This window comes from Oncorhynchus masou, chromosome 18 (assembly GCF_036934945.1).
Source record: "Oncorhynchus masou masou isolate Uvic2021 chromosome 18, UVic_Omas_1.1, whole genome shotgun sequence".
Classification (NCBI taxonomy): Eukaryota; Metazoa; Chordata; class Actinopteri; order Salmoniformes; family Salmonidae; genus Oncorhynchus; species Oncorhynchus masou.
The window spans coordinates 37,977,279-38,263,581 of NC_088229.1; the positions used below are offsets into that span (position 1 = coordinate 37,977,279).

General features: G+C 41.8%; 10 protein-coding genes and 1 long non-coding RNA gene across 17 annotated transcripts in view; 3 read left to right on the top strand and 8 right to left on the bottom strand.

The window, feature by feature from the left end:
- LOC135504530 (voltage-gated potassium channel subunit beta-2-like) overlaps positions 1-1,408 on the top strand; it is a 118,560-nt gene extending 117,152 nt beyond the window's left edge. For all 4 annotated transcript variants that reach the window (XM_064923208.1, XM_064923209.1, XM_064923211.1 and 1 more), the window contains one exon: positions 1-1,408. This exon is cut by the window's left edge and continues 2,531 nt beyond it. The gene's annotated coding sequence lies outside the window, so the exon portion shown is untranslated.
- Positions 1,409-13,737: 12,329 nt separating this feature from the next.
- On the bottom strand, positions 13,738-40,254 carry LOC135504531 (TBC1 domain family member 25-like). The gene is made up of 7 exons (XM_064923212.1): positions 40,089-40,254; positions 34,788-34,897; positions 25,630-25,784; positions 24,100-24,224; positions 23,742-23,933; positions 22,989-23,264; positions 13,738-19,890 (listed from the first exon to the last, which is right to left on the bottom strand). Exons 1-7 carry the CDS (start codon positions 40,131-40,133, stop codon positions 18,217-18,219), a joined length of 2,577 nt encoding a protein of 858 aa, XP_064779284.1. The 5' UTR covers positions 40,134-40,254; the 3' UTR covers positions 13,738-18,216.
- An 8,932-nt stretch (positions 40,255-49,186) lies between these two features.
- LOC135504533 (5'-nucleotidase domain-containing protein 2-like) lies at positions 49,187-68,310 on the bottom strand. The gene is made up of 14 exons (XM_064923214.1): positions 67,610-68,310; positions 66,913-67,097; positions 66,730-66,804; positions 66,536-66,591; positions 66,309-66,402; positions 65,663-65,791; positions 58,859-58,919; positions 58,066-58,168; positions 55,400-55,501; positions 55,170-55,251; positions 51,454-51,540; positions 51,113-51,253; positions 50,768-50,832; positions 49,187-50,615 (listed from the first exon to the last, which is right to left on the bottom strand). The coding sequence occupies exons 1-14, from the start codon at positions 67,962-67,964 to the stop codon at positions 50,354-50,356; spliced, it is 1,797 nt and encodes a 598-aa protein (XP_064779286.1). The 5' UTR covers positions 67,965-68,310; the 3' UTR covers positions 49,187-50,353.
- Positions 68,311-68,880: 570 nt separating this feature from the next.
- Positions 68,881-77,521, bottom strand: LOC135504532 (coiled-coil domain-containing protein 22-like). Its single transcript, XM_064923213.1, has 15 exons — positions 77,119-77,521; positions 76,430-76,607; positions 75,606-75,738; positions 75,298-75,404; positions 74,898-74,982; positions 73,084-73,253; positions 72,764-72,976; positions 72,435-72,626; positions 72,061-72,297; positions 71,815-71,916; positions 71,589-71,696; positions 71,363-71,458; positions 71,162-71,221; positions 70,945-71,019; positions 68,881-70,799 (listed from the first exon to the last, which is right to left on the bottom strand). Exons 1-15 carry the CDS (start codon positions 77,166-77,168, stop codon positions 70,686-70,688), a joined length of 1,920 nt encoding a protein of 639 aa, XP_064779285.1. The 5' UTR covers positions 77,169-77,521; the 3' UTR covers positions 68,881-70,685.
- A 3,567-nt stretch (positions 77,522-81,088) lies between these two features.
- On the top strand, positions 81,089-105,436 carry LOC135504535 (sodium-coupled neutral amino acid transporter 3-like). Its single transcript, XM_064923215.1, has 16 exons — positions 81,089-81,274; positions 85,165-85,287; positions 86,407-86,482; positions 86,613-86,728; positions 91,577-91,650; positions 92,038-92,130; positions 92,645-92,726; positions 97,536-97,618; positions 97,866-97,924; positions 99,716-99,841; positions 101,602-101,681; positions 101,908-102,008; positions 102,176-102,300; positions 103,047-103,191; positions 103,428-103,531; positions 103,776-105,436. Exons 2-16 carry the CDS (start codon positions 85,229-85,231, stop codon positions 103,878-103,880), a joined length of 1,428 nt encoding a protein of 475 aa, XP_064779287.1. The 5' UTR covers positions 81,089-81,274; positions 85,165-85,228; the 3' UTR covers positions 103,881-105,436.
- A 7,017-nt stretch (positions 105,437-112,453) lies between these two features.
- LOC135504536 (semaphorin-3F-like) lies at positions 112,454-224,573 on the bottom strand. The gene is made up of 18 exons (XM_064923216.1): positions 224,251-224,573; positions 169,480-169,613; positions 130,150-130,310; positions 129,725-129,787; positions 129,466-129,585; positions 127,216-127,309; positions 126,982-127,101; positions 126,489-126,634; positions 125,997-126,111; positions 125,771-125,840; positions 124,250-124,394; positions 123,639-123,861; positions 119,120-119,208; positions 118,942-118,983; positions 118,678-118,835; positions 114,292-114,359; positions 113,918-114,048; positions 112,454-113,800 (listed from the first exon to the last, which is right to left on the bottom strand). Exons 2-18 carry the CDS (start codon positions 169,580-169,582, stop codon positions 113,390-113,392), a joined length of 2,259 nt encoding a protein of 752 aa, XP_064779288.1. The 5' UTR covers positions 169,583-169,613; positions 224,251-224,573; the 3' UTR covers positions 112,454-113,389.
- Positions 224,574-229,719: 5,146 nt separating this feature from the next.
- LOC135503685 (forkhead box protein P1-like) lies at positions 229,720-241,341 on the bottom strand. The gene is made up of 14 exons (XM_064921834.1): positions 241,148-241,341; positions 240,482-240,541; positions 234,692-234,864; positions 234,025-234,102; positions 233,710-233,830; positions 232,462-232,648; positions 232,230-232,334; positions 232,043-232,130; positions 231,825-231,899; positions 231,527-231,677; positions 231,257-231,333; positions 230,860-230,961; positions 230,624-230,745; positions 229,720-230,443 (listed from the first exon to the last, which is right to left on the bottom strand). Exons 3-14 carry the CDS (start codon positions 234,854-234,856, stop codon positions 230,386-230,388), a joined length of 1,329 nt encoding a protein of 442 aa, XP_064777906.1. The 5' UTR covers positions 234,857-234,864; positions 240,482-240,541; positions 241,148-241,341; the 3' UTR covers positions 229,720-230,385.
- Positions 241,342-247,349: 6,008 nt separating this feature from the next.
- LOC135504537 (probable G-protein coupled receptor 173) lies at positions 247,350-261,225 on the top strand. Of its 2 annotated transcripts, XM_064923217.1 has the most exons (3): positions 247,350-248,519; positions 253,951-254,016; positions 256,243-261,225. In XM_064923217.1, the coding sequence occupies exon 3, from the start codon at positions 256,480-256,482 to the stop codon at positions 257,641-257,643; it is 1,164 nt and encodes a 387-aa protein (XP_064779289.1). In that variant the 5' UTR covers positions 247,350-248,519; positions 253,951-254,016; positions 256,243-256,479; the 3' UTR covers positions 257,644-261,225. The 2 variants fall into 2 exon arrangements, with proteins under 2 accessions (XP_064779289.1, XP_064779291.1); XM_064923219.1 differs by lacking the exon at positions 247,350-248,519 and having other exon boundaries at positions 253,779-254,016.
- Positions 261,226-263,525: 2,300 nt separating this feature from the next.
- Positions 263,526-275,717, bottom strand: LOC135504538 (histone-lysine N-methyltransferase SUV39H1-like). 2 transcript variants are annotated; one of them, XM_064923221.1, is made up of 6 exons: positions 275,666-275,717; positions 274,654-274,799; positions 267,983-268,645; positions 267,305-267,451; positions 266,342-266,471; positions 263,526-265,299 (listed from the first exon to the last, which is right to left on the bottom strand). In XM_064923221.1, exons 1-6 carry the CDS (start codon positions 275,682-275,684, stop codon positions 265,166-265,168), a joined length of 1,239 nt encoding a protein of 412 aa, XP_064779293.1. In that variant the 5' UTR covers positions 275,685-275,717; the 3' UTR covers positions 263,526-265,165. The 2 variants fall into 2 exon arrangements, with proteins under 2 accessions (XP_064779293.1, XP_064779292.1); XM_064923220.1 differs by having other exon boundaries at positions 274,654-274,828; positions 275,666-275,709.
- A 3,280-nt stretch (positions 275,718-278,997) lies between these two features.
- LOC135504539 (organic solute transporter subunit alpha-like) lies at positions 278,998-282,526 on the bottom strand. 2 transcript variants are annotated; one of them, XM_064923223.1, is made up of 8 exons: positions 282,245-282,526; positions 282,039-282,122; positions 281,163-281,314; positions 280,994-281,067; positions 280,695-280,850; positions 280,357-280,468; positions 279,946-280,198; positions 278,998-279,806 (listed from the first exon to the last, which is right to left on the bottom strand). In XM_064923223.1, the coding sequence occupies exons 2-8, from the start codon at positions 282,100-282,102 to the stop codon at positions 279,382-279,384; spliced, it is 1,236 nt and encodes a 411-aa protein (XP_064779295.1). In that variant the 5' UTR covers positions 282,103-282,122; positions 282,245-282,526; the 3' UTR covers positions 278,998-279,381. The 2 variants fall into 2 exon arrangements, with proteins under 2 accessions (XP_064779295.1, XP_064779294.1); XM_064923222.1 differs by having other exon boundaries at positions 282,039-282,125; positions 282,245-282,525.
- Positions 282,527-283,111: 585 nt separating this feature from the next.
- Positions 283,112-284,126, bottom strand: LOC135503686 (uncharacterized). The gene is made up of 2 exons (XR_010449984.1): positions 283,891-284,126; positions 283,112-283,750 (listed from the first exon to the last, which is right to left on the bottom strand). It is a non-coding gene; the product is annotated as an uncharacterized LOC135503686 (long non-coding RNA).
- Positions 284,127-286,303: the final 2,177 nt, after the last annotated feature.

Below are 286,303 nucleotides of genomic sequence, written 5' to 3' on the forward strand. Positions count from 1 at the left end.
ATCTATACCCATTGGAGTTGTGACACTGAGATAGTTGGCCCACATCAACTCTGCTGTCCAACCAGTTACTGAAATAAATAACTGGGTCTGAAATGACTGGAACTTGAGCGTTAGGTCTGATGATAGTTTAAGGTAGGCTGATGGATGTGTTTCCAGGATAACTTAGCCCGTAGTTCAGCACAACATAGGCCTGCAAGATTTATGGGGTGTCCAGATTTGCAGGACACCAGACAAAAAAAGTGACTGTTTATATATTGCATGGTCACCCACTATAACACTACTCTTTAGCTAATGTTGATACAAATACAGCATATTGTCTGAGTGTAAACCTTCAGCTTTTTTAAAGTTGTATACCTATGTTTTACATGTAACATACCTATGTTTCGTATGCTTAAATTATGTATCTAAGGATTACAACTGGCCTCGCCTGTAAGGCTTTTGGGCTTTCACCAAAGCTCACGACTGAGCAACATATAGGAAACATCTTATTTTAAAGACAGGTTATATACTGTAACCGCTCAAATTGTACAGTTGCATATGTGTGTGAGTGGGTGCATGTGTTCATGAGTGCGATCCTGTGTATGTGTGTATACTAGTAACCAACACTGCTCTCTTATGTTTCGTACTGTGTGTTCTGATGTTGACTTTGTGCATTTCTCTGAGCTTGTGGTCACCAAGCCTGGTTCTACCTAGTCCCAGTGAGCTACTGCACAAGGCATCTCTACATCAGACTGTCACTTAGAAACATTAAGTAAAGGAGTGTGTTGGGAGCTAGCCTGGGTGCCAGGAGAAAGAGATGGGCACCCAAGCTATGCGTGAGCCTCATCCAATGAAAAGTGATTATTTAGCCACAGATCACTCTCTTTGGGTGTGTTTTAAAGTAAATTTACATTATATAACATTTCTATCCTTTCCAGATTGATGGAATGCTGGTCAGACACAAGTAAATGCAGCCCGAGCATCTAGTTAAGGCACGCTATAAAGACACACACTATGTTGTAGATAAGAGCAAACATAATCAACTAAGTAGAGTACGCTACTGTGCATTTCATGTAAAGGGACTAATTCACAAGCTATTTTAATGGTCTTATTTTTACACACACAAATACTGTGCAGCATAGGAATCTGTAATGTAGTCAACTGCAAGCTATTGTACATTTGCAATGTCAAAATACATTATGGATTCACAGATTCTTTCTGTACTGTATATAATCTAAATTCTGTATATACTGTATGGCTGTTAGCTATCACTTTCTGCCTTTGTTTTATCTTCTGTTCATTTTGCAAGCATTGCTTACTGAATTGTGATTGAAGCAGACTTTAGGTGAATTGTGTTTACAGCTTGAGAACGTATAAATATTAAAATAAATGCTATAAATAAAAATAAACGTATTGACTTCATACAGAACATGACTTGACTGTGTGCAAATTTGTTCCCATTGAAGATGAGCAAGTTTGTAAAGCAAAGACACTTAAAGCGGTTTGAATTGTTTATATTTAGTACATATCCAATCTGGAGAAAAAAAAGTGATGATGAAACAAGGGACAAAATTATCAGATTGTAAATTAGTTTGTTCATTTTCAATTTCAATTCATATCAAAATACAATGCTAATGTTGTCTCTTGACCAAGGTGCCCTTGTAAATTACATTTAGATTATTATTATTATGTAACATTTTGATCGCAACACAACACAGGCTGCCAAGATTGATGGAGTGTCCAGATTTTCAGTACACCAAACAGAAAAGTGACTGTTTATATATCGCATGGGCACCCACTATGACACTACTCTTTAGCTAAAGTTGATACAAATACAGCATATTGTCCAAATGTAAACATCCAGCTTTTTTATGTTGTATGGTTAAGAGTGTTTACATTAGTGAGTGGTTACATTGGCTAAATGAGATAATTTCATCTTTAAACACAAAGCATTCCAATACAGGACTCAAAAGTCTTCTCTGAAGGCCAAGATGGATAATGGTTATAAAGGTAATGAATCTGCCTTTAGAATATCGAGTATGAGACGCAGTTTGGGTCTTTGAATGTCAAAAAAGATACACGTCAAATTACAAAATGCTAATTATATGCAAATGCACACGTGGCAAATAAACTTTGATTGGAATCTCGCACGCAAAGCGAGAATCAAATCAAATCAAAGTTTATTTGTCACGTGTGCCGAATACAACAGGTGTGTGTGTGTGCGTGTGTGATGGTAAGTAAAGAAATAAAATAACCGTAAAAAGACATTTGAAAATAAGAGTAGCAAGGCCGTAAACAGACACTGGTTAGTCAGGCTTATTGAGGTAGTATGTACATGTAGGTATGGTTAAAGTGACTGTGCATATAAGATGAACAGAGAGTAGCAGTAGCGTAAAAAGAGGGGTTGGCGGGTGGTGGGACACAATACAAATAATCCGGGTAACCATTTGGTTACCTGTTCAGGAGTCTTATGGCTTGGGGGTAAAAACTGTTGAGAAGCCTTTTTGTCATAGACTTGGCACTCCGGTGACCATTTTTAGGGCCTTCCTCTGACGCCGACTGGTGTAGAGGTCCTGGATGGCAGGCAGCTTTGCCCCAGTGATGTACTGGGCCGTACGCACTACCCTCTGAAGTGCCTTGCAGTCTGAGGTTGAGCAATTGCAGTACCAGGCAGTGATGCAACCGGTCAGAATGCTCTCGATGTTGCAGCTGTAGAACCTTTTGAGGATCTCAGGACCCATGCCAAATCTTTTTAGTTTCCTGAGGGGGAATAGGCTTTGTAGTGCCCTCTCCACGGCTGTCTTGGTGTGTTTGGACCATTCTAGTTTGTTGTTGATGTGGACACCAAGGAATTTGAAGCCCTCAACCTACTCCACTACAGCCCCGTCGATGAGAATGGGGACGTGCTCGGTGCTCCTTTTCATGTGGTCCACAATCATCTCCTTAGTCTTGGTTACATTGAGGGATAGGTTGTATTCTGGAACCACCCGGCCAGGTCTCCTCCTCCCCATAGGCTGTCTCGTCGTTGTTGGTGATCAGACCTACCACTGTTGTGTTGTCTGTCTGCAAACTTAATGATGTGTTGGAGTCGTGCCTGGCCATGCAGTCGTTGGTGAACAGGGACTACAGGAGGGGACTGAGCACACACCCCTCGGGAGCTCCAGTGTTGTGGATCAGTGTGGCAGATGTGTTGGTACCAACCCTCACCACATTGGGGCGGCCGGCAGGAAGTCCAGGATCCAGTTACAGAGTGATGTGTTTAGTCCCAGGTTCTGAGCTTTGTGATGAGCTTTGAGGGTACTATGGTGTTGAACGCTGAGCTATAGTCAATGAATAACATTCCCACATAGGTGTTCCTTTTGTCCAGGTGGGAAAGGGCAGGGGAGTGCATTAGAGATTGCATCATCTGTGGATCTGTTTGGGTGGTATGCAAATCGGAGTGGGTCTAGGGTTTCTGGGATAATGGTGTTGATGGGAGCCATTACCAGCCTTTCAAAGCACTTCATGGCTACGGACGTGAGTGCTACGGGTCTGTAGTCATTTAGGCAGGTTGCCTTTGTGTTCTTGGGCACAGGGACTATGGTGGACTGCTTGAAATATGTTGGTATTACAGACTCAATCAGGGACATGTCGAAAATGTCGGTGAAGACACCTGCCAGTTGGTCAGCACATGTCCAGAGCACGCGTCCTGGTAATCCGTCTGGCCCCGCAGCCTTGTGTATGTTGACCTGTTTAACCTGTAGTGACGCCCAGCCCGTGAACGGGACCGTTATCATCATCTGACACTAATTAGCATAACGCAACGGACATAAATCTTCCTAGAAAATCTTCCTATTCATGAAAATCACAAGTGAAATATATTGGAACACAGTTTAGCCTTTTGTTAATCACCCTGTCATCTCAGATTTTCAAAATATGCTTTACAGCCAACGCTAGACAAGCATTTGTGTAAGTTTATCATAGCCTAGCATAGCATTATGCCTTGCTAGCAGCAGGCAAACTTGTCACGGAAATCAGAAAAGCAATCAAATTAAATCGTTTACCTTTGATGAACTTCGGATGTTCTCACTCACAAGACTCCCAGGTAGACAGCCAACGTAAAAAAATTTGTAGGCGAAATAGCTCCGTTTGTTCTTCATGTTTGGCTGAGAAATCGCCCGGAAATTGCGGTCACCACAACTCCGAAAAATATTCCAAATTAGCTCCATAATATTGACAGAAACACGGCAAACGTTGTTTAGAATCCATCCTCAAGGTGTTTTTCTAATATCTATTCGATAATATATCAGTCGGGACAATTCATTTTTCACTCTGACCGATTGGAGTAATGGCTACCTCTGTATTTTACGTGAGAATCTCTCTCGGAGCCACCATGTGACCACTTACGCAATGTGTCTGCCTACGGCTATTCTTCAACAGAAATGCGTAAAACTACGTCACAATGCTGTAGACACCCTGGGGAATACGTAGAAAGCATAAGCTCGTTGATGGTACATTCACAGCTGAATAGGGAGTCATTGGAATGCAGCGCTTTCAAAACCTGGGGCACTTCCGGATTGTATTTTTCTCAGGCTTTCGCCTGCAACATCAGTTCTGTTATACTCACAGACAATATCTTTACAGTTTTGGAAACGTTAGAGTGTTTTCTGTCCAAAGCTGTCAATTATATGCATATTCTAGCATCTTTTCCTGACAAAATATCCTGTTGAAAACGGGAACGTTTTTTTTTCAAAAATGAAAATACTGCCCCCTAACACCAAGAGGTTTTAAAGGTGTTACTCACGTCGGCTACGGAGAGTGTAATCACACAGTCATCCTGGACAGCTGATGCTCTCATGCATGCCTCAGTGGAGCTTGCCTCAAAGCGAGCATAGAAGTTGTTTAGCTCGTCTGGTAGGCTCGTGTCACTGGGCAGCTCGCGGCTGGGCTTCCCTTTGTAGTCTGTAATAGTTTGCAAGCCATGGCACATCCGACGAGCGTCGGAGCCGGTGTAGTATGATTCAATCTTAGCCCTGTATTGACGCTTTGCCTGTTTGATGGTTCGTCGCAGGGCATAGCGGGATTTCTTGTAAGCTTCCGGGTTAGAGTCCCACACCTTGAAAGCGGCAGCTCTACCCTTTAGCTCAATGCGAATGTTGCCTGTAATCCATGGCTTCTGGTTGGGGTATGTACGTACAGTCAATGTGGGGATGACGTCCCCAATGCACATATTGATAAAGCCAGTGACTGATGTGGTGTATTCCTCAATGTCAACGGAAGAATTCCGGAACATGTTCCAGTCTGTGATAGCAAAACAGTCCTGTAGTTTAGCATCTGCTTCATCTGACCATTTTTTATAGACCGAGTCACTGGTGCTTCCTGCTTAAATTTTTGCTTGTAAGCAGGAATCAGGAGGATAGAGTTGTGGTCGGATTGACCAAATGGAGTGTAAGGGAGAGCTTTGTACGCGTCTCTGTGTGTGGAGTACAGGTGATCTAGATGTTTTTGCCCTCTGGTTGCACATTTAACATGTTGATAGAGATTTGGTAGAACTGATTTAAGTTTCCCTGCATTAATGTCTCCGGCCACTAGGAGTGCCACCTCTGGGTGAGTGGTTTCCTGTTTGCTTATTTCCTTATACAGCTGGCTGAGTGCTGTCTTAGTGCCAGTATCCATCTGTGGTGGTAAATAAACAGCCCAGAAAAGTATAGATGAGAACTCTCTAGGCAAGTGGTGTGGCCTGCAATTTATCACAATATACTCTACCTCAGGTGAGCAAAATCTAGAGACATCCTTAGATTTCGTGCACCAGCTGTTGTTTACAAATATGCACAGACCGCCCCCCTCGTCTTACTGTTCTGTTCTATCCTGCCGGTGCAGCGTGTATCCCGCTAGCTGAATATCCATGTCGTCATTCAGCCACGATTCCGTGAAACATAGGATATTACAGTTTTTGATGTCCCGTTGGTAGGATATTCGTGATCATACCTCGTCTAGTTTATTGTCCAATGATTGCACTTTGGCGAGTTGTATTGACGGTAACGGCAGCTTTCCCACTCGCCTTCTGCGGGCCCGGACGAGGCATCCGGCTCTTCGTCCTCTGCGTCACTTCCTTTTGCGAGTAATTGGGAGATCTGCCATGCGGGGTGTTTGGAGAATATTGTGTGAGTCCTGCTTGTTGTTGTTGTTGTTGAAACAATCTTTGTCTAAACCGAGGTGAGTGATCGCTGTCCTGATATCCAGAACCTCTTTCTCCCGTAAGATACGGTTGAAGAAACATTATGTACAAAATAATTTACAAATATCGCGGAAATAAACACATAACAGCACAATTGGTTAGGACACTGTAAAACGGCGGCCACCTCCTCCGGTGTCATCTTCCAGGGAATCACACCGCTCGACCAACGAGCCACTTTCTAGCGTATATAAGATGAAGAAGACATTATTAACATTCCTGACCTTGGGAAAAGTTACTTCATCCAAGATTAATCTCAGACACCAATCACAATCTAAGCAAGAATCATACACAGAGATAAAGGAGCCCATTTCAGCTGATTCTCTTAAATCCAGCATTGGCTGTGTTTCAGTAAAGACACATTCAGAGAATGGTGGTGAAGGTTTTCACTTAGACTTTACCTTTTTAAAGGGGTCGCAGGACCACTCTCACCCAAAGCGAGAATCATGCGCCTAGACCAACGAGCCACTTTCTAGCGTATAAAAGGCATTACTGATAAATGCGACAGGAAACAGCCAATCTGTCTCTTCAGGAAACTTATTTTTACGGATGAGAAGACTTTATTTACATTTCTAACCTTTGTAATATCGGGTTCATCCAAGATTTGTAGCAGACACCAATCGCACTCTAAGCGAGAATCATACACAGAGTAAAAGGAGCCCATTTCAGCTGCTTCTCTTAAATACTGCTTAAATCTGGTGTTGGCTGTGTGTGTTTCAGGAAAGACATATTCTGAGAATTGATGTAAAGGTTTTCACTTTGACTGGTCCTTTTAAAAAATCTTGTCCCGGGATTTAAACCCGGGACCTCTCGCACCCAAAGAAAGAATCATACCCCTTTACTGATAAAAAAACGGTAACAGCCAATCTGTCTCCACAGGATACTTTTTTTAATGGATGATGAAGACTTTATTTACGTTCCTGACCTTTGTAATTGCGGACTCATCCGAGATTTGAAGCAGAGGCCTAAGCGAGAATCATATGCAGAGAAAAAGGAGCCCATTTCAGCTGTTTCTCATAAAATATTGCTTAAATCTTGCGTTGGCTGTGTGTGTTTCAGTAAAGACATATTCAGATATTTGATGTAAAGGTTTTTACTTAGATTGTTTTTAAAGGACTCGGCCTACGCAACCAACACAAGCTTTAACCCATATTTTCAGAGAAACAGATAAAATGACCTCATTAATCTTCGTGGATGATTCTTGTTTAGAGTGCAATTGGTCTCTGGTTCAAATCTCACATGAGCTAACTATTACAAAGGTGAGAAATGTAAATAAAGTCTTCATCAATCATACATTTTTATATTCAATCTGGAAAAATATTGTCTGTTAATCGTCGTCTTTCATCAGTGATGCCTTGTGTATACTAGAAAGTAGCTTGTTGGTCTTGGGGTTTGATTCTTGCTTCGGGTGTGAGATGTCCTGGGTTTAAATCCTGGATGAGCCCTTTATAACGTGGCAATCTAATTGAAAACCTGTACATCAATTTTTTATATTTAATTTTTGCATTTTCCAATTAAGAATGTTCAAAACAAAAAATGAATAGGTTTTAGGCAACAATATAACAAAGTGACAATAACCTTACAAGACAACAGACAAGCGTCAAATATATATATATACAAAAATACAATAAATAAAAGTCATAATAAGAAAGGAATGAGATATTGGATCATATGGTCACCCTCCGTAGGCTACATATTATACATGAAGTGTTAAACATTACGTGAGAATTATAACGAGATTCAGTCAATGTGATGTGAGAGGAGATTCTCCATATAGTCAATAAAAGGTTGCCAAATACTGTAAAATGTCTCTAACTTATTCCTCAAGCAGTAAGTGATATTCTCCCGTGGGATACAACTATTAACTGATAGCCACATTGCAACTGGCAGGGGGAATCTGATTTCCATGTCAAGGCAATACATTTCTTGGCAATCGCTAGCAATATTTCTGTTAGCTTTATAGTATAGCTTTGCCTAAGATTGGTGTTAGTAAAGTTACCCAGTAGACAGACCTCCGGGTCTAAAGGGAATGCAACCCCGTGAATTGAGGATATGGTATCGCATACCCCCTGCCAGAAACCGTGTAGTTTTGACCACTGCCAAGTGGAATGGAGGAATGTTCCTTCATCTGAGCCACATCTATAACATAGGGAGGAGATATCAGGGTTGAACTTGTGCAGTCTAGATGGGGTGATATGGAGTTGATGGAGGAAATTAAACTGGATCAGTCTGTATCTGGAGTTCAATGTGGATGTAACACCATCCCTACATAGGTCACTCCATAGACCCTCATCAAGATCAATACCCAGATCTTTTCCCCATCTAAGTCGGGGTTTATCTAGCTCAGGCAGTGTTAGTCCTGACATAAGAGCATCGTAAACACGGGAAATGGTCTTGAATAGTGGTTGGTCTACATAGCAGAGTTGTTCAATAGGTTACATCTTGGGTAGGTTCCATTGTCCCTTGAGAGTCACCCTAATTAAATGTCGTAGTTGTAGGTAACTAAAGAAGTCCCTGTTAGACAAGTGTTATTTATGTTGCAGCTGTTCAAAAGACATAAGAATTCCCTCCTCATAACAATGTTCCAGAAGAGTGATATCCTTATCAGACCATGGTCTAAAGTTACTATTCTGGAAAAACATAGGGATCAATATATTGTTCCATAAAGGGGTTTTAGGGGAAAGAAATTCCTCTCGTCTGAACAGCTCATGCAGTTTGCACCATGCCAGGACAGAATGTATGATTAAAGGATTGTCTGTGATGGTTTTTATAGATTTCCTGTCCCATTTGTAAAACAATTCTGCCCAAGTGTCATTATTTACCTCAAACTTTTCAATGTTCAACCATGAGGGAGAAGAACCATTGTCAAACCTCTGAGCTAGAAATCTAGACTGCACAGCCCAATAGTTCCAGAGGAAAAGAATTCTGCGGGCACATGGATAGGGAGAGATTGAAACAAATATAGAAATCTGGGCAGGACATTAATTTTAATTACATTAATTCTACCCAGTAGAGTGAGAGGCAAGTCCATCCACTACAAAGGTCACCCTCCACCTTTTGCAGCAAGCTGGCCAGATTGAGTTTATATAAGTTGTTCAGGTTACCATCTACCATTATGTCCAAATATGTGAAGCCCATAGGCGACCAGCTAAAAGGAAACGTATGCTTGTTGGTATGATGGTCTTGGTGACTAGTTTACAATCTGTGTTAAGGAGAGAGATTGGTCTATAGGAGGTGCACTTTATTAAGGCTTTCCATTTCTTGTGAATTACTGTAATCACTGCTTGAGAGAAAGACTCTGGAAAGCAGTTGTCCTCCCTTGGTTTTTTAAGTATCTCCACAAGGTAGGCGACCAACAGCTCCTTAAATTCTTTATTGAACTCTGGAAGGAAGCCATCCTCCCCAGGAGATTTATCTACTAGTGGAAAGTGTGCAAATCAATTGAGGCGACCAGAGCGCGGTAAACGGATCCAAATTCCAAGAAGATATCAGCAGTTCAGTCCAAGGACAGCACGGATAAGAAAAAACAAACAATAAACTGCGTCTTATCCCAGAGAAAGACCATTGTGAATAAAACGTGTTTCAGTTCTTTGAGAAAAGTGAACACGTCTGCCGGTATGTCGAAAAGATGGCTTCGGCCATTGTACTGAACTTTCATCCGTGCAGGATGAATGAGGTAGCCGGCGATGTTCTTCTCCTTCAGTGCTTTGGCGGCAGGTCTGAACTGCTTGCGAAGTCAGGCGAGATCCGTGCTCATATCCGGGAAAAGGCTGACCCTCTTGCCATCGATGTTGATGTCCCCTTTGGCTCTTGCGAGTTGCAGTATCTTCTCTTTGTTCTGGAAACGGAGGAACCAGATCAGGACTGCCCGTGGGGGCTCATCTGACCGCGATTTCGGTGCTGATGTTCTGTGGGCGCGTTCGATTTCCAGCGGCTTGGTGAAGTTGACTATGCCTAGGACATCAGGGATCCATTGAGTGAAGAAACGGACCGGGTCACGGCCCTCGCTGTCTTCTCTCAATCCCACCACCTTGTTTTTGAGATAGGCATTGTCCTTCTGCAGCTGTATCAGAACCTTTTCATGTTGAGTGACGGTATCTTCAACTGTGCTAATGCGCAACTCAGCCTCAGTTGTTCTCAAAAGGAGATCATTCAGGGAGGATTTTCAGGTCGTCAATGGAAGAATGGAGTTCAGCCAATTTCTTGTAAATTTTCAGAGAAAGACCTCTTAAATTTGCCGGAGGAGAGTAGCAAGTATGCCGGCAGGCTTGTAAGAGGCTGCTGAGAGCAACAGTCTGGAACTGTCATCTGAGTTATTCGGGCTAATGGTAATCTTGCTAGCTGTGGCGTTATTATCTTGGGATTCAAGTAACTTTTGGTCATCCTTCTTGCCTCTCGGTCAGAGGTCCATGGCTCTTTGGGAAGGTAAGTACTTGACAGTTTATCAGCCGATGTTAGAATATTGTTTCAACGTTGTTATTTAGGTAATAATAGGATAACTTTGAAGAGCTCGGTTTGTCAACTTCTGCTCAGCTTCGTGGCATCACGTGCTCGCCAACGCTAGTTGTAACCAATATTTTCAGAGAAACAGATAAAATGGGTTCCTTTATCGCTGTGTATGATTCTCGCTTAGAGTGCGATTGGTCTCTGGTTCAAATCTCGAATAAGCCCGCTTTTACAAAGGTGAGAAATGTAAATTAAGTCTTCATCATAAATACAGTGGGGCAAAAAAGTATTTAGTCAGCCACCAATTGTGCAAGTTCTCCCACTTAAAAAGATGAGAGAGGCCTGTAATTTCCATCATAGGTACACTTCAACCATGACAGACAAAATGAGAAACACATGGGCTGTTAACGGTCGTCTTTCATCAGTAATGTTCTATATGACATAAAGTGGCTCGTTGGTCTAGCGGTATGATTCACGCTTTGGTGCGAGAGGTCCTTGCTTCAAATCCTGGACGAGCCCTTTATATAGCTTTAACCCATATTTTCAGAGAAAAAGATGAAATGGAACCCCCTTCTGGAATATACAAGGCATTACTGGTGAAAAACGAAGGTTAACAGACAATACTTTTCCATAGAAATCATATAACTTCTTAGGTATGATGCAGACTTTGATGACATTTTTCACATTCTTAATAGCTGGCTCGTCCGGGATTTGAGCCTCTCACAACCTAAGCAATAATCATACCCAGAGAAACACTGCTCTAATGAGCCACTTTCTAAAATACACAAGGCATTACTAGTAAAAGACGACGGCTAACCACCAATGCATTTCCATAGAAAACATACCATTTTGGAATTTGATAGAGGCACGCATGCATGTACCGATAGCAGGCATGGGGAGTGAGTAACTCCGGCAAAACTGTGGTTACATGTAGAAGCCAGTCAAAAATGTTAAATTAACCCTCTAAAATCATTAGATCAATTTATCCCCAAATAATTGAGAGATAATGAGTGGCCAGTTATCAGTGCATTCGGAAAGTATTCAGGCCCCTTGACTTTTCCATATTTTGTTACCCCCACCCCCCCTCAATCTACACAAAATACCCAATAAAGACAAAGAAAAAACAGGTTTTACATTTTTTTTTACATCACATTTACAGTTGAAGTCAGAAGTTTACATACACTTAGGTTGGAGTCATTAAAACTCGTTTTTCAACCACTCCACAAATTTCTTGCTAACAAACTATAGTTTTGGCTAGTCCACTTTGTGCATGACACAAGTAATTTTTACAACAATTGTTTTACAGACAGATTATTTAACTTATAATTCACTGTATCACAATTCCAGTGGGTCAGAAGTTTACATGCACTAAGTTGTGCCTTTAAACAGCTTTGGAAAATTCCAGAAAATGATGTCATGGCTTTAGAAGCTTCTGATAGGCTAATTGACATAATTTGAGTCAACTGGAGGTGTACCTGTGGATGTATTTCAATGCCTACCTTCAAACTCAGTACCTCTTTGCTTGACATCATGGGACAATCAAAAGAAATTAGCAAAGACCTCAGAAAATAAATTGTAGACCTCCACAAGTCTGGTTCATCCATGGGAGCAAACGCCTGAAGGTACCACGTTCATCTGTATAAACAATAGTAACCAAGTATAAACACCATGGGACCATGCAGCCATCATACCGCTCAGGAAGGAGACGCGTTCTCTCCTATAGATGAACGTACTTTGGTGGAAAAGTGCAAATCAAATCTGGTCAAGAACTACAGGAAACATATGATCTCTGTAATTGCAAACAAAGGTTTTTGTACCAAATATTAAGTTCTGCTTTTCTGATGTATCAAATACTTATGTCATGCAATAAAATGCAAATTAATTACTTAAAAATCATACAATGTGATTTTCTGGATTTTTGTTTTAGATTCCGTCTCTCACAGTTGAAGTATACCTATGATAAAAAATTACAGATCTCTACATGCTTTGTAAGTAGAAAAACCTGCAAAATCGGCAGTGTATCAAATACTTGTTCTCCCCACTGTATATAGAGCCCTTATTGCATGGAACTTCCATCTCATATTGCTCAAATAAACAGAAAACCTGGTTTCAAAAAACAGATAAAGCAACACCTCACGGCACAAAGCCTCTCCCCTATTTGACCTCGACAGTTTGTGTGTGTGCATTGATATGTAGGCTACGTGTGTCTTTAAAAAAAATTGTATGTAGTTGTTCTTGAGCTGTTCTTGTCTATTGATGTTCTGTATTATGTCATTCTGTAATGTTTCATGTTTTGTGTTGGACCCCATGAAGAGTAGCTGCTGCTTTTCCAAATAAAATCCCCAAATACCTAACTGTTGTTGGGCACTGTTTGTCACCGTTATAGTGCAATTAATGTATTGTTTAGTGTTGTGGCTTTGCTGGCATGCATCCCACTTATTATTGTTTTGCCCCACCAAGATTTACATGCTAAATTTGCCACTGAATAAGACCTATGTATTTACTATGAAATATGTTAACTTCTTTATACAGTAGTATCTGGTAAAATCTTCATACAAATATTTGAAATCTGTGCCTAAATGCAATATTTTCCTACTTCACCATTTCAAAAAATATATAGAATGAGTAAATTACATACTCTTACAGTTTAAAAAAAAATCAAATGTAATGCAAAACTTGTGTGTAGTGAGGTTTATTTTGTTTAATGTTCATAGATTGAAAAATGTATATTTTTTGTTTTTCATTATATTGTCCACTGATAAATACTCCGAGTCACACCCCTGTACATGGATGGAAACTCAATGACAGATACACACCTCTGCTGGTAAAATGTACATGTCATTTTGAGCGAATATTAGATAATTCACTTGAAATTCGATATACAAGTGGATGAAAATCTAGCTATTGCCTTCATATAGTGGAAGAAAATATAGGCCTATGGTTCTGGAAAAAAATAATCTGACCCTTTCTCTCTGTTAGTATGTGTAATCTAGTGCAAGCTTGTTGAAAGTATAATATTTTCTGGGGTCAATTATGCATTAGTCAGTCATAATGACTGTTTACTGTTGTGTGTATATATCAAGAAAGAAATAAACAAGTCAAATACTGCGTTTGTTTATTGTACAAATACGCATATTGCTAGCATTTCAGTCCAGCAAGGGGTAAATGTTTAAACAGGCTTTATAACACTATCATACAAAAACCAAGAAAACAAATAATCATATCAATTGAAATAATACGGACACCAAATCCAGGACAACATCTTTTGATCCTTGTTTAAAAAGGCCTGGTCCAGTTTTTTTTTTAAATCCCAAAACAATCCTGATTTTCATATCATCTTTCTACAACCTCAGATGAAATTAACATTACCAAAGTGTTAGAAATATGGTCAATGTTGTTGGGGGGGGGGGGGGGTATATTGCACTCTGAAGGGAGAATCAAAAGGCAGGAAAATAGAACACTTGAGAGAAAAGAGGAAAGCAATCACATTTATCCTAAAAGATGCTTTCTCCCACATAGGACTAATGCAGATGGGCATCATGATTATGTTTTCTGGTTCATTAAAATATTCATTCAGTTTGGGCATTATTATCCATGACACCATCTACACCTGGTATATGAATAAGATTTCAAATCCAAATGACAGACAATACGATCACTTAGTGTCCACGAAAATGTGTCCATGTCTTCTTTCAACATGTGGTGTATTACGAGATTATGATCCATTTCAAAATGTGTCCAGCATGCCAGCAACAAGTCCACTCCAACATTGGATTTCACACTTAAATAGACATTATAAACTGGGTAGTTTGGGTCCTGGATGCTGTTTAGCTGAAACAGCATTTCAGCCCGGTGTACATCCGACAATATACCACAGTATGATGCAAAAATACTTGTTTACTGTTCTATTTATGAAGGTAACCAGTTTATAATAGCAATAAGGCAACTCAGGGGTTTGTGGAATATGGCTAATATACCACACATCCTGTGGCCTTATTGCTTAAATATACTTCGAGACACCAACTCAACCCATTTTCTGCCTGTCTTCCACATGTCTTCTCTACACCGACAGGTTGTACTACTTCACCTGATGAAGGCATTTTGTGCTGGGTATTGGCATTTAAACTGATATCAACCCCCCTTGTCTGATACATAGCACTTAAACCTGGTAAAATAAGGGTTAAATAAAAAGTACTCGTACAAAATGTTTCAAAAAGGACCCTGTGGTTTTGGTAGGACGCACAAAGGCATACATTTGCCTTGTGAAAACCAACCTTAACGGCTATGCACAAGCTGTTCAATATGAAGATTATTTACTCCGTCAAAAAGACTAAATTAAGATTAGTATCAAGCTCACACAAAAACAAACTAAATCAATGCTACTAAAACAACTTTGAGATAGATGCACTTCCACCTCATTTCCATTGGTACTGCACATGATACCAGGGTAATATTCAATGGGCAAACATTGTGGAACATTGCAGATAGAAATGTAATGAAAGGAGCTGATGTTACTCCCAAGACTTTGAAAGAGCTCTAAATATATATATATTTTTAAAAATCTATTCCTGAAGTGTACTTTTTGAAGGGGAGGCTTTTCCATGAATCCAACATTGTTCTACATGTCAGAGGATTTTTGTTCTACATAATATATTTATATCTGAACGTGCCACAATGTTGTGCCCTGCTGAAAGTGGGCAATATCATTCACAGCAAAATGTTTCACTTCAAGTGTACAGCTCGACCAATTAATAAATTCTAGACTAACATAATCCTTACTTTTTATGTTTCCATATATTTATAACCATTCTCCTACACCCATGATAAATCCTACTCTAATCAAATATTTTAGCACCATATAGTAGCTATGTACAATGTATCCATCCCCTATGATCATAGGGCCATTCATGATCAGGACAAATGCATAATTTGTGCAATGTGATATATTAAACAGTTTGATCGACTGAATGATCCATTGATTCATTAAACCCCTGAATAGTAAAACATTCCCCTTAATATAAAGTTCAGTTCATAGCAGTTATATGCGATCTAAAAGTAAACAAAGGCAACAGAGAGAAAATGCAGAAACTGGCCATGAAACTACAGTACTGAAAACCATTCATTTCAGAAAAGGCCTCTCCCAATATAACTTGTCTTTGCCGTTCAGATTCCTATACAGCACACCATACTTCATAGTTTATTTGGAAAGAATTTAATCTCACCTTGATACTGCAAATGTGACCTTGCAACGCAAAATCATATACAGTACTGAAATGATTTTGATAGAAAAGGTAATGATACTAGAGGTGATCAACAGTATGCAATTATAACATTTACAAAACTCAGTTATGTCCTCATAATCACAATGATGGGATGTGTACGGTCAAATACAGGCATATTTGACATTCTCAAGAAGAGGGCATTTAAGGGAATCACATGACTCATTCACATTTTTCTATAGTTCCAATGGCAATTTCCAACTGCCCCCTCCAACGGCAGCCAAGTCAGGGAATAGAGGGGCTTAAAACCAGTAACCACACACACTGCCGTTAATGAAGTCAAGACTAGCAAAGTGGCCGTGTTGGTTCTTAGCAGTGTGATCACACAACTACAGCTCTTTGGTCAAGAAGACACAATTCTGGCTTATCCAATATAAGGTTCTAAACAAAGTTACCTTTTGGCAACATGTGATAAATGTGTCTAGCCCTTGGCCCTCATTAGAAGTAAAAAAAAATAAAAAAAATAAAAAATGTGTTTGAAACGTCTAATTATCCCTGTAACTAAAAGAGACGGCAAAAATAGAACATTGTGAAACAGTAAAAACTTGATGGAAGCATGAGGACTTGTTGATTAGAGGAAATGGAGAGAAGAGCAATACTGACAGCAGGGAAAACTATCAGCATTAACTTTCAAGTCTGGTATGGGTGGAGAACTAAATGAGATGAGCAACGATAATGGGACAAATGGCTAGAGTACGCTAGTGCTATCTGGCCAATTCTTCAAACATTGATTTGACGATCTGGTCAATTCATTCATAATTCTACTTCTCAGAGAGAGTTCAGTGTGTCGGAGGGCCTGTTGTCTGGACATCTGGCAGTCTATGGGGGTGCCACAGGGTTCAATTCTCGGGGCGACTTTTCTTTGTATACATCAATGATGTCGCTCTTGCTACTGGTGATTCTCTGATCCACCTCCATGCAGATGACACCATTCTGTATACTTCTGGCCTTTCTTTGGACATTGTGTTAACTAACCTCCAGACAAGCTTCAATGCCATATAACTCTCCTTCTGTGGCCTCCAACTGCTCTTAAATGCAAGTAAAACTAAATGCATGCTCTTCAACTACTCTGGACGGTTCTGACTTAGAATTTTTATTTGACCTTTATTTAACTAGGCAAGTCAGTTAAGAACAAATTCTAATTTTCAATGACGGCCTAGGTCCCAGTGGGTTAACTGCCTGCTCAGGGGCAGAACGACAGATTTGTACCTTGTCAGCTCGTGGATTTGCACTTGCAACCTTACGGTTACTAGTCCAACGCTCTAACCACATCTACAAATACCTAGGTGTCTGGTTAGATTGTAAACTCTCCTTCCAGACTCACATTAAGCATTTCCAATCCAAAATTAAATCTAGAAATCGGCTTCCTATTTCACAACAAAGCATCCTTCGCTCATGCTCCCAAACATACCTCGTAAAACTGACTATCCTACCGATCCTTGACTTCGGCGATGTCATCTACAAAATAGCCTACAACACTCCACTCAACAAATTGGATGCAGTCTATCACAGTGCCATCCGTTTTGTCACCAAAGCCCCATATACTACCCAACACTGCGACCTGTATGCTCTCATTGGCTGGCCCTCGCTTCATATTGGTCACCAAACCCACTGGCTCCAGGTCATCTGCTAGGTTAAGCTCCGCCAGCTCACTGGTCACCATAATAACTCGCCTGTAGCACACGCTCCAGCAGCTATATCTCACTGGTCATCCCAAAGCCAACACCACCTTTGGCCGGCTTTCCTTCCAGTTCTCTGCTGCCAATGACTGGAACGAATTGCAAAAATCACTGAAGCTGGAGTCTTATATCTCCCTTCCTAACTTTAAGCGTCAGCTGTCAGAGCAGCTTACAGATCATTGCACCTATACGCAGCCCATCTGTAAATAGCCCACCCAACTACCTAATCTCCATATTGTTAATTCTTGTTGTTGCTCCTTTGCACCCCAGTATCTCTACTTGCACATTCATTTTCTGCACTATCACTCCAGTGTTTAATTGCTGAATTGTAATTATTTCACCACTATGGCCTATTTATTGTCATACCTCCCTAATCTTACTTCATTTGCACACTATATATAGACTTTTCTATTGTGTTATTGACTGTACGTTTGTTTATTCCATGTGTAACTCTGTGTTCTTGTTTGTGTCACACTGCTTTGCTTGATCTTGGCCAGGTTGCAAGTGTAAATGAGAACTTGTTCTCAACTGGTCTACCTGGTTAAATAAAGGTGAAATAAAAAAAGACAACATTTTAAATCTGTGTAATGCAAGTGTGTTGAGGAAATAGTGACAGAAGTCAAGAGGATGGCGAGAGGGAGACAGGTGACGGGGAAGGTATGGTGTCAGCCAGGTTATAGGTGGAGTTTGGGGAGGATGGTTGTGGAGATGACAAAGGGGTAAAAAGAAGCCTGGTGGCAGAGGGGGGCGGGGAATACAGAGCAGCAGTGACTGTGGTGGGTGAATCCGAGCTGACCTCATCCCCTTCCTCTGAGTCCCATACCTCACTCTGCAGGTAGTCTGCAAACAAGGCCTTGGCGCGCTGCAGCACCCTGCCCAGATTGTGTCGCCGAACAAGGCGGTCAAAGTGCATAGCCAGCTCGTTGTAATCAAAGCCGTTCTTTATAATGTGGTCCCGATGCTCCAGCAGGATCGACAGGCACAGGAACAACATGAAAGGATTTCCTTTGCCAAACTCTTGAGGAGGTGGCAGGGAACAAGGTTTGGTGGTATTCTCTGGTTTGGTTGAATTTGGAGTGTGAGGCGCAGTGCTAAAAGCTCTGCTGCAAGGAGATTGAAGGTTACTAGAAAAGGACTTGTTCACCGGTCCAACGGGCAGCGAAGGAAGAGCTCTTCCAAAGGACAAAATTGGAGAGGAGAGCAACGCTCGAGACAACAGCGGAGAGGAAACTAAGGACCTCCCTGTGTGTGTAGCGGGTGAGTTGGCTCCGGTTCCATTCGGCACCGCCATCCTTCCGTTGGGTAAAATGGGAGAGGTGAACTTTGGTGACGGGGTATCCGGGGAGGCACCTCTCCAACTTGAGGGGGAGGGAGTGGAGCCTGGAGACAGAGAGGAAACGTTTTTCCAGTTTGGCAGACCAGGAGGAAACGAGGAGACCGGAGGGGCTATTTGTCCATTTGGGGAGCTCCTCACCTCTGTATCTGGGCTGGAAGACTTGTTAATGTCCTTTATAAGAGGCGCCCTCTCCCATGGGTGTGAGGCGGCTTCCATCTCAACAGGACCCACTGGTGGGTCTGTCTGCTCGAAATCAAAGCTGTCTTTGTTCCGTGCACTGTAGTATTTGAACTCGCCAAAGCTGGTCTGCTTCTCGAAGGAAGGAACAGGCACGTTGTTGTGAGCCTTCTCCTTTCCCACGTCAGGCATGTCAAAGTTCCCCTCACCCTCGCTTCTGGCTCCTCTGTCCTCCCTCTCTCTATCCTCCATTTTGATCTTTCTCCCCCCATCTGCCTCCTCTCTTGAGGGCCTCAACATGTGTCGTCTCCGCTGCTTCTCTTTCAGCTCCCCTTCATTTCCATCATCCCCTGTAATGGCAGGCCTCTTTTCAACACCACTCTCACATGTCACTATGGTTTGGTCTGTTTCTAGCGGCGGCCCAAGAAGCTCCACTTCTGTTTCGGGAGGGTCAGGGGGCAGGGAGCTCCAGGTGACCTCCAGCATCCTCAGGGCATCGTCGAAGGCAAACTCCCGTTTGAGTTCCAAGAGCAGCCAGCGGTAACAGAAGAAGAGGTCATCAGCTCCGCGGGACACCAAATAACAGTAGAACTCGGGGTCTGAGTACTGCAGTAGCAGCTTCAGATGCTGGAACTTGACAGACATGAAATGGCCATCCGGACGGAAGTTGCCCTCTAGGCGTTTCATGATGCCACAGAAACAGATGAATGCATGTGCCTCATTGTCCATGACGGCAAGTATCGGAGAAGCAATATCACTCATGCCTTGGCAGTACGACACCTATGAAACAAAGAAGTTAAGATAAATTAAACGCAGCAAAAATATACAGGGCTACAGACAAACAATTCTCCCTGGTGCCACTAACTTTTAGTTGATGGCACCAGCCCAGCTTTAATAAAGCACTGTGAATGATTACGAGGTGTAAGTAGACTACTGAGATTATATTCAAGAAATAAGTGGTTTCATCAAACATGTCCATGCAGGAATGCATGATTATCTTTATATGCATGATTATATTTTGATGTGCAACCTAACCCAGTGATTGTCATAAATTGTGTTGACAATTAGGATATTGTTCTTGTATTTTACTGTTAAAATAGGTCTCCAGAATTGTATTTTGTTCAATAGAGATTAATTTGCCAACATCTTTATGTGCATTAATATCATATGCTAATTTATTTGTGGCTATTTCACCACCTGAGTAAGTGGAAACTCAAAACACATTAGCTAGATCGCCAAAGCTAAACATAATACCCAGATGACATTAGTGGTAGGTGGATTGTTTGCCCAGATCTGTAAATCGGCTAACCAGTAACCATACCACACCAAATCATTCAAAGCCGCACCAATTTTCAATATAAATCCACAAGAACAAAGAGGAATAGCTGATAGGCAGTGGAGAGGCCAGGTGCGTCAATGTGCATGAAAGAACATGATACACGCTGCTCAAAAAGCTCCCCTATTGAACTTGTTAAGGGACAATACAATTATCCTACAACAGCAAAATGCATTGAATAATTGCATTATTGTTTAAAAATAAGTACAAAATTCTACTCTATGCTGTAAAGCGCAGTGAATGGCATTTGAATAACAGTGCTAAAGCCCTGTGATTTGAATGTTTCATTCCGAATTAACTGCATCTTTCCAAGGCAACCATTTGGATCAGCGGTGGGTCTACTCGACAGGTTATAGGACTGAAACATTTAAATACATTTGGAGGAGCGCGTCTTTGGTAACCCAGATGAGAGGCACTCTTTGGAAATGAGGATGGACACTTGAAGAAAAATTAAGTATGCAGGTAGGCATGTTTTAGAATGTGCAGTACATTTTCAATTCAAGGCACTCTCAGGAATGGACCATTTAAACACCTTTTGTGGATAGGCTACTTGGCTGCAATGCCGGGATAAAAAAGACACACCCCGAGACATATTGCTGTTGAACCAGACTCCGTTATAGTAGGGTAAGGTTAGCCTACTGAGGGCTTGACTTTTAATCAAGTGAAACGGAAAACAAGCAGCTATTACATTAAAGTAAATGAAATGTTTAAAAAAATTAAATAAAAAAATAAATCACTGCACGCACTGGCATCATCTAATTTCTCGTTTCATGATGGGCATATATGGAGGGGGATTTAAGCACGTCCAAAATAGTAATAATGAGCTGGCTAAAATAATGCACAATGCACAGATCAAAAGAGGGATGTCTGCTCACTGTTTTGCTGCTGCCAAACGTGATAATTTAATAACGCTTTGGTGATTAAGTTTTATTTCAAAAGGAGTCTCACGAGCCAAAGCCTTATAGGACAAGAAAGGCACAGTAGCAGGCCAGTCTGGCTGTATTCTTTCTTCTGATAACGAGACGTGCAGTCTGTTGCGGTTCATCATTCTCCCAAGTCGTCCTATAATAATGTGGCCACATATGCTTCCAGCAAGCCCAGTTATTCAGGAAAGCTTAATGCACGCTCTGCTTCCTCCATGATCCGAGAAGCTATTCCTCGTGCACTTAGAACCTGACGTTTTAACTTAGAAAATGCATGGTCTTTTATATGCAACATAAACACAACCAGTTAGTGTTTTTATCTGATCAGAATTCTAAAGTCTCCCGTAGCATACTTGCGCACGTTCGTCCACTCTTAGTAGAATTCCAGCATCCAAACAGAGCCACGGGCAACACCCATTTGATGAATGGGAAAAAATATCAAAAAGTTCTGACATTAGGAGATTGTCAAGCTAAGCCTTCGATACAAGGTCAGGAGGGATGTATTTACTCTTTGTCGAGCACGACAGTGTATAATTGTGGTGTTAAAAACGCAAAACATGATGTTGAAGCGCCCTATTCTTTGCTTATTGGTTGCGTGGTGCATAGACACAGACACCGGTTGGTGATTTGTTGAATATATTTTATACCATTAATATATCAAGTAAATGTGAAAAGTCTGATGCACCCCTAGATGATTATTGTCTGCAGCCGGCTCTGACCGTAGTATAATGAAACGGGCAGGGATAGTGAACTCATCTGTGGTGGCCGGAGAACACTCAACCTTCTGGCCCATAGCCCTGCATGGCATCGACTGTGCCACAAAAGCATGCGGAATTCCACCCCCCCCCCCGAACGATCCCTAATCTAATAGTATATGCAATGTCCTGAAAAAAAACATTAAAATTAGGCCTCCACTCACAATGGCCAATGCTCATTTAGTATCATAAAGCCATTTCAAATATATTGGCAGTAAAATAGTTGCTATATAGCTCAATATTAAGAGTCAAGAATTACAAATTGTACCTACAGAAAGCTGATAATCTCTTATTTTCAACAGTGACAAGAGTAATTGAAATGTTATAGCCTACAATCAGAACAAATGTTTTTCTCCCAGAGTGAGGGGGAGAGGGAGTGCCTGGCTCGCTAAACACAGCAGAAGGCCCCAGCGAAACAGGCACAGGGCAGAGTCTTTCATTACAGGAATCATGAGGATCATGCACATTACTGTTTGACCAAATCATGATTTTAGTAGCTTAAATAAAATAGGATGTTTAGAGTGAGGTGAGCATGTAGAATATACAGATCGCATCAATGCGACCAATTACAAATATAACTCGCACAGCCAAATCAAAGGGTTGCAAGATGCGACTAAATGTTCGCAGTCTGGAGCCCTGACATATGAACACCAACAACTGGACTTACATATCACTCACTGCAAGCAGACTGAGGTTACTAATCATAACTCACTCAATAGAAAATACACAGAATCTAAGATGCCAAACACCAGTGTTGAGCATATCATTTGTTCACTGAACTTAACATCACACCCCTTTGCATGTCTGTATGTCAAGGAATTTAAAAAGAAAGCAAAATACATTTTAAAAAATAGATCCTCACACCTGTGGATGTGTAATGGCAAAGGTGGTGAGCAGGTCGGTGAGAGCAGTGAGGTGGGGGCTGTCCTCGGAGCCGGCGTAATAGGGATGGGCCCGGTCGGTCCTCAGGACGTCCTTCAGTACGTTGCCCCTGATGAACTCCAGGTCCTCTGGACTGGCCCTCGCTGACCACTCCCCCTTCAGGTGGTCATACTCCCTAGTCTTGCCCTTCATGTAGTCCATTCTCTCCTGACCAGTCAGCCCATCGGGGTACACGTTCAGGAGGTATCGCCAGACAACCTGGGCACAGAGGTAATGGTTTTTGACATACAGGATATCTCTATAAAGTCTCTGCGTTCATACAACACAGTAATCTAAAACTATAGCTCTCCTACCACCAAATGGCATTTCTTTGTGCCATTTGTTCTTGTTCCATATTGAATGACCTACATAGATAGTCTGTTTAGATTCCAAAGTACAACAAGGATACACCCAAATGCTCTATTCCCACATCTAATCCACATTTTGGAAAATAATTAACATCCAAAGAGCATAAGTAAACACTTTCCGCCAATGTTTTGGAGACCATAAGTCCTTCTCAATCGCAACTCAAATGTTGGCGCAAATCTCCCATTCCCCTATCCTTGCAATGATGTCAAAGTTTAAGATACACACACTCAAGTTAGGATTCAGCCCCATGTGATTTGATATTTAAGCAATTTCAATTATATTTGTAGCAGACTTGCTGTTGAAATCTCTCAGTGAATGTACAATTACCTTGCGTAGAGAGGGCTCCACCCCACCATGATAGATACGTAGCCTCAGTTCCTCTGGCCGGGACAGCTGGCCCTGGCCGTTAAGGTAACTGTGGAACTCGGCATCGCTCAGAGGGGGCTTGAAAGGCTTCACCTCCTCCCCATACGACCAGCTCAAGGCCTGCTGTACTCTAGACAGCGTTCGACCCATCATCTGAACACAGAGACAGACAGTGAGAGATTGAATCCCAAGTGGGTCATTGTAAGCAACACAAACCTAGTGGACATATTTAGCATTAGCAGAAGGACCTGACTCAAGGCAGCACTGGCTGGTAAAAAATGTGTCTGACAGGTTGAAGAGTGAGAGCATCATCAGTAACCTGTGAGAGCAGGGACTGTGTGAAAGGAAGGGCGGCAGCAGCCAAAGACCTCCTATCCCCAGGAAGCTGGTCAGAACCAATCACATCTTTGGGGCTTATTATGTCCCAGTCTTCCATAACGGGACCTTAAGGGAATAAGAAAGTGGGGGGAAAAAGGTGATCAATCAATGGAACTGTATGATGGAGAGGCCCACAATTCAATTACAAAAAAAGTTAACAGGGAACAGATGCTCTGTACAAACGACAAATGCAAAGATTTTAGATAGTTCATATATATAAAAAATAAAAAAAATAAAAAATAAAAAAAGGTCAATTTAAATAAATTAGGCCCCAATCTATGGATGTCACATGACTAGGTAAACAGATATGTATTTGTTGGTCACAAATACCTTAAAAAAACAAACAAAAAAAACAACATTTTTTAAAGAGGTGTGGATCAGAAAACAAGTCAGTATCTGGTGTGACCATTTTCCTCAGGCAGCGCGACATCTCCTTCACATAGAGTTATTCAGGCTGTTGATTGTGGCCGGTTGTCCGACTCCTCTTCAATGGCTGTGCGAAGTTGCTGGATATTGGAGTGAACTGGAACACGCTGCTGTACACGGTGATCCAGAGCATCCCAAACATGCTCAATGTGTGATATGTCTGGTGAGCATGCAGGACATGGAAGAAGTGGGACATGTTCAACTTCCAGGAATTATGTACAGTTCCTTGCGGCATGGGATCGTGCATTATCATGCTGAAACACGAGGTGATGGTAGTGGATGAATGCCACCAAAATGGGCCTCAGAGGATCTTGTCACGGTATCTGTGCATTAAAACTGCCATCGATAAAAATGCAAGAGTTCATTGTCCGTAGCTTATGCCAACGCATAACATTACCCAACATTCACATCAGCAAACCGCTCTCCAACACAACATCGTCCTCACCAGGGTCTTGACCGGACTGCAATTCGGCGTTGTAACTGACTTGTGGGCAATTGCTCTCCTTCGATGGCCACAGGCTTGCTGGAGAAGTGTGATCTTCACTGATGAATCCTGGTTTCAACTGTACCAGGCAGATGGCAGAGAGACGGATGAGCTTCCCCGCGACAGTTTGACAGTTGTGCAGAAATTCTTTGTTTGTGCAAACCCTCAGTTTCATTAGCTGTCCAGGTGGCTGGTTTCAGACGATCCCACAGGTGAAGAGAGATCCCACAGGTGAATGCTCACTAATAGGGATGTAAACAAATCTGTGCCCAAAATTTGAGAGTAATAAGCTTTTTGTGCATATGGAAGATTTATGGAATCTTATTTCAGCTCATGAAACCATGTTTTGTTTAGATTTTTGTTCAGCATAATTTAACACATATCCCCCAAAAATATACAGAGCAATAAGGCGAATACTGAAATCACACACACACACCAAATCAACGACTGAACTAGTTCTTAAAGTGGAGACCCAAAGGAACACAAACAGAGATAAAAATAAACAGAGATTAGCTTTCACTAAATGACCTAAAATGGTTATACAAGTGAACGTCTGCTTACTGTCTTCGGAGAGATTAATGTCCATCTTGAGCTGTAGATAAGGTTTAGCTGCACTGACAAAAGCAGCTTCTAAATCCCAGTCAGAAAGGAGAGAGAGATACACTTCCACACCTCCACGGTCCTGGGACAGGTAACTTATCCCAAAGTTGCGTTTGCTAAGTAGGAAACAAGAAAAAAAAGTCATATCTATTCTGGAAAGCATGCCAATCCAAGGCACCCCATATACAGCGAATTCAGACCCCTTGACATTCCACATTTTGTTATATTCAAGCCTTATTCTAAAACAGAATACTCCATAATGACAAAGCAAAACAAGTTGACATTTTTGCAAATGTATTAAAAATAAACTGAAATATCACATTTAAGTACTCAGACCCTTGACTCAGTACTTTGTTGAAGCACCTTTGGCAGCGATTACAGCCTCAAGTCTTCTTGGGTATAATGCTACAAGCTTGGTACACCTGTATTTGGGGACCTTCTCCCATTCTTCTTTGCAGATCCTCTCAAGTTCTGTCAGGTTGGATGGGGAGCGTAAGGGCACAGCTATTTTTAGGTCTTTCCAGAGATGTTCGATCGGGTTCAAGTCCGGGCTCTGGCTGGGCCACTCATGGACGTCTTTTCTGTGTGCTAAGGATTGCTGTCCTGTTGGAAAGTGAACAGTCCCCCAGTTTGAGGTCCTGAGCGCTCTGGAGCAGGTTTTCATCAAGGATCTCGCTGTACTTTGCTCCGTTCATCTTACCCTCAATCCTGATTAGTCTCCCAGTCTCTACCGTTGAAAAACATCCCCACAGCATGATGCTGCCACTACCATGATTCACCGTAGGGATGGTGCCAGGTTTCCTTTAGACGTGACGCTAGGCATTCAGGTCAAAGAGTTCAACCTTGGTTTCCTCAACCCAGAGAATCTTGTACTGAGGAGTGTCTACCGTCTGGCCACTACCATAAAGGCCTGATTGTTGGGGTGATGCAGAGCTGGTTGTCCTTCTGGAAGGTTCTTCCATCTCCACAGAGGAACTATGGAGCTCTGTCAGAGTGACCATTGGGTTCTTGGTCACCTCACTTACCAAGGCCCCTTTCCCCCCCGACGGCTCAGTTTGGCCGGGTGGCCAGCTCTAGGAAGAGTCTTGATGGTTCCAACTTTCTTCCATTTATGAATGATGGAGGCCACTGGTGGACTCCAATCAAGTTGTAGAAACATCTCAAGGATGATCGATGGAATCAGAATGCACCAGAGCTCAATTCAGAGTCTCATAGCCAAGGATCTAAATACTTATGTAAAATAAGGAATGTTTATTTTTAATACATTTGCAAAAATAAATACAAACCTGTTTTCTCTTTGTCATTATGGGGTATTGTCTGTAGAATGATGAGGGAAAATGTGTATTTAATCCATTTTAGAATAAGGCTGTAACGTAACAAAATGTGGCAAAAGGGAACGGGTCTGAACACTTTCCAAATGCTATGCATGTCCCTCTTTGTCATTTCTTTTTTAACTTTACTGTAGGCAAAACTTTCTCCCACAATAATACTTTCTAATATTTTCGGAAGAATGGTCGAAGTTGCATGAAGATGGTGGAATTCAGATATGCTGTCATCGTTTTAGCATTATCCATGAAGTGTTTAAACTACGGCACGCAACATGGTTCAACGCACCAATAAAATCAGCACAATCTACTATTACGGCTTTTCAAAAAGCCGGCATCTTGGAGCTAAAATTGGGATCATGTATACGGTGCTAATGCTAGGGCTGGCATAATTACCCTTTAACCAAAGGTTATGGATGAAGACCATAAAATAAAACAAAAAACGCCCAGAATTTGCGCAGTTGAGTCCATTTCTACAATTACATGGTTTAACTTGAAACTCTGTTGCTCCTTGCTGAAACAAGCAAGGTGTTGAGGCAAACAATGAATAGAATGGGCTTGGTACCTCAAACCCTGGTAATTTGACTGGTAAACTCATGGGTACACTCGCAATGGCTGCCTGGTATTGTGATGCAATCATTTCTATGGTATTGAGTTCTGAAAATATTAAATATACTTCTTCATGTCACTGAGGGAGAGAGGGGAATGTATAAGGTTAACATTGTGTCCGGATATGTTATCGTTAGCCATTAGGGATCCTATGGGAGGAAAAGAGTCTGGTACGAGTCAACATGACAGCCGTGAGTTGGGGAGGAGTGAACACTTTGGGGCAGAGGTCAGATCAGATGAAGTGACAAAGAACAGATATCACTAAGGTTCTGTCAAGCAACAGAGATGCATTGACTATTCAGATGTGTGGGAGACTTAGAATAGGAGAAAGGGTTAAATAGCTGTGCTTGTGTGAATAGGTCTCGTCTTATGCAGCTGTATTGACCCAATGGGTGAATAAACTTGGTCTAAGCTAATCGTCCGTGAAATTTTATAAAGGTTAATTTTAGTGATGCACGATATCGATATCCAATATTTTCCGTTCCATCGATATTTAACATTTTAGAGGCCTTAAGCATTATAGTACAGTTAAATAGTTCACACACACACAGCAGTCTAAGGCACTGCAGCTGAGTGCAAGAGGCATTACTACAGTCCCTGGTTCGAATCCAGGCTGTTTAACATCGGCCTTGATTGGGAGTTCCATCGGGCGGCGCACAATTGGCCCAGCGTCGTCCGGGTTTTGCCGGGGTAGGCAGTGATTGTAAATAAGAATTTGTTCTTACTTGACTTGAAAAGTTAGTTACACACACCAAATTATTTTGTTTGCATTTACATTCAGTACTGTGTACACGTTTTAGGCAGGTGTGAAAAAAATGCTGGAAATTAAAAAAATAGACACGTTAATAGATTATATTTATCAATTTACTAAATGTAAAGTGAGTGAACAGAAGAAAAATCTATATCAAATCAATATTTGGTGTGACCACCCTATGCCTTCAAAACAGCATCAAATTCTTCTTGGTACACTTGCACACAGTTTTTGGAAGGAACTCGGCAGGTAGGTTCGCCCACATCTTGGAGAACTAACCACAGTTTTTCCTGTGGATTTAGACAGCATCAGGTGCTTCGCTCTCTTCGTGTAATCCCAGACAGACTCGATGAGGTTGAGATCAGGGCTCCGTGGGGGCCACACCATCACTTCCAGGACTCCTTGTTCTTCTTTACGCTGAAGATAGCAAAAAAGCATTAAGAACTGTATGTTTGGGGTCGTTATCATGCTACAGAATAAATTTGGGGCCAATCAGATGCCTCCCTGATGGTATTGCATGATGGATAAGTATCTGCCTGTATTTCTTTCTCAGCATTGAGACCATTCATTATGACCAAATCCCCAACTCCATTTGCAGAAATGCAGCCCCAAGGAACCTCCACCATGCTTCACTGTTACCCGCAGACACTCATTTGTGTACCGCTCTCCAGCCCTTCGGTGAACAAACTGCCTTCTGCTACAGCCAAATATTTCACATTCTGACTCATCAGTCCAGAGCACCTGCTGAAATGTTTCTTCACCCCAGTTCCTGTGTTTCTGTATATAGTTGAGTCGCTTGGCCTCGTTTCCACGTCGGAGGTATTGCTTTTTGGCTGCAAGTCTTCCATGACGGCCACTTATGACCAGACTTCTCCAGACAGTAGATGGGTGTACCAGGGTCCCACTATTTTCTGCCAATTCTGAGATGCTGGACAGCTTCCGATTGTGATGGGAAGTAAGCATGATGTGTCTTTCATCTGCAGCCGTAAGTTTCCATGGCCGACCACTGCCTCTACGGTCCTCAACGTTGCCCGTTTCTTTGTGCTTCTTCAGGAGCGTGGACAGCACATCGGGAAACCCCTGTCTGCATTGACATTTCTGCCTGGGAGAGACCTTACTAATGCTGTATAACTACCTTGTGTCTTGTTGCTGTGCTCAGTCTTGCCATGGTATATGACTTGCCAGTAAACTGTCTTCAGCAACCTCACCTTGTTAGTCGAGTTTGGCTGTTCCTCACCCAGTTTTATTCCTCCTAAACAGCTGTTTCGGTTTCAGTTAATGATTGTGTTACAAAATCCTTATTGATGATCGTTAGCACGTGTTTGGTATAACTGTTCAATCATACACCTGACTATATGCCTACATAATCTCAGACTTTGGCAAGTGTACCTACAAGAATTGAATTGACAACGACCCCAAAACATACAGCGAAAGTCATTAAGAACTATCTTTAGCATAGAGAAGAAGAAAAAGTCCTGGAAGTGAAGATATGGCCCCCACAGAACCCTGATCTCAACAGCAAGTCTGTCTGGGATTACATGGAGAGAGAAGCACCTGAGGCTGCTTAAATCCACAGAAGAAATGTGGTTAGTTCTCCAAGATGTTTGGGCCAACCTATCTGCAGAGTTCCTTCAAAAACTGTGTGCAAGTGTACCTAGAAGACTTTGATGCTGTTTTGAAGGTAAAGAGTGGTCACACCAAATATTAATTTATTGTTTTTTCTTCAATTCACTCACTTTGCATATAGTTAATTGATAAATATAATCTATTAACATGTCTATTTTTGAAAGCATTCTTTCTTTACAGCATTTTTTCACACCTGCCTAAAACTCCTGCATAGTACTATATGTCCCCATTACCAGTAAAACCTTTTAAAAACAATTTAACTTACTTGCTGTGCTGTTTCGTTGTTCAGTCGTTTAATTCTCAACCAGGACTTCTGATACTATGGAACGCTGTTAGGGTCTTTGCGTGTCAAATAATACAGGACCTGAATATGACTGCACGTCACATAATAATTTAATGCCTTCATTTTCTACATAGTCATTACACTACCACTCATTTTTCATATGTCACGATTCATCGATACGTATGCTATGCTGCTGGTAAAGTTGTCTTGCGCACCTACAGTGCTGGTCATAAAAAAAAGCTGAATGCAAACAATGTTCTTCCAAAAAACATAGTAAAATGACAATGTTTCAGTAGCGAACTACATATCTAGTTTTAACCTTAAAATAACCCTAATTTATGAGACAGTTCTTATTTGATTAATAGTGGTCGGACCGATCTATGTTAAGATAACCACTATAAGGATTAGCCACAAGTGGAGTTTGCTGTTAGCCTTGTTGGGGAATAATCAGAATTAGGTTGGTAACATAGGTAAGATGTTTTATATTCATCATATGTTTGTAAGTTACTTCTCATCAGGATGTTATTTTTGTATCATAGGTGGCGGGGTTGCAGTATCTGTTCTATGTCAAGACTAAGTTGCTTGGGCCGGAGAGAGGTCAAGTGTGTATCTCTTGGCTCCACAATGTCTGTGTGCCAGTCAGTGTGTCTCTGTGATCTTGTCAAGATAGGATGGATTTGATATATGCCTGTTGATATGGAGGATTGGTTTATGGTTCTGAGTTTGAGAAAGGAGACAAAGCTGAATGATGCCGATGCTGTCTTATCCTGTGTGTCTTTGCTATAAATGTTCTCAGTTGCAATGTGGAAGGGACTCTCAGAGAATTCAATGATAGACACTGAATTGATCTGAGAGTCACAGGGTTTGTGATAGAGCTCATAATTAAAGATGGACTTTGATAACTAACTCTGACGTTTGTGTGTGGTTTGCTCCCATGATTTGGTAAATAGAGGAAATTTCCACGACAGCCTTCAAAATAAAAGTGTCATTGACAGTGATGCAAATTAATACAAATAGTAGAATTATGCCATAATTGAATAGATCATGCTAAACGGGGTTGGAATGTTATATAAAAAAATAAAAAAAATACAATAATTTGTTAATTTGACAAATCTGTTGAAATCACACTGGATGTATACTATACTTTAGAATTGCATTGGGGGCATACTTATTTCACTGTACAGCCTTACCTATGGATTGTGGATCAATGACATGGGGTATCAAGTCTACTCAGTGACACGCAGAGAACATTAGCGTAGTAGCTCTTATTGCGGAACTCTGAAACAACTCAATTGAGCCACATTTATTATCAACCTGTGTGTATTGAACACTATTCCTGAGGAAAAACAATACTGCATGGATGATTAAGTCTGATAACTCAAAGGAGGATGTTGGGGAAAAAAATCTCTTGGGTATTGAGTAGACTGATACCCCATTTCATTGATCTCCAATCCTTACATGCTGACCAGACCGGACACTTCACCTGCATCGCAAAATACATTTAGAAATCCATGTTATTCAATTATTGCACCCACACTGCTCGCGAGCGTCTGCGTTGCCAAGGGCTAAAATAGAAGTCATTCCTATTTCTGACACAGATTGCACTGCAAGTCCTGCCTCTCCCATATCCTCATTGGTTTATAGAAACAGGTACCCACGTGCTATCTCCATTGGTTATACCCACGTGGGTGATTGAAAGCCTAAATGTTTTGCTGGTTGTCGTGGTAATACTATGAAAGTGTAGATGACAATCACCATATAGGTTTAAAGATTAAAAAGCCTGGAAGGAGGAGAGATGACGAGACACGATTCGGTTGGCCGTTTTGTGTGTGGATTAATTGTTGGAGTAGAGGACCTTGTGCATTTCAGGTAAAATAACAACTCAATGTTTATATCCCAGGACAAATTAGCTAGCAAGTGCAAGCTAACTAGCTAAATTGCCATACATGTTTAATGCTTTACGACCTGTCCCCAAAACAATGTCATTGGTTCAGAGTTTGTTTTGATATTTTAACCTGCGTGTCGTGATCGCCTTTGGTGTGGGGGGACAAAATAAATTTATGCGCGATGGCGCACGCACGCAGCTGGTTTGGGTTCCGTGTTAGGTAAAGCTGTACAGTGCAATATGAATGTTAACACACACAATAGGCTGACTGGGGAGGTGATTTCACACAGTCACGAGATAAGAGCTACAATGCTAATATTTGTGTAAACTCTTCACAGTTGGGTTCTGTGGGTGTCACCGAGAAGACTGATACACCATTTCATTGCTTCACATTTCAACCTTGTTTAACATTATCTAGTCTGAATATGGCATGATTCCACCAATTGAAATCTTCTGCATCACTTTCAAAAGAGGAACTTATATTTTGAAGGCAAACCGTATATTCCAGTATTGTGTCTAATCCTTATTGTGGCTAGCTTCACAACACATAGCCCAGTCCGGTCGAGCTTCACTAGCCAGATGAAGCTAGCTGACTGCTTATGACGTTAGCTTTGGGCAACAGGGTTAAGTAGCTGTCTAGCCATTTATTCTCATGAACTAAAGCTCAATTTCAATAGGCGGACAACAATACGTACTCACAAGGATTCCTAAATCATTGCTAAGAATAATAAAAATGACTGCAGTTTCTACTGGTCATTGTTTTCAGGCTGGTTGTATTGGTGCAATATATGTACCGGTGTTCGACCAGTCGGCTAAAGCCAACATCACCCACGACAGAGAACGGTTGATTGTCAAGGGCAATGAATTCCATTATCTTGGCGTTAATGGATTTTGCCTTTGAGTTGTCTCGCTGAAAATGTCTTTCAAATGACTGCTTGACTTGTTGACTGTTCGGTCCACACAGCAGACATTGTAGGCTAGGTTAGGATGGCTGTGTTGCATATGTAGTGCTTGTCAGCTTTGACATCGGTTTTGCACATGGGCGTTAAACTAGACATCGGGCCGATACCGATGTTGGCATTTTTAGCTAATATCGGCCGAGTCTAATATGTTCACCGAAATATCGTGCATCCCTCGTTCATTTAGAACCTGACAGCGGTATTGTAGAATATTAATTCAAATGAGGACTTAGAATACTGTAAGTTAAGAGAACCTCTGACTCTTTGTAATAACAGTTGAGTTGAATCAACAAATCACAGCACATATTGATGGTTTTTACTTCCTGCTTTTATTTGTAGCCAAGGGTCCCCTAGGAAACACTTAACTCCTCCCTGGAATTTTAATTAGTTGTCATCTCAAACACTGTAATCAAAGTGCCCACTATTATATTCTAACTATAGAATAGTCATTCTATTTCTATGATTCCAACAGTTTTGCTCTGATTCTCAAGTCAAATCGTAATTACAACATTTGGTTAAAAATAAGTCTTGGATTATTTGCCCATATCATGCAGCCCTACGTGGCAGTGTGGAAATTCTCAATTGAGCAGTGGTGTAAAGTACTTAAGTAGAAATACTTTCAAGTACAACTTCATTTGTTGTTGGTATCTGTACTTTATTTTTGACAGCTTTACTTCACTACATTCCTAAAGAAAATAATTTTTACTCCATACATTTTCCCTGACAACTAAAAGTACTCGTTACATTTTGAATGATTAGCAGACCAGGCAAATGGTCAAATGCACTTGTCAAAAGAACATCCCTGGTCATCTACTGCCTCTGATCTGGAGGACTCACTAAACACAAATGCTTCATATGTAAATTATGTCTGAGTGTTGGAGTGTGCCCCTGGCTATCTGTAAATTTAAAATATATCTACATTTACATTTTATGTATTTATTTTTTAATGGTGCCATCTGGTTTGCTTAATATAAGGAGTTTGATATGATTTACACTTGATACTTGATAATTAAGTACATCAATTACATTTACTTTTGATACTTAAATATATTTAAAACCAAATACTTTTACTAAAGTAGTATTTTACTGGGTGACTTTCACTTGAGTCATTTTCTATTATGGTATCTTCACTTTTACTCAAGTATAACAAATTGGGTACTTTTTCCACCACTGCAATTGAGTGCAGGAAATACTGAAATGATAAGTGCTGAAAATTGTTTGGTTGAAGTTGAATTGAACAGTATAAAACAAACAGAATGGAGAAAGACTTATTGAAATCACTTAGAATGCATGTGTTGCCACCCTACGATCACTCACTACTCATAAAGCAAATGAATAACTTTTATTATTCAAAAACAAAAAATACCGTCAAATACCATCATACCGTACAATTTTTATAATACTGTGATATAATATTTTGGCCATAACGCCCAGCCCTAGGGACAACGACATCACGGCCGGCCAAACCCTCCCCTAACCCGAACGGCGCTGGAGAAATTGTGCGTCGCCTCACGGGTCTCCCGGTCGCGGCTGGCTGCGACACAGCTTGGTACTGAATCAGGATCTGTAGTAACGCAGCAAGCACTGTGATGCCTGGGGCTGCCCACTTCTGCACCTCCGATATTCTGCTTTCCATGTCAAACAACAACACTGTAGACATTATGATGTTGATGCTCCTCACCCATTTAACTCAAAGGCTCGGATGAGGATGTGCTGTAGCACCTCTAGTGATGTTATCTGAGGATCCACAGCAAACGAGCGGAGCTCCACTGGCAGCATCCCCTCCCACTTCTGAGGAAGGTGAGAAACAATCACAAACAATGTAACCATTAAGTGTAGGCACATTTTTTAACATCTGTAAATCAAATTTTATTAGTCACATGGGCCAAATACACCTTACAGTGAAATGCTTACTTATGAGCCCCTAACCAACAACGCAGTTCCCAAAACAATATGGATAAGAATGAGAAAAGTAACAAGTAATTAAAGAGCAGCAGTAAAAAACAAATGGCGAGATTATATAGGGGGGGGGGGGGTACTGATATGGAGTCAATGTGCGGGGGCATCAGTTAGTTGAGGTAGCATGTACACGTAGGTAGAGTTTAGTGACTATGTTGAGGAGCAGTGGTGTAAAGGGGGGGGGGGGCAATGCAAATTGTCTAGGTAGCCATTTGACTAGATGTTCAGGAGTTTTATGGCTTGGAGTAGAAGCTGTTTAGAAGCCTCTTGGAACTAGACTTGGTGCTCCGGTACCGCTTGCCGTGCGGTAGCAGTGAGAACAGTTTATGACTAGGGTGGCTGGAGTCTATACATTTTTAGGGCCTTCCTCTATACCAGGCGGTGTCAGAGGTCCTGGATGGCAGGAAGCTTGGCCCCAGTGATGTACTGGGCTGTCCGCACTTCCCTCTGTAGTGCCTTGTGGTCAGAGGCAGAGCAGTTGACATACCACTGCTCTCAATGGTGCAGCTGTAGAACCTTTTGAGGAATTGAGGACCCATGCCAAAACTTTTCAGTTTTCTGAGGGGAAATAGGTTTTGTCGTGCCATCACGACTGTCTTGGTGTGCTTGGACCATGTTAGTTTGTTGGTGATGTGGACACCAAGGAACTTGAAGCTCTCAAGCTGCTCCAATGCAGCCTGTCAATGAGAATGGGGGTGTGCTCGGTCCTCTTTTTCCTGTAGTCCACAAATCATCTCCAAAATCATGTGACTGAATCAATGTCATTCTTCCTTTCCAATCAAAAGGCTAGCCTGGGTTTCAGACTGATAGTTTAGAAATGTATTGTAACTAAATTCTCAGTTTAGAACCCAGGCTACCAGTCTAAAACCAAAAGGCAACAACAAAATGTGAATGTCATGCATGGCAGACTGACCTTATAAAATCTTTTTATTTTGTACAATGAATGGGTTGTATACCAAATAAGGCGTAGGCTGTGTGTGCCACAAGACAGCAGAAACACCCACTTTTAACTTACTAGCTGATGTGTCACTAGCTTACATCATAAAGTTCTCAATGGAGTCGAAATGCGATGAGTATACCGCCGACTTGGCCTACATCGAGTCGGTAACCTGTTGTCTTTTCTTTGGGTGCTGCAATCCGTAGTTTGATAAAAACGTTATTCTGTGAACTCTGTCAAATTGCACCGGCTAATCCACTGTTTTCCTATAGAGTACAAAGTTAGCGACTTCCAAACCTGCATTACCACTCGATACATTTATAAATAATTATTTATGGCTTACTGTGTACCTGTCCTTGTCATAGAGTTGTCAGTGGGAGTTGGAATGCATAGTTTTTTTATTTAAAGAATTGCATTCTATGCACCCCTTACACTTAGGCTTCTACCTTCAGTTTACACATCTTACAGACACAATCTATTTTACAATAGTAATATTTTGTTTGTTTTTAGTCCTTCCTCTATTTCTGATGTCCATCCAGTTTGATTTCTAACTGTGATATTTCACCATTTCTGAACCTATATACATTTTACAGATCCCATACATTTTACAGATCCCATATGTTTTACATTGGTTATCTCAGTCCCACCTTTCAGCTCCATTCAACCCCTCCAATCTATCTCTAAACATCCATTTAGGATTTCTATTTGCCATATATTTTTCAACTGTGCTGTGATGCGTCTCACAAAAGTACTGAACCTTTTTATTCTCATAGCTTCTACAGATGGTAAATTAAAAATAAACATTTTTGCTAAAATAATGATATTATTGATTGACTATGGCTTTTCAAATCACCCAGTATTGCTATCTGCAGCTTAGTTCTAGGCAAATGTTGCAATTCTTCAGCCATTCCTGTACCTGTGACCTCTCCTCGCTCCTCCCTGGGCTCGAACCAGCAACACAACGACAACAGCCACCATCGAAGCAGCTTTACCCATGCAGAGCAAGGGGAACAACTACTAGAAGGCTCAGAGCGAGTGACATTTGAAACGCTATTAGAGCGCGCTAATTAGCTAGCCATTTCACTTCGGTTACACCAGCCTCATCTCGGGAGTTGATAGACTTGAAGTCATAAACAGCACAATGCTTGACGCACACCAAGGAGCTGCTGACAAAACGCCCAAAAGTGCTGTTTGAATGAATGTTTACACGCCTGCTTCTGCCTACCACGCTCAGTCAAATACTTAGATACTTGTATGCTCAGTCAGATTATATGCAACGCAGGACACGCTAGAAAATATCTAGTAATATCATCAACCATGTGTAGTTAACTAGTGATTATGATTGATTGTTTTTTATAAGATAAGTTTAATGCTAGCTAGCAACTTACCTTGGCTTACTGCATTCGTGTAACAGGCAGGCTCCTTGTGGAGTGAAACGAGAGCGAGGCAGGTCGTTATTGCGTTGGACTAGTTAACTGTAAGGTTGCAAGATTGCATCCCCTGAGCTGACAAGGTGAAAATCTGTCGTTCTGCCCCTGAACAAGGCAGTTAACCAACCGTTCCTAGGCCTTCATTGAAAATAAGAATGTGTTCTTAACTGACTTGCCTTAACTGACTTGCCTTAAATAAAAAGTATTTTAAATTTAAAAAGGCAAATCGGCGCCCAAAAATACCGATTTCCGATCGTTATGAAAACTTGATTAAATCGGTCGACCTCTAGTTACTACACCTAGTGTTGCCAGCACTGCCACCGCCTGGGTGGGGGCGCCCCACCGGCGAGGTACAAGGTCGTCAAGGTTCTCATTAGCAGCTTTGAGAATTTCCTTGTATATTATGCTCTCCCTTTAGGGGGCTTTGGCTTTGCAGGACCAACCCTGCCAAGCAGGCTCCGAATCTTGAGGGGGCAGTGCTGCTCTGGTGGAGTGCTTCAGAGATGTTTAATTTCTCATTACAAGAATAGACTGACGAGTTTCAGAACAAAAGTTTTTTGTTTCTGGACATTTTGATCCTGTCGAACCCACAAATTCTGATGCTCCAAATACTCAACTAGTCTAAAGAAGGCCAATTTTATTGCTTCTTTAAATCAACACAACAGTTTTCAGCTGTGCTAACACAATTGCATAAGGATTTTCTAATGATCAATTAGCCTTTTAAAATTATAAACTTGGATTAGCTAACAACGTGCCATTGGAACACAGGAGTGATGGATGCTGATAATGGGTTGTTTTTTTTTTTAATCAACCCTTTCCCGCTACCATAGTCATTTACAACATTAACAATGTCTACACTGTATTTCTGATCAATTTGATGTTATTTTAATGGACAAAGAAAAAAGCTTTTCTTTCAAAAACAAGGACATTTCTAAGTGACCCCAAACTTTTGAACGGTAGTGTTTAAATGCAAAAAAATGGGAAAAAAAGTTTCGCTTTGTCATTATGGGGTATTGTGTGTAGATTGAAGAGGAATAAAATCAATTTAATACATTTTAGAATAAGGCTGTAACGTAACAAAACTTGAAAAAACTCAAGGTCTGAATACTTTCCCAATACACTGTATTCACCAGTATTTACCCACCAAAGCTTAAATGCTAATTAGCTGCTTATGTGCTGCGAATCATAAAGAACTACACATGCCATGACGATCTGGAGGAGATCTCTCAATGAACTCTCTAATGTTAGCTTTAACGTAGTAATGAATAAATTGGCTACATTTCTTTAAAAATTGACAATTCTGTGAACAGTCTTGTGCACGTTTTAAATTGACAATACCTGTTAACAAAGGTGTCAGCTAGAGATGACGTGCAGGAGCTTTCAGGGATTTTTAGTTTTGCATGATGTCTACTTTGATGCGAATTAGCATTCGAATCTGAGAGTAAATAAAGCCAAACATATTGATAAAAAGTGACCTTGTCCGAGAGACACAAGGGTAAGCCTACACGTAACACAGCCCTTATTTCAAGTGTCTCAAATCTCCTATGCGAAAATGGAGTGCGAAACAAGACACTTGTCTAATGAATCGCACTCCACACTGCCCTTTCCCACCAGGACAAAAGGAACAATTTGTCCCCAAAAAATCGTTGCAAAACGATTACAGTTTAGAGTAAACGGCTTCCGCTGCAAAAACATTTAGCAACGGAAACCGGATAATGAATACATTAAGCCGAACTCTGGTTTGTGTTTTCCGTTTGCGAAAGTTTTGCAACAAACCGTTTTCCAACAGACTAAACTTTTTGAAAACAGAATCGGCGTAATGAATACACCCCTGGAGTGGTGATGTTTACTAAATTACTTGTACCAAAAACCATTTAGCTAAAGTTATATAACCCTGTCACGTTACTGTGGAGTTCTGTCTCTGAATCACTGAATTAATTATTTGGAATAACACAATTAACCTACTAGAGAACTGTCAAGACTTGCTCAACTCGGTTGACTCACAATTCTGCTTTCTATTATTTTCCTAGTGCATGACCACAACGCATCACATCAGCAAGTAAGACCATTGTCAATCACCAAATATTCCTAATCTGTTTAGCTAGCTTTATTTGTCTTAAATCAATGATTTACTTTTTATAGTCAGAAGATCCAAGAGTGTTGATAGATTATGTTAGAATAATGCCGCGTTCAAGACAACTGGGAACTCAGGGGGGAGAACGAGCTCAACAGGAAAAATGTTTTGAACATTCATAAAATTTGGAAGTCTAAATCGGAAACTCGTGCATCGTTCTTGAGCTCAGACTTTCCGACCTGAAGATCACTGACGTCAAGATTTGACCCCCCCCTCCTTGTCTTCAAAACACCATACTGTACACTTTGCTCATTACTATAGACGTTAGCAACTGTAGGCTCAATGCTAAAAACAACAAAGCACTGGTCTGGACTAGGCAGATGATGTGGATAGCTTAACAGTTCCAACATCAAAGCAGGCTAGCTCCAAGCTACCGCAAATGTCATGTGAAATGGCTCAAATAGATCGGCCACAGTCATGATAATAGCTTGCTTACTATCTGGAAATGTGATACCTGGCAAAATACGCAAGGGTACATCAACTAGCTAGCCGCTGCTATTCCATCATTCACATATTCCTCACCTTGACTTTGACACGCACGACGCCCCTCTCCTCCTCAGTTGTCATGTTTAGGAGTTTACTGAACACACGACAGTTCTATTCAATTTGTTTTTATATTATAGCCATTTGTATAACGAGAACTATCGCGCCGACCCGTATTTTTTCTGTTGCCGCTTTGTCCAGACTTGTAACTCTGCGAGAATAAGAGATCTATTTCCTGTTTGACGGGAATCAGCTTTCAAAATAAAAGCGCTTCTCAAAAATTTGCAGAACTTCACCGAAGCTAATTTGTCAAATTATCAATTCTTATTTCCGTTAACATGTTTTGAGTACCAGAAAACAGATATAATGTACATATTTACTCAAATATTTGTCAAAATAGCTTTCTTGGTCACAAATGGGGACTTTTAATATTGCCAAAAATTATTGAAGTTTAAACTTTTACGAATGGAAATCAGGATATGACGCTCATACATATTACATCTTCAGTGATGCTTCTGAATCTTTTTTTGTGGTTGTTGCATGCAGAGGAATGTTAAATCACCAGTATTTTACTTCGGTATGATAATTAGCTGGAATCTACAATTTATCATTATTATATGGTCACGGTTAGTGTGACATGATTGCGCTCAATTACATTTTAAATTAGATTGGAAAACAATTTTAAAAAATAAATATATATTTTTTTTCTCACCTTTATTTAACCAGGTAAGCTAGTTGAGAACAAGTTCTCATTTGCAACTGCGACCTGGCCAAGATAAAGCATAGCAGTTCGACACATACAACAACACAGAGTTACACATGGAATGAACAAAGCATACAGTTAATAATACAGTAGAAAAAAAAAAAGTCTATATACAGTGAGTGCAAATTAGGTCAAATAAGGCAATAAATAGGCCATGGTGGCGAAGTAATTACAATATGGCAATTAAACACTTGAATGGTAGATGTGCAAAAGATGGATGTGCAAGTAGAGATACTGTGGTGCAAAAGGAGCAAAATAAATAAATACAGTATGGGGATGAGGTAGATAGATGGGCTATGAACAGGTGCAGTGATCTGTGAGCTGCTCTGACAGCTGGTTCTTAAAGCTAGTGAGAGAGATGGGAATCTCCAGCTTCAGTGATTTTTGCAGTTCGTTCCAGTCAGTGGCAGCAGAAAACTGGAAGGAAAGGCGACCAAAGGAAGAATTGGCTTTGGGGGTGACCAGTGAGATATACCTGCTGGAGCGCGTGCTTACCTAGCAGAGACTTGTAGATAACCTGTAGCCAGTGGTTTTGGCGACGAGTATGAATCGAGGGCCAGCCATCGAGAGCGTATTGGTCGCAGTGGTGAGTAATGTATGGGGCTTTGGTGGAAAAACGGATGGCACTGTGAAAGACTACATCCAGTTTGCTGAGTAGAGTGTTGGAGGCTATTTTATAGATGACATCGCCAAAGTCAAGGATCGGTAGGATGGTCAGTTTTGCGAGGGTATGTTTGGCAGCATGAGTGAAGGAAGCTTTGTTGCGAAATAGGGAGCCGATTCTAGATGCTTAATGTGAGTCTGGAAGGAGAGTTTACAGTCTAGCCAGACACCTAGGTATTTGTAGTTATCCACATATTCTAAGTCAGAGCCGTCCAGAGTAGTGATGCAGGATGGGCGGGCAGGTGCGGGCAATGATCGGTTGAATATCATGCATTTAGTTTTATTTGCGTTTAAGAGCAGTTGGAGGCCACGGAAGGAGAGTTGTATGGCATTGAAGCTCGTCTGGAGGCTAGTTAACACAGTGTCCAAAGAAGGGCCAAAAGTATACAGAATGGTGTCGTCTGCGTAGAGGTCGATCGGAGAATCACCAGCAGCAAGAGCGACATCATTGATGTATACAGAGAAGAGAGTCGGCCCGAGAATTGAACCCTGTGGCACCCCCATAGAGACTGCCAGAGGTCCGGACAACAGGCCCTCCGATTTGACACACTGAGCTCTATCAGAGAAGTAGTTGGTGAACCAGGCGATGCAATCATTTGAGAAACCAAGGCTGTTGAGTCTGCCAATAAAAATGTGGTAATTGACAGAGTCGAAAGCCTTGGCCAGGTCGATGAGTACAGCTGCACAGTAATGTCTCTTATCGATGGCGGTTATGATATCGTTAAGGACCTTGAGCGTGGCTGAGGTGCACCCATGACCAGCTCGGAAACCAGATTGCATAGCGGAGAAGGTACGATGTGATTCAAATGGTCAGTAATCTGTTTGTTAACTTGGCTTTCGAAGACCTTAGAGATGCAGGGTAAGATATATATAGGTCTGTAGCAGTTTTGGTCTAGAGTGTCTCCCCCTTTGAAGAGGGGGATGACCGTGGCAGCTTTCCAATCTTTGGGAATCTCAGACGATACGAAAGAGAGGTTGAACAGTCTAGTAATAGGGGTTGCAACAATTTCAGCAGATCACTTTAGAAAGAGAGGGTCCTGATTGTCTTGCCCGGCTGATTTGTAGGGGTCCAGATTTTGCAGCTTTTTCAGAACATCAGCTATCTGGATATGGGTGAAGGAGAAGTGGTGGGGGCTTGGGCGGGTTGCTGTGGAGGGTGCCGGGCAGTTGACCGGGGTAGGGGTTGCCAGGTGGAAAGCATGGCCAGCCGTAGAGAAATGCTTCTCAATTATAGTGGATTTGTCGGTTGTAACAGTGTTTCCTAGCCTCAGAGCAGTGGGTAGCTGGGAGGAGGTGCTCTTATTCTCCATGGACAGTGTCTCAGAACTTTTTTGAGTTTGTACTGCGGGATGCAAATTTCTGTTTAAAAAAAAGCTAGCCTTAGCTTTCCTAACTGCCTGTGTATATTGGTTCCTAACTTCACTGAAAAGTTGCATATCACGGGGGCTATTCGATGCTAATGCAGAACGCCACAGGATGTTTTTATGCTGGTCAAGGGCAGACAGGTCTGGAGTGAACCAAGGGCTACATCTATTCCCGGTTCTACATTTTTTGAATGGGGCATGCCTATTTAAGATGGCGAGGAAGGCACTTTTAAAGAATAACCAGGCATCCTCTACTGTTGGGATGAGGTCAATGTCATTCCAGGATACCCCGGCCAGGTCGATTAGAAAGCCCTGCTCGCAGAAGTGTTTTAGGGAGCGTTTGACAGTGATGAGGGCTGGTCGTTTGCTCGCAGACCCATTACGGATGCAGGCAATGAGGCAGTGATCGTTGAGATCTTGGTTGAAAACAGCAGAGGTGTATTTGGAGGGTGAGTTAGTTAGGATGATATCTATGAGGGTACCCGTGATTACGGATTTGGGGTTATATCTGGTAGGCTCATTGATAAATTGTGTGAGATTGAGGGCATCAAGCTTAGATTGTAGGATGGCCGGGGTGTTAAGCATGTCCCAGTTTAGGTCACCTAGCAGCACAAGCTCAGAAGATAGATGGGGGGCGATCAAATCACATATGGTGTCGAGAGCACAACTGGGGGCAGAGTGTGGTCTATAGCAAGCGACAACGGTGAGAGACTTGTTTCTGGAAAGGTTAATTTTTAGAAGTAGAAGCTCAAATTGTTTGGGTACAGACCTGGATAGTAAGACAGAACTCTGCAGGTTATCTTTGCAATAAATTGCAACACCGCTCCCTTTTGCAGTTCTATCTTGTCAGAAAATATTATAGTTAGGAATGGAAATTAAGATTTTTGGTGGTCTTCCTAAGCCAGGATTCAGACACGGCTAGGACATCCGGATTGGTGGAGTGTGCTAGGGCAGTGAATAAAACAAACTTAGGGAGGAGGCTTCTAATGTTAACATGCATGAATCTAAGGCTTTTACGGTTGCTGAAGTCAACAAATGAGAGAGCCTGGGGGATGGGAGTGGAAGTAGACACTGTAGGGCCTAGATTAACCTCTACATCACCAGAGGAACAGAGGAGGAGTAGGATAAGGGAACGGCTAAAGGCTAACAGAACTGGACGCCTAGTACGTTCAGAACAGAGAGTAAAAGGAGCAGATTTCTGGGCACGGTAGAATATATTCAAGGCACAATGTACAGACAAAGGTATAGTAGGATGTGAATACAGTGGGGGTAAACCTGTGCATATAGTGATAATGAAAGATCGCATTTAAACCAGGTGATGTCACTGTGTATGTGGGAGGTGGAACTAAATTGTTAGCAGAGGCGTGTTGAGCAGTGCTAGAGGCTCTACAGTGAAATAAAACAATAGTTACAAACCAGAACAGCAATCGACACGGCATGGTGACGTTAGGGAAAGGCATGCGTAGCCGGGTGATCATACAAGTCCAGTACGTGGCTTCAGGTAGCTAGCGGCACGGGGCTAGCAGGCTAACAGAAAGGCCTTAGAGGGATGACGCAACGGAGGAAAGTCTGTTGTGGCCGCCTCGTGCAGTTACATCAGCGGACGGATCAGCAGGACTCCGTGTGGTAAACCAGGCCAATTGGCAAAATATGTATGGTGGCCGAAGAACTATGTCCGAAGGGCCTCTTAAGCCAGCAGTCCAATGTGCTTTAGATAGCTAGCAGGCCGCAGATTAGTGGCTGTGCGTTCAGGGGTCGTTAGCTGCTATATCCCCTTGGGTGCGTCCTCAGTCCCCTCCTGTACTCCCTGTTCACTCATGACTGCACGGCCAGGCACGACTCCAACACTATCATTAAGTATGCTGATGACACAACAGTGGTAGGTCTGATCACTGACATCAATAAGACAGCCTATAGGGAAGAGGTCAGAGACCTGACAGTGTGGTGCAAGGACAACAACCTCTCCCTCAACGTGATCAAGACAAAGGTGATGATCGTGGACTATAGGAAAAGGTGGAGCCAAGCCTGTAGCGTCATACACAAGAAGACTCTGCTGTAATTTCTGCCAAAGGTGCTTCAACAAATTAGTGAGTAAAAGGTCTGAATACTTATGTAAATGTAATATATTTTTATTTATTTAATAAATTAGCAAACATTTATTAAAAAAACAAACAAAAAAAGTAGTTTTTCCTTTGTCCTTATGGGGTTTTGTGCATAGATTGATGAGGGGAAAAAATCAGTTTTAGAATAGGACTAACCTAACAAAATGTGGAAAAAGTCTAAATACAATGTCAAAATACTTGTCAAAGGCAGTGGGTGTGTGTGGTGTGTGTTTATATATATTTTTCTCTGTTTCAACATTTCCCTTAAATTCGCGAATGTCACCGGAGAAAGCATCCAAGAGAGCAAAACAGCTCTATTCGTCTCTGTATGTGTTGGCCATCTATTTAATGCTGTCTGGTCCAAATGAGTATTAGATTGTTGCCACCCATAGCATTGAATGCAAGGGAAGCCTGTAAGCATTTGGCCTCCCTTGATAAAAAAACTTTCACAAAATAGTAGCCAATCAGTGTTGAGCTAAACTGAGTTAGCTCAACTTTGAATGGTCCTGGCGCACCCAAAAAAAGTGTCAAGGAAACCAGTTTTGATTTGGCTTCACTCCAATCACAACACCTAGATTGTATACATCATTGATAGAAACTCATTATGCATCTCGTTGTGTTGTTGTCCTCCGGTGGTTAGCTAGCTAAACTTGTCCCTTTCCTAAATAAACCATGAATGGCGATGGGGATTTGGACTTTAAGTTTTACTTAATTCTCCGTACTGGCCAATGATTATAACAGCAATTCTGATCCCACCATGAGTTCATACATTGTGCCCCTGGTCTGAGAGAGGATGGAAGTTCAATATGTAGCTAGATGTAGGCTAGAAGGCTCATGCTAGCTAATGTTTCCCTTGAAAGGAAGTTATGCTAGCGAGCAAGCATTTTGCCAGGTAGTTTAGGACAACAACAAAAAGTTTGTACTGTATGACACGAGTGATATACTCTTTTGTCAACATGAAAGAGGAGGAAGGCATTGACATTTCCCTACAAGTAGCTTGAGTCAACATGTTTTTTCTACTTGCACGCTCACAAATCAGAACCATGGACAGCCACATCATATTTCGCTTTGATTGGAGTAAATTGTTTTTGTTATCTTTTAGTTGTCATTGTATTAGACTAAGCATAGGTGATTTGATGATATTGAAATGTTTAAGTCGAAATGGTGCTGGAATAGTGGAGGCAGCTCCTATTTTCTATGTGACTTGCAGTAACTCTCTGTGGTTCTAAATCAATAGTTTAGTGGTCTGAAAATGTCAGAAACATTAACCTACAACATGGTCAAGCAAGTTATGTAATGGTTTGTTACATGCAATATGCTTTGTGGACTTCACCGGACATAGGTTGCTCTCCGATTTTGTATGAAACAAAGGTGTGGTTGAATTTATTCTGCCACTGTCTTCTTATTGTCTCTGCCTTAAGCCTATAGATCAGGGTCGCAATGCATATGAACTAACTTAGAGCAAACAACTCAATTATCACAACACATACAGTACCAGTCAAAAGTTTGGACACACCTACTTTGAAGGCAGTCATCAATGACCTTGGACCACAGAAGGTATTTGCATTGTCTGGTGACAGACAATGCTGCGAACATGACGGCTGCTTGGTCTAAACTGGAGGAGCCCTACCCTCACATCACACCCATTGGCTGTGCTGCTCATGCATCGAATCTGCTCCTCGAGGACATCATGGCACTGAAAACAAGGAATACACTCTACAAGAGAGACAATGAAATGGCTAGGTATGTGAAGGGTCATCAACTTATAGCAGCAATCTACCTCACCAATCAAAGTGAGAAGAATAAGACCACCACATTGAAGCAGCCCAGCAAGACCCATTTGGGTGGTGTTGTCATCATGTTTGACAGTCTCCTGGAGGGGAAGGAGTCTCTCCAAGAAATGGCCATATCAAGAGGATCCTCCTGGATAATGTATTTTGGGAAAGAGTGGTAAGCAGCCTGAAACCTATAGCAGTAGCCATTGCATGGATTGAGGAAGACAATGCCACCCTGTCTGATGTTCAGACTCTGTTTGTAGATGTAAGAGTAGAAATCCATACTGCCCTGCTCATTTCACTGTTGCTCCAAGCAGAGGGAACTGCAGTGCTGAAATACATCAACAAGTGTGAAGACTTCTGCCTGAAGCCCATAAGGAAGTACACTTCCAAGCAAGGGCTTTGGGATGGAGATGCAATATGGCAGTCATGCCAACATATCTCATCTTGTGGAAGGAACTTTGTGGATCTGAGGCTCTTTCCCCTGTTGCCTCCATCATCCTCCAAATCCCACCAACATCAGCCACCTCAGAGCGCAACTGGTCCTTGGTTAGGGAACACACACACCAAAACACGCAACAGGCTGACCAATACAAGGGTTGAAAAATTGGTGGCCATCTGGGCAAAACATACTTTTTTTTTGAGCCTGACAATGAGCCATCCTTAACAAGGTTGGAGAGTGACAGTGAAGATGAGGCCTCAGAGTCTGATGTTTAAGAGGTGGACATTGAGAAGGTCCAGGGAGAAAACATGGAAGCCTGAGAGGAAGACAACCAAAGCTTTAGTTTCTAGACTATCATTTTACAGATGTATGTTGAAAACGTTTTTGGGAGATACGATGGATCATTGGAGATCATTCAATATTCCCTTTTGTTGTTCAGTGAAATCATCCCATGTGAAGAGTCAACTCATTTTAATTAGTTAAAGTTCAATTCGTACCTAAATTGTTTATTTTATTTCTATTGTTAGGATTTAATCACTTGCAATTATGCCTACTGATGAGGTAAAAGGTTTACGTTTCTGTCTCCATATGATGTGGTAAATATATCCAATGCAAAAAAACATATACATTTAAATAGTATTAATAATAATTTGTATGTATTCCAGTTAAGTCCCATGGAAAGTTTCCACCTCTGAATAATCCCTGAAATGTGCAACCTAGGTGGTACTAAGTCAGAACAGTAGGTACAATTATTAGTGTGAGGCACATGGGCTACTAACAGCTTACTACAGAACATTCACTTAGTATTACTTTCTTAGCTACAGTATGTATACACATCTTATTATTACATAATTATTACAATTTATGCAGCAGCATACAATACATTTCTTTGGACTCACCTTGTTGTGCTGTGCTCATTTGAACAGGAAGGTGGCGCAGCAGTCCTTCGTGGGGAAATTTTGTCATCAAACTTTGTCATCAGTCTGGAATTCTCTGGATTTATGGTGCTTTCAAGACAAAAAAAACAACAAAAATAAACAAGGTCGAATCATGACGTCAGTGATCTTCAGGTCTGAGCTCTAGAAAGAGGCCCAAATTCTCGACTTGCAATTCCGAGTTGGATGACCATTCAAAACTTATTTTCCCAGTCAGAGCTTGAGTTCCCAGTTGTCTTGAACTCACTGAAGTTAGATTTCCCAGTTCCAAGTTTCAAGTTGAGCGCAGCAGAAGTCAGCATGGCCAATGTTGAATGTTTATCCTTTTAAGCTCGGAAAAGAGACCCTTAAACCCAAACTTGTGACCACACACCCACTCCACTGAATAGCAGACTAGTGATTGATTTGCAATGCTTGCAGTTCGCCACTAACTCCTTCCAAACCACTCATTGTTGAATTTGCGATTTCCAACTTGTTGTGCAAAGTTTATGTCCAATGACTGATGAGCACCAATACATTCTATTATTTCTCTTCATATGACAAGAATTAAAAAGCATTTGCCATTAGATTGTTGACTTGATTCATAATGACTGCTAGCTAAGATTTTGAAAGTCTGATGTTGACATGATCAGTCCAATCAAAGTTACTGTAGATATGTGATTTGATGTAATTTTATCTGTGGCCAATGACCTATTTTATTTAACTATGCAAGTCAGTTAAGAAAAAAAATGTATTTACAATGAAGGCCAACTCTTGTGTTACAGCCTGGAATCGAACCAGGGTCTGTAGTGATGCAGTGCCTTAGACCGCTGCGCCACTCGGGAGCCCTTGAGCCTGCTTTGATGGGCACTTCTAATGTGACTATGGCAGCACCTAAGGGGCTTGAATTTAAACTTCACCATTAGATATGGCAGAACACTGAGCCAATCACAGCGCAACTAGAAAACATTACCCAATCACGGCACAACTCAAGAACATTACCAACCCCAACGCTCCGTATTTTCTACTGGCTGCCCCACCACCACAGAAAACACTATGCTAAAACACCTGCATTTGAGCTGCCTTACTCAAGAAAGCAAAAAATAGACCATGTTTGTATGCAGCTTTATTAACTCAATGATTATTATATATATATATTTTTTACAATGTTTGCAAAGTGATAGGTGACATGTAATTACATGCAAAACAGGCTAAAAGAGTGGGGCTTAAACATGTGGGGCTCTCACCTGCCCTGAATGACGGGTCGTCACTGGCTGTCCCACAGAGAAAGACAGACTGAAACCATTACCACACATTTGACAGCTAAATTACACTTTTATATCATATAACTTAACTCTAATTTATGTGAGGGAGATACCCTATTTGTATTGTTGTTTTTGTTGTTTCAGCAGTCATATTTGGTACTCTTAAATCATTTATTACTTTGAAGTGACACAAATGGATAATTAAGCTTTTGAGCAACAAAAAATGTGATATTTAATTTGAGACTTAAAGGTTTTGCAGTATGAATGACTTGCATTAGCCTATATTGTATTATTGACAAACAAAAACATGTATGATGTGTAACTATTTGCCATTTTAAAGTGTTAACTCATGGTTGCAAAAGTGCCACCGATTCAAGATTGACCCAAAATAGATTTCTAGTGACTGCAACAACTTAGCTTGCCCTGAACCATACTACAATGTGAATAGTCGTACTCAAATACAGTAACAGCCAAGACTATACACCAATAAACTTAAGATCCATTACTCATAACTCCAAACTAATGAGGTCATTAAATCAGTCTGTTACAGTGAGGAGGCTACATGGTTAAAATGAGAGAGAGAAAAAAGAGAAGAGTTATCAAGTAACAGATATCCGCACCATGTACAAACAGTTATTGTCCAAATTGTTTTGGTTTTTAATTACAAGTTGCAACCTCAACTTAACTATCCTAAAAAGTAACGAAAGGCTTGACCCATTAAATGTTCTTGCCAACCAAGTGATGTTGGGTAACTTGAATAGCCAGATATTCAGATAGTTTACTATATGCTGGTTCAGAGGGGTTGGGTTAAATACGGAAGACACATTTCGGTTGAATGCATTCAGTTGTGTGACTGACTAGGTATCCCCTTTTCACTTTACCTACTGGCATACAACAACCCAGGAGGTGGCACTTATGATCTGTGCAACATGCCCCAATTCTCCTTACTCCCAGCATAGCTTCAGTTCCTGCCTCTTTATATCAAGTTTGAGGTTTGAGAAACCTCGGAGCGGCCCTCAGCGGATGTGAGCCATCTCCTCCAGAAAGGGAGTCTTCATGCAGCCAGTGCAAAGCTGGTCCATCCACAGGGGCGCCTCGTGCTGCAGGGGGGTGCGACGAGGGTAGAAGGTGTAGGAGAGGTCGTAGTTGAGCAGACAGCTGATGGATGCCATGTAGAGGTCAGAGAAGCGACACAGACGTCGGGAGAAGAAGGTGGGGTTGTGGCAGGTGCGGAAAATGCTGCCAAAGTGAGGGTTGAACAGGTTCTTGGTCACAGCTCTGAGGGGGAAAATGAAAGAAAGGGCCGAAGGAAGCTCATAGGTCTGTACGAAGCTTGCCAAGTCAAAATTACACAGAATCCTTAAGGTCTGACTAGCTGTCCGACGGTTTTGATAAATTAAGTACAATTGATCTACTATAACTAGACTCACCGAAGCTCTTCTCTTTCCTTCAACCAATCCTGTAGAACTTCCTTTGACTTTGGATCTCGATGTACCTGCACAGGTTCAATAAAAAATGTTTCACTTGAATAACTTCATCTCAACATTCAAGAAAAACATGGTGTCAAGTGTCTCCATTCTCAATTGCATGGCTGATGGGTAGAAAAATCATAATATTAGCTTGTTGTAGTCATGTTTTTTGCGTGGGTACAATTATTGGGAATACATCCCATAAAGGCAAGAGACCCGTCATGGTAAATGCAAGCCGTAACTTAACCTATTGCTTTGATCTCACAGTTTGCTGAGTTCTATGTGGTAAAATGCCCAATAGTGTACCTGCATGCGTTCCAGTAGACCGGTGAGTGCCTGCAGCCAGGTGAGGCTTTGTGCATACTGCTCCGTATTCACCACCCTGGTCTCCACCTCCAGCTCTGGTACTATGGCCCCTGTCCGCCAGCCATGACGCAGCATCAGGTCCTGCAGGAGAGCATGAGCAGTCAGCCCAGCACAACGATTAGCCACAGCATGCCACAAGTTATTACATTGTAAGCACAACAATGCGAGGCACAGTCCTTGAAACACAATCAATTCATGTGTGTATTTCTTGTGTTCTGAAATCACATTTACACTGCCTGTATCAGTAACCAAAAATTCTGACATAATATAGTATGACTCACTGCCAAGTCACTGTACAGATGATCTCCAAAGTAGAGCACCTTGGATCCCCTCCATCCTGTGAGCCTGAGAAAGTCAAACAGGTTGCCCTACAACAAGGAGACAGCATAATGAATGTCACTAGGAAAGATGATTAAAAAGGTCCAATGCAGAAATTTTGATCTCAATAATCAAATCAAATTTTATTTGTCACATACACATGGTTAGCAGATGTTAATGCGAGTGTAGCGAAATGCTTGTGCTTCCAGTTCCAACAATGCAGTAATAACCAACAAGTAATCTAACTAACAATATCAAATCATTTATGGGTAACAATTAAGTAACTTTCCCTGATGGTTAAAAAAAATATATATAAAAAGCTTTTTACCAAAGAGCAATTTCTCAAGCAAGAATTTAGATTGACCACTGAGACAGTCCTGAATGGGGAGGGGAAAACGAGAAAAAAATTACGTATTGGCAGAAAGGTTTGGAACACTTTCTAATTGGTCTATGAACAAATTTAATCGCCTGGCCTACCAGGCAGGCCAAAACCACATCCCACCAAAAACAGGCAAAAATTTCAGGTGATCTTTTCAGATAGCTCTTACACTAAAAGGGCATTATCCTAATTTTCATAATTTTATTCCAATCTCCTAGTGTGGACATATACACTGAGTGCAAAAAACATTAAGGTCACCCTCTCTATCGATGACAGACCAGGTGAACCCAGGTGAAAGCTATGATCCCTTGTTAAATCAACTTCTATCAGTGTAGATTAAGGGGGAGAGACAGTTTAAAGAAGGATTGTTAATCCTTGAGACAATTGAGACATGGATTGTGTATGTGTGCCATTCAGTGGGTGAATGGGCAAGACAAAAGATTTAAGTGCCTTTGAACGGGGTATGGTAGATGGTGCCAGGTGCACCGGTTTGTGCTGTGTTATTCATAATTAACAGTTTTGTAGACCAAGAATGGTCTACCACCCAAAAGACATCCAGACAATTTGACACAACTGTGGGAAGCATTGCAGTCAATATGGGCCAGCATCCCTGTGGAACGCTTTCAACACCTTGTAGACTCAATGCCCAGACAAAATGAGGCTGTTCTGAGGGCAAAAGGGTGGAACTCAATATTAGGAAGGTGTCCTTAAAATGTTTTGTACACTCAGTGTATATGAAAACACACATTTTTTTTACTACACTGGGCCTTTAAGTTGTAATGCTTGAAGTAAAAACGGGAGGAAATAAGGCAAAAAAAGGACTGTGGATTGGCAGAACTATAACATGACTAATGAAAATTAATATAAAGATGTGGTCTTCCACCAAATTCTGCTGAGGCCTTAGCAGCAGAAAACTATTGGCCTTGACTGTGGGCCAATCTGCCAATGATGTTGGCAGTGCTCTTAGGGAGAGAGGAAAAGTACTGCATGGTTACCATGTCCTACTGTGGCAATTAGGGTTGCAAAGCTACTGGTAATTTACCAAAGTTAACATAATTAACAGGTAATCTATGTCAGTCTATGGTAACTTCAGTAATTTAAACTTGAATAACAAAAAAATGTATTCATATATTGAATTTTTTTTAAAATCTGTGTCCATGTGTTTCTAGTGGATAGACCATATGGTTCAAGAGGAACTATTTACTTTTTTTACCAACTGCCACCAGTTTGGTGAAAAAACATTTACAATAAAAGACATAGTAAAATAAATGTGTGTAAAAAAGTAAGGATATTTTATGCAGAAACCCTCATTAAAACACCAATGGTATTCACCAAGTTGATAGTTTAGATTTAGGATAATGCTTTACAGTTGTCATTCAAATGTTTAGTTTAAAATCATCTTATTTGATTATTTTATATTTACATGTGACAAGACCACACAGAGGGCCAGAGATAATTACAGTAATCTGAAGTACCCAAAAAGGCCACACAAGATATAATCTGATAAAATACAAATAAAAACTTTAAAGTCACCCAAATTCTGGTAGTTTACAGGCAAACTTTGTTATTGTCCAGTAATATACCCTCCATTTGCAACCCTAGAGGCAATACATGTCACAGCATCAAAATATAATCCACTTTTCACTAAACCTGATCCATTTCCAGCTACAACAGAAACTAACTTCAAGGACAAGACTAACATCTTTGCGTAGACTTCAAAGGCCATCTTTGTAAGACCAGCATTACTCAGACTAGGGACATTTGATTCAGGTTGATTAAATAGTAACTTGGACTAATGTTCCACACATCAATAGTCTTGCAACACCAAGGTTGTGGGTTCAATTCCCATGGGGGACCCGTGCGCAAAAGTACGTAAATGTACTGTAAGTCGCAATGGATAAGACCATCAGCTAAATGACTCAAATGTAAAAATGTCATGCCATTCCAATCATGTCATTAATTTCCCACAGTAAAAGGATCAAATGCGACATTGACATTGTGAATCTCACAAATGACCACTACCTGAAACGCAAGTCCTGGTAAGTCCAGCAACTGAGTTAGTCACTTTGCAATTCAAATGGACAAGTTCATAATTTACAAGCTGGCATAGAACTTTGGCCCACACTCTCACGTATCATTTTGCGTATATATACACAGCGGATTTGAAAGTATTTAGACCCCATTACTTTTTCCACATTTTGTTACATTACAGCCTTATTCTAAAATTAGTTTTTTTCCTCATCAATCTACACACACTACCAAACGACAAAGTGAAAACAGGTTTTTAGAAAATTTAGCAAATGTATTTTAAAAAAGAATACCTTATTTACATGCAGTAATTATTCAGACTCATTGCTATGAGACTTGAAATTGAACTCAGGTGCATCCTGTTTCCATTGATCATCTTTGAGCCGTTTTCTACTTGATTGGAGTCCACCTGTGGTAAGTTCAATTGATTGGACATGATTTGGAAAGGCACACACCTGTCTATATAAGGTCCCAAAAGTGACAAGTGTATGTCCGAGCTAAAACCAAGCCATGGGATCGAAGGAATTGTCTGTAAAGCTCCGGAACAGGATTGTGTTGAGGCACAGATCTGGGGAAGGGTACCAAAATATTTCTGCAGCATTGAAGGTCCCGAAGTAGAGTTGCCTCCATCATTCTTAAATGGAAGGTGTTTGGGACCACCAAGACTCTTCCTAAAGGTGGGCGCCCGGCCAAACTGAGCAATCAGGGGAGAAGGGCCTTGATCGGGGAGGTGACCAAGACACCGATGGTCACTCTGACAGTGTCACATCTGGAGGAAACCTGGCACTATCCCTATGGTGAAGCATGGTGGTGGCAGCATCATGCTGTGGGGAGGTTTTTCAGCGGTGGAGACCAGGAGACTAGTCATGATCGAGGGAAAGATGAACGGAGCAAAGTACAGAGAGATCTTTGCTGAAAACCTGCTACAGAGCGCTCAGGAGCTCAGACTGGGACCAAGGTTCACCTTCCAATAAGACAACGACCCTAAGCACACAGCCAAGACAACGCAGGAGTGGCTTCGGGTCAAGTCTCTGAATGTAGCTTGTAGCTTCAAACCTGATATTTCAGGGGGGTTTTCTTCATATATTTGCTAAAATCAATTTTTGTTGCTTTATCATTATGGGTTGTGTGTAGATTGAGGGGAAAAAATTGATTTAATTCATTTTAGAATAAGGCTGTAACGTAACAAAATGTAGAAAAGGTCAAGAGGTCTGAATACTTTCTGAATGCACTGTATAAAGTAATATTTCTGGGTAATGTCTCCGCTCCTACCTGTTTGTAGATCTGGCCCTTATCCAAGCTCTTGATCTTGTCCCACTGAAGGTCCCCGTTGCCATCCAAACGCCTGAAAGGTCTGCAAGTAGAAAATATGATCAGGTCACACAATGACTTGAACAGTATGTAGAATGCTCTCATTTTCTGTAAATTTATGTAAAGACCAAGGTTATAGAATTTAGACACTTCTTGGTTGGGAGTATAAATATATAGAGTATCAGACTTACTTGCCACAGTTGTTGAAGAAGTGTGGTTTGTCAGCTTGAACAATGACAACATCAAAAAAGTCCCTCCAGTCCTTTCCTACCATGTATTTCATCCCTTTGTCTCTAAATAAAATCGGAAAACAGCTGGTTAGTGAACAACCATGAAATGTACAGTTACTGTTGAGCTGAAAGTGCCCACAGATGGCACATCCATAAGGTTAACAATTTTTACAAATAAAAGCAAAGCTTCCCCCGAAAGTCAATTGAATTAAAATTGCCAAAATTATATAACCTACTCCTGTGTATGCAGAAATAAATAAAATCATTCAAAATAGGCTACTACACCAGAAAGCATGATTTGGCCACGGAGGAACATTAGCGTCTTTAAAATAAAATAAATAAGCTGTGGATTGTTTAAATCACATTGCCTAAAGTCGTAAGGACCCGCAATTTGGGCAGCGTGCGCGGCAAATACCAAATAGATGATTGTTACAACTGTCAGTGAGAGGTAGAGAGCCCCAGCCAGGCATATCGCAATATTTCAAAATACAATCGTGAGAAAACGTACTTTGGAAGGCAAATGGCTATATTGCTGTAAAGATAAGACAATAAAAATCCTCATCTGTCTTTTAGTTATCAAAATTCTCAACTAAATTGAGCGACCAGTATAGCCTATTTTATTGGCACCAGAAGAGAGCACAGGCCATATCCCCAGAGAGTGCGCATATTCACTCTCTATCATTGTTGGGTCAGTGCCACATGAGTTTGTTTTTGGACAATAATTTTCTCCTCCAAGTTAGATGGACATCATATTGTATGTGTCTCCCCGTCTCATAGGCCTATTCTATGGATCAGGCAACGTTGTTTTTATTGATCTGTTTGTCAGCAGAGTCAGCTACACTGTAAGTTGATGTATGAAAACATTCTGCTAATGCCTCTAGTCATATAAAAGTGTAGTAGGATGGCATGAAATATGTTTATAAAAAAAGGCCAAATTCTTCCCGTGCAAAGAAAGGATAATCTACAATAGCATAGATCTCCTCTACAACACGCTCAGCCTCGCATTGAACAGTATTTTCTTGCGAACAGTGATCGAGTTATATCATTAGCCTACATTATGACTATCCAATCTACTCATCACATTACAAATAGTAGGCTCTCTTACATAAGTCTGCAAATGCGAGGATGCATGGAATAATTTATTATAAAAGGTGCATTTTTATGGTGAACATGCGCTTACCCAAATAACTTGAAAGCGCACGCCGCCACCTTTGCCTGAATGTACAGCACCAGTCAAAAGTTTGGACACCTACTCATTCAAGGGTTTTTATTCATTTTTACTATTTTCTATATTGTAGAATAATAGTGGGGACATCAAAAACTAAGAAATAACACATATGGAATCATGTTGTAACCAAAAAAAAAGTATAAAACAAATCAGAATATATTTTATATTTGAGATTCTAAGTAGCCACCCTTTGCCTTGACAGCTTTGCACACTCTTGGTATTCTCTCAACCAGCTTCATTAGGTAGTCACCTGGAATGCATTTCAATTAACAGGTGTGCCTTGTTAAAAGTTCATTTGTGGAATTTCTTTCCTTCTTAATGCTTTTGAGACAATCAGTTGTATTGTGACAAGGTAGGGGTGGTATACAGAAGATATACTGGTATACAGAAGAGCCAGTTTCATCATAGCGCTTGGTGGCTCATGTGGACCACCACAGGAAAGGAAGATCCAGAGTTAAGTGGATAAGTTCATTAGAGATACCAGCATCAGAAATTGCAGCCCAAATAAATGCTTCAGAGTTCAGGTAACAGACATCTCAACATCAACTGTTGAGGGGACTTCGTGAATCAGGCCTTCAGTCTAATTGCGGCAAATAAACCACTGCTAAAGAACACCAATAAGAAGAAGACTTGCTTTGGCCAAGAAACATGAGCAATGGACATTAGACCGGTGGAAATCTGTCCCTTGGTCTGATGAGTCCAAATTTGAGATTTTTGGTTCCAACCACGGTGTCTTTGTGAGATGCAGAGTAGGTGAACGGATGATCTCTGCATGTGTGGTTCCCACCGTGAAGCATGGAGGTGGTGGTAATGGTGCTTTGCTGGTGATACGGTCAGTGATTTATTTAGACCACAATTTATTTAGAATGCCATCCCATCTAGTTTGTGCTTTGTTTTTCAACAGGACAATGACCCAACACACCTCCAGGCTGTGTAAGGGCTATTTGACCAAGAACGAGAGTGATGTGTGCTGCATCAGATGACCTGTCCTCCACAATCACCTGACCACAACCCAATTGAGATGGTTTGGAATGAGTTGGACCGCAGAGTGAAGGAAAAGCAGCCAACAAATGTTCAGGATATGTGGGAACTCCTTCAAGACTGTTGGAAAAGCTTTCCATGTGAAGCTGGTTGAGAGAATGCCAAGAGCAAAGCTGTCATCAATGCAAAGGGTGGCTACTTTGAAAATATAACATTTTTGCTTAACACTTTTTGGTTACTACATGATTTCATATGTGTTATTTCCTAGTTCTAATGTCTTCATTATTTTTGTACAATGTAGAAAATAGTAAAAATAAAGAAACCCTTGAATGAGTATCTGTATCCATACTTTTGACTGGTACTGTATATCTCTGATTTATTTAACTGTCAGTTTGATTTGGTTGAGGGTGACACTTACACAAAGCTAAATGGGCTGTTGGTTATAAGGAAGAGCTTCTTGCCATGGCTGGCCAGACGGTGCAGAACTGCATATGTCTCATCTCCTCTGAGAATATATTTCTCTGTGGGAGGGAGATGAAAGGGTCAATTCAGACAGGAATATCCCCTTCCCTTGAGTATTTCTCAAGTATGTAAATATTCCACTTCCGTCAGAACGTGTTGTCCCTTGGAAGAAACTGATAGCTTTGTCCAGTGGGAAACAGTCATGTAGCATTTAAGCAAAATACAAAGGTATTTAAAGTAATTGTGAGACTGTGGTACCGCAGAGTATAAAGATACATTTTATACTGTCTTCAAATGCCCTCTCCTCTCAATTCCTGACAAACCTGAACTCCGTAAACACATCTTTAAACAAAACATATTAACATTATAAATTGTCAAGGGTACAGTCATTATTTTGCACTCTAAAGTATGTTTGCAATATTTGATCAATTATCTTGACTTACCCTTAGCAATGGTTTTGGAAGAATCAGATTTAAAATACTTGAAAAATATTAGTACTTCTTATCATAACCCCAAAACTATTATCTGCAGGGCAGTTAAATTGCTTTCCTGTTTATGTTTTCAAATACAGAGAAATAAACAGTGGATCAAGACAACACTGCTTTTTATTTAGGGGATTTTAACAATGTTCTGTTTAAAAGAACCTGCAATCTGGGCATGGGTGAGATGGGGAGCATCCAATACAAACAAATGAGATATAATGTCTAAAACCAAAGATGAAAAAAATAAAAATAAATAGTACATCTCACCCAAGTCTTGCATTATCCACTTGTACATGTAGCCTTTGATATGCACCATTCCAATGGCATCCTAAGGAAAATTAAAAGAGTGTGGATAAGCTCAACTTTCACTGAGAATGTTTGTATACAGTTGTCTTGCTCAAGGTCTAAAAGACATTTCTGACCGAACACTTTTGTGGGCTTACTACTCCCACCTAAAAGGACATTTAACCAGCCATGTTTCTCCTCTCTTGGGAGAGATCCATTGAATGTTTGCGGAGCGTGCTGTAAAGATCTAGCATTCCTGGAATCTTGCCACTCACTTCTGTAACTGGAAAGTACAGTTTGTTTAGAATCAATCATAGAATCAATCATAGAATCAGCAACTTAACAAAACAAGGCCTGGTTCGATGTGGGTGTGTTATGTTCGCTATATTAATATATATTTGATGTTTTTTTTGCAGGGGTGGTCTTAGTCACACAATTTTACATATTGGTAAGATGCTTGGCGTAGTACTTTGAAGTAGCTGCACTCGGGACTGATTTCTGAGAACATGTCTATAACTTCATCGGCAAGTTGTAAAACTATCGTAAATAATGCACAAGCTACATGCTGTTTCATCAAATCAAATTTGATTTGTCACATGTGCCGAATTCAACACCTTAGTGAAATGCTTACAAGCCCTTAAATCAACAATGCAGTTAAGAAAAATACCTAATAAAAAAAGTAACAAATAATTAAAGAGCAGCAGTAAAATAACAATAGCGAGGCTATAATCAGGGGGTACCGCTACAGAGTCAATGTGCGGGGGCACCGGCTTCGAGGTAATATATACACATGTGGGTAGAGTTATTAAAGTGATTTATGCATAACAGAGCGTAGCAGCAGTGTAAAAGGGGGGGGCAATGCAAGTAGTCTGGGTAGCCATTGATTACATGTTCAGTAGACTTCTGGCTAGGGGGTAGAAGCTGTTTAGAAGCCTCCTGGACCTAGACATTAGCGCTCCGGTACCGCTTTCCATGCGGTAGCAGAGAGAACAGTCTATGACTGGGGTGGCTGACAAGTCTGACAATTTTACAGCCTTCCTCTGACACCGCCTGGTATAGAGGTCCTGGATGGCAGGAAGCTTGGCCCCAGTGATGTACTGGGCCGTACGCACCCCCCTCTGTAGTGCCTTGCGGTCGGAGGCCGAGCAGTTGCCATACCATGCAGTGATGCAACGAGTCAGGATGCTCTCAGTGGTGCAGCTGTCGAACATTTTGAGGATCTGAGGACCCATGACAAATCTTTTCAGTCTCCTGAGGAGGAATAGGTTCTCTCATGCCCTCTTCACAACTGTCTTGGCGTGCCTGGACCATGTTCATTTTAGATGTGGACACCAAGGAACTTGAAGCTCTCAACCTGCTACACAACAGCCTCATAGATGAGAATGGGGGGGGGGGGCACTTGGTCCTCCTCTTCCTGTAGTCCACAATCAGCTCCTTTGTCTTGATCACGTTGAGGGAGAGGTTGTTGTCATGGCACCACACGACCAGGTCTCTGACCTCCTCCCTATATGCTGTCTCGTTGTTTTTGGTGATCAGGCCTACCACTGTTGTGTCATCTGCAAACTTAATGGTGTTGGAGTCGTGCCTGGCCATGCACAGGGAGTACAGGAGGGGACTGAGCACGCACCCCTGAGGGCCCCCCATGTAAAGGATCGGCATGGCGGATGTGTTGTTACCTACCCTTACCACCTGGGGGCGGCCCATCAGGAAGTCCAGGATCCAGTTGCAGAGGGAGGTGTTTAGACCCAGGGTCCTTAGCTTTGTGATGGGCTTTGAGGGCACTATGGTGTTGAACGCTGAGCTGTAGCCAAAGAATAGCATTCTCACATAGGTGTTCCAGGTGTGAAAGGGCAGTGTGGAGGGCAATAGAGATTGCGTCATCTGTGGATCTGTTGGGGTGGTATGCAAATTGGAGTGGGTCTAGGGTGTCTGGGCTAATGGTGTTGATATGAGCCATGAATGGCTTTTCAAAGCACTTCGTGGCTACAGACGTGAGTGCTACAGGTCGGTAGTAATTTAGGCAGGTTACCTTAGTGTTCTTGGGCAGGGTCTATGGAGGTCTGCTTGAAACATGTTGGTTTATAGACTCAAACAGTGAGAGGTTGAAAATGTCAGTAAAGACAGCAGAGTACACGTCCTGGTAATCGGTCTGGCCCTGAGGCCTTGTGAATGTTGACCTGTTTAAAGGTCTTACATCGGCTGCGGAGAGCATGATCACACAATCATCAGTTGGTGCTCTCATGCATGTTTCAATGTTACTTGCCTCAAAGCGAGCATAGAAGGAATTTAGCTCATCTGGTAGGATTGTGTCACTGGGCAGCTCTCGGCTGTGCTTCCCTTTGTAGTCTGTGATAGTTTGCAAGCCCTGCTACATCCGACACTGTCTGTTTCATGGTTCGTCGGAGGGCATAGTGGGGCTTCTTATAAGCTTCCGGGTTAAAGTCCCGCTCCTTGAAAGCGGCAGCTCTACCCTTTAGCTCAGTGCGGATGTTGCCTGTAATCCATGGCTTCTGGTTGGGTTTGTACAGACAGTCACTGTGGGGACGACGTCGTCGATGCACTTATTTATGATGTCAGTGACTGATGTGGTGTACTCATCAATGCCATCAGAAGACTCCCTGAACATATTCCAGCCTGTGCTAGCAAAACAGTCCTGTAGTTTAGCATCTGCTTCATCTGACCACTTCTTTAAAGACCGAGTCACTGGTGCTTCCTGCTTAAATTTTAGCTTGAAAACAGGAATCAGGAGGATAGAATTATGGTCAAATTTTCCAAATGGTGGGCGAGGGAGAGCTTTGTACGTGTCTCTGTGTGTGGAGTAAAGGTTGTCTAGAGATTCTCTCTCTCTGGTTGCATATTTAACATGTAAAACGGATTTAAGTTTCCCTGCATTTAATTCCCCGGCCACTAGGAGCGCCACCTCTGGATGAGCGTTTTTGCTTATGGCAGTATACAACTCATTGGGTGCGGTTTTAGTGCCAGCATCGGTCTGTGGTGGTATGTAGACCGCTACAAAAAAATACAGATAGAAACTCTCTTCGTTGATAGCGTGGTCTACAGCTTATCATGAGATGCTCTACCTCTGGCGAGCAAAACCTTGAGACTTCTTTAGATATACGTCCTTTTAGTTCATCCAATTTAATTTCCAGGGATTTTATGTTGGCCAGTAGCAGCAACTTTATGTACAAAATAAGTTTTGAAAAAATGAACAAAATATCACGGTTTGTTAAGAGCCCATGAAATGACAGCCATCCTCTCCGGTGCCATCAAACCATTATCATCACCCAAAACCACTAGCTAGCCAAGTTCCATCTGTGTTTGTCAATGAAGCTAGCTAGCAGGCACATTGAGCAGCAGGCCACGTTAACTAAATCAACTTATCAAGTCACTGACGAGTGGCAAAGAGCTTCGGTGACGTTTTGTTTTGAACGTTCTCACTATCTATTACCGGAGTGAGAGGCTGTCTGGCAGTGCTTAATAGTAAATCATGTTACAAAACAGGTTGTGGTGAGACACAAGGGGGCCATACTTGCCAACATTAGAAAAGTTTAGGTTTAACTTTCTCTCAGTCTTAAAATGGGCATCAGTCAATTAAAATCATTGACGTAGTTGCATGTGATTAAATGCTATTCTCATTACATAACCTGGCACATTTAGCCCTATGCTAACTTTAGCAGGTCACAGTGATTATTTTCTTGTAGCAAATCCTGCATCAGCCGATCAAAAATCTTAGACGTTATATCCACCAACCAATGGCATTTCTTAGAATAGGTCAATGTGGCCACCAGAGGGCTATTTTAAACCTTCAAATTCAAGGTTTACTTTTGTTCCGCTTGGTCCTTCTCGTGTGTTTGAGTGCCAATATTGCATGATGCCTCGTTGACCTGACAAAATTCAAAAAGGCACATTTTCATATATGACAAAATCCCACATTGTTGCTCATCTGTTTCACTGTGGTTTTCGAGTCAAAGCGGTTGACTAAAACCAGTGCACATTAACCGTGGGTTCGAGCCCCCTCGCATAAAGCATATTTGTTAAAGAAAACACTGTTCACTGCTGGTACTCGATGCTCGATTCAAATAACATGTGACAACGTGGATGATTACAAAAATGCATATGAAACATTGTACATGTAAACTAGCCTACACATCTATGCAATTTGGTGACCAAGTTTAACTATTTTAAGAAATGGCATTTGTTGGTGGATATAAAGTCTAAGATATTTGATAGGCTGATGCAGATATTGATGATAAAAAAAGATCGTGGGGGCTGTTTTGTTTGACTTCAGTTCAGCTTTTGACATTATTGATCAGTCTGCTGCTGGAAAAACCTGTGTGTAATGGCTTTACATCCCTTACTATATTGTGGATAAGGAGTTACCTGTCTAACAGAACACAGAGGGTGTTCTTTAATGGAAGCCTCTCCAAAATAATCCAGGTAGAATCAGGAATTCCCCAGGGAAGCTGTATAGGCCCCTTACTTTTTTCTATCTTTACTATCTTTACTAACGACTTTTGAGTAAAGCCAGTGTGTATGTATGCGGATGACTCAACACTATACACGTCAGCTACTACAGCGACTGAAATGACTGCTACACTTAAAGAACTGCAGTTAGTTTCAGAATGGGTGGCAAAGAATAAGTTAGTATTAGTAATATTTCAAATTAAAAGCATTGTATTTGGGACAAATCATTCACTAAACCCTAAACTTAAACTAAATATTGTAATAAATAATGTGGAAATTGAGCAAGTTGAGGTGACTAAACTGCTTGGAGTAACTCTGGATTGTGAACTCTCATGGTAAAAACATATTTATACAATTGTAGCTATGCTAGGGAGAAGTCTGTCCATAATAAAGCACTGCTCTACCTTCTTAACAGCACTATCAACAAGGCAGTCCCTACAGGCTCTAGTTGTCGCACCTGGACTACTGTTCAGTTGTGTGGTCAGGTGCCACAAAGAGGGACTTAGGAAAATTGCAATTGGCTCTAAACAGGGCAGCACTTCTGGCTCTTGGATGTACACAGAGAGCAAACAATAATATGCATGTCAATCTCTCCTAGCTCAAAGTGGAGGAGAGATACACTTCATCACTACTTGTATTTGTGAGCGGTGTTGACATGTTTAAAACACTGAGCAGTCTGTTTAAAAGCTTAGCACACAGTTCAGACACCCATACATACCTCACAAGACATGCCACCAGAGGTCTCTTCACTGTCCACAACAGACTATGGGAGGCGCACATTATTACATGGAACACTATTCCACATCAAGTAACCGATGCAAACAGTAGAAATACACTTTATGGAACTGCAGGGACTGTGAAGCAACCCAAACATAGGCACAGACCCATGCATACATACGTACATATGATAACATACACACACACACACAGATTTTGTGTTGTAGATATGTGGTAGTGGAGTAGGGGCCTGAGGGCACACACATAGTGTGTTGTGAAATCTGTTATGAATGTATTGTAATGTTTTTAAAATGGTATAACTGCCTTAATTTTGCCAGACCCCAGGAAGAGTAGCTGCCTTCCTTGGTAGCTGCCTTGCTGCCTTGGCAGCAGCTAATGGGGATCCATAAGAAACAAACACATTCAGTTAGCAGTGCCAATAGCCTGTGAATCAGCCTGCAAGAGGAACTCCAACAAGAAACCCCTAATTAATTGTATTCATAATTTCCAAGGTTTTTGCTGCATTTCAACACACAAACACAATAAATATAATTCTACATTTCAACGGGGAAAACGCATGTAAAATTGGAACCCTTGCTACAATCGGCAAGAAAAAAACAAACATTATCCCATTAGCAAAAATACATGAAACTTTAGAAGCTATTTTGAATACATTTTCTTCCTAGAGACAGCATACATTAAGGGGATACTGCTTTGAATAAATAACCAAATTAAAAAAGGCTAAAATGTTATCAGACAGCGACGATATGTAAACAAGTCTGAGGCACTGCGTCATGTGGGCAGGTCTGTCTCACTGTCTGTTGATTCTGCCACACAGTTGGATAGAGAGCAATCAGCGCAGTTTTTTCTCCATGCATGACAATTGTCCCTAGGTTTTACCATCCCATGATAGATGGCATGATCGAAATCAAAATACAACCCTCAAATATCCAATGAATCTAGGAATGTAACAGCTTCCCTAAATCTCACAAAAGTGTTTTGGAAAATACTGACTATGACCAAATTTGTATTTTTTTAACATTAAAATCAATGTTAATTTCAAATATCGAGTTCAGCAGCTAATTATAGTCAATGAGAAGATAAAATGGTATGCGACTTTTGGGTTCTCAGGACACAGATGGGGAACTTTTCACTATGTCTTGACAGCATTTGAACAGACCACAACACACTGGTAACGTGGCAGGCACCAAAAGCTACCTCACCGACGTAGATTGTCTTTCTTGAGCCCAACCTTTTCCATTTAGACACACTAAGCATTAGTAAGTGGCTCCACTTGAAGGGGAGGGAGGGAGAGGAGGAATAAAATAGCTTTTGGCACACTGACTGACACAGCATGAAAAACAAAGTTAGCCCACATTCTCAACTGCCATGCACAATGGTAGACAACAGGAAAATTCACAGACATTGACTTCGGTGCAACAACTCAGGAGTCAGGGTGCAGCAATTAACTAAGTTTTTAGTTAAAAGCCTTGTATTTTCAGAACCAGCTATTTGCCCACATTTGAAAAACTGGTCCTACTTTGATGTCTGAATTAAAATAAAGTATTATCTTTGGATTCATGTTTAGTTGCTGAATGCACTCACCGAAACATCTTTGTAGAGATGACCAGGGTCATATTCAATGTCATTGGAGATGAAGTAGTCATTGGCAGCTGCCAGGAGAGTCATCTCTGGGATGGAGAAAACATCCATGAACTGCTTCATCACTGGACCCTGTAAGATAACGTTAGCCCAACGGGATAGAAGACACACCAAGTTATACATATTCATGCACACCAGTCAGTTAATAGATTTTTATTCCCGTAGTATAGTATGAGAACACCGACCATTTGGTTTGGAGGGTATTTAATCAAGTGGGCAAATAAACTCAACTTCTCCCAAGGCACTGAGAGAACAGAGCAATAAATGAGTCCGACCATGTCTATTTCTCCAGGAGCTGGCCTAAAGTCTCCATAGGATTCTTTGTGGTTAAAAGAAAGAATGTGGTTTAGAGCAGGTCACGGACATGGTAAGACGTGTCTTATAGTTACTGACATTGCAACTAGAATTAATTGCAATTGTGAACTATTTTACTTTAAAGATCATCACTTTTGCATGCTTTTTCAACATTTAGGCCTGTAGGTCAAATATGTTTATGCACAATCTCCGATCCTTGTCTAGCTCATCATCTAGCTCATCTGTTCAGGAAGATACAGGCAAGTGATGTCAAAGAATGTGGTGAAGTAGTGACCTTTCCATAGAAGCCACTGACTTCCTGAAGAGGGACATGGTGAGTTCCACCATAGAGCTCCAAAACCTCATCATCTGGAACAGGCTTCAGACCCCTGTGGGAATTAACATCTCTTTCACTATGGTCTCTGGACTACAGTATTTAATCCATGACATAGCAATAGCAAAGAGTATTGTTATTAGAAAAAAAAAATTGTTTTCCATATATTCACCGAGCAAGTAACTGACCTGTATACAGTCCCCGGCTGGATGTAATGGAAGGCATCTATTTTCATCAACAGTCCCTGCACAGAAAACTATTTTATTAGTTCAACTACCATTTCACTCTAGTAAAAAAAATTGTAAAACTATTCCAGCTAATTTCAAACTTTTCCTGTTGAATGTTTATACTATTAGCTTTTATACAGGAAAAAAGCACTTACCTTCTGAATGTCATAGTGGAGACCACGTGCAGCGAAGTTGGGAATATAGTCATACTTGCTAATGCCCTCTGGATACTGTTTGGGGAGTTAAAAGAAACAATTTAACAAATTCAAACAAACGTGCATCGTGAACCTTTGTATGAGAATATGAGGCAAACAGCATCGCATTTCCATCAGACACACCTTGTAGTGTTTGACAAGGAAGTCTCGAGCTGTGTTGTAGATCATTGTATCAAGAGTGTTGGAGTACAGAGCGAGTGTGTAGTCATAGTCAAAGCCATAGATGTCCACTTCGTCCAAGTCAACCTCATTGTTGGCATAGATGGTGGAGGGGTTCAGTAAGTTACAGACACCTGGAGGAATCAGATCTGCAGAAAAGGAGGGGGGACATTAAACAAAATACCATGAACAGTCTTCATGAAACGTCTTCAATGCATTGTGTGGGTAAACTGAAGTCTGGACAATTTTGGGCAGTAGGGGCCTTTAGTTAAAAATGGCCAAAGATGTACTTCATTAGGTTATGAACATTTCACTCACAGTTAGCACATCCTTCAGAGTTTATTACAGACATAATAATTTGAATGGGAGGGGGGTGTTAATATAAAAGACTAGGTTTATTGGTCAATCTGATTCTAATCAAGGGGGGAATTTTGTTACTAAAATGACAAATTAGAGGTTGAAAGGTTTCCAGAGTGTAGCAATAATAAGATGATATGGCAGGAGTCTAACATTTGTCAACTGACAACCAACAATCTATCTGGTATGGATGGAAAAACAGTATTGACAAAAGGGAAATGGGTTAGTGATTAAAAAGTTTCAGTTGGCAAAACAAACTAACATATTTTAGGCAAACTTTAACATTTACATAAAAACATCTTACCGTGCACAAGCCGTTTCATTTCATTATATCTTGACCAAAGGTAAGTCTTGGAGTCAATCTGGAGTCCTGTAGTGAATGCCCTTTCAGACAAGGTAGGCGACACCCTCTGGTTGTTGCTCGCTACGTGTCTGTGATTTGCGGGTGATGGAGAAGTTGGGATGGCTGTGGATCGTACAGGCTGGATACCTAAATCTGATCCACAACTTTGTTCATCTTCGCAGCATTTCCCTATTTGTGTGGTCGGACCTGTAGATGCCACGCTACCACAAGAAGCCACATAAACTTTGCAAAGCGACGTTGACTTACTTGTCTGCCATAACGCATGGCTAAACATTCTTATTTTTTGACAGGACATTAGTACTTGGCATTTATCAGAGTATCTTCAGAACGTTATCTCACCCACAAAATATGTAGTGAATAGCCTACAATAGCCACTGAGTCTGATGCACAAGTAAGATCCAGTGCATATTCGACACTCTCATTGCCGGACAGATTTTGGGGCGGAGTCAGCTCTCTCGCTTCGCCTCTTCCTCTGTGGTATCAACATCCTCATCGAATCACGAGCGGTGAGACGATGACTGATTTCACGTTCAGCCTATTATGGTGGGAAAGAATGCAGTCTTCCCAAAACGTGTTTCCCATGCACACACAGTTCGACCTACGCCTGCTACGTGACTGATCTAAGCTTCCAGCTGGCAGAAGCATCTCATGTTTTATTTCATGGATGAAATATTTATAAAACATGGGAACCATAATTTCATTAAATTTGTGTTTTATTCTAATAATCATATTTTAATAAAATTGTTTGTGGTGAAAAAGTTTGGTAAAAATTAGCGTTATTAGACGCCAATTGATTCAGCAAGTGGTTTCCCGCAGTAACAAGTTACACATTGTACGGTTGGTAGCCCATCTAGTGAATATTACGAGATCAACCGTGTCCAGCGTAACTGCATGACTACAGTTTGGAACACATCAATTTATATTCAAATATTGAAAATATATTAATACATGCAACTCAATATTGCAAGTACATTCTTGAAAATAGCAGCATGATGGATCCGAGAGAGGTGCATGTGTGGATATACTAATGATTGATAATGGATATTTGTGCCTGATGCAAATGTTCCAAAAACAAGAAGCCTTGTTTACATGAGTTATGTGAGTTTTGTGATCTGATCCAGGTGATGCATCTACCCAGCCACTGTCCACATTATGAACAGATTAGCTGGAGTCTCCCTGCATGCACATTTTTGACAGATATTCTTTCAAAACAACATGAAGGTATTTATTTTAAGACAATTGCTGATGCCATAAGTCAATGGTGCTCAGTGTCAATGATCTTAGAGGCCAGTATGATGATTTAGTTTGACCATCATGATCTGTTATCACTTGACTGATATCCAGCCACAATGGCGGTGCTTACACAGGCAGCATAATACTTGTTTCCCTAATTGGCATTTTGACCAATCAGATAAGCTCTTTTGTTAATAAATGGGTAAAAGATCAGAATTTGACTGCCTGTGTGAACACAGCCAATGCGTGCCTGACCACCTCCCGAGGTGATCAGGAAGATCTGATCAAAGAGATCACAATGTGTCTTTTAATCATCTACACCCGCCAAACATGTGGCACAATTGGAACGTTGACAAGATCAGGACAAAGGACATATGTTGGCACCAGGTATAAACAGGGCTAAAGAGCCAGTACAACAGGCATTCCCACAGGATCATGGAAAAAACGCCAGAATACGAACGTGATGCAAAAAAAACGTTTCAGCATTTCAACATTAACTAAACCTTAACGTGTGAAAGAAAACATAGCACAGGACATTCATTTAAATGTTAATTTGCTGCTGACTAACATTGTTGTATCATTTTTAGACAAGTTTTGCATGAATCATTGTAAATCAATGTAGTTTATTTGTTATCTAATCTTGGCCATTTCAGGAGATCAATGCCCAAAAGGCAAGGCAATTTACCCTAAGCCAAATAATACTCAGCAAAAGAGACAAAAGCAGCATTTGATTTCAAGGCATGAGCATGACCTAGAAAGGACAAACTTAGTAATCTCCTTATCAATTCCAGTTTGTAAGACAAAATATGGCATGTATTTCTTTCTGCACAAGTCAACGGTATCTTAGGCCATACCTAGCCCTTGCATTTGTCTGTGGAATGGGAGGGAGGGGAAATGAAGAAATTTACCTTATCACATGGAATTGCATTTCAAAGTAGTATCAAGATTACTTGGAAGTATTGTACAGTAAAAAAAAAAGAAGCTTAAAGCTGGTCATTTGTACAGCAACCATTACTCAGGGGGATTGTGATGGTGCATGTTACTTCTGAAACATGGTGCACTTTGAGGGAACATAGACCTGACATTTTCAAAGCACACTAACCTCACCAGATTCAGCAGAATCACTTACAATCACGAGGTTTACTAGTCTAGGACTGGATGACATTCAACAACCTCGTGAGTTCTAAATCAATCATTCATTTCCAATGACTGGTCTAAGAATGTAGGTAATGATTGATGTACTCAAATTCATAGAGCTGTAAATCAGTGCTTGTGTAATTGTACCTCGATCATCAAGACATTCACTTGATGGGTCAATCAGAACTACTGCAATTGAGATAAGATCTACTACACATTTCTAATAGAAAGTATGAGAGCATCATTTGTGCAGAACCTATTTTTTGATTGTGTGGAATCAATATGGAATCAGTATGGGACACCAGGGATGCAAGGCAAGTATAATTAATTCATCACTGTTTTATGCATCACACAACTCTTTTCTATATCCTGCATGGATTTTGATCAGCCAAGGTTTGTACATAAAAAATTAAGTATTTTCAGTACAAAACTCAATCTCCGCTCCCCATATGCTGTCAGTGCTCCCAGAAGGCAAAACCAAAAGTGACGGAGGAAGGAAAGCGTTGAAAGTCTTGAGACGAGAGTGTGCTTTCTTGGTTCCACACACACAGGACAGGCAGTCTCGAGGGCATGCTACATACCGGTCAGTTTGACCAGCAGACGAGTCAGGCGGCCACTACGGTGCATCATGCTGTGGAGGGTCACGTCAGGCCTCTCTGATCTTGGCAGCCAGAGCAGAGTTCTCCTGGCGAATGGCTTTGTAGTCCTCCAGGATCTTCTCCAGGTTGCTTACAGTCTTTTTACCATTCTCTGTGTCAATCTATGGAGAAACGGGAACTTTAAAAGTTTGCTTTACCAAGCCAGACCTATATCGCTATGCCAAATAAAATCACAAACTATGCCTGATGTTGTACAGTAGCAGTGCAAGTTAGTGGTTTGGTATAAAATAAGAGGTCCATATATACCTGTTCCTCCAGGTCTCTGATCTCTCTCATGATTGTGCCAGTGTCCTCAATAGTTTGGATCAACTGAGTGCAGTTCTATACCAGGAAAGAGAATCAAGTCACACAACTAACCAATATAGTTATAAGGCCCTAAAATTACCACAGTGCACCACACCCAAGGATATACACATTGCTCTTCAGTTTCTAAGAAGGATATATTCTGCCAACAAGCTCTTACCTCATGCAAGGCTGCCAGGTACTTGTAGGATTTGCGGACAGATTCGTCTTTTTTCGCATCCTGCACAGTATGAGGAAAAGTAATATTAGGCAATTGAAGAAAACTGTGGTATAGAGAACAATTGAAATAAAATTCAGGTATTCCTTTGACCTCTAATTGAAAAAAAGTAAAATCATGGAGTTCTCTTGCTAGGTGTTCTACCTTGAAGACCAGCTCATCAGTCACAGCGAACGTTCGGTCCAGTTTTCCAGTCAGGCTGTTAATCTCTTTTTGCAGCTCCTTAGTGTCAGACAGAATCTAGAGAAAAAGGGGACACACAAACACCATACTTAAAAATCACTACTCAGATTCAAATTTTGTTTTAATTACTTTGTTTTTAAGGAGATACTCAGGACTGTATTGATGCGAGGTGTCTCAGACAGTGTACCTTTGTAATTTCTTCCTTCTGTTTCCGGATGTTACCAACGATCTCCAGGATCCTGGCAGTGTACGCTGAGCGGGAGATATCTTTGGAGAGATTCTCAAACTCTGTTATCTGAAGGACAAATCCGATTTCCCAAAACTGGTGTTAGACAAAATGCTTGGACAGGAACCAAATTAATACACAATGTGGAAGTAAAATCATCCCAAATACATTTAATTAGTTTTAATACCAGTTGTTTATACAGTCCCTCCTTCTTCTTGGCCTCCTCTGCAGATTGACTGATTTTTTCATGAAGCTCTTTGATTTCAGATAGCTTTCGGGTGGACTCCATCTAGAGAAAAGAATGGAAGTTGAATTAAGAGTTTCTTTCGGTCACACACTTCAAATCAAATCTTATCTGTCACATACACATGGTTAGCAGATGTTAATGCGAGTGTAGCGAAATGCTGGGGATATCTAAGGAGCTGAACACTACCTCTTGGTTGCTGCAGAGCTCCTTGAGCCTGCGGTGCTCATCGATAAGTGGAGCTCTGTGTTTCTCCCACTGGGCGGCCAGGTTGACCACTCGCTCGGCACTTCCCTCCACTAGGGCCTGCAGCTTGGCCAGGTTGTTCTCCCCGTCCGGCAGCAGGTATATGGTCTGCTTCTTTACCCGCACAGAGTCCTCCTCCTCCGTGTTGCTCAGCTCTTTCTGCTTCAGCTCATCTGACACCTGCACACAGATGAGAGACAAGTGTTGCAGGGTGACTATGTCTTACATGTCATAGTTCATTCCACTGTGGTAACTCTGGTCCGAGGTCTACGCAAATACACAGTTTGTCTATTTTGAATAATAGAGGCTCCAATTACCTGATGTATGGACACAGTGAGCTGCCTCATGTCTCCGTCCACCTCCTCTAGGCTGAGGGAGAGCTGCTGTAGCTGCTGCTGCAGGGAGGCCAGCTCCTCCTGCTGTCGGGCCTGCAGATCCTCCTCCGACTGATGTGAGCTGGGGAGGGAGTTGGCCGCTGCTGCCATCTGCTTGGCAGCTTTCTCAGGCTCCTGACAAACACACAGAGAGAGGCATGGACCGGTTAGAGAGAAACAAAGGCTGGATTCAGATTGGAAATCAAAAGGGGGAACATTTGGAGATCTTGCTCAATGTCTTTGGAGCAGGCTTTGTTTAACCCATCATTCACCTCTGTGAAAGTAAATTTTTCAGTGTGGGTGAAGCGGGTGCCCTTGGCGAGGATGTCACCAATGAGGGGAGAGCCCGCGAAGGACTGCAGCAGCTCTGTGAGGTCAGAGCCCGACCCGTGGGCACCGAGGGTGTCCGGGCGGGTCTGGGCCGCAGTCCGCAGCTGCTCTTCGATCCGCTTCTGCAGACGAGCACGCTTCCTGGAGCGATATTCCTGGGTGGACACGAGTTCACAGATGAAAACACTGCATTGAACACAGAAATATTATTATTGTTCTCAAATTCAAGTCAAAAACTTGAACTATCCCTTAAAGAGCATACCTCGGGTGTGAGGCGGGAAAGGAGGCCTTGGCTGTTCCACTCGTTCTCCCACTCCTGGGCGGCACTGAGCTCCCCTGCATGCTGCTCCAGCAGGGAGGCCGGCACTGAGGCATGCTGCGACGGCTGCGCAGTTACAGGGGGAAGGAAGTCCATGTGGTAGTCATTTTCCTCTGAAGAAGGGGAGAAAAGAATGACGTGGTATACTGGTATTGAACTGTCACCATATGCTCTCATTTATTGGCAAAGAAGATCTTGTACCAAGCCTAATGTAACACCTGCTTATGTACAGTACCAGTCAAAGATTTAGACATCTACTCATTCAAGGTTTTTCTTTATTTTTTTATTATTTTCTAGATTGTAGAATAGTGAAGACATCAAAATTATGAAATAACACTTTGCGCACTCTTGGCATTCTCTCAACCAGCTTCTTGAGGTAGTCACCTGGAATGCTTTTCAATTAACAGGTATGCCTTGTTGAAAGTTAATTTGTGGAATTTCTTTCCTTCTTAATGCATTTGAGCCAATCAGTTGTGTTGTGACAAGGTAGGGGTGGTATACAGAAGATGGTATTTTACCATATAGGGCTAAGTCCATATTGCAAGACCAGCTCAATAAGCAAGAAAAATGACAGTCCATCATTACCTTAAAACATGAAGGTCAGTCAGTCCGAAAAATGTCAAGAATTTTGTTATGATGCAACTGGCTCTCATGAGGACCGCCACAGGAAAGGAAGACCCAGAGTTACCTCTGCCGCAGAGGACAAGTTCATTAGTTACCAGCCGCAGAAATTGCAGCGCAAATAAATGCCTTACAGAGTTCAAGTGACACCACCTGACCACCACCCATCAACTTTTCAGAGGAGACTGCGTGAATTAGGCCTTCATGGTCGAATTGCTGCAAAGAAACCACTACTAAAGGACACCAATAAGAAGAGACTTGCTTGGGCCAAGAAACATGAGCAATGAACATTAGACCGATGGAAATTTGTCCTTTGGTCTGATTAGTCCAAATTTGAAATCTTTGGTTCCAACCGCTATGTCTTTGCGAGACGCAGAGTAGGTGAACGGATGATCTCTGCATGAGTGGTTCCCACCATGAAGCAAGGAGGAGGTGGTGTGATGGTGTGGGGGTGCTTTGCTGGAGACACTTAGTGATTTATTTAGAATTCAAGGCACACAACGAGCATGGCTACCACAGTATTCTGCAGCGATACGCCATCCCAACTGGTTTGCGCTTAGAGGGACTATCATTTGTTTTTCAACAGGACAATGACCCAACACATCGCCAGGCTGTGTAAGGGCTATTTGACCAAGAACGAGAGTGATGAGTGTTGCATCAGATGACCTGGCCTCCACAATCACCCAACCTCAACCTAATTGAGATGGTTTGGGATGAGTCGGACCACAGTGTGAAGGAAAAGCAGCCAACAAGTGCTCAGCGTATGTGAGAACTCATTCAAGACTGTTGGAAAAGCAGTCCAGGTGAAGCTGGTTGAGAGAATGCCAAGAGTGTGCAAAGCTGTCATCAAGGCAAAGGGTGGCTACTTCGCAGAATTTAAAATATGTTTAACACTTTTTTGGTTACAACATCATTCCACATGTTATTTTATAGTTTTGATGTCTTCACTATTATTCTAAAATGTAGAAAATAGTAAAAATAAAGAAAAACCCTTGAAGGAGTAGGTGTGTCCAAACTTTTGACAGGTACTGTATATAGGCAACTCATTCAGAATCCTACACAACTGGAAGAATTGGATTACAGAATGATATGCAATGACAGTAAGTTACGAGGGTCCTGTGTATTCTGGGGTTTACCTTTCAATTGCTTTTTCCCAGGCACTTTGAGGCAGTGGGGTAAACTAAGGGTCTGAGAGTGGAAACTGTGGGACGGTCCTGGGTTCTAAAAAGAAACGTGAAGTGAGAACGCATACAACAAGAGGGAACACTGCTGACACAAAGACACATAGATTCAAATAGAAAGTGTGTATAGATTCAAATTGGAAGTTTCTAGTTCTGGGGAATATTGACTTGAGTAAATATCCACGAAGCCATGAAAAACAGGATGAACATGAGTCATTATTGCCTCACTACTTTCACTAGGAAAGCCTTAATCTAGCTTCCTTCATGATCTAGGAAACCCAAAGTTATTTATCAGTGTATATTAAACTTAGCAGGCCACGTCATTGATAATGCTTTGTAGCATAGCAGGACGCACCTGTGTTTTACAGAGGAGGGGTAGTCTGCAGGATGGAGAGAGCCAGGGCAAGGCCAGCTGAGCTTTAATCTGGGCAGCTATGGATTTCTGGAGGAGGGCCGATTTACCTGTTAGGGGATACAATGTATGAGACAAAGAAATACTTTCAGATTGTCATTTTTAGAAGTTCACAAACATTCAATGTCTTTTTATTGATCAGATTACAGTTCAGAAAGCAAAAAATAAAACCAATTTATAAGGGGAGAACTAAAGCTAAGGGATGAATGGTATTTATTAATGACAAGAAGTACAATGGTGGGACATTGTACCTGCTGGTTGGTCCGAGGCCTCAGCACTTTCTCTGGGCAGCTTCTCCACTAGGAACATGAGCAGGGAGCGGATCTCTGGCTCATTGCTGTACAGAAAGGTCTGGTAGCCAATCTCTCCCTTGTAGCCAAGGTCCTGCAAATAAAAACGCATGTCAACCTCGTTATGGAGTCTGTTCATACACAGGTCATTGACCTTAGTATAATGCCTCACCCTCACCATTTAGAACATGAGGGTCATTCCGGGTAAGAAATGGAACGAGAAATGTCTGAGATTTCCATGAACATGTCCAATGATGTAGCCTGTTTCACAAAATGATCAAACCAAATGTATTCACACTTGGCAGATTCTAAATCTTGTAAGTAAACTGTTAATCTCAGGAGATCACTCAACCGAAGTTACGCAAGCAATTGGGCTATTCAATAGTCAATCAAGTGAGGAAACAAAAACAGTTCAAAACAATGCTCAATGAGATGGAATGGCATTTGTCTATATGACATCACTTCACATTGTTGCAGGATGTCAAATTGGTTGCTGAATGACTTCTTTTCAGACATCAGTGGTCCAGACTGCATGCATGTAGTTGGGACCATGAAAAACTGAGCTTGATCTAATGACAGTAAATTAATTTCAGAATACAAAAAAAAAAAACAGGACTGAGTGTCAAGCAAAGGGGGGTATAGGTCATATGGGTACATCAATAAGTCATGCATGGTTATCCATTTATAGCCAACAATATCTTAATCTTCATGTGATCAAAAGAAGGAGTGAGCCCCATACCGCAACAGGAGGGGGAGCACTATAACTATCACTTTCGACCTCTCACCTGACAGGCCTGTGCCAGGCTCATGCCCACACGGAAGCGGGCAGACATGCCTGGGGGTAAGGAGGGGCACAGTCCGCTTCCCAGGGCAGGGTCGATCACTCGCAGACATCTCACCACCGCCTCCACTATCAGCTCACTGGAGAAGTGCTTCACACTCTGCACATCCTTCCCCACGTCCCTGTGCAAACAGACACAGCATGGGTTGCAGGTGCACAGGGTTAACTTCCCACTTGTGTCACACCCACTTCTCACTAGTCATGTGATCAGTTAAACTTTCAAATGACATTTAAAGTTCCGTGGTGTAACTAACATGCTAGATAGAAAGATAGACGAATTCTGCTCATTACACTATCGAACATATTTTATTATTGGCAGAGTGAAAATCAAACAACTAGGTGTTAGAACAAAATAAGCACATGTTAAACGTTTGGATGAATGTACCCATGATTTGCGCTCTACACTTCAACAAACGTTCACAAGGAAAATATTAGCTGATATGAAATGGCTCTGGTGAGTGAGTGAATGTAGATCTGGGTATCAGTGGCAATCAAATCAAAGACAAGAGTTAGCCAAACTCACTACAGTAGACACATAAGCTAGCAAACGTTAGCTAACTAAATTGCAAGCTAGCAACAACAGGTTATTTATTGATAATGTTAGAAAGTAACTTTAGCTAGCTAGATACTTACGTGCCAGTCTGTCTAAGCGAGTGAATTAAAATCTTATCAACTTCATCCATCACTGCAAGAAGTGCCTTGAAATGTCTTTTAGAAAAAAATCTTCCCCTAAATTACATATAATTAGGCTTCTGTTGGCTAGCTAGAAAGCGGTTTAACAGGCTTGTCCATTGGAAAAAGCTAGCTAGCGAGCCTGTGTTAGCTGGCGACCTAGGTAGCTAAACTAACGTTATCACTCCACAGCGCATGAACAAAAGGCACTGGCTATTTCAGCAACCGTTCCATTTAAAAAATGCTGTGTTTCCCTAAATGTCTTGCAAATTGCTTTTCATTTTACGAAAGCCAGCTAGCTAACACATTCGTGTAATATAAAATTGTGCATATCTAAACTAAAGGCAGGAAGTCGTATGGGAGGAGTACATGGTAGCAGTGCTTTATGGGATGCTGAGTTTCAACAATCTTCTGGAGAGCTGGGCAAGTAAAACTCTGATTCCCAGCAAGCCCCCACTAGTCGTTTAGTGACAACCCATGACTGGCAACTGCGATTTGGCACGTGCATTTTGGAAATTGAATTATTTTAGACGTGTGCCTGTTTTCAATGGGATGTGTATTAATAGGACTTGTTCATCACACTTTAAATATTGTACAACTTATTTCAGACTTATTATTATTTGGTACAACATTTTTTGTACACTGTTTAAAGGGGCAATCATTTGCTACATCCATTATTTTTCTTTATAAACTAATGATATGTACCAATTAATACTTGAAGAATATAATTTATAAATGCCTCATGAGCTTAGTTCATCTATCATAAGCCATCATAACCCCAAATATAAGCTTGTTTTACTCCAAACTTTGTAAACAAAGTATATGTAAACAAACACTATACAGCCTCAAAACATGGTTAAAACTACACTGTTGATATCATGGATAGTCAGTCCTTGCATCCATAGCTGTATCTATGAATTTGAGAGTGGTTACATTTCTCCAGCCCCATCCCTCAGCCTTTTACCAAAACTGGGGTGAGGAGCTCACTATGGTTTCAGCTGGAAACATAATTCAAACTTTAAAATGTGTAGACTGGTCAGAACCAGTGTGCTTGTATACAATTTTTTGATAACATTCATACTTTTTGTCCTTCATCCACATTAATGGGATTTCTTTAACATTCTAAAGCTCCCATTGTTGAAAACTCCTGTTCATTCCAACATTCTATTGACTGTAAAGAATGTAACTTTTGACACAAACCTGCTACTTTGACCACTTTCCCAACAACTTATGAAATCTTGGTCTACTTCCTGCTTTTCAAATCTGAAATCAGAACAGTGTACCAATAAAACGATGCAGCTGTTTTTGTAACCACATCAAATAGGGGCGTCGGGTAACATGGCGGTTAGGAGCGTTGGGCTAGTAACTGAAAGGTTGCTGGGTCAAATCCCTGAGCAAGGTAAATAACCGTAATTGCTCCATGGTCGCCATCAATAATGGCTGCTCCCCTGGCTCTCACCCCACAGGGGAAGTGGGATATGCAGAAACACATTTCCATTTCACACCTCACACTTGTACAGGTTACCCATTTGTACATACAGTAAAACAGGACTATATAAGCACCCTCTAATTATATTTACTATAACTACATTTCATCTCAACTTTTACAAACAACTGAACTTTCTCAACAACTTACATAAAAACTTACCTACCTATTCACTATTACACTATTACTGCTACAAGTACTTCTGGGCTACTAACTATTAAACAAGTCAACATTTTTCAACACTAACAAACGTCTAAACTTCCTCCACTAGATGCAACATCATATAGCTCTCCCCAAATAATTTATTTAACTATGACTATATATTCACTGCTTCACTTTAAAGGGGGCAATCTGTGATTGCTACATCCATTTTTTGACTTTTAAATTGGTGATATGTACCCATTGATTCTTGAAGAATATAACGTATTAGTGCTGAGTGATTAGTGTTTTTTGAGGTCGGTTCTGTTTTGGAAAAATAATAATAAAACATTTGATTTCTGTTTGGATAAAAAAATGTAAAAAAAATAATACATTATGAAATATGACATTGAAATCATTTTAGAGCTATTTCATTGAAATTCCAAAGCCAAATATTGAGAACATTAATTTGCCAAAACATTGAAAACGTTCCATTGTCTAAAAACACAGAATAAAACAATTAATAACAGCAGATGGAAGTGACCATTACTGCGTACTTATTAACCATAATTTATTCACATGACCATACTTTCGTAAAATATTTCAGTTGTGTATATAACTTTTTTTTTTTAATTTGATGACTCTATTATTTCATTCAAGTTTCATTCAAGTCATCATCTCATCTCTGCTCAGGGAGTAGCAGCCAGACAGATAACCATGTAACGTTATCTCTGTTTCTCTCAATTGAGTCATCCTATTTAGCTAGCTGGTAGATGACTGTGCTGCAGAGCCGTCTGACAAAATCAGTCTAGTTGTTCTTCAAAGTAGATAAAGCATACTTTCAAGATGTGCTTATTACCAACTACTATTCAGTGTTTAATAGTCACATGTACCGGGTTGCAGGTGTGATTGCAGGGTACAGTGAAAATCTTATGCTTCGAACTCTAACATGCAGGACTAAGTTAAATAAAATAATGAAAATTGTATTAAAAAAACAACAATATACATAGAAATAGCACTCTACACATAATAACAACTGTGGCAGTGATGAAAAAATACATGTCCATTGGGGTGGAGGTAGACTACTACAACTGTCAATCGGGTAGAGCTACCTCACAAACTGTCTCTATCTGAACTGTCTCTGTTGTGTACATTCTTCTCTCATGCTGTCTCATGTGGTCTGTGTCAAAGATTATGGATGTAAGATACAAGATACATGTATCTCTGCCCTAACATTGGGAGACTACAAAGTGACACGGTTGGCTGTTTAGCTCCCACCTATCATTTCTTTGGATTGGTGGATACATGTTGATGTCAACTGCCTGTATTCAATGGAGAGCGATTCTGCGCTACTAGCCTCATGCCATGAATATGCATAGCCATCTCAAGACAAGTCCGATACAAAAATTAATTCTCAAAGTTTCCCGGGATGTCACGTGTCCTACATATATCAGTACACTCGCAACAACTTAAGCGTTACGACATATGTATTCGATCAAATAAACCTTACGCAGCAAATAAACCATACAGAATATGTTATGAATACACCGCTTTATTGCACAGAAAAGGGGGATCAGAGGGTGTTTTATGTGCTGCACTCTGCTGCCATATACTTCCCTTATTTCAGGCACATTTGTTTCCTTCACTCACTCGGAAACTCAGCCTTGGTACAGTATCATATAAATAGCTTAATACTAGATACAGTAACAGAGGGAAGTTGCCACCATTGCAACTGGATGAATCAAAAACGACAGAGCTATCTAGATACATTCACACAAGACATAGTCGACCTATGAATATGTCCCTCGAGGTTTTTAATTTGTACAAAGAGCCCTCTTATTGTTTCTCAGTTTTATAAAGGCAATGTCTATCCACCTTTCCAAACTAGCGTCACATGGTGGCCCGTTTTTGTGGGTCGTCTTTTGGCCGAATGCACTGTTACTCTTATAGTGGTGCCTTGTGGTTTACCTTTCCCTTCCAGTGTATTTCTCATGGGGGGCTGAACTCATTCCACTGAGCCAGACTCTTATGCAACCTGAGATTGATCACCTCACCATATTTATTTCTAATATTGCAATTTTTAGGAGGAGAGGACATGTGAGAATACAGTCTTCTGATAAGAGAAGTCAATGCCTCTTCCAATTGTGATGGAATCCCAATGGAGCAATTCACCAGAGTTGTTGTGAGAATATGCCCCTGCATGCCTGTTTTTGACAGTAGAGATAGGAGTGGCCATGTGTGACATCACAAGAAACTTGAGACCATAATTTTGAACAGCCCTCCCTTTTAGTGCCTTTTCCTATACATGTGCTCCCACCCAAACGGTCTCCCTTTCCCCTAAGCAGACACTCTCTGTTCTTTCTTCTTGTCTCTAAACTCAGGCCAATTACAACTGAGAAAAACAACACCTTGGTCAAGAAAACATATATTTTCCTCAGGACACCCTTCACTATCTTTCTGTCTTCATTGAAACTATATTTTCCGCATTAGAAGGTAAGATAACCCAGTCCTTTTTTCTTCCATATGTATTGCCATGCCACGTGTGTGTCATATGAAGTACATTACAGGAAGGGTTAAGTACTATGGGAATTTCACTGATCCACATCAGTAAGGTTTGTTGTGAGGTAGTGTTTCTGGAATTTGTCATTATCAGTTGAACTACTTGAGTTTCTTGACTTCCACAACATACTGAAGTACTAAAGTCTTTTTTTCACTATTCATGATTGGGAATGTTTTCCTGACCAGTCTCATGTGTGGATTTTTGACTATTTTTGGTTGTCAGCTTTTGCAGCTTTCAAAAGCCCTTTTATTTCTACCAATATGGATTGAATAGGTGGGTGTCAAATGACTTGTTGGAAGACTGGTCTGAATATGTCCATTTGGAAAGGTTACAGACAGACACTGTGTGATAGGTCGAGTGAGCTCACGAGAGTAAGGACACCAACTGACAGTGAATTCAGTGGCCACTGTCTCTTTCTTTGTGTGACTGACACTGTATTCAAGCAATTGCTCAGAATAGCAGTTGACTGTTTTGTAATGTGAATCATACAACCCAACACAACAGTCTTGGATCTTTGTCTGTCAATGCAAAACCCCCTTGACCGAAACGTCACAGTATGTTTTTAACAATGGATCTATAATAAACTATATTGTTATAATTGAGAGAGTGTCTACTGGACACTAGTGTCTAATGGAGTGCCTTGGAATATAGTTGTTTGAGCACAAAACCCCGTTTTCCCCTTTGTCTATAAATACAAGAATCAGTTGATCCTACTGTATCATTGGAGACCTTCATTTATAGCTCTTCCTCAAATAGAATTGACAGAATCTCATACATTGTTTATTTACCTAGTCAATTTTCTTATCCACTAGTCTCGATGTCAAGTGTACAACTACACCTAACTCCAGGACTATTGCTAAAGCATATAAAAACCTCTCAATCGGCCAATGGAAAGCAAGAAAAAAATATTAAGGTTATTACATAATATGTAATGAATACACCGCTTTATTGCACAGAAAAGGGGGATCAGAGGGTGTTTTATGTGCTGCACTCTGCTGCCATATACTTTGCCTATTTACAGGCACATTTGTTTCCTTCACTCACTCGGAAACTCAGCCTTGGTACAGTATCATATAAATAGCTTAATACTAGATACAGTAACAGAGGGAAGTTGCCACCATTGCAATTGGATGAATCAAAAACGACAGAGCTATCTAGATACATTCACACAAAACATAGTCAACATATGAATATGTCCCTCAAGGTTTTTCATTTGTACAAAGAGCCCTCTTATTGTTTCTCAGTTTTATAAAGGCAATGTCTATCCACCTTTCCAAACTAGCGTCACATGGTGGCACTTATTTGTGGGTCGTCTGTTGGCCGAATGCACGATTCAACAGGCTATATAGGACTTTTTCTTCCCATTACAGATTATATGTTTTCTGATAGGTCAGTCAATAATAATAATAATAATACATAAGATCAGAAATCTAGCTAGTTTTCTTTTTTAGCAAAATCTTAAAACAGACATTTTATTGGAAATGATAGATGGTTTCCATACCACTCTAATTATAGACCATTGCATTTTTTCCTGACATCACACATTTGATTTACAATATCGGACATCATTCTTCACTCAGAGGATTTCCTAGCTGTATTGGTTACCGACCACTATGGCTTCCTAAAATATCCAAAATAAACATCAGAAAAAGACTACATTTCCACGAAAGAACCTTGCAATGTAAATAATGCATACAAAAATAGATGGTGTGTCTAGGTTTGTGTGCATGTGTGTGAATGGGTCACCAGTGCATGTATGTGTGTGTTCGTTTGTAGTTGTGGTCGTTGGGTGTTGATTTCAACAGAGACATTTTGTGTTGGTGCGAAGTGAGAACCGAGCAGAAAGGCATATTCTGGAGTTTGATTCCCAAAACACGATGCAAGTATGGGCTTGCCCGACAGTTCCCGTCCACTCACAACAAGGTGCCTGTCATAAGAAAAGCATTTGGGTTACGTAAAAAAAATATTTCCAGGGGCTCTTAAAGTATTGGAATAAATGTAGGGAGAGATTTACCAAAGGAGAAAAATCCCACACGTAACGTAGCAATGTCGAAATATGAAAAGGAAGAGAGACAGAGAAAGGAATGTTGGTGAAATGGTTGTAGGAACAGCAGACCAACACCTCTGTGGCTTTTCTAAATGCTGTTGGGTATTATTGCTATAGAAACTAGAGTTGGCCCAAAGGGTAGAATTTCCTTACAATTTACCCATACCAAAGTACTGTACACTTAGTATGGGTCATCATCAGAAGGCACATTCTGAGGGATCATCCAATGTATTAGGTTATGTAGGGTGCCCGCTACCTGAATCACCTTTGAAAAGTGTGTGATGCATCATATGATGTCAGAGTAAGTCGAACGGTTATCAAAATCGCGTTTGACATAACAAGGCTTAGGTCTCCAGCAACTGGTGGGGAGTTGCAGCTGGTAAAAACCTGGACTTGCTCCAAACTGCAACTTGGGAGCCAGTGAGCCACGTATCCATCTCAGGGGTTAGGAAAAATTCTGGCGTGCATATAAATGTGAATTCCAACGTCCCACATCACTTGTGTTATAAAACACACCTCCCTAGGGTCATTGGACTCAGCAGTGCAACACAGTTTGTAAGAAGCAGTAATGTTTTCTATGGTAAAGGTCAAACAGGAAAGCTTACTTTCAAAAGCACTATCCAAGATATTTAGGTTTCACTTTCATGCCGTAATGAAATAGACAGAAGTGTTGTGTGGGGGTAGCAAAGAACATTAGTTATGAGTTAATCATAGGACTACATTTTGTAAAGTTTTGTTTTCTTTGGCTAGTCAGACCATATGTTTCTGAATGAAAAGACTATTGTCTGTAAATACAGCACACTGAGAACAAAAGTAGCCTAGCTATAAAATGATCAAATACAACATTGCCTCAGCTGTGAGCCAACACAACTCATGAGCCTTGATAAAGGGCCACATGCCTTATCTTCTTGTATAATTATTTTGTCAATGTATCAGAAGGCGATATGTAAGCAGCCTCATATGACACTCTTTGTTCAGCAAATTGCAATATTTATTGTAATTTGACATCAAATCACAGCTGGCAGCTCAGCATAAGGCTGGTATCTTACCCTATGGTAGCCCTGCAGTGGAGAGGGACAAGAGTGAAATCCAAATCGGTTAAAAAAGAGACGAATGGCACTCTGGATAAATAAAATCTAGATAAATAACAGTGGACAACAAAGTCTGTGTTCACAACAGAGTCTGTGTTCACAACAAAGTCTGTGATGACAACACAGTGCTTCCAGGTGTTGGTAATGGATACTTTTATTACGTTTGTTAGCCTCTTCTATTGGAAGGAATTATATTGGAAGGATTTCAAAAGTAGTCAGGCGTCTCATTACTGGCATTGCAACCTGAGCTGTCAAATGAAATGACACATGCAAGGAGAGAGTGGTGCTATAGATTCCACTGGTGGGAAGCAGACATGTGGTCCCACAGTGACAGCAGACACCTTGACAACTCCCACAGTTACCCTCGAGCAGGGCTCTCCAACCCTTTTCCTGGAGAGCTACCGTCCTGTAGGTTTTCGCTCCAACCCCAATTAGTTGGTTGATAAGCTGAATCAGAATAGTTACAACTGGGGTTGAAGTGAAAACCTACTGGAGGGTAGCTCTCCAGGAACAGGGTTGGAGAGCCCAGCCCTAGAGGCTAGGCTTTGCGACGTGCAAATTCCCCAAACCGTTTTCATTGAAGGTCAAACCTGACTGTACATTTTTTTTTGTCTATCATCTTGAATGACATGCAAACGATAACTTGCTCATTTATCTAAGGTCAATCCTATTTGCTTTGTTTCAGATTGGAACTCGAGCCAGTAAAAAAACATCAGTCACCCACCCGTCTTTGTATCAGCTAAAACAATATGGAACTCCAAAAGCTATCAAATGGCCTCCACCATGGCTTTGTCCCTTTCGAAGATGGGTATGTCCTCTTTGACTGCACATATTGCTACCTGGCATGCATGATAATATCTTTCCCCCAGTTGTGTGCATGATAGTCTTTTGTTGTGCATTTGTGTTTGTTTTCTGACAAAGAAGACTATTACCACCCTATAATTACACAGTAGCCAGTTTATTAGGTACACCACCAATTCATGAAAATGGTTCGCTCCTACAGAGAGTGAGTCTCAGGGCCATGGCTTGCTATATAAAGCAGGCAGACATGCATCAAGGCATTCAGTTACTGTTCGATTGAACATTGGAATGGGTAAAACAAGTGACCTAAGTGACATTGAGCGTGGTATGATTGTCGGTACCAGGCGCGCCGGTTCCAGTATCTCAGAAACAGCTGGCCTCCTGGGCTTTTCATGCATGAGAGTGTCTAGGGTTTACCAAGAATGGTGCGACAACCAAAAAACATCCAGTCAGCTGCAGTCCTGTGGGTGGAAACAGCTCGTTGATGAGCGGTTGGGGGAGAATCATGCAAGCTAACAAGTGGGCCACAAACAGGCAAATAACGACGTAGTACAACAGCGTTGTGAGAACGACATCTCGGAACGCACAACTCGTCGGTCCTTGTCACGGATGGACTATTGTAGCAGACGACCACACCAGGTTCCACTCCTTTCAGCTAAAAACAAGAAGACGTGGGTCTAGTTGGCACACGGTCACCAACACTGGACAATTAAAGGAGTGGAAAAACATTGCCTGGTCCTATGAATCCCGTTTCCTGTTGCGTCATGCTGATGACAGAGTCAGGATTTGGCTCAAGCTGCACGAGTCCATGGCTCCACCCTGTCTGGTTTCAACGGTATAGACTGGTGTTGGTGGTGGAATGGTGTGGAGAATGTTTTCTGGCACACGTTAGGTCCCTTGATATCAATTATATCAATTGAGCAAGGTTTCCATGCCCCGAAGGATTCAGATTGTTCAGGAGACAAAGGGGGGTCCGACCCGGTACTAAATGGGTGTACCTAATAAACTGGCCACTGAGTGTATGTTATATATACCTGGAAAATGGACATTGGACATTGATAAAAAGGAGTGTTGTTTAACCTCAGTGATTTCTATTTCTATTTCCTTGGTTTGATTGACATAATAGCATCCCGCAGGCAGAAGAGGAAGAGGAGATGTTACCACATAAGAGTGATGGGACCAAGAAGCCCCAGTTTACCGATGTGAGTATGAAGAACTATGGCCACAGCTCTGGAGCCGACAGTCATTGTTTTTATGCTGAGATGTCATGTCATGAAATGTCATTATGAGGAGTTATAACAACTGATATTCATGTATTTGTATCCTTGGCAGTTTGAGGGAAAAACCTCTTTCGGAATGTCCGTCTTTAACCTCAGTAACGCCATCATGGGGAGTGGAATTCTGGGATTGTCATACGCCATGTCAAACACAGGCATCGTTCTCTTTATGTGAGTACAGCAGCACACTCATGTGTGCCATGTCCCTATGTGATTTCCTGAAGTGACAACAGACAACCCACTGGGCAAAGACGTCAATTCAACGATTATTCAACGTTGGTTCAACGTAATTTGTTGAAATGACGTGGAAACAACGTTGATTCAACCAGTGTGTGCCCAGTGGGAAATTAGCACACACACACTCCAACCAAGTTAAATATTAACTTGCCAGGTCAAAATTTGTGGGGTGGGATTATTTATCTAGTGTGCCTCGATCTGGCTCTGATGCCACAGTGCCAGAACCGGCTGATAACCTAGTACACACTGAAACGGAGACAGGTTAGTGGAGGAGAGGCGGAGGGAGTTTTGGGCCATCTCTGCCCAGGGGATGAAAGCCGACCACTCCCCCGGCCGGTCCTGGCAATAAGACCGCAGAAACCTACCCACATCCCGGTTAACTCTCACCACCTGCCCATTACTTTCGGGGTGAAACCCTGAGACCCTGAGACCTCCAGACTTTCATGAACACCCTCCAGATCCTTGATGTGAACTGGGGACCTCGATCAGACAGTATATACTCAGGCACCCCGTAGTGCCGGAAGATGTGTGTAAACAGGGCCTCCGCAGTCTGTAGGGCCGTAGGGAGACCGGGCAAAGGAATGAGACGGCAGGACTTAGAAAACCGATCCACAACAACAAGAATCGTGGTGTTTCCTTGTGACGGAGGGAGATCCGTCACGGAATCCACCGATAGGTGTGACCATGGTCGTTGTGGAACAGGTAGGGGTTGTAATTTCCCTCTGGGCAGGTGTCTAGGTGCCTTTTACTGGGCGCACACCGAGCAGGAGAAAACAAAGAAGCCGGAAGTATGGGAGTGGGATCCGTGAATCGCTCCTCTGTGTCATACATCCGAGACAGTGCATCTGCCTCAGCGTTCTGGGAACCTGGTCTGTTGGATAGAGCGAACACAAAACGGCTGAAAAACATGGCCCACCTCGCCTGGCGAGGATTCATTCTCCTCGCCGCCCAGATGTACTCCAGATTGTGGTGGTCAATCCAAATGACAAAGGGGTGTTTAGCCCACTCAAGCCAATGCCTCCACGCTTTCAGAGCCCCGACAACAGCCAACAGCTCCCGGTCTCCCACATCATAGTTTCTCTCCGCCGGGCTGAGCTTCTTCGAAAAGAACACACAGGGGCAGAGTTTTGGTAGCGTACCCGAGCGCTGAGACAGCACAGCTCCTATCCCAGCCTCGGACGCGTCCACCTCTACTATGAACGCTAAGGAGGGATCAGGATGAGCCAGCACAGGAGCCAAGGTGAACAGAGCCTTCAGGTGACCAAAAGCCCTGTCCGCCCCAGCTGACCACTGCAGTCGCACCGGTCCCCCCTTCAGCATTGAGGGAGCTGCTGCCTGACCAAAACCCTGGATGAACCTCCGGTAGTAGTTGGTAAACCCTAAGAACCACTGCACCTCCTTTACCGTGGTTGGAGTCGGCCAATTAAGCATGGCTGAAATACGGTCATTGTCCATCTCTACCCCTGACTCGGACAGGCGGTACCCTAGGAAGGAGATGGACTGTTGGAAGAACAGACATTTTTTCAGCCTTAACGTACAGGTCATGCTCCAACAGTCGACCAAGCACCTTGCATACCAGAGACACATGCTCGGCGCATGTAGCGGAGTATATTAGAATGTCATCTATATACACCACTACACCCTGCACGTGCAGGTCCCTGAAAATCTTGTCTACAAAGGATTGGAAGAGGGATGGATCATTCATTAACACGTACGGCATGACGATGTACTCATAGTGCCCAGAGGTGGTACTAAATGCCATCTTCCGTTCATCCCCCTCCCGGATACGCACCCGGTTGTAAGCACACCAGAGATCCAATTTGGTGAAGAAGTGCGCCCCATGCAATGACTAAGTCACACTGGCTATGAGAGGCAGAGGGTAACTATACTTCACTGTGATCTGATTTAAACTATAGTCAATGCATTTAAACTATAGTCAATGCTACAGTCAATGCACGGGCGTAAACCTCCATCCTTCTTCACAAAAAAGAAACGCAAGGAGGCAGGTGAAGTGGAAGGCTGAATGTATCCCTGTCCCAGAGATTCGGTGACATATGTTTCCATTGCCTCCTGTGACAGAGGATACACTTGACTCCTGGGAAGTGCTGCGTCTACCAGGAGATTTATCGCACAATCCCCCCGTCGATGGGGTGGTAGTTAATTCACCTTCCTTTTACAGAAGGCGAGAGCCAAATCGGCATATACAGGGGGAATGTGCATGGTGGAGACCTGGTTTGGACTCTCCACCGTAGTTACACCTATGGAAACACCTATACACCTCCCTGAACACTGACGTGACCATCCCTTGAGAGCCTTCTGTTGCCACGAAATAGTGAGGTCATGATGGGCCAACCAGGGAAACCCCAAAACCACAGGCGAATTGATCAGGAAGAGACCGATTCTCTCCTCATGACCCTCCTGCGTTATCATACATAGTGGAGCTGTGGTCTCCCTAATCAGACCTGACCCTAAAGGACGACTATCTAAGGAATGTACAGGGAAGGGCACATCAACAATAGGGATCCCTAATCTACGAGCACTTTTTAATTTTTAATTTATTTTACTTGGCAAGTCAGTTAAGAACAAATTCTTATTTTCAATGACGGCCTAGGAACAGTGGGTTAACTGCCTGTTCAGGGGCAGAACAACAGATTTGTACCTTGTCAGCTCGGGTATATGAACTTGCAACCTTTTGTTTACTAGTCCAATGCTCTAACCACTAGGCTACCCCTTCTCCCCAAATGAACGGTCAATAAAGTTCCCAGCTGCGCCTGAATCTACTAGCGCCTTATGCGGGGAAAACTCAGGAAATTCTATAGATATACACATGTGCGCATCAGGAAGCTCTGGGTGAGTTGGGTGCATACTCACCTGGGATGAATCACCAGTGCCCTGCTTGCCGCTTCAACTTCCTGGGGAACCTCTCCAGCACCGACCAGCAGTGTGTCCTCTGCGGCCACAGGTAGTGCAGGAAACAGCCCCCCCTCTGGTCACCCTTAGAGCAGCACCTCCGAGCTTCATAGGTGTAGGATCGGAGGGGCTGGGGGATGGAATGGACGGACCCCGATCCGGACGTCCGCGTGTGGCCAACAGGTTATCCAGCCAGATGGATAAATCCACCAGCTGGTCGAGGGTAAGGGTGGTGTCCCTGCAGGCCAGCTCCTGACAAACATCCTCACGTAGACTACATCGGTAATGGTAGATCAGGGCCCTCTCATTTCATTCCGCGCTGGCAGCCAGGGTCCTGAAGTCCATTGCGAATTCCTGTGTGCTCCTCATCCTCTGTCTGAGATGGAACAAGCGTTCCCCTGCCACTCTCCACCCAGGTAGATGATTGAAGACCGCCCGGAAGCGGCGGGTGAAATCCTCATAGCGGACCAACACTGTGTCTATACTTCCCCATTCAGCGTTGACCCACTCAAGCGCCTTCCGACAGACAGGAGATGAGGGCGGGCCCGCTCTCGTATCTCGAGGGAGCCGGATGGACGGTCGCCAGGTAGAGCTCCAATTGGAGCAGGAACGGCAGCCGTCCCATCATATGTGCTCGGGAGCGAGAGCCGAATCCCACTGGGTCCAGGTGATGGAGGGGTGGACAGCGGTGTGGGTTGTGGTGTTGGTGGTGGTGTTGGTTGGAGTGAAGTTGATGGGGTTGTGGGGAAAACCCCTCTTTCCCATCTCTCCATGTTGAGCTGCACGCGATCCATGGCTGTGAAAAGATGTTGGAGCATCGCCGCGTGCTGCTGGACACATTCCTCCACTGGTACCGGAGGACTGGGTGCACCTGCTAACTCCATTAAAATGGTGCGTGATTCTGTCAAGTGTCAGTTGTGCAGAGGTGAGGACGGAGTCAGGCGCAGGACACAGAACTGAGTAAAATAACGTACTTTACTCAGAAAAATAATCAGCCAATAAATCCACGCAGGGATAACAAACAACCAAAAGACTAACACAAAACCAGGAAAAATCATGCACAAAACATAATGAGAACCAGAGGGTTAAATAGGGAAAAAATAATAACGTAATGGGAACCAGGTGTGTACAATCAAGACATAACAAATGGAAAAACTAACGTGGATCGGTGGCAGCTAGAAAGCCAGTGACGACGACCGCCGAACGCCGCACAAACAAGGAGCGGCACCAACTTCGGCGGAAGTCGCCACAGTTTCTTTTTGTCAAAAGGTCACAGATGCAGCTACTCCCAATATGGTTTGATACACACTGTTACGGCATAATGCGTTGCAACAATGTTACCAAAACAGTACAGTGGAAAGCTGACAAAAATGTAATGAAAAATCGTCAATATAATATTTGACATTTATGGTCTTTGAATGGTTAAAAAAACTGTGGAGAAGAGTGGTGTGTGTTGGTGTGTCCATAAGTAATTTTAATGATGAGATTTGAGACACATGCCACTTCTAAATCAAATTTCAGGAGTTAAATATAGCTTAGAGTTGGCAGATGAATCATAGCTTGCGTATGGGCACACCACATATATGGCTTCCAAGCATGCTTTGCTCTTTGGGTTGCTCACATTCATGTCAGGGTCAGGCAAGAGTCAATTTCTTTTTGAATGCTTATGAATAAATAATTTGAGCATTGTCATTATTAAGTTGCTGTTACAGGAGGCCAGTTTCTTCTTCCAGTGTTTACTTCGTAGTAAACGGTTTGATTAATCGGTGAAGAGGTCGGCTACTCATTATTTAACATTGGATGAAACCACATGAAATCAATTATGTTGTTTACCTTTCCAAAATGTCTAAGTCAGTTGTTTGTGCTCCGCAGAATCCTGTTGATATGTATCGCCTGTCTGTCCAGCTACTCGGTTCACCTTCTGCTTAAGAGTGCTGGAGTTGTGGGTGAGTATGTGTCACTAAGGACCAGTCCATGGAATCAAAGACAAATTAATAGCTGAATCATAGAGTGTATCATAACAAGATGAGAAAAGTAAACTTTCTGTGAACAAATTTTCCCTTCACATCTGGACCATTGAAAAACCTGTTGTTTTACCCCTTGACAGAAATACATAGCTTTTTTATAGAGAAAACTATAGTAGGGATCCACTATATGAAACAAGCTGTCTGTAAATTAGTGGTTGTGGGTTTGATTTCCTGCTGGAGTCACATATACTAAAATGTATGCACTATCTGTTGTAAGTTGCTTTAGATAAAAGTGTATCCTTATGACAGATAGATTCTGTTCCATTTCTACTCTTTCACAGACTAATGTCTCTTATGTCTGTTCAGGTATTCGTGCGTATGAACAGCTGGGTTTCCGTGCTTTTGGACACCCAGGAAAAATAGCAGCGGGAGTCATTATAACCTTTCACAACATCGGCGGTAAGTGGCTAGGGGGACCATGGACTTATGCTGCTGAGGCCAAATCCTGACTCTTCCATTAGCATGGCACAACACGAACCGGGATTCCTCGGACCAGGCAGTGGTCCACTCCTTAATTGCCCAGTGTTGGTGATCGTGTGCCCACTGGATCCGCTTCTTCTTGTTTTTGGTATGGTCGTCCAGTGGTGGAAAAAGTAGCCAATTGTCATACTTGAGTAAAAGTAAAGATACCTTAATAGAAAATGTCTGTAGGTGTGAATTGGGTGGTGTACCTAGTACAGTACTTCCACTAACACATAGTATCTGATTTAAAAATAACCACAGTGACACATACAAATGCACTCATGGCTTCGTGACACTCATGGATTTCATGGCTCATAAAAGTTTTAGTGGTTCAGGACAGAACTTTTTCCTCCAATGTTTGTGTTTTAAACACAGGTAAATGGGCTTTGTATGTCTGTTTTCTTTTGAAAATAGAAGTTAACAACTCTGAAATATGTTTAATCCCCTCCAGCAATGTCCAGTTACCTCTTCATTGTGAAGTATGAGTTGCCTCTGGTCATTCAAGCCTTCCTGGGCTTGTCATCGAACACTGGGTAAGTGGAGCAGCACATTTCGTTTTTTGTTCAAAAATAATCTTTATTAAAAATGTTCACATTTTACAATTCAGCAATAAGGCCCGTGTGGTATATGGCCAATATACCACGGCTAAGGGCTGGTCTTAGGCACGACCCGTTGGCCATATACCACAAACCCCCAGGTGCCTTATTGCTATTATAAACGGGTTACCAACGTAATTAGAGCACTAAAATAAATGTTTTGTCATACCTGTGGTATATCAGAATATACCACGGCTGAACCACCCAGTTTATAGTCATAAATAATTCACACAAATACAAATAAACTTTCACATCAATGCATTTGAGTTCATAATTACATAACATGATTTACAGATTTAATAGTATCCATGGAAGTTTTTTGGAGTCCATCGTATTTCTTATTTTTTTATTCAATTTTTATTTGTAAAAAAAGAAATATAAATAGTGTTTGAAACAAAAAGAAATGTATAGACTTATAGGCATCTTGTCTTCCAAATTGTACTTTTCACAATGCATTGTCCACAATTATTGTCCACAATATTTGTTTAGTAATGTCAATGCATAATATTGTCCACCATACTTCTTTAGTAATGTCATCCATGTGAATATCGAAGACGGACTTGGGATTTATACATAGACTTACATCATAATTCACATCAGATTCCATATTTCTTTAGTTTTGTGGTATTTCACTAAAAGGTGTTACATTTTCTTCATCATGACAAAACGATTCCACTTTACTACAGCACGCACTGGTAAACGTCGTACTGAAATCAACCAGGCAGGATCTCTGACATTTTCTGACAGTTGTGCACAGAGGAGATTTTTTAAGACATTATTTTGTATCTGCATGGAAGCCCATTCCCGCCACCCACATTTTTTTTATCTCACTACGAGTTATGAGATAGTAAATCATAATTATGAGATATTAAGTCATAACTATGAGATAGTAAATCATAATTATGAGATAGTAAGTCATAACTATGAGATAGTAAGTCATTATTATGAGATACAGTTGAAGTCAGAAGTTTACATACAGTTTTGGCAAGTCGGTTAGGACATCTACTTTGTGCATGACACAAGTAATTTTTCCAACAATTGTTTACAGACAGATTATTTCACTTATAATTTGCTGTATCACAATTCTAGTGGGTCAGACGTTTACATGCACTAAGTTCACTGTGACTTTAAACAGCTTGGAAAATTCCAGAAAATTATGTCATTGCTTTAGAAGCTTCTGATAGGCTAATTGACATAATTTGAGTCAATTGGAGGTGTACCTGTGGATGTATTTCAAGGCCTACCTTCAAACTCAGTGCCTCTTGATTTTCCTATGATGTCAAGCAAAAAGAAATCAGCCAAGACTGCAGAAAAAAATTTGTAGACCTCCACAACTCTGGTTCATCCTTGGGAGCAATTTCCAAACGCCTGAAGGTACCACGTTCGTCTGTACAAACAATAGTACGCATGTATAAACAACATGGGACCACACAGCCATCATACCGCTCAGGAAGGAGACACGTTCTGTCTCCTAGAGTTGAATGTACTTTGGTGTGAAAAGTGCAAGTCAATCCCAGAACAACAGCAAAGGACCTTGTGAAGATGCTGGAGGAAACAGGTACAAAACTGTATCCACAGTAAAACAAGTCCTATATCGACAGAACCTGACAGGCCGCTCAGCAAGGAACAAGCCTCTGCTCCAAAACCACCATAAAAAAGCCAGACTACAGTTTGCAACTGCACATGGGGACAAAGATTGTACATTTAGGAGCAATGTCCTCTGGTCTGATGAAACAAAAATAGAACTGTTTGGGCATAATGACCATCGTTATGTTTGGAGGAAAAAGGGGGATGCTTGCAAGCTGAAGAACACCATCCCAGCTGTGAAGCATGGGGGTGGCAGCATCATGTTGTGGGGGTGCTTTGCTGCAGGAGGGACTGGTGCACTTCACAAAATAGATGGCATCATGAGGTAGGAAAATTATGTGGATATATTGAAGCGACACCTCAAGACATCAGTCAGAAAGTTAAAGCTTGGTCGCAAATGGGTCTTCCAAATGGACAATGACCCCAAGCATACTTCCAAAGTTGTGGCAAAATGGCTTAAGGACAACATAGTCAAGGTATTGGAGTGGCCATCACAAAGCCCTGACCTCAATCCTATAGAAAATGTGTGGGCAGAACTGAAAAAGTGTGTGCGAGCAAGGAGGCCTAAAAAAACCTGACTCAGTTACACCAGCTCTGTCAGGAGGAATGAGCCAAAACTCACCCAACTTATTGTGGGAAGCTTGTGGAAGGCTACCTGAAACGTTTGACCCAAGTTAAACAATTTAAAGACAATGCTACAAAATACTAATGGAGTGTATGTAAACTTCTGACCTACTGGGAATGTGATGAAAGAAATAAAAGCTGAAATAAATGATTCTCTCTACTATTATTCTGACATTTCACATACTTAAAATAAAGTGGTGATCCTAACTGACCTAAAACAATTTTTACTAGTATTAAATGTCAGGAATTATGAAAAACTGAGTTTAAATGTCTTTGGCTAAGGTGTATGTAAACGTCCAACTTCAACTGTATGTAAGTCATAACAATGAGATAGTAAGTCATTATTATGAGATAGTAAGTCATTATTATGAGATAGTAAGTCATTATTATGGACATCGAATAGTCCTGTAGGTCGACTGCAGGGTTTTTACCTTTATTTTACTAGGGTAATCTGGGATTCAAACATTAAACATTAATGGCATTATCATTAAAGCATTATCCTCACACTTTAAACAGCTGAGGAATGGGGCAGGAGAAATGTAACTACTCTCATATACATAGACGCAAGGACTCATGGACTGACCATCCGTGAGATCCAAATGATATTTGTAACAATGTTTTGAAGCTATACAGTGTTTGTTTACAATTACATGAAATGAAGTAAAACAAGCTTATATTTTGGATTCTGATGGAGTAAGACCATTGCTCGTGAGGCATTTCTAAATTGCATTCTTCAAGAATCAATGTCTATGTATAAGTCCAAAAAATGGATGTACCAGTCCCAAATTGCCCCTTTCATGGATTGAATTGAATGAATGAATGAATTAAATCTGATGTCAACCAGATATCATCAAACAGGCACCAACTCACATCAAAATAATTATTCAATCCATAATATAGAACATTATCACCACAAACTCGCTCTGGCTCTCACACACGCACACGCACACGTGAGTCATGTGATACAGATTGCCTAAACGTGTCTCATAATAATGACTATGTAACTCAATCGTCCTCTTCTCTCTCTTCTCGTCCTCTTCTAATTACCCGGGGGTCGGGTAATTAATGCTGAAGTCTGACTTACTCGCGTCCTCAAAGGACTTCCTCACTCTCTCTGTGGCTGAACTTGGAGGATTGGATACTCTCATCGACACCTTCCTCGGAGATCTGGTCGCCTTCACTCTTGGATTCAACTCCCTCGGCTTCTCTCTCATTCACTGGCACCTGTCTCTCAGCTGCGCTCGGACCTGTCGAGCGATGGAACTCGTTGTCGGGGTCGATGTCTCTGTCTCTTCTTCTGGCTCTTCATCTGGGCTGGATTGTGGACCAACCCTCACTTTGTAGGCATACGATTGGGGACACTTGAAGAAGTCATGGCCCTCTTTTACACACAGGGTGCACTTGCTTGTAGACTCACATACCCTGGATTTGTGTCTAAGATCTCCACATCTCCAACAATTCACCTCTGACCATTCCTTGCCCTGATGGTCTGGCCCCTGGCAGATGTAACAATGAGGGGCCTGTCCAGGGTAGGAGATCATCCTCTTGTATGGGCCTAGGGAGATTGAGTTACGGATTGTTATCAAATGCCCACTTGTTGTTTCGCGCACTTGGTACTTGGGTACTCCATACCATATCCCAATCTATTCCACGGGTTTCAAAGAAGGTTGTAAAACAGGGAAGTACCTGTTTAGTAACATTTTGACGTTGTGATCTGGAACTCTGCCCGTCCGGGACTTTCAAAGACCATCTTGACGTCCAGCTCTTTCCACTTTGCGGCTGCCTCTTGGGCTGACTGGACTTCTAGACAGAAACGTAATGGGGGTTGTTCCTCAAAATGTCTCCTGTTCGTCAGCGCAATGATATAGTAAATATTGAGGTCAAATGTTTCAAATGAGGTGACAGTACAGAATGTCACCTTTTATTTGAGGGTATTTTCATACATATCTGTTTTACTGTTTAGAAATGAAAGCACTTTATGTATCTAGTCTGAAGGTGTCATAAGTATTTGGCCAAGGTCACTTATATGTGTACTGGTATTAAAGTAGTCAAAAGTTTAGCATTTGATCCCATATTCCTAGCACACAATGACTACATCAATCGTGTATTCTTTTGGTTGTGTTTCAGATCATGTTGTGCCCAATATAAATGAATGGTAAATAATGTATTGTGTCATTTTGGAGTCACTTTTATTGTAAATAATGTAATATGTTTCTGAACACTTCTACATTAATGTGGATGCTACCATGATTACGGATAATCTTGAATGAATCGTGAATAAGGATGAGTGAGAAAGTTACAGAGGCATAAAGTTACAGAGGCCCCCCCCCCCATAAAATTGCAAACCTCCCCTGTTATTGGTAATGGTGAGAGGTAGGTTAGTAAAAGCCAATCTATTTCTCCCTTAGACTAAATCAATTGTCCCTAAACAGTATGTTTTCTACATAGTCTACATTGCATGACTTATTGAAACTAGAAGTAACTAACTTTTGTGTCCGGCTGTGTTTTTTATTTTTATTTTATGTTTTAAACTAGAGAGTGGTTCCTGAATGGGAATTACCTCATCCTCATCGTCAGTGTGTGCATCATCCTTCCACTTGCCCTGATGAGACAATTGGGTATGTGACTGATCTCATCATGAACTTCGACCTTTCATAATGGCTGCTAATGACCTCTATGTCTGTCAATCATTCAATCAACACCTCTTGATTCATATATTCATAAAACAAAACATTTGGATGTGTATCTGTTTAGAACATGTTTTAGGTCAGGAGCAGACATGTTCTGGAAACCAAACATTGTCAGCTGGTCTGTGGGATGGTTGTTGTTTTTGTTGTAGTAACAATACTCGACTGCATCTTGCAGGGTATTTGGGTTACACCAGTGGCTTCTCCCTCACCTGCATGGTCTTCTTCCTTTCCTCGGTGAGTGACTTTTTGATGACATCTGACGACAGATGTCTATATTTTATTATTATATTACACTATATATTATACCAACAGTTATACATTTCAATGCTATACTAATACTGCATGTGCTTTTCACCATTTTGGGAAATTAAATTCCTCCTGGTGATTGGCTGTTTTAGTGATTCTTTACCCTTGTTAATGTGCTGGATGTGCTCATAACTTTTGTGTTCACAGCTTATCATAGGACATGACTAGCGATAATTTATGAGGATATATTTTTATCTTGTGCCACTCTACCTCACATGACATTTCATGTGAGCTCCTGTTTCCTATACTCACTGCCAGCCAGGCATTGTTGTTGAAATTTGCTAACAACATGGATAGAGGTGTAGGATCTTAATTTGAGCCAGTTTGCTACTGCAGGAAAATACTGCACCAACAGGAAATGTGAAGTATTATGTGGATTATAAGTGAATGAACATTTTTGGGGGGAGTTGATACATTTTTCATAAGGGAAAAGTGGAAATTACAAATGTCAGAAGCCTTTTTAAACCTCAAGTTTTACATTTCCTGCATTGCAAATTGAGATCCTGCATCTGTACGTTAACCTTCTGAAATAGGTCATTATCTAATTATGTTGACATACAAGGAAAAAGGGGGGCAACATTTTAAATGAAACATATTCGTCGCAATAATTATTTAGATATTGTCAATTGTAAAATCTATAACTCAACAATTTTTGATACTATTCATGTAAGTGTAACGGATGTGAAACAGCTAGCTTAGTTAGCGGTGTGCGCTAAATAGCGTTTCAACCGGTGACGTCACTTGCTCTGAGACCTTGAGGTAGTTGTTCCCCTTGCTCTGCAAGGGCTGCAGCTTTTGTGGAGCGATGGGTAACTACGCTTCGAGGGTGACTGTTGTTGATGTGTGCAGAAGGTCCCTGGTTCGCGCCCGGGTATGGGCGAGGGAACGGTTTAAACTTATACTGTTACATAATGAATAGTCAGGGAGAAAAAGGTGTAGATTCACACGAAGAGGTGTTTATTTCACCTTCGCAGAATACAGGAATCATGGTCATACACAGGCAGGCAATGGTCATACACAGGCAGGTGAATCAAAACTAGGACTGAAGGCTATAACCGGTTCTCACAAACGAGCTAGGAAAAGGCTTAGTAGAGTCAATATGAACAATACCTCACAAAGGCACAAACAGAATGAACTGAACTAAATAAGGAGCTGATCAGACCTGGTGAGTAACTAACACAGGTGAAATCAATGTACAAAAATGAAAGACAGGGCTATGTTGAAGAACACAAAGAAACAGGGCTACGTTCAAGAAAACCACGAAACAGAACACAAGGTTGACTAAGAATATAAATACAGAACCTTACAATTCAAGGTTGCTTGAATAATTGAGCACAATCCTAGATTACACTATTGTGCATGTTGCTGATGCAGTTCTGGGCATTAACAAGATACTTTTTAAAATGCCTTGCTGCAGAAAGGTACATTAATAATGGAACAAATTCTATCGTTGAACTTGATCAATTAGCAGAAGGAGGAATGAGGCTTGGGACAGGATTTCACAAATTAACCAGAGATAGAGTATGTCATCATGGTTGTCAGCGATAGAGGGTCAAGCTGTTCCGCTAACTCTGACAGCTCAGCTTCTTTCTTTCTTTCTTTCTTTCTTTCTTTCTTTCTTTCTTTCTTTCTTTCTTTCTTTCTTTCTTTCTTTCTTTCTTTCTTTCTTTCTTTCTTTCTTTCTTTCTTTCTTTCTTTCTTTCTTTCTCTATCTCAAAGGTCATATACAAGAAGTTCAACATCCCCTGCCCCATGGTGCCATATGGCAGAAATCACACAACAATCATCAACACCACCGTGGAAGAGGGACAGTGCGAAGGCAGAATGTTCACCATCAACCAGGAGGTTAGGAAATGAAGAGTTTATGACACACCTACACAAATATCAGTTCAAATATTATTTTTTGTGCTTATTCCACATCACCTCTGCTCTTAGGTTCTTACTGTGTTAAGACCACATAAGGTTAGGAGCTATTTGCAGTTGGAGCAGAGGTCATTCAATATTATAATGATATGGTGTCATGTTACTACCGGGCAGGGCCGGGTAGGTTACTTTCTAGATGTAATCCATTACAGTTACTTGTTACCTGTCCAAAATTGTAATCAGTAATATAACTTTTGGATTACCCAAACTCGGTTACGTAATTTTATTACATTCAGTTACTTTTAGATTACTTTCCCCTTTAGAAGAAGACAAAAATGTATGTTACCAATTAAATTATATTTATTGCAGGATAAATCAATCTTAAAGTTTACATAGCTGGCCATATATGGATGTTCAATTTTACTTTATGGGTTGATTATGTAGGCTTCTTCTAACCCATCGTTTTCTACTACATATAATACAATAAAATTATATATTTACATTAAAAACCAAAGTCTATCCGAATTCTTGTCATTCCAATAAATGTTATACCCCTTGATCGTCAAGTATAGGACTTGGAAATATAGATTAGCCAAATGGTTTTATCTAAGCATGACCCCAAAACTAAGGACATATTAGCCAGCCCCACTCGGTTGTTTATGATTTTGTTGTTATGTAGGACTGATTGGGCTCATTGATTCGAGTTGAAAAATAAATGCTGGAATGGCATGCTTTGAGCACTACTGAAAAGTGCTAATTACATGTGAAAAATGAACGCCATATGCTGCATTTGCTATAGGCCTATTGTTTACCTTTTTGTTGGTGACAATTTGATATCTTGATCATATGTAGCTATTTAAATGGCAAATCCACAGATGAAACAATAACAAAACGGTCGCCCCGCCTCTGTTTTGGTAAAAAGCTGAGGGATGGGCCTGGAGAAATGTAACCACTCTCAGATTAATAGACAGAGCTATGAATACAAGGACTGACCATCCATGATATCAACATTATTGTTTTGACCATGTTATGAGGCTATACAGTGTTTGTTACATATACAATGTTTTTACAAACATTGGAGTAATACAAGCTTATATTTTGGGTTCTCATGGAGTGTGACAGTTGAACTAAAGCTCATGAGGAATTTATAAGTTATATTCTTCAAGAATCAATGGATATATATACAGTACCAGTCAAAAGTTTGGACACATCTACTCATTTGAAGGGATTTTCTTTATTTTGACTATTTTCTATATTGTAGAATAATAGTGAAGACATCAAAACTATGAAATAACACATTTGGAATCATGTCGTAACCAAAAAGTGTTAAACAAATCAAAATATATTTTATATTTGAGATTCTTTAAAGTAGCCACCCTAGCTGATTTCAGCTTTGCACACTCTTGGCATTCTCTCATTGTGAAAACAGAGAAGTGTCAAAGATTTTTTTTCCGCAAATATCCTTTCTTAATTTAAAAGTAATCCTTGAAGTAATCATCTAGTTTTTCAAAAGTATCTGTAATCGGATTACAATATTCTTGCTGGTAACGTAACGGATTACAGTTACCGTTTTTTGGCAATCCATTTCTCCCCAACCCTACTGTCGGGACAAGTGCTTGTCCATGTGTTTTGAGGCGGAGCAGAACCCAGTGTGGCACAATTATCCACACAGTCTTGTGAGTTTCCTCAAACACTCCTCATGCGACGCCTCTAATTTGAGTTACCCTTTATATGGTTTTCAGACGGCGTATACCATCCCCATCTTAGCGTTCGCCTTTGTTTGTCACCCCGAGGTGCTTCCCATCTACACTGAACTGAAAAAGTAAGTCGATAAAACTCCCAATTAGCTCCCTTCATAAACACCATAACATGTCGGGATGACAGCCTTTATCTTTTTTTACTGATACTCATTTTGCAGTACAATACCTATTATACCTGTTGGCTTTTGATTAAATCAAGGGTCAATTTTTGATGTAATAAATGTAGCATCATTACTGTACCTCATTAATTGAAGAAAAAAAAAAACCCTGCTTTCTTTTCCACCAAAGTGCCACCAAGAGGCGTATGCAGGGTATTGCTAATGTGTCCATCATGGGCATGTTCGTCATGTACCTCCTCACCGCCATTTTTGGTTACCTCACCTTCTATGGTAAGACCAGGGCTTCAAGAGGGCTTTAGTTGTATACAATCTACAGAAGAAAAATAATGATTTTAGTATTTAAAATTATACTCAATTTGTGTGTGTGCATGTGTGCATGCGTGTTTGTGTGCGTGCGTGCGTGTGTGTATGCGTGTTGCGTATATATGTTTATGTAGTGAACACAGAATCTGAGCTCCTGCACACCTACAGCAAAGTGGACCCTCTGGACACACTTATCCTGTGTGTGCGTGTGGCCGTACTGGTGGCAGTCACCCTTACTGTCCCTGTGGTTCTCTTCCCTGTAAGAGCCTCCTCTCATAAACTCTCATTACATACTCAAATGACTGTATTTCTAAGGACACTTCAAGTGGTTTGCATTTCAAACATTGTTTGCATTTTAAAACCGACATAGCCTTGAAATACAGGTAACTGCCAAAATAAAGGAAACACCAACATACATTGTCATAATAGGGTCTTGGGCCACCACGAGCCGCCAGAACAGATTCAATGCGCCTTGGCATAGATTCAACAACTGTGTTTTGTTGATGGTGATGGAAAACGCTATCTCAGGCGCCGCTCCAGAATCTTCCAGAAGTGTTCAGTTGGATTGAGATCTGGTGACTGACACGCACACACGCACGCACGCACGCGCACACGCACGCACACGCACGCACACGCACACACACACACTCTCCCTATGATTACCAAAATAATGGGCAACTAGGCATGAACATGACCCTAAGCATGATAGGATGTTAATATGCTTAATTAACTCAGGAACCACACCTGTGTGAAAGCACCTGCTTTTAATATAATTTGTATCCTTCATTTACTCACTTTCCTTTATTTTGGCAGTTACTTTTATATCCATTTCCCTCTAAATGTTAACTTACTGTGTCACACAGAATAGCTGATGCCGGATTGTACATTGTACATTCTGTTAATTTAGATTGACTTCACACATACATACCTCTTAACTTGACAGCCATACTTCAAGTTTCGCCCTAGGCACTCCTCTGAGTCTTCTCTGTTGTGTGTGGCTTCCAGATTCGCAGAGCCATTCTCCAGCTCCTGTTCCCAGCGAAACCCTTCCACTGGGCACGCCACATCACCATCGCCCTGTGTCTCCTCTTCGTGGTCAACGTGCTCGTCATCCTTGTGCCCAACATCCGAGACATCTTTGGCATCATTGGTGAGACTTATATATTTATGAATATAGACTACTACAGTTATTGCCGTCCAGCCTCCGATGCTCATTCTCCCCACACTCACAAACCAACCAGACACACTGTACCATGTTTCATCATCATCATCATCCTTATTAACACTATGGGAAGGAAGACCTTCATATTTACATTATATATTACAAATGCCTCATACAAGAGTACTTGCCAGTGGAACAACTCATTGTCTCCTTTATCTGTCCAGGGGCCACCACTGCACCTAGCCTGATCTTCATTCTCCCAGGGTTATTCTACATCCGCATTGTTCCCACTGAACAAGAACCAATGAAGTCTAGACCAAAGATCACAGTAGGTGTTCACATCATTCATACATTTTCCTTCCATTGTCTAGACACGTTTGTTAAAACTCTCTACACAATCCCCAGGTTTTGGCACCATATAGCATGACCCTTTCGCTACAGTTTGGAGTGGGTGGGTGGTATCACAATGGGTGCTAGTAAAAACATCCTAAACCCGGGTTTGGGTGGAGATTTTTAACAACATGAATGACTTTAAGGCGAATTCCAACAACTCTTTCTCTGGCTGGTTTCAGGCTGCCTGTTTCACAGCCATGGGCTTCATCTTCATGTCTATGAGCCTGACATTCATCATCATCGACTGGACGACCGGAGAGAAACGAGCTGGAGGTGGCCATTAGAGCACATCCATTGACGATAAGGGTCCAAATGCCACACAGCAGCACGCCCTGTCGCCGTGCCACTTCGCAATCCCGTCTGGATTGTGAGAAGGATAAAACACCATCTAAAGGCTGGACCCACATGATCATGAGTCTTACCATACCACCCCGATGGTAAGACCATTTCCCCATCAATTCAAATCAAATGGACATGCTACACTTCAATGGAGGCTAGTCTTTGAGGAACCCAGTGATGTCACTTGCTTTGTGGTAGGAGTTCTAGGCAGTGTCAGAGGAGCTGACGAGGGTGTTGCCTGTTGAAAGCCCTAAACCACTACTTGCTGCCTGTGTCAAAAGCCATTCAAAAAAGTGACAGAGATAGAGGGGAGGGGTTCATTTTCTCTATGCAAGGGGACTTGATCTCTTGTACAGTCAGTCCTCAGCTACCCAACTGCCAAACAATTCACCCCAGGTTCGTTTCTCGATCAAATATCGGCTGTGGTTTAATCAACCAGGTTTAAGGAGAAGAGAAGAAAATGTTCTTCTAAAAGGGATTTACTTTTATGACATTACCCTGTCTGTGAACCCCTAGATTTGGTTGTTGAACGTCATTTCAGAAATATTTGTTGAGGTAATTGACCGAGATGTGGGACTGGTAGTGTCCAGTGTTTTTTCCTCAGAAGCTGCAGACCATTATAAACCAAATGAGCCAAGAATGATAAATGAAACACTTTTCTGTATGGTTGACCTATTTATATTTTATCATGTTGCTTCATGCCAAATAATGTATTGACTCAAATGTTCCAGTTATCATGGAGCAACCAGTTTTTTTCTGTATCTCTATTAGAATGAGAAAGATATACAGTTCATATTTTTAGCTCATTTCATCCTTCTGTCGAGTCACTCTTCGAGATATTGCAAGTTTGGCCTCGAAATCTGTTGGACACGATGTCTTCAATTTGGTATCCCATCTAGTCTTCACCACAATATTCAGAACAATGAAATGACATGTTTCGAAACGCATGAGCATAGTGAACAAAAACAACTGTGAACCCAAAATACTTTGTACAGTATAATTATCATACGTTCGTTCTCCTTTTGTGAAAAAAGGTTTTATGCTGGTGTTATGCAAATAGGGAATCCGCAATAATGTCTCTGTATATTTGACATCCAACAAAGCAATGAGGCAATTAATGAAGAAGCGAGTGCCATACAAACTGAATGATGACATTCTGCTGTGTCTTATTTGACATGTACAGTCTGTGCAGATTTTCAGTTCATGTCCCTGCTTATAATGATTTGTATAGTGGAGACTGAGGTAAAACTATTGAATAATGTCAAATATTGACATAGAAGCAATAGATAATGTGTAGCAAGAGGATCTTGGAGCCCATTTGGGTGGCTGAATGCTTGTTTAGGAAGGACAAGGCTGAGTGTCTTGGAGACATCGTTCCAAAAAGGTGATAGCTTTTTGTAATGTCACCAGCCTACGGTCTGTTGCTAAGCACATTTTGTGTTTGACATGGCACCATTGTCAATTATATTCTATTTTCAATAAAGACGAGTGGTTGTCAGTATTTATTGAGACGTCTTTACTGTCATCTGCATGCTCTATGTCTTTTGCTTTTCACAACATTCATAAATGATTGACAAATTAAATTGTAATTCTCCTTCAGCATGCAGACAATAATAATTAAAGAGGAACTCCAACCACAATCAAGCTTTTAAAGTTAGATTATTGGTTATAGACGTGTAGATTGGTTTTGGTCCCAAGATTTACTGGTCAGTAAAACAAACGTTTTGAAAGGAAGTGAGGAGCTAAATTAAATTGATTCCTCATAAAGAACATGAGTGATATCATTCACACTAGATAATAGTGGCACATATTTACAGTGCCTTGAGAAAGTATTCACTCCCCTTGACTTTTTTCACATTTTGTTGTGTTACAGCCTGAATTTAAAATGGATTAAATAAAACATTGTTGTTACTGGCCTCCACACAATACTCCATAATGTCGAAGTGGAATTATATTTTTCTGAATTTTTACAAATGAATAAAAAGTGAAAAGCTGAAATGTCTTGAGTCAATAAGTATTCAACCCCTTTTATTATGTCAAGCCTAAATAGGTTCAGGAGTAAACATTTGCTTCACCAGTCACATCATAAGTTGCACGGACTCACTCTGTGTGCATTAATAGTGCTTAACATGATTTTTGAATGACTACCTTTTCTCAGTTATTAGTTCAAATCAATTGTATTTGTCACATGCGCCGAATACAACAGGTGTAGACCTTACAGTGAAAGCCTTTAACCAACAATGCAGTTTTAAGAAAAATACACACAAAAAGTAACAAATAATTAATGAGCAGCAGTAACATAACAATAGCAGGGCTATATACAGGGGGTACCTGTCAATGTCAATGTACCTGTCAATGTGCTGGGGCACCGGTTAGTCGAGGTAATTGAGGTAATATGTACATGTAGGTAGTTATTAAAGTGACTATGCATAGATAACAGAGAGTAGCAGCAGCGTAAAAAAAAGGGGGCAATGCAAATAGTCTGGGGTAGCCATTTGATTAACTGTTCAGGAGACTTATGGCTTGGGGGTAGAAGCTATTTCGAAGCCTCTTGGACCTAGACATGGCGCTCTGGTACCGCCTGCCGTGCGGTAGCAGAGCGAACAGTCTATGACTAGGGTGGCTTGAGTCTTTGACAATTTTATGGCCTTCCTCTGACACTGCCTGGTATAGAGGTCCTGGATGGCAGGAAGCTTGGCCCTGGTGATGTACTGGGCCGTACGCACTACCCTCTGTAGCGCCTTACGGTCAGAGGCCGAGCAGTTCCCATACCAGGCAGTGATGCAACCCGTCAGGATGCTCTCGATGGTGCAGCTGTAGAACCTTTTGAGGATTTGAAGACCCATGCTGAATCTTTTCAGTCTCCTGAGGGGGAATAGGTTTTGTCGTGCCTTCTTCACGACTGTCTTGGTGTGCTTGGACCATGTTAGTTTGTTGATGATGTGGATGCCAAGGAACTTGAAGCTCTCAACCTGCTCCACTACAGGGCGTGCTCGGTTCTCCTTTTCCTGTAGTCCACAATCATCTCCTTTCTCTTGTGGTGTACTCCTCAATGCCATCCCGGAACATATTCCAGTCTGTGCTAGCGAAACAGTCCTGTAGCTTAGCATTTGCTTCATCTGACCACTTTTTTATTGACCGAGTCACTGGTGCTTCCTGCTTACATCTTTGCTTGTCAGCAGGAATCAGGATAGAATTATGGTCAGATTTGCCAAATGGGGGGCGAGGGAGAGCTTTATACGCATCTCTGTGTGTGGAGTAAAGGTGGTCTAATTTTTTATCCCTATGGTTGCACATTTAACATGCTGATAGAAATGACGTAAAACGGATTTCAGTTTCCCTGCATTACAGTCCCTGGCCACTAGGAGCACCACCTCTGGATGAGCATTTTCCTGTTTGCTTATGGCGGCATACAGCTCATTGAGTGCAGTCTTAGTGCCAGCATCGCTCTGTGGTGGAATGTAGACAGCTACGAAAAATACAGACAAAATCTCTTTAGTTAGATGGTTTACAGCTTATCGTGAGATACTCTACCAAAGGCGAGCAAAACCTTGAGACTTCCTTAGATATCGTGCACCAGCTGTTGTTTACAAATATACATACAGTGGGGCAAAAAAGTATTTAATCAGCCACCAATTGTGCAAGTTCTCCCACTTAAAAAGATGAGAGGCCTGCAATTTTCATCATAGGTACACTTCAACTATGACGGACAAAATGAGAAAAAAAATCCATAAAATCACATTGTAGGATTTTGTATGTATTTATTTGCAAATTATGGTGTATATTATAGGATATATGTGCTTTAAGTTCGTCCAATTTATTATCCAGTGATTTCCATCTATACTATTGGTCAATGTACAAAGGCAGATTAACCACTCATCCGTCGCCTGATCCTCACAAGGCACCCCGATCTCCTTCCGAGAAATCCATGTCTTTTTCTCCTGCGAATGACTGGATGAGGGCCTTAACCACTGCGCCACCCGGGAGGCCTCGTCCGAGTCATTAAAGGAAAATTCTTCATCCAATTCAAGGTGAATAATCGCTGTTCTGATGTCCAGAAGCTCTTTTCGGTCATAAGAGATGGTAGCAGCAACATTATGTTCAAAATAAGTTACAAACAAAATAGCATGGATGAATGGTGTATCAAAACACCCAGTCACTACAAAGATACAGTTGTCCTTCCTAACTCAGTTGCCAGAGAGGAGGGAAACTGCTCAGGGATTACACCATGAGGCCAATTATGACTTTAAAACAGTTACGAATTTAATGGCTGTGATAGGAGAACACTGAGGATGGATCAACAACATTGTAGTTACTCCACAATACTAACCTAATTGACAGAGTGAAAAGGACACCTGTACGGAATAAAAAATATTCCAAAACATGCATCCTGTTTGCAACAAGGCATTAAAGTAATACTGCAAACAATGTGGAAAAGCAATTAACTTTTTGTCCTGAATACAAAGTGTTATGTATGTTTGGGGAAAATCCAATACAGCTGATTACTGAGTACCACTTATTTTCAAGTATAGTGGTGGTTGCATCATGTTAATGGTATGCTTGCAATCATTATGGACTGTGGAGTTTTTCAGGATAAAAAAGAAATGGAACTAAGCACAGGCAAAATCCTTGAGGAAAACTTGGTCTGCTTAGTCTGCTTTCACCAGACACTGGGAGATGAATTCACCTTTTATCAGGACAATAACATAAAACAGAAGGCCAAATCTACAATGGAGTTGTTTACCAAGACAGTGAATGTTCCTGAGGGACCAAGTTACAGCTTTGACTTAAATCTACTTCAAAATCTATGGCAAGACCTGAAAATGGTTGTCTAGCAATGATCAAAAACCAATTTTACAGAGCTTGAAGAATTTTGAAAAGAATAATGGGCAAATGTTGCACAATCCAGTTGTGAAAAGCTCTTAGAGACTTACCCAGAAAGACTCACAGCTGTAATCGCTGTCAAAGGTGCTTCCACAATGTATTGACTCAAGGGTGTGAATACTTACGTAGATGAGATATTTCTATATTTCACATTTTCAATAAATGTGCAAACAATTTTAAAAACATGTTTTCACTTTGTCATTATGGGGTATTGTGTGTAGATGGGTGGGAAAATATACAGTTTAAGTCGGAGGTTTACATACACCTTAGCCAAATACATTTAAACTCAGTTTTTCACAATTCATGACATTTAATCAGAGTAAAAATTCCGTCTTAGGTCAGTTAGGATCAACACTTTATTTTAAGAATGTGAAATGTCAGAATAATAGTAGAGAATGGTTTTCATCACATTCCCAGTGGGTCAGAAGTTTACATACACTCAATTAGTATTTGGTAGCGTTGCCTTTAAATTGTTTAACTTGGGTCAAACATTTCGAGTAGCCTTCCACAAGCTTCCCACAATAAGTTAGGTGAATTTTGGCCCATTCCTCCTGACAGTGCTGGTGTAACTGAGTCAGGTTTTCGTAGGCCTAATTGCTCGCACACACTTTTTCAGTTCTGCTCACAACATTTCTATAGGATTGAGGTCAGGGCTTTGTGATGGCCACTCCAATGCCTTGACTTTGTTGTCCTTAAGCCATTTTGCCACAACTTTGGAAATATGCTTGGGATCATTGTCTATCTGGAAGACCCATTTGCAACCAAGCTTTAACTTCCTGTCTGATGTCTTGAGATGTTGCTTCAATATATCCACATAATTTTCCTCCCTCACGATGCCATCTATTTTGTGAAGTGCACCAGTCCCTTCTGCAGCAAAGCACCCCCACAACATGATGCTGCCACTCCCGTGCTTCACAGTTGGGACGGTGCTCTTCGGCTTGCCAGCATCCCCCTTTTTCCTCCAAACATAACGATGGTCATTATGGCCAAACAGTTCTATTTTTGTTTCATCAGAGCAGAGGACGTCTCTAAAAAGTATGATCTTTATCCCCATGTGTAGTTGCAAACCGTAGTCTGGCTTTTTTATGGTGGTTTTAGAGCAGTGGCTTCTTCCTTGCTGAGTGGCCATTCAGGTTATGTCGATATAGGACTCGTTTTAATGTGGATATAGATACTTTTGTACCTATTTCCTCCAGCATCTTCACAAGGTCCTTTGCTGTTGTTCTGGGATTGATTTGCACTTTTCGCACCAAAGTACGTTCATCTCTAGGAGACAGAAAGCTTCTACTTCCTGAGCGGTATGATGGCTGCGTGGTTCCATGGTGTTTATACTTGCGTACTATTGTTTGTACAGATGAACGTGGTATCTTCAGGTGTTTGGAAATTGCTCCCAAGGATGAAGCAGACTTGTAGAGGCCTACAATTTTTTTTTCTGAGGTCTTGGCTGATTTCTTTTGATTTTCTCATGATGTCAAACAAAGAGGCACTGAGTTTGAAGTTAAGCCTTGAAATACATCCACAGGAAAACCTCCAATTGACTCAAATTATGCAATTTGCCTATCAGAAGCTTCTAAAGCAATGACATTTTCTGGAATTTTACAAGCTGTTTAAAGGCACAGTCAACTTAGTGTATGACCCACTGGAATTGTGATACAGTGAAGTATAAGTGAAATAATCTGTCTATAAACAATTGTTGGAAAAATTACTTGTGTCATGCACAAATTAGATGTCCTAACCGACTTGCCAAAACTATACTTTGTTAACAAGAAATTTGTGGAGTGGTTGAAAAATGTGGAATAAGGGGTATGATATGAATGAATAAGGAACTGCATATCTCAATGTGTTTGAATCAGAGTCATGGAATTTGGAATCAGGGGCGTAAGTATAGCTAACCTGTAGAGTGGTTATGTTTGGCCACATGGTGGCGCTGTTGGGTCATTGCTTTACCCTCACCATGGCTGCTAGCAGCTATATTTTAATTGATTAAATTAAAATGTTACCCCCTTTTCTCCCCAATTTCGTGGTATTCAATTGTTAGTAATTACTATCTTGTCTCATCGCTACAACTCCCGTACGGACTCGGGAGAGACAAAGGTCAAAATCCATGCATCTCCCGAAACACAACCCAACCAAGCCGCACTGCATCTTAACACAGCGCGCATCCAACCCGGAAGCCAGCCGCACCAATGTATCGGAGGAAACACCGTGCACCTGGTACCTTGGTTAGCTCGCACTGCAGCCGGCCCGCCACAGGAGTCGCTGGTGCGCGATGAGACAAGGATATCCCTACCGGCCATATCCTCCCTAACCCGGACAACGCTAGGCCAATTGTGCGTCGCCCCTCGGACCTCCCGGTCACGGCCTGCTGCGACAGAGCCTGGGCGCGAACCCAGAGTCTCTGGTGGCACAGCTAGCGCTGCGATGCAGTGCCTTAGACCATGTAACTCTTTACTCATGTCACTCTTGTGGCATCATGAATCAGCTCACATAAACATTTTTACCTGCTCTAGAAGGAATATGGTATCGAGTGTTACTTTGTTTTGTTTGAGTGATTTTTGTTTTGGTACATATTATATTCCAGAAACGAGAGGTAGACATTTCTTGATTCAAACTCTATAGCTAAGAAAAGGCAAAGAAGCCACAAACAATGTGAATATAGTGCAAAATATGTTAAATAGAACACATTTTCATTCAAATAAGAGTATTCTTTGGCTTCAGAGTTGAGTAATCTGTTAGAACGTTCCTGTCCATAACAATGTATTTATACTAATCATTCTACTTTTAGATTCCAAAAAGGTCTACCTCTTTTTCCTCAAATCCTCTTTCTGTTAATACTGGTCCTGTAAACCACATGATAATTATAATATCCCCTTCCCCATCCCAGCCCTCACACCCCCACTACCAAAGTGCAGAACAAGAATATCTACAGTCTCAAAATATGTTTCATGGCATGGGTGAGAGTGAGTGAAATGGATTCATGAAAAGTCCAAACCGAGCATAGATCTCTGTGAGATCTAAAAGTCCATATGAACGCACTGTACACACGTAGTACATGACATAAGGTCGAAAGATGACCACAGCTTATGAATCATGCAAAAGGAGCTCTAAGCAACATTGTTGATAAGAGCCAGGTGAGTGCTAGCGAGTATAATAATCATGTCTCATCTCTAGAGGACAAGAAATACAGTGGGGCCATGTCATATAGTCAAACTTCAAAGAGCCTTCCAGTCCAGCTTCTGTTGTTGGATCAGGTTCATATCAGGTGTCAGGCTGATGTAGCTCCCATAGAAGAGGTCATATGTATTTGTCATTTTGAAGCAATGCAATAGGAAACTCCTGTACTGTCTCCATTTCTTTTCTCACTGCAATAATCAACAGCTAATGAATCTCTTTTTCTGAATGAATCGTTCCAAACCAAACTTGCTCTATTTACATGTACATTTTTTAAATCCCTCTATAGTCTTGGCTGGAGTAATGGAACAGTTTGGTCCAAAATATTGTCTCTGCCTAACACGCTGTTGAAGTGCTGAGCAGAAAGAAGCACAAGGTCGGAGACTTGGATAGCTTTTTAGCTGACGCTAATGGTTTTGTATCCAGTAAATGTTGTATTGGGAATATATATATATATAATATATATATATGCATAAACCCAAAGAGTACAACAAATAAAAACAAGTAGAGACTCATTTGGTCAGTTTCTTCCTGCTAACAAATACGTTTGGTCAAATTAAGCAGGAGTTTCTGATTATCCACATTTTCTGTGATACGTCCTTTTAAAAACACAATCAAAACAATGTAAATTTGCTGAAATAGATCACCTCATTGCTATATCAGAATCTTAATAAAAGGCGGATGAAAAACTGAGCCATATTCTTCCTGATTTGACATTGGCAGGATTCTACTGTTACTATATTTTCAATGGAAACACAATACACATTATGTAATACAAAAATTGCCCATTTTTCATCAATTAGTTCAAATGAATGTTTGAAACACTGATTTTTGAAAATGTTGGATTCAGGGGAACAAATGGATTGTAAAAGTATGGTTTTACAATAAGTCATATGATAGGGTCTCCCTATCGCCTAACTACCATGGTGCTTGCTAGACAACTCTTGTGTACACTAACAATCCTCTGCAGTTTCTAAAACTGCTTATACTGAGTGAGACATACTATAACATAAGTAGCAATCCAATTGATAATACCCAGGTTTATAGGATCAGGGATTATATTCAGGTTACTAGTTACTAATTTGGACTGAATAGGGCAGTTCATTTGCTAAATAAATGAAAGATTTTTAGGACCAAACCCTCTGTGCGTGTAACTCGAATTTGACCTCAACTCTCAATGACATCAATAGAGGATTTACAAGAAAGCACATAGCTATGTGCACTGATCTAAAGTCAGAATTGGGCCCATGGAGACGAACCCTGAATGGGAATGGGATGAACAATACACATAACAACATCAACATCACAACATGAGTGAGTGACTCTGCAGTGTGGAGGGCCACTGTGACCCTCCAGGACCTGGCCCAGGCACCTGTGAAGGAGAGGGGAGAGAAGGAGTCTAGGAGGGGATAGGGCCCCCTGGGGCTGGCTCTGGCTGGCTCTTGACATGCTTCCTGTTGGTGCGTTTTGTGGGAAGGTTGGGGTTGAACTGCTGCCAGTAGGACTGACAGTACTGGTTGATGAGGCGGATCTCCGGCTGGGAGGAGAACTGCAGTGGCAGAGTTTGAGGCAGGGGCGGTGGGTGGTGGGGGTGCGGGTGGTGATGTAGGTTCTGGTCCTCCAGCGGGGCATCCAGGGAGGTGAGGGCCTCCACTATCTCTCGGTCCAGGATGCGGAGGGCCACGCGGACCACCGTGTGCTTGAAGTTGTTCTCAGTGGCCAGGCAGTGGTACAGCCCCCTGTCAGCGTGGCTCAGAGACTTGAGCAAGATGCCATGAGCTGTCTTCAGCACCTCTCCGTCTCGGCTCAGCTGGGGGAAGGGGAGAGAAGGGATAAGGAACATCAGCGTGAGCGAAAAGGAAAAGACAACATTATCTACAGCCATCATACAAAAGTTAACTAAACGGTCCGTTAGGCCTTGTTTTACCACTTTCCTCCTGCCGTCTGGTGTCTGGTAGAGCCATTTGACTGTCGCTTGTGGAGATCTAGGTTGGCACTCCAGGAACGTACTGCTCCCCTTCACCCCAAACTGCACCGTTTCACTGAGACGCTTCTCCACTGGAGGAGACAGAATCAGAGAAATAAAGTGAAGTATAGATTATGGCATAGTCTGAATAAAAGGCCTTTTGACTCATTAACAGTGGTTAACTCCTTCGTGAGAATGTGTTGCGAGACCATTGTATGCAGAAAAAGATTATTCTTGTTTTACAAAAATCTATTTGCCAGACCAGGCTTTCAGATACACACTCTATATAAGATGTAGGGGAGATATTGTTCAGTGCTTTGGCCGGAATCACGTACCTTTTGCATTGAACCCTCTGCACTGCCGCAAGGGGTTTCCATGCTTAATATCCTGTCTTCTGCTTCGCCTGTGAACAAGTAACAATTATCACTACTCTGACTTATGCCTGAAACCCGGTAAGCAGTTTGGATGGAATTACTTCAGCTAAACTAATGTCATGACTGTCCGGTGAGGATCCAAATAGGTCAGATCAGCTTGGCAATAAATAACTTCAGCCAGGCCCCATCTCACCCACAGAGGGGGGAGATGGGAGCTGGTGGAAGGTTGATAGTTCACACCCTGTTAGAAATCAGGGATTCGAATATTCAGTTATCTCCCTCTCTAAACTCACACAGGAATGTGCCTTTGTTTCACAGACATTTTCTAGACGAAACTCTTAACACATTCTAAAGTGAATACTGGAACAACATTTCTAACATAGAACTTGGGGAATGGTAAAAGGCGATCTAAAGAATAATAATGTCATTTTGGTTGTTATTTTGTGATGTCATTAAAAATTATATAAAAGGAAATACTGTAACATGAAAAGTATATACACAACATGTACAAAGTTTCCATCCTCTACATTGTGTATGAAATATGAAAATGTATTAGTGTTTTTGTTAAGAGAGGGATATGATCTTAGAAACTATAAGAGGAAATTGTTCCTATAACTTTGATAAGTAAGTAGTCACCACCCCCTTGAGTGAGGTCAGAGAGCGTGTCAGCCTCACGAACCGTCTCTTTTGAAGAACTGTATAAAATGATGGGTTAAGTATTAACATATCAGACCAGAGAAGCATTTACAGTTGAAGTCGTAAGTTTACATACAGCTTTGCCAAATACATTTAAACTTAGTTTTTCACAATTCCTGACATTTAATCCTAGAAAAATTCCCTGTCTTAGGTCAGTTAGGATCACCACTTTATTTTAAGAATGTGAAATGTCAGAATAATAGTAGAGAGAATTATTTATTTCAGCTTTTATTTCTTTCATCACAGTCCCAGTGGGTCAGAAGTTTACATACACTCAATTAGTATTTGGTAGCATTGCCTTTAAATTGTTTAACTTGGGTCAAACGTTTCGGGTAGCCATCCACAAGCTTCTCACAATAAGTTGGGTGAATGTTGGCCCATTCCTCCAGACAGAGCTGGTGTAACTGAGTCAGGTTTGTAGGCCTCCTTGCTCGCACACACTTTTTCAGTTCTGCCCATACATTTTCTATCGGATTGAGGTCAGGGCTTTGTGATGGCCACTCCAATACCTTGACTTTGTTGCCATTTTACCACAACTTTGGAAGTATGCTTGGAGTCATTGTCCATTTGGAAGACCCATTTGCAACCAAGCTTTAACTGACTGATGTCTTGAGAAGTTGCTTCAATATATCCACATCATTTTCCTACCTCATAATGCCATCTATTTTGTGAAGTCCCCCAGTCCCTCCTGCAGCAAAGCACCCCCACAACATGACGCTGCCACCTCGTGCTTCAAGGTTGGGATGGTGTTCTTTGGCTCGCAAGCCTCCCCCTTTTTCCTCCAAACATAACAATGGTTGTTTGTTTCATCAGACCAGAGGACATGTGCAGTTGCAAACCATAGTCTGGCTTATTTATGGCGGTTTTGGAGCAGTGGCTTCTTCCTTGCGGAGCGGCCTTTCAGGTTCTGTCGATATAGGACTCGTTTTAATGTGGAAATAGATACTTTTGTACACGTTTCCTCCAACATCTTCACAAGGTCCTTTGCTGCTATTCTGGGATTAATTTACACTTTTCACACCGTCTTCTTGAGTGGTATGACGGCTGCGTGGTCCCATGGTGTTTATACTTGCATACTATTGTTTGTACAGATGAATGTGGTACCTTCAGGCATTTGGAAATTGCTCCCAAGGATGAACCAGACTTGTGGAGGTCCACACGTTTTTTCTGAGGTCTTGGCTGATTTCTTTTGATTTTCCAATGATGTCAAGCAAAGAGGCACTGAGTTTGAATGTAGGCCTTGAAATACATCCACAGGTACACCTCCAATTGACTCAAATGATGTCAATTAGCCTATCAGTAGCTTCTAAAGCCATGGCATTTTCTGGAATATTCCAAGCTGTTTAAAGGCACAGTCAACTTAGTGTATGCAATCTTCTGACCCACTGGAATTGTAATACAGTGAATAATAAGTGAAATAATCTGTCTGTAAACAATTGTTGGAAAAATGACTTGTCATGCACAAAGTAGATGTCCTAACCGAGGTCAAGACATTTGTGGAGTGGTTGAAAAATGAGTTTTAATGACTCCAACCTAAGTGTATGTAAACTTCCGAGTTCAACTGTAGCTGCAGCTCATGTCCAAAGTGGTTCGAACTCAATCTCAACACGAGGTAGAGGCAATAATGTCACCTCTCTGACAATCACTGGTATGGCTGATAAGCTGTCCTAAGTAAAGTATCTAGAAAAGTGAACTTAAGTGGGACCATTATCCTACTCTTCTCAAATCACTGTCATGAAATAATACATATGGAATCATGTAGTAATCAAAAACAAATTAAAATATAAATATATTTCATATTTGAGATTCTTCAAAGTAGCCACCCTTTGCACACTGGCATTCTCTCAACCAGCTTCATGAGGTAGTCACCTGGAATGCATTTCAATTAATATCTTTCCTTCTTACTGTGTTTGAGACAGTCAGTTGTGTTGTGACAAGGTAGGGGTGGTATACAGCATATGATGACAAGAACAGTTCAAATAAGCAAAGAGAAATTTCAGTCCTTAGAGACATGAAGATCAGACAATGCGGAAAATGTGCAGTTGCAAAAACCATCAAGCGCTATGATGAAACTGGCTCTCATGAGGACCGCCACAGGAAAGGAAGACCCAGTTACCTCTACTGCTGAGGATAAGTTCATCAGAGTTAAGTGCACCTCAGATTGCAGCCCAAATAAATGCTTCACAGAGTTCAAGTAACAGACACATCTCAACATCAACTGTTCCGAGGAGACTGTGTAAATCAGGCCTTCATGGTCAAGGTGTTGCAAAGAAACCACTACTAAAGGACACCAATAAGAAAAAGAGACTTGCTTGGGACAAGAAACATGAGCAATGGAAATTTGTCCTTTGGTCTGATGAGTCCAAATTTGAGAGTTTTGGTTCCAACCGCTGTGTCTTTGGGAGATGCAGAGTAGGTGAACGGATTAACTCTGCATGTGTGGTTCCCACCGTGAAGCATGGAGTAGGAGGTGTGATGGTGTGGGTGTGCTTTGCTGATGACACTGTTAGTGATTTTTTTTAGAATTCAAGGCACACTTAACCAGCATGGCTACCACAGCATTCTGCAGCAATATGCCATCCCATCTGGTTTGTGCTTAGTGGAACTATCATTTGTTTTTCAACAGGACAATGGCCCAAAACATACCTAACAGGCTGTGTAAGGGCTATTTGACCAAGAAGGAGAGTGATGGATTGCTGCAGCAGATGACCTGGTCTCCACAATCACCCAACCTCAAACCAATTGAGATGGTTTGGAACGAGTTGGACAACGGTCTCTATAGCACTTCACTAATCTGGGCTTTATGGCAGAGCGGACAAACGGGAGCAACTCTCGAGACAAAGGCACATGACAGCATGCCTGGAGTTTGCAAAAAGGCAAGTGAAAGACAGAGCATAAGACAAAAGATTCAGTGGTCTGATGAGACAACATTTGAACTTTTTGGCCTGAATGCAAAGCGATGTCTGGAGAAAGCCCATCACCCATCTAATACCATCCCTACCGTGAAGCATGGTGGTGGCAGCATGATGCCACCAGGATAGAGGGAACAATGAACAGAACCAAATAAAGGCCAATCCTTGATGAGAACCTGCTTCAGAGTGCAAACGACCTTAGACTGGGGCAAAGATTTACTATCCAATAGGACAATGACCCCATGCATACAGCTAAAGCAACCCTGGAATGGCTTCATATTAAGGATGTGAAAGTCCTTGAGCTGCCCAGCCAAAGACCAGACTTGAATTCCATTGAAAATCTATGGAAAGACTTGAAGATTACTGTTCACCGCCGCTCCCAATCTAACTTAACAGAGTTTGAGAAAATCTGCAAGGACGAATGGGAGAAAATCCCCAAATCCATGTGCAAAGCTGATACAGATGACTCAAAGCTGTAACCGCTGCCAAAGGTGCTTCTACAAAGTATTGACTCAGGGCTGTGAAGACTTATGTAAATTGAATATTTCTGTATTTCATTTTCAATAAATTAGCAAAAATGTCTAAAAACATGGTGTTTTCACTGTGTGTAGACGGGTGAGAAAAAACATTATTTAATCAATTTTGAATTCAGGCCGTAACATAACAAAATGTGGAATAAGTCAAGGGGTATGAATACTTTCTGAAGGTACTCTATTATGTTGATGCTAAGGTGCCTCACCTCTTGGTGGAGGGGCTAAAGGTGGCACATGTCTCCCCGTCCCAGGCACAGTAAGGGTCTCTGGCCAGGCAGCAGTCTGAACAGGCCTTCCCATAGACGCTACACCTGTGCAGGGACAACTGGGTAAGCCCCCTCTCTGACGACACATACAGCTGTTGCTGTGGGTCAGAAGGGAAGAGGAAGGACTATCAGAGTCATACAAACAACAGCAACACAACAACAGCAGTAATCATAGATGAACAAGTGATAATTGATGAAACGTACCCTTTTTGATGATAACTTCATAGTCTTAATAGGAGCTGGAGTCTGCAAAAAAGAACAACAAATAGGGATTAGGAGAAGATAATACTGCAGAATTAAGCTTTTGGCTTGTCCCATCTCCCTTCTTGTATTAATTCATACTAGACAGTGATTTACATGAAATAGTAATGATTGTCATTACCCTGAACATTTCCACTTCCTCTAATGTGAGTTCTTCTGTTGTGCTAGTGTCTTTAGGGAGTACTATCACCTTTTGGACTGTCCCACGATCTACAAAAGAGGGGAGAGCAGTTCATAGCGTACATAGTACCACAGATAGCCTAACTATTATAGAAACATATTTAGAGAAGGTATGTGTGAAATGTAAAAATCACAAAAAAATATATGTTTTTTTTATCGTTTAAACGTTAAATAAAATATCATAAAATGGCGTAAATTCATAATCTAGATATGGTTCTGCGTGTGACCGCTAGGGGGCAATGCAGTTCAATCTAGAGCAGCCCTGGCTACACAGGTCGTCACTAGTTATCACAGCCACAAAGTCCGCCTATTTCTACATTTCTCTTTTTAAAATGTGATTTGAACCCTAACCACACTGCTAACCCTATGCCTAACCCGAACCTTAAATCAAGACCAAAAATATATTTATTTTAAAATATAGTCATTTTTTTAAAGATTGTGGCAGAGGTTACTATTGGAAACCCAGCCAGACAGCGTTCACTTTTACTGCCCTCCCCCACCCACTCAGCAACGATGGTATTAATGCCATTTTAGGTTCTCCGTCGTCAGTACGTACTTCATGTCCCACTTATCATCAATGTGATGGCTCGTTGCAGTGATGTATGAGAGCGTGTTCATAAATGTCCAACAATCTGTTGTTAATGCTACGTATGGTGTTCGAGAACTCTCCATCAGGGCCATCACGGTTCTTCGACATGGCATCTGGTAGTCTGGTTCTAGATATGCCATTAAGGTATTGAAGCCGACATCATCTACCATTGACAATGGCTGGACATCAACAGCAATCATTTCTCTAATCAGCGATGTGATTTGCTTACTCCATCCATTGTCACACTCTTTCAGCAATGCACCTGCACTGCCGCTGTAGCTCAATTCCACCTTGCAAAGTTTGTATTTCATCACCTTCTCCTTTTACTTCTCAAAGTATTGTCATACAGGACTTCGCCGCTTTCGCTTCCTCTCCATTTTTCCAAATTGTTAACGAAGATGACATGTGGAAAACTATTTATATCCATGGCAAATAATTTGAAAGACGCGCATCTTCTCCTACATACAGCATTATTGCGGTACGTATTTATAATATATATATATATATATATATATATATATATATATATATATATATATAGCCTTTATGATGAGGACCGGGAGGTTAATGATCCCAAATGTGTTAGTCTTTTTCAATTTACAGTTAGTTAACTTCTCTTGTTTTTCGATCAACAAACAAAACACATTCCATATTCACAGATGTGGCTGACATAAATAATAAAATAAAATATAAAACAAAACAAACCGATTTGCAGCAGCACTATCTGTGATCATCTTAGCTGTTTCCAGCTTTAGCTGAGACAAGGAGAAAATAATGAGTTTTTACAGCACCTTACACAACATGTATATACACTAATTTCCTTAATCACCCCGTTGACTCTGTCCAATTTGAAATATAGTTGAGTAGTGAAGACCAGAGTCTATCAAACCTGGGGTCATAAGTAATGTTGCACATTTTGGGGAATATTTAGAGGTGGAAACTTTCCGTCTGAATTAACCGGAATATATGGGAATTAACGGATATATATGAAAATAAAATATTAATACCATTTAAATATATATATTTTTTTGCATTGGATATATATACCATATATGGAGACATAATTGCAAATGATTAAATCCTTCCAATAGAAATTTTAAAAAACAATTTAGTTAAGAATTCAACTTTAATTAAATGAGTTGACATTTCACATGGGAGGATTTTACTGAACAACAAAAGAAAGGCAATATTGAATGATCCCCAATGATCCATCGCATCTCTCAAAAACGTTTTCAACATACTTCTGTAAAATGATAGTCTACAAACTAAAGCTTTGGTTGTCTTCCTCTCAGGCTTCCATGTTTTCTTCCTGGACCTTCCCAATATCCACCTCTTGAACATCAGACTCTGAGGCCTCATCTTCACTGTCACTTTCCAACCTTGATGAGGACTGCTCGCTGTCAGGCTCAAAAAGCAACAAAAAAATGCCCTGATGGCCACCAATTTTTCAACCCTTTTATTGGTCAGCCTGTTGTGTGTTTTGGTGTGTGTGTTCCCAAACAAGGACCAGTTGCGCTCTGAGGATGTTGGTGGGATTTGGAGGATGAGGGAGGCAACAAGGGAAAGAGCCTCAGATCCACAAAGTCCCTTCCACCAGGTGGCTGATGAGGAAGGAATGGAGTTTTGCCTCCGTATGTTCTCTCAGAAGTATAATTTGCAGTAAAAATAATGAAGAGTTAAATGTATCTGATTTGGATCATATGTGACCTTGTCATTTGCTGTTCGGATGGCCATGATTGTACGCTCTGACTGCTCTTTTTTAAATTGGTAAGCAAGCAATCTGCTAGGCCTATTGCTATACTCATGGCTGCTTTAAGATGACTCCAGGAGGTGCAGTCTCGGGATTGTTTATGTATTCTTTCACAGCATTCTAGCTCCCTCTCAAGAGCTAACCTGTGTGCTTCCATTGCTTTTTTCTTAGAGGAAGCATATGCAATTAGATGGCCTCTTAGTGTGGCTTTGGCAGCGTCCCACATTGTGGCTGGAGAAACAGGAGAATTTGTTGTGTTGTGTGTAGTTGTCTATCCATGTAGTAACCAATATATAGAATGCTTCGTTTGATAACATGGAGGCGGTGAATTTCCAGCTCATTGACCTCGGGATGTTTTTACAGAGGTCAAAGCGGAGGCGCACAAGGCGTGATCTGAAAGTGCTATGGGTCCGATTGTACAAGTGACAGAATTTATGAAAATCTTTGCGATAGAAATATAATCTATACGAGAGCAGGTGTTATGGACATTGGAGTAGTATTTATAGTCCCTAATTGAGCTATTAGTCTCTCTTCAGATATCTATCAATCCCATCTCTTTAGTAAGAGAGTTCAACATCTTTGCCAATCTAGGGTTTGTGGTGGGGACTTGAGATGATTTGTCCAGAGTTGAGTTGAGGGTACACTTAAAATCTCCAGCCAGCACTCCAAAGGAAATACAATGCTCATTGAACAGGGTTATCATTTTCGACATGAAATCAGGAGTATCTGTGTTAGGGACTTATATATTTACAATAGGAATTGGTTGCCCATATAGTAACCCAGATATCAGAATACACCCCCCCCCCCCCCCCCCACCCCTCAATTATGAATAAAACATGCGTATGGATAAGTATGGCTGTGCCTCTACTATTTGATTTGAGAGATGGGAAATACAGCTGTCCCACCCAAGCTCTGCGGAGTTTAGCATGTTCAGTAACACATAGGGTGGTCTCTCGTAATAGCGCAATGTCTGCTTTTTCCTTTTTGAGGGCACATAATCTCAGAAAAAAAAGAAACGTCCCTTTTCAGGACCCTGTCTTTCAAAGATAATTCGTAAAAATCCAAATGCTTTCACAGATATTAATTTTAAAGGGTTTAAACACTGTTTCCCATGCTTTCCCAGGCAATGAATGATAAACAATTAATGAACAAGAACCTGTGGAACGGTCGTTAAGACACTAACACCTTACAGACGGTAGGCAATTAAGGTCACAGTTATGAAAACTTAGGACACTAAAGAGGCCTTTCTACTCACTCTGAAAAACACCAAAAGAAAGATGCCCAGGGTCCCTACTCATCTGCGTGAAAGTGCCTTAGGCATGCTGCAAGGAGACATGAGGACTGCAGATGTGGCCAGGGCAATAAATTGCAATGTCCGTACTGTGAGACGCCTAAGACAGCGCTACAGGGAGACAGGACGGACAGCTGATAGTCCTCGCAGTGGCAGACCACTTGATCACAGGTGCATGTTTTGTCTCACCAGGGGTGATGGTCGGATTTGCGTTGATCTTCGAAGGAATGAGCGTTACACCAAGGCCTGTACTCTGGAGCGGGATCAATTTGGAGGGTGAGGGTCCGTCATGGTCTGGGGCAGTGTGTAACAGCATCATCAAACTGAGCTAGTTGTCATTGCAGGCAATCTCAACGCTGTGCGTTACAGGGAAGACATCCTCCTCCCTCATGTGGTACCCTTCCTGCAGGCTCATCCTGACATGACCCTCCAGCATGACAATGCCACCAGCCATACTGCTCATTCTGTGTGTGATTTCCTGCAAGTCTTTTGATACCCTCTTTGTTCAGGGACACATTATTCCATTTCTGTTAGTCACATGTCTGTGGAACTTGTTCAGTTTATGTCTCAGTTGTTGAATCGTAATATGTTCATACAAATATTTACACATGTTAGGTTTGCTGGAAATAAACGCAGTTGACAGTGAGAGGACGTTTCTTTTTTTTGTTTAATATCTTTTTCAGTCTTATTGCATGACCTAAATCATGGCAGTTCCAGGTCAGTAGATTTAAGGTACTAGTCAACGTCATCGAACAGTAATCGACCTCTAGTGCAAGTCATCTCTGGGTATAGGTGGATAATAGTTACAGCTGCTAGCTAGCATGACTCACCTGTGCCCAGGAAGAGCACCTCATACCTCCCGTCCACAGCATCCACCAGGTCCACCACGATGGAGGTGAATCGGTAGTCCACCCCAGTTCGGACCACCAGAGGGCGCTTGTGTATTGTGTAGACAGGGTGGTACATGAGGGGGTGTGCCCTCACAAAGTTCACTGCCTCATCCGAAAACTCCTTGGTGGAGCGGAGGCCCGGGGTGAACGTTCCTCCTGGACACTGTAGACGAAAAGGACAGATAGCTCTGGTTGAACTGGGTCATGTTCAGTGGCACCACAAAGCAGAAAACCATCTGAAACAGGGAAGAACTACTGTATCTGGACTTGGCCAATCAAAACTGCATGTTTCCTTTTCCATTGCACAATGTTTTGCTACGGTGTACATCAATGAATACGTAGCATGTACATCAATGAATACGTAGCATGTCGCTCAACATGTTCTTGTGTGTTGGATCATGGGAATTATGGGAGTTTGACCACACCAAGACACTGACAGTTTGACACATTGTTTCTTTTGATTACTTGTTGATCTTGATTTGACTCTATGATCAATAGCAACTTCAAAGCTACCCATCATTTGTTTGTTTATTGGTCCTGAGTGTACGTACCGTTCCAGGGCGAGGGTAGGGGATCTTTCCAGTGTAGGGGGTCCACTGGTAGTTGTGTCCATGCTTGTGTGAGAAGGGGCCATTGAAGACATTGCGAATGTCGGACATAGAGTACACACACACGGCTGAGCCCTTAAACACAGACCTAAGGAAAGAGGTGGAAAGGTGGTGGAAGAGAGTCATCAAAATTTCAGTTGAATGCATTCAGTTATACAACTGACTAGGTATCCCCCTTTCCCTTTTGCTAAACTGTTTTTGGTATATTTTAGTTGTAACTATATTAGACTAAGCATAGGTGATTTGATGACGATGAAATATTGAAATTGATGTGGTGCTGGAATAGTGGAGGCAGCTCCGGTTTTCTTTGAGACTTGTGGTAATTCTCCATGGTTCTAAATCAATAGTTGTTCAGTAGTCTGAAAATGTCGGAAACATTAACTTGCTTGAACTGTTTGTTACATGCAATATGCTTTGTGGACTTCACAGGACAGATGTTGCTCTCCGGTTTTGTGATAAAACAAAGGTGTGGTTAAATGTATTAAGGAATATAAACTAACAGGTTGTAGGGCAAACAACACAATTATCACAACACATTTTCCCTGGCTTGGCTTCCCCAGTGATTTTACCCACAGGTTGTAATATGTTTTTTTCCCCCTGGCTTGGCTTCCCCAGTGATTTTACCCATAGGTTGTAATATGTTTTTTTTCCCCCTGGCTTGGCTTCTCCAGTGATTTTACCCATTGGTTGTAATATGTTTGTTTTTTTGCTTGGCTTTCCAGTGATTTTACCCATAGGTTGTAATATGTTTTTTTCCCCCTGGCTTGGCTTCTCCAGTGATTTTACCCATAGGTTGTAATATGTTTGTTTTTCTCCCCTGGCTTGGCTTCTCCAGTGATTTTACCCACAGGTTGTAATATGTTTGTTTTTTTCCCCTGGCTTGGCTTCTCCAGTGATTTTACCCACAGGTTGTAATATGTTTGTTTTTTTTCCCCTGGCTTGACTTCCCCAGTGATTTTACCCACAGGTTGTAATATGTCCCGTCCCCCCCCTGGCTTGGCTTCCCCAGTGATTTTACCCATAGGTTGTAATATGTCCCCCCCCCCGGCTTGGCTTCCCCAGTGATTTTACCCATAGGTTGTAATTTGTCCCGGCTTGGCTTCTCCAGTGATTTTACCCATAGGTTGTAATATGTTTGTTTTTACCCATAGGTTGTAATATGTTTTTTCCCCCCTGGCTTGGCTTCCCAGGTGATTTTACCCATAGGTTGTAATATGTTTGTTTTTTTCTCCTGGCTTGGCTTCTCCAGTGGTTTTACCCATAGGTTGTAATATGTTTTTTCCCCCCTGGCTTGGCTTCCCCAGTGATTTTACCCACGCACCGCTACTGAACTACCCCAGGGTTCTTCATTTGTGGAGAACTACTGGGTGGGCAGGCTTTTTTTTAGCCCAACACTAACAAAATACATAGAATGTATGGTTGTGTGTAAAACAACATTTTGGAATGATTCAAGTGATCTATTACCCCGCAGTGGAAAAGACAGCGTACACGACAGGATTGCGTTCGTCTTGTGTTGGCTGAATGAAGACATCCCCTGATGGGAAGCAAGTTGACAAAGGTGTTAACAGTGCCTTTTCTATAAACAAGTGTCAAAATAAGACTAAGCCTCCATTTTCCTTTATCTGCAACTGATTGAATTGCAGCCTACTGTACAGTATGTCAATGCCGCAGGAATTAAAAGCAGTCTCACTCAGCTCATCGAAATAGGTCTCCACACCATCACTGCCTATCACTGAGCACACCAGCCGAGCCTTCAGGAAGGTCGTCCACTTGTTGACCAGTGACCTCTGACCCCCATCATCATTCTGGGAACGTGAAACAAAGTTAGGGGGAATTTATGTAAAATGGTAGATCATTCAATATCATCACCACAACCATTTGGCTTTCTAGAGTCCAATAGTTATGCGTTTAGTAGGAACGAAATGGGAGAAAATGATTTGAAACTGAGGTATTATCCCCTAACTTGGGGAAGAAGGGCTCATAGTATCGGCTGGAACAGAATAAATGGAATGGTATCCAACACATCAAACACATGATTTCCATGTGGTTGATGCCATCCCATTCACTCAATTCCAGTCATTATTATGAGCCATCCTCCCCTTCAGCAGCCTCCTGTGGTGTGTGTGTGTGTATGTGTCTGTGTGTTTGTGAGGTCAGGGGGTGATATACGAGGGTCTCTCACCAGGCATACTCGGCCCACCCTGGCCAGGACACTGGGGCTACCCCCCCCAGCCGAATCCAGGCTCTTCTCCCGAAAGAAGAAGTAGAGCTTATCATCGTTCCTCTCGGAGCTGTCAGGAATCTGCTGGATCTTCACAAACACAGGCTCTGGAGATGGAGACAGACATTAGTCAATTTGAGAAAAGAGGGTAATAGAGAACGAGAGAGAGAGAGAGAGATTTTTATTTATCCAGTTACCAGTCACCTTCTCCTAATCCCTGCCTACATGTACATACAGTATCTACCTCAACTACTCCAGTATCCCTGCAAATTGTAATTTGGTACTGCACTTTTGGGAAGGGCTTGCAAGGTAAGCATTTCATTGTATTTGTGCAAGTGACAAATGAAAGAGAGAGAGACATAGAGAGAGAGAGAGAGGTGTGGCCGACTTTTTCTCAGGGCAAAATAGTCATGAGTAGCTCAAAGTGTCACCTGTGGGTCAGGGGCAAGCTTACCATTCAGCCAGCGGGAGTCATATTGCTCAGTCCTGACGGCAGGTCTGTCTCCCAGGGTTCTGAAGATGGCCGGGTCCGTGCCCATGAAGTCAACGTGGACTCCTGCATACAGATTCCCATCTAGCAAAGAGGGAACAAAAGAGGAAGGTGGATGATGATGATGATGGCTATTGGTATTGTAAGTGAGAACTGTGGTGGGAACTGTTATGATGAACAGACAAGAAGAGGTCTCACTGATAAGGGCCACAGCATTCTCCTGCAGTGGGTCATAGGAACATTTCCCTTGCCCTGAGTCCACATAGCCAGGGACCAGCCTGAACAGGTACTCCTGCACAGAGAGGACAATACATGGATGTAGGTATGTTTCAGACCTGGGTTCAGATACTATTTTAGGTACTTCAATTGCTTTTTAACACATTTCATAACTAATATTTAGATCACTTTTATTTGAAAAAACAAATAGTTGAATATTGGAATGCATTTCAAAATACCATTTGGAAAGTTTACTTAACTAAAAATACATATCGTTGGAAGTATTTGGAAAACAAAATAGTTGTGAATGTACATAGTAGTTTAATTTCATGACCGCAGTCAATTTCCACGTGACCATTGAGTCTGTCACGACTACCGCCGAAGTCGGTCCCTCTTCTTGTTCGGGCGGCTTTCGGCGGTCGACGTCACCGGCCTTCTAGCCACCGCCGATCCACTTTTCATTTTCCATTTGTTTAGTCTATGTCTTACACACCTGGTTTCACTCACCCAATTACCTGTTTAGTATTTAACCCTCTGTTCCCCTTGTTTGGTTGTGAGTGATTGTTTGTTGTATTGTGGTCCGTATTGTGGGCTTAGAATTATTCTTGTATTATTTGATGACTTTGAAGAAAGTTACTTTTATTTAGTCATCTCTGCTGTCCTGCGGCTGCCTCCTCTGCACCAGCTACACACAGACCCTTACAGAGTCACTGTAACTGGGCTTCTCCAAAACTGCACTTTGATGCCACTGATGGTCATTAGTAGCCTACCAAACTTGATAATGGCCTGGTACTCAGCGCTCCATTGTCTCGCTAACACACTGACATCGATGCAAATGCGATAGAAAAACTAATCAATCACTTCATGAGAGCCTTGGCATTCAGAGTTTGAGCGGACTAGGATCACCTGGTGTGCAGCGAGAGCCAGCTCCTCATAGCTGGTCGATGCATAGAATGAAAAACCTATGTTGCACCACATTTCTATAGGCTATGCTATGCAAGAAAACAGAGTTTTAATGGCCTCTTTTTAAAAAGAGCAGGTCACATCAGCTTTCTATAGGCTAGACCCAATATTAAGCACATTGCTTCTCTTTACAACCGGAGTAGCCTACCTGGCTGGCATATAAATGAACCATGGGAAAAGCCTCTTGCAGTCGCTATTCAATGACATGTATTTTATTCCTCTGCCCCTGTTCCGACAGGTACGTGATAATGGCCCATATTATCACTCGTGAATGATGGCCACCGTGTGCTGTCTAAGGCAATGCATTTTTTGGGGGACTTTTTCTAATCATAGTCACATGCAGCCTACCCAATATGCCTATATGTTTCGATGAGGGTTGTATCACAACTAAAGTGGCCAAATAGCTCTAAGCGCAGTCTATAGGCCTAGGAACTGTGGAACACAATTAGAGAGCACATAGCCTACAGAGCCTAGTGAAACGTGTTCTTATAAGCCCAGTCATTTGCACAATCAGGTGTGAAAACAATCAGGTGTGAGTTTTGACTGGACACTATTTAAAAGAAGTTAAGCACATCAATCACTGGCCTAACCGAGTTTATCTGGACCCCCGCAAGGTCAGAGTTCTTTTTACTATATTTTACTATCCTGTGCAAATGTTGATTTGTGGTAGTGGGAGACAATGTTGGAGACTTTGTAAATGACTCTGTTGTGGTTATCTGCAGATTTAAAGTAATTTTTAATAGTGAGAAAAGCATCTTTCATCTTCTTCAGATGCCGTCTTCAAAATTAGCAAAGGCAACAACCATATTATTTGCATTAGTGGTGACCATGGTGTTGATTTTGGTTGAGATCTTGTAGTGATCCAAGAGTTTCTCATATGTACTGACAATGCATTGTCCAGTATGACTGCCTTTGAACTGTTAACATGCCAGCATAACACTGTAAGAGTCCAATCCTGTAGGAAGTGCCCTGCCTTTTAGCTCAACTTTTGGAGCAGGGTATTTGAAATATGTTTGGGGAAAAGATATTTGAAAAGTGTTTCAAATAGTATTCCAGAAAAGTATTTGAAAATACGTTCAAATACAATTTGGTAGACTGTGGTTTTTACAAATACCCATTCAAATACAAAAATAAAAGTAATTGTTTTATGTTGCGTATTAAAAAAATACTCAAATAACAAATACTCAAATACACATGCATTTGAACCCAGATCTGGCATGTTTGTGTGTGCGTCTGTCTGTGCATGTGCATGTCTGTTTGTGTCCGTACCTCTGCTCTCCATCCTCTGTTGATGAAGGTGCAGATGGGCTTGTAGGCCCCTGTGCCACAGGTGTACAGGTGTGTGCGATTCCAGGGTTCGATCAGACGCACAAAGTTTGCACACTCCCCCTGATTAGGACAGAGGGAACAGAGTTACAATCAATACGCTTGACATACTGTGCATATATACTGTACTACAATAACAACAGTATTTGTGTAGCCCTTTTTATACATTAAAGCTAATGGTCAAGACGTAAAGGACACTGACCCGCCCACCCTTTCCAGTCATTCTACACTCTCCTTTCCTCTGGGTAGTGGCCGGCCAGTGAATCTGAAGGAAGAAGTGTAGAAAACATTTCAGATCTGGTGCATTGTATGATTTTCTGCATGTATACATGACATATTCTAAGCCTTAAAATAGGACATCATAAAGGTTCATACATGCTTATAAATAGGTCATGATAAAAAAAAGCATTATACCTGTGGACGTCAAGTGTGACTTTTATTTGCACTCATAGGCGTACAGATGGCTTCAGTGGCTGAATATTTCATAAAATGTAATAAAACACAAGAATGGATACTGGCAACTTGACTCCAGGGCGGCCATCTTCATCAGGGGAATCTTATCAGGTAATATATGTATCTGTCTCTGTGGAATTTTATCATAGGAGTCATCATAGGGTTTTCTCTTACTATGAGGGGCTCCTTGTTGATGTTGTGCATGTCCAGGGCCACTAGGTACTCCCGGCTGCCCAGGTAGAGACGACCCTGGTCCTGGTCCATGTGCAGGATGCGGTAGTCACTGGTGTTGAAGGAGAAGGAGAAAGGCCGTGCCGTCCGTGTCTCCATCAGCTCTGGACCAACACGCACGCACGCACGCACGCATGCACGCACACACACACACACACACACACACACACACACACACTCACACACACACACACACACACACACACACACACACACACACACACACACACACACACACACACACACACACACACACACACACACACACACACACACACACACACACACACGTAGGCAGAGAGAGACAGACAGAGAGGAGAGAGAAAGAGAGAGAAACACAAAGACAGGCATCATTAATGGTGCGGCAGGGTAGCCTAGTGGTTAGAGCGTTGGACTTGCTAGTTCGAATCCCTAAGCTGACAAGGTACAAATCTGTCGTTCTGCCCCTGAACAAGGCAGTTAACCCACTGTTCCTAGGCTGTCATTGAAATAAGAATTTGTTCTTTAACTGACTTGCCTAGTTAAATAAAGGCACAATAAAAAACAAATAAATTTGGATCAGAATACATTTGGGGACAGGATATACCTGGGACTTGGCTTGAGAAGCATGAAAGCATGAATCCTTAATGGTGAAATTGCCATGTCCATTTGGGATATTACAACAATAAAGAAGTTACTGCAAACAACAAACACCTCGCACACGCGATAAAACAGCAGCATACAGTGCCTTCAGAAAGTATTCAGACCCCTTTACTTTTTCCACATTTTGTTATGCTACAGCCTATCCAAACATCTATTAAATCATTTTTCCCCCCTCATCAATCTACACACAATACCCCATAATGACAAAGCAAAACCACGTTTTTAGACATTTTTTGTAAAAAAAAAAAATTAAAACGGATATCTAATTTACATAATTATTCGGACCCTTTACTCAGTACTTTGTTGAAGCACATTTGGCAGCGATTACAGCCTTGAGTCTTCTTGGGTATGATGCTACAAGCACACCTGTATTTGGAGAGTCTCTCCCATTCTTCACTGCAGATACTCTCAAGTTCTGTCAGGTTGGATGGGGAGTGCTGCTGCGCAGCTATTTTCAGGTCTCTCCAGATAGAGTCGATCAGGTTCAAGTCCGGGCTCTGGCTGGGCCACTCAAGGATCTTTAAAGACATGTCCCGAAGCCACTCCTGCGAAATCTTGGCTGTGCGCTTACTTTAGGTCATTGTCCTGTTGGAAGGTGAGCCTTCGCCCTAGTCTGAGGTACTGAGCGCTCTGGAGCAGGTTGCCTGCCCTGCACCCTATTTCATAGCTCACAATGAAATAGGGTGCAGGCCAGGCAGCAGGCTGTTAGCCAGCCTGCCAGCTTAGTGGAGTCTGCCACTAGCACAGTCAGTGTAGTCAGCTCAGCTATCCCCATTGAGACCGTGTCTGTGCCTCGACCTAGGTTGGTCAAAACTAAACATGGCGGTGTTCGCCTTAGCAATCTCACTCGAATAAAGACCTCCTCCATTCCTGCCATTATTGAAAGAGATCGTGATACCTCACATCTCAAAATAGGGCTACTTAATGTTAGATCCCTCACTTTCAAGGCAGTTATAGTCAATGAACTAATCACTGATCATAATCCTGATGTGATTGGCCTGACTGAAACATGGCTTAAGCCTCATGAATTTACTATTAAATGAGGCCTCACCTCCTGGATACACTAGTGACAATATCCCCCGTGCATCCCGCAAAGGCGGAGGTGTTGCTAACATTTACGATAGCAAATTTCAATTTACAAAGAAAGAAAACTATGTTTTCATCTTTAGAGCTTCAAGTCATGACATCTATGCAGCCGACAAATGTCACTTTTTATAGCTACTGTTTACAGGCCTCCTGGGCCATATACAGCATTCCTCACCGAGTTCCCTGAATTCCTATCAGACCTTGTAGTCATAGCAGATAATATTCAAATTTTTGGTGACTTTAATATTCACATGGAAAAGTCCACAGACCCACTCCAAAAAGCTTTCGGAGCCATCATCGACTCAGTGGGTTTTGTCCAACATGTCTCCGGACCTACTCACTGCAACAGTCATACTCTGGACCTAGTTTTGTCCCATGGAATAAATGTTGTGGATCTAAATGTTTTTCCTCATAATCCTGGACTATCGGACCACCATTTTATTATGTTTGCAATCGCAACAAATAGTCTGCTCAGTCCCCAACCAAGGAGCATCAAAAGTCATGCTATAAATTCTCAGACAACCCAAAGATTCCTTGATGCCCTTACAGACTCCCTCTGCCTAGGACAAAAATCAGTTAACCTCCTAACTGAGGAACTCAATTTAACCTTGCTCAATACCCTAGATGCAGTTGCACCCCTAAAAACATGTCTCATAAGAAACTAGCTCCCTAGTATACAGAAAATACCTGAAAACAAGACTCCCTAAATTCTATCAGCATATCGATTGTGCTACCAGGGCTGGTAAAACCCTGGATCATTGTTATTCTAACTTCCGCGACGCATATAAGGCCCTCCCCCGCCCTCCTTTCGGAAAAGCTGACCACGACTCCATTTTGTTGCTTCCAGCCTACAGACAGAAACTAAAACAGGAAGCTCCCGCGCTCAGGTCTGTTCAACGCTAGTCCGACCAATCTGATTCCACGCTTCAAGACGGCTTTGATCACGTGGATTGGATATGTTCCGCATTGCGTCCAACAACAACATTGACGAATACGCCGATTCGGTGAGCGAGTTCATTAGCAAATGCATCGGCGATGTCGTACCCACAGCAACTATTAAAACATTCCCAAACCAGAAACCGTGGATTGATGGCAGCATTTGCGCGAAACTGAAAGTGCGAACCACTGCTTTTAACTTCTTCGATATAGGGGGCGCTCTTTTAATTTTTGGATAAAAAAACATTCCCGTTTTAAACAAGATATTTTGTCACGAAAAGATGATCGACTATGCATGTAATTGATAGCTTTGGAAAGAAAACACGCTGACGTTTCCAAAACTGCAAATATATTATCTGTGAGTGCCACAGAACTGATGCTACAGGCGAAACCAAGATGAAATTTCAAACAGGAAATGGCCCAGATTTTGAGGGCGCTGTGTTCCAATGTCTCCTTATATGGCTGTGAATTTGCCAGGAATGAGCCTACACTTTCTGTCGTTTCCCCAAGGTGTCTGCAGCATTGTGATGTATTTGTAGGCATATCATTGGAAGATTGACCATAAGAGACTACATTTACAGTGCCTTGCGAAAGTATTCGGCCCCCTTGAACTTTGCACCTTTTGCCATCATTTCAGGCTTCAAACATAAAGATATAAAACTGTATTTGTTTGTGAAGAATCAACAACAAGTGGGACACAATCATGAAGTGGAACGACATTTATTGGATATTTCAAACTTTTTTAACAAATCAAAAACTGAAAAATTGGGCGTGCAAAATTATTCAGCCCCTTTACTTTCAGTGCAGCAAACTCTCTCCAGAAGTTCAGTGAGGATCTCTGAATGATCCAATGTTGACCTAAATGACTAATGATGATAAATACAATCCACCTGTGTGTAATCAAGTCTCCGTATAAATGCACCTGCACTGTGATAGTCTCAGAGGTCCGTTAAAAGCGCAGAGAGCATCATGAGGAACAAGGAACACACCAGGCAGGTCCGAGATACTGTTGTGAAGAAGTTTAAAGCCGTATTTGGATACAAAAAGATTTCCCAAGCTTTAAACATCCCAAGGAGCACTGTGCAAGCGATAATATTGAAATGGAAGGAGTATCAGACCACTGCAAATCTACCAAGACCTGGCCGTCCCTCTAAACTTTCAGCTCATACAAGGAGAAGACTGATCAGAGATGCAGCCAAGAGGCCCATGATCACTCTGGATGAACTGCAGAGATCTACAGCTGAGGTGGGAGACTCTGTCCATAGGACAACAATCAGTCGTATATTGCACAAATCTGGCCTTTATGGAAGAGTGGCAAGAAGAAAGCCATTTCTTAAAGATATCCATAAAAAGTGTTGTTTAAAGTTTGCCACAAGCCACCTGGGAGACACACCAAACATGTGGAAGAAGGTGCTCTGGTCAGATGAAACCAAAATTGAACTTTTTGGCAACAATGCAAAACGTTATGTTTGGCGTAAAAGCAACACATCTCATCACCCTGAACACACCATACCCATTGTCAAATATGGTGGTGGCAGCATCATGGTTTGGGCCTGCTTTTCTTCAGCAGGGACAGGGAAGATGGTTAAAATTGATGGGAAGATGGATGGAGCCAAATACAGGACCATTCTGGAAGAAAACCTGATGGAGTCTGCAAAAGACCTGAGACTGGGACGGAGATTTGTCTTCCAACAAGACAATGATCCAAAACATAAAGCAAAATCTACAATGGAATAGTTCAAAAATAAACATATCCAGGTGTTAGAATGGCCAAGTCAAAGTCCAGACCTGAATCCTATCGAGAATCTGTGGAAAGAACTGAAAACTGCTGTTCACAAATGCTCTCCATCCAACCTCACTGAGCTCGAGCTGTTTTGCAAGGAGGAATGGGAAAAAATGTCAGTTTCTCGATGTGCAAAACTGATAGAGACATACCCCAAGCGACTTACAGCTGTAATCGCAGCAAAAGGTGGCGCTACAAAGTATTAACTTAAGGGGGCTGAATAATTTTGCACGCCCAATTTTTCAGTTTTTGATTTGTTAAAAAAGTTTGAAATATCCAATAAATGTCGTTCCACTTCATGATTGTGTCCCACTTGTTGTTGATTCTTCACACAAAAAATACAGTTTTATATCTTTATGTTTGAAGCCTGAAATGTGGCAAAAGGTCGCAAAGTTCAAGGGGGCCGAATACTTTCGCAAGGCACTGTACCAGGTGCCCGCTTGGTGTCCTCTGTCGAAATTATTACGTAATCTCCAGCTGCCTGCATTTTACCATTTGCTTCAGAGGAGAAAGTCAACTGCCACGAATGATTTATCATCGAATAGATATGTGAAGAACACCTTGAGGGTTGATTCTAAACAAAGTTTGCCATGTTTCTGTCGATATTATGGAGTTAATTTGGAAAAAAGTTTGGCATTGTAATGACTAGATTTTCGGGGGTTTTTCTTAGCCAAACGTGATGAACAAAACGGAGCGATTTCTCCTACACAAATAATCTTTTTGGAAAAAATGAACATTTGCTATCTAACTGAGAGTCTCATCATTGAAAACATCTGAAGTTCTTCAAAGGTAAATGATTTTATTTGAATGCTTTTCTTGTTTTTGTGAAAATGTTGCCTGCTGAATGCTAGGCTTAATGCTATGCTAGCTATCAATACTCTTACACAAATGCTTGTGTAGCTATGGTTGAAAAGCATATTTTGAAAATCTGAGATGACAGTGTTGTTAACAAAAGGCTAAGCTTGTGAGTGAATATATTTCTTTCATTTCGTTTGCGATTTTCATGAATAGTTAACGTTGCGTTATGCTAATGAGCTTGAGGCTATGATTATGCTCCCGGATATGGGATTGCTCGAAGCAAGAAGTTAACCAAGGCAAGGTGACCGGAAACATGACCGAATACAAACAGTGTAGCTATTCCATCCGCAAGGCAATCAAACAAGCTAAGCGTCAATATAGAGACAAAGTATAGTTGCAATTCAACGGCTCAGACACAAGAGTCTACAGGGTCTACAGTCAATCACGGATTACAAAAAGAAAACCAGCCCCGTCGCGGACCAGGATGTCCTGCTCCCAGACAGACTAAATAACTTATTTGCTTGCTTTGAGGACAATACAGTGCCACTGACACGGCCCGCTACCAAAACCTGCGGACTCTTCTTCACTGCAGCCAACGTGAGTAAAACATTTAAACGTGTTAACCCTCGCAGGGCTGCAGGCCCAGACGGCATCCCCAGCCGCGTCCTCAGAGAATGCGCAGACCAGCTGGCTGGTGTGTTTACTGACATATTCAATCAATTCTTATCCCAGTCTGCTGTCACCACATGCTTCAAGAGGGCTTCAACTGGACTTCCTGACGGGCCGCCCCCAGGTGGTGAGGGTAGGTAACAACATCTCCACCCCGCTGATCCTCAACACTGGGGCCCCACAAGGGTGCGTTCTGAGCTCTCTCCTGTACTCCCTGTTCACCCACGACTGCGTGGCTATGCACGACTCCAACTCAATCATCAAGTTTGCGGACAACACTACAGTGGTAGGCTTGATTACCAACAACAACGAGACGGCCTACAGGGAGGAGGAAATGGCCCTCGGAGTGTGGTGTCAGGAAAATAACCTAACACTCAACGTCAACAAAACAAAGGAGATTATCGTGGACTTCAGGAAACAGCAGAGGGAGCACCCCCCTATCCACATCGATGGGACCGTAGTGGAGAGGGTAGTAAGTTTTAAGTTCCTCGGCGTACACATCACGGCCAAACTGAATTGGTCCACCCACACAGACAGCGTTGTGAAGAAGGCGCAGCAACCTCAGGAGGCTGAAGAAATTCGGCTTGTCACCAAAAGCACTCACAACCGTAAGGCTCTCCAGAGGGTAGTGAGGTCTGCACAACGCATCACCGGGGGCAAACTACCTGCCCTCCAGGACATCTACACCACCCGATGTCCCAGGAAGGCCATAAAGATCATCAAGGACAACAACCACCCGAGCCACTGCCTGTTCACCCCGCTATCATCCAGAAGGAGAGGTCAGTACAGGTGTGTCAAAGCAGGGACCGAGAGACTGAAAAACAGCTTCAATCTCAAGGCCATCAGACTGTTAAACAGCAACCACTAACACTGAGTGGCTGCTGCCAACAAACTGACTCAACTCCAACCACTTTAGTAATGGAAATTGATGTAAAAAATGTATCACTAGCCACTTTAAACAATGCCACTTTTATGTTTACATACCCTACATTACTCATCTCATATGTATATACTGTACTCGATAACATCTACTGCATCTTGCCTATGCCGTTCTGTACCATCATTCATTCATATATCTTTATGTACATATTCTTTATCCCTTTACACTTGTGTGTATAAGGTAGTAATTGTGGAATTGTTAGGTTAGATTACTCGTTGGTTATTACTGCATTGTCGGAACTAGAAGCACAAACATTTTGCTACACTCGCATTAACATCTGCTGTGTATGTGACAAATAACATTTGATTTGATTTGATACCTGAGCCCTGAAGCAAGCTTCCAGACAATTGGAACGGAAATGGAGCCACACCAAACTGGAAGTCTTTCGACTCGCTTGGAAAGACAGTAGCGTGCAATATCAAAGAGCCCTCATTGCTGCTTGATCATGCTATTTTTCCAACTTAATTGAGGAAAATGAGAATAATCCAACATTTATTTTTGATACTGTCGCAAAGCTAACTAAAAAGCAGCATTCCCCAAGAGAGGATGGCTTTCACTTCAGCAGAAATAAATTCATGAACTTCTTTGAGGAAAAGATCATGATCATTAGAAAGTAAATTACGGACTCCTCTTTAAATCTGTGTATTCCTCCAAAGCTCAGTTGTCCTGAGTCTGCACAACTCTGCCAGGACCTAGGATCAAGGGAGACACTCAAGTGTTTTAGTACTATATCTCTTGACACAATGATGAAAATAATCATGGCTTCTGAACCTTCAAGCTGCATACTGGACCCTATTCCAACTAAACTACTGAAAGAGCTGCTTTCTGTGCTTGGCCCACCTATGTTGAACATAATAAACGTCTCTCTATCCACCGGATGTGTACCAATCTCACTAAAAGTGGCAGTAATAAAGCCTCTCTTGAAAAAGCCAAACCTTGACCCAGAAAATACAAAAACTATCAGCCTATATCGAATCTCCGATTCCTCTCAAAAATTTTAGAAAAAGCTGTCACTGCCTTCCTGAAGACAAACGATGTATACGAAATGCTTCAGTCTGGTTTTAAACCCAATCATAGCACTGAGACTGCACTTGTGAAGGTGGTAAATGACCTTTTAATGGCATCAGACCGAGGCTCTGCATCTATACTCATGCTCCGAGACCTTAGTGCTGCTTTTGATATCATCGTTCACCACATTCGTTTGGAGAGATTGGAAACCCAAATTGGTCTACACGGACAAGTTCTGACCTGGTTTAGATCTCATCTGTCAGAAATATATCAGTTTGTCTCTGTGAATGGTTTGTCCTCTGACAAATCAACTGTACATTTCGGTGTTCCTCAAGGTTCCGTTTTAGGACCACTATTGTTTTCACTATATATTTTACCTCCTGGGGATATCATTCGAAAACATAATGTTAACTTTCACTGCTATGCGGATGATACACAGCTGTACATTTCAATGAAACATGGTGAAGCCACAAAATTGCCCTCACAGCCTGTGTTTCAGACATAAGGAAGTGGATGGCTGCAAACGTTCTACTTTTAAACTCGGACAAAACAGAGATGCTTGTTCTAGGTCCCAAAAAACAAAGCGATCTTCTGTTGAATCTGACAATTAATCTTGATGGTTGTACAGTCGTCTCAAATAAAACTGTGAAGGACCTCGGTGTTACTCTGGACCCTGATCTCTCTTTTGACAAACATATCAAGACTGTTTCAAGGACATATTTTTTCCATTTATGTAACATTGCAAAAATCTGAAATTTTCTGTCCATAAATTATGCAGAAAAGTTAATCCATGCTTTTGTTACTTCTAGGTTAGACTACTGCAATGCTCTACTTTCCGGCTACCTGGATAAAGCACAAATAAACTTCAGTTAGTGCTAAATACGGCTGCTAGAATCCTGACTAGAAGCAATAAATGTGATCATATCAAGGACTGATTTCAAGGTTTTACTGCTTACCTACAAAGGATTACATGGGCTTGCTCCTACCTATCTTTCTGATTTGGTCCTGCCGTACATACCTACACGTACGCTACAGTCACAAGACGCAGGCCTCCTTATTGTCCCTAGAATTTCTCAGCAAACAGCTGGAGGCAGGGCTTTCTCCTATAGAGCTCCATTTTTATGGAATGGTCTGCCTACCTATGTGAGAGACGCAGACTCTGTCTCAACCTTTAAGTCTTTATTGAAGACTCATCTCTTCAGTAGGTCCTATAATTGAGTGTAGTCTGGCCCAGGAGTGTGAAGGTGAACGGAAAGGCACTGGAGCAACGAACCGCTGGGATTCTCTGCCTCTAACCCTATTACAGGGGCTGAGTCACTGGCTTACTGGTGCTCTTCCATGCCGTCCCTAGGAGGGGTGTGTCACTTGAGTGGGTTGAGTCATTGACGTGGTCTTCCTGTCTGGGTTGGCGCCCCCCCTTGGGTTGTGCCGTGGTGGAGATCTTTGTGGGCTAGACTCAACCTTGTCTCAGGATGGTAAGTTGGTGGTTGAAGATATCCCTCTAGTGGTGTGGCGGCTGTGCTTTGGCAAAGTGGGTGGGGTTATATCCTGCCTGTTTGGCCCTGTCCGTGGGTATCATCGGATGGGGCCTCAGTGTCTCCTTACCCCTCCTGTCTCAGCCTCCAGTATTTATGCTGCAGTAGTTTGTGTCGGGGGGCTAAGGTCAGTCTGTTACATCTGGAGTATTTCTCCTGTCTTATCCAGTGTCCTGTGTGAATTTAAGTATGCTCTCTTTAATTCTCTCTTTCTTTCTTTCTCTCTCTCGGAGGACCTGAGCCCAAGGACCATGCCTCAGGACTACCTGGCATGATGACTCCTTGTTGTCCCTAGTTCACCTGGCCATGCTACTTCTCCAGTTTCAACTGTTCTGCCTGCGGCTATGGAACCCTGACCTGTTCACTGTGATTACTATTATTTGACCATGCTGGTCATTTATGAACATTTGAACATCTTGGCCATGTTCTGTTTTAATCTCCACCCAGCACAGCCAGAAGAGGACTGGCCACTCCTCATAGCCTGGTTCCTCTCTAGGTTTCTTCCTAGGTTTTGGCCTTGCTAGGGAGTTTTTCCTAGCCACCGTGCTTCTACACCTGCATTGCTTGCTGTTTCGGGTTTTAGGCTGGGTTTCTGTACAGCGCTTTGTTATATCAGCTGATGTAAGAAGGGCTATATAAATACATTTGGTTTTTCATCAAGGATCTCTCTGTACTTTGTTCCGTTCATTTTGCCTCAATCCCGACTAGTCTCCCAGTCCCTGCCACTGAAAAACATCTCCACAACATGATGCCACCACCACCATGCTTCACCGTAGGCATGGTGCCAGGTTTCCTCCAGATGTGACGCTTGGCATTCAGGCCAAAGAATCCAATCTTGGTTTCATCAGACCAGAGAATCTTGTTTCTTTCGACCTCATGGCTGGCACTGTCAACTGTGGGACCTTATATAGGCAGGTGTGTGCCTTTTCCAAATCATGTCCAATCAATTGAATTTAACACAGGTAGACCAATCAAGTTGTAAAAACATCTCAAGGATGATCAATGGAAACAGGATGCACCTGAGCTCAATTTCGAGTCTCATAGCAAAGGGGCTGAATACTTATGTAAATAAGGTATTTCTGTTATTTTATTTTTCAGAAATTAGAAATTATCAGCATTCTCATTATGGAGTATTGTGTATAGATTGCTCAGGAAAATGTTTAATTTATTCAATTTTAGAATAAGGCTGTACTATAACAAAATGTGGAAAAAGTCAAGGGGTCTGAAAACTTTATGAAGGCACTGAATGTACTACCATTTTACCACCAGGGTGCCCCACCTTTGCTTGTCAAAAAAACTATAATAACCGTGGGCCAGACAGTGGCGCTGTTTGCCCTTACTGCGGAATTTATCTTTAAGGACAGACAATGTTAATGTACTGTCACACAGTAAAGAGCAAAGGGAGCCAGACACCTCTCTTTTTGCAAATGTGAGGTGAGCCAAGAAGAGGTCTTCACGGGTCCATCAGACACGAAATTCCAAGATCTGACCTGGGACCCGAGTGGATCCGGGTCCTAAATTCTGGTTTGTCTCGGATCTGGGTCAGGTCTGATATAATTGCCACGGATCTCGGGTATGTGCAATTAAAATTGATTTCCAAACTGGACCCGTTTGAACCCGTCCTTTGTTAATTTAATATGTGTGAGGTGATGAGGAAACTGTGAGAGCTTGTTATCTGTGTCAGTCAATTGAAACTCAATGAAACACATAGCTTAGGTCGGCCAGGTACAGGAGAACCTTGTTCCAGCCGCTCACCTCATGTGCGCTTGCTGCTGAGGAGAGAGAGAGAGAATCCTTGACCTATGCTGCTGTGCTGTTGATTGCAAAGATGGAGGTCTTTTTCATGGAGATAAAATGAAAACGATGAGAAACAGTATTGTGAAAATAAGCCGACATGGGGTATGTCCTTCATGTGGACAAATTTGTATATTGTACTGGACAAAGACAGAGATCTTGCATCTAATAAAACATCAGAAGGCAGTGCACACTGGCACTCCCTTGAACTACAACAGCTGAAAATAAGCCGACATGGGGTATGTCCTTCATGTGGACAAATTTGTATATTGTACTGGACAAAGACAGAGATCTTGCATCTAATAAAACATCAGAAGGCAGTGCACACGGGCACTCCCTTGAACTACAACAGCTGAACTTGATGTGAGGAATGTTTTAGGCTACCAAAGTTACTCCTATAATCTAACAATATAATGCTTATCTTATAAAATATTCTGATTGAAAATTATATGAATTAGCCTCCTTCTGTAGGCCTATGTCTGTATAGCAGTAGGCCTAGGCTAGTAGGCTAGCCGACAAGGATAAAGAAGTGCATGTCGGTGTCAGGAACAATCAATCAATAAAATATATTTATAAAGCCTTTTTTACATCAGCAGATGTCACAAAGTGCTATAAAGAAATCCAGCCTAAAACCCCAAACAGCAAGCAATGCAGATGTAGATGCACGGTGGCTAGGAAAAACTCCCTAGAATGGCAGGAACCTAGGAAGAAACCTAGAGAGGAACCAGGCTCTGAGGGGTGGCCAGTCCTCTTCTGGCTGTGCCGGGCGGAGATTATAAAAGTACATGGCAATTTAAGGCCAGACTGTTCTTCAAGATGTTCAAACGTTCATAGATGACAAGCAGGATCAAATAATAATAATAATAACAGTGGTTGTATAGGGTAAAACAGGTCAGTACCTCAGGAGTAAATGTCAGTTGGCTTTTCATAGCCGAGTATTCAGAGGTCGAGACAGCAGGTGCAGTAGAGATTCGAAAACAGCAGGTCCGGGACAAGGTAGCATGTCCGATAAACAGGTCAGGTTTCCCTAGCCGCAAGCAGAACAGTTGAAACTGGAGCAGCAGCATGACCAGGTTGAGCGGGGACAGCCAGGAGTCATCAGGCCAGGTAGTCCTGAGGCATGATCCTAAGGCTCAGGTTCTCCGGGAAGGGAGGGAGAGAGAATTAGAGGGAGCATACTTAAATTCACAGGGGACACCAGATAAGACAGGACAATTACACCAGATATAACAGACTGACCCTCCGACACATAGACTAATGCAGCATAGATACTGGAGACTGAGACGGGGTGGGTCGGGAGACACTGTGGCCCCGTCCGACGATACCCCTGGACAGGGCCAAACAGGAAGGATATAACCCCACCCACTTTGCCAAAGCACAGCCCCCACACCACTAGAGGGATATCAACAGACCACCAACTTACTACCCTGAGACAAGGCTGAGTATAGCCCATGAAGATCTCCTCCACCGCACGAGCGCAAAACCGGACAGATCTCCTCCAGAGCAAAAGGAAGATCATGTCTGTGACTCAACCCACTCAAGTGACACACCCCTCCTATGGACAGCATGGAAGACCACTAGTAAGCCAGTGACTCAGCCCTTGTAATAGGGTCAGAGGCAGAGAATCTCAGTGGCGAGAAGATAGCCGGCCAGGCACAGACAGCAACGGATTTTCGTCGCTGCAGTGCCTTGCCATTCACCTTTGCACCAATCGGCTAGACTACACTTAATCATTGGACTTACTGAAGAGATGAGACTTCAGTAAAGACTTAAAGGTCGAGACAGAGTCTACGTCTCTTACATGGATAGGCAGATCATTCCATAAAAATTGAGCTCTATAAGAGAAAGCCCTGCCTCCAGCTGTTTGCTGAGAAATTCAAGAGACAATAAGGAGACCTGTGTCTTGTGACTGTAGTGTACATGTGTAAGTATGTATGGCAGGACCAAATTGGAGAGATAGTTAGGAGCAAGCCCATGTAATTCTGTGTAGGTTAGCAGTAAAACCTTTAAATCCGCTTAAGCCTTAAAACAGGAAGCCAATGTAGAGGCAAGCACTGGAGTAATATGATCACATTTTTTGGTTCTAGTCAGGATTCTAACAGCCGTGTGTAGCCCGAGAGTAGAGCATTGCAATAGTCTACTCTAAAAGTGACAAAAGCAAGGATTAGATTTTCTGCATCATATTTAGACAAAAAGTTTCCGATTTTTGCAATGGAAAAAAGCTACCCTTGAAATATTCTTGATATGTTCGTCAAAGTTTTATTTGAGACTACTGTACAACCATCAAGATTAATTGTCAGATCCAACAGCAGATCTCTTTGTTTATTGGGACCTAGAACTAGCATCTCTGTTTTGTCCAAATCCACTTCCTTATTTCTGAAACACAGGCTTCCAGGGTAGGCAATTTTGGGGCTTCACCATGTTTCATCAAAATGTAAAGCTGTGTGTTGTCCGCATAGCAGTGAAAGTTGACATTGTGTTTCCGATGACATCACCAAGAGGTAGAATATATAGTGAATACAATAGTGGTCCTAAAACGGAACCTTGAGGAATGCCGAAACTTACAATTGATTTGTCAGAGGACAAAATATCCACAGAGACAAACTGTTATCTTTCCGACAGATAAGATCTAAACCAGGCCAGAACTTGTCCGTGTAGACCAATTAGGGTTTCTAATCTCTCCACAAGAATGTGTTGATCAATGGTGTCAAAAGCAGCACAAAGGTCTAGGAGCAGGAGGACAGATGCAGAGTCTTGGCCATTAAAATGTAATTTACCACCTTCACTAGTGCAGTCTCAGTGCTATGATGGGGTATAACACCAGACTAAAGCATTTCATATACATTATTTGTCTTCAGGAAGGAAGTGAGTTGCCTAAAGCTTCTTCAAAATATTTTGAGAGGAAATGGAGATTTCGGGTCAAGGTTTGGCTTTTTCAAGAGAGGCTTTACTACTGCCACTTTTAGTGAGTTTGGTACACATCTGGTGGATAGGGAGCCATTTATTTTGATCAACATAGGATGGCCAAGCATAGGAAGTAGCTCTTTCAGTATTTTAGTTGGAATAGGGTACAGTATGCAGCTTGACGGTTTAGAGGCCAATACTATTTTCGTGAATGTGACAAGACATATAGGATTAAAAAACTTGAGTGTCTCCATTGATCCTAGGTCCTGGCAGTTCTGTGCAGACTCAGAACAACTGGGCTTTGGAGAAATAAGCAGATTCAAAGAGTCCATAATTTGCTTTCTAATGATCATGATCTTTTCATTGAAGAAATTCATGAATTTGTCACTGCTGAAGTGAAAGCTCTCCTCTTTTGTTGAATGCTGATTTTTTGTTATATTTGTGACAGTATCAAAAATACATTGAGGATTGTTCATATTCTGCTCAATTATGTTGGAAAAATATAGGATGATCAAGCAGGGCTCTTCGATATTGCACGGTACTGTCTTTCCAAGCGAGTCGGAAGACTTCCTGTTTGGTGGTGCGCCATTTCCTTTCCAATGTTCTGGAAGCTTGCTTCAGGGCTCAGGTATTTTCTGTATACCAGGGAGCAAATTTCTTGTGACAAATGTTTTTTGTTTTTTAGGGGTATCATGCAAGGTTAAATTAAGATCCTCAGTTAGGTGGTTAACAGATTTTTGGGTAGGTGGAGGGAGTCTGGAAAGGCATCGAGGAATCCTTGGGTTGTCAGAGAATTTATAGTACGACTTTTGATGATCCTTGGTTGGGGTCTGAGCAGATTATTTGTTGCAATTGCAAACGTAATAAAATGGTTGTCCGATAAACCAGGATTATGAGGAAAAACATTTAGATCCACAATATTTATTTCACTGGACAAAACTAGATCTGGGTATGACTGTGGCAATGACTAGATCCAGAGACATGTTGGACAAAACCCATTGAGTCGGTGATGGCTCCGAAATCCTTTTGGAGTGGGTCTGTGGACTTTTCCATGTGAATATTAGAGTCACCAAAAAGTATAATAATATCTGCCATGACAACAAGGTCCAATGGGAATTCAGGGAACTCAGTGAAGAAGGATGTGTACGGCCCAGGAGGCCTGTAAATAGTGGCTATAAAAAGTGATTGAGTCGTCTGCATAGATTTCATGACTAGAAGCTCAAAAGACGAAAACGCAGTCACGGGGATTATGGTCACTCATGTAACCAGGAGGAGAGGCCTCATTTAACACAGTAAATTCCTCAGGCTTGAGCCATGTTTCAGTGAGGCCAATCACATCAAGTTTATGATCAGTGATTAGTTCATTGACTATGACTGCCTTGGAAGTGAGGGATCTAACATTAAGTAACACTATTTTGAGATGTGAGGTATCACAATCTCTTTCAATAATGACAGGAATGGAGGAGGTCTTTATTCCAGTGAGATTGCTATGGTGAACACCGACATGTTTTGTTTTGCTCAACCTAGATCAAGGCACAGACACAGTCTCAATGGTGATAGCTGAGCTGACTACACTAACTGTGCTAGTGGCAGACTCCACTAAACTGTCAGGGTGGCTAATGCTGACTGGCCTGCACACTATCTCATTGTGGAGCTAGAGGAGTTAGAGCCCTGTCTATGTTCATAGATAAGATGAGAGCACCCCTCCAGCTAGGATGGAGTCTGTCACTCCTCAGAAGGCCAGGCTTGGTCCTGTTTGTCCTCCAATTATCTACAAATTCTATCTTTTGGGAGGAGCAGAAAAGTTTTCAACCAGCGATTGAGTTGTTTGACTCACTCCCCCTAACTGGGAGGGGGCCAGAGACAATTACTCAACGCTGACATCTTTCTAGCTGATTTACACGCTGAAGCTATGTTGCGCTTGGTGACCTCTAACATCGTTGGTGCCGATGTGGATAACAATATCCCTATACTCTCTACACACCAGTTTTAGCCTTAGCCAGCACCATCTTCAGATTAGCCTTTTCGTCGGTTGCCCTGCCCCCTGGTAAACAGGGTATGATCGCTGGATAATTATTTTTAAGTCTAATATTGCGGGTAATGGAGTCGCCAATGACTAGGGTTTTCAATTTGTCAAAACTAATGATGGGAGGCTTCGGCAGCTCAGACCCCGTAACGGGTGGAGGAGAGAGCTGAGAAGGCTGAGCCTCTGACTTCGACTCGTTGCTTAATGGGGAGAACCGGTTGAAAGTTTGTCGGCTGAATGAGCGCCACCGGTTGAGAATGCCGAGAGCATTTCTTTCCAGAAGGCTTGAGAAAAGTGTCCGGCTGCAGGGACTGTGCTGTGGGATTTATACTACTATCTGTACTTACTGGTGGCACAGACGCTGTTTCATCCTTTCCAACATTTTAATTTGCCTAACGATTGCATCTGAAGCTTACCTTGCAACACGACTTTCCTCACAATAAGACGATAGTTCTCTCGTATATTATGAGTACAGCGACTGCAATTAGATAGCATAGTGTTAATGTTACTACCTTGCTTTTCGGCTGGTGGAGGTCCTGTAGAACCATGTCCAGTTAAAGCATCCTGGGTGAAAAAGTTGAATGAAAATGTATTAAAAGTAAAAACTGAAATGTTTGGCATTTGGCCAAGTAGCAACAAACAGTACAACAGCACGGAGACAAGGAGCATACCACCAGACATATTTATCTCGTCTCTCTCTAATATGCCTAAGCTTCTCTGTCCTTTATATATTTTTTTCAATATTAATATAATATATTGGATGTCTAGGCCTATGTATGCAGTGCCCTGAAACATGTTGTTATTTAATGTCTGACAGCTGAACAGTGAGGTGGACAAAAATTGTTTAAGGAAAGTAAAAACCAAAGAAACAATAGGCTATGACGTTTCGAATATGCTACACATCAAAAACACAATTAATTGTAATTTGTTATAAGCAATTTTTAAGGTGTTAACTGTGTCTCATCTGGCCAGGTCGGAGGTTTCTTTCTCCCTCTCTTTCTACTCTCAGATCTGAACGGGTCTCTCAGATCCGAATGGGCATAAATCTGTTTTTACACAGGGCTTTTCGGAACGTGTCTAAAAGTGCTAGGGCCCATTCGGAGCGGGTCTCTGTCCACATTTTTCTTTATGCATATCAGGTTCGGGTGGGAAAGCCAACGGTCCATTTTGGAAAAGGTCCACCTTCTTGGACTTGTGAAGACCTCTATAGCCAAGGCCCTGAAGCAGGTGGAGAGATGAAAGATGGGTTCAGCTGTCTCTCATCCAAGGCCTAAACTGCGTGCTTTAGTTTGTGTGTTCGTGTCTTTTCGTGTGTCTGTCAAGTCTCTTATTGTCTCTATTAGTTTGGGTTCTAGCTCAGAGTTACTGGCCTTCCACAATGGGGATGGATACCATGCCACAATCCAAAGGAATGTTTTTTATGATCAACCGTCTAATATACCACAGGATAATGGCACTTCTCTATTGGACGGACAATTTCAATCCTCACATTCATGTGACCTACAGGTAGAGCAGCTTGTTGACTTTAGACATAAATCTCTGGTTATGAGAGCGTGAAGACAACGCCGCCCGCCAACTATATGTGAGCGGGCCCTAGTTTGGCTATGGGGCCTTGGGGGGGAGCAGTGACACAGACCATATCTATAAATTGCTCACGTTAGCCTCATACCAGACACACTTTGATCTCACGAGGTATTACTGCCCTTCCAACTGCTAACCTGTCTGGGCTCAGTCTGAAACGTTAAATACATAAAAATAGCTTGAGCCGTAGTGGTGTGAAGGTCACGGACGTACACTATCCAAGGTTCTGGGAACAAGCTTTGGGACGATGCTCAATGTAGAGAATCTTTTTTTTACCTTTTCTTCTGAAAGATACCTACTGTTGACCTACATTGAAGCAGGACCTTGTTTTAGCTCAACTGAGTGCCACGCGAAGACTAATCATTTGAGCTTGAAAACAAAAATGAAGATGCATCTTTTGTAGTAGACATGCATATCTTTATGGCAGATAATGTCTTCATGAAGAACCATACACATACAAGAGTCTATGCATACCCTTAGTGTGTGTGTATGGTTGTAGTCTATGTGTGTGTACACATCAAAGAAGAGAGTGGGCAGCAGAGAGGGGCATGTGAATGTCTTTGGTGCCGTTATCTGGCCCTCTAACTAGGTGGCGAAGACTGGCCGTCTGTCTGTCTCTCTTGCAGCTGTGTGACTGATCCGCAAACGATCTGTAGAATTCCGTCAGCCACCGCTCTGTGGAGCGCCTGGGATTCTGTCCCCTCGGTGTGCGTAGGTAGGCAGGGGGAGTGGCAAGGCAAGCACGCTTCTATTCTCAGGACTTCTCTCATCCCATTGTAAGTGGCTTTATCCTGAAAATCCACTATCTTTGGGCAAGGGTAGGACAGAGGGCTGACTGTTTGAAAAAGGACACACCTGCTGGCCATAAAGGTCAGGACTATTGGGGCCCTGTGCGGCTGCTTCTACGCTGTGTGGGGAACGGAAGGCTGTTGAGATGTTGTATGCTGGATATGCATATGCTGGATATGCATACACAACCTTGAACTACAGTATATCATACATCCTACAATCACCTAAGTGTAGTATCATGAAATGTCATGTCATTTACCCCTCTCTAATAAATACCGCTACAAGGTCATGCAAAATTGGCGACTTAAATTACATTTATTGAGTGCAATTGAGTCTGACACATCGTTTCTGCTGGTTCGTGATAAGAGCGTAGGGGGAAAAATGGGCTTATAAATGATTTCATTGTCCATAGCATTGTTCCATTTCTAAAGCCGTGACAATCTCACAATTTAAAGAATTGGTTCCATTATTATTAAACTTAGCCACATTGATCCGTAGGAACAAGAGTTCAATAACTAGAGTAGGCTACATTTCCAAACCGGATCATTCTGGATCACACTCTCATGGTGACCTTTAACCTTTCCATCTCACAACCTCCGTCTTTTAGATGATAAATTAACTTTTTCCCGTGGCAAATTAAAAACAAGGTGGAAAGTACAGTGCCTAGTGAAAATCTTTACAGCCCTTGCACAGTCTTCATATTTTGCTGCCAAAAAATAAATATAAAAAAGGATTACATAAATTTTCCCCCCTACAGATCTACACAACCTACTCCGCATTTTCAAAGTGAAAAACAATTGTAGAACATTTCCCAAATGTATAATTTTAAAAAATCGAACAAAGAAGTCTTGATTGAGGATGTCTTCACACCCCTGAATTAATATTTGGTGGAAGTAACTGTGAATAATTTGGAATAAGATTCTACCAACTTGGCACAACTCTTAGGGCAACATATAAGATTGTGGTGGCAGCATCATGTTGTGAGTATGAAGACATCTTAGAGCAGCTTCAAAGGAAGAGGCCATTGTGTTGAGTCATGCTGAAGCCGGTATCCCCACCTCTGGTCCTCTCTGCCACAGTGGAGCAACCCCAATGACTCTTATATTAGCACAATTCACTGACTGCCATACCTCGTTAGCAGAACTAACTAATACTGTAACTAGCGACGTATTTGTGACAGAAACACGCCAGTGTTTGAGGGACACAAGAGATCATGCAGAGTGTAGTGCAAAAATGTATTAATTCATCCAACTAATAATGGAACAAATATGTTTATATTTTAACCAACAGCTTTACATGATGTGAGAATAATGAGGACAACCTAATGCTACTGCATTGGCCTACTGTAGGACGTCAGCAATCTAAATCTGAGGTTAACCGTGATGAGATGCTTAACCTGCTGAATCAAATTTTTGGGTTGTATTGTCTGTTCCCCTCTATTTTAATTTACACACAGTGTAGACTTGATTAGAAGTTGTGTGCAGGCACTGGGTGTTTGGGGTATAGTAGTAGTATTTCAGGCCTTGCAAATCAAATCAAACCACACAAAAAATGTATTAAGTCACATTCGCCGAATACAACAACCTTACAGGGAAATGCTTACTTACAAGCCCTTAACCAACAATGATTTAAGAAGTTAAGAAAAACAATTAAAATAAGTGTTAAGTAAAAAATAGATAAGTACATTTAAAAAAAATAAAAGTAACAAATAATTAAACAGTAGCAGTAAAATAACAAGCAAGGCTATATACAGGGGGTACCGGTACAGAGTCAATTTGCGGGAGCACCGGTTAGTCGAGGTAATTGAGGTAATAGGTACATGTAGGTAGAGTTAAAGTGACTATGGATAGATTATAAACAGAGAGTAGCAGCAGCGTAAAAGAGGGGTCTGGGTAGCCCTTTGATTAGCTGTTCAGGAGTCTTATGGCTTGGGGTAGAAGCTGCTAAGAAGCCTTTTGTACCTCAACTTGGCGCTCTGGTACCGCTTGCCGTGCAGTAGCAGAGAGAACAGTTTATGACTGGGGTGGCTGGAGTCTTTGACACCGCCTGATATAGAGGTCCTGGATGGCAGGAAGCTTGACCCCAGTGATGTACTGGGCCATACACACTACCCTCTGCAGTGCCTTGCTGTTGGAGGCCAAGCAGTTGCCATACCAGGCAGTGATGCAACCAGTCAGGATGCTCTCGATGGTGCAGCTGTAGAAACTTTTGAGGACCTTTTGAGGACCCATGCTAAATCTTTTCAGTCTCCTGAGGGGGAATAGGTTTTGTCGTGCCCTCTTCATGACTGTCTCGGTGTATTTGGACCATGATAGTTTGTTGGTGATGTGGACCCCAAGGAACTTGAAGCTCTCAACCTGTTCTACTACATCCCCGTCGATGAGAATGGGTTGTCACAATCACCTCCTTTGTCTTGATCACGTTGAGAGAGAGGTTGTTGTCGTATTTCAGGCCTTGCATGCATTGAAACAGAGTATGTGAGTGGAGCGAGACTCCAATTTCACTCCAGTAGCACTCACTTCACGAGTTCAGGGCATGCCCACCCCATCATGCATTTGTAGTCTACTTGAGTGCTGCTATAGCCCCTTGCTTTAGCGTCTATCATGGATTTCGCTCAATATTTTCATTAAGAAACTTCAAAGGCAAATATAGTCAATGAACTAATCACTGATCATAATCTTGATGTGATTGGCCTGACTGAAACATGGTTTAAGCCTGATGAATTTACTGTGTTAAATGAGGCCTCACCTCCTGGCTACACTAGTGACCATATCCCCCGTGCATCCCGCAAAGGTGGAGGTGTTGCTAACATTTACGATAGCAAATTTCAATTTACCAAAAAAATATAACGTTTTCATCTTTTGAGCTTCTAGTCATGAAATCTATGCAGCCTACTCAATCCCTTTTTATAGCTACTGTTTACAGGCCTCCTGGGCCATATACAGCGTTCCTCATTGAGTTCCCTGAATTTCTATCGGACCTTGTAGTCATAGCAGATAATATTCTAATCTTTGGTGACTTTAATATTCACATGGAAAAGTCCACAGACTCACTCCAAAAGGCTTTCGGAGACATAATCGACTCAGTGGGTTTTGTCCAACATGTCTCTGGACACACTCACTGTCACAGTCATACTCAGGACCTAGTTTTGTCCCATGGAATAAATGTTGTGGATCTTAATGTTTTTCCTCATAATCCTGTACTATCGGACCACCATTTTATTACGTTTGCAATTGCAACAAATAATCTGCTCATACCCCAACCAAGGAACATCAAAAGTCGTGCCATAAATTCACAGACAACACAAAGATTCCTTGATGTCCTTCCAGATTCCCTCTGTCTATCCAAGGACGCCAGAGGACAAAAATCAGTGAACCACCTAACTGAGGAACTCAATTTAACCTTGCGCAATACCCTAGATGCAGTTGCACCCCTAAAAACTAAAAACATTTCTCATAAGAAACTAGCTCCCTGGTACACAGAAAATACCAGAGCTCTGAAGCAAGCTTCCAAAAAATTGTAACGGAAATGGAGCCACACCGAACTGGGAGTCTTCCGACTAGCTTGGAAAGACAGTACCAAAGAGCCCTCACTGCTGCTCGATTATCCTATGTTTCCAACTTAATTGAGGAAAATAAGAACAATCCGAAATTCCTTTTTGATACTGTCGCAAAGCTAACTAAAAAGTAACATTCCCCAAGAGAGGATGGCTTTCACTTCAGCAGTGAGTAATTCATGAACTTCTTTGAGGAAAAGATCATGATTATTAGAAAGCAAATTACGGACTCCTCTTTAAATCTGCGTATTCCTTCAATGCTCAGTTGTCCTGAGTCTGCACAACTCTGCCAGGACCTAGGATCAAGAGAGACGCTCAAGTGCTTTAGTACTATATCTCTTGACCCAATGATGAAAATAATCATGGCCTCTAAACCTTCAAGCTGCATAATGGACCCTATTCCAACTAAACTACTGAAAGAGCTGCTTCCTGTGCTTGGCCCTCCTTTGTTGAACATAATAAACGGCTCTCTATCCACCGGATGTGTACCAAACTCAATAAAAGTGGCAGTAATAAAGCCTCTCTTGAAAAAGCCAAACCTTGACCCAGAAAATATCAAACCTATATCAAGTCTTCCATTCCTCTCAAAATATTTAGAAAAGGCTGTTGCACAGCAACTCACTGACTTCCTGAAGACAAACAATGTATACGAAATGCTTCAGTCTGGTTTTAGACCCCATCATAGCAGTGAGACTGCACGTGTGAAGGTGGTAAATGACCTTTTAATGGCATCAGACCGAGGCTCCGCATCTGTCCTCATGCTCCTAGACCTTAGTGCTGCATTTGATACCATCGATCACCACATTCTTTTGGAGAGATTGGAAACCCAAATTGGTCTTCACAGACAAGTTCTGGCCTGGTTTAGATCTTATCTGTCAGAAAGATATCAGTTTGTCTCTGTGAATGGTTTGTCCTCTGACAAATCAACTGTACATTTCGGTGTTCCTCAAGGTTCCGTTTTAGGACCACTATTGTTTCCACTATATATTTTACCTCTTGGGGATGTCATTCGAAAACATAATGTTAACTTTCACTGCTATGCGGATGACACACAGCTGTACATTTCAATGAAACATGGTGAAGCCCCAAAATTACCCTCGCTAGAAGCATGTGTTTCAGACATAAGGAAGTGGATGGCTGCAAACTTTCTACTTTTAAACTCAGACAAAACAGAGATGCTTGTTTAGGTCCCAAGAAACAAAGAGATCTTCTGTTGAATCTGACAATTCATCTTAATGGTTATACAGTCGTCTCAAATAAAACTGTGAAGGACCTCGGCGTTACTCTGGACCCTGATCTCTCTTTTGAAGAACATATCAAGACTGTTTCAAGGACAGCTTTTTTCCATCTACGTAGCATTGCAAAAATCAGAAACTTTCTGTCCAAAAATGATGCAGAAAAATTAATCCATGCTTTTGTCACTGCTAGGTTAGACTACTGCAATGCTCTACTTTCCGGATACCCGGATAAAGCACTAAATAAACTTCAGTTAGTGCTACATACGGCTGCTAGAATCCTGACTAGAACCAAAATCTTTGATCATATTACTCCAGTGCTAGCCTCCCTACACTGGCTTCCTGTCAAGGCAAGGGCTGATTTCAAGGTAACCTACAAAGCATTACATGGGCTTGCTCCTACCTATCTCTCCAATTTGGTCCTGCCGTACATACCTACACGTACGCTACGGTCACAAGACGCAGGCCTCGTTATTGTCCCTAGAATTTTTAAGCAAACAGCTGGAGGCAGGGCTTTCTCCTATAGAGCTCCATTTTTATGGAATGGTCTGCCTACCGATGTGAGAGACGCAAACTCGGTCTCAACCTTTAAGTCTTTACTGAAGACTCATCTCTTCAGTGGGTCATATGATTGAGTGTAGTCTGGCCCAGGGGTGTGAAGGTGAACCGAAAGGCTCTGGAGCAACGAACCGCCCTTGCTGTCTCTGCCTGGCTCACTGAAGAGATGACTGAAGAGATGAGTCTTCAGTAAAGACTTAAAGGTTGAGACCGAGTTTGCGTCTATCACATGGGTAGGCAGACCATTCCATAAAAATGGAGTACTTCTCCTGTCCTATCCTGTGTCCTGTGTGAATTTAAGTATGCTCTCTCTAATTCTCTCTTTCTTTCTCTCTCTCGGAGGACCTGAGCCCTAGGACCATGCCTCAGGACTACCTGACATGATGACTCCTTGCTGTCCCCAGTCCACCTGGCCGTGCTGCTGCTCCAGTTTCAACTGTTCTGCCTGTGATTATTATTATTTGACCATGCTGGTCATTTATGAACATTTGAACATCTTGGCCATGTTCTGTTATAATCTCTACCCGGCACAGCTAGAAGAGGACTGGCCACCCCACATAGCCTGGTTCCTCTCTAGGTTTCTTCCTAGGTTTTGGCACTTCTAGGGAGTTTTTCCTAGCCACCGTGCTTCTACACCTGCATTGCTTGCTGTTTGGGGTTTTAGGCTGGACTTTGAGATATCAGCTGATGTACAAAGGGCTATATAAATACATTTGATTTGAATTGATTGTCCTGTTGGAAGGTGAACCTTAAAAGTGAACCTTCGCCCAGTCTGAGGCCCTGAGCGCTCTGGAGCTGGTTTTCATCAAGGATCTCTCTGTACTTTGCTCTGTTCATCTGTCCCTAGATCCTGACTAGTCTCCCAGTCTCTGCCGCTGAAAAACATCCCCACAGCATGATGTTGCCACCACCATGCTTCACCGTAGGGATGGTGCCTGGTGTCCTCCAGACGTGACGCTTGGCATTCAGGCCAAAGAGTTCAATCTTGGTTTCATCAGACCAGATAATCTTGTTTCTCATGGTCTAAGAGTCCTTTAGTGTGCCTTTTGGCAAACTCCAAGCGGGCTGTCATATGCCATCTACTGAGGATTGGCTTCCGTCTGGCCATTTTACCAGAAAGGCCTGATTGGTGGATTGCTGTAGATATGGTTGTCCATCTGGAAGGTTCTCCCATCTCCACAGAGGAACTCTGGAGCTCTGTCAGAGTGACCATCGGGTTCTTGGTCACATCCCTGACCAAGGCCCTTCTCCTCCGATTGCTCAGTTTGGCCAGGCAGCCAGCCCATCCAGGAAGAGTCTTGGAGGTTACAAACTTCTTCCATTTAAGAATGTTGGAGGCCACTGTGTTCTTGGAGACCTTCAATGCTGCAGAAAATGTTTGGTACCCTTCCCTAGATCTGTGCCTCGACATAATCCTGTCTCGGAGCTCTATGGATATTTCCTTCAACCTCATGGCTTGGCTTCTTCTCTGACATGCACTGTCAAATGTGAGACCTTATATAGACAGGTGTGTGCCTTTCCAAATCATGTCCATTCAATTGAATGTACCACAAGTGGACTCCAATCAAATTGTAGAAACATCTCAAGGATGATCAATGGAAACAGGATGCACATTTTCTAAAAACCTTTTTTCGCTTTGTCATTATGGGATATTGTGTGTAGATTGATGAGGGATTTAAAACAAAACAAAAAAATCGGTATTAAAATGCAAGTGTATATGCTGTTTAATATAACATGTAGCCTATTTGAAATGATGTTTACATTCACCTTTTCATGTTTATTCAAATACTTTTCATTCAAAGCCATATGATTTGGTTTCAATACTTAAAAACCAATTGGTAGGTCCAGGTAGTCCAAAAAATAGATGAATGGAGAGAATTTGGAACAGCAGGTCATTTTCCTGTGAGCGCGGAGAGGTTTTTACGCTGCTCTGCACTGAATCAACACCAAAGAATGTACGAGTTCCCAGTGTTCCTACTTCCCAGTGTTATAATGGATCTATTTTATGTCACAGTGCAAGACTTATGTATATCAGAGTGGTGATTATGTTAGAGGTAGTTTGGGCAAGTCAGTCATCATACAGTATGTTAAGTTGTCCTATGTAATTATCATTCTGTTAATAATAAACTTCATATCACCTCTGGGCTCATCCTGACAATAATAACACTCCCTTAGCCCCAAACCATGTTAGGGCTGCACTGGAGGGAGACAGAGCGATATTGGAGAGGGGAATTCCTTCTTTACCACAGTGGAATCTAGTTTTGTTTGTTTTTGCTGTGATGGCTGTGTGTGTGTCACTGTGCCATGGCCAAAAAAGCTACCAGATAGTCTTGTAATATAATTTATTAGTGAGGCACAAAACGTGGTCACATTTTCCACATGCAACATTAACTAAGGGGTGCAATAAGAATCAGGACTGCCCACAAATACAGTTAATAAAACTAGGCTCATGGTGCCAATCCTAGTCATCAACAGTGCCTTGAAAGATTATTTGCCCCCTTTCAAGTTCTCTGCTTTTGCATATTTTTTATACTGAATGTTATCAGATCTTCAACCAAAACTGGGTCATGCAAAGCTGGGTCATGCAGCAAGACAATGATCCAAAACACACAATCAAGTATACATGAAAATGGCTAAAAGGCAACACATTTGACGTTTTGGAATGGCCTAGTCAAAGTCCAGAGCTAATCCAAATTAAGATGTTGTGGCAAGACTTGAAATGAGCAGTTTATGCTTGAAAACCCACAAATGTCGCTGTTATTAAAGCAGTTCTGCAGGCAAGACTGGGACAAAAGTCCTCCACAGCGATGTGAGAGACAGATCAACAACTACAGGAAGCATTTGGTTGCAGTCGTTGCAGCTAAAGGTGGCAACCAGTTGAGTGTAAGGGGGCAATTACTTTTTCACACAGAATTGGATGTTGCATAACTTTGTTAAATAAATAAATAAAATAAGTATCCATTTTTTTCGTTATTTGTAAAAATAGAGAAAATCAGAGGGGGCAAATACTTTTTCACTGTACTGTATTTGCACTTACAGAAGTAATGTCAAATTCTCTAATATTACAGCCATTAGGTAACCACATTATGTTACCTATTATCTGAATCTCGGTAGATTGACAGACAACTTTGTATAAAAAAGCTAACAATCAAACTTTTCAGTAGTTTAGTCGGCTCTGAACCAGAGATGTGGACTCGAGTCACATGACTTGGACTCGAGTCAGACTCGAGTCACAAATATGATGACTTGCAACTGGACTTTGACTTTAACACCAATGACTCGTGACTTGACTTGATACCCTCCCCAAGCCCAAATATATAAAAATGATGCTATTAAAAAAAGTGTGCAGCGCATCAACTCTTCATTTACGGATTACAGTTTGAATCGGACAGCAGCCAATCAAATTGTGCGTGGCAGTGCAGAGGAACGTCGGTGGGTGAATTCAGATGGAGCCCTTGGAATGATGATACCCAAAATGATTATTTTCAGATATAAAAACAACACTGTATCAACAAAAAACAGATTGCAACTTGCAAAACATGAGGGAAAAAATGACAGACGGAGGCACAACAATTTCCAACTTTGTTCGACATTTGAAGCTGCACAAAGAAAGGTAAATCGTAGCTACTATAACCGACAGCTATCCATCACACGAGGTTGTGTGTTTATGAGTGTGTGTAACTTGTTTCATGAGTTTCTTTTCGCTGACTTGTGATGTCTGGAGCCTGTATTGTTATGTGCTCTCCTCACTGCTTGCCTAGATTAGACTTGCAGATTGACTCGCCACCACTCTGTGTGGAGCTGGAAAAGATCAAATGAGCACATTTGTGGCAGAGTGCCTCCTAGAATGGTTGTGTACTCTTCCTAACCTGCTGATTACGGCGAGTGCTTGAACCTCTGTGTTTATGCTTCACACAAATCCCACCATCCCCCTCTCTGCTGCCCTCTGCAGTTTTGAGCTTTCTCCATTGATAATGAATGAAGAGCTGAGGCTTATTTCATCTGAGGCACCTCATTCAGTTACAGTTATATAGATATATATGCAATATATAGATCTGTACTCGATTCTCTATTCTACACAGCAAAGGCTGTTGTAGGTGATGTATTTCTATGCAACCATCCGACACGACCCGACCCAGCCTACCACGCCTCTCCTGCTGTCACAGAGCAAGAGAGAGAGAGAGGGGTCTTTCTCATGGCTACCCATGTATGTCCATGGAAATATAAAGTTTATTTGGAAAGTAATAAATATCCAGATATTTTTAAAAGCATTCATGATTTGCGTAAATGTTATATACTAACTATTTATCTTGTTAAAAATATGAAATGGCATTACATTTGACTTGTTTAGGACTCGAAACTCAAAGTTTAGGACTTGAGACTTGACGGTCTTGACTCGGACTTGCCTATCTTGACATGGGACTTGAATGCTAAGACTTGAGACTTACTTGTGACATGTAAAACAACGACTTGGTCCCACCTCTGCTCTATATCCAATGAAGGCCTAAATGGCTATTGTTATTGTTAACTTTTTTGCTTATAATAAAGTTTGCCAGAAGTGTTTGTGTTCTCATTTCTATGGAAACAACTTAATGAATCTGATGAGTTTTCCAAGTGTATTATTTAATTAGAATTTAGAATGAGAATTTTAAAGAAGATCATTTTTCAAAAACTATTTTGGATCATCCATAGAGGTCTCACCTAAGGACTGTCGCCCAAAGTATAATGTGGGACCGGCTATGGGAGCCTCAGCTTCTCTGACCTGGACAATTCGGGCGACATAGCAATCTTGGCCGAGCTCATGGACATTTTACATCTTACCCTTGAGATCATGAGCCATCTCCCAACTGTCCACGCTCAAGAGGAAGACACGAGCCAGGTGATCCAACCAGTTGGAGGACGACCTACACAACTTGGGACTCAACACCACATCAGCCTGGGACCTGTCCATCATGAAAATGGAATAAATGTTGCGGTATCCCTGGAGATCTACCCCAGGCATTGGTGATAAGAAGGTACGTGCCGCAAAGTTGGCTCCCTCTGCTGGGAGTACCCGGGCTGGGCAACCCGACGCTGATGGAACCAAGTAGGGGTAATTAGGGGAGACTGCCAACCAGCCGTGTAAGCCACATAAAGGGAGCACTATGGCACACCGCGAGGGAGAAAGAGAGAGAAGCAAAGAGTGAGCCTACAGAGGGGAATGAAGCTCCCGGAGACACGGAGCCTAAATGAGAAGAAGGACTGAGCCAACCTTAAGTTATTTTGTTGTTATGTTTATTTTTGTTGCCTAGTAAAGTTGTGTTTTCTGACTAGAACCTTCCTGTCTCTGTGTCCATCTCTGTGCGCTCAACCCAAGACCCCATGGTTTACCACATATGGTGGAGAATATGGGCAACTCAGTAGCTTTGGGTGCTGTGGGGTCAAGCGTACAGAGATTACCATGGAGGAACTGGTGGCTCAGTTTATCATCAGCCAACAGGCTCTCCAGGAGCATGCGCTGGAGGAGCAGTGCCAACAAAACCTCAGACTGGTAGCAGAGGTAGCCCAGTTGAAAGGTGGTATGGCTCAGGAGTCTAGCCCGAATCAGTTCCTGGTCAAGCTAATGGAGTAAGATGATGTGGATACCTATTTGTGCACCTTCAAGAGGACGGCGCAGAGGGAAGGATGGCCCAAGCCCAAGTGGGGACGAAAGCACAATGGGGCCCAAGCACAATGGCCCAAGCACAATGGGGACGAAAGATTTGTTACTCATACCCACCCAGTTCTGTCTTGCAGCTCGCCCACCCCCATCTGCTCGGGACACACCTGGGGATGGAGAAAACCAGGGAGCGAGTAGGAAATCGGTTCCACTGGCCCGGATTCAAGCGCACCGTGGAGGACTACTGTTGTACCTGCCTGGAGTGCTAGATCACAGCCCGGAGGGCACATTACAGAAACCCTTTGGTTCATTTGCCCATTATAGGGATGCTGTTTGAGCTGGTGGTGATGGATCTGGTGGGTCCGTTGGTGAAGACCATGAGGGGACACCAATACATCCTGGTAAATGTGGATTTACGCCACCTGGAATTCGGAGGCGATCCCATTACACATGGAGGCAGCAAAAAGTATTGCACGGGAGGTCTTCCATCTATTCGGCCAGGTGGGTATCCCGCGGGAAATCTTTACGGAGCAGGGCACCCCATTCATGTCTCATGTAAAGAAAGCGGTGCCTGCAATCTTTTACAAATTAAACAGGTGAGGACCAGTGTGTACCATGCACAAACAGACGGTCTAGTTGAACACTTCAATAAGACCCTAAAGCAGATGCTGAAAAAGGTCAGTGAGCGAGATGGGAGGAGCTGGGACCAGCTGCTGCCGCACCTGATGTTCTCGGAGTTCGAGGTACCCCAAGCATCCACTGGGTTCTCCCCCTCTTGTATGGCCGTCAGCCCCACAGACTGCTGGACCTAGCCAAAGAGGTCTGGGAGCACCAACCGATCTCCCTTCACAGCGTGGTGGAAAACGTGAAGAAGATGAGGGAGAGGATGAAGTTGATTTGGCCAGTGGTGAGAGAGCACATGGCCCAGGCGCGATGAAAAAGGTATTGGTGCTGATCCGCACCATGGAGCACAAACACCTGGCTACATGGTATAGGCCCTACGACATCGTTGAGTGGGTAGGCGTTATCAAATATTGTGTCCGCCAACCGGAGCAGAAAACTTCTTCAGCTTTACCATGTGAATCTAGTGAAGAGGTGGCACACACGAGAGGTGCTGTGTGCAACGTGGAACCGGCCACAACAGAACCCACCCTCTGTCAAAGTTTCCATGGGGGAAGACCCAAGCCTGACCAAACGACAAGCGCTCCGACAGTTGGTCCAGCGGAATACGGCCGTGTTCTCCGAGGAGCCGGGAGGAAAGGATCTCGTGGAACATTATATCGAATCAAATTTTATTTGTCACATGCGCCAAATACATTTCACCTTACAGTGAAATGCTTACTTACAAGCCCTTAAACTCTCTAGGGGGTGTGGGATGCTACCGTCCCACCTGGCCAACATCCAGTGAAATTGCAGAGCGCCAAATTCAAAAACAGAAATACTCATTATAACAATTCATGAAACATACAAGTGTTATTCATATTTTTAAAGATTAACTTCTTGTTAATCCAACCACGGTGTCAGATTTCAAAAAGACTTTATGGCGAAAGCAGACCATGCGATTATCTGAGAACAGCTCCCGGCAGACAAATCATTACAAATAGTTAGCAGCCAAGAAGAGGAGTAACAAAAGTCAGAAATCGCGTTAAAATGTATCACTTACCTTTGATGATCTTCATATGATTGCACTCCCAAGACTCCATGTTACACAAGAAATGTTTGTTTTGTTCGATAAAGTCCCTCTTTATATTCAAAAACCTCAGTTTTGTTGGTGCGTTTTGTTCAGTAACCCATTGGAACAAAGCGCGGTCACAACAGACTGACGAAAAATCTAAAGAGTACCATAAATGTTCGTAGAAACATGTCAAACGATATTTATAATCAAACCGGAGGTTGTTTTTGTCATAAATAATCAATCATATTTCAACCGGACAAAAGCTTCGTGAAATAGAAAAGAAAAACAAGAAATGCGCACTCCCGGTCACGCACTGGACTCATGTCTGGAAATTTCCACTGTCCACTCATTGAACGTGGTGTTTCTCCCTCATTTTTCAGAGTAAAAGCCTGAAACAATGCCTAAAGGCTGGCCACATGTAGAAGAAGCCATAGGGATCGTGAACTGCGTCATAATTCTTTGTATGGTGGATAGGCTTACAATGGAAAAACACAATTTCAAAATAAAAGCACTTCATGGATGGATTTTCCTCAGGTTTTAGCCTGCCATATCAGTTCTGTTATACTCACAGACATTATCGTAACAGTTTGTGAAACTTCAGAGTGTTTCCTATCCATATCTACCAATTATATGCATATCGTAACTTCTGGGCCCGAGTAGCAGGCAGTTTACTTTGGGCACGCTTTTCATCCAAAATTCCGAATGCTGCCCCCTACCCTAGTGAGGTTAACCTGCTCCACTACAGCCCCTGAGAATGGGGGCGTGCTTGGTCCTCCTTTTCCTGTAGTCCACAATCATTTCCTTTGTCTTGATCACATTGAGGGAGAGGATGCTGTCCTGGCACCACACGGCCAGGTCTCTGACCTCCTCCCTATAGGCTATCACATTGTTGTCGGTGATCAGGCCTACCACTGTTGTGTCATCGGCAAACTTAATGATGGTGTTGGAGCCGTGTTGAGGATTGCGTGGCGGATGTGTTGTTACCTACCCTTACCACCTGCGGTGGCTCGTTAGGAAGTCCAGGATCCAGTTGCAGAGGGAGGTGCTTAGTCCCAGGGTCCTTAGCTTTGTGATGTGCTTTGAAGGCACTATGGTGTTGAACGCTGAGCTGGAGTCAATGAATAGCATTCTCACATAGGTGTTCCTTTTGTCCAGGTGTGAAAGGGCAATGTGGAGATGACATAATCTGTAGATCAATTGGGGCGGTATGCAAATTAGAGTGGGTCTAGGGTTTCTGGGATAATGGTGTTGATGTGAGCCATGACCAGCCTTTCAAAGCACTTCATGGCTACAGATGTGAGTGGTACAGATCGGTAGTCATTTAGACAGGTTACCTTAGTGTTCTTGGGCACAGGGACTATGGTGGTCTGCTTGAAATATGTTGGTATTACAGACTCAGACAGGGAGAGGTTAAAAATGTCAGTGAAGACACTTGCCAGTTGGTCAGCGCATGCTCGGAGTACACGTTCTGGTTTTCTGTCTGGTCCTGCGGCGTTGTGAATGTTGACCTGTTTAAAGGTTTTACTCACATCGGCAACGGAGAGCGTAATCACAGTCGTACGGAACAGCTCGAAGCGAGCATAGAAGTAATTTAACTCGTCTGGAAGGCTTGTGTTACTGGGCAGCTCGTGGCTGTCCTTTCCTTCATAGTCTGTAAGAGTTTGCAAGCCCAACCACAACCAACGAGCGTCGGGGCCGGTGTAGTATGATTCAATTTCAGTCCTGTATTGACGCTTTGTCAGAGGTCATAGCGAGATTTCCACACACATCCGGCAGAAAAAGTGTGTAAACAGCCATACCGGATACCAGAAGCCCGGAGGGCGGTGGTCCAGTGGGAATTGACAACAATGCTAGAGATAGGGGTACTGGAGGAGTCCCACAGTGAGTGGTCTAGCCATATAGTACCGGTACCGAAACTGGATGGAACCGTCTGCAACGACTTCCGGGGCCTGAACAAGGTCAGTAAAGTTGACGCAAACCCGATGCCCTGGGTGGACGAACTGTTCGCCCGCTTGGGGAAGGCGAGATACGTCAGCATCCTTCACCTGATATTAGGGATACTGTCAGGTGCCCGCTGGCAGCAGCCTCCCAGGAGAAGACGGACTTCTACACCCAGGGTGGGCTATACCACTACCAGGTTCTTCCTTTGGGGCTCCACATGGCCCCAGCGACCTTCCAGCGACCTGTGCCCACACCCTGAACTTAGTGGTAGGGGCCATTTATTTATTTTTCGGAACAAACAGCTGACTGAAGACGGGACGGCCTGGCATTTGTGAGGTTGAGTCCGTTCTGCGATAACATGGACTCTTAACAAACTTAGTTGCCCCTTGCTGAAGTTAGCAAGGTGTTGTAGCAAACAATGAATAGAATGGGCTTGGTACCTCTAACCCTGGCAATTTGACTGGTAAACTCATGGTTACACTTGCAATGGTTGCCTGGTATTGTGATGTATAAACTCCATGGTAATGTAGAATGTTCATTCAAATGATGTTAATTGATGTGACTCATACAATGGAATTAATTTTTGTATGCCAGTTGAGTTGAATCAACAAATCACATCACATACTGATGGGTAACTGTACTGCATTTACTTCCTGCTCTTACTTCCTGCTTTGCGCCTATGGATACACTCGCAATGGCTGCCAGTCCCCACCCATTATGCCACCATTGACTTGAATGGGGTCGCCTGTTCTATTCATTCTATTTATATGGCAGCACATGCAGTCAGGAGCGGAGGAAAGGAGAAAATGTGCATCCCCCAAAATATTTTGTCTGGCCAATTACCATCATCGAAAATTCCATGACCTTTACAGCCATAGGTGGTACAATCCTAAGAGCTAGCGAAGAGTCAGTGAGGGAGTGAGTGAGTGAGTGAATGAGTGAGTGAGTCTTACAGATAATGTTTTTGGACATGCCAGATAACTGATCTAGACTATCCATAGGGGTCTCATGCTATACCTGGTACTAGTCTGGCCACTAGGCACTTATCAGCTTCCAGGCATATAGGGGCTCCTTATGGAAACGTTCTTTATCTGATTTCTGGTGTGTTCCCTATTGCTAATGACTGTCTCAACAGCGTACCACTGCCCCCCCTGACAGGGGTCCCTTAGTTTTCAATCATTAGAAGCACTTGGAACTGTTTTAATGTCAGTTAGCCAAGTGCTGGCAGGTGGCCAGCTCTTTAGACAGAGACTGTTATTGCCACAAGGGTCCTTCAAGGGGTTGACTTTTTACAAAGCTGGGCCGGTCAAGTACTCATTTGGGCTGAGTCTCACAAACATTCAAGGGAAAGAAATGTAATCAGGCAATGCTTGGTTCTCAGCCGATGGACCTCGAGTGTCTGCCTGCTTTCTATCCATCAATGTTCCAATTAACATTTTATTTCCAAATAGAGCATTACCGAATATAACTATTTGGGACATTTGCATACTTTTCCATCTAGAAATAGTGTAATGCATTAACTCATACAATATATCTTGAACTCAAAACACTGCACAAGGGTCACCGGCTGCAAATTGCCATTATACTGAAGCTATAGATTTAAGTTGATAATAAAAAGCCCACTCTTAAAACAGAGGAGCCAGCTAATGTAATCCATTCCCTGAGAGCCTGAACTGGGGTTAGTAAATACAATAAGAATCACATACATACTGAATCATTTTTTGATTCTTATGACAAATTACATTTCTACAAGCAAAGTAAGCTAAGTTGTCCCACATTTTTTGACCTCTACATTTATTTGGTTCTTTTATATATACATCTTATTAAGCAGAATTGACTGTAATGTAATCTATCCTATTGCCATACACCCCATTACACTAAGATATGATCATCTTATAATGGATTTTCTGCAAGAATGTTGTGGGAATAGCACAGCTAGCTACCAGGCTAGAAAACGCAACGACTATGCAAAGGGAAGCATAAAGTATTTCAGATTTTTCTGTAATTATTGGATTTAGCTCTTTCTGGAGTGATATCATAGGGTTGATGTTACTCTTTCTGGAGTGATATCATAGGGTCGATGTTACTCTTTCTGAAGTGATATCATAGGGTTGATGTTACTCTTTCTGAAGTGACATCATAGGGTTGATGTTACTCTTTCTGGAGTGATATCATAGGGTTGATGTTACTCTTTCTGGAGTGATATCATAGGGTTAATGTTACTCTTTCTGAAGTGATATCATAGGGTTGATGTTACTCTTTCTGAAGTGATATCATAGGATTGATGTTACTCTTTCTGAAGTGATATCATAGGGTTGATGTTACTCTTTCTGTAGTGATATCATAGGATTGATGTTACTCTTTCTGAAGTGATATCATAGGGTTGATGTTACTCTTTCTGAAGTGATATCATCGGATTAGAGCCCGGGCCGATATTGGTTTGCCGATTTTATCGTCTGATATTGTCCTTTTCCTGCTACATCGGTATCGAACGATAATTCCACCGATAACCAATTTTGAACAAATAGGGTGAAAAAAAGGAATCTCATGCTTATCTGAACACTTGCTGCCATTCTCATGATGTGTCCTTGTTGTCACAATGTATGAAATCAACATTTGAAGCATAGTTATTGGACAATTGCTTTTTTGGATGGCAATTTATGAGAATTCAGTGTGGAAAAATTACACTTCAATTTACCCGCTGTAAAACATTATATTGGCAAATATATCGGTATCTTTAAGTTTTGTCCCCCCAAAAAATTAGACCCCAAAAAACATAGGTCGGACTCTACATTGGATGGATTTGACTCGTTATGAAGTGAAATAATTAGAAGATATTCTTTCTGAAATTGTATCACTGGATATCAAGATGCAATGATGAGTTGAAGCAAGTGCATTAAAGCTGGGCTGGGCAACTGGCAGTCCTTTGGCCTGCGGATCAATTTCAAAAAACGGGTCTGTTTTATTCACGTTTCTTTTCAAGTACTGGTGATAAATCATGCATTTCGATTCTTGCATAGATTGTAATGGACACATATGATGGGTGTAAAATGCTTTTTTGAAGGTTGTACTGATTATGATGAGCTAATGCTAAGCTATTTGGCAGCTATGTGTGGCGCCATGTTTGTTTGACATTATACAATGCATTATGGGTGTCACGTAAAAGTCTGTCAGACCAAAGATGTTATTACAAAATGAAGTGAAGGGATGGCTCACTCATGTTTCAGGTAAACTTCCGCAAGTGAATGAAGGGAAGTGAATGATGATAGAAGACATACCCCCTTCAACATGTATACTGCAAACAGACCAAACTCATCTCCTCTTATTATCTTATCATGGTGGCTCGCTACCCATCATCGGATTACTTTTGATTTGTTGTGTTTGACACAACGTGTCAAAGGGCTAAATCCTCTTCCCAGATCTCGGTGCGTTTTACACTAATTGACACAGTGGTTGTTATTCTTTCCCAATTAAAATATTACTCACATTTGTGGAGAACTGTCATGTGTCATTGTCACTCCAGAGGTGGTTGAGAAATCTGGGAAAGTTCCTTAGTTCCTGCTATTGCAAATAGCCTGGTCTGTGTTAGAGATCGATGGAAAAATCATCAAACACCAAGGATGAAGAAGAGAGTAAGTATGCTGCTAGTGCTTCTGTTTCAACAGAGGCCGAATGGGAGGACAAAGAGCGGACCAGACAAGTTGGTAGAAGGGGTTTAAGGAGATACAGGACAATATTGCCGGACAAAAGGTTGTTTTCCAAATGGATATTTGCACTTTAAAATTTGGACAAACATTTGATGCATCCTTCCAATTATTCAATTATTTTCTGTGTGTGAGGTTTTTGTCTTCTCTGCCTGTAATACAAGTTTTCAGAACATGATCATGGGTTTGAATTTTATTGTGCCACTACACAGACACAGTGCAGGATAAACCAACTGAGACGGCAGTAGCTTCTGCAGTCTGCTTTGATAGAGTGTGTCTGGAACAAGAAGACAGGCCCCACTCCGCATAACAGACATGTCTGTCTTGCATGTTGAAGCAGGTCGTTGGAGCTGGGCCCTCGCATTCTTCAGGGGGTTTCCCTGTGCGTTTACTGAGCTAAACATAGCAACAATGGCAGGCTATTTCTGACAGACTGTCTCTCCGAAGAGGAATCTGTTTCACTGTCACCTACGCACACATAACCCAGGACAGCCCACCATCCTGTCACCGCTCTCTCCTTCACAGTGACACCTCTCCTCTTCCCTCCCTCAATACCCACACCCATGTCTGTCTCCATTTCTCATTCTCACCACTCTTTCTCTTCCTCACACTCTCTCTCGCGCTCTACATAACCACAAAATGTACAACTTGCTCCCTTTCCCTCTAGCCTATATGTTAATCTCTCCATGGCTGTATTTTCACTAGCTCTCATCTCAAACTCTCTTTCCTTCTCCATCTTCACCAGATTTCTCCTCTTCCTTTTCCTCATCCCTCCATTCTGTGTGGTTCTAGCGTTCCATGGTGAGCTTATACCTCCTGAGATGTGGGCACCACCAGTGTCCCCCTCTGCCCTGATCCTATACCCCCTTCCCTGCACAGAGGGTAGCAAGTTGTGTCCCTTTGTATCACATATAGCAAATTCAGAGTAAGACGCAGGCACACACACATGCACACATAGCTCCACAGAGGCATCGTCAGGAAGGAAGAGTGATATGTTCAGATAAAGAAACAAACAAAGTATATATATATATACACTTCCGTTAAAAAGTTTTAGAACACCTACTAAGGGTTTTTCTTGATATTTACTATGTTCTACATTGTAGAATAATAGTGAAGACATCAAAACTATGAAATAACACATATGGAATCATGTAGTAACCAAAAAAAAAAGTATTAAACAAATCCAAATATATTTTACATTTGAGATTCTTCAAATAGCCACCCTTTGCCTTGATGACAAGCTTTGCACACTCTTGGCATTCTCTCAACCATCTTCACCTGGAATGCTTTTCCAACAGTCTTGAAGGAGTTCCCACATATGCTGAGCACTTGTTGGCTGCTTTTCCTGCTGTCCGACTCATCCCAAACCATCTCAATTTGGTTGAGGTCGGGGGATTGTGGAGGCCAGGTCATCTGATGCAGCACTCCATCACTCTCCTTCTTGGAAAAATAGCCCTTACACAGCCTGCAGTTGTGTTGGGTCATTGTCCTGTTGAAAAACAAATGATAGTCCCACTAAGCCCAAACCAGATGGGACGGCGTATCGCTGCAGAATGCTGTGGTAGCTATGCTGGTTAAGTGTGCCTTGGAATCTAAATAAATCACAGGCAGTGTCACCAGCAAAGCACCCCTCACACCATAACACCTCCTCCTCCATGCTTTACGGTGGGAAATACACATGCGGAGATCATCCGTTCATCTACACAGTGTCTCGCAAAGACACAGAGGTTGGAAACAAAAATCGCAAATTTGGACTCATCAGACCAAAGGACAGATTTTTTGCCCCAAGCAAGTCTCTTCTTATTGTTGGTGTCCTTTAGTAGTGGTTTCTTTGCAGCAATTCGACCATGACGGCCTGATTCTCCTCTGAATAGTTGATGTTGAGATATGTCTGTTACTTGAACTCTATGAAGCATTTATTTGGGCTGCAATTTCTGAGGCTGGTAACTCTAATGAACTTATCCTCGCAGCAAAGGTAACTCTGGGTCTTCCATTCCTGTGGCGGTCCTCATGAGAGCACTTTTTGGGTTACTACATGATTCCATCTGTCATTTCATAGTTTTGATGTATTTCCTATTATTCTACAATGTAGAAAATAGTACAAATAAAGAAAAACCCTTGAATGAGTAAGTGTTCTAAAACTTCTGACCGGTAGTGTATATGAGAAAGAGCCTTTATTGTCAATATCGGGCAACAGTGCACATCAACGTTTGGAGTTCTAAATTACATTGTGTTCAAAGGGTGCTTGCTTTCATTTTATAATTATGTTTTGGTGAATAAAGTAAAATTGAAATATTTTATTGGAAGACATGTTGCTCTCAAGACCCCAGCTCTGAAGTCTCACATAAAACTAAAATTGAAATAGGGCATTCATAGTTAAATACACTGAAAGGGCATTCATAGTTAAATACACTGACTGTAATTGTCTTAAATTGCTGTTGAACACTCACATAAAATTAGTAAGGTAAGGCTCACCTTTGTATGACAAATGCACTCTGGGAGCAGTCCGTGCATTGGCATGGCAACTGTAGACACATAAACTCAGTAGAAAGAGGAGGAGGGCTTGGGTGGTCTCCATAGCAATGACAGCAGTGTTAACCTTTGGAGTCCTACAAAGGGGAAAGGTAAAAGCAGTACAGATTAACTGAATATCACTTAAAACCGTCAAATAATTGCAACCATTTAGAGAGACTTCAACATAGAGGCCTTCAGGAGTACAACAAGTTAGAGCCATTCCAAAATGGACCAAGGTCTTTTTTTACATCGGGACCCGGTACGCATCAATACATTTTTTAAACATACAGACCAGTTCCAAACGGACCCTAGGACAACTAGACCCATTCCCGTAAGACCTTGTCGGATCCAGACCCTTTCCAATCAGAGCCGAGTGACGGAAGCAGCAGCAAGGGCAATTTATTTGTTACTTTATTAACCAGAGGTGATAAAGCGCGAGGGACAGGAGGTAGAGAGTGGTGACGCTCTAGCAGGGGCCGTGCTGTGTGTAGGCTACTGTGAGTGTGAGTGATTATACAATCTCGTTCTCTCTCTACTCCAGCAGTCTGGTTCGGATCAGTATGAGCTCAGTTAAAATTACACATACCTGGTTATTCGGGTACAGGTGGATCCGTAAAGATCTCTACCTCCACAACCACTGAAATATCCCTTGCACAGAAAAGTGTAGTTTTGAGAAGTTAAAAATAACTTCCAGTCCTCTAAAATGTCCCATTCACATTGAAATCACCCACTCAAAAGCCTTGACCCTGATAATAATCTGTTTGCAGGTCAGTGAGCATCGAAGCTTTCAGAGTTAAGACTAAAATGTCCTCATTACTGAGATATATCATTAGCATGTCAATAGCTACAAATTCTAATTCCATGAACACTATCAATAACAAGACAAGAAAAAAGAGTGCACTTACAACTACCATCTGATGCAGAAATATTGGGAACTAGTAAACATTATGTGCCGGTTTGGCTGACACACATTTCGCTAAGTCCTGGACTAAAAAGCACAGTCAGTGAAGATTCCTCGTGGAGAATGTTTTTTTTTTGTCCAGGACAAGGCCTCTAATACTGTGTCTGGGAAACCCGCCCTAAGAAAGCTATCCTATTTAAAGAGCAACTGAACGTACAGGAATAAGCAACTTCTCCTTTTGAAAACAGCCAATGTGGCATCATATGAGTCAAAAACATTTACTCTCGTGTCAAAATTGACTACAAAGTGTAAATAGGATCATTTCGGTCAGTCAGAAAGTCAGTCTCATCCAAAACTGAGACTTGCAAGATAATTAAGAAAAATGGTATGTTACGAAACGAAGGGTACCGTTACAGTTTTCCCTGTGTTGGGTTTATTTAAATCCTGCCCACATGCCCCCAGCTGGCAATGTATCAGTTGAGACTTTACGTCAGTGCCCTCGCCCTGACCTGGGCGCGAACCAGGGACGCTCTGCACACGTCAACAGTCACCCTCGAAGCATCATTACTCATCGCTCCCCAAAAGCCGCAGCCCTTATAGAGCAAGGGGAAACACTACTTCACGGTCTCAGAGCAAGTGACGTCACCGATTGAAACGCCACTAGCGCGCACCACTGCTAACTAGCTAGCCATTTCACATCAGCTACAGCAGCACCCAAGTAATCATCAATTCAAAGCGCAGGTACACAAGACCCAATCGTAATGCCCATGGTCAATTTGGTTTGACATTCGATATTCCTATTGGGCAAGTTAGGGACAACGGGAGGTTGGTGGCACCTTAATTGGGGAGGACGGGCTCATAGTAATAGAACAGAACCAATGGAATGGTATCGAATTCATCAAACACATGGTTTCCATGTGGTTGATACCATTCAATTCACTCCATTTGAGCCATTGTTATGAGCCGTCCTCCCCCTAGCAGCCTACTGTGTTAGGGCTCATCAATAAATTACACAATGTACATGGGACAATATTTTAAAATGTCGATAGCTCCAAATTTCAATGACTCAAACCAACTATAAATTGTAGAAATTCAAATACAAATATTGAAAGCATTTAATGAGACAACTAAAAGGTGTGCAATATGAAAACATTGTCCCATTTACATTGTGTAATTTATTGAAGGTCCCTAACTAGCCCCACAGATAGGCTATACAAGGTCAAACCAACTTTGCCACAGTAGCACATTGGCCGGCTGAAGGAAATTGGTTAGCTTGCTAGCTAGTCTAGGTTACTTCAAGACACAAGACCTCATTAGACTGTTTCAACTTATCTATAAGGGTGAGTGAGTGTAACTGTGTACTGTTTTGGCAGAGTGAAAGAAAAAAAGCTTCCCACATTTGAACGCACACGAGAGACACCCACATCAAAGCACACCTCCAAAACCCAAATCGCTTTCTGTATCAATTCCTAATGAGGGGAATAGAAAAAATAAAAAATAAAATGAGGGGAATTGAAACAGTGGCCAAATCAGGAAGTTCAGCCCCCTTTTAACATAGTGAGAATAGACCCATTAAACGATCATTGAACTGTTTGTAGAAAGCCTTATCAAGTCATTCCCATTCAGGGGCTTCTTTACAACACGGATACCCAGATAAATATGACGCCAATCAATGACAACAATACAGAAAATCAGCGAGACAGAAAACTCAACCTGGTTCACATGATTCCATTTAGGGAAATGTATTGTTCCTGTGATTGGGTTCTTATAAAATAGATTGGTTATCAGGCATCCAGGGAGCAGCACAAAGTGGATGTCTCTATTGACCTGTGTGCCCTTCCCCTGACACTGGGACAGTGTTGGAGTAAAAAAGACTGTGAAAGTGGGGCAACTAGAACTTATCCATGAGTGACATGCTCCAAAAGAGATGAGGAAATTGAGCACTCCGAGACAGAGTTCTTAAACACTGCAGCCAAATCCTGGCAGCTAATACAAATCCCTGCCACATTGTCTTGCTTTAAATCCGAAACTCTTTTAGAAAGAGGCTATCTAAAAGCACGAGAACCACCAATAAGGATCACACACACACTCACTCACTAGGCCTCAAAATCGAATGTAAATCATGTCTGTTTAAGTTAGGGCGTGGGTGCTGTACTTTATTTCCCCACATATGCCCAAGGTTAATGACGGGTTATCATAACTATAACATAAACAACTCAGACACAATACAAAGATGCACAATACAAACGGTTTAAAGAAGTGGGTGGCAGTCCAATCACCTCTGACCAGATGTTGAATCGTCGCAAACAGCCACCGTTCGTAGTCACCCAGCAGGTGATCACTTACACAATATGGCCACTTGCGGCTTTTAGCCGTTCGTTGACACGGTGGGTCTGAGCTGTTACCTTCAATGATAATATTGCTTTTCTCTGTCAACATGCTTACAGTGCAATCGGAAAGTATTCAGACTCCTTCAGTTTTTCTACATTTTGTTAAGTTACATTCTTACTCTAAATTTAAAAAAAAATCTTTATCAATCTACACACAATACCCCATAATGTCAAAGCGAAAACATATATATATATTTTTTTGTAAATGTATTAAAAATTAAAAACAGAAATATCTTATTTACGTACAGTTGAAGTCGGAAGTTTACATACACCTTAGCCAAATTTGTAGCCAAGTTTTTCACAATTCCTGACATTTAATCCTAGTAAAAATTCCCTGTCTGATCACCACTTTATTTTAAGAATATGAAATGTTAGAATAATAGTAGAGAGAATGATTTATTTCAGCTTTTATTTCTTTCATCACATTCCCAGTGGGTCAGAAGTTTACATAAACTCAATTAGTATTTGGTAGCATTGCCTTTAAATTGTTTAACTTGGGTCAAACGTTTTGGGTAGCCTTCCACAAAATTCCCACAATAATTTAGGTGAGTTTTGGCCCATCTCCTCCTGACAGAGCTTGTGTAACTGAGTCAGGTTTGTAGGCCTCCTTGCTCGCACACGCTTTTTCAGTTCTGCCCACAAATTTTCTATATAATTGAGGTCAGGGCTTTGTGATGGCCACTCCAATACCTTGACTTTGTTGTCCTTAAGCCATTTTGCCACAACTTTGGAAGTATGCTTGGGGTCATTGTCCATTTGGAAGACCCATTTGCGAGCAAGCTTTAACTTCCTGACTGATGTCTTGAGATGTTGCTTCCATATATCCACATAGTTTTCCTGCTGATGATGCCATCTATTTTGTGAAGTGCACCAGTCCCTCCTGCAGCAAAACAACCCCACAACATGATGCTGCCACCCCCGTGCTTCAAAGTTGGAATGGTGTTCTTCGGCTTGCAAGCCTCTCCCCCTTTTTCCTCCAAACATAACAATGGTCATAATTGTCAAACAGTTCTATTTTTGTTTCATCAGACGAGAGGATATTTCCCCAAAAAGTACGATCTTTGTCCCGATGTGCAGTTGCACACTGTAGTCTGGCTTTTTATGGCGGTTTTGGAGCAGTGGCTTCTTCCTTGCTGAGCGGCCTTCCATCTGCACAAGGTCATTTGCTGTTGTTCTGGGATTGATTTGCACTTTTTGCACCAAAGTACGTTCATCTCTAGGAGACAGAATGCGTCTCCTTCCTGAGCGGTATGACGGCTGCGTGGTCCCATGGTGTTATACTTGCGTACTGTTGTTTGAACAGATGATCATTTTCTGGAATTTTCCAAGCTGTTTAAAGGCACAGTCAACTTAGGGTATGTAAACTTCTGACCCACTGGAATTGTGATATAGTGAATGATGAGTGAAATAAATTGTCTGTAAACAATTGTTGGAAAAATTACTTGTGTCATCACAAAGTAGATGTCCTAACCGACATGTCAAAACTATAGTTTGTTCGCAAGAAGTTTGTGGAGTGGTTGAAAAACAAGTTTTAATGACACCAACCTAAGTGTATGTAAACTCCCGACTTCAACTGTAGTTTTTTTCCCTTAACAATCTACACACAATACTCGATAATGAAAAACCAAACCTCTACGGAGCTCTATGGACAATTGCTAATGACCTCATGGCTTGGTTTTTGCTCTGACATGCACCCTTATATAGACAGGTCCCACCCTAAAAAATAGGGTCTGAATACTTACACTAACGGTCAAAAGTTTTAGAACACCTACTCATTCAAGTGTTATATTTATTTTTACTATTTTCTACATTGTAGAATAACAGTGGAGACATCAAAACTATGAAATAACACATGGAATCATGTAGTAACCAAAAAAGTGTTAAACAAATCAAAATATATTTTATATTTGAGCTTCTTCAAATAGGCACCCTTTGCCTTGACGGCAGCTTTGCCCACTCTTGGCATTCTCTCAACCAGCTTCACCTGGAATGCGTTTCCAACAGTCTTGAAGCAATTGACTGCTTTTCCTTCACTCTGTGGTCTGACTCATCCCAAACCATCTCAATTTGGTTGAGGTTGGGAGATTGTGGAGGCCAGGTCATCTGATGCAGCACTCCATCACCCTCCTTGGTAAAATAGCACTAGAGGTGTGTTGTGTGATTGTGCTGTTGTCCTGTTGAAAAACAAATGACAGTCTCAATTTCCACCGGTCTAATGTCCATTGCTCGTGTTTCTTGGCCCAAGCAAGTCTCTTCTTCTTATTGGTGTTCTTTAGTAGTGGTTTATTTAAAGCAATTTTACAATGAAGGCCTGATTTACACAGTCTCCTCTGAGCAGTTGACGTTGAGATGTGTCTGTTACCAAGCATTTATTTGGGCTGCAATTTCTGAGGCTCGTAACTCTAATTAATTTACCCTCTGCAGCAGAGGTACTGTTACTCTGGGTCTTCCATAGCTGTGGTGGTCCTCATGAGAGCCAGTTTCATCATAGTGCTTGATGGTTTTTGATGGTCAAAGCACTTGACTGACCTTAATGTTTTAAAGTAATGATGGACTGTCATTTCTCTTTGCTTATTTGAGCTGTTTTTGCCGTAACATGGACTTGGTATTTTATCAAATAGGGCTATCTTCTGTATAGCCCCCTACCTTGTCACAACACAACTGATTGGCTCAAACACATTAAGAAGGAAAGAAATTCCACAGATTAACTTTTAACAAGGCACACCTGTTAATTGAAATACATTCCAGGTGACTACCTAATGAAGCTGGTTGAGAGAATGCGAAGAGTGTGCAAAGCTGTCATCAAGGCAAAGGGTGGCTACTTTGAAGAATCACAAAAATAAAATATATTTTGATTTGTTTGTTTTTTGGTTACTACAAGATTCCATATGTTTTATTTCATAGTTTTGATGACTTGACTATTATTCTACAATGTAGAAAATAGTAGAAATAAAAAAAATAAAAAACTTGCATGAGTAGGTGTTCTAAAACTTTTGACCAGTAGCGTATGTAAATAAGGTATTTCTGTTTTGTATTTTTAATAAATGTGCAACATTTTCTCAACCTGTTTTCACTTTGTCATTATGGGATATTGTGTCTAGATTGGTGAGGATTTTTTATTTATTTAATCCAATTTAGAATAAGACTGTAACGTAACAAAATGTGAAAAAAGGGAAGGAGTCAAAATACCTTCCAAATGCACTGTTCATTGGAGAAATGATTTAAGATACTCTTCAAAGAGGGTTTCAGACATTTTCAGGGAGATTTGCAGGAACTCCGTTGTCCTGACTGCAGGGGAAAGCTTGTTCCACTATTGGGGAGCTTTAACTGGGCTGAGCAGGAGCTGCCCTCCCATAGGGGTTGGAGGCCCAAGATACCAGAAGGTGGCTGAACGGAGTGCACTGGGTTGGGATATAGGGTTTGAGCATAGCCTGAAGATAAAGAGGGGCAGTTCCCCTTCTTGCTTCGTAAGCAAGCACGAGGGTCTTGAAGATGATGCGAGCTTCCACTGGAAACCAATGTCATGTGCGGCGGAGCGGGGTGACATGGGAGAACTTAGCAAGGTTGAACACCAGGCGGGCCGCGGAATTCTGGATAAGTTGAAGGGGTTTGATGGCACAAGCATAGAGCCCAGCCAACAGTGAGTTGCAGTAGTCCAGACGGGAGATGACAAGTGCCTGGATTGGGACCCGCACCACTTCCTGTGTGAGGAAAGGTCATACTCCGGATGTTGTAGAGCATGAACCTGCAGGAATGAGTCACTGCTTGGATGTTTGCAGAGAACGACAGGGTGTTGTCCAGGGTAAAGCCAAGGTTCTTTGCACTCTGGGAGGGGGACACCATTGCGTTGTTGAAATGCCTGGTAATAGGGAATCATTGATATTTTATAATGAATAGGCTGACACATTACCTTTAGCTACAGAATATCTCACCACCATGCGTTTCCATCTCCCCCTTTCTCTCCTTCATTCCTTCCTTGAGTGCAGTGATAGGGGCTGTCAACAGTTTAATTAAATATCTTTTGTTGTGGGGCCTCCCGAGTGGCGCAGTGGTCTAAGGCACTGCATCACTACAGATCCTGGTTTGATACTGGGCTATGTCACAGCCGGCCACGACCGGTAGAACCATGAGGCGGCGCACAGTTGGCCCAGCGACGTCAGGGTTAGGGGAGGGTTTGGCCGGCCGGGATGTCCTCGACCTTTGCCTCTCCCAGGTCCGTATGGGAGTTGCAGCATTGGGACAAGACTGTTACTACCAAATGGATATCAAGAAATCGGGGAGAAAAAGGGGGTAAAATAAATAAATATATGTTTTCTTGTGAAAACACGTTACTATCAATGTTCCCGAACAGATTTCACTTGCTTTCCCAAATGATGTACTGGGTAGCTGCAGGAACATGGTTGGAGAGCCCATGGCATACAGAGTTTGGGCAGAATATCACCAGTCGTGCAGCGAGGCTGCATGCTCCTCAAACAGTGGTTGATGCATGAAGAGAAATAAGTGTTCTTATAAGCCCAGATATTTCTATATGCAATCCCGTGTGAAAGCAGAGTTTTGATGCTGGCCACTAAAAAGAGCAGGATCCCAGCTGAAACTATATTTAGGACTATTTCTCTGCTGCTCCACTATAAAACCAGAGTAGCCCACCCGACATGATTTAAACTGCGGGAAAACAGCCTCCATTCACTATTCGAGTGAATACAGATGATATGTCTTTTTTTCCCCTGCCCCTGTTCCTATCCATTTGATAATTGGGCATTCTAAATCAATTTGAAAATATATATATATTAGTAAAGGCAAGAGTAAATTGGGAATAGTCCGATGGGTGAAAATATGATCGCTTGATGAGAGAACAGTGTGCAGCCGAAGGCAAGGAACAGAGAGCAAGAATTTTTGAGACTTTTTCAAATAGTCAATAGCCTATAGTCACATCATGCAGTTTTGATTTCTAAGACATTCTAAGGTTTGTGTCATTCACAACTAAATTAGCCAAATAACTCTAAATCTAGCGTATAGAACCTGTTTCAAATGATCACTTTTACACTCAACATAGCCACTTCATATGCACACTTGCTCCGGAATAGAAAAATATCCTTATATATTTTTATTAAATTATATTATCTTATTCCATTATATTATTCTTACAATAAAATCATATAACATGAAATAATGGCATGGGACTTATTAGCATATCTTGTCTCCTAAATGAACTAGCCTACAGCCTATGGAATGACTTATAGCCAGATAACATAGGACGACTACATTTTGTTCATATCATTAAGTTTCTTTAGACCTGCCTAAAAAAATAATGAATTTATTGTGATGGTGTATATTAAATTAATTTTAAATATAGATGTTCCAAAGGCGCACATCAGCGGCTTGTATGCTTGGAGGCCTGGAGATGCTAAACGTGTTTATGTTAATTAAATGGTCAATTGGTTTCTTGAGGAGGGGCAGAACTCTGGACATCTTGAAATCAGTGGTCAGGGATGAGTTAAGTGAGGAATATGAGAACATCTCCAGAGATGGTCTGGAGAAGGGAAGGGATGGGGTCAAGTTGGCAGATTGTTGGGAGGCTGGACATCACTAGCCGCGGGTTTTTAACTGGAGAGAGAGGAGAGAAAGAAGTCAAGGTGTAGGGTAGTTCTGTGTGAGTTGGATCAGTGGGGTTTGTGAATGAGGAGTGGATGTCGTCAACCTTATTTTCAAAGTGTTGACAAAGTTTTCTGCAGAGGGAGGAGGGAAGGGGATGAGGTGGAGGATTAAGAAGGGAGGAGAAAGTGGAGAAGAGTTTCCCAGGGTTGGAGGCAGACGCTTGGAATTTAGAGTGATTAGGAAGTGGCTTTAGCACTGATACAGAGGAAGAGGAGGGAGTGGAAGGATAATAGGTCCTCCGGAAGTTTTGTTTTCCTCCATTCAGCTGCCCGGAGCCCTGTTCTGTTAGCACGCAGTGAGTCATTCAGCCACGGAGTGGGAGGGGAAGGTCGAGCAAGCCGGGAGAAAAGGGGACAGTGAGAGTCAAAGGATGTGGAAAGGGAGGAGGGTAGGGTCAAACAGGCAGAGTCAGGAGGCAGGAGAGAAAAGGATTTAGGAGAAGGGAGAGAGGATAGGATAGAAGAGGACAGATTAGTGGGAGAGAGAGCGAAGATTGAGGTGGCACAAATCAAATCAAAGTTTATTGGTCGCATACACAGATTTGCAGATGTTATAGCAGGTGCAGATAAATGCTTATGTTTCTAGCTCCAACAGTGCACTAATATATAATATAAATACTAGAAATAAAAAAATACCAGAATGAGCAATATCAGAAAGAGTCCGGAATATGGTGTGTATAGCAGTGGAGGCTACTGAGAGGGGGACGGCTCATAATAATGTCTGGAACGGAGTGAATTAAATGGCATCAAACAATTGGAAACCATGTGTTTGATGTATTTGATACCATTCCACTAATTCCACTCCAGCTATTAGCACAAGTCCGTACTCCCCAATTAAGGTGCCACCAACCTCCTGTGGTGTATAGACAGTATGGACAGTACATGAATAGAAAGGTGTGTATAGCAGTAGTTATATAGGGTGACCAGAAAACAGGCGCTGTTGCGCCTTCTTCACCACGCTGTCGGTGTAGCGGAACCATTCCAGGTCCTCAGTGATGTGCACACTGAGTAACTTGAAGCTTTTGAACCTCTCTACTGCTCTCTTGGCTGTTGCCTGTAGTCCATGATCAGCTCCTTTGTTTTGTTAACGTTGAGGGAGAGGTTATTTTCCTGCCACCACTCCGTCAGGGTTCTCAACTCCTCCATGTAGGCTGTCTCGTCGTTGTTGGTAATCAGGCCTACAACTGTTGTGACGTCAGATGATGATTGAGTTGATTGAGTTGGAGATGTGCATAGCCATGAAGCCATGTGTTAACAGGGAGTACAGGAGGAGTCTGAGCACACACCACTGTGGGGCCAACGTGTTGAGGATCAGAGTGGCGGAGGGGTTGTTCCCTACCTCACCGATTGAGGTCGGCCCGTCGGGAAGTCTAGGACCCAATTGCACAGGGAAGGGTTCAGACGCAGGGCACTGAGCATAGTGATGAGCTTGGAGGGCACTACGTTGTTGAAGGCTGAGCTGTAGTTGATGAACAGCATTCTCAGATAGGTATTCCTCAGGTGGGATAGGGCAGTGTGCAGTGCAATGGTGATTACGTCGTCAGTGGATCTGTAGGGACAGTATGCAAATTGTAGTGGTGTCGGGTAAGGTAGAGGTGATATGATCCTTAACTAGCATCTCAAAGCCCTTCATGGCTACTGACGTGTTTGCTAAGTTACCATCGCTTTCTTGGGTACATGAACAATGGTGGACATCTTGAAGCAAGTGGGAACAACATACTAGGATAGGGAGATTGAATATGTAGTAAACACACCAGCTGGTCTGCACATGCTCTGTGGACACGACTTGGGCCGGCAGCCCTGCAAGGGTTAACACCACACTGACCTGTGGTACAAAGCCCATGAATATTATCTAGTCTCCAATACCCTACTCTACAAATTGGATGCAGTCTATCACAGTGCCATCCGTTTTGTCACCAAGGCCCCATATACTACCCATCATTGTGCAGACCAGCTGGTGTACACTCTTGTTGGCTGGCCCTCGCTTCATACTCGTCGCCAAACCCACTGGCTCCATGTCATCTACAAGACCCTGCTAGGTAAAGTCCCCCCTTATCTCAGCTCGCTGGTCACAATAGCATCACCCACCTGTAGCACGCGCTCCAGGAAGTATATCTCTCTGGTCATCCCCAAAACCAATTCTTTCTTTGGCTTTCTCCTTCCAGTTCTCTGCTGCCAATGACTGGAACGAACTACAAAAATCTCTGAAACTGGAAACACTTATCTCCCTCACTAGCTTTAAGCACCAGCTGTCAGAGCAGCTCACAGATTACTGCACCTGTACATAACCCATCTATAATTTAGCCCAAACAACTACCTCTTTCCCTACTGTATTTATTTTATTTCATTTATTTATTTATTTTGCTCCTTTGCACCCCATTATTTTTATTTCTACTTTGCACATTCTTCCACTGCAAATCTACCATTCCAGTGTTTTACTTGCTATATTGTATTTTCTTTGCCACCATGGCCTTTTTTTGCCTTTACCTCCCATATCTCACCTCATTTGCTCACATCGTATATAGACTTGTTTCTACTGTATTATTGAATGTATGTTTGTTTTACTCCATGTGTAACTCTGTGTTGTTGTTTATGTTGAACTGCTTTGCTTTATCTTGGCCAGGTCGCAATTGTAAATGAGAACTTGTTCTCAACTAGCCTACCTGGTTAAATAAAGGTGAAATAAATAAATAAAAAAATCTGGTGTTTACAGATGTATTCTGGAGTTAGTTCCAAATGACAAACAGTTCACCTCAGAAGTCTAGATAGGGGAGGTCCTATCAATTGCAATAAGGAATGCACAGATCCACAAAACGAGACAAACAGGAAAGCATCAAAGGATCCCTCAAATGAAATTCAAGACAAAGGGATGGAATAAACAAGCTGGTACACAGTGTTCAAGCAAAGTGTTTCATGTTCATTTTGTCGTAGACAAAAAAGATTTGTTTTATCAAAAAAAATGTAATATTTTTGTGTGACATTAGTTGACTAAGTCTGAATCCCGTCATTCATCCTGTCATAGGTTTAAGCCGACCGGGTGATGGCCATAGCTCCTGAGAACATGTCAACATCTCTTAGCTCACATGCCACTGGGCAAAAACTGGTTGAACCAATGTTGTTTCCACATAATTTCAACAAAATAATCAATGTGGAACACTGATGGTATTTGCAAAAAGTAATCAACGTAAGGAAATGTCTTTTTTTCACCCAACTTTTTACCTAAATCCAATGTCATGGTGCCATTTTTTGTTTAATTTCAGGTTGAATTCACGTTAGTTGACAACAGAACCAATTGTAAATCAAAAATAGATGTTGAACTGACATATGTGCCCAATGGGACACTACTGTCTGCCCACATTTCACGCTGCAATCCGAGTCATTAAAGTGGTGTGGAAAGAGCTGTGTGCTGCCCCCAGAGAAAACATGTTGGGGCCTGAAAACCTGCAACAGTTGATACAACCTTTCACAGTATTATTGTCCCATAAAGTAGCAACGTGCATGCCCTTCCCACCTGAGCATCTGTCTTTTTCAGGCATTTATTTCCTGTGTTTGAGGGGTGCAAAATCCACTTGTCACTTACAGTTGAAGCCAGAATTTTACATACACCTTAGCCAAATACATTTAAACTCAGTTATTCAAAATTACTGACATTTAATCATATTAGAAATTCCCTGTCTTAGGTCAGGATCACCACTTTATTTTAAGAATGTGAAAAGTCAGAATAATAATAATAGAGAGAATTATTTATTTTAGCTTTTATTTATTTCATCACATTTCCAGTGGGTCAGAAGTTTACATACACTCAATTAGTATTTGGCACCAGTCCCTCCTGCAGCAAAGCTCCCCCAACATGATTCTCCCCGTGATTCACAGTTGGGATGGTATTCTTCGGCTTGTAAGCCTCCCCCTTTTTCCTCCAAACATAACGATGGTCAATATGGCCAAAAAGTTATATTTTTGTTTCATCAGACCAGAGGACATTTCTCCAAAAAGTACAATCTTTGTCCCCATGTGCAGTTGCAAACTGTAGTCTGGCTCTTTTATGATGGATGGTTTTGGAGCAGTGGCTTCTTCCTTGCTGAGTAGCCTTTCAGGTTATGTCGATATAGAACTAATTTTACAGTGGATATAGATACTTTTGTACCTGTTTCCTCCAGCATCTTCACAAGGTCCTTTGCTGTTGTTCTGGGATTGATCTGCACTTTTTAAACCAAAGTATGTTCATCTCTAGGAGACAGAATGTGTCTCCTTCCTGAGCGGTATGTCGGTTGCGAGGTCCCATGCTGTTTATACTTGTGTACTATTGTTTGTACAGATAAACATGGTACCTTCAGGTGTTTGGAAATTCCTCCCAAGGATCAACCAGACTTGTGGAGGTCTACAATTGTTTTCTGAGGTCTTGGCTGATTTCTTTTGATTTTTCCATGGTGTCAAGCAAAGAGGCACTGAGTTTGAAGGTAGGCCTTGAAATATATCCACAGGTAAACCTCCAATTGACTCAAATGATGTCAATTAGCCCAGAAGCTTCTAAAGCCATGACATCATTTTCTGGAATTTACCAAGCTGTTTAAAGGCACAGTCAATTTAATGTATGTAAACTTCTGACCAACTGGAATTGTGATACAGTGAATTATAAGTGAAATAATCTGTCTGTAAGCAATTGTTGGAAAAATGACTCATGTCATGCACAAAATATATGTGCATTCTAAGAGGGAAAAAAATAATTGTACAATAAATGTAATACCTGAATTCCCACCAAAATGCCTGAACTCATTCAATATTTGTCCGTGCAAGTAAAATGTTTTATGTGCCATAATTCAGTCAATATCTGATAGATTAAAACATTCAAAAAGTTCAACAGTCCAACTGTTGCATTTATTATAATTGTTTTAAAACCTTTTAAACAATTTTGATGACTGTTGCTACATAAATAACCAGAGACAGGCTATAGCTGAGTGCTAATCCTTGATCTTAGAATACTGTATAATGATTAAATTCATCACTAAGAAATCAATTAAAAGTTACAGTAATTGGATGTAGTAACTGCACAAATTTGGGGAAGGTCACAAAAAGAAATCTGCAGCATTGAAGTTCCTAAAGAACACAGTAGCCTCCATCCTAATTAAATGGAAGAAGTTTGGAACCACGAAGACTCTTCCTAGAGCTGGCCGCCTGGCCAAACTGAGCAATCGGGGAGAAGGGCCTTGGTGACCAAGAACCCGATGGTAAATTTGACAGAGCACTTGAGTTCCTCTGTGGAGATTGGAAAACCTTCCAGAAGGACAACAATCTCTGCAGCATTCCACCAATCAGGTCTTATGAAAATTGCATTATTTGGCCTGAACGCCAGGAAACCGAGCACCATCCCTACGGTGAAGCATGGTGGTGGCGGGGGAAAGATGAACAGAGCAAGGTGCAGAGAGATCCTTGATCAAAACCTGCTCCAGGGTGCTCAGGACCTCAGACTGGGCTGAAGGGTCACCTTCCAACAGGACAATGACCCTAAGCACACAGCCAAGACAATGCAGGAGTGGCTTCGGGACATGTCTCTGAATGTCCTTGAGTGGCCCAGCCAGAGCCCGGACTTGAACCCAATCGAACATCTCTGGAGTGACCTGAAAATAGCTGTGCAGCAACGCTCCCCATCCAACTTGACAGAGCTTGAGAGGATCTACAGAGAAATATGGGAGAAACTCCCCAAATACAGGTGTGCTAAGTTTGTAGCAACATACCTACTGTAAGAAGACTAGAGAATGTAATTGCTTCAAAAGGTGCTTAGACAAAGTACTGAGTTAAACTTTCTGGCGCATGTGTTCCACTAGAGACCTGCCCCGACAACATCCGGTGAAATTGCAGAGCGCCAAATTCAAAATACAGAAATAGTCATAATAAACATTCATAAAAATACAAGTGTTATAGATCGGCTAATCCAGCCGCTTTGTCAGATTTCAAAAAGGCTTTACGGCCAAAGCATACCATGCGATTATCTGAGGACAGCGTCCCGCTTACAAAAGCATACAAACATTTTCCAACCAAGTAGAGGAGTCAGGAAAGTCAGAAATAGCGATAAAATTAATCACTTACCTTTGAAGATCTTCATCTGGTTGCAGTCACAAGGGTCCCAGCTACACAATAAATGTTTTTTTTTGTTCGATAAAGTACCTCTATATCCCAAAAAAGTAAAGTCCCTCTTTTTTGCTCAGTGGCTCAAAGGCGGTCAAAACATGCAGACGAGTACATCCTAATAGTAACGTTCGTCGAAACATGTCAAACGATGTTTATAATTAATCCTCAGGTTGTAAATTGTCTAAATAATCAATCATATTTAAAAGGAAAAACAACGAAGGGCGCTGTCACGACTCGCACCGAAGGTGGCTCCCCTGCCTGTTCGGGCGGTGCTCGGCGGTCGTCGTCGACGGTCTACTAGCCACCACCGATCCCTTTTTCCTTTTCTGTTCGTTTGGTCTTATTAGTTGCACCTGTTCCTTATTGTGTTTCTTGATTTATGTCTATTTAAGCCTGTTAGGCCCGCCTAGGTTTGTGCGGGATTTATATACTGTTAGTTTGTGGATGTTCGATTGTATTTTATTTTTCCGGACAATTATTTTTCCGGAATAAAATATACATTTATTCGAACCCTATGCTCTCTGCGCCTGACTCCAAACCCACTGTTCTTAAAGGACTCTGACAGAACCCCGTTGTCCCAGGAGGAGACAGTGGCTATGGAGACATACGTCACTGAATCTCTGGGACAGAGGTACATGTGAAGAAGAAGGAGGGAGGTCTGCGTCCGTGCATTGATTATAGAGGTCTCAATTCCATCACAGTGGGGTTTAGTTACCCGCTACCTCTCATCGCCACGGCGGTGGAATCATTTCACAGGGCGCGTCTCTTCACAAAACTGGACCTTAGGAGTGCGTATAATCTGGTACGTATCCGAGAGGGAGATGAGTGGAAGACTGCGTTTAGTACCACATCTGGCAATTATAAGTACCTCGTCATGCCGTATGGGTTGAAGAATGCTCCAGCCGTTTTCCAATCTTTCGTAGACGAGATTCTCAGAGACCTGCATGGGCAGGGGGTGGTAGTGTATATCGATGACATACTGATCTATTCTACCACACGCGCCGCGCACGTGTCTCTGGTGCGTAAGGTACTTGGGCGACTGCTGGAGCATGACCTGTACGTCAAGGCTGAGAAATGTGTGTTCTCCAAACAAGCCGTTTCCTTCCTGGGTTATCGCATTACCACCTCTGGTGTGGTGATGGAGTGTGACCGCATTACAGCCGTGCGTAATTGGCAGTTTTTTGGGTTTGCCAATTACTACCGGAAGTTTTGGTCAGGTGGCTGCTCCCGTGTATGGGCCGCCGGTCAGTTGATGCGCCTTGTGTTTTTGGCGTGACCGTTTTTTCCGGTATTTAAATATACATTTATTTGAACCCTCTGTTCCCTGCTCCTGACTCCAAACCCACTGTCCTTAAAGGACTCTGACAGGCACGCACTCGGTCACGCACGCAAACCAGCACTGCATGATTCTACAGTCCACTGTCAGAAAGGTCTCTTTCTTCTTCATTTTTCAGAAAATAAGCCTGAAACAATGTTTAAAGACTGTTGACATCTAGTGGAAGCCACAGGAACTGCAATATGGGTCCTAACCCATGAGATACTCTATAGGCATTCAATTGAAAACTACCCACATCAAAAAATCCCACTTCCTGGATAGATTTTCCTCAGGTTCTCGCCTGCCATATCAGTTCTGTTATACACACAGTTTTGGAAACTTTAGAGTTTCCAAAATGCATATGCATAGCCTAGCTTCTGTGCCTGTGTAACAGGCAGTTTACTTTGGGCACGCTTCTCATCTAGATGTCGAAATACTGCCAAGCCATAAGATGTTTTAAGGGTCTAAATACTTACGCAAATGTGATATTTTTCATTTTTTGTATACATTTGCAAACATTTCTAAAAACCTATTTTTGCTTCATCATTATGGGGTATTGTGTGTAAATTGATGAGGGGAAAAAACAATTTAATCAATTTTAGAATAAGGCTGTAACGTAGCAAAATGTGGAAAAAGTCAAGGGTTCTGAATACTTTCCGAATGCACTGTATATCTGGAAAACTGTAATTTGACCCAGAATGCACTAAGTATACAAACTGTAATATGACCCAGAATGCACTAAGTATACAAACATCTCAGAAGTTCACCACAGGTGAAACAAAGACTAAAGAGTTTGCACAAGAGAGCAGAAGTTTACCCAGGACTTTGAGGGTTTAGTGTCCATAAAGAATGTTGATACATTTCCAAAAGCCACAATTCATAGTAATCCTCCTGCTCTTGGTTTCTCTGTTTCATATAACCAGGCTTATGGAGGTTATTTTTTCCTAAAGGCACATTTCTGGCAGGAGAACTGTGGATATCGATGGTAAAAATAAAAGCATACAATAAGTGGTTCATAAGGCTTTTGGATCCTTCTGCAGAAGGAATTTCAAATTTCAAGTGCAGATTTTCTGATTTCAAGTGCAGATTAAGAGCTGGTTGAAGTAACAGATTGCATATGGTTTTCTAGGGCACATGGTCACAGGGGAAATGGAAGGACGTGCCCAAGAGGCCATCTCTTGTGTATGCCACCATGCATACTGCATCTCTAACAGTACAGGGCCCATAGAGATACAACTAGTGTTTGATCTCTATGACTGGGCCCTTATTTCCCTTCCCATTCTTTGCCACACCATTCATTCATGAAAGTATATTGATGAAGACTGGGATCATATCAAATGGGGTTCTCCGTGCTTCAGCAAACAATATATTCACAGAAGAGGGGTTCAACAACCAAGACAGAAGTTAAAAAGAATGACTTGCCCAGGAAACTCTTCCAACTGTACCTATGCGTTTCCATCTGGAATAACGTCTGAGACAAACATGATTATCTCATCTCTGACTGGTGTTTTGAGTGCTCTACCGCTGGGAACCTTGTATTAGTCAAACTGTAGAAATTGTTACTGTATTTCACGTCGAACATTCCACAAGTCAAATTAATTCAACACAATAAAAAGACAAAGGCTGGAATTAAACATTGCATATTTTCCTCACTGTGACTCAGACTAGAAGTGTTACACAGTTCAGCAAGCTTGTCCTTGAGTTTTAGCCTAAAGTTCTCTGGTTTTGTCTACCCCTAACATCAATCAAGTCAAGCTCCTGAATGCTAAAGGAATGCATGCCACAGACACTTACCATAGAAGAAACCTTGTAGGAGCCTGGCAGTCATAGCTAGTCAGTCTAGTATTTAGCTGAGGGGAATGTGACTTCGGATTATGTGAGCGCTTGGCCAGCGATTAGTGCCTGATGTTGGTCTGAGTGGTCGTCCCTACACTCTTAGAAAAAAGGGTTACAAAAGAGTTCTTCGGCTGTCCCAATGGGAGCACACTTTTTGGGTTCCATGTAGAATCCTCTTTGTAAATAGCACCTTTTTTTCAAAGAGTGTAGGGCTGTTACGGTGACCATTTTGTGGTCATGACCACAGTTAAATTCCACGTAACCGTTTAGTCACGGTAACTAGGCTTCTCCATAACTGCCCTCTGATGCTGCTGATGGTCATTAGTAGCCTACTAAACTTGCTAACTTCCAGTCGCTAAAGGCCTGGTAGACATCAATCGATTGTCCCTCTAATCACTCTGACATCAATGCAAATCAAAAATCAAATCAAACACTATGAAGGCCCTTGAGGCATGATCTCATGTTGCGCAACATTTCTATAGGCTATGCAATTGTGAGAAAACAGAGTTTTGATGGCCTCTATTCGCCAAAAAGAGGAGGATCCCATCAGCATTCTATAGGCTAAGCCTACTATATTTATTTCTCAACTCTCCTAATATTAAGCACATTGCTTCGCTTTACAACATGAGTATAGTCTACCTGGCTGGCATGAAAATGAACCAAGGGAAAAGCGTCCTCCATATGCTAATTAAGTGCATAGATTATCGTGTTTTTCCCCTGACATCCCCTGTTCCAACAGGTGCATGACAATGGTCCATTTTAAATCAAAACTAATTTCACACATATATTATTTACTATTTGTAAAGACAATCCTGCAGGGAGACCCATCTATTAAATTAAGAAAAGTCTGATGGGTGACAATATTATCACTTGTGAATGATGTCATCACTTGTGAATGATGCCCAGCATGTGCAGTAAGGAAAGAAAAGGCACATGCCTTTTTTTGCTACTTTTTCGAATCGTCGTACACATCATTTAGCCTAGCCCCATAGGCCTATATGTTTTGATAAGTTTGGATCACAACTAAAGTGGAAATATAACTCAAAACACAGTCTATACGCCTAGGACCTGTGGAACACAGTTAGAGAGCACATGGCCTACAGAACCTAGTGAAACGTGTTCTTATTAGCCTAGTCATTGCGCAATCGCATGTAAAAGCAGAGTTTTGACTGGCCACCATTTAAGAGGATCCCAGCTTTCAGGTTCTGCTATATTTATTACTTAATTCTTAAAATTAAGCACATTATTCCATAATGACTGACCTTAATGTCTTAAAGTAATGATGGACTGTTGTTTCTCTTTGCTTATTTGAGCTGTTCTTGTCATAATATGGACTTGGTCTTTTACCAAATAGGGCTATCTTCTGTATACCACACCATACCTTGTCACAACACAACTGATTGGCTCAAATGCATTAAGGAAAGAAATTCCACAAATTAACTTTTAACAAGGCACACCTGTTATTTGAAATGAACATTCCAGGTGGCTACCTCATGAAGCTGGTTGAGAGAATGTCAAGAGTTTGAAAAGCTGTCATCAAGGCAAAGGGTGGCTACTTTGAAATATCTCAAATATAAAATATATTTGGATTTGTTTAACACTTTTTTGGTTACTACATGATTCCATATGTGTTATTTCATAGTTATGATGTCTTCAATATTATTCTACAATGTAGAAAATAGTAAAAAAAATAAAGAAAAACTCTTGAATGAGTATGTGTGTCCAAACTTTTGACTGGTACTGTATATTCCTCATATTATAAAATAATATAAAATAATTAGACAGAATTCTAAGCAAGTCTTATCTGATAAATTAACTAGTGTAGCCCACAGTCATATGGCATAGCCAGATCAGGGCCTAACATAAGGACAATTCAAAATATGCGATTCTGTTCTTCTGAAAAAGGCTACATTTTCTTCATATCATGTTTCTGTAGACCTGTCTAAAATAAATAATGGATTTATTGTGATGGTGTAGGCTATATTAAATGGATTTATTTTACTTTTTAAAATATTGTCTGCATCAATGGCTTGTAGACTATGCGTGGCAGTCAGGAAATTCTAAAAGTGTTTATGTTAATTAACAGTAAATTACCGTGAGACCGGTAGTTAATTGTGTGACAATAAACGTCTGACAAAATGTCATGACCGGTACAGCCCTAGTCATCCCCATGCAGCATCTCTCCACATGTGCCGGCTGGGGGACAGGGCTGTCAACGTGAGAGCTCATTAGCACGGCCTCTTGGAAAGAAAACTGCGACAGGCTTGGAGGGCGACCCCAGGAGGGACAGCGACCGCCAGCGCGGGTCATGTTTCCACATCGTCTACAAAAAAAACCTAAGAATTATTTACCCAAGCCCAACCCTTGTCGTTAGTGCCATCTCCTGCAACACCGGGTGAGTCTCTCTCTCTCTCTGTCTTTCTGTCTCTCATTTTCTATCTCTGGAATGGCAACAGCACATGCCATATAAAGTGCCTTCAGAAAGTATTCATACCCTTTGACTTATTCCACATTTTGTTGTTTTACAGCCTGAAATCAAAATTGATTAACTATATACAAAAAAATGACACATCTACACACAATACCCCATAATGACAAAGCTAAAACATGTTTTTAGAAATGTTTGCAAATGTATTGAAAATTAAATACAGAAATTTCTCATTTACATATCTCATAAGTATTCACACCCCTGATTCAATGCATGTTAGAATCACCTTTGGCAGCGATTACAGCTGTGTATTTCTGGGTACGTCTCAAAGAGCTTTGCACACCTGGCATGTACAATATTTGCATTATTATTTTCAAAATTCTTCAACTTATGTCAAATTGGTTGTTGATCATTGCTAGACAACCATTTTCAAGTCTTGCCATATATTTTCAAGCATATTGTCACATGTGCTCTCTCTCCGGCCTCTAGGTCACCAGGCTGCTCGTTAGGGCGCACAGGCGTCACCAGCGTTACGCACGTAATGATACTCAGCTGGACTCCATCACCTCCTTGATTACCTGCCCTTTATATGTCACTCCTTTTGGTTTTTTCCCCAGTTGTCATTGTTCCTGTTTCATGTCGGTGCGCTGTTTGTGTTGCTTGTTTTGTTCATTTATTTATTAAATGTATTCACTCCCTGAACTTGCTTCTCGACTCTAAGCGTACATCGTTACACATATTTAAGTCAAAACTGTAACTTAACCACTCAGGAACATTCACTGTCTTTTTGGTAAGCAACTCAAGTGTAGATTTGGCCTTCTGTTTTAGGTTATTGTCCTGCTGAAAGGTGAATTAATCGCACAGTGTCTGGTGGAAAGCAGCCTGAACCAGGTTTTCCTATAGGATTTTGCCTGTGCTTCGCTACAATCTGTTTATTTTTATCCTGAAAAACTCCCTAGTCCTTAACGATTACAAGCATACCCACAACATGATGCAGCCACCACTATGCTTGAAAATATGGAGAGTGGTACTCACTAATGTGTTGTATGTTTGAGGCAAATCCAATAACACTTTGTATTCAGGACAAAAAGTTAATTGCTTTGCCACATTGTTTGCAGTATTACTATTGTGCCTTGTTACAAACAGGATGCATGTTTTGGATTTTTTTTAAATTCTGTACAGGCTTCCTTCTTTTCACTATGTCAATTAGGTTAGTATTGTGGAGTAACGTAACTGCACTGTGTTGATCCATCCTCAGTTTTCTCCTATTACAGCCATTAAACTCTGTAACTGTTTTAAAATCACCATTAGCCTCATGGTGAAATCCCTGAGCAGTTTCCTTCCTCTCCGGCAATTGATTTAGGAAGGTGCCTGTAGCTTTGTAGTGACTGGGAGTATTGCTACAGCAACCAAAGTGACATTAATAACTTCACCATCTCAAATGGATATTCAATGTGAGATTTTTTTTCTACCCATCTACCAATAGTTTCCTTTCTTAGCGAGGCATTGGAACTCCTCCCTGGTCTTTGTGGTTGAATCTGTGTTTTGAAATTCACTGCTCGGCTGAGGGACCTTAAAGATAATTATATGTTTGGGGTACAGAGATGTAATCACTATTATTGCACACAGACTGAGTCCATTCAACTTCTTATGTGACTTGTTAGGCACATTTTTACTCCTAAACTTATTTCGGATTACCATAATAAAAGGGGTTGAATACTTATCAACTTTTAGCTTTTCATTTTTAATTAATTTGCAAAAAAATCTAAAGCATAAATGCCTTTTGACATTATGGGGAATTGTGTGTAGGGGCCAATGACAAAAAATCTCCATTTAATATTTTGAAATTCAGGCTGTAACACAAAATGTACACAAAAAGTCCAGAGGTGTGAATACTTTCTGAAGGTAATGTAAATCATAGAATAATGAAAGTCAATCAAATACCCCTGTGAAACTTTTACTACTACAATGCTGTATCACCTATCATGATCCGTACAACATTGAAGATGGCGCCGATAGATAAGAGCTGTGTCGAATTCTCATACTAACATATTGTATACTACATACTTAATGAGTATATACTACATACTAATCGTTCATTTTAGTATACTGTAAACAAATGGTATCATTTCAGCTGTGTATACTAGCCTGTCTACTGGAAGTTGATACTGTTGCTTTGCAACCTCTTGCTAGCTTGTTACCATTGCAAATTACTAGCTAGACACTTCGGTGTGTTCATAAATTCATAAACTCCGGGAGTGCCAAAGTGCATTTGTAAATTTAGAGCATTACCATATTTTCTGTTTGTAAATTCAGAGCGTTTCCCTCTCGGAGCATTCAGAGCCCATACTGGAAGCTCTGGCCGAGGTGTAGGGTTGAACCGAGCGTACTAACCGTCACAATGTTCAGAACGCCTCCCCAATTTCTCCTTCACCCAAATCCAGATTGGCACACCCTGACCATAGTTTGCTTTGTATGTTTCTATGTTTTGTTTGGTCAGGGTGTGATATGAGTGGGCATTCTATGTTTCATGTCTAGTTTGTCTAGTTCTAGTTTGGCCTGATATGGTTCTCAATCAGAGGCAGGTGTGAGTCATTGTCTCTGATTGGGAATCATATTTAGGTAGCCTGTTTGGTGTTGGGTTTTGTGGGTGATTGTCCTTGTTTCTGTCTCTGTGATACTTTGCACCAGTATAGGCTGTTTCGGTTTTCGTGTTACGTTTCTTGTTTTTGTAGTGTTTGTGTTTAGTTGTTTTCATTAAACATGAATCTCAATAGCCACGCCGCATTTTGGTCCGACTCTCCTTCACATGAAGAAAACCGTTACAGAATCACCCACCACAACAGGACCAAGCGGCGTGACAACAAGCAGCAGCAGCAGCGGCGGGAGAGGCTGCATTATTTGGAAGACTGGACATGGGAGGATGAGTTGGACGGTAAAGGACTCTGGGTACAGTCTGGAGAATATCGCCGCCCCAAAGAAGAGCTGGAGGCGGAGAAGGCGGAGAGGCGCTGGTATGAGGAAGCAGCACGGCGGCGTGGATGGAAGCCCGAGAGTCAGCCCCAAAAATGTATTGGGGGGGGAGGCTCACAGGAAGTATGGCGAAGCCAGGTAGGAGACCTGCGTCAACGTCCTGTGGTTTATCGGGGGGCTAGAGAGACCGGGCAGGCACCGTGTTATGCTGTGAAGTGCACGGTGTCCCCAGTGCGGGTGCATAGCCCGGTGCGATACATTCCAGCTCCCCGCATCGGCCGGGCTAGAGTGGGCATCGAGCCAAGTGCCATGAAGCCGGCTCTACGCATCTGGTCTCCAGTGCGTCTCCTTGGACCGGCTTACATGGCACCAGCCTTGCGCATGGTGTCCCCGGTTCGCCTGCATAGCCCAGTGCGGGCTTTCCACCTCGCCGCACTGGCAGGTCGACCGGGAGCATGCAACCAGGTAGGGTTGGGCAGGCTCGGTGCTCAAGAGCTCCTGTGCGCCTGCACGGTCCGGTCTATCCGTCACCACCTCCACGCACCAGCCCTCCGGTGGCAGCCCCCCGCACCAGGCTGTCTCTCCGGCTCATCTGTACAGGTGCTCCCACCTGTCCAGTGCTGCCGGAGCCTTGCACCTGTCCAGTGCTGCCGGAGCCTTCCTCCTCTCCAGCGCTGCCGGAGTCTCCCGCCTGCCCGGCGCTGCTGTCGGAGTCTCCCGCCTGCCCGGCGCTGCTTTCGGAGTCTCCTGCCTGCCCGGCGCTGCTGTCGGAGTCTCCCGCCTGTCCGGCGCCTGTCGGAGTCTCCGCCTGCCCGGCGCTGCTTTCGGAGTCTCCTGCCTGCCCGGCGCTGCTGTCGGAGTCTCCCGCCTGTCCGGCGCTGCTGTCGGAGTCTCCCGCCTGTCCGCTGCCCAGAGCCGCCAGAGCCCCTCTGCCCAGAGGCGCCAGAGCCCCTCTGCCCAGAGGCGCCAGAGCCCCTCTGCCCAGAGGCGCCAGAGCCCCTCTGCCCAGAGGCGCCAGAGCCCCTCTGCCCAGAGGCGCCAGAGCCCCTCTGTCCCGAGCAGCTGTCCCGACGTCCCGAGCAGCTGTCCCTCTGTCCCGAGCAGCTGCCCCTCTGTCCCGAGCAGCTGCCCCTCTGTCCCGAGCAGCCGCCCCTCTGTCCCGAGCAGCCGCCCCTCTGTCCCGAGCAGCCGCCCCTCTGTCCCGAGCAGCCGCCCCTCTGCCCCGAGCTGCCGCCCCTCTGCCCCGAGCAGCCGCCCCTCTGCCCCGAGCTGCCGCCCCTCTGCCCCGAGCTGCCGCCCCTCTGCCCCGAGCAGCCGCCCCTCTGCCCCCGAGCAGCCGCCCCTCTGCCCCGAGCAGCCGCCCCTCTGCCCCGAGCAGCCGCCCCTCTGCCCCGAGCAGCCGCCCTCTGCCCCGAGCTGCCGCCCCTCTGCCCCGAGCAGCCGCCCCTCTGTCCCGAGTCGCCCCTCTGTCCCGAGCTGTCGCCCCTCTGTCCCGAGCAGCCGACCCTCTGTCCCGAGCTGCCCCTCTGTCCCGAGCTGCCCTTCTGTCCCGAGTCCGCACCTTGGGGGGAGGGGGGGTACTGTCACACCCTGACCATAGTTTGCTTTGTATGTTTCTATGTTTTGTTTGGTCAGGGTGTGATATGAGTGGGCATTCTATGTTTCATGTCTAGTTTGTCTAGTTCTATGTTTGGCCTGATATGGTTCTCAATCAGAGGCAGGTGTGAGTCATTGTCTCTGATTGGGAACCATATTTAGGTAGCCTGTTTGGTGTTGGGTTTTGTGGGTGATTGTCCTTGTTCCTGTCTCTGTGATCAGATAGCTGATGTTCTGAAAGAGCTGCAAAATTTGGACCCCTACAAATCAGCTGGGCTAGACAATCTGGACCCTCTCTTTCTAAAATTATCCACCGCAATTGTTGCAACCCCTATTACTAGCCTGTTCAACCTCTCTTTCGTATCGTCTGAGATCCCTAAAGATTGGAAAGCTGCGGCGGTCATCCCCCTTTTCAAAGGGGGAGACACTCTAGAATCAAACTGTTACAGACCTACAGTTGAAGTCGGAAGTTTACATACACCTTAGCCAAATACATTTAAATGCAGTTTTTCACAATTCCTGACATTTAATCCTAGTAAAAATTCCCTGTCTGAGGTCAGTTAGAATCACCACTTTATTTTAAGAATGTGAAATGTCTGAATAATAGTAGAGAATTATTTATTTAAGCTTTTATTTGTTTCATCACATTCTCAGTGGGTCAGAAGTTTACATACACTCAATTAGTATTTGGTAGCATTGCCTTTAAATTGTTTAACTTGGGTCAACCGTTTCGGGTAGCCTTCCACCAGCTTCCCACAATAAGTTGGGTGAATTTTGGTTCATTCCTCCTGACAGAGCTGGTGTAACTCAGTCAGGTTTGTAGGCCTCCTTGCTCGCACACACTTTTTCAGTTCTGCCACACATTTTCTATAGGATTACGGTCAGGGCTTTGTGATGGCTACTCCAATACCTTGACTTTGTTGTCCTTAAGCCATTTTGCCACAACTTTGGAAGTATGCTTGGAGTCATTGTCCATTTGGAAGATCCATTTGCGACCAAGCTTTAACTTCCTGACTGATGTCTTGAGATGTTGCTTCAATATATCCACATAATTTTCCTCCTCATGATGCCATCTATTTTGTGAAGTCCACCAGTCCCTCCTGCAGCAAAGCACCCCCACAACATGACGCTGCCATCCCCGTGCTTCACGTTTGGGATGGTGTTATTTGGCTGCAAGCCTCCGCATTTTTCCTCCAAACATAACAATGGTCATTACGGCCAAACAGTTCTATTTTTGTTTCATCAGACCAAAGGACATTTCTCCAAAAAGTTGACTGGCAAGGTGACTGGGACTGTGGTTTATTACAAACAGTCCAGTTATACCCTTTGTAAAGCAATTAAATGAGCATAAAGTCAGTAAGGAGACAAAGTGGACTCGCAATTCAACGCCTCAGTCACAAGATTAATGTGGCAGGGACTCCAGACAATCATGGATTATAAGGCGAAAACCAGCCACGTCGCGGACACCGACGTCTTGCTCCCCAGACATGCTAAACACCTTCGCCCGCTTCGAGGAAAACACAGTGCCGCCGAATTGGAGACCGTAAGCTTTCGTTCTCCGTGGCCGATGTGAGTAAGACATTTAACTTGTTAATTCTCGCAAGGCTGCCAGCCCAGACGGCATCCCTAGCCGTGTGCTCAGAGCATGAACAGACCAGCTGGCTTGTTTATTCCATGTGTAACTCTGTGTTGTTGTTTGTGTCGCACTGCTTTGCTTTATCTTGGCCAGGTTGCAGTTGTAAATGAGAACTTGTTCTCAACTAGCCTACCTGGTTAAGTAAAGGTGAAATAAAAAAAATAAAAATACACATTTTTAAAATGCTTGGCAAGTCAGAGGGCCTCAGACTCACAGAAGGAATATTTTGTCAATGCCTCCCCTCCACCTGCGGATGCACCTGTGGCGTAGTCTTGAGACATTTAACCAATCATGACTCATATTTTTTACACATCACGAGAATAGTCTGTTCATTGAGCTATGACGCCATGCATCCAAAGCATACATAGCTTATTTTGTTGTAGGGAGTAGTCTCCTGTTACTCTTCTGTCTCTTTTGTCACTTTAGGCTCCATGTGTTATGACTTCTTTGCATAAATCAAGAGCCCTGTATTCAAGAACCCAATTATGTGTTTGAGGAGGTGCGTGCTGCTCCCCGATGGTCTGTCTGGAGGGTCCTGCAGTGGGTGTGTTGTGGCTCCTCTCCAGTAGCAGCTGTAACCAGACTCCCTCCACACTGGTCTAGGGTCCAAAGTGTAATCCAGGCGACCGTTGACCGTTAAGCTCTTGCACTCCTAAATACTGGATTCAGCACCTCCCTTCAAAGGCTGTTAAGACCCTGATGTCTTATCTGCTCCTATTTGAAGTCCTTCACTTCCATGACCATGACTATGTCTCCTTCTGTAGTGCCACAACAGGCCTGTCAGCAAGCACAAGACTCAAGGCAAGTAGTAGGTGAGAGACAAATTACTTTTCGAGAAGAAATAACTAAAAACATTTAAAAGTTGGCATGCGTGAGCCTCAGCTAAGCAAACAACAATTTTATCTGTCTGACTAACTATCGTCTGCTTTCTCATTTTTCGTATTTTGTCTCAAGTTGTTTTCCTCTTGCAATATGTGTTTTGTAAATGTATTTGGCTTTTTCTGTTATTGCATGGAGTTTAAAAAAAATTTCTGCTTTGTCTGTAATGTCGTCACCTGTCTGCTTCGCTGCACAGTTATTGCCCTATCTCGGTCAGGTCAGTATTGTGAAAGAGAATGTTTTGTCAATGACTTACCAGGTTAAATGAAGATTACATAAAAATTAAAGATCCTTCAAAGTGTTACTGGCAGCATAGCCTCATTTTCTAGGCTATTTCACAAGGAAAGTGTCACACTTTGCAAACTCAGCGAATATAAGGAATACATACATTTTCGACAACAACAAAAAGCTTGGTAGCTGCGGTAGTCATCACAATTTAAGTGTTTCAGAAATGCTACAACATATAACATAATTTAGGAGACACTCTTATCCATAGCGACTAACAATTAGTGCATTCATCTTAAATAGGAATGGAAACATTAGGGTTTAGAACACCAGCTAACTAACTGTAAATCTCCATATTGGCATTGTTGCATCACTGGCAGAGGAGTTTTGGAATTCCTGAATATACTGAGACCATGACCTCTGCATGCATTAATGAGAATAATTTGCTAGTGTCAAACCATATTCTGTATGAAAACATGACACCTATTTTGAAAGCTGAGAAACATCCCTTTCAAATGATATGACATTCAATAGCACCATATACAGTGCCTTCCGAAAGTATTCAGACACCTTGACTTTTTCCACGTTGTTACGTTACCGCCTTATTCTAAAATTGATTACATTTTGCAAATGTATATAAAAAACTATTGGATATAAAAGCGATGACAACTTACCAACATGACAACCGGGAATACGTCTTTCCTGAAGCAGATCCTTTGTTCGGACCTCCACCCTGGACATGGAATCTTATCCCAGAGGCCGACCCAAAACAACGCGGTTGTTGCAGGAGAGGCAGATGGAGCGGCCTACTAGGCAAGCACACCATCCATCGCTCCCGAGCATATTACTCGCCAATGTCCAATCTCTAGATAATAAGGTGGACGAAATTAGGGCATGTCTTGCCTTCCAGAGAGACAGAGATTGTAACATTCTCTGTTTCACTGAAACATGGCTCACTCGGGATATGTTGTCAGAGTCGGTACAGCCAACCGGTTTCTTCATGCATCGCGCCGACAGAAACAAACATCTCTCTGGTAAGAAGAAGGGTGGGGGTGTATGCCTTATGATTAACGACTCATGGTGTAATCACAACAACATACAGGAACTTGAGTCCTTTTGTTCACCTGACCTAAAATTCCTTACAATCAAATGCCGACCGCATTGTCTTCCAAGAGAATTCTCTTTGATTAGTCACAGCCGTGTATACCCCCCCCTCCAAGCAGATACCTCGTCGGCCCTGAAAGAACTTCACTGGACTCTATGTAAACTGGAAACCATATATCCTGAGGCTGCATTTATTGTAGCCGGGGATTTTAACAAAGCTAACCTGAGAACGAGACTTCCTAAATTATATCAGCATATCGAATGCGCGACACGGGCTGCTAGCATTCTGGATCATTGTTCCTACTAAATTCCACGATGCATACAAAGCCCTAACCCTCTGACCGTGACTCCATTTTGTTGCTCCCAGCCTATAGACAGAAACTAAAACAGGAAACGCCCGTGCTCAGGTCTGTCCAACGCTGGTCTGACCAATTGGATTCCACGCTTCAGGATTGCTTCAAACACGTGGACTGGGATATGTTCCGGATAGCCTCCGACAACAACATTAATGTATACGCTGACTCGATGAGTGAGTTTAATAGCAAGTGCATCGGAGATGTTGTACCCACTGTGACTATTAAAACATTTCCTAACCAGAAATGGCAGCAATCGCGCAAAGCTGAAAGCGCGAACCACTGCTTTTAGGCAGTGCGACAGTAAACATGAACGAATACAAACAGTGCAGCTATTCCCTCCGCAAGGCAATCAAACAAGCAAAGCGTCAGTAAAGAGACAAAGTAGAGTCGCAATTCAACTGCTCAAACACAAGACGTATGTAGCAGGTTCTACAGTCAATCACATATTACAAAAACAAAACCAGCCCATTTGCGGACATCGACGTCTTGCTCCCAGACAAATTAAACAACTTCTTTGCTCACTTTGAGGACAATACAGTGCCACTGACACGGCCCGCTACCAAAGCCTGTGGGCTCTCCTAGTCCGTGGTCAACGTGAGTAAAACATTTAAACGTGTTATCCCTCGCAAGGCTGCCGCCCCAGGAGGCATCCCTAGCCGTGTCCTCAGAGCATGCGCAGAGCAGCTGGCTGGTGTGTTTATGGACATATTCAATCATTCCCTATCCCAGTCTGTTGTCCCCACATGCTTCAAGATGGCCACCATTGTTCCAGTTCCCAAGAAAGCTAAGGTAGCTGAACTAAATTACTATCGCCCCGTTGCACTCACTTCTGTCATGAAGTGCTTTGAGAGACTAGTCAAGGTGCATATCGCCTCCACCCTACATGATACCCTGGACTAGAGGTCGACCGATTAATCAGAATGGCCGATTAATTAGGGCCGATTTCAAGTTTTCATAACAATCGGAAATCGGTATTATTATTTTTTACACCTTTATTTAATCTTTATTTTACTAGGCAAGTCAGTTAAGAACACATTCTTATTTTCAATGACGGCCTAGGAACGGTGGGTTAACTGCCTTGTTCAAGGGAAGAACGACAGATTTACACCTTGTCAGCTCGGGGGATCCAATCTTGCAACCTTACAGTTAACTAGTCCAACACAATAACGACCTGCCTCTCTCATTGCACTCCACAAGGAGACTGCCTGTTACGCAAATGCAGTAAGCCAAGGTAAGTTGCTAGCTAGCAATAAACTTATCTTATAAAAAAACAATCAGAATCACTAGTTAACTACACATGGTTGATGATATTACTAGATATTATCTAGTGTGTCCTGTGTTGCATATAATCTGACTGAGCATACAAGTATCTAAGTATCTGACTGAGCGGTGGTAGGCAGAAGCAGGCGTGTAAACATTCATTCAAACAGCACTTTCGTGCGTTTTGCCAGCAGCTCTTTATTGTGCGTCAAGCATTGCGCTGTTTATGACTTCAAACCTATCAACTCCCGAGATGAGGCTGGAGTGACCGAAGTGAAATGGCTGGCTAGTTAGCGTGCGCTAATAGCATTTCAAACTTCACTCGCTCTAAACCTTGGGGTGGTTGTTTCCCTTGCTCTGCATGGGTAACGCTGCTTCGATGTGGTGGCTGTTGTCGAGCCCAGGGAGGAGCGAGGAGAGGGACGGAAGCTATACTGTTACACTGGCAATACTAAAGTGCCTATAAGAACATCCAATAGTCAAAGGTTAATTAATGAAATACAAATGGTATAGAGGGAAATAGTCCTATAATAACTATAACCTAAAACTTCTTACCTGGGAATATTGAAGACTCATGTTAAAAGGAACCACCAGCTTTCATATGTTCTCATGTTCTGAGCATGGAACTGAAACGTTAGCTTTCTTACATAGCACATATTGCACTTTTATGTTCTTCTCCAACACTTTGTTTTTGCATTATTTAAACCAAATTGAACATGTTTCATTATCTACTTGAGGCTAAATTGATTTTATTGATGTATTATATTAAGTTAAAAGTGTTAATTCAGTATTGTTGTAATTGTCATTATTACAAAAACATTTTTTTCCCCCCATAAATCGGCCGATTAATCGGTATCGGCTTTTTTGGTCCTCCAATAATCGGTATCGGTATTGAAAAATCATAATCGGTCGACCTCTACCCTGGACACACTCCAATTTGCTTACCGCCCCAATCCACAATCCCCTCCATCCACATAGACGGGACAGTAGTGAAGAAGGTGGAAAGTTTTAAGTTCCTCGGCGTACATATCACGGACAAACTGAAATGGTCCACCCACATAGACAGCGTGGTGAAGAAGGCGCAACAGTGCCTCTTCAACCTCAGGAGACTGAAGTAATCTGTCTTGTCACCTAAAACACTCAAACTTTTACAGATGCACAATCGAGAGCATCCTGTCAAGCTGTATCACCGTCTGGTACGGCAACTGCACCGCCCTCAACCGCAAGAATCCAGAGGGTAGTGTAGTCTGCACCGCCCTCAACCGCAAGGCTCTCCAGAGGGTAGTGCAGTCTGCACAATGCATCACCGGGGGCAAACTACCTGCCCTCCAGGACACCTACAGAACCTGATATCACAGGAAGGCCAACAAGATAATCAAGGACAACAAACACCCAAGCCACTGCCTGTTCACCCCGCTATCATCCAGAAGGCGAGGTCAGTACAGGTGCATCAAAGCTAGGACCGAGAGACTGAAAAACAGCTTCTATCTCAAGGCCATCAGACTGGTAAACAGCGAACACTAACATAGAGAGGCTGCTGTCAACATAGACTCAAATATCTGGCCACTTTAATAAATGGACTTAATAAAGGTATCACTAGTCACCTTAAATAACGCCACTTTAATAATGTTTACATATCCTACATTACTCATCTCATGTGTATAAACTGTTCTACACCATCTACTGCATCTTGCCTATGCCACACGGCCATCGCTCATCCATATATTTATATGTCCATATTCTTATTCCTCCCTTACATTTGTGTGTGTATAAGGTAGTTGTTGTGAATTTGTTAGATTCCTTTTTAGATATTACTGCATTGTCGGAAATAGAAGCACAAGCATTTCACGTGTATGTGTATGTGAAAGACCAAAGACTATTAACAAATTGCCCTGAAACAAATCCAAGTCAACAACAGTCACACGTACTGAGCAATCAAACAGTTCAAACAGCAATGATTAAGGGAAAGGTAAAGGGAGATACCTAGTCAGTTGTCCACCTGAATGTATTCAACTGAAATGTGTCTTCCGCATTTAACCCAACCCCGCTGAATCAGAGTAGGCTTCTAGTTAGAGACAGCACTTAAATTAAATTGCCGAACCAACAACTTGCCGTACCAACAACTTATTGAATCAAAAAATATACTTTCTAATCTTGCAGATGATGTCCTTCCAAGCTATAGATGAGGCACCATAGTCAACAATGACAGTTCCGCTAGCTAGTAGCTAGCAAACATACTGAACATACTACACTGAACTATCAGAACTCAGGATAAGAGGCAGACAGTTAGAGCCACAGATGTTTATTGACCCAAACAGGGGGCAGGCAAAAGACAGATCAAAGGCAGGCAGGTACAGAACGGCAGACAGGCTCAGGGTCAGGGCAGCAGAATGGTCAGAACCGGGGAACTAGGAAACAGAACTTGAGAAAGCAGGGAGAAGGGAAAATACGCTGGTAAGACCTGACATGTGCTCGTCGTTCTCACCAGGGATTTGACCTGACCGCAGTTCGGCATCGTCACCGACTTAAGTGGGCAAATGCTCAACTTGATGGCCACTGGCATGCTGGAGAAGTGTGTTCTTCACAGATGAATAACAGTTTCAGCTGTACAGGGCAGATGGCAGAACGCATGCATACTCACCAGACATGTCACCCATTGAGCATGTTTGCGTTGCTCTGGATCAACGTGTACAACAGCGTGATCCAGTTCCTGCCAACATCTAGCAACATCGCACAGCAATTGAAGCAGAGTGAGACAACATTCCACAGGCCACAATCAACAGACTGATAAAGACAAGTGAAGGTCACACTAGATACTGACTGGTTTTCTGATCCATGCCCCTACCTTTTTTAAAGATATCTGTGACCAACAGATGTACAGTTGAAGTCGGAAGTTTACATACACTTAGGAGTCATTAAAACTTGTTTTTCATCCACTCCACAAATTTCTTGTTTACAAACTATAGGTTTGGCACTTTGTGCATCTACTTTGTGCATGACATAAATAATTGTTCCAACAATTGTTTACAGACAGCTTATTTCACTTATAATTCACTGTATCGTAATTGCAGTGGGTCAGAAGTTTACATACACTAAGTTGACTGTGCCTTTAAACAGCTTGGAAAATTCCAGAAAATTATGTCATGGCTTTAGAAGATTCTTTAGAAGATTGGAGGTGTATCTGGGAATGTATTTCAAGGCCTACCTTCAAACTCAGTGCCTCTTTGCTTGACATCATGGGAAAATCAAAAGAAATCAGCCAGGGCCTCAGAAAGAAAAATGGTAGACTTCCACAAGTCTGGTTCATCCTTGGGAGCAATTTTCAAATGTCTGAAGGTACCACGTTCATCTGTACAACAATAGTACGCAAGTATAAACACCATGGGACCACGCAGCCGTCATACCGCTCAGGAAGAAGACAGTTCTGTCTCCTAGAGATAAACGTGCTTTGGTGTGAAAAGTGCAAATCAATCCCAGAACAACAGCAAAGGACCTTGCGAAGATGCTGGAGGAAACAGGTACAAAAGTATCTATAGCCACAGTAAAACGAGTCCTATATCGACATAACCTGAAAGGCCGCTCAGCAAGGAAGAAGCCACTGCTCCAAAACCGCCATTAAAAAAGGCAGACTACAGTTTGCAAATGCACATGGGGACAAAGATGGTACTTTTTAGAGAAATGTCCTCTGGTCTGATGAAACAAAAATAGAACTGTTTGGACATAATGACCATCGTTATGTTTGGAGGAAAAAAACGGGAGGCTTGCAAGCCGAAGAACACCATCCCAACAGTGAAGCACAGGGTTGGCAGCGTCATGTTGTGGGCGTGCTTTGCTGCAGGAGGGACTGGTGCACTTCACAAAATAGATGCCATCATGAGGAAAGGATAATGATGTGGCTATATGGAAGCTACATCTCAAAACATCAGTCAGGAAGTTAAAACTTGGTCGCAAATGGATCTTCCAAATGGACAATGACCCCAAGCATACTTTCAAAGATGTGGCTAAATGGCTTAACAAAGTCAAGGTATCACAAAGCCCTGACCTGAGCAGGGAGGCCTACAAACCTGACTCAGTTACACTAGCTCTGTCTGGAGGAATGGGACAAAATCCACCCAACTTATTGTGGGAAGCTTGTGGAAGGCTACCCAAAACATTTGACCCAAGTTAAACAATTTAAAGACAGTGCTACCAAATACTAATTGAGTGTATGTAAACTTCTGACCCACTGGGAATGTGATGAAAGAAATAAAAGCTGAAATAAATCATCTCTACTATTATTCAGACATTTCACATTCTTAAAATAAAGTGCTGATCCTAACTGACCTAAGACAGGGACTTTTTACTACGATTAAATGTCAGGAATTGTGAAAAACTGCATTTAAATGTATTTGGCTATGGTGTATGTAAACTTCCGACTTCAACTGTATATCTGTATTCCCAGTCACGTGAAATTCATAAATAAGGGCCTAATTGAATTTATTTCAATTGACTGATTTCTTTAAATGAACTGTAACTCAGTAAAATATTTTAAATTGTTGCATGTTGCATTTACAGTACCAGTCTAACTGTTTATTTTAAATTTTTTACTATTTACGTTGTAGAATAACAGTTGAAGACATCAAAACTATGAAATAACACATGGAATCATCTATTAACCAAAAAAGTGTTAAACAAATCAAAATATATTTTATTATTGAGATTCTTCAATGTAGCCACCCTTTGCCTTGATGACAGCTTAGCACAATCTTGACATTCTCTCAACCAGCTTCTTGAGGAATACTTTTCCAACAGTCTTGAAGGAGTTCCCACATATGCTGAGCACTTGTTGGCTGCTTTTCCTTCACTCTGGAGACCAAATCATCCCAAACGATCTCAATTGGCTTGAGGTCATCTGATGCAGCACTCCATCATTCTCCTTCCTGGACAAATAGCCCTAGCACAGCCTGGAGGTGTGTTGGGTCATTGTCCTGTTGAAAAACAAATGATAGTCCCACTAAGCGTAAACCAGATGGGATGGCGTATCGCTGCAGAATGCTGTGATAGCCATGCTGGTTAAGTGTGCCTTGAATACTAAATAAATCATTGACAGGGTCACCAGCAAAGCACCCATACACCATCCCACCTCCTCCTCCATGCTTCACGGTGGCAACCACACATGCAGAGATAATCTGTTCACCTACTCCTCGTCTCACAAAGACATGGTGGTTGGAACCAAAAATCTCAAATTTGGACTCATCAGACCAAGGGACAGATTTCCACCGGTTTAACCTGTTTGTGCTTGGGGGCAGCATTTTCACTTTTGGATGAAAAGCATCCCCAGAGTAAACTGCCTCCTACTCAGTCCCAGATGCTAACATATGCATATTATTATTAGTACTGGATAGAAAACACTCTGAAGCTTCTAAAACTGTTTGAACGATGTCTGTGATTACAACAGAACTCATATGTTTGGCAAAAACCTAAGAAAAAATCCAAACAGGAAGTGGGAAATCTGAGGTTTGTAGTTTTTAAACTCAGCCCCTATTGAATATACAGTGGGATACTGGTTATGTTGCACTTCCTAAGGCTTCCACTAGATGTCAACCGTCGTTAGAACATTGTTTGATGCTTCTAATATGAAGGGGAGCTGAATGAGAGGGGAATGAGTCAGGGGTCTGCCAGCAGCCTCGCTCAGTCACGCGCATTCACATGAGAGGTAGCTCTCGTTCCATTGCTTTTCTACAGACATTGGAATTCTCCGGTTGGAACATTATTGAACATTTATGATAAAAACATCCTAAAGATTGATTCTATACAGTTTGATATGTTTCTACGACCAGTAATATAACTTTTTGGAATTTTCGTCCGACCTTTCCGCTGGAAGTTGCACGCGCGTTTCAATTTGTTTACCAAATGCCCTAACAAAAGGAGGGATATGGACATAAATGATGAACTTTATCAAACAAATCAAACATTTATTGTGGAACTGGGATTCCTGGGAGTGCATTCTGATGAAGATCATCAAAGGTAAGTGTATATTTATAATACTATTTCTGACTAATGTTGACTGGCGGATATATCTTTTGGCTGGTTTGGGCTCTGAGCTCCGTACTCAGATTATTGCATGGTATGCTTTTTCCATAAGGTTTTTTGAAATCTGATACAGCGGTTGCATTAAGGAGAAGTTTACCTACAGTTCCATGCATAACACTTGAATTTTCATCAACATTTATAATGAGTATTTCTGTGAATTGATGTGTCTCTCTGCAAAATCACCGCATGTTTTGGAACTACTGAACATAACACGCCAATTTAAAATTAGATTTTTGGATATAAATATGCACTTCATCGAACCAAACATACATGTACTGTGTAACATGAAGTCCTATGAGTGTCATCTTATGAAGATCATCAAAGGTTAGTGATTACTTTTATCTCTATTTGTGCTTTTTGTGACTCCTCTCTTTGGCTGGAAAAATGGCTGGGTTTTCTGTGATTTGGTGGTGACCTAACATAATTGTTTGTGGAGCTTTCGGTGTAAAGCATTTTTTAAATCAGACACTGTGGCTGGATTAACAAGAATTGTATATTTCAAATGGTGCCTAAGACTTGTATGTTTGTGATATTTGATTTATGAGATTTCTGTTGATTTGTTTTTGGCGCCCTGCAATTTCATTGGCTGTTGGCGAGGGGTTCCGGTAGCGGAACGGCCTCGACAGGTTAATGTCCATTGCTCATGTTTCTTGTCCCAAGCAAGTCTCGTCTTCTTATTGGTGTTCTTTAGTAGTGATTTCTTTGCAACAATTTGACCATGAAGTCCTGATTCTCACAGTCTCCTCTGAACAGTTGATGTTGAGATGTGTCTGTTACTTGAACTCTGTGAAGCATTTATTTGGGCTGTAATCTGAACTAATGAACTTATCCTCTGCAGTAGAGGTAACTCTGGGTCTTCCTTTCCTGTGGCAGTCCTCGTGAGAGCCAGTTTCATCATAGCGCTTGATGGTTTTTGCAACTGCACTTAACCTGTTGAAACTCTAGGGGTGCAATTTCATTTTTGGATGAAAAACGTTCCCGTTTTAAACAAGATATTTTGTCACAAAAAGATGCTCGACTATGCATATAATTGATAGCTTTCGAAAGAAAACACTCTGACGTGTCCAGAACTGCAAAGATATTTTCTGTGCGTGCCCTAGAATGTGAGCTTCAGGCAAAACCAAGATGAGACGGCATCCAGGAAATGAGCAGGATTTTTGAGGCTCTGTTTTCCATTGTCTCCTTATATGGCTGTGAATGCGAGAGGAGTAAGTCTGCCCTTTCTGTCGTTTCCCCAAGGTGTCTGCAGCATTGTGACGTATTTGTAGGCATATCATTGGAAGATTGACCATAAGAGACCACATTTACCAGGTGTCCGCCCGGTGTCCTGCGCCGAAATTGGTGCGCAAAAGTCAGCTGCAAGTATTTTTCCATGGAATTTAGAGAAGAACGCAGGCTTCCACGAACGATATATCAATGAAGAGATATGTGAAAAAACACCTTGAGGATTGATTCCAAACAACGTTTGCCATGTTTCGGTCGATATTATGGAGTTAATTCGGAAAATGTTTGACGTTGTAGGTGACTGAATTTTCGGTTCGTTTCGCTAGCCAAATGTGATGTACAAAACGGAGCGATTTCTCCTACACACAGACGCTTTCAGGAAAAACTGCGCATTTGGTATGTAACTGAGAGTCTCCTCATTGAAAACATCCGAAGCTCTTCAAAGGTAAATGATTTTATTTATTTGGTTATCTGGTTTTTGTGAAAATGTTGCGTGCTAAATGCTACTCAAAATGCTAAGCTAGCTTAGCATACTCTTACACAAATTAGTCAATTGCTATGGTTCAAAAGCATATTTTGAAAATCTGAGATGACAGTGTTGTTAAGAAAAGGCTAAGCTTGAGAGCAGGCGCATTATTTTCATTTTATTTGCGATTTTCAGAAATCGTTAACGTTGCGTTATGCTAATGAGCCTGAGGCTTTAGTCACGATCCCGGATCCGGGATGGGGAGTTTCAACAGAACTTTCAAAGTTCTTGACATTTTCAGGATTGACTGACCTTCATGTCTTAAAGCAATGATGGACTGTCGTTTCTCTTTGCTTATTTGAGCTGTTCTTGCCATGATATGGACTTGGTCTTTTACCAAATAGGGCTATCTTCGGTATACCACCCTACCTTGTCACAACACAACTGATGGCCTCAAAAAACGCATTAACAAATTCACTTTTAACAATGCACACCTGTTAATTGAAATGCATTCCGAGGACTACCTCATGAAGCTGGTTGAGAGAATGCCAAGAGTATGCAAAGCTGTCATCAAGGTAAAGGGTGGCTACTTTGAAGAATCTGAAATATTAAATATATTTTGAGTTATTTAACACTTTTTTGCTTACTACATGATTCCATACATGTTAATTCATAGTTTTGATGTCTTCACTGTTATTTTACAATGTAGAAATAAAAAAAATAAAGAAAAACCTGGGAATGAGTAGGTGTGTCCAAACTGTTGACTGGTACTGTATATTTTTGTTCAGTGCATCTAGCAAGCTGGGCAATAGTCCTTGAAATGTCGCCAGTCATTCAGGTGTAACCAGAGCCATATGTGTTAGTGAGCATGTTCATTCTGCTGTGTCCAAGCCCACTCTCTGACAAAATTATTTCCAGACAATCACTGGGAAAAGTAAACACAATATCACAGCGCCTGACTACAAAACTACTGGCAGCAACAACAAAAAACATATTCAGAAGATGAAATTAGCATCTTCTTGTGTTTGGGTCACCTAAACATCAAAAGAGCTCCAAAGATAGTCTCAAAAACTGTTAGAAAACAAACTCAAGATGTTTCCCTGAATCTAGATGGACAGGGAGAGACAGGGATGCCCCCCACTCTCCCCCTTATGCGATAGAACAAATGTGGAGCTTTTGCGTCACCCCACATTTATGCAGTCCATCGACCCTCCCCCGCTTGTCTCTGTTGGTAATCCAGCCCCCCAGGTCTCAATCACTTGAAGCGGAGGTCCTGTGTGTTGTAATGGTACAACATGAGCGAGGCAGCATTGGAGAGCTATTTTGCGGAAAGGAAAAAAGAAAGGGCGATCTATGGACACCCTTTCCATCACATTCCAACACCTGTTTCAAATGGGCTTGCTCTTTTGATTTAAACAATAAACACTGGATTGTTTTGTATTTACCACTATCTATTGCCCTACTATTTATACCCAACAGCTGTTTTCCAGCATTGGATTGGCTTATGAAAGAACATTATTTATTTGTTTTATTTTTTACATGCATGTTTGTTTTTGCCAGACCAAAATCCTGGCTTAACAGACCTTCAGTAATGTTGCCATTATTAGATATAGATTTCACACACATTACAGTCCAATACAGTCTGCACTTCAGGAGAACATGCTTTATCAGAATCAGAACTTAGAAAATGCAACACTGAACTCTAAAGTAGAAGTAGAAGAATCCAAGACAACAAGCACTTCAGTCTCCGGGCCAAGAGACCAGTGAACAAGTGAGTAAATCATAGTGGGACACGAGACACCAGTCATGATAAATGCCTCTCTAGAGTCTTACTATCGCTGGCTACATCTTAACTCTGTAAAAGGATTTAAGAATGGTGCATTGGGTTCCCAAAATTCACTTCAGTCAAAGTACAGTGGGATATAGTAAGCATAGCGCCAGGCCCTCCATGCCGCTACTTCATGCTTGTCTGAAAAAGACTGGCTCTATTTCTGGCAGGGGGCCAATAATCTTCAGAATGAAGGCTTAATACCCCGCGGGTTGACAGCTGCATGGATTAGCTCCCCTTGCCCGCTGTCAATGACACCCCTGTATTGTGCCATTCCCTGTAAAAGCGGCACCAGATTTAGGAAGGAGGGTAAAGGAGAGGAGAGGGAGGGGGTTAACAGTCAGGTGCTTCTGCTTTTGAAGTCTTGGTGACATACACAGTGCTTTGTGCTGGCAGTATACAGTATGTATATGCTATTAATAGTATATAATCAGTCTGATACTGATACTGATACTGTCAGTGGGCGTACACTGATAATAAAAGAGAACTCTGCCCTTCCTCCCCAGAGAGCTACTTGTCTTTTTCATGGAGTGCCTCATTGGGTGTTTCTCAATATGCATACTGCCGTGCTCCACACTCTCATGCTCCAAGCGCATTCTCCGAGGATGTTCTCTTGAGTATGTTCTTGTGAGGACGAGAGTGTGGAGAACGCATAAAACATTTAATTTGAGAAGCACTCGCACTCCCCCTACTGTATTAACTCACGCTGCATCTCCCCATTCACTGAACCTTCCATCTTCTAGCCAGGACATTGGCAATAGAGACGAAACTAGATATGAAGTAAAATGTTTGCTTTGTGTATAACTATCAGCTAGCTATATGTGAAAACAGACAAAAATGACCCAAAACCAATTTTATCAAAGGTAGATGTCAATTATTCCTGTGTAGCTAGCTAACAATTATTTGTGGCTATCTGGATAGCTAACAGTAGTAGCTAGCCAGTTAGCTCTATTGACTTAGTATGGGATCACGACCTATGCACACTACAGTGCGTATTGTAGGCAGGTAACCATGCCACAAATAACACAGCATGTACTATTAACATATTAAGATAAAATATTGTAGTCAAGCAACATATGAGATGTGAATAGGCAAAATTTAATTCCTAAATCGGGAGTGTATTTTCTCTCGCTTCAGCACAAATAATGGCCGCCATTAATTTCAAGAAAATGTGCAAAATGTTTACGTGATTGTGTAATATTTCTTTGAAAACTTTCCGTTGACGCTTGCAATGATGCATGCTTCAAAAAATGTACAAGCGGAGTACGCATTCGAGAAGTGCCCTCCGTACTCCGTTGAGCATACTTTGATTTGGACTCATACTCTGACCCTCCCGTACTCTAATTTGCATGCTCGGAGCACGGTCGTATGCATTTTGAGAAACACCCAATGTCTTTGATGTGGTGAGGTCAAATTTGTGGGTACAAAAATAGTACTTTTAAATTTTAGTCATTTAGCAGATGCTCTTATCCAGAGAGACTTACAGTTAGTGCATTCGTCTTAAGATACCTAGGTGGGACAACCACATATCACAATCATAGTAAGTACATTTGTCTTCAATAAAGTACATAAAAAGTCAAGTGTGAGTGTTATTTAGCTATGGGATTATTTAAGATACTCTTTGAAGAGGTAGGGTTTCAGAAGAGGGTAAGGGACTCTGCTGTCGTAGCTTCAGGGGGGAGCTGGTTCTATCATTAGGGTGCAAGGACAGAGAAGAGCTTGGATAGGGCTGAGGGGGAGCTGGCAAAGTCGGCGTACAGCCTAGTATATCTTAGGTCTTGTGTTCTTAAAGATTTGTCAAAAAATTGTAATAATTGAAAGTGTTTTTAATAAGAAAAAAAGAAGGCACAAAACCGAGAAACACGTTTCAGAAATTATTTACCGATGGCACTGCTCATAAAAATAATATAGACTCATAATGGCACCAACAGTAGTGGGTCTATGTACAGTGCCTTGCGAAAGTATTCGGCCCCCTTGAACTTTGCGACCTGTATTTTTTGTTCAGCCCCATTTATTGGATATTTACTTTCAGTGCAGCAAACTCTCTCCAGAAGTTCAGTGAGGATCTCTGAATGATCCAATGTTGACCTAAATGACTAATGATGATAAATACAATCCACCTGTGTGTAATCAAGTCTCCGTATAAATGCACCTGCACTGTGATAGTCTCAGAGGTCCGTTAAAAGCGCAGAGAGCATCATGAGGAACAAGGAACACACCAGGCAGGTCCGAGATACTGTTGTGAAGAAGTTTAAAGCCGGATTTGGATACAAAAAGATTTCCCAAGCTTTAACATCCCAAGGAGCACTGTGCAAGCGATAACATTGAAATGGAAGGAGTATCAGACTACTGCAAATCTACCAAGACCTGGCCGTCCCTCTAAACTTTCAGCTTATACAAGGAGAAGACTGATCAGAGATGCAGCCAAGAGGCCCATGATCACTCTGGATGAACTGCAGAGATCTACAGCTGCGGTGGGAGACTCTGTCCATAGGACAACAATCAGTCGTATATTGCACAAATCTGGCCTTTATGGAAGAGTGGCAAGAAGAAAGCCATTTCTTAAAGATATCCATAAAAAGTGTCGTTTAAAGTTTGCCAAAAGCCATCTGGGAGACACACCAAACATGTGGAAGAAGGTGCTCAGGTCAGATGAAACCAAAATTGAACTTTTGGCAACAATGCAAAACGTTATGTTTGGCGTAAAAGCAACACAGCTCATCACCCTGAACACCCCATACCCACTGTCAAACATGGTGGTGGCAGCATCATGGTTTGGGCCTGCTTATCTTCAGCAGGGACAGGGAAGATGGTTAAAATTGATGGGAAGATGGATGGAGCCAAATACAGGACCATTCTGGAAGAAAACCTAATGGAGTCTGCAAAAGACCTGAGACTGGGACGGAGATTTGTCTTCCAACAAGACAATGATCCAAAACATAAAGCAAAATCTACAATGGAATAGTTCAAAAATAAACATATCCAGGTGTTAGAATGGCCAAGTCAAAGTCCAGACCTGAATCCTATCGAGAATCTGTGGAAAGAACTGAAAACTGCTGTTCACAAATGCTCTCCATCCAACCTCACTGAGCTCGAGCTGTTTTGCAAGGAGGAATGGGAAAAAATGTCAGTCTCTCGATGTGCAAAACTGATAGAGACATACCCCAAGCGACTTACAGCTGTAATCGCAGCAAAAGGTGGCGCTACAAAGTATTAACTTAAGGGGGCTGAATAATTTTGCACGCCCAATTTTTCAGTTTTTGATTTGTTAAAAAAGTTTGAAATATCCAATAAATGTCGTTCCACTTCATGATTGTGTCCCACTTGTTGTTGATTCTTCACAAAAACATACAGTTTTATATCTTTATGTTTGAAGCCTGAAATGTGGCAAAAGGTCGCAAAGTTCAAGGGGGCCGAATACTTTCGCAAGGCACTGTATTTTAAGTCTGCCACACTCACTGATATCACCAATTATCACTCTCCTCCCCACTTCCCCCTCCTCTTGACCTATAGGGCCCATGCTGGCCCTCATATTACCCCAGCAAAACTCACTGAGGATGTCATGACAACCGTCTCAAGAGGCCAGTTGTATTTGTGGTGAGTTGGAGCCTGACAACTGCTTGAATGCACCAAATCCTTGATGCCAAATTTAAGGAACGGAGAGTGTCAGAGAAAGTGATGATGAACAATAGCCAGGTCCCTATCTGAACATATATCTACATGACACCAGCTTTGTGGTGGGCTTCTGATGCACTGAAATTCCCCTCCAGTTGTTCTCCTACATCAAATGTCAAGACGGAGCAATTCATGAACATGCTTAGTTTCAAATCTGCTACTTAAAGATACATAATATATTATAAGCCTTATTAAAAGACATTATAAAGGCTCATATGTGGTTATAACAAGTAATGCAGTATTATACTATACCTCTGCTTTATGTAAAGTTTTACTTACCACAATAACAACGTCATTAGTAGATCACCTTCAAACATGCAATGCAAAGTGATTTACAAGAACAAGTACAATAGACAACTGAGACATATTACACATAGTTATTACTAGGGTTTCAGAGTAGGGATTCATATTTCCCAGTGAACCTACGAATATTCAATCCCTGCAATAAAGCATATATTTCCACCAATAAAGCTTGTAAATGCAGAGATTCCCCGAAAATGAAAATTACATTTAAAAGCATAATACCATCATTATCATGTGCCACTGTAAATTACACCATTTAAAATATATTTTGACCATTTACTGCAAGATGTCAGCCAGATTTCTCTTCTCTCCCCTTCTTCTTACATTCTCACCTGTCTTATCTAATTCACAGGGATTCTTGGAGATGTTATGGCAATCTCTTTTTAAGAGCTAAGATAAACACTAAGATAAAAGTTAAAGGTAAATCTCACATCCTTAAGAGACAAACAAACAGGACTTAGGAGCTGTCCAATTATACATAGTAGCAATGAAAACTGTCACTCAACCAACCTTGCCAGGTGACTGTGCCGGGACTCAGGGATAAGTCACAGTTGGATAGGTGGTGTTGCAAAATGACATGAATCCACACTGGAGTATGAGAGCCTACATAGCCTGTTTCTATTTCAAAGAGAAGGGGAGATAAAGTTTTAGGAAACAGAATGGCGGTCAACAGAAATGAGTCAAGCAAGGCTCAAGATGAGAGATGGAGTATAAAATACCCTTTAATACTCCTATAATCTTTTTTCTTCAAACTCACTGTGACCGAAGTTCCATCATTAATAGTACATTCCAGGGCCTCCCGGGTGGCGCAGTGGTCTTAGGCACTGCATCGCAGTGCTAGCTGTGCCACCAGAACCTCTGGGTTTGAGCCCAGGCTCTGTCGCAGCCGGCCGCGACCGGGAGGTCCAGGGGGCGACGCACAATTGGCCTTGCATCGTCCGGGTTAGGGAGGGTTTGGCCGGTAGGAATATCCTTGTCTCATCGCACACTAGCGACTCCTGTGGCTGGCCGGGCGCAGTGTACGCAGGTCGCTAGGTGTACGGTGTTTCCTCCGACACATTGGTGCGGCTGGCTTCCGGGTTGGATGCATGCTGTGTTAAGAAGCAGTGTGGCTTGGTTGGGTTGTGTTTCGGACGACACATGGTTCTCGACCTTCGTCTCTCCTGAGCCCGTATGGGAGTTGTAGCAATGAGACAAGACAGTAACTACTAACAATTGGATACCATGAAATTGGGGAGAAAAAGGGGGGGGTGGAAAGTAGGACATTCCAATAACCTACTGTATGATTTCTTTCAGGTTTTCTAAATTTTACCATACAGTCCAATTGTGCGTCGCCCCATGGACCTCCTGGTCGCGGGCGGCTGCGACAGAGCCTGGACTCAAACCCAGAGTCTCTGGTGGCACAACTAGCACTGCGATGCAGTGCCTAAGACCACTGCGCCATGGGCATCGGAGCAGTGGTGTTGGGGGATGAAACCGACAGACCCTGCTCTGGACGTCCGCGGGTAGCCAGCAGGTTATCCAACCGAATGGACAGGTCCACCAGCTGGTCGAAGGTGAGGGTAGTGTCCTTGCAGGCCAACTCCCGAAGACGTCCTCGCGCAAACTGCAGCGATAGTGGTCGATCAGGGCCCTGCCGTTCCATCCCTCGCTGTCGGCCAGGGTCTGAAAGACCATGGCGAACTCCTGGGCGCTCCTCGTTCCCAGCCTCAGATGGTAGAGACGTTCGAAGACTGCCCGGAAACGGCGGGTGAAATCCTCGAAATGGTCCAGTTCCGCATCTCCTTCTTCCCACACGGCGTTGGCCCACTCCAGGGCTTTCCCTGAGAGGCACAAGACAAGGGAGGACACCCTCTCACAGCACGAAAGAACCGGGTGGACGGTTGCCAAGTAAAGATCTAGCTGCAATAGGAAACCCTGGCAGCGTGCAGCCGTCCCGTCGTACTCCCGGGGAAGGGCGAGACGAATCCCACTGGGACCGGGTAAAGGGGAGGCGAGCAGTGGAGGCCCTGGTTGTGCTGGTGGAGGCGCTGGAGGAACTCCCTGTCTTTCCCAGCGCTCCATGGTTTGGACGACGCGGTCCATGGTGGCGCCGAGATGGTGGATCATCGCCACGTGCTCCTGGACGCGCTCCTCGACCCCTATACCAGGGCCACCTGCTCCAGCTGACTCCATATTAGCGGTGTAGGATTCTGTAAGGGGTGCGTAACCGGTGGCAGGGAAGTCAGACGCAGGAGAGCAGAACTAGGTAATAGCCGGAGCAGTTTAATTACAAAACCAACGGCATAAAGAATAACAAAACATGGGTACAAAACCCGTTGCGCACCAGTCAACATGTGCACAAGCACTTACAATAAACAATCCCACACAAAACATGGGGGGGGAACAGAGGGTTAAATACACAACAATTATTGAGGGAAATGAAAACCAAGTTTGTAGGAAAACAAGACAAAACAAATGAAAAGTGGATCGACGATGGCTAGAAGACTGGTGACGCCGACCGCTGAATGCCGCCCGAACAAGGAGAGGAACCGATTTCGGTGGAAGTCGTGACAAACTTACCATATTGACATATTTCTAAAGGCAAAGAAAATTATAGAATGATGCCGAATCCAACAAGGGATGTTGAGAAAAATAATGAAATAATCACAATAATGAATTTACACAATTATTCAACTTGGAATAATGTGATCAAAACTTAAAGTTAATTCCACAAGTAGGAGCAAAAACAAACAACTGCCAGCTTCATGATATGCGCATGTGTGATAGGCATGCAGAATACTATAGGAGCTGTCTGCTACATTACAGTGCAAAGCATTTGATGCTAATCTCTGACTACTCAACCGAGACATTACCATTTGGGAATGTAACTGTAACCAGCTTGGTGCATTGTCAGATGTTGAATATGAGAGGAATAAATCATTTGGGAAGCAACCATGGCAGTTTGAAAGTGCACGGTTTTCAGTATTTCTTCATACATGAATAGATTAAATTAGCCATTTTACTATTGTAAAAATACACTCAATTAACAGAGTTTATATGGTTACTGTGCAGTTAATGGTACTGTATGTTTGTAGTGGTGACTACACCGTAAATGTTGGTAAACATCCATTTAAGGACCATAATCTGCCTTTTTCACCACACAAATCTACCATAACTTTCTTTTCCCCCGTTTTCATCGATACACTTAAAATACAAAACCATTCCATGATTTCACTAAAGAGATGTCCTTGTGTCTAATCCTTTAATATTTCAACCATCGCTGTAAAGAGAGCTTTTCCATATTTTTCCCTCATGTATTTGTCGAGGCCTGCGCTCCTACCACAACGCTAGATCACTCTTTGACGCAATAAAAAAAGGAGGAGCAGTAAGTGTAGAATATATATTTCCATGTCAGAAATGACAGTGTGTCCACGCTTGTGTTTTTTCAGCTTCATGTCATTTGTTCATAAGGTCTTAGTGTAGACTTACCAGTGTCATGTGGGATAGTGTGCAGGTAGGGGAAACACTTGCAGCAGGGACATGACCACAAAACTTGTGAACAACTAGTAGGCCTACACTGAACACATCCTGCATTTATCTCTTAGATTAAATACTACACAAACAACACTATGAGAGTGGGCCCTATTCTAATAATAGTCTAGCTAAGAGGATAATAATATGTTCTGACATTATCTGAGCATGGGCAGATGGCATAGGGGTACATCGGATAGCATAGGGGTGAATCAGATAGCATAGGGATGAATCAATTTGAATTCAATCACTTTTTGATAGCACCCCTTTTGATTTGAATGAAACCTTCCATACATATTTGCACATTGTGCTCAGAAAGTGACTTTTTGGACCTGAATGCCAAAACGTTAAAGAGATAAAGGTGCTCAAATTTACCAGTATGCAAAATGGGCCAACTATGAGCACCTTTATCAGCTGAATGTTTTGGCATTTAGGTCCAAAAAGTAGAGCCCGATGATTAATCAATATTATACTTTTATAGATGTATTTGTATCTGTGTTTAATCCTCAAAAAATGGCCGATATAAGATACGGAGAAAATGCTCGGGAAAAAGGTTGTTCATAGGATTATACTTTTTTTTGCATTTCATTATTTGTCCTGTAGAGTGCGGTCTTTACATGGCTATAAACCTATCTTGCCTACAGCAAGACTAGACACTATCACCCAACGCAACTACACCAGTCAGAGAGGAGAATGAACTACTGTGAACTATCTGCTACTGCTTCTACAGTGAGTGCTGAGTAGAGAGAAGCTTGCCAGCTCAATAAAGTAAAAAAAATGTGCACTGGCCAAATACTGTTACGTGAAGTGTCATGGTATGGATGCTAAACCCAAATGTTAAGCAAGTGCCGCACTAAGAACGTTCAACTCTCAATGTTGTAATATACAGTGAGGGAAAAAAGTATTTGATCCCCTGCTGATTTTGTACGTTTTCCCACTGACAAAGAAATTATCAGTCTAAAATTTAATGGTAGGTTTATTTGAACCGTGAGAGACAGAATAACAACAAAAAAATCCAGAAAAACACATGTAAAAAATGTTAGAAATTGATTTGCAGAATCCCCATCCCGGATCCGGGAGCAAAATATGCTTTACAGCCATAAAAAGCAAGACAAGCATTTGTGTAAGTTTATCGATAGCCTAGCATAGCATTATGTCCAGCTAGCAGCAGGTAACTTGGTCACGGAAATCAGAAAAGCAATCAAATTAAATAATTTACCTTTGATGAGCTTCGGATGTTTTCACTCACGAGACTCCCAGTTAGATAGCCAATGTTCATCTTTTCCAAAAATAGTATTTTTGTAGGCGAAATAGCTCCGTTTGTTCTTCATGTTTGGCTGAGAAATCGACCGGGTCACGAAAACGCCGAAAAATATTCCAAATTAGCTCCATAATATCGACTGAAACATGGCAAACGTTGTTTATAATCAATCCTCAAGGTGTTTTTCAAATATCTATTCGATAATATATCCACCAGGACAATTGGTTTTTCAGTAGGACCGATTGGAAAAATGGCGACCTCTGTATTTTACGCGAGAATCACTCTGAGAGCCATCAGGTAACCACTTACACAATGTAGCCGCTTTCAGGTATTCTTCAATATAAATGCGTAAAACTACGTCACAAGGCTTTAGACACCTTGGGGAATAAGTTGAAAAAGTAATCTGGTTGATAGCCCATTCACTGCTCAATAGGGACGCATTGGAATGCAGAGCTTTCAAAACACGAGGCACTTCCGGATTGGATTTTTCTCAGGCTTTCGCCTGCAATATCAGTTCTGTTATACTCACAGACAATATTTTTACAGTTTTGGAAACTTGAGTGTTTTCTATCCTAAGCCGTCAATTACATGCATATTCTAGCATCTTGTCCTAACAAAAGATCCCGTTTACTTTGGGTACGTTATTTTTCCAAAAATGAAAATACTGCCCCCTAGTCACAACAGGATAATGAGGGAAATAACTATTTGACCCCTCTGCAAAACATGACTTAGTACTTCGTGGCAAAACCCTTGTTGGCAATCACAGAGGTCAGACGTTTCTTGTAGTTGGCCACCAGGTTTGCACACATCTCAGGAGGGATTTTGTCCCACTCCTCTTTGCAGATCTTCTCCGAGTCATTAAGGTTTCGAGGCTGACGTTTGGCAACTCAAACCTTCAGCTCCCTCCACAGATTTTCTATGGGATTAAAGTCTGGAGACTGGCTATGCCACTCCAGGACCTTAATGTGCTTATTCTTGAGTCATTCCTTTGTTGCCTTGGCCGTGTGTTTTGGGTCATTGACATGCTGGAATACCTATCCACGACCCATTTTCAATGCCCTGGCTGAGGGAAGGAGGTTCTCACCCAAGATTTGACAGTACATGGCCCCGTCCATCGTCCATTTGATGCGGTGAAGTTGTCCTGTCCCCTTAGCAGAAAAACACCCCCAAAGCATAATGTTTCCACCTCCATGTTTGACGGTGGGGATGGTGTTCTTGGGGTCATAGGCAGCATTCCTCCTCCTCCAAACATGGCGAGTTGAGTTGATGCCAAAGAGCTCCATTTTGGTCTCATCTGACCACAACCCTTTCACCCAGTTGTCCCCTGCATCATTCAGATGTTCATTGGCAAACTTCAGACGGGCACGTACAGTGCCTTGCGAAAGTATTCGGCCCCCTTGAACTTTGCGACCTTTTGCCACATTTCAGGCTTCAAACATAAAGATATAAAACTGTATTTTTTTTGGGAAGAATCAACAACAAGTGGGACACAATCATGAAGTGGAACAACATTTATTGGATATTTCAAACTTTTTTAACAAATCAAAAACTGAAAAATTGGGCGTGCAAAATTATTCAGCCCCTTTACTTTCAGTGCAGCAAACTCTCTCCAGAAGTTCAGTGAGGATCTCTGAATGATCCAATGTTGACCTAAATGACTAATGATGATAAATACAATCCACCTGTGTGTAATCAAGTCTCCGTATAAATGCACCTGCACTGTGATAGTCTCAGAGGTCCGTTAAAAGCGCAGAGAGCATCATGAAGAACAAGGAACACACCAGGCAGGTCCGAGATACTGTTGTGAAGAAGTTTAAAGCCGGATTTGGATACAAAAAGATTTCCCAAGCTTTAAACATCCCAAGGAGCACTGTGCAAGCAATAATATTGAAATGGAAGGAGTATCAGACCACTGCAAATCTACCAAGACCTGGCCGTCCCTCTAAACTTTCAGCTCATACAAGGAGAAGACTGATCAGAGATGCAGCCAAGAGGCCCATGATCACTCTGGATGAACTGCAGAGATCTACAGCTGAGGTGGGAGACTCTGTCCATAGGACAACGATCAGTCGTATACAAATCTGGCCTTTATGGAAGAGTGGCAAGAAGAAAGCCATTTCTTAAAGATATCCATAAAAAGTGTTGTTTAAAGTTTGCCACAAGCCACCTGGGAGACACACCAAAGATGTGGAAGAAGGTGCTCTGGTCAGATGAAACCAAAATTGAACTTTTTGGCAACAATGCAAAACGTTATGTTTGGCGTAAAAGCAACACAGCTCATCACCATGAACACACCATACCCACTGTCAAACATGGTGGTGGCAGCATCATGGTTTGGGCCTGCTTTTCTTCAGCAGGGACAGGAAGATGGTTAAAATTGATGGGAAGATGGATGGAGCCAAATACAGGACCATTCTGGAAGAAAACCTGATGGAGTCTGCAAAAGACCTGAGACAGGGACGGAGATTTGTCTTCCAACAAGACAATGATCCAAAACATAAAGCAAAATCTACAATGGAATGGTTCAAAAATAAACATATCCAGTTGTTAGAATGGCCAAGTCAAAGTCCAGACCTGAATCCAATCGAGAATCTGTGGAAAGAACTGAAAACGTGCTTTCTTGAGCAGGGGGAGCTTGCGGGCGCTGCAGGATTTTAGTCCTTCACGGCGTAGTGTGTTACCAATTGTTTTCTTGGTGACTATGGTCCCAGCTGCCTTGATATCATTGACAAGATCCTCCCTCTGGGCTGATTCCTCATCGTTCTCATGATCATTGCAACTCCACGAAGTGAGATCTTGCATGGAGCCCCAGGCCGAGGGAGATTGACAGTTCTTTTGTGTTTCTTCCATTTGCGAATAATCACACCAACTGTTGTCACCTTCTCACCAAGCTGCTTGGCGATGGTCTTGTAGCCCATTCCAGCCTTGTGTAGGTCTACAATCTTGTCCCTGACATCCTTGGAGAGCTCTTTGGTCTTGGCCATGGTTGAGAGTTTGGAATCTGGTTGATTGATTGATTCTGTGGACAGGTGTCTTTTATACAGGTAACAAACTGAGATTAGGAGCACTCCCTTTAAGAGTGTGCTCCTAATCTCAGCTTGTTATCTGTATAAATGACACCTGGGAGCCAGAAATCTTTCTGATTGAGAGGGGGTCAGATACTTATTTCCCTCATTAAAATTCAAATCAATTTATAACATTTTTGACATGCGTTTTTCTGGATTTTGTTGTTGTTATTCTGTCTCTCACTGTTCAAATAAACCTACCATTAAAATGTTAGACTGATAATTTCTTTGTCAGTGGGAAAACGTACAAAGTCAGCAGGGGATCAAATACTTTTTTCCCTCAGTGTATATGGTCTTTGAGAAGGGTATTGCTCAAGCTTTGTCATTCAAACGTTTCCGGAGACACTTAAAAACATAGACGGTTACAAAGTAGCGCTTCATAGCTTCGTTTTGATGTATTTGTTGTTACTTGTTAGGGACTGCTCCAAATGTATGTTTTGCCACCCCCATCTACCCAGCTAAATAGCTGTGTGAGAGTATTTGATGCCATTCACTGAGGGAGGCCATTCCTTCTCTCGCTAGAACAAAAGCGGTACCTGCTGCATGCCGAACCGGTACCGACGAACCTACCGATTCTACTTGTAGAATTGCAATGCTTGTCAGTGGCCAACAACTTGACTTAGACATATCAGAGAGCACAAACTCCCACCAGGGAAAGAAGAGGGCATTTTCTCCGTAGGTTACGTCCATGGATGAGCCAGTCACACTTCATATGCAATGTAGGCTATGGGAAGGCAGCTACCTAAGTGCAAAGATGCAATGCACACAACATTAAATACTTCCTCCAAGCTAGCTAACCACTGTAGCTACTGTAGTACGGACATAATTAAATCACAATGGATTAGCTAGTTTCCATGAAACAGCTGCCTGTGTTAGCTGCCGAGTTAGTGCAGTGTCCTTAGCTAGCAAGCTAGCTATGTTGTGCTAGCTGGGGAAAATGCTAGCGTTAGCTAGCGAGCTAAACATTTGGATATGGCATTATGGGATTATGGAGAGTGAATTAAATTGTTTCTTCATCATCTCACTAGGTAATTATCTAGCTGTGGCCATCTGGCTAGTATCAAAAAGGTATTTCTACAAAATAGCAGCCTTAGCGCAGAAAGCTTAGAATCTAGACCATAAGCAATATGCACGGATATGCATTGCCAAACAACGCTACTTCCACCTTCTGGTTTGGAGTATTCTAACAAGGCTGAGTGGCTGACGACTTCCAAGGTCTTTGCTGTGTGAACACAAAAGAGATTGACAGCCGACAAACATTTGACAATCCTACTGGTGTGTCTGAGCATTTACCGTAACCATTTTTAAATGTCAAGTTCAAATGGGAAATGGACATCCCAAGGATCCAGGGGGGAGCAAAGACCATTCACTTAGGCAAGGCAATGCTTGGGGTAAGAGGCATCACTGTGCCAGCTATAAATTTAGTGATTGCTGTTTTTCCTTTCAAGTGACAACTACCAGAATTCAGTGGCTACAGCCTTACAATCGATGAAAACATACCTAAATATCAATATATTGAAAAGGTGTCCCATGTCGTTGTTTTCCAGCTGGCTAGCATGAGGCATGAGGCTTCAGAGGCACATTATTGTCTGGAATCTGCAGGTTATTCTCCTTTCACTAGAGTAACACACTGTTTTTCCATTTAAAAAATGTGTCATTCTGGTGCTCCTAAATATATTGGCAAATAGATCAGTTATCGTTAATATTTCCACTCTAAAATTGGTATCAGATCCAAAAATCCCTCATCGGTGGGGCTCTACCAAAAAGTCACATTCTGACTACTTCTTCCATGAGCAAATGTTTAAATTAAAAGGGATGCTGTCAAATTTAATTCAAATGGATTTACCCCAAGGTCATAAAAAGTGTTGTGCTTTTAACTTAAAATACATTATGCATAAGCTCTTCGGCCAGGAAAGCAGAGTATGAATTATACATAGGCCCACTAAGCGGGAAACATATCATGTGCATTTTGAAACCTCATCTCTGGTCCTCAAAAAGTTGGCTCGGGAGTTTGTAACGAAAATAAGAAATAATCAACTCCATGCGGGGAGTGATTTCATACCAACATTATCAATCAGATCAGTAAACCTAAAATTAGATGATAGAGAGCCTAATAAAAGCCCCATCAGTAAAGTATGCCCATCAGAGCATGTGGAATCATTTGCCATAATTGTATCATTTTGAGGGAGGCTGATGGGGCAAAAACTATAACGTTGAACCACGTTTTTAATAAAGCCTTTATAACGTCGTTAGTGCTAATGTCATTATAGCGGTTTAAAAAATAAATAATTCATAAGCAAACGCATGCTAGGATGGTAAGAGTTTTGGAACATTTGGCAAGGCAGTACACGCATCCTACACCTTTTTTTTATAACGCAGATTCTGTAGTATGACTTGACTAAGACATTATTTCTGAATCCTGAGGATGTTATGAGTTATAACGTTACCTATAAAGCTCTAGAAATGGTTGGACTCCTTGTAGCCTATAGCGTAAGCCAAGCGCGCTCTAACTGCGACTGAAGATGCCACAGGCCAATATGCACTACACAATGGCATTGAAAGAAAAGTAGACTATTTTTCAAGACAACGATTGGCCTTTCTCTGTGACACAAACGTACTCTAAAAATAAATGAGTATTAAACTCACTTGAAATGCAGGTTGGCTCTGCTGGCGATGTCGATGGACAGTAACGTGGCGTTGAGTAACGTTAGACTTCCAAACTAAAAGTAGAAATGTGTATCTCTGTAGGCAACTTGTAATTCGGCTTCGCTGCTTTGTTCAGGATTCGCAAGTTGTCAAAAAAGTTTTTCCTCTAATTATAGTCAATAGGAATTACGTGATGCTTTAGAAATCTCTTACGTTTCCATTTACCAGTAAATCCTCCTCTGAAAACTCCGGAATGACAAATCCGGGCAATATTAGAATTTTGCATTAAATTAGTGCTGGCAGGTGTTATGAGCTTGTTCTTCTTCCTCCAACGCCCTCTGAGCTCTACTGTTGAAGGCGCGTGTCCCATTCTTGCTACCTCTGACCAAGCCAACCATGTCACAGTTAACTACCTCAATGCCAGGCAGAGCAGAGTGAATAGCTACTGCCACTTTTTTCCTCTAGCAAGACCAATGTGAGATCTTCTTTCTGTCCTGTTTTTATTTGCATTTCAGAACTGAACTATATTGAATGATATTTAAATCAAATATGAGTAAGAATCAGAAACGAAAACTTAATCCAGTTTCATTTTTAAATGTGAAATACTTTTTTATTGACCAAATTGACAATTACAATTGCAATTGCAATGTTAATTGGTCTACCAAACAATTTAAATAGGTAGCCTAGATCCCTATGGTAGCCTCCTGTTTAAGTAAGACATCGCTCTGTTGTCCCTGCTTAAGATTTTGTTAGGTGAGTGTTTTCTGGAAAACTTTAAAACAAGTGTAAATAGTTGAGCCAGTACTATACTATGTGGTGTATAAGTCACTTCTTCAAAAAGGAAAGCTTAGTTCCCCGTGGACATTACTTCCCAGTACAGTATAGTGAGTCATCATTAGCGTGTAGAGAGTATATGGAATTTCATGAAGTAGCCCCACAGTGCCCAGGTGGACCTAGAAAGGACACCCCTTGGTCACAATGATGATGAATCATCTTTCCTTTTTGTCATTGTAGATTAACACAGTTGACATCAACACATTGTCTTTCAGTTACTCACTAAGGAAGATTTTTCACTGAGATCTTGCTCCATAGTGTTTAAGGTTAGCTACCATTTTACCCAATGGCCAATGGAGACCCCTGATTGTCATCTCCATCTAAATTCCTTAATGCATTTTGTTCTGAGTCAGTGTATCCCTGAAAGTGTAGGGATGGAAATATAGACACGTCTTAGGGGAGATCATCCTGATGTTTCATAGAGCAATAGCTACAGTATGACTGATGATGGCGCTGTGACTTTGTGTGATCCCTAGGTCAACTGTAGTGTGACTTCCACCTGCCTTTATTCATATTTTGGGATGACAGAGAATGATGGAGAATTTGACTTCAATTGAACTGCAATGACAGCTAAACTCTCTTCCTTTATTAAGCTGATTATTGTGTTTTGTTAAGATTGAGTGTTTTGGTATGATAAATCATCATGAATTATAAACCATAGCCCTGGTTGCTCTTAGGGTGAAAAACCAACGCCGTGGAAAAGTTACACAATTAATAATTATGCATAAAATGGTCAGATCTGATGTTCGTGGAAATGTTTTATTCAACAACAAAAAAACTGCATAATGAACACATGGATATTAGAAAGAAGCAAATTCAAATTATTAAAAAAAAAGTTGTTCATTGACATTCCTAAGTCGTCACATAAGTCATTCACTGGCTGGGTGATTCCAGGTCCTTGGGTTGATCTAGACACCAGTGTAATTTACATTCAGGGTGTGTGTGACAGAGTTTCCTGAGCTGGAAATTAATAATATCCCTGGCGAAATGTAAAACAGGATACAGGTCCAGGAGTTGAGATCCCACCTCTGTGTGTGGGTGTTCGCTGCCTCAATACCGAAAAAATCACCACCTGGTGTTGAACCAACCTTCTATGTGCTTTGACCAAATACACTAAAATATCAAACTTTGCTGTGAATATGTATTGTGGCCATGACATACCCTGTTGTTGGCCTCCACAAGCCTTAGTTTTCTGAGTTTGAATAACCAGTGGGTGAAAGGAAATACCAGTGGTGGAATAAGTATCCAATTGTCATACCTCAGTAAAAGTAAGGATACCTTAATAGAAAATGACTCAGGTAAAAGTAGAAGTTACCCAGTAAAATAATACTTCAGTAAAAGTCTAAAAGTATTGGTTTTAAATATATTTAAGTATCAAAAGTAAATGTAATTGCTCAAATAAATTATTTAAAATTCCCAATATTAAACAAAGCAGACGGCAGCATTTTCTTGTTTTTAAAATGTATGTATAGCCAGGAGCACACTCCAACACTCCAACATTACAAAATATGCATTTGTGTTTAGTGAGTCGGCCAGGCCAGAGGCAGTAGGGATGACCACATGTTTTCTCTTGATAAGTGAGTGATTTTCCTGTCTTGCTAATCATTCAAAATGTACTTTTGGTTGTCAGGGAAAATGTATGGAATAAAAAGTGCAATATACTCTTTAAGAATGTAGTGAAGTAAAAGTAAAAGTTCACAAAAATATAAATAGTAAAGTACAGATACTCAAAAAAACGACTTAATTGTTACTTAAGTACTTTACACCACTGCATTTTAGCCATAACAGAGCTATAACTTGCTCAATAGGCAAGTTGTTGGACATATTTCCTCCAAAGCATACTAATGATAGTACTCAGGCTGCAGAGATGGGATTTGGGAGTCTGGGACATCTGTCCAATGAAAGTATAAATCTATCACTCCTTAGTGCACTGTAAGTGCAGGAAACTGCAGACAAATATGTTTCTGGTGATGCTTTAACTCATCAATGATGTATGCTCTTTTCATTTGGCACAGATCATTCATTGAAGATAGCTCTTCAAAAGTAATGAGATAGATTAGCTCAAATTTATCTGGATTACCGTATTGGTTTATAGCATATAGTTATAGTTTTATTGACATTCAGTAGGTTATCAGGGATGGGAATGTTTGGAAAACAGCTAAAACAAATCATCGTCAATAGGCTTTAAAAAAAACATATTGGGAAAAATCTTCTTGTGCAAGGATATACAATAATTCCAAAGTACATTTTTGAGGGGAGAAAACATCCATAACATTTAGACATGGATGAAGGCTGTTAACATCTAGTTGTTCAAGTTACCACAACGGACTTCATTTACCCAAATCTAAAGATGCCAGTGTGGTTTCTTTGAACGTTAACAACCTCTCACCCTAGCGGAATGGTGGTGTTGGTGGTGGTGTGTGCGTGCGTGCGTGGAGGGGGGATATTGGGGTGGATAGCATTTAGGCAATGGGGCATGGAGTGTTGGATCAAGCCATTCATCTGGTCTGTCAAATCCAAGGAGATGGGGCTACGCATCATTCTGCTCTCTACTAGAATGTGTGTGTGTGTGTGTGTGTGTGTGTGTGTGTGTGTGTGTGTGTGTGTGTGTGTGTGTGTGTGTGTGTGTGTGTGTGTGTGTGTGTGTGCGTGGGTGGGTGCATGTGTGTGTTAATATGCCGATGTGCTGGTAAGGAAGGGGGTTGTCTGTCTTTGTGGTTGTGTTTGCGTGTGTATTTGAGTCAATGAGTGTAGATGCATAGCTATGTGTAGCTCTGCTGTGTGAAATCATAGACAATAGTATTGTTGTTTACAAAAGCATGTTTAGTGCCAAAGTGGGACAATTCCATTGCAATAGCCAAGAACCGGTGGGCATGTAAATCCACTCAAGGGGTAAACCTTAAATGTAGCATAAACTGTCCCTCTGTGTCAACTGTTGTCAAGCACATCACAATTCATTTTTCATTTATTATTATATCTGAGGCTATGAGATATGTTTCAAAGTCACAAGGGTGTTGCGTCTCTCTTTTGACTGCTAAGGATGTTCAAGGGGTGTGTTTAATGTGTTTACACCTTGCTGAAAGACTTTAATCATGCTCTGAGCAATTATACTTTATGTAGCCCGCCAGCAGGAGACAGAGAAATGGGTGAACTCATGCAAGTTATTATCTGTCTCCCCCCAGGCTGCTCCATTCAAATGTCATGGCATCAAAGTGGTGGAAAGTTCTGGGCTGTCAGACGGCATCAGAAGCTTGTCATTGCCTCTGGTGGGACAACCCCATCCAGTTAAATGGAAACCAGCTTTCTGTTTATGTTCTCTGTTTAGATACAGCGTCTTCTCTCTCAAAGATTGAGTGGCACCATCACAGAGGAATCACTTATGGGAAGACACAGGCAATGCCATTTCTCTGAACTAAATCCTTTGAATTTATATTTTGCAATCATTATAGGAATTCATATCAGACATGAATCCTGTTATATATATATATATAGAGGTTATATATATATATATAAAAACAGGATACATTTTTTTATATATTGGGTTTAAGTGTGTAGGCTGGGCTTGGAGGGCTGTGATACTCGTCTGGGACCTTTGAAACCATAATTCCCAACAGCAAAACACTGAGAGCTGGAAAAGGACTACAACTCTGTCAAGACTTCAGCCACCAGGTCATGCTGTGACAGAATGATAACTGAACCAAATTGTTTTATCCAAAGGGTACACTTCTCCATTTATACACAAACATACCCGCCGATTAAGTGCTCGCTTGCAAAATCAGTATTTTATTATGGTCCTTTTGGATGTACAGGTCAGAATGTGAATCTGATGTATCTATGTATCTGTTATGGGTAAAAATGTGAATCGTGATATGAAATCAGTTTGTTCTTGATTTACAGGTGAACACTTTTATATGTTAGTGGTTGCCTTGAACAGGCAATTGCAAGTTATTATTTATGACTATGCCCTGAGATGTGTAATCAAGGTCTGAAAAGTGGAAATGTGTCATATTTACTGCACTCTCTCTGTCTTGTCCTGTCAAAAATACCTTGCCTGAGGTCCTTTTCTGAGAGCTATCAGGTTTGTGGATGTGAGATTGTGAGTGAGAGAGACGAGGCAGTGCAACAAAAACACCCCCCTCATATGGAATTACAGTTAAATGGTTTTAGTATACTTTTGAATTTGGAAAGCACATACTAATGCATTAACTTCCATGGATCTGGTCCAGACTGAGGTTTGCTCATATCAAACAGTCTCATGCTTACCCATGCACACCAGATAAAGGCATGTTGTCCTTTAGAAAAGTAACTTTGGATATAAATAACTGGATAACCCTTGCTAGGGAAAGCCTGGTTCACACAGAACGACAACTGCTGGGTCTGCGGCAAAATGGATAAATAGCAGTGGAACAAGAAAAACACAATAGAGATGTTTAGAAACCAAATGCTACTGTATAGACCATATTTAGCTTGATGTCAATGGAATGTTAGATCCATTGTTTTGATGAGATATCAGAGTCATATTGTTTCCTGTAAAGGACAGATTCATTAGACAGATCACATCCACAAGATATAATCAAAGATACATTTAATTGCAGAGTATTTTTTATTTTTTTAACACAATGTAAAATTGTACATGCTTGCTGTAACATCCCACTGGGCACACAATTTCATTTCAACGTGGGCATTTGGGTAATATGTGGTAGAAACGTTGATCAATGCGATTTCAACCTTTATTCACCCACTCAATAAATCAGCCAGAAGTTTGTTGGCTAACTTATTGAGTGATGATCTGACATTATTTCAAAGGTACAAATTAATTATATTTCATACAATTTTGTCTATGTTGAAAATGAATTAAAATGTTGAACTAATCCTATGGTTGAAATTCCACCCTCAAAACAACAGTTTACAATGATGAGCCCAGTGGGATAGAGTATACTGTATGTAGCCAACACAACAAAATAATTGTTTACCCTTTCACTAAGTTTGATTGACAAATAATTGCTAAGTATATATTTTTCTTTCAAATGCTGCAAAACGTATAGCCATTCCAGCCGTGCACACATCTTCATGATAAAAGAGTCTAGAGGCAAAAGAGTCCTGGGCTGTGCTATGTTGTAGCACCATCTGCTGCTGAACAAAGAAGGTGATGATAGGTTCTGTAGATACTGTAGACCAGGACAGGTCAACCCTCCTGGAGGGCTTTTTCTCCAGCCTTGTTAAAAAAATACCTGATTCAGTAATAGGTCCTAGTGACTTCCTTTTCCAGTAGTTTTTCATTCACTGAAGGAGTGGCTATGTTCAAGGTTCCTCTGGACGAAATAAGGAGTAGGGTGCCAGCCATTTCACATGATGATCCCTAAAAAGATGGTTCATATTATTACAATATCATTTTAAAAACATGTCTGTGTTAATGGGTTGGTTAAGCTGTGTTTTATTAACAGTGTTAACAATAGCACCCTCACTTGTTGAGTTGGAATGAAGCTGCAAAACTAAGAATGAATCAAGAGAGCACATCCAGACCATTGAGTCTGTCTACCTGTGGTATTTTTGGCCCTTTCTCCTTTGATATTCCATTTCATCCACTGTCCAGACGGCCCCCTTGCCTCCCTCCACTCGCACAAAACACTTGTGGAGGCTAAGATTGTGACGGACAGCGTTCTGTGGCGGCAAATGAATACAGCTTGTGTAAGGAGTTCAGGAGCTAATATTGCTCAAGACTCAAATATAGGACTCATATGAAAGCGAGCATAATGATCCAAGGAGAAGCCTAACCTTCCATGTGGCCGTGTTGTGTCGGAAGTAGAAGAACATGGTGGTGAACCAGTTGTAGATGTCATTCAGGGAGCGCTGCTTGTCTGGAGACTCCAGTATAGACTGCAGACAGACATGGTGGACATTCACAATATGCTTGTGCAATTGACACAACTCACATGAGGTCTAGACATAGATTGAGGTCTTGCTACACATGTAGTCCAAAACAACAGATGTTATATTAATGTCACACTTGTCGCTGTCTTGCAGTCCAACAAGGATGCATGAACTACCGAGCAAACTGTATGCTCCTCAGCCACTCAGCCAGACTCTCGACAGTCTACCTTTTCCTTTTCTCAAGTGCTCCTTTTACACAAGTGTTCAGAGAGACTCTTACTGTTTAAATCAGACAACTCACCCATCTTATCATGCAGGCGTAGGTGTACAGTGGCCTAATGTTGTTGTATTTGTAACACTCTACACTCGGGATAAGATCTGTAGGATGGCCAACAAAAGCAAACATACCAGGTCTTGAGTTTGGATCAGATTTCACAGCAACACGAAAGACAACATCACCAAAACAGACAAGCAAAACACTTGTAGGAATTCACTCAGAGTAGCATTCAGAATCAAAATGGAGTGGAACTCCCTCAGGCTTAAGAAGAGTGGGAGGGGTGGGCAGTGTTACCTGGCCGTAGGTGGTGGGGAGCAGCAGAGGGCCAATACTCGTGCTGCACCAACTCCTCTGGCTCTTTAGTGGTGCAGCGTGACACTCCACCTCGGTTCTGGGGCAGGCCTAGTGACAGGCTGTACCTGTAGGGCCAGTCTGAAGCTGCCTTCTGACAGGGAGAGAGACCATGACCCAACAACACAGACATTCAACAAGGACAAGTTGAGGTACATAGAAATTGTCTTAAAAGTGCAGGATAATGGACAATGGCCAGTTACTATAGTCACTTGAGGGAATTATTCAAAAGAGAAATTACCAAGACAGTTGATTTGTGTCCAGATAGGTGCAGATGTAGTTGCATTGCGAAGAGTTTCTGTTTTTCCACAGTCAGCTAAAAAAGAGAGAAGATTCATTAAGGGCCACATTTTCACTTCGCTGGACTTGGAGCTTTCACAAACTTTCCCGGGTTCTCCGTGTTCACTAGTTGGAGTTTTTCTGTAAAACTACATAATATGTAGAACGACAGGAACAAACCTGGGTCTCCATGTATTGCACCATGTCTTGTTGTACCTTCCACTGTGCAATGCTTCTGTCTCCATGGCCATGGTCAGAGTGGAGGTGTCTGGAAACACCATAAAGAGCATCACTGACATGACTAAAAACAACAGCACCACAACTGTATCACTATGACTAATGAAATATACTGGTGCTCATTACTTACTTCAAAAAACTGGGGAATTCTTCAAATACTGCATCGCAGCCAGGCCAACAGCAGAGTCCATTGAGAAACAGAGCACTGGACCCCTCTAGGGTTGGGTGACCTGCCCTGCAGAATGAGGGGAGGAATATTACAAACTTTGGACTGAACGCAATCAATCAAACCAACCTGGCATTGTTTATGCCGTTTCTGTTCATGTCACAAGCTCAGACGCACACACACACGCGGAACTCACTCATGTTGCCTGGTGATGATGGAGCTCTGCTTAGGACTGGCTGTCCTCGGGGGAGAGGGGTGATGAGTTGGCCCAGGAGAGTGCTCAGAGTGTGGGGGAGAGGACTGTCCACGGCTCCCTGTGTCCACCTCCACCTTGCACAGTGAGATGGGCTGAGCTGAACTGGCCTCTGTTAGAGTGCATGGTGCTGGAGAAGCAGAAGGTAGAGAAAAATGGATCTTTATGGAGAAAGACCTCAATACACTTTCCATGAGCCTCCTTTGAATAATGTACAGTATAATGGCTGTATAGAATTGTATGCAACATATGGAATGACTCCATGCTTTTAAAGCCGCTAGTGTTTCCATTCAAAAGTGTGACTGTACACACACATTATAGGGTGAGGGAAAAATGAAAATGTTTTGACAATGATTTAATGGTCCAGTTGTGAATGCTGTCCAAGCGGACAGAACTATGGGGTTAGTTATAGATTCTATACATCCATTATACACTTGAGAGTCATGGACAGTGTTTCTACTGTAGGTCTTTCTCCATAAAGAGCTGTTTTATAGAGAGCAATAATAATGGCGTCTTTTAGTAAGCACTGACACCGCCATGGTCCGTGGAACAAAGCCTACGGGGAAATGAATGGAGTTTTATATGTCTGTGGTAAACACAGGCTTAGGAGATCTTATACGTTTTGTTCTATGAGATAATCTTCATCAGCTAACGTCACTTTTTGTGCATTTTGAAGCATTGACTGTATGTAAATGAAAAAAAGCACATGAAGGCTTCATAATTCATAAAGGTCATGTTAAGTGACTGATATTATCCCATAGAATCAAATGTATAAGATCTCCTAAGCCTGTGTCAACCTCAGACCTTATTTTCTAAGTTTGTCCCAAACCCTATTCTTTCCCCATTAATTTTCCCCAAAGGAATAGCTGAACGAACCAGAGGTAACTCCTTTCTGTTTTTTTAGGACTACAAGCTGGCTATATATCTTCTCCTAAGACATACTACATTTGCACACACTACATAGATGTTTCTATTGCGCTATTGACTGTACGTTTGTTTATCCCATGTGTAACTCTGTGTTGTTGTTTGTGTCGCACTGCTTTGCTTTATCTCGGCCAGGTCGCAGTTGTAAATGAGAACTTGTTCTCAACTGGCCTACCTGGTTGAAATAAAGGTGAAATAAAAAAATAAAAAATAAAAAAACATGTGTACGCAAGGGGGATGCAGAGAGTCAGTCAGCGCAAAGCGTACCCTGCGGTCGCACGTGGGCAGCCTGGACACCCTGGCGTAGAACAGAGGGTCTGTGCTGGCTCAACTGGGGGCACAGAGACACCCGTTGCAGGAGCGGTCTCCCCTCCTCCTCACTGGAACACTGGGGAGGACACGCAACAAGGCACTTACAGTATCCCTTTGCACCAGCAGGGAGTTCTCCGAGCAAATACAAGCAACTTTCTTGTGCTAATGTCAGTGAAACTGAAATAATAATGTATGGGTTTACATGTATCTCAGGCCAGAATAGGGCATCGAAACGCTTTATAATAGGAGGTATAAGAAGGAATATCATACCTGCCGTAACAATATGCTTTGGAGCTGAGACGAGGCCATAAGTGAAACTCCAGGTCTAATCATCAATGGGAAGCCCATCTATGAATAATGGACATTTATTTACATCATTCCTCTCACTATAAGGACAACAGATATTCCATGTAATGAAAGTATAAATATTTCCTCCAAGCTAGAATCCTTAGTTGCAACATTAATGTTTGGACTTAACAATTACCCTTGAAGAAAACTTATTAAGGCCTGATAAGCTGAGTTCAACAAAGTAAATGTAAACAACCACTGTATAGCCTCAAAACATGGTTGAAACTGTCATTTTGATATCATGGATGGCCAGTCCTTGCATCCATAACGTAGTCTATGAATTTGAGAGTGGTTCCATGTCTTTAGGCCCGTCCCTCAGCTTTTTATCGAAACAGAGGCTGGGTGTGGCTTTGTTATTTTTTTTATGGATTCTAGCTTTAATAGTCTTAAATTAGTATTATTATACAAAAAAAATGTAGACCAAAAAATAAATAAATAAGCAAACGGTATGAAACCAATTGATGTACACTTTAGCTTGAGCTCTTAACTTTCAATTCATGTTTATTTTAGTATTCATTATGTATTATTCTTTTCTTTGTAAATCTGGCTCAAATTTTGCTTGAAACCACAGTAACAGTTCAACCTGTACCTGCGTAACAGAGGTACGAGCACAGAGCTGAGGTGAGGCAGAATCTTTGGGCTGGGTACGTGCGTCTGGCTCCTCTCCCTGTTCACTCCGCCGCTCTTGCTGCTGCTGATGTTGCCCACTGTTCAGTCGCCCACTCTTCAACCTCTCACTCTCAGTCTGTGGCATCCCTGGGCCTGGTGCAGAAGAGCAGAAATGGAGGGTTAGTGCTAAGTGCATGTTACCCCTAGGAATGCAGGGGTGGTGGTGGATAAAGGTTGACTCTCACACTGCAAATGTGTAGACAACATAAACAATCGTAAATAAACACACATCGCAATAGATCATCTCCACACAGGGCACCAATTATGTAGGTATGTTCCTATTTGTAAGGTTATGTTGTATTCAGTCCAGCATATTATTCAATGTGTGCCATTAAAACAACATATTGCTACAATATAATATAATAAGAGAGAGAGAGAGAGAGAAAGAGAGAGAGAGAGAGAGAGAGAGAGAGAGAGAGAGAGAGAGAGAGAGAGAGAGAGAGAGAGAGAGAGAGAGAGAGAGAGAGAGAGGGGGGATACAAATTTGCTCTTTGGTAAATGTTAGACAGCTACAGGTTTGGAGGCATATTATCTTTGTTCCTTTATCAGACATAATGAAAGGGAGAGGAGTTCAAACACTGTCTGGGCTGAGAGATTTTGTGGTTGTGCACAGGTGCAACCTTTGACTACACAGACAGTGGAGGGTGCAGAGATTAAGCTGATAGCAGCAGGTATCTCAAAAATATAGCACAGGAAAGAGGGAAGGGGAGAGGGTGCTCCAATTCTTTTCTCCCCTTGTACCCCTGATACTAGTACTGGTACTGTTTCAGTGGTCTTCACCTTGTATTTAGAAGGAAATAAGGTGGTATCAATGGCTACGTTATTGTGCTTAGTATACTTGAAAGAACTACTTGGTACCAAAATCTGTTAGAACTCCCCAAAATAACAAACATGTAATTATATCATGTCATTTTTAGGTAAATATGTAAATATCTGATCATTTCTGTACTGTAAAATAAAGTGCAACCCAAGAGCTTCTAAAGGCAACCTCATAGAACTCTATACCTCAAATGTTTAAAAGTCTATGGGTGACCACTGTGTACATTTGCAAATGCACGCTCTCACCCAGGAAGAGGAAACAGGAATTCAGTAGAAAGAGAAAGTACTGAAGCTCTTTGTGGCTTCTCACTTTTATCTCCACTTCACTAGCAAAACCAAACATTTCTTCTTTACAGAAAGCTCAGATCAAAGCAAAGTATTTGTTGTAATGCAAAATGACAATTGAATCATGTCACATAAAACAGGCATTAAATGAATAAGCACATCTTTTGGATTTGGAATTGAGAGCTACAGTACACGTTTATGTCGCACAGGTTTGTAGGGTGTGATTTGATGAATGGATGTGCTACAATGATATTACAAGTAGAAAATGGTGATATATTAACACTTCTTACAACACTTCTCTCAACTGAGGACAATTATGTTCAGCTTTTACTATAGTCTAGGACTGGGTTTGATTATCAAAATGCTATATTTACAATCAACTACATATGGAAAGTTATTCCTTCTGTATCATATTGAAACTTTTTTCTCAGTGAGTTTTCTTATTACTCACTATGCTTCCATATCTAAAATATCTGTCTGATCTTGGCACTTTGGAAGGAACCTGTGGGTGATATTTATTTGTAGATTCACTTTCTTTGACCTATAACACTACAGTAGGAGAGGAAGGAATTTATAAGCAGAGTAATCATTCTTTTTGCTCTTTGATCCACAAAGGACAGTATTAAACAGAATATGATTCCCCCCCCCCCAATATTATATTATGTTTAATTTATAATATGTTTTCTTCTAATTCAACTTTTCTTTTTGAATGAGAAGAAAAACTTGTATAAAAATAGATTAGAGTAAATACTATACTATAGTGGTGACTTAGAGACAGCTACATTAACATTTATGTCCAAAATTATTGAATTAATCTAAATGGCAAAATAAGCATGAATACTAACTTTCAATTTGATGGTCATATAATACCAGTCCTACAGACAATAAAATAAAATAAACATATTGCAGTTTATATTACAAAGTTAGGATGTTTCATTGAACATTTATGTCCAACTTCTGTATTTCCAAAGGGTGAACTCAGCTCCATCATTCGTTGAATCAGTTGGCTCATTCATCACAAAACCCACTGATATTGCCAACTACTTTAATCGTTTTTTTATTGGCAAGATTAGCCAATTTAGGCATAACATGCCAAAAACAAACCCTGAACCTACACAGCCATTAATAAATTACCAAATTATGAAATACAAGCACTGTAATTTTGAATTCCGTAAAGTGATTGTGGAAGAGGTGAAAAAATTATTGTTTAACTTCTCAAATGTAACTGTGATAAGAGTCACTGACTCAAAGCCACAAGAAGGTAGAACATATTTCAAACGTTGCTTGTAAGGGGGCGGTAGTTGCAGAAATGTTGGGTCTGACAACTTGGATGGAAAATTACTGAGGATGATAGCGGACTATATTGACACTCCTATTTGCCATTTGTTCAATCTAGGCCGACAGGAAAGTGTGTGCCCTCAGGCCTGGAGGGAAGCAAAAGTCATTCCGCTACCCGAGAATAGCAAAGCACCCTTTACTGGCTCAAACAGCTGACCAATAAGCCTGCTATCCAAAAATTGGGTTGACCAGATGCAATGCTATTACAGAGTAAACAAATCAACAATTGACTTTCAGCATACTTATAGGGAAGGGCACTCAACATATATGAACGGCACTTACACAAATCACTGATGATTGGCTGAAAGAAATTGATAATAAGAAGCTTGTGGTTGCTGTTTTGTGTTCTTTAATGGAAGCCTCTCCAACATAATTGTTGGGTTGTTGTTGGGTATTCCCCAGGCCAGTTGTCTAGGCTCCTTATGTTTTTCAATCTTTACCAATGACCTGCCACTGGCACTGAGTAAAGCCTGTGAGTCTATGTATGCTGATGGCTCAACATTATAAACGTCAGCTACCACAGCAAGTAAAATCACTTAACAAAAAGCTGCAGTCAGTTTTAGAATGGCCTGTGCTATCTGCGATCTTTGAGATGTCCCTACCCCATTATAAATGACATTGTAAATGGTTATGGTAAGGGTTAAGGTTAGAGTTAAATTTAGGGTTAGGATTAGGGTAAGGATAGTGGTTAAGGTTAGGGTTAGGAATGTCCCAAAGATCCCAGCACTGACAAGTAAAAAGCTACAACTAAATATTTAAAAAACTATAAGCATTGTATTTGGGCCAGCATTCACAAAACCCTGAACCTCAACTAAATATTCTAATGAATAATGTGAAAATGTAGCAAGTTAGGAGACTAAACTGCTTGGTGTAACCTTGGATTGTTAACTGTCATGGTTAAAACACATTGATGTAACAGTAGCTAAGATGGGGAGAGGTTGTCTCCCCGTAATAAAGTGCTGCTCTGCTTTCTTGACATTCCTATCAACAAAACAAGTCCTACAGGCCCTAGTTTAATCGCACCTGGACTACTGCCCAGTCATATAGTCAAGTGCCACAAAGAGGGACATCGGCAAATTACAGTTGACCCTTAAGTGTACATGGAGAACTAACATCAATGGCATGCATGTCAATCTCTGCTGTCTCAAAGTAGAGGAGAGACTGACTGCATCACTACTTGTCTTTGTGAGAGGTATTGACATGTTGAAAGCACAGAGATGTCTGTTCAAACTAGCACACAGCTCAGAAACCCACGCATACCCCACACAACATGTCACAAGGGGTCTTTTCACAGTTCCCAAGTCCAGAACAGACTTTGGGAAATGCACAGTACTACACAGAGCCATGATTACATGGAACTCTATTCCACATCAAGTAACTCATGCAAGCAGTAAAATCTGATTTTAAAAAAACGAATAAAACCACTTTATGGAACAAGGTGGACTGTAAAGAGACACACACGCATACGCACACAAGCTAGCGCACTCACTCTACACACACGTACATTGTAATATTGTTGTATGGTGGTATTATACATTTTGTATTGTAGATATGTAGTGGTGTAATACTTTTATATGATGTACTGTTTTATTTTTTGTTTTTAGTGTAATGTAAGTGCCATTATGTATTTGGACCCCAGGAAGAGTAGCTGCTGCCTTGGCAACAGCTAATCGGGATCCCTAATAGTAGAATAGATCCCTAATAGTACAAATACAATTAAATACAAATAAAAAAGCAATTGAGATAGAACTACTACTCATGAATACTAATGTCACATTAGTGTGCAGCATAAATTCAGCTATAACAACACCCTACAATCATGTAACACTGACTGTATCACTATTGGCTTTCGCCAGAATTTGACATACATGTATTATTCTATAAACTACAATACAAAAAAAAAATATGTTTGTATTAATCTGTTCATCCTAATCTGATCTTTAAATTAGGTTAACTGAATAAAAATCTAATCTACCTGGAATATTTTGGTGATTTGCAGATTAAATGCATGTTGTGATTGTAGTGTAAGCCTCATTTTTATATTGACAAAAAAATATTCATAAAGAGAAAATGCTTTCTGGTTTTCTCACAGATCAAAAGTAACACAATTGAAAGACCAAAGTATAACAGTGTAATTCCTGTAAAGTGATTCATCGTCTTTGACATTGTGGTATCGAAAATATTACCATATTCCATCATTTGCTTTTTTTGTGGTAACAAAGTACAGATATTGACTACCGTCAGAAAAATCTGAATGTATGATCATTTTGATGACACAGCAACATGTGATGATACCGGTACACATTCTTGACATAAGTATTTTTAAATTCCTGTATCCTTTAATGATAAAAGACTAATTCTGGACAAGCCCACAGATTCGTCACAAATGACCTTTTTGCATCATGAGACTTCAATCCACCAACAGTCCATCATGTTATGAATATCAGGTCTTGGGTCTAAACCCAAATCATTTTAAGACTTACATTCACAATGAGATTGTACATGTTTTTTAGTAACGCATAGATATTTCAGAGTTTCAATTATTACATTTTTTCCCACCAATTATTTCCTTGAATATCGTGAGTTCAAATGAATCTACCCTAACCGTGATAGATATCATACCAAAGTCGTTTCAATTTTGTTGATTAATGTGCCCAGTGTTAGAATTGTGTCGACTGGGTTGCCATTGAATAATCCATTCAATGAGAAGTTAAAAGTTATCTTGAACATAATGCTTAAAAAATGTGTAGAAGAAAGATTGGATTGTTTTCGCCTATATGATTAGTGATGCTTTCAATACTTACTTTTACACCTGTTAACACCTTTTAACAGGTTCCTCACTAAAGCAGTCATTGCAAACTAAGTTATTTTCTTAGTTGTGTTTACTTAATATTAAGACCTATCATTCCCCTTTCACCCTTTTGCTATATGCCTACAATCTAAGTTACCCAACTGATATACAGCATCGATACTTTGTACGCTTTTAGAAGTAAGGTACATGATCATTAGACTACACTATAAAATAGCTCATACACCACAGCTACAAACAATCCACCATTACAGATGACACCAAACCAGATTACACCATGGTCTTGAGTTTTGCGTACTGTACGTACCTCTTGGGGACACGCACCCCAATTTGGGAGACACTTGTCCACTGAATGATCTCCCTTCTGATACACAGAATGGTTGCCAACTCTAGCTGAAAGCAAAGAAGTACATTCCTAAAATGTAAAGGTCACACGTTAAGACAGACAGTTTTTCTCACCTTCCACCTTCCGTATCTCCTGCTCGCTTTCTGTCTTCCTGTTCTTAAGAGGATGAGATGCTAGAAAATGAAGAAGAAAAAAGCTAACAAATGTCAGAGAGAGGGGGTAGTATTCCACAAGTGATGTTTGAAGTTTATTATGTTTAAAAGAACACAGACTACCAGCAATATTCACTGTTACGGGGAAACAGGTTATGGTAAGAGCAAAGAACTGTTGAAAAGGAAATGTTTATTAAAATATGTTTATAAATATAAAAATGTTTATGAAAAGTACATTTCTTTGATGCTATAAAAGAATTATATTTGATTTCAGCATGAATTATTCATTCGTTAGGCAAGTAAGACCAAAACCTATCAGCATGTTTTGTCTAAGGTACAAATAAAATGTTAACATCTCCTCCAATAGTATCTTATTTTTGCTTTGCCAACCCATCGTATTCAGGTAACTTTCACAATAGCTACATAAAAAAAATCTTGATACAGACTAAACATAATCAGGCGGCCTTGTATAATTTCACTGTGTGTCAACACAATGGACAGCCATGATGAGTAGAATTGTTCAAATAACGTTGCGTAATCACAATAACATGCTCAAATAAAGAGAAATCACTCGGATTACAGAGCATGAATAACGCAGAATCACAATCCCCTTCATTCAACACTCACCTGAAAATGTCACAAGCAACGTGTGAGAGAGGGAACAGATGCGTGAAATGTGTGTTTGCCAGAATCCAGTCTGTATTTATACCTGGAAGTTACAGTAGGAAAAAGTTTACGCCTGCCATCGAAATGGAAATGTCCTACATCACTGTAACAGGTTTCACACAAATAAGCGTAAATGACATACCCTACCCTCAATAGTCTGAAACACAACCTATTTCCAATTTGTAAGTCGCTCTGGATAAGAGCGTCTGCTAAATGACTTAAATGTAAATGTAAATTTCAGAACAAATAAATGCTACAAGCCACAATGGCAGAGCACAGAAATGGTTTGTTTTGTGATTGTTGATGATGTGATCCACCGTATTGTACTGAATTAGTGTAAATCAAATGAATCTGTGTTGTCTGTGTTAGCCCGGTGGTCTGAAACCTAGGCATTAGCTTGGGGAGCTTTCGCAAGTCTTCAGGACCTCGTCTCCCTCTCCACAATGACCCCAGCAGCTAATAGGCATGAACTGAATGACTGGCACCGATGGGACAGTCTCGGTTGCTGCCCTGGTCGTCTCCGCACCACAAAATTGTGTTGGCTCACTGAGCTAAACCCTAAGCTTGGGAAGCTAGCGCAAGTCTTTAGGTTTCCGACAAAGTTACTCAACATGCAAGCATGGCTCATTGAACCACCTCTGTTACAAAGGCAATGCCCCACCATGACCCTGAGGGGCCTAAACAGTCCGCAGTGATATCGGCAGGCTCTAAACCCTACAATTACCCAACACATTCTCCAAACCACATTGTTAAATAACTTTCCATTGCTAAAATACTCTTCTAGCTCTCCTTTTACAACCTCTTTAAGTCTTGGACTGGCTATGCTGAGGAGTACGATTTCTCATATGTGCCAAGACACATTTACTTGAAACTTGTATTCTCGTGTGAACGCAACATACAATCTGAGGGAAAACAATGAAATTATGCACTTTCTCGCCGACCTCAGTCTGCGGAGGAACAGAGCAAGGACACAGACTGCTCCGTCTTTTACCACATATTCTGTCACTCCTGACCACACATACTGTAATGATAGTTGCTGACAAGACATTCAAAAAGTCATATGTTGTCCATTTGCATCCTTACATCTTTGGATGTAATTCATCATGAAATTTGAAAAATGTTTTCTGTGATTAAACTTTTCCTTGTGTGTGAGGATCTCTAGAAGAAGCAGAGGAGTGGTAATAGGGGGCTCGAGCGGGCGGTTGCTGACCTCAGGTGTGTCCTAATCATGACGAGCTGAAGTAAGATTACATTTTTTTCGTTATGACATGTATGCTCAAATGGTTAATAGCATGAGCAGTATATGAAACTATCAACATTACAATTGTGATAATGATATCAAAAGGTGTATTTCTTGTGAGAAATTCATTTGTTTTGCTGTTGTTGTGTCCGCTGTACTTATTTTATTTTGTAATAAAGATAATAATCATCATTATCATTACTACCAGCATCACCCCCAAAAATGGTTAACGAGGCATTTTACAGAGGAAACATTAACATAACCAATGAAAAAATAGTCCATTACGCAACGGGGAAGCCCGCGCGAGGTAAAGTATGACATTCTAAGCAGGTGTAAAACACTTTGTTCTGAAGAGTTATTTTTCAGGTTCTCAAAGGTCATCTATCTAAAATACACCACAGAACGTTGCAAGGAAGCGGTCTGCTTGAGCATCTCAATTTCCTTTTTCATCTTAACAAACATTCCCCTTATTAGATAACAACTGTACACCGTCTTTCACAAAAACCTTTGTGGGGGTTGTTTTTCATAACTTTTCTCAATTAATGTAATGATGTGTTTTTTAAATTCATAATTATTTGGCCAAATTCACTTACAGAGTATAAAACTGCTCAGTTTAGTATTTGGTCAGTTTAGTAGTTGGTCTGATATTCCTTGAACTCAAGGACTTGTGACTCCACAAACTTGTTGGATGCATTTGCAGTATGTTTCGGTTGTGTTTTGGATGATGTTTTGCCCAGTAGGAACTGAGTTTGTAGAGTCACTTTGCCATTTTGGAGTCACTTTTATTGTAAGAAAAGAGGATGTTTCTAAACACTTCTGCATTTATGTGGATGCTACCATGATTATGGATAATCATGAATGGGATCACGAACGATGATGCGTGAGAAGGTTACAGAGGCACAAAGATCATACCCCCCCCAAAAAATGCTTACCTCCTCTATTATTGGTATGGGTGAGAGATTTTGTAGTAGCCTCTATAACTTTCTCACTCATCATTACTCTAGATTCATTCATGATTTGTTTTTAAATCATGGCATTATCAGGATTCATTTAGAAGTGGTCAGAAACATCTTATCTACTCACTTAGAAAGAAAATGACTCCAGTCATCATTCACCATTCACTTACTATTGCATTTACATTAAAAAATGTTAAAACATTTTAGTAATATATCAGACGCACTTACTCAGAGCAACTCATTCATCTTAAGATAGATGTTGTTGTCTCACCTAGCTAAGATAAAGTAAGTACATGTTTTGTCAATAAAGTAGTTACATCGCCTTTAAAAAGTATTCACAGCCCTTGACATTTTCCATATTTTGATGTGTTACAGCCTGAATTTGAAATTGGTTAAATTGAGATTTTGCTGTCACCGGCCTACACACAATAATACCCCATAATGTCAAAGTGGAATTATATTATAAATTCATTAAAAATGAAAAGCTGAAATGTCTTGAGTCAATAATTATTCAACCACTTTGATATAACAAGACTAAATAAATTCAGGAGTAGAAATGTGCTTAAAATTCACATAATAAGTTGCATGGACTCACTCTGTGTGCAATAATAGTGTTTAACATTATTTGAATGACTACCTCATCTCTGTACCCCACACATACAAATATTCTGTAAGGTCCCTCAGTTGAGCAGTGAATTTCCAATGCAGATTCAATCACAAAGACCAGGGATTTTTCCCAATGCCTCACAAATAAAGGGCACCTATTGGTAGATGGGTAAAAATGTAAAACGCAGACATTGAATATCCTTTTGAGCATGGTGAAGTTATTAATTACTCTTTGGATGGTGCATCAATACAATCAGTCACTACAAAGATTCAGGTGTCCTTCCTAACTCAATTACCGGAGAGGAAGGACACCGCTCAGGGAATTCCCCATGAGGCCAATGTTGACTTTAAAAGAGTTACAGAGTTTAATGGCTGTGACAGGAGAATAATGAGGATGGATCAGCATTGTAAAACTAACCTAAATGACAGAGTGAAAAGAATGAAGCATGTACAGAATAATATTCCAAAGCATCATCCTGTTTGCAATAAAGCGCTAAAGTAAAACTGCAAGAAATGTGGCAATGAAATTAACTTTATGCCCTGAATACAAAGCATTATGTTTGGGGAGAATCCAAGACAACACATCACTGAGTATCACTCTTCATATTGTCAAGCATGATGGTGGCTGCATCATGTTATGGGTATGCTTGTCATCAGCAAGGACTGGGAAGTTTTTCAGGATAAAAATGAAATGGAATGGAGCTAAGCACAGGTAAAATCCTTAAGCAAAACCTGGTTTAGTCTGCTTTCCACCAGGCACTGGGAGATGAATTCCCCTTTCAAGAGGACAATAACCTAAAACACAAAGCCAAATCTACACTGGAGTTGCTTACCAAGAATGTGGTAAGTGGCCGAGTTACAGTTTTGACTTAAATCTATTTGAAAATCTATGGCAAGACCTGAAAATGTTTGTCTAGCAATGATCAACAACTAATTTGACAGCTTGAAGAATTTTGAAAAGAATAATTGCTAGACAAACATGTTCAGGTCTTGCCATAGATTTTCAAGTGTATTTTCCATTTGAATTCAGGCTGTAACACAACAAAATGTGGAATAAGTCATTGGGTATGAATACTTTCTGAAGGCACTGTATCAGCAAAGCCAGTGCTAGTAGAAAAAAGTAAAGTGCGAGTGTTAGTTCACAAAAGGCAAGTGTGTTAGGGCAAATGTTTGGGCAAAATATAACCCCAAAAAACAAAAACAAAAAACTGCAAATGCATCCAAAGAGTTTGATGAGTCACAAGCTTGATGTAATCATTGTGTGCAACAAATATGGGACCAAATACTAAACTTTTAACTCATTTAATACAGTATAAGTAAATTTTTGCAAATACTTATGACTTCTTCTTCACATGGGGAGACAAGACACATAAAGTGATGTCCTTTCTAAACGGTAAAACTGTTATTTATAAAAACTACCCTCAAATAAAACAGTCTGTACTGTTGCCCCATGAACCATTTTCTCAAACGGAGTATAAAGCCAAATTAAAACCCTTAGCTTCACAGTCCAAATACATATGGAGGAGAGTGTATGTTAATTCATCATCACAAATCTATTAGATGAAAAACAATAGTTTATCTGCAGTCCCTGGTTACATGTTGAAACTAAAGAAACAAAATACATCGAAAATGACTGATATATATCTGATGATATCACAAAATAAAAATAAAAATAATTTGTTGTAAAAATCTATTGATGCTTTATGAATGAAAATACCACCAATTAATTACATCTATTGGTAATGATTTTTTTTTTAATTCAAGGCTTTGACTGAGAATGCAGATTGACCAAATGTTGTTTCGTTTTGTCCTAAAACTTATTTCAGAACTCAGCCTAGTTGTATAACTCTCATCAAATGTCAGTTAGTTCATGTTAAAGTTAGATAATTATACTTTGCATGGTAATACTCATATGTGGTTCAGCCTGTACGGACCTGACATTGAGTAATGCAGATGGATTTGAGACTTTTTAGTTCCAGTATAATAATCTTGAGGTCATATAATACCATTATTGTAAAACAATCTTGATCAGTCAACTACCCAATGGTAAACATTACACAACATCTTTTTATATTTTCATTTTTATATTGTCATTGAATATAAACATGCCTGGCCCTCATTCTAGAGAATTTACCCATCAGTTTCACACACCTATCTTCATGTGGGCTTTATTCAGATAACACTGTAGTGGTTATACCAACAGATGGCACCACAAACCTGTGAGCACAAGGCTATTGAGAGAGTTGGACCATCTCTGTTAAAGAGAAAGCTCACCCAAATTACAGATTTACCAAATCTTATTAACAAAGTAGTGTAAAAACCTACAGAATCTGCCATCCATAGTTTTGGTATGATTATTACTATATAGCTTAATATTAGTACCGTAACATAGAAAACAATGGGGGTAATAACCACTGTTTATTGCAGACTCACAGGTCCATACACAGGGACTAATCCATATGATATTCAGCTCTTTTTTATGGTCCTTTGAGCCAGATAGAAACAGCTGTCTAGGAATCATGACCAGAAGGGACAGGCTGTAGTTCACTCTGCCTCCCAGCCAAGATCAAACCTATGACCAGGCTTCCCGGTTGGGGGTGCACATTATGCCTCACTTGCCATACACACAATGGCAAGAAGAGGACAATGACAGAAAAGTCCAGTTCCTAGAAGTCCATTGTTATTTAATATATTCACCATTTTCACCATATTCACCACTTTGATATTGACCTTGGATGAACAAGCTAATGCTCTACAGTTTTATATTATTTCTGATATTTCCCACAGAACAAAGCAAAACCTCCAATGGATTGTTGGATTTGTTGGAGTAATTTTTGGGAGAGTTACTCTGTGTCCCGCTCTCTTTCCTGAACATTTCCCTTTGTCAGGAGATGCCATCTGCTCCCTTGGCTTCCAGCGGTTTGGACAGCTGTTAAGGCAGGCATGAGGGCACTCGGCACAGTCTTGTGTCATGCCGAGACAAAACAACTTTTTACCAGGGATTTAGAGCAGGATTAAATGATTGGGCACCAAGAGCCTTACAAGGGAGGTGATTTACATCACTGCATTTTATGTCAATGCCAACATCACCTGGTGAAGCCATGTGGCCTGATGCATCCATGATGCAGTCTGACCTTCTCTAATGTTATGGAGGTATGTGTAGACATGATGACGATTATGATGATAAGGATGAGGGTGAGGATGACGATGGTGATAATGGGCAGATAATGACGTTGATGATTCATCAAGTAAAAAAAAACATGACCTCAAAACAGATAGTCATGTAAACTAAATCACGATGAGGTGTTCTCAAACAGAAATAGCAGTGGACCTGACTTTTCCTTTAGCTTTCTACAACGGCAGCTGTTGCTTCGGTCTGAAGTTAAGTGACAGATTGTGTATATCACAAACATTCATTTTTACTACAGAACGCTGCACAACGCGCCTATCCTCTGCCGAAAGATCCCGAATCTTGCCTCGCCGATTCCAAAGGGAGCCCGAGGGAGAACCGATGCTCAGCGCATAGACGAGAGCCGCTGTTTCCATTTCACCATCGCTTTAACAGCCCTATCATGTTGGTCATTTTCCTAGTTTACATTATTTAAACAATGACTGAGGCTGGATTCCGAACGACTTGACATGTCCGTGAAAGATATGGTATCTGGGGATTTATCACCGCAAACAAGGATTTTTTTCAATCTCATTAAAGACCAAACAAGGCGGGTACATGTTTAAATATATAGAGCGCCTACAGGCACAGTGTAGGCTACATATTTTCACATAAGATCTGTGAACGGAGAGTCCGCATATACATTCAGTTGGATATGCAAAAGGATGTATTATCACTGAAAAGATAAAGAGAGCTCTTTGCGCTGGAGACTAGAATGGTCGAAAAAAAGGCGTCTCTGGTTTTGATGGAGAATCCAACAAGCAGAGCAAGATCCGTAGACCCTCAATAAAAGTGTCTTGTGCTGGAGCCTAATAAGACCACCGTTATTTTCAGAATTTAGATGTATTTACCAGTGACAGGATCCAGTTGATGACATTCACCGAGATATAAGTATTTGAAAACAGCCAACATTGTCAGCAATTCGAATTTACTCATTTGTTCTATTCTGCCAGTGTGATGGGAATTTATTGCTGAACATTGGGAGAGCTTTATGGAAAACCTGAAGACATGACATGCACACGAAAAAAGAGGAAACGATCCTTTTTGTTCTTTAAAACCTGTGTTTATTTAAGAAGTCTGCAAAAAGAGACATTATTTTTGCATTAAGATCTGGCCGATTCTATGGAGGTGACAATACCCTGTATTAATTATTTAATCTATTCTTTATGTTTTCAGTAATTTATCATCGTGGATTATATTTGGAATTGACGCTCGTTTTGCTGAACCCTCTATGCCATTTACTGTTGCTATACTTGATTTTGAATCCTTATATGTGTATATAATGTGGACCGCAACAAGCTCCCCAAACGGCCTAGAATAAAACCGTAAGCCTTTGTCTCGAGGACAAGTATAATACATGAGGTAAGATTTCCTTTTACCTTCCTATGCCATTTTTTAGTTTCTGTGGTTTTGTAAGTACTCCTAGGCCTCACATTGCCATGTTTTTTTCCCTCAGGTACCTGGTTAATTCGTTGAAACCCTTGTGAAACCCCTTTTTGTGCCTACAACATAGCCTATACTGTTATGATTCAGGCAGCCCCATGACGCATGCCACAGACAAACTGTAGGCTACACGTAGGCCCTTCTAATCTTCTTGTTATTATACACACACACACCACTGCAGATTTGAGTGGCCTTTATGTGGTATAGGCCCAATGGTAAATTATAACAGTGAACCGCATTATGGACACAGGCAGGGAGGTAGAAGAGGCCGATATCCATCGGTGGCTGTATATTATTCACTGGGCGAATGTCCATTATGACAGCACCGATACATGTTATCTATCCTGTCTACCGTCACCAGCCCTCTTTGATTAATTATTATAAACATCAACAACTGTTCGTGAATTTTGACAGGATCGGAGCTGGTTGAACACTTCACGTGACACAGCCTACGATATGCTCTAGGCCTATACGCAATTGTTTATGCATTTCTTTGGATTCAAACATGACGCGTCAAGCACAACACTACCCATGTTCACGATTGTAAATAAAGTATTTTCCCCGAAGCCCCGGATGCGTTAATTCATATTCTAAAATCGTTGTTTATAATTGCATTCGGTCGGTGTTGAACAGTGTCAGAGTGATTCCGGAACCTTTGGTTGGTGAATTCCGCGTCGCCTCCTCCCACGGCGACCACGGCAGCGGTACTCGATTGCTGTTGCTATCCAGTTCTTGGCAATGGCTCAGCCCTCTATCACCAACCAACTCCCATTTCTCCAGGCCCCTCCCTTCATGAGCCATTGCTTCTCGTTATTCCCATGAAGCTCTTAGGATACGGCCTAAATATCCCTATCCTGTATATTCATTTAGCAATCAAAGTGATATACACGTGACGATGTAATCTTCCTTCGTCAATGTCTTTGTTTTACTGTAGGCCTATTTTCCATCGTTTGAACACTTTTTCCACTCACCTGTTTGTAGAAAGGGGTGTGGTATCATTTGACACTTCACATGATGTAATTATGGTCATAGACGTACAGTATGTATTCTATTTAAGCATTCACTATGGTTACATTTGTGAAATACTATAATTTACAACACGCACTGTGGCACCTGATATATCACGTTAGTAGATAGACCAACAATAGATAGATAGATACAGTAGCTGAAGTCTACACACCCTTTGCACTGCCTTCACATTTTGCTGCCTTACACCGAAATCTTAAAAGGCAGTACAACACAGTTTGCGCAATTTTTACAAAAACTATAGATATACAGTATGTTGCCCTAAGAGTTGTGCAAAGTTGGTATAATCTTATTCACAAAGATTCATAGCTGTAATGGCAGCCAAATGTGTTTCCACCAAGTATTAACTCTGGGGTGTGAAGACTCAGTAATCGAGGCCAAGTATTAACTCTGGGGTGTGAAGACATCAGCAATCAAGGCCAAGTATTAACTCTGGGGTGTGAAGACTCAGCAATCAAGGCCAAGTATTAACTCTGGAGTGTGAAGACGTCAGCAATCAAGGCCAAGTATTAACTCTAGAGTGTGAAGACGTCAGCAATCAAGGCCAAGTATTAACTCTGGGGTGTGAAGACTCAGCAATCGAGGCCAAGTATTAACTCTGGGGTGTGAAGACGTCAGCAATCAAGGCCAAGTATTAACTCTGGGGTGTGAAGACGTCAGCAATCAAGGCCAAGTATTAACTCTGGGGTGTGAAGACGTCAGCAATCAAGGCCAAGTATTAACTCTGGGGTGTGAAGACTCAGCAATCAAGGCATCTTCATTTTTATTTTATTAATTTGAAAAGTAGTCCATAATTTTTCTTCCACTTTGGAAATGTGGAGTAGGTTGTGTACATCAGTAGATGTAATTAAGGTAGCAAACAGACATTATCAAGTCTTGCCATTTACTTTTAAGCTGATTTGAGTCAAAACTGTAACTAGGCCACTAGGTAAGCAACGCCAGTGTATATTTGGCCTTGTGTTTTAGGTTATTGTCCTGCTGGAAGGTGAATATGTCTCCTGGTGTCTGTTGGAAAGCAGACTGAACCAACAAATTCACCTTTCAGCGGGACAATAACCTAAACCACAAGGCCAAATATACACTGGCGTTGCTTACCAAGACGACATTGAATGTTCCGGAGTGGCATAGTTAGTTTCGATCCAAATCAGCTTAAAAGTCTATGCCATTTACCAGCAGGTGCCCTTCTTTGCAGGCATTAGAAAACCTTGGTCATTGTGGTTAAATCTGTTTTTGAAATTCACTGCTTGACTGAAGGACCATACAGATAATTGTATGTGTGGGGTACAGAGATGGGGTGGTCATTCAAAAAATCATGTTAAACACTATTATTCCACACAGTGTGAGTCCATGCAATTTATTATGTGACTTGTTAAGTATATTTTTACTCCTGAACTTATTTAGGCTTGCCATAACAAAGGGCTTGAATACATATTGACTCAAGACATTTCAGCTTTTCATTTGTAATACATTTTTTTTTTTACAAAAAATCGAAATAAATAATTCCACTTTGACATTATGGGGTATTCTATGTAGGCCAGTGCCACAAAAATCGCAATTTAATACATTTTAAATTCAGGCTGTAACACAAAAAAATGAGGAAAAAGTCAATGGGCGTGAATAGTTTCTGAAGGCACTGTATGTCTTCAAAATAGCATTCACAAATTTGCATTTGTGGAATACTAAAGAGGCACTCTATATTGAGTTAGATCAACAATAGCTATATACAGTTGAAGTTGGAAGTTTACATACACCTTAGCTAAATACATTTAAACTCAGTTTTTCACAATTCCTGACATTTAATCATAGTAAAAATTCCCTGTCTTAGATCAGTTAGGATCACAACTTTATTTTAAGAATGTGAAATAATAGTAGAGAGAATTATTTATTTCAGCTTTTATTTCTTTCATCACATTCCCAGTGGGTCAGAAGTTTACATACACTCAATTAGTATTTGGTAGCATTTCCTTCATGTTTTTTTAACTTGGGTCAAACGTTTCAGGTAGCCTCCCACAATAACTTGGGTTAACTGCCTGTTCAGGGGCAGAACAACAGATTTTGTACCTTGTCAGCTCGGGGATTTGAACTTGCAACCTTTTGGTTACTAGTCCAATGCTCTAACCACTAGGCTACCCTGCCGCCCCGCACCAGTCCCTCCTGCAGCAAAGCACCCCCACAACATGATGCAGCCACCCCCGTGCTTCACAGTTGGGATGGTGTTAATTGGCTTGCAAGCCTCCCCCTTTTCCCTCCAAACATAACGATGGTCATTATGTCCAAACAGTTATATTTATGTTTCATCAGACCAGAGGACATTTCTCCAAAAAGTACGATCTTTGTCCCCATGTGCAATTGCAAACCGTAGTCTGGCTTTTTTATGGCGGTTTTGGAGCAGTGGCTTCTTCCTTGCTGAGCGGCCTTCAGGTTATGTCGATATAGGACTCATTTTACTGTGGTTATAGATACTTTTGTACCTGTTTCCTCCGGCATCTTCACAAGGTCCTTTGCTGTTGTTCTGGGATTGATTTGCACTTTTCGCAACGACATACGTTCATCTCTAGGAGACTGAACGCGTCTCCTTCCTGAGTGGTATGATGGCTGCGTGGTCCCATGCTGTTTATACTTGCATACTATTGTTTGTACAGATTAACGTGGTACCTTCAGGCATTTGGAAATCCTCCCAAGGATGAACTAGATTTGTGGAGGTCTACATTTTTGTTTCTGAGGTCTTGGCTGATTTCTTTTGATTTTCCCATGATGTCAAACAAAGAGGCACTGAGTTTGAAGGTAGGCCTTGAAATACATCCACAGGTACACCTCCAATTGACTCAAATGATGTCAATTAGCCTATCAGAAGCTTCTAAAGCCATGACACCATTTTTTGGAATTTTCCAAGCTGTTCCGACTTCAACTGTATGTGGTTGAGGGTCACTTGTCTGTGTCAATAGCAGAAACTCACATTTGTTATAGTCTAATAGTTGGTAAATTAATAGAGGAATATTTTTTATAGTAGCCTACACTATTGGTGCCTCCCATTCAAGCACCACCATCCTTGTAGGACTATGTCCTATGATGTTTGAATGAATTAGTCTGTTCCAGAGCATTATATTGAGATAAATAATCTATAATCCAAATATAAGGCTCTGGACTATTAGATGTGACATCATGTGACATGGACCCTGGTGGATAGAACATTAGAATAGGCTGTAAGAAGGCCTACTGTTGGTAAGGCGCAACAAAGCCTGGTGACACCATTTTAGAGACGCAAACAAGTAGTATATGGATGTTTGATTTGAAGAATGGGGTAGACCTAGGTTCAGGTATCCTTTCATTAACTAGCAACACCAAACTGGGACATTGCTTTGGTTTAGAAAAAAAATAAAACAATCACAAGTCCATGTAGTGTAATTCTCATGACTGATTTGGTGAGCCCATTTTAAAAGAATATCTGAAATATTATAACACAGCAAGACATTAAAACTAGATCCTTACATATGAGAGATTGTGCATGAAAGGCAATTAACAAGAATGTAGGCCCAGTTTTTGCCATATTGAAATTGGTTTAATGTACATTGAACTAGGTATTTCAGTTCTTATTCATTAATAGTTGTGGCCAAATATATTGGCACCCTTGCACCTTCGTTAAATAATTCCCTAGTTCTTCTACAGGGAGGTTGCTTTGCTGTCTCTGGTATTGGGGTCCTTGAATGTGCGCAAGGCATCATGATATCAGCAGATTATCAGGTGAGTCCAATGTTCAACACAGTGTCCAAAAACGGGGTCTCCATTGAAGGCTGTGTTCTTCCAGTAGGACAACGAGCCCAAACACACATCAAAAGAGCACCCAGGAATGACCAGCGAATAGTCCAGATCTGAATCACTTCCAAAACCTATGGCGAGATCTGAAAACAGCAGTTGGTGGAGGGCAGCCCTCGGATACTGAAGTAGAGCAGTTTGCTGCTGAAGAGTGGGCCAAATTGCCAGTAGAAAGGTGCAGAAAGCTCATTGATGCCTACAAGAAGAGTTTGTCTGCAGTTATCTTGGCCATAGGGTGTGCAACCAAGTACTAGGATCGGAGTGCCAGTCATTATGTCCTTGCCATTGTCTGTATTTTCAAAATTAAAATGGTAAACTTAGGTTTACAAAACCTGGTTTTGAAATGTTGAAAATCTAATAACAAGGTGTGGAGACAACACTTTTTTTTCTATTTAAACTTATTTTAGAAGAAATAGGAAACTATTTAAGAAACGTGCAAGGGTGCCAATATATTTGACCGCAACTGTATCGGTGTTGTTGTTCAATAACTTGGGTGTTATTTTGAATGAAGGAGGACTGGGGTCACCAAGGAACACTGGGACACGAGGAACTGCGGTAGCACTTCGTAATAACTAAGGTATGCTTAGAAATTATTCTAAATGTGTATAATGATTGTACTCTATGTATAAATTATTCATGTTTATTAAGAAGGTTATTCTAAAGTATTATGATATACTGTCAGAACTAGCTATGGGTGCCACATTTCAGGCCATAATATTCATTTGAAAATACTTACCAAGTATTTAACTGGTTATTCTGTCAAAGCAAATGTTGCCAAAACTATTGTGATGGTAACATACTAACAGCTTTTTACACATTTCATAAATGGACAAAAGACACTGAACGTGGCAAGCTACATTTGCCATTGTATTACAAGGCACAAGAAAATATAGACAAGAACTTAATTATCCATCCAAGGATGGACATTTGTCTTTGGTATCATCAGTGAACTATGAGCTTGACACACCATACTCTACATAAACACATACAGGGAGTATATAATAATAATAAATACATACAGCAGGCTTATACACATTCATACCTGACCTCTAACCTTATTGTACCTTTGGATACATGTGCAATGTGTACAGAGTAGCTTATACAACATGTTTCTGCTCCGATTCATATTCTCCACTAATAACTGAACACAACTCAGTTTATCGTGTGTTACTTTCATTGGCCTTCTCATATTTTATGCGTGCCTCAGAAAAAATGAAACCATCAGTATTCTCTACACAATCTTCTAGACATTTTGCGCCGGTTTCCCAGACAAAGTTTAAGCCTTGACTTAAAAAGCATGCTCACTCGAGAATCTCCCTTTAATTCACTTTTTACTCCTGGACTAGGCTTAAACTGTGTCTGGGAAACTGACACTAAGTTTAGTGGCAGTATGTCACTGCTGGAAGGACTGTGTTGGTGGGTGTCTTATTTGTTGCTGATCATATCTGAAACTTTCCAATGCCCCCACCATTCCTCACAACAGTTCTTACAGTCTTATACACACACAACATAAGGCAGAGTGGTCCTGTAGCTTAGCAACAAGCTGCTGTAATTACTGTGACAGAAATACATTAGTATGCCTGCGCTGAAACAATGGGCCTGAGCCCTTCTCTCTTTTTGGCTCATACTCCATAATCATCACCTGTGCATTCCCCGATCACTCTCGAACCGTTCATCAATACAAATGAGGGTGGTGGCATGGTCAATACAGATTGACCCCACTCACACTCATATACAAGCGCGCACACACACCTACGCATGCACACTACTGAGCTATAAGACATACTGTATATCTCATGTGTCACTGTGCAATGCGACCTCTTTTGGAAATGCCTCGTCAGTGGTCCCCAAAGTGACTACACCTATGAGGCTTCAGCAAGCAAATCCCGTTTGTTTTTCCTCCCCGATCTGCTTCACACACACCAACCCTCATAAACACAGAGAATCCCTCCCCACACTTTCTCTCTCTCTCACACACACACACACACACACACACACACAGAAAAAGGATATAAGGTGTTGTAGCCTAGCAACAAGCGAGGTAATTACCGTGACAGACTAGTTTCTGGCAGGCCATGTAGCGTGTGGAGAAAACAGCTGATCTGATTGGTGCTAAGGGGGAAGGAGAAGATGTTCCACAGCATGCTACAGCAGATGCCTATGAGAGCCCTGTTTCGCCCATTGGAAAAACAATTGATTGATTCTGTGGGACAAATTATTTGTGTAATACTGAGGATGATGTTTTCAGACTTGAACATCTTTCTCCACTATTATGACAATCGATTCTGTATTATGTTTGAAGATAGGGGCTTTAGTACAATGTATTCATGTTGTTAACAACAACATGCAGGAACTTTATTTTGGGATAAACCCAGATGGGATAGACTTAACAAATTGTTCATCTTTATGTGAAAAACATATGTTCTTATTACCGTGTACTTTGTCTGTAGTTACATGGTTGGGGAGGATGGCCACATTTCTTTCACATTTCATACTCTTACCTAAATGCATATTGGCCTAGAGCAGTTAGGTAATCACTGGATATAATAACCACCACTTCCTGGAAATGCTTTCTGATTTAAAAAAAACAACGGATGCTTTTTGCAGCCAATGCTGGAATCATAAAAGCAATGTATTGTAATATTAGAAAAGCCTCAAGTCACACACGTGAAGTCACAGCTCTCATATTTAACATTATACGGTATATTCCCTGCAAATGCTTACACTGTATTATCCCCCAGTGATGTCAGACCAGGATGCCCATCCAAACTTAATGCTTATTGTTCATACTTCCTGTTTACAGGAGCTGACGCTGTAAGAACAAGAGGCACCAAGGGGTAGCGCTACAGGAAACGAGGGGCTCAGTGCAAAATGGGGCAATGCAGAGTGAAGCACTCTGGTTCCATGTGAGCTCCAGAGAAGAGGCAACCACGAGGACGAACGAAAGGGCAGCTGGAGGAGGAGGAGGTGGCGGAGGAGAGGGAGAAGGAAGAGGGGTGGATTTCAGGAGAAAAGAGGGCTTGACACGGGAGCCAAAGGGATGGCCAATGGCAACGAGAGCAGCGAGGGGCTTGGCGGTCCCATGGCTGCAGTGGTGGCCACGACGGAAGGAATGGCAGTCGGGGGCCCATCGTCAGTTGTGTCCACATACATCAAACTGGTCCTACTGGGTCTGATCATCTGCATCAGCCTGGTGGGGAACCTGGTGGTGTCTCTGCTGGTCCTCAGGGACCGGGCCCTGCACAAGGCCCCCTACTACTTCCTGTTGGACCTGTGCCTGGCCGACACCATCCGCTCGGCTGTCTGCTTCCCCTTCGTGCTGGTGTCCATTAAGAACGGCTCGGCCTGGACCTACAGCGTGCTCAGCTGCAAGGTGGTGGCCTTCATGGCCGTGCTCTTCTGCTTCCATGCCGCCTTCATGCTCTTTTGCATCAGCGTGACACGTTACATGGCCATCGCCCACCACCGCTTCTACTCCAAGCGCATGACCTTCTGGACGTGCGTAGCAGTGGTGTGCATGGTGTGGACGCTGTCAGTGGCCATGGCCTTCCCACCCGTCTTTGATGTGGGCACCTACAAGTTCATCCGCGAGGAGGACCAGTGCATCTTCGAGCACCGCTACTTTAAGGCAAACGACACACTGGGCTTTATGCTGATGCTGGCCGTGCTGATCCTGGCCACTCACGTGGTCTACATGAAGCTGCTGCTCTTCGAGTACAAGCACCGCAAGATGAAGCCTGTCCAGATGGTGCCAGCCATCAGCCAAAACTGGACTTTTCACGGGCCCGGCGCTACCGGCCAGGCAGCAGCCAACTGGATCGCAGGCTTTGGCCGGGGCCCCATGCCACCCACCCTGCTGGGCATCCGGCAGAACTTGCACAACCAGAACCGGCGCCTGCTGGGCATGGACGAGTTCAAGGCGGAGAAGCAGCTTGGCAGGATGTTCTACGTGATCACCTTGTTGTTCCTGGTGCTGTGGTCGCCCTACATAGTGGCCTGCTACTGGCGGGTGTTTGTCAAGGCCTGCACCATACCGCACCGATACCTCTCCACCACCGTATGGATGAGCTTTGCCCAGGCAGGGGTCAACCCCATCGTCTGCTTCTTCCTCAACAAGGACCTGAAGAAGGGGCTCCTGGCCCACCTGCCAGCCTGCTGTAGGACTAAACCTCATCTGCCCCGAGAGCCTTACTTTGTCATGTGAGGGGGACGGTGGGCAGGGATGTCTGTGACTGGTTAGGATGGCATGAGGGACCATTTTAGTTGGTGTGGCCTTTGATTAAAAAAAATGTCTTTCTTTTTTATAAATGGCCTTGGTCAGGAAACAAAATTAAGAGAGGGATTCCTTCTACACACAGACAGAATACAAGACTAAACCAACAACTCAAACGATCTAAATCAGATGCATGTTTGTATTCTTCATTTTAATGTGGAACCTATGAAACTGGTACGCAGTCTTTAAACAGGCGAGGCCAAGAGAATGATCATTCTGGGCCTGCTATCGTGAAAGAGATTGAAGTGAGGGTGACAGTTTTTCTGTAGGTTGTGGGGACAACCTGGTCATATTTCTCAGTCACTCCCTCATCTATTCTCTCAGACCAAAAATATCAGATGGTCCTCTGACAATTTGCTAGTGAATGACTAATAGGAGAGTGTTCTAGCACTGCTTCCTTCCTTCATCCACTTGAATCAAAGGCATCATTAATACAGTCAAACAGAGAAATTATGAGTTTTGTACAAATAGCATATTCAGGCACTGTTGGCTTCATTTGGAGTTTATTTGGGGTTTCTATTACATTCTAATTTGGTCTAACACTTCAGATGAGTACACTATTGGATATGGGAAATGTTAAAAGAGCTGCCATCGAGAACAGTTTTATCTTGTGTTCATGAGCGTTTAACAGAAATGAGCAGATAATAATTGTGAAGTGCTAATAGGCAGACAGAATTATGAAATGCATGTTAAGCTGATATGTGTAATCACATGATTTCTGAGGATAAATTAAACAGACCAATGCCCCAATCAGTGACAAACTGAGAACTTGAGACCACACAAAAATCTATGATAAATTGACAGAAAATGCTCCATGCTCTTGCCAAATTCCTTTTGCTGTAGGTGGTATTGTTGCAGATGACTGATTTTTTTTCTTCAATCTGAAATTGTTTAAAAAGACAGTTGATAGAAAATATTCATAAAACCTAAACCAGAATGTTTAGATCTTCAGATAGGATAAAGTTCATCACTTCACATGAAGGTCTTTGTAGAGAGGTGGGGGAAAATTCAGCCCATTTATATTTTTGCACACAGGAATTGAGGAATTGATAAATCCTTTTTTTTTCTTAACATGATTTAGACTTGAACCAGAATGCTAACTAAGTGTAGGCCGGGACACAGAGATTGTAATATCTTAAGTGAATGTCAAGCAGAGGTCTGGAATATGATACTATCCCTTCGTGGGTACAAATGTACATTTATTTTAGTTTTCAAAATGCTCTAATGTTGTCTGCAAACAATAACAACAACAAAAACTAACAATAACAATGAAGCTACAGATAACTGAATTGTTATTTCTATTATCTGCATTATGGCCTTACTCTTCGCTCTCTCTCTCGCTCTCTCTCAAAAAAAGGTTTGTTTATAACCAATGCAAGAAAGAGTTGACAGCTATATGCCTCTATGTGTTAAAGTAATAAACATAAAGAGACTATTCCAACTAATGGGGAAACACAAAACTGTGTAATTAATTATTTTTGGAGGACACATCTCTCCCCCTCGCAACCTTAAAAAAAAAACACCAGTCAAAAACTTTAACAAGGATGGTAATAAAGAAAGAACACTTGCCGAATTGTAACACAGGAGTGTGCAATTGTGTGTAAAGGACAGAGGAAACTTTAATCCAACATCAACAATTAATGGAATTAACAAAAGCCCTTCCAAGATTATTGTGGATTTATTTGAGATTTTTTGTTGTTGTTTCTTTTCTTATCAGTCAGTGGGGGCGGAGGCTGGTGTTGTGTATTGATTTGTGAAAACAACGATTTAAAAAAATGTGTGTGGATTTTGGGGTCGGTTGTTGTTGGGGAGGTAAGGAGGGAGACCGGGCGTGATTTTTTGATAAGCAGAAATGCCTGACAGTGCTTTTTCGGTTGCTTCAGGCACACACACTTCAGGCACTTTTGTAAATTATCTATGACCTCCGTACTATTTAATGTGTATTATATGGACAATGGACTGACTTGGAATTGAGGGGGGGAGAAGGGGGTTCCTGGTCATCGCATTTTTACAACACGTGTGTGTGAGTGTTTCTGTACGCCAGTATGAATGTGCGTATGTTTAGAGGCTAGAGGGATGAAAACAAAGGACATGTGGGAAATTGGAATGACCAGAAATTTTGCATTTTGAAATGACACTCCTGCAAATGCTTATTCAGTCTTTTTCATCCTCAGCCTGTTCCTGACACAGAGAATTTAATGTGCTAAAACCAATGAGGTTCATTCAAAAATCTGAGGCGAGTGTCTTCTTAAACCATTCAACTGCAGAGCCTCAAGAGGTAGCCCATAACATTTTATACACATGCAGTTCCTCTAAATTGGACTACAGAGCCTTCTATCTCAATGGAGATTCTGTTCTTGCATACATGTATGGGAATATGAAGGGTGAAGTCCGTTTGAGCTTGTGTCTTGGGGCGAGTGGTTCTATCCACATAGCTTCTATGATTATTGCACTCTTATTAAGTTCCAATGTGTCTCAGTGAAAGGAATAACTTTTATACATGATCCTGGCTTGGGGTTTAAATTTGAAATACACTGAGTTATGTTGGTCTAAGAACAAACATTCTAATACTTTCCGTACTTCTCATTTCTGCCTCTTCTGTAGTGTTTTGACTTTGCAAAAGCCCAAAGCCAGCCAAAACCCAATTTGACATCTGAATGTCTTGTTTAATAACTCACTGATTTTACAGTGTGGCTGTAGTTATGACGCTGTGTGGAGAGACGACATTATGGATGATAAGAAATGTAAAGACAGAAAAAGCTGTCTCAGACACATGTGCAGTGTTATTATACATTAAATCTATGAAAATACAGACTCGTAAGGATAGTCCTGTATGTCTCTGAATAGTGGAACAAATCCTGAATCTCAGAACTGAAATACTTTGGACTTTGCCCTTTAAGCTGAACCACAAAATGTCAAAGCTCACGAAAAAAAATCTGCAGTTGAATATCAAATCTAAAATAACAGAGGTTTGAAGGATACCTATGTAAATGTCTTTGGGCCCCTACATATCTTGGAAGTCAGAGGGTGTGGTTTCAATATATTTTCTGTATTATATAAAAAATAAAAACTGCCTGAGCTGTTTAAGCACGTCTCTGGCCATTTATGATTTTTTGTCATTTGTTTTTGTAATGAAAATTTTATTTCCTTGGAAACTATTGACAGATTGCAATGACTAAACGTAACACATTCCTTAATACATTTAAAGGCAGTAAATATACGGTCTTCTTTTCCCATGCGTTATCCATCTTCATAAGGTCACCAAGTTGCAAAGAGTTTACAAAGCCCCAGATTAGCCCACTTGTGGAAAGGTTGGAAAGAGGTTCATGATCAGCTTGCAGAACCGTCACATTAAGTTTCAACTTTTGATGCCATCTTTCCTTTATACTAACTTTCAGCATCAAACTTGCAAAGCTTCCCCACAAATGTATACCGAACAAGAATATTAAAAGAAACATGTAAAGTGTTGGTCCTTGGTTTCATGAGCTGAAATAAAAAGATCCCAGAAATGTTCCATACGCACAAAATGCTTATTTCTCTCAATTTTTTTTGCACAAATTTGTTTTCATCCCTGTTAGAGAGCATTTCTCCTCTGCCAAGATAATCCATCCACCTGACAGGTATGGCATATCAAGAAGCTGATCAAACAGCATGATCATTACACAGGTGCCCCTTGTGCTGGGGACAATAAAAGGCCATTCTAAGATGTGCAATTTTGTCACACAACACCATGTCACAAATGTCTCAAGTTGAGGGAGCGTGCAATTGGCATGGTGACTGCAGGAATGTCCACCTGAGCTCTTGCCAGATAATTTTATGTTAATTTGACAACCATAAGCCAACCTCCGTCATTTTAGAGAATTTGGCAGTACATCCAACCGGCCTCAGAACCGCAGACCATGTGTAACCCTGCCAACCCAGGACCTCAACCTCCGACTTCTTCAACTGCGGGATCGTCTGAGAACCGCCACCCAGACAGCTGATGAAACTGTGGGTTTGCACAACTAAATCTTTTTGCACAAACCGTCTCAGGGAAGCTCATCTGCGTGCTCTTCGTCCTCACCAGGGTCTTGACCTGATTGCAGTTCGGCCTCATAACAGACTTCAGTGGGAAAATGTTCACCTTTAATGGCCACTGGCATGCTGGAGAAGTGTGCTCTTCACGGATGAATACTGGTTTCAGCTGACTGGGCAGATGGCAGACAGCGTGTATGGCATCATGTGGGCGAGCGCTTTGCTGATGTCAAAGTTGTGAACAGAGTGCCCCATGGTGGCGGTGAGGTTATGGTATGGGCAGGAATAAGCTACGGACAATGAACACAATTGCATTTTAGCGATGGCAATTTAAATACAGATACCGTGACGAGATCCGGAGGCCCGTTGTCGTGCCATTCATCCACCGCCATAACCTCATGTTTCAGCATGATAATGTATGGCCCCATGTCGCAAGGATCTGTACACAATTCCTGGAAGCTGAAAATGTCCCAGTTCTTCCATGTTCTGCATATTCACCAGACATGTCACCCATTGAGCATGTTTCGGATGCTCTGGATAGACATGTACAACAGCGTGTTCCAATTCCCACCAAACTCCAGCTATTTCGCATAGCCATTGAAGAGGAGTGGGACAACATTCCACGGGCCACAATCAACACCCTGATCAACTCTATGTGAAGGAGATGTACATGAGGCAAATGGTGGTCACACCAGATACGGACTGGTTTTCTGATCCACGGACCTACCATTTTTTTAAGGCATCTGTGACCAACAGATGCATATCTGTATTCCGAATCATATGAAATCTATAGATTAGTGCCTAATGAATTTATTTCAATTGACTGATTTCCTTATATGAACTGTAACACAGTAAAATTTGTTCAGTGTATTTTAATTTGATGCTATCCCACATGCTGGAGATGAAATTGTCATACCTGTACATATTTTCTTGAATATGACCAAAGTATAAAAAACTTGAATATCTTTCTAATGGTTCTTCAGAGAATTAATGTGTTATACTGTATATCCTCATTCATCATCATTGTTGATGAGCAACCTGAAAACAACGCTCTAGTCAGCCTATTCATATAATCAAATCCCTGTTCTCACACATGGCCGTTCCACACTAGGGCCATCTGGGTGCTTTGGCTTATGCTCCATTTCCTTAGCCTCGTGTTTCTTTGCCTGTGCTTAGCGCCGCTGATCCTCCATAAATTCAGTGAATTTAATAAGGGTCTCAGCATACATCTAACCTACCCTAGCGCTGCCACCCTCACGAGCACACTATCTGACCTCCAAAGGAAAGCAAATGTGTCAGAGCACTGAGATCATTAGCGATCAGGGAATATCTTACTAACAGGGAGCAGCATACTGACTTTTAACATGTAAAAAAAAAAGGTGTGTTTTGGTGGTGGTGGGGGGGGGGCATGTGCTGTGCCCACTAATGCCAGTTACTGCATATGCAGCCATGACTAAAGAGCTCCAGTACATATCCTTGAGCCAAGAGCAGAGGCAGCTGTGGCCTGGTGATTTCATCTGAGAGAGTGGGAGGTGAGAACAGGCAGAGTGGAGGGGACAAGGACAGTGTGTGTCATGTGTGTGGGTAACACAGTGAGTAACAAGCACTACTCTTAACTGAAAGACAATACAGGTATTGCTGTCTAAATGTCTACCCAGAGACGTGTCTTATTTTTGCCGTTTGAGCTGACGCAAATAGTTACGCTGCATTTCCACAGGTAGCCCAATTCTAAAATTTGGCCCAATTACTGGTAAAATAGCTGATCTGAATGGTCAAAAGTCCAATTTGTGAGAAAAAAATATCAGCATTGGACTTTATTTTATAAACGCAGCCATAATGTCAGGACAAGTATAAAAGGAAAGTGTACATTTTCAGTTGTTGATCTGAAGTCATAGGAATGTCATAGGAATGCAGTTACACCATCTAGTGGTGCTGTGGTTGTACTAAAATTAATTTACATTTTGCGTCAGGTAAATTTTCATCACATTTTCCAGAACAATACATCTGATTAAAACATTTACTTACATTGTTTTTTGCTGGCTGCAAACCTTCACATTTTATCAAATGTAATAATGTTACGTGAAAAAACAGAACTGTGTTTACTTTGGCGATCAGAGCTACATGAAAAGTAAAATGACTAACAACACAAAGGATATTTTCCAACTGCTTCACACAAAAATAAAAGCATGGAGAGCGGATTCATGGTACTGCTTGCTTGCCGTGAATTGCAGGTCAACAAAATGGGAGCGTCGGAATGGAATCATTCACATTTAAGAAAAAGCAGGCTGATTGGTTTTCAATAAGCACCGGGACAGTTTGGGGGTAAACTAATTCATACCTTATTTTAAGACAAGAATATACAGCACTACTTGCAAGAAGTGTGGAAGAACTGCACTTACCGGTAATTGTAAGTGCAACTGAAAGCATATTAGTATAAAAGTACACCTATTAATTACATTACATTACTTTCCAGCAACAGGGCTTGAAGCTCAATGGCTGCTTTTACACAGGCAGTCTAATTCTGATCTTTTGCCCAATTGTCGTCAAAAGAGCTGACCCGACTGGCCAAAAAACCAATAAGTGGGAAAATATCAGAATTTATCTGTCTGTGTACACAGCCTACAAACTTTTGAAATCTCAAACATTGAGAAAATTGACAAACTGAAAACAGTGCACTACAGATATACACTGAGTGAACAAAACATTAAGAACATTCCTAATATTGAGTTGCACCCCTCAATTCGTCGGGGCAGGTACTCTACAAGATGTCAAACACGTTCCACAGGGATGATGGCCCATGTTTACTCCATTGCTTCTCACTGTTGTGTCAAGTTTGCTGGGTGTCCTTTGGGTGGTGGACCATTCTTGATATAGAGCGAAAACTGTTGCGCATAAAACACTGGCAGCTACTACCATACCCCGTTCAAAGGCACTTAAATCTTTTGTCCTGCCCATTCATCCTCTGAATGGCACACAAACACATCTCAATTGTTTCAAGGCTTAAAAAAGTATTTCTTTAACCCGTCTCCTCCCCTTCATCTACACTGATTGCAGTGGATTTAACAATTGACACGAATAAGGGATCATAGCTTTCACCAGGTCAGTCTGTCATGGAAAGAGCAGGTGTTGTTAATGTTTTGTACACGCAGTGTATAATCTCTGAAGAAACTTTTTAAAATGCAGATTTGTGAATGTAGATCATATTGTTCATTGTCTCACTAAAATTGTTTACCAACATACTAGATATGGTGATTTATTTTTTTATGTCCCCAAACATATCAGTTTTGATATCACCCATGCGCCAATGTGGCTTAAAAGTTAATGAAAGTAAAATAAAAGTAGACAATTATGAATTCATGTAAACGCTGTACAACTTTCAGAATTCCCCAAAATATATGATGTGTCTGTTCTAGCTTTGACGTTCCGCTTCCAATCTATATCAGAAGAGATACTTTCGACATGTGTCAGATCCACACCTGCACTCCACCCGAATCCGCTTTTTGGGAGAGCTTGGGAGTCCCGCTAAACTGAAATTTGAGTCCATCCTTGTGCTCTCTGCATCAACTGGATCAACTGCAACGACAATGTCAAGAGCCAAATTCAGCCAAGATAGCCAACACAACTGAGAAACGTGTCATGGTTCTCACCTGCACCACATAATTGCCAAACTGTTTAACAAGCCAAATATGAAAAGCAGTATCGCCCAAGCATCAAACACTAAAAAGCAAAAACAAAGTTTAATGTTGGAATTTCCAGTGCTCACTGATTCCATTGCATTATACAATTTCAAGGTGTGTTACTAAAAAGACAAAAGAGGGTTTACCCAATTGCACTTGCCTACCTAGCCCTGAAAAGGTCTGAGTAGGTAATTTGACACATTTGTTGTCCACTGCCCAAACCCACCTATGTAGTTAGTCAATGTAGCTAGTAAGTTAACGGCAATGTCTACAAGCAGCAATGGGTGATGGCAAAATGACGGAGCCCATTCATTTTCAATGGAAGAAAAATGACACGCCTAAATGAGCCAGGTGAAATGTGCAAATCAAAGAAAGCGATGCACATATGTTTTGGAAAGCTGGACTCCAACAATTGATGCAAGATTGACAATTGATGCTCACAATAGCGTCCTGCCGGTGCTGTATCGGAGGTTGATAAATTCACTACCTATCATGCTGTGGGCCTGCTGCTCGAAAGAAACACCTACATGGTGATCAACTGTTGAAAATCAAGTGGCTTTCAGTTGATGCCAACTGTTAGTCACTTTTAGTAACAGCAGCTGTATTATCTACCTTTAAAGGGATACTGCAGGATTCTGTTTTTTTCCACTTACCCTGTCAAATTAACTTGTGGATACCGTTTATAGGTCTTTGAGTGTAGTATGAAGAAAGTTAGAGCTGGTTTCTTAAGCCAATGCAAACTAGCGTTAGCGCAATGTCTTCAAAGTACACAGGTACGGTAGCATACGCTATCAGAGACAAAAAATACGGTATCCAGGAGTTAATCCGACTCTGGGTAAAAAAGAAAAACAGCTTCATTTCCAATACCTCTCAGTATCACTTTAAAAGTTTAAAATGTCATATTGGGGTCATATTAGGCAGTGGAACATTACACTTACTTTGCATCTTGTAGTCAAATGTGAGCTCTTCTCCTGCCCTGATGGAGCGTGTTGAAAATAATGCTATCCTCGGGAGCCTCTCATCCAGGTTGTCTATAAACACATTGTATACTTGCAGGTTGGGGTTGCACTGCAAAACAGAGAGAAGACAACTTAAAGGTAAACAATTTAAGCAAAGGTCCAATGTAGCAGTTCTCAATATCAAATCTTTTCTGGGTAATAATTAAGTATCTCACTGTGATTGTTTTCAAAAAAACAGGAAAAAAGAAACCAAAATAGTTTCTTAGCAAAGGGCAATTTCTCAAGCAATAATTTAGCGAAGACTTTCTGGGAGTGGCCTGAGTTGGGAGGGGAAAACTGATAATTAGCCGTTATTGGTAGAGCAGTTTAGAACACTTTCTTATTGGTTTATTAAACTAATTTACCACACGGTGTTGTCAGCATGGAGGGCCAAAACTCCAAACAGCTTTTACACTAAAAGGGCATTAATAATAATTTTCACTGTATTATTCCAACCTCAGTGTGGAAATCTGTTTAAAAACACAAAAATTCCCATTTTTACTGCACTGGGCCTTTAAGGTCAAAGCATATCTACAGCAATCAATGCTATATTTCAGAATAGCCGAAAGCTTATAATACATTTCAGAAAAACACAATTATACTATGATTTTCATCGAGGGAAAAAAAATAATCTTTCACTATAAATCTTATTCAGTTAGAAAAATGTGGTGCACTTCTTGTTCCGTATGCGAAAGCATATTACACTGCAATACTAGAACACGTCCATGGGAACTCAAGTGGCATTTTGAACAGCTTCTATTCTGCTGTGTCTACGATGCATCTGCTTTCACTTGCACATAGAATACCAAAATATACTACTACCGAAAGATACGACATTGGGCTTTGGCTATTCTGCAGGTATGTTTATTGAAAGGTTAACTCGTATGATAATGTGCCACTCACACTGTGGTTGACAAAGTGGGAGATGTTGCCATGGTTAGCGGCATCCACCGTATAAACGTCCTCCACGTAGTCCAAGTCAAACAGGTAGGTGGCGCCTTGCCGGTCATACAGGTGTCCTCTCTTCTCCGCCTCATCCGATGTGATGATCTGACGGAGGCAGACGAACACACCACTTTAGCAACTGCTCACAAACACCCTGAATGGAAAGTTAAAGCTTCTGTTAAAAAAGCAGACTCCGACAAACATTTGTCTAATGTCCTTTGTCCATTATTCTAATCCAGGCGCCTGAGACTGTGGGTCACCCTTCAGAGAAGGGTGCCCCCCCCCCCATCATTGCAACTATTTATTTTTCAGTTGTAAATAGTTGTAATGAATCTGTTAGGGAACCACTATTTTTGGCCACTCCATCCACTCTATTTTTACGGCACCACAAGTGTAATTTTAGGAGTTTAGAAATAAATATTGTAGCACTGGAAAACTTATTTTAAATGAGAAATGTAAAAATAACCTAATAAACCCTTAAAAATATATTAAATGCTAGTGCTTCCCTAGGGAGGCACGCCTCACACTTTCTCCAATTTCGTTTTGTGACAGAATAGCTAATTCCGGTAAATGCAGCGGGCATAATCGGCCAATACTTTTTACCCCAAATATTGGCCAATACTTTATACTACTTACCTCTCCAACATACTCCATGACAAAGGTGTTCTTTTTGATGTGCTGTAGTGCACGCACGCCCCAGCCTCGGCCATTCCCAGTCTTGAAGATGCACAGGTCGAACTGAATGCCCTTCTGGACCAAGCGGTTGGAGCAGTCAGGCCCGCAGCTACAGCGGGCGTTACACTCGTAGATGGGCTCCCCGGCCCGCACTCGCACCTGGCCCTTGTCAGTGTAGGCCAGGCGGTGGAGGGATGCCCCGGGGCAGCAGCCGCCGACCGGATCACTAAAGCAGTCCTTACACTCACAGCCCACGGCCATCTCGTTGAGCACGATGCCCTCGCCCACCTTATAGTTAGTGATGTAGGTGAAGTCCCTGGGCGGACCGTCCAGGTCCACCTCGTTCAGGACAAAGATGCGCCCCGGGTGGTTACGAGTCTTGTTCAGGTCGGCTTCCCAGCACTGGAGCCTCTTGCGGAGCTTGGCTTTCTGCACCAGGGTCCACGCCACGTCCTTGTCCAGCCGCTTGGGGCAGGTTGTCCGTCTCTTCTTCTGCCTCAGCTCGTGCTCCATGTCCTCGTGGAACTGCGTCATTAGCTTCCTGCACTTGAGGTTTTTGCGGGGCTCCCAGGTGTTGCTCGACTCGGGGTAGCCCTTCCATTTAACCAGGTAGAACTCCTGCTCCTGATTCACAAAAGGAGACATGACTTGGGTTGCATATTATGGCACAAAATATTAATTCTTATACATTATGCACGCATATAGTCCATTCGAAAAGTATTCAGACCCCTTGACTTCTTCCACATTATTCTAAAATGTATGAAATTGGTCTTATTTCTCAATCTACACACAAGATCTCATAATGACAAAGCAAAACCAGATTTTTTGAATTGTTTGCAAAATCATAAAATAAAAAAACTGAAATTACATGTACATAAGTATTCAGACCCTTTACTCAGTACTTTGTTGGAACACCTTTGGCAGCGATTACAGCCTCGAGTCTTCTTGGTTACGACGCTAAAAGCCTGGCACACCTGTATTCGGGGAGTTTCTCACAATCTTCTCTGCAGATCCTCTAAAGCTTTGTCAGGTTTGATGGGGAGTGCTGCTGCAGAGCTAAACTCAGCAAAAAAAGAAATGTCCGCTCAATGTCAACTGTGTTTATTTTGAGCAAACTTAACATGTGTAAAGTCAGCCCCCACCCTCCGATACAACAGTTCCAAGACGTGCTTAATGGGATTGAGATTCAGGCTCGTCGCTGGCCATGGCAGAACACCGACATTCCTGTCTAGCAGGAAATCACACACAGAGCTAGCAGTACGGCTGATGGCATTATCATGCTGGAGGGTCACGTCAGGATGAGCCTGCAGGAAGGGTACCACATGACGGAGGATGTCTTCCCTGTAACGCACAGCATTGAGATTGCCTGCAATAACAACAAGCTCAGTCCGATGATGCTGTGACACACTGCCCCAGACCATGATGGACCCTCCACCTCCAAATTGATCCCGCTCCAGAGTACAGGCCTCGGTGCAACGCTCATTCCGTCGACAATAAACGCAAATCTGACCATCGCCCCCGGTGAGACAAAACCGCAAATAATCAGTGAAGAGCACTTTTTGCTAGTCCTGTCTGGTCCAGCGACAGTGGGTTTGTGCCCATAGGAGACATTGTTGCCGGTGATGTTTGGTGAGGACCTGCCTTACAACAGGCCTACAAGCCCTCAGTCCAGCCTCTCTCAGCTTATTGTGGACAGTCTGAGCACTGATGGAGGGATTGTGCGTTCCTGGTGTAACTCGGGCAGTTGTTGTTGCCATCCTGTACCTGTCCTGCAGGTGTGTGATGTTCCAATCCTGTGCAGGTGTTGTTACAAGTGGTCTGCCACTGCGAAGACGATCAGCTGTCCGTTCTGTCTCCCTGTAGCGCTGTCTTAGGCGTCTCACAGTATGGACATTGCAATTTATTGCCCTGGCCACATCTGCCGTCCTAATGCATCCTTGCAGCATGCCTAAGGCACGTTCACACAGATGAGCAGGGACCCTGGGCATCTTTCTTTTGGTGTTTCAGTCAGTTGAAAGGTCTCTTTAGTGTCCTATGTTTTCATAACTGTGACCTTAATTGCCTACCGTCTGTAAGCTAGAACGATTGTTCCACGGGTGCATGTTCATTAATTGTTTATGGCTCATTGAAAGCATGGGAAACAGTGTTTAAACCCTTTACAATGAAGATCTGTGAAGTAATTTGGATTTTTACAAATTCTATGAAACAGGGTCCTGAAAAAGGGCGTTTCATTTTTTTGCCAAGTTTAATTTCAGGTGTTTGATCAGTTTCAAGTCCAGGCACTTTGCTCCGTTCCTCTTTCCCTCGGTCCGGACTAGTCTCCTAATCCCTGCTGCTGAAAAACATCCCCATGGGATGATGCTCCCACCAATATGCTTCACCGCAGGGATGGAACCAGATTTCCTCCAGACATGACGCTTGGCATTCAGGCCAAAGAGTTCAATCTTGGTTTCATCAGACCAGAAAATCTTCTCTCATGTTCTGAGAGTCCTTTTCAGTTGCCTTTTGGCAAACTCCAAGCAGGCTGTCATATGCCTTTCACTGATGAGTGGCTTCAGTCTGGCCACTCTACCATAAAAGGCCTGATTGGTGGAGTGGTGCAGAGCTGGCGGTCCTTCTGGAAGGCTCTCCCATCTCAACAGATGAACTCTTGAGCTCTGTCAGAGTGACCATTGGGTTCTTGGTTACCTCCCTGAACAAGGTAACTTTCCCCCGATTTCCCTGAGTTGGCCGCCCAGCCAAAATGAGCAGAGTATTCGTGGTTCCAAAATTCTTCAATTTAAGAATGAGGAGACCACTGTGTTCTTAGGGACCTTCAATGCTGCAGAAATGTTTTGGTACCCTTCCTCAGATCTGTGCTACTCTACAGACAATTCCTTCAACCTCATGGCTTGGTTTTTGCTCTGACATGCACTGTCAACTGTGAGACCTTAAATAGAAAGTTGTGAGCCTTTCCAAACCATGTCCAATTAATTGAATTTACCACAAGTGGACTCCCAATCAAGTTGTAGAAAGATCTCAAGGATGATCCATGGAAACAGAAGGCACCTGAGCTTACCCGATTTCGAGTCTCATAGCAAAGGGTCAGAATACTTACAAAAATAAAGTTTTGTTTGTAATACATTTGCAAAAAAATCTAGAAACGTGTTCTCTTTGTCATTATGGGGTATTGTGTGTAGATTGACTTTTTATTTTATCCAGTTTAGAATAAGGCTGAAACCTAACAAAATGTGGAAAAAGTCAAGAGCAGGGAGGCAAACTGGTGAGGGCCCAAAAAAAGTGACACTTTTTTTGCACAGAAACATGCAAAACATGACAGCTTTGCACACTCTTGGCATTCTCTCAACCAGCTTCTTGAGGTAGTCACCTGGAATGCATTTCAATTAACAGGTGTGCCTTAATTTGTGGAATTTCTTTGCTTCTGAATGCGTTTCAGCCAATCAGTTGTGTTGTGACAAGGTTGGTGTGGTATATAGAAGATAGCCCTATTTGGTAAAAGATCATGTCCATATTATGGCAAGAACAGATCAAATAAGCAATGAGAAATGACAGACCAGCATTACTTTAAGACATGAATGTCAGTCAATCAGGAACATTTCAAGAACTTTGAAAGTTTCTTCAAGTGCAGTCGCAAAAACCATCAAGTGCTATGATGAAACTGGCTTTCATGAGGACCGCCACAGGAAAGGAAGACCCAGAGTTACCTCTGCTGCAGAGGATAAGTTCACTATAGTCAACTGCACCTCCGATTGAAGCATTTATTTGGGCTGCAGAGTTCAAGAAACAGACACATCTCAACATCAACTGTTCAGAAAAGACTGCATGAATCAGGCCTTCGTGGTTGAATAGCTGCAAAGAAACCACTACTAAAGGACACCAATAAGAAGAGACTTGCTTGGGCCAAGAAATACGAGCAATGGACATTAGACCGGTGGAAATCTGTCCTTTGGTCTGATGAGTCCAAATTTGAGATTTTTGGTTCCAACCTCTATGACTTTGTGAGATGCAGAGTAGGTAAACAGATGATCTCTGCATGTGTGGTTCCCACCGTGAAGCATAGAGGAGGAGGTGTGATGGTGCTTGGCTGGTGACACTGTCAGTGATTTATTTAGAATTCAAGGCACCGTTAAACAGAATGGCTACCACAGCATTCGGCAGCAATACGCTATCTCATCTGGTTTGCACTTAGTGGGACTATCATTTGTTTTTCAACAGGAGAACGACCAAACACACCTTCGGGCTGTGTAAGGTCTATTTGACCAAGAAGAAGAGTGATGGAGTGCTGCATCAGAACACCCGACCTCAACCCAATTGAGATGGTTTGGGATGAGTTGGACCGCAAAGTGAAGGATAAGCAGCCAACAAGCGCTCAGCATGTGGGAACTCCTTCAAGACTGTTGGAAAAGCATTCCATGTGAAGGTGGTTGAGAGAATGCCAAGAGTGTGCAAAGCAGTCCTCAAGTCAAAGGGTGGCTACTTTGAAGAATATAAAATATATTTTGATTTGCTTAACATGATTCCATATGTGTTACTTGTTTTGATGTCCACTATTATTCTACAATGCAGAAAATAGTAAAAATAAAGAAAACCCTTTAAATGACTATGTCTGTCCACATTTTTGACTGGTACTGTATATACATTCATATTTTATAAAAGAGCAGACCTGCCAACCCTGTCCAACTTTTTAGAGTACCAGACCCGAGCAGCAAATTGGAGATTCAAGTCGTTGTTCGCTAGAAGAGGGATGTTTCAGCATATGTAAATATGCCAATTGTATTTCTTTGCAGCGCACACAATTTCAGATTTTCGAAATTGATAAAATCAAAGGCATTTTAGAAGCATTGCCTCTATAGCTAATACCAGACACTCACTCATTCTTCATCGCAGTCTTCTAAACTCACGACTCCATTTAATGCCAAGATGTTTGTATTTATTTTTGATTATGCTTTTGTGATGTATTTTGTGACGTGGATCATAATTATAGTTAGTCTATCAGGTCATCGTAACGTTACATGTAAAATACAATTAATGGGACACAGAATTAAATGTAAATTACACACGCAAAAATGCGACCATTTATTTTTCGTATTTGCATTTAATTTCTTTCAATAGCAAATGCGAGTGAACTGCTGGCATTTTATGTTCACTAACATTAGCATTAAACAATCAGTGTTTACCTTTCCACAACACACGACGTCAAAAAAAGGATTAGGCCATATGTTTATGTACAGCTGACAGTCGGCAAACTCAGCATCACAACAAACAGGAGGGGCAGACACGGAGATGAATACATCATTATTCGACGGAGCTACCCCATGTCTGTTGACACACACTCCATACATGTCTGTGTGTTGCAGCTCGAGAACCGGGATGTTAAATTTACTCAGTGAAAATTTTTTTTTTTTTTATGTTGAAAAATTTATTTCAGGATCTATTTATTTCTGCGCACTTTTAACTCAGCTCTTGTTACCTGCGTACATGGACTAATTTCGTAGTTGGTACGCAAAATGTCTTGACAGGTCTGAAAGTGCTTTTTGCATATACAGTTACCCAAGTTGCTAACAGTTGGTTAGCCAAAGATGTACTGTTAAGGAGTGTAGGCTAACCGACTCCTTTAATGTCCAAGGACCTTTATATGTTATGTTCAAAGGTAAACGGGGTCTGGCAGCCAAAACAGCTAAGTACTCCATCTAAATGTGAAACAATTCTCAATTGTGATACTGTTCTAGAACCATAAAGGTCTCTACTTTCATGACACATCAAAATAGTTTATAAAATATATACGTATTGTACACGGTTTTAACACAGTTGCAGCCAACAGGACATCACTTTTCTGGCATCCTTCTTCCATTACACCCAGGTGTTCAGAGACCCTAGATAGCTAATTAGAACAGGTTGGAAATATGACCATGTGGTGGGCCATGTTAAAAGGTGAATAGTAATTAGTAGACAGAGCGTTGGGACAGCATGTGGGAATATCCCCCGGACTGCAGATATGTTAATAGACGGTATATGTTTAGTATTAGGCTACCGTCTATGAATGGGCTAACAGTTGGCCACACACACACAGATTAGGGCTGGGAATTGCCATGAAACTCTCAATACAATATTATCAAGATACTTAGGTGCCGATACGATATGTATTGCGATTCGATATTGTTATTTTATTGCGATACAATGTTCCAAACATATTACTCACCATATGTCTGCTGCAGAGGGACAAGAGAGAGACATGATAAAAACGAGTTTGGATCAGTCATGGCAATAAGTGTTGAAAACAAATTGGCTCCCTATTTTAAAAGATTGAGAACAAGGAAAAATACTGGTGTTTTGGTGCAGGTACAGCCAACTAGCACAGAAATAATATTGCAATGTTGTCAAAATGATATCAATAATAATATCCTGATTTGTAACTATCGATTTTTCCCCTCATCACTAATAGAGATCATATTAAATTACATCATTATATGGTCACATGCCTGTAGCTGTAAATTCCATGGACTGCTTTATGGACTGTGGCTTTAAAAAAACAAAAGTTTAAATTTATCACCAACTGAAGGTTGCAATTCTTGAGATAACTCCAGGACTTGCCTCAGCCTTCATAGTCCCGTATAGAGAATGAATTCACTCACCTTGGACTTCTTGTAGTCACAGAGGTACTCAACCTCATAGTCATCGATGTTATGCTTGTTCACCCGTAGCTGTTTACAATGGAGTCTTTCCCTGCGGCAGACAGCCTGCAGATCGTCCAAAGACAGCTTGCAGGATACGCTACAACCTGCAATTGTAGCCACCATGTTTAGCTAGCTACGTTACAAATAAACGAGAAAAAAAAGACATTCAGCTTGAGTATTCTTATTTGTAATTGCAGACACTGCCAGACAGTTCCACAATAAAGACAGTTTGAAGACAGGCAGAAACGGCACATCCAATAGAAATCCCTGATATCGCTTGTAGACGATGTCATGGCGAGGTAGCTAGTTAAGCTCATGCGCAGAAACACGTCACCGGGTATAACGGTTGTTTCGTGCCGAACTGCGCGGAAAATGAAAGCGTGTCAGTGTCACGAGATTGGATTAATAAAATGTTCAACCACTTAAGACATTCCTTCGAATCTAGGTTGTGTCTTTAGATCGAGACAATTAACTACTAAGGAAGAATTATTCTCAAACCCCAGCCTGGTCTACTTGGTCTGTTTCGCTCGCGTTCCTGGAAGTCTCGCGATGTTGCGCCTCTGGTTTCAGAAACTGTGGTTCCACAGAACAAGGTCTGTGTTTTGGCGCGCTAAATGATGTTTGCAAGCAAGTAGGGCTGTCAGAAAAACGCGAATTTTCATAAAATTGACGCGTCCTAATGACACACAGCTTGCGAACTAGCTCGTTCTTGGGCTACTTTCGTTAGCTAGTAATTACTCCATATCCGCTTGGCTTTTTAGAAGTTAACGGTATCAACTTCAAGCTGTTAGTACTAAAAAAAAGACCACACAATCCACATGTGCAGATAGTTCTGCCTACTCAAACATCGTTCTTGCTTTAACCTGGCTAGGTAATCTACGACAAGCGTGTGATAAAGGTCGCGGAATTAAGTGTAATATTTTAATTTCAAACAGCAATACCATAAGTATTAACTTCCCACTCTCCTTACCTTCCAGCTCTTCCGCCATGTTTACTGCGCCGCCAAAATTGAACAATCCTTCGATTGGGGGAAATTCTTTCGAGGAAGCAGCTGTTCCATGCTGTTGATTGGATGCAGAATATTCTAGCGGTATTTCTATTGGAGCAGAAAAAGCTCTGCGACTGCAAAACTTTGCAAATATGTAATCGTTTTGCAAGATCAGCAAGGTATGGAAAAAATAATAGTCATTCACACATGTTCAGCGAATATTGGGGGAAAAAATAAAACATATCCTTATTTATGAATTAAATCATTTGAAATGTGTAACACTAGAGGGTGCAGTAGACACACCATTTCAAAATTGGCTCTACTACATGCATGGGAGTTGAAAATCAAATCAAAGTGTATTGGTCATGTACACATTGTTAGATGTAATTGCGAGAGTAGCGAATCACTTGTGCTTCTAGTTCCGATAGTGCAGCAATATATAACAAGTAATCTAACAATTTCACAACAATTATCTAATATACGCAAATCTAAGTAAAGGAATGGAATGGAATAGGAATATATAAATATATGGATGAGCAATGACTGAGCGGCTTAGGCAAGATGCAATAGAAGGAATAAAATATACATATGAGATGAATAATGCATTATAAGTAAACATTATTAAAGTGACTAGTGATACATTTATTAAAGTGGCCAATGATTTCAAGTCTGTACGTAGGCAGCAGCCTCTCTGTTAGTGATGGCTGTTTAACAGGCAGTTGCTCGGGTGGTTGTTGTCCTTGAAGATCTTTTTGGCCTTCCTGTGACATCGGGTGCTCTAGGTGTTCTGGAGGGCAGGTAGTTTGCCCCGGTGATGCGTTGTGCAGACCGCACAACCCTTTGGAGAGCCCTGCGGTTGTGGGCGGTGATGTTACCGTACCAGGCGGTGATACAGCCCGACAGGATGCTCTCAATTGTGCATCTGTAGAAGTCTGAGGGTTTTAGGTGACAAGCCAAAGTTCTTCAGCCTCCTGAGGTTGAAGAGGCGCTGTTGCACCTTCTTTACCACACTTTCTGTGTGGGTGGACCATTTCAGTTTGGAGCCAGAGCAGTGCTTGATTTAGGATGAAAGTAGTGCAAGAGCTGTCTTTTTCCAAGTCTGTCTAGACTATGTTCCCCGAAATTCGCAAATTACATTATGCCATAGAGACCTCTGATTATTCAATGTTAAAGGGTTCATACACATTTTATGACTTTTAACCAAATGTTCATGACTATTATAGCCTACAGCGTCTGATCCCATGTAGGCCTACCATCTCCTGCTGTTGTGCCCTTGATCAAGGCAAGGTACTTAACCCCCCCACAAAGTAGAACTGCACTGCACAAGTTCCACAGACATGTGACTAACATAAATGGAATAATGTGTCCCTGAACAACGGGGAGATCAAAATCAAAAGTAAGTCAGTATCTGGTGTGGCCACCAACTGCATTAAGTACTGTAGTGTATCTCCTCCTCATGGACTGCACCAGATTTGCCAATTCCTGCTGTGAGATGTTACCACACTTCTACCAAGGCACCTGCAAGTTCCCGGACATTTCTGGGGGGAATGGCCCTAGCCCTCACCCTCCGATCCAACAGGTCCCAGACGTGCTCAATGGGATTGAGATCCGGGCTCTTTGCTGGCCATGGCAGAACACTGACATTCCTGTCTTTCAGGAAATCATGCACAGAACGAGCAGTATGGCTGGTGGCATTGTCATGCTGGAGGGTCACGTCAGGATGAGCCTGCAGGAAGGGTACCACATGAGGGAGGAGGATGTCTTCCCTGTAATGCACAGCGTTGAGATTGCCTGCAATGACGAAAAGCTCAGTCTGACGATGCTGTGACACACCACCCCAGTGGGGCGGCAGGGTAGCCTAGTGGTTAGAGTGTTGGACTAGTAACCAGAAGGTTGCGAGTTCAAACCCCCGAGCTGACAAGTTACAAATCTGTCGTTCTGCCCCTGAACAGGCAGTTAACCCACTGTTCCCAGGCCGTCATTGAAAATAAGAATTTGTTCTTAACTGACTTGCCTGGTTAAATAAAGGTAAAATAAATAAAAAACCATGACGGACCCCCCACCTCAATCACTCTCCAGAGTACAGGCCTCGGTGTAGCGCTCATTCCCTCGATGATAAACGCAAATCCGACTATCACCCCTGGTGAGACAGAACCGTGACACGTCAGCAAAGAGCACGTTTTGCCAGTCCTGTCTGGTCCAGCGACAGTGGGTTTGTGCCCATAGGCGACGTTGTTGCCGGTGATGTCTGGTGAGGACCTGCCTTACAACAGGCCTACAAGCCCTCAGTCCAGCTTCTATCAGCCTATTGCGGACAGTCTGAGTACTGATGGAGAGATTGTGCATTCCTGGTGTAACTTGGGCAGTTGTTGTTTCCATCCTGTACCTGTCCCACAGGTGTGATGTTCGGATGTACCGATCCTGTGCAGGTGTTGATACGTGTGGTCTGCCACTGCGAGGATGATCAGCTGTCCGTCCTGTCTCCCTGTAGTGCTGTCTTAGTCGTCTCACAGTACGGACATTGCAATTTATTGCCCTGGCCACATCTGCAGTCCTCATTCCTCCTTGCAGCATGCCTAAGGCACGTTCACGCAGATGAGCATGGACCCTGGGCAACTTTCTTTTGGTGTTTTTCAGAGTCAGTAGAAAGACCTCTTTAGTGTCCTAAGTTTTCATAATTGTGACCTTAATTGCCTACTATCTGTAAACTGTTAGTGTCTTAATTAACAACTGTTCCACAGGTGCATGTTCATTAATTGTTTATGGTTCATTGAACAAGCATGGGAAACAGTGTTTAAACCCTTTACAATAAAGATCTGTGAAGTTATTTGGATTTTTACGAATTATCTTTGAAAGACAGGGTCCTGAAAAAGGGACATTTATTTTTTTGCTGAGTTTAGTTTGGGGGATAGGGGTTCTGCAAATGTTATCAAAGTGAGGGGGGGAGGGGCACCCTCAGCACCCCTACTTCCCGTGGATATGGGTATTATGACTCATACTGTAGTACTCTATTTTTATTCAATGCAGATCCGGTATGCAATTCCCCCAAAATTAAGTAGTGCCGGTACAGTGCTCCGGCCCAAGTCGAGCACCGAGCCAGAGTTAACTACTTAAAATATGTTTTACGTTTTAATTGATAATGAGACTTATCTTTGGTATCAATGTACTTCAGAGGGAAGGCTAGGCCAGAGGCATACTGTGTGTGTGGTTTGAGAAGCTCATGGAGCAAATACCATCTACTCCAAGGAACAGATTCTATTAGTGTTTACTTTGTATTCAATATTACATGAAATGTACCGATTAAGGTAATCAAATTAATTTCAAACTCCAAAGGTTTATTGTAAGTTTTGAGAGAAGGCATGAGAGACTGATGAATACCTCTGAAAGTATTGTGTAATAGGCTTTAAAAAAATTATTGGCTTTTTGAGATAATAATTGCAAAACAAAATGTACTGAGCATGCTCGATATAAAATGTAGGCAATAAATTATGGGTAGAACAAAAATATCCTACCACACCATTAGCTACCATCTTCATTCAGCTGAGGATTGAATAAATGCATGATCTCAGTCAATATACATAAAAATAAAAACTGGGCAAGGTACTACCTCAAGCGGTGTGGTGTCTCTCTTCCATTTCCTGGAGGTGACCCATGTTGCACTCCTGTTAGGAGATTCCAGGACAGTCCATTCCATAGTGTCATACAACAGTAACATCCCTAGACTCCGAAAAGTTGATGTCAGCAGTAACAGTCAGTTTGGACAGCTCCAAAGTGGCACTTTCATCAGTTACCTTCTCTGGCATCATCATCTTTTGACGTCTGGGTTGAAGAGGGAAAGGGAAGCGATCCAGGGAGGCGTGTTCGATCTTACAGAGGCTGTCCTCACTGCTGTCACTGTTATAGTCGGGATTGGAGACACCAGCGCCGCACCAGCCAGGCCAGAGGTTCTCCCTGAGTGGCACCACGTCCTCAGTCTGAACTGCCTTCTCCAGTAGCATGCCTCTGTGGGGCCTCTCCTCCAACCCAAAGGCCTCCTCCGGACTGGGCTCCACCTTACGGAACGTGTGGCGGGCAAAGAGGCATATGCAGAACATCTCCACAATCACAGAGTAGTGGTAAATTACTGAGAGAGGAAGAGAATAAAATAGATGTCACATTGATAATTTCTTAATATGCATTTCTCTCCACTGTAACAATATTATCATGGAGATGATATCGGGAGGGAGATGTGTGGGGGATAAATTCCATCACGGTGCACTTACGCTGGGAACGCATGAGAACAGAGAAGGGAGGGGAGCAGGGCACCACCTCCAGGGCCCCCATGGTCTCCAGGATTCCATTCTGAAGGCCACACAGCACCAACACTACAATGATACAGACAAACTTGGCCCTCAGCCCATAGCCAGGCAGAGCCTTTTTGGTGGCCTTGTAAAACAGCAAGTGGCCATAGAAAGACAGGAAGGTAGACACGCTTATGATGGCATTCACGTACACATTGGGATTGACAGAATCCACCTGTGAAAAATGACATGGGTATGGTTTAACAAATAGCAGCATCTACTTGTATAATTAACTCATTGACTTATTAACCACGGACTCACCTGGTTAAATTAAGGACACACAGAGAATGGTTATAATGCAAATATGTCTTGCAGTATATGCTTGCCACTCACATGTCCATAGTCATACTGCTCATCTGTCCAGAGGACCAGAGTGACAAAGAACAGGATGGTTCTGACCACAGACAGTTGAAGCACAGCAGCCATCATCCACCCCAGGCTGGTCCTATGGAGGGGTAGTGGGGTGGGGCGATTACAGCGATATATTGTGTATTTATCATTAATACGATAATGGCAACTATATTGTGCATTTACCAATATTGCGATATGGGGCAGTTACAGCAATATATCGTGTATCTATCATTATCATGGTACGGCAATATCTTATGAATCTATCATTATCATTATATAGATGTGCACACTGGGGAGGAGGACATCCATTGGTAAAGTACCTGTTGATCACTATCATAGGGAGGAAACAGCAGCAGCAACATGGGAATGGATCTGGGGAACCCTGCTCTCCAGCTAAGATCTCCAGCATGCGGGCCTTTCCCCCAAAGAAGTCTGTGATGAGCCCCATAAACTTTAGCAGAGTGATTGAGTGGTACCTTGAGAGAAACAGACAGACGGAGAGCTAGTTTGTTTTACTGGAGGTTTTTAGCACAGAATGACATGAATAATGTTTCCGTCACCTTAAAGTTTGTACGCAAACATTGTGATGGTGAAAAAAATGGTTGTACTCGATACTTACAGAGAAGCTATGAAATTACAAAGTGAGGAGGAGCGAGGAACATACAGTGCAATGATGGAGGTTAATCCAAAGACCTGACCGAAAGAGAATGAGTGAAGTTGGACAAAATGTACAAATACTTATCCGATTAAAACAAAAAATGTGTGGCAAAAAGGAGGTGTCCCTTTACCGGGTACATGCCCAGTATCCACAGGTAGAGGCACCGGCGTCTGGAGGAGGGCACGTGACGCAGGAAGAAGCCCACCTCTTCAAGGAACAGGGCCAGAATGATCACAGCAAAACCGGCAGGAATGATAAACAACCAGAGCTCATCCTTGACCACTGAGGACAAACACACAATACATGGACTAGTGGTGGGACAGATCATATACAACACAGACTAGAAGGGCTGGTGTAGCTGAGGATGACTAAGTTATCACTCAGAGGCCTCCCGGGTGGCGCAGTGGTTAAGGGCGCTGTACTGCAGCGACAGCTGTGCCATCAGAGACTCTGGGTGCGCGACCAGGCTCTGTCGTAACCGGCCGCGACCGGGAGGTCCGTGGGGCGACGCACAATTGGCCTAGCGTCGTCCGGGTTAGGGAGGGCTTGGTCGGTAGGGATGTCCTTGTCTCATCGCGCACCAGCAACTCCCGCGCTAACCAAGGTTGCCAGGTACACAGTTTCCTCCGGCACATTGGTGCAGAAGCAGTGCGGCTGGTTGGGTTGTGTATCGGAGGACGCATGACTTTCAACCTTCGTCTCTCCCGAGCCCGTACGGGAGTTGTAGCGATTAGACAAGATAGTAGCTACTACAACAATTGGATACCACGAAATTGGGGAGAAAAGGGGTAAAAAAAATAGTCACTCAGAATCTAAGATGGCAAACACTAATATTGCACATAGACAAAGCATTGGGCATTTTTTTCACTTTCTGGTGCCTTCAAGCAAAGACCTATCACACAGAACCTAATGTGTGTCAGATCCAAAGAACAAAAAAAAAGTAATCTCTGGCCAGTCAATAACATAACCAATATAGTTTGTGTGAATGCATACATGCTGGTCTTACCCCTGAACAACTCCCATGACAGTGGGATCTCTGCTCCTAACCAGCTGCAGTTGTCTCCTCTCATCTTCTCAGGGAGTACAGTTCCTACTACCAACAAACATCACAAACGCCAGACTTATGAATAGAACATAATCTAGAGTAGGCTTTCTATAAAACCAGATATCCGTCACATTTCAGAAGGGACAATTCAATTTGAACTGACTGACCTCCTATAGAAAGACTGATTGTTTTTCTGTCCTACGAAGACGGACACTTGGTGAGTGTCTTGTCAGTTCCGTGTTGAGGTGGCATCATTGTCTGAACAATTCCTTTCCGATAGCAGTGAGTAATGATTGCCTAAACACAGGAAAACGAACCGACAAGTAGGGAGCCAAGTCCACTCTTGAATGTGTCAACTTGTGTTGTTTCTGAACCGACCATGAGGGGGATCCAAACAAGCTACGTGGTGAAAATATTGTCTGAGACAAGAAATTATAGTAAATAGTTTTGTGCAGGACATTTAATTGTTGTAATAAGCATAGTACTCTTTTAAATACTTAAGATTAAAGCTGCAATACGTAACTTTTTGGGCAACCCGACCAAATTCACACAGAAATGTGAGTTATAGATCTGTCCTCCTTGAAAGAAAGTCTAAGAAGATCTGTTTTATTTCTATGCTTCTCTGTCTTTCGTTTTTGAAACTTTTACTTTCGGTTTTGTACACCAGCTTCAAACAGTTGAAAATAAAATATTTTTGGTTATGGAAAAGATATTTCACAGCGGGTTTAGATGGTACAATGATTCTCTACGCTATACGTGCTTGTTTTGTCACAACCTGAAATTAAGTAAACTATTCAAATTTTAGCAACCAGGAAATGGCGGAGCTATTTCTGCAGTGCAGCTTCATCTTCTTGATGTACAAACCATAATATTCATGTGGCATTTTAAATTATTCAATTAGCAGCAAAAGACTGTACAATACTTTGCAATCTGCCTGAGCCTTGATGAATAAATACTGCAACTAGGACGTGTGTTTTACCACCCATCATCAAATAAACTCTTCATTTATACATGTGTAAGTAGGGCAACAGAACTAGAAAAAAATGGCCTTTTATTAGAAAAACAGATACAGTCGAAAAAAGTACCTCCATTGAGAACATAATATATTATATAAACATCACTGGCCAAATATACTGTACAATGAAAAAATATATATTTCATAGTGCTACTGATATACACAGATACATCAATATTCCTATAGCATTGTGTGTGATCAAACTACAAAGCCCTGAAAGAACAGTAGCCTTTACAGAAACCACTGATGAATCTTCAGCCTACTGCTGGTTCTCAATCTCAACAGTGTGATGCATCATGGCATTGAACTAGTGAGTGCCTAGTTCTTTAGTGTTTACCAAACAAACGAATACAGCAAGACCCCAGGAACAAAGCAGCATTCTTCCAATCATGATGGAGTGGGACAATCATCCTGTCCCACACTAAGCTACTCTGTGTCCATTAAGTCTTCACCCACACCAGTCCATACCAGGTAAGATGGCCCACCCGTGAGCTAAGGGTTCTTTTTGAACTAGGCTATTGTCTTCTGTTCAGTCCAGACCTTCCGTCAAATGAGATCACTGAATGAGGCGGTAGAATACCCTGCAGGCAAAGACCAGCCAGTGGCTGGCCCAGCTCAACTCTGACCACTTCTGAATGCTGTGGTTGGCCACATAACCCTGAGGAGGAAGAGGACGACACTGGTGACTAAATTTGTAGAAGTAATACATTCATGCAGTTCATGTAGACCACTGTTAATTATTACGTTCTCCATTAACTTGGCCCCTGGCAGCAGTAGCAGTTCTTTGGTGTGTCTTACCTCCTCTGCAGCCAAGTTTTCTATGTCAGCGTCAAACAGGGAGCCCAGGTATGTCAGATGGAAGATGGCCATGGCACTGAAGGTCATGTTGATCCCATACACCCATAGCTCCTACAAGAGAAGCAGACCATTCACTACACCAGGGCGGTGTTCTGAATCCCCAACTTTCTCCATGCTATGTGCACTAGCAAGCTCACTCCCCCCACTTGGACCAATTTAATATAAGTTATACGATGGCGCCGAAGAACATGGCTGACGTTTTACATTCTCCAAATCAATTGTGCAATTTTGTTATTTTTTTGTGTTTTCTGTAACTTATTTTTTCAACTTGTGTACATAATGTTGCTGCTAACGTCTCTTATGACCGAAAATAACTTCTGGACATCAGAAAAGCGATTACTCATCACAGACTGGAAGAAACGTTTTTCTTTAACGAGTGACGAGAAGGATATCCTGCTTTCAATGGAGCAGGCCCAGATCCACGCCTTCGGCGTGAAGAAAAGACGCCGGAAAAGGGGACGCAGATCGGGGATCCTTCTGAGAATCCGGACGCAAGCGAGTAAACTCCCAATGCCTTCCATTCTCCTTGCTAACGTGCAATCATTAGAAAATAAAATTGATGACCAATTAAGATTATCCTGCCAACGGGACATTAAACTGTAACATCTTATGTTTCACCGAGACATGGCTGAACAAAGAAACTGACAATATAGAGCTGGCAGAATTTTCAATGCACCCCCGGCAGAACAGAGACACTACCTTTGGTAAGACGAGGGGTAGGGGTGTCTGTCTTTATGTCAATAACAGCTGGTGCGCGATGTCTAATATGAAAGAAGTCAAGTTATTGCTCGCCTGAGGTAGAGTACCTTATGCTGTCTAAATCGCCGTGACCTCCAACCAACCTCTCCACTCTCCGGACCCTTTTGATCACTCGACTAAGCATGCCTCTCCTTAATGTCAATATGCCTTGTCCATTGCTGTTCTGGTTAGTGTTTATTGGCTTATTTCACTGTAGAGCCTCTAGTCCTGCTCACCATACCTTATCCAACCTATTAGTTCCACCACCCACACATGCAATGACATCTCCTGGTTTCAAAGATGTTTCTAGAGACAATATCTCTCTCTTCATCACTCAATAGGTTTACCTCCACTGTATTCACATCCTACCATACCTTTGTCTGTACATTATACCTTGATGCTATTTTATCGCCCCCAGAAACCTCCTTTTACTCTCTGTTCCAGACGTTCTAGACGACCAATTCTTATTGCTTTTAGCCGCACCCTTATTCTACTCTTCCTCTGTTCCTCTGGCGATGTAGAGGTGAATCCAGGCCCTACAGTGCCTAGCTCCACTCCTATTCCCCAGGCGCTCTCTTTTGACGACTTCTGTAACCGTAATAGCCTTGGTTTCATGCATGTTAACATTAGAAGCCTCCTCCCTAAGTTTGTTCTATTCACTGCTTTAACACACTCTGCCAACCCAGATGTTCTAGCTGTGTCTGAATCCTGGCTTAGGAAAACTACCAAAAATTCTGAAATTTTAATTCCAAACTACAACCTTCTCAGACAAGATAGAACTGCCAAAGGGGGCGGTGTTGCAATCTACTGCAAAGATAGCCTGCAGAGTTCTGTCCTACTATCCAGGTCTGTACCCAAACAATTTGAACTTCTACTTTTAAAAATCCACCTCTCTAAAAACAAGTCTCTTACCGTTGCAGTCTGCTATAGACCTTCAGCCACGCTCAAGGTCCTAAACGATATCTTAACCGCCATCGATAAGAAACATTACTGTGCAGCCGTGTTCATTGATCTGGCCAAGGCTTTCGACTCTGTCAATCACCACATACTCATCGGTAGACTCGACAGCCTTGGTTTCTCAAATGATTGCCTCGCCTGGTTCACCAACTACTTCTCTGATAGAGTTCAGTGTGTCAAATCGGAGGGTCTGCTGTCCGGACCTCTGGCAGTCTCTATGGGGGTGCCACAGGGTTCAATTCTTGGACCGACTCTCTTCTCTGTATACATCAATGAGGTCGCTCTTGCTGCTGGTGAGTCTCTGATCCACCTATACGCAGACGACACCATTCTGTATACTTCTGGCCCTTCTTTGGACACTGTGTTAACAACCCTCCAGGCAAGCTTCAATGCCATACAACTCTCCTTCCGTGGCCTCCAATTGCTCTTAAATAAAAGGAAAACTAAATGCATGCTCTTTAACCGATCGCTACCCGCACCTGCCCGCCTGTCCAACATCACTACTCTGGACGGCTCTGACTTAGAATACGTGGACAACTACAAATACTTAGGTGTCTGGTTAGACTGTAAACTCTCCTTCCAGACCCATATCAAATATCTCCAATCCAAAGTTAAATCTAGAATTGGCTTCCTATTTCGCAACAAAGCATCTTTCACT

Coding starts and splice junctions, on each gene's coding strand:
- LOC135504531 (XM_064923212.1), bottom strand. CDS start 40,133: ATGACAACTGAGGAGGAGAGGGGCGTCGTGCGTGTCAAAGTCAAG. Junction 24,225..25,629: donor CATTAATCTCTCCGAAGACA/GTAAGCAGACGT, acceptor TATTCCCTTAAG/GTCCCGTTATGGAAGACTGG. Junction 19,891..22,988: donor TTGCCATTACACATCCACAG/GTGTGAGGATCT, acceptor TTTGTTTCATAG/GTGTCGTACTGCCAAGGCAT.
- LOC135504533 (XM_064923214.1), bottom strand. CDS start 67,964: ATGTCCTGTCAAAAAATAAGAATGTTTAGCCATGCGTTATGGCAGACA. Junction 66,592..66,729: donor TCCACTATGACATTCAGAAG/GTAAGTGCTTTT, acceptor TTTTCTGTGCAG/GGACTGTTGATGAAAATAGA. Junction 50,616..50,767: donor AAGGAAAGAGAAGAGCTTCG/GTGAGTCTAGTT, acceptor TTTCCCCCTCAG/AGCTGTGACCAAGAACCTGT.
- LOC135504532 (XM_064923213.1), bottom strand. CDS start 77,168: ATGGATGAAGTTGATAAGATTTTAATTCACTCGCTTAGACAGACTGGC. Junction 76,608..77,118: donor TCGCTTAGACAGACTGGCAC/GTAAGTATCTAG, acceptor CTGTTTGCACAG/GGACGTGGGGAAGGATGTGC. Junction 75,739..76,429: donor GCCTGGCACAGGCCTGTCAG/GTGAGAGGTCGA, acceptor TTTTATTTGCAG/GACCTTGGCTACAAGGGAGA.
- LOC135504535 (XM_064923215.1), top strand. CDS start 85,229: ATGGAACTCCAAAAGCTATCAAATGGCCTCCACCATGGCTTTGTCCCT. Junction 86,729..91,576: donor ACAGGCATCGTTCTCTTTAT/GTGAGTACAGCA, acceptor TGTGCTCCGCAG/AATCCTGTTGATATGTATCG. Junction 91,651..92,037: donor TAAGAGTGCTGGAGTTGTGG/GTGAGTATGTGT, acceptor ATGTCTGTTCAG/GTATTCGTGCGTATGAACAG.
- LOC135504536 (XM_064923216.1), bottom strand. CDS start 169,582: ATGGAGACCACCCAAGCCCTCCTCCTCTTTCTACTGAGTTTATGTGTC. Junction 127,310..129,465: donor ACAGAGGATGGAGAGCAGAG/GTACGGACACAA, acceptor CTCTCTGTGCAG/GAGTACCTGTTCAGGCTGGT. Junction 126,112..126,488: donor GGGTGGGCCGAGTATGCCTG/GTGAGAGACCCT, acceptor TCACGTTCCCAG/AATGATGATGGGGGTCAGAG.
- LOC135503685 (XM_064921834.1), bottom strand. CDS start 234,856: ATGCCACAGACTGAGAGTGAGAGGTTGAAGAGTGGGCGACTGAACAGT. Junction 233,831..234,024: donor AAAGCATATTGTTACGGCAG/GTATGATATTCC, acceptor TGTCCTCCCCAG/TGTTCCAGTGAGGAGGAGGG. Junction 230,746..230,859: donor ACAACACGGCCACATGGAAG/GTTAGGCTTCTC, acceptor TTGCCGCCACAG/AACGCTGTCCGTCACAATCT.
- LOC135504537 (XM_064923217.1), top strand. CDS start 256,480: ATGGCCAATGGCAACGAGAGCAGCGAGGGGCTTGGCGGTCCCATGGCT.
- LOC135504538 (XM_064923221.1), bottom strand. Junction 268,646..274,653: donor GTGACTACAAGAAGTCCAAG/GTGAGTGAATTC, acceptor TTTGTGAATCAG/GAGCAGGAGTTCTACCTGGT. Junction 267,452..267,982: donor TCATGGAGTATGTTGGAGAG/GTAAGTAGTATA, acceptor TGCCTCCGTCAG/ATCATCACATCGGATGAGGC.
- LOC135504539 (XM_064923223.1), bottom strand. CDS start 282,102: ATGAGAGGAGACAACTGCAGCTGGTTAGGAGCAGAGATCCCACTGTCA. Junction 281,315..282,038: donor GTCATGGGAGTTGTTCAGGG/GTAAGACCAGCA, acceptor GTTTGTCCTCAG/TGGTCAAGGATGAGCTCTGG. Junction 280,199..280,356: donor AGCAGTATGACTATGGACAT/GTGAGTGGCAAG, acceptor CATTTTTCACAG/GTGGATTCTGTCAATCCCAA.